The sequence below is a fragment of the Equus caballus genome, chromosome 6 (genome assembly GCF_041296265.1).
Source record: "Equus caballus isolate H_3958 breed thoroughbred chromosome 6, TB-T2T, whole genome shotgun sequence".
Lineage (NCBI taxonomy): Eukaryota > Metazoa > Chordata > Mammalia > Perissodactyla > Equidae > Equus > Equus caballus.
Genome location: NC_091689.1, coordinates 19,693,797 through 19,982,154, shown reverse-complemented (window position 1 = coordinate 19,982,154; position 288,358 = coordinate 19,693,797). Strand labels below are relative to the sequence as shown.

Here is a 288,358-nt window from a genome sequence, read left to right as displayed (position 1 = left end):
TGCGCTGTAGAATAATAGCATGCTCTATTTTGGCCAAGTTTAATTATTGTGCCTGGAGTCAAGTCTTCCCAGGTTGCAAAGTCATGTGTCTGCCAAGAGAAGGCTGTCACGCCTGGACAGGGGACAGAGAGCTAAGGACCTGTGTGTGAGCGAAAGAAATGAGATGGCTGGATTTGGGTTCGAGGCGAGACATCAAATCACAGGTGACTCCTTTTACAGAAAGAGTGTTATATCTAAAGGGGGGCGCTGCACAGTGTGGGAGGATGCAGCCCGCCTGAGAGGGCAAAAGGGACAGCAGCTGCAGCAGAAACACCTCAGTGTCTTTGTCCACCTGGAGTCTTTGCTTTGGCGAGTGTCAAACTCACAGATGGGACAGGAGCACTGGTTGTCCTCAGAACTTTCTGGAAAAAAGCTGAAGCAATCTGTGAGAGCCCACCTCCAAGATGGCCCCCAGTGACCCCGCCACTCGGGATTCATGCTCTCCCATTGAGTGTGGGATACACTTCATGACCACCTTCAACCTGACAGGTGGACGTTCTGGTGTGTGAATTGGAGTCAAGGTCATACAAAGCAGTGGGCATTGGTGTCCCTCTTGTGGCTCTCTTGCTCTGGAAAGCCAGCTTCCATGTCACAAGGATGCTCAGCAGGCAGCCCAAGGAAAGGCCCACAGGGTGAGAAAATGGGGCCAATGGCCATGTGAATGAGTCTGGAGGGAGAGCCTCCAGGCCTGGCCAGCAGCTGGACTGCAGCCTCACGAGAGACCCTGAGCCAGAACCACGGGCTCCCTGACCTGCAGAAGTTCCATGAGAGATGAAATGTTGCTGAAAGCTGCAAGGTCTTGGGCTCATTCGTTACACAGCAATAGATAACTGCTACACTGAGATCATCCTATAAATTAGAACAGAAAGTGAATTCGGTAAAATCTACTTATACACATCAGACGCCATGCAAAACGCTCAGCATCCAGTGCCTCTGACCCCACCGGCCTCTCTCCTGTTCTCGTGCCTAGTGTTTATCTGCCCCACTGCCATACACACACACACACATAGGGCACAGCCCGTAGGCATGACTGGCTGTTGTCAAAGTATGAAATTCCAGCTTCCTTGTCACAAGTGGGGACTAACTCTGAGGGGCTCCAGTGCCCCCTGTGGGAGCAGCTGAAACTGGGACTCTGCCTGAAACCACTCCTTCGGTTGCCATCCTCTCCCGGTGCTGCCTCCCTGCTCCCTCGCTCCTTTCTCCTGGGAGCTCTTCCTTAACGAATCATCTGTGCTCGACCCACGTTAAAGATCCCCCACGTTAAAATCCAGCCTCCTCAGAAAAAGACAAGTAAAGATGCCATGTGTCACTGAAATTTCCTCTTAACGTTATCCTCCATTCCCACGATTAAGAAAAATTTAAAGAAAGAAAATATGTTTACAACGTTAAAGATGTAATTTCTCCAGTAATTTTTCTAAAATTATTTACTAGGCCTCTATTATGTGAAAGGCAATAAAATAAACTCTTCAGAGACTCTAAATAACGTGCTCTCGAAGAGCAATCTTTTCAGAAACTGTCATTATCATATTCTCAGCATTTTGTTGGGTGACGTTGTGGGGTTCCCACACGGTGATGGTCTGAAGTCAGTCACAGCCGGCCGCGTGCTGGAGCCACGGTGGGTGCTGAGGCCTGGCCGCCGATCCGGGCTTTGCAGATAGCGGATGCTCAAGAGTCAGTCGTGGAAGAAATTAATTACCGAATAGTCAGCCGTCCACGTAGATTTGTCAGCTCTTCTGCCCTTTTTTTCCTGAAGTTGTGGTGATGTCATCATATGTTTGTGAAAGAGAGACTGAACCGGCAGGCAAGGCAAGTCTGGTTTTGATGGCGACAGTTTCAGATCAAATTGTGTCAGACAGGGGAAGAGAGACAGGCAGTGGTGACAGGACCTCCTGGAAGTGACCTGAGCCCACAGCAACGGTTCGGGATTGAAGAGCCTCCCTCAGCCCCTCGTGTGTCCAAGGAGAGGTCTCACCCATGGCTGTCCTTCCTGTAAAATCGCAATACAACCGTCTGGCCTGCCTGAAGGCAGAGGCTGGACCAAAAGACCCTGGGAGGCTCCTCCCTGCCCGCCCCCACCCCAGCCCTCGACCCTCGACCCTCGACCCTCGTCTCTGGGCTGAGTGAGAGGGATGGTGAGATACCCAGCACACTGCCCACTTCTCCAGTGGGAAAGGGACCAGGAGCAGGGGGCTGCAGAGCCCACCCCACTGCCCATCACTCAGCACCCATCAGCCCTCACTGATACTGTGAGTCACACATCCTTCAGAAATATGCTCCTTTCTACAAAATGGGCCGTGTTAAAAAAAAAAAACTCATAAACAACACGGCACACTGTATGTACAAATCAGTTAAAAAAAATACATCCTAAAATTAAAACAAGTAAAAGGCATGAAAAGATTATTTGCAAAAGAAGGACGCAGGGGCTGGGCCAGTGGCAAGTGGTTAGGTTCACGTGCTTGGCTTCAGCGGACCAGGGTTCTCAGGTTCAGATCCCCCACACGGACCCAGCACCACTCATCAAGCCATGCTGTGGTGGTGACCCACAAACAAAATAGAAGAAGGTTGCCACAGATGTCAGTTTAGCAGCAATCTCTTCCTCAAGCAAAAAAGAGGAAGATTGGCAACAGATGTTAGCTCAGGGCCAGCCTTCCTCACCAAAAAAAAAAAGAAGAAGAAGAAGAAGGATACAAAATGATCATAAACAAACAACAACAACAAAAATCCACTTCACTAGTATAGAAATAAATGTAAAATAGGACAAGATATCATTCTTCATGCATTAAATTGGCACACTGTTTAAAATTCTAATACTGACTACTGGAAAGAATGCAGAGAGAGACACGGGTGGGGTTTAAACCAGTATAACCTTTTGTAATTTCATAATATATGTGAAAGGCAACAAAAATCCTCTTAATCTTTAACCAAGAGTCTATCCTGAAAAAAAAATCAGAAATCAGGTGAAGATGTTTATCACTGAGCTATTTATACTTCATTGTGTCACACGGATGCTTCTTGGGCATCTACCATGATCCAGGCTTTGCCCCAGGTACTGGGGGTCCAGCAGTGAACACAGGGGACCAAAAGCTTTGCCTTCATGGGGCTTACATTCCAGTGGGTCCTGGCACCCCAGGGCTCTCCCGGTGGGTGAGCTGACTGTCAAGTCCACCTCATTCCCTCAGCCCAAACTCAATATCCTGTACCTTACATCTGACGACATTTAAACTTGATTGTTAAACCAAATGTGCCATTTCTCTAAATGCTTTTTTCCTTTCCCTCAAATTTTTATAAAGAAAAAATTTAGACATGCAGGAAAATTGTAACGATAGTACAATGAACCACTAAACCATGTGAAAGTAAATTGCAGGTATCATAACAACACTTCAGCCCTAAATATCCAGCCTGCAGCTTCTAAGACTAAGAACGTTCTTCTACTCAATCACCATGCCATTATCACACTTAAGGAAACTCAAAAAGACAAAAAAAAAAAAAAAAAAGGAAATTCACAATCATCCCATAATCTCTCTAATATCCAGTCTATATTCAGATTTCCCCCTATTGTCCCCAAAATGTCTTGCCAGCTGGGATTTGTCAATCAATATCTCATCAAGTTGCAAACCCTGCCTTTGTCGGTTTGCTGTGTTTGGACTCCTGTAATCTAAACAGTCTCCCCGATTTGTTTTCCATGACCGACTACTTGAAAATCCAGGCTTATTGATTGTGGAATGGCCCCCATTGTGGATTTGTCTGACTGCTTCCTCACGTGGTGTTTTAACTGGTTCCTTCACTCCCTGTGTTTCCTTTAAACTGCAAGGCAAGGCCGGATGCTTAGTTAGATTCAGGTTAAACACTTGAGCAAGAACGCATGCAGGTGATGTGTGCTTCCGAATGCATCCCATCAGGAGGCTCTGATGTCAGCTGGCCCGCTATTCCTGATGCTAAATTTGATCGTTTGGTTAATTCAGAAGCTGCCAGATTGCTCCGAAGCAAAGGTACAATTTTTCCTTTTGCAACTGACAAGTTGTCTGTAAAGTGTTAGTTTGAGACTCTGTAAATATCCTCTTTCCCATTAACCTTTCACTCAGGGGCTTTTAACATCCATTAATGATCCTTCCTGAATCAACCATTACATTGGGAATTGCAAAAGGGGAAAGTTCTAGTGTTCCTTCTGCTTATCTCAGTTGCTTTTCTTCTGTGAAGAAGACCCTTTGTTTTTTCATTTGTTTTATTTGTTTTCGAGTATCACTATGGATTCATGGTGGGTTTTGTTTTTGTTTTTGTTTTAGTTCGGTGTGTTTTAATCCGTTACTATCATATTCTTTTTGATGCTCAAACTGTCACAAATGTAGCCAGTAGGAGCCCTTTAAGCTGGCTACTGCATCCTTTGATAGATGCTCTCCTATCTTTGGATACTTCCTTGCTTTTTGACACAACAAGATACTTTATATACTTTCTATATCCTAGACCTGGAGTTAGCCATTTTTCCAAGAAGCCCTAGCTCCTTTCAGTGGAGAACGGTATTTGGAAACCAAGATCTGGGGACTATCTTGTGCTCATTACCACCGGCTGATTTCTAGACCGTTTCAGTGGACAGAGCTGGGAAAGCGCATGGGTTCATAAGAACGCCTTCAATTCCAATCCATCACACAGCGCTCCTCCTTACTCTCCCCATTCCGTGTTTTCATCTTCCTTTTCTAAAAGCGAGGACCTTGGTCCTCAACGCATTGTAGGATATTTCTCTGTTCTACAAATACACGCAGTTTCACAATTACTCTGCCTATACCCAAACCCACAACAAATCTACTGTATCCGTTTCCTGGGGCTGCCGTAACAAAGGACCACAAACTGGGCGCTTGAAAACAACAGAAACTTGTTCCCCCACAGTCCTGGAGACCCGAAGTCCATAATCAAGGTGTTGGCAGGGCCACATTCCCTCTGAAGGCTGTGGGGGAGTCTGTCCACGCCCCTCTCCTAGTTTCTGGTGGTTGCCAGTAACTGTGGTTGTTCTTAGCTTGTGAAAGCATCACTCCAATCTTTACCAACATCTTCACAAAGCTTTTCCTGTCTGGGTGTTTCTGTGTCTCTGCGTCCAAACCTCCTTCTCCTTATAAAGACACCAGTCACTGGATTAGAGCCCACCCTAATCCAGTGTGACATTATCCTAATCAATTACATCTGCAAAGAGCCTATTTCCAAACCACTCACATTCAAAGGTACCAGGGGTTAGGACTTTGATATATCTTTCTTTTAATATATATATATATATTTTTTTTTTTTTGGCGAGGAAGGTTGGCCCTGAGCTAACATCTGTTGCTAATCTTCCTCTTTTTGCTCAAGGAAGATTGGCCCTGACCTAACATCTATGCCAGTCTTCCTCTATTTTGTATAAGGGATGCCACCACAGCACGGCTTGATGAGCAGTGTGGAGGTCTGCGCCCAGGATCTGAACCTGCTAACCCCAGGCCACTGAAGCCGAGCACGTAAACTTAACCATTACGCCACCAGGTCAGCCCCTCAACATATCAACACAATTCAGCCCACAACACGTCCTAAGTAAAGTTGAAGACGTCTTTGCTTTTTTCAGTCCTAGAAGAGATCTCAGCAGTGGTATAAAGACAAAGGACTACATCCAAAACTACTTGAATCAATTTTTTTTCTGTGTGGTTACGTTATCAATTTGATAATTACTTAGGTTCATTTGTTTATGTTTCTTTTCAATGCTAAGATTTGATTTTTTCCCCATGTTTTTAGATTTTTAAAAATTATTTGAATATGTAAAACATCTATGTGATTTACAAGTCAAAACTGTATAAAAAGGTACACTCAGAAAGTCTTACCATCTACGCCAACTCTGGAAGTAACCATCTTTACAAGTTTCTCCTTTTCTTTCCTGTGTTTCTTTCTGGGAGAAAAAAGTGTGTGCATAACTATATAACCTCTTCTTTTGCTCACATCCTGCATATGCTCTTTCATACGTCGCTTCTTTCACATAACACTGGAAATCCTCCCAATTCAGAAACACCTTCCTCACTGTCATTTGTATGGCTGCATAGTATTCCGTCATGTGACTAGCATAGTGTCTTCAACCAATCCCCCTTGGACAGGTATGTAGGTTGTTTCCAATATTTTGCTATCAAAAATAATGCCACAGCGAATGACCTTGCGCCTATCTTGTTTTGCATTTCAGGGCAAGTCTTCAGGGTAAATTCTTAGAAATGGAAATGCTGGGTGAAAGGGTAAATGCCTGTTGTCTTGGTGCATTTGGGCTGCTATAACAGAATACCGTGGACTGAGTGGTTGATAAACAAGAGACGTTTATTTCTCACAGCTTAGGAAGCTGGGAAGTCCAAGACCAAGGTGCCCGCCAATTTGGTGTCTGGTGAGGGCCTGCTTCCTGGTTCACAGATGGCTGTCTTCCCACTGTCTTCACACAGTGCAAGGAGCAAGGGAGCTCTCTGCGGGCTCTTTCCTAAGGGCACTAATCCCATTCATGAGGACTCCACCCTTGTGACCTAATCACATCCCTAAGGCCCCATCTCCTAATACCATCACCTTGAGGGTTAGGATTTCAGCATATTACTTTGGGGAGGACACCACCCTTCCGTCCATCGCACACATGTGCTTCTGTTGGTTACAGCCAAGTTCCCTTTCCTAAGGGGTTGGACAATTTTGCTCTTCCATCAGCAATGAGTGCCGGTTTCCGCTAAAGATTTTCATCTCAGTAGTAACAATGGATTTCAATCCAGACAGTTTAGAGTGTTCCATCTTTAAGACAAGCACACAATCGATGGAGAGTAAGAGCGTGTGAAGTGCTGAAACTGAGGGCCTCGGGTTAAAGAGAGAACATTGTGTATTCTAAGGTGTTCTCAATGGGAAGGGATTTTTCCATTCTGTTTTGTCATTTCTCTGACTCACTGTGAGAAAGTGCTCCCCTCTCCTGGTAAGAATCCATCATTTCTTAGAGGAAACACTCAATTGATGACAGTTTAGAGCCTCTTTCTTTTTTAAGAACAAATGCTAATTTCAAGTGGAAGAATGTATTTCCCTCAAGTTTACGACCCTCCTCTGAGACCCTTACAAAATAGCCTCCTGATGAAGAAGAAAAGAGACTATTAAGGACCATCTTTTTACCCTGAGACTAACAGAGAAACAGGCCTAGAGATCCCACTGACTCAGTGACAAATAAAACCTACTCCAAGGGCTGAGCAACATTTTAGAAACAGCAATAATTTAGCACGCAATCTTCACGGCATGGAAAGAATGAGGCACAGGTTTAAAATTAGGAAGAGAAGCATCCACTGGTCAGCTCGGGGAAGGGTGAACAGGAAACAGATAAAGAAAGAAAAGTGAAATTTCACTTCTTTGCCAGTAGTCTGCTTTTTCCCCCAGATAATAATGGTACTTTAGTTAAAGGTGCATTCACCTTTTAAGGGAGTAGCAAGAAGAGGAGGTTTGTGTTTAGCAGATGAAAGGAAAAGGGTTTGTAGGATGTTTCTACGACTGTAATTTCCCGAGAGGCACGGGGATGGTACCAAAAGCACGTCTGTGTGCCTTCAAACCTCCTTCAACTCCGCCTCCATTCAGAAAATGCGTCTCAAGTCTCCAGGATGTCCAAGGTCTCCGCCCACGCAGCAGTGGAGGTGGCATTAAACAGGCTGAATCCTGTCTCCGTGCACAGGCCAGTAGGACAGAGAATTACCGCTCCAGGAAAGTGATCAAGGCGTAAGAGAAGCCCTGGTGAAGAGTGACAGGAGATCCTAGTGAGCAAATACAACCAGCTCTGGGAAGGGATGGGAGGTGGGCTTCATGGAGGAGGCAGCAGTTGAGCCACTGCAGGTGAGATCTAGCCACGCAGGAGGGCAGGGAAGGGCTTGTGTGTGTCAGGGCGACCTGCCTTTCATGGGGGGCAGTGATTTCCTGGATGAATCCTTTGATGGGACCAAGACTTCAGTGAAAAAGAAGAAGCCTTCTGGTTAGGAGTCCCACATGTGGATTTATGGAAGGAATTTCTGGGAAAGGGATTATTTTTAGAACCAGGCAGATTAGAACATCAGGTAAGCACTTTAATTTTAGAGATGCCAGGAAGTAATCTACTGTAAAATTTGAAATCGTCATTCTTTGGAAACTGAAGAGGTTTTTAGAAGAGAGACTTACGTAATGAACTGCAGTGTTTCCCCCACAAGGACATCTGGAGACTACAAAACGGCTCAGCCCCTTTTCCGGGTTCATCAGGATCCCCTACGGTTCCGTGAATGCCTGAAACTCACGCTCTAAGTTGATGCACATTAAGAGATTGATACTGTTTTTTAAAGTACATTTTTCCCTTATTACATAAGTGACACGTTTATTGTCTAAAAAAATTTTTAAACAGATACAAGTAAAAAGAGGAAGATTCTCTCAGATTCTGACCAATCAACTACAAGCACTAGGAAATGTTTTTGACGGTCATTCATCCAGCCCTTTTCAAGTATATTGGAATGCTTAAAATTCCACATATAGAAGTCTGTTTATAAACGAAATAAGACCATGCCACCATCCAGTTTGGGAATCCACTTTTCTTTTCAGTATACTTTGGGCATCTTTCCAGATTCTTAAATATTTTCTCAACCACTTTTAGTGGTATTCCACTTCGGAGATATGTCATAATTTAAATAGTCATCTCCCGTTATTGTGCATTCAGGTTCCTCCAAATATTTCACTGTTCTCAATCACACGATAATAAATACCGTTTTTGCTAATTTTTCCCCACGGATTCTTATAGTTTGTTAAGATATATTCCTAGAAGTAAAATCTCTTTGCCAAAGAGTATGAACACCTGCAGATTTATGGGACGGGTTGTCAAAGTGCCCTCCAGAAAGGTTGTATCAGTTCACACTCCCGTCCCCAGAGGCAAAAGACACCGTCCCTGCCTTGGCTAACACTGGCTGTTCATTTTTTAACCTCTTTGATTGCTGTGTGTCTGACATGTTTTTGAAATAGCGTGCTTTCTCTTTATAATAGCATTCATTCATTTTGTGCTAATTTTACACCGTGGTCACCAGTTCCCTTATTAGAGTCTTCAAAATAGAAATACCGATGGTAGTCAAAAGCTTTGAGTTCCTGAGAAGAGAGGCATTTTTGTCAACATTATGATGAGCAGCGGGGACCTGGAACTGGCCACATTATCTTGTGGTCCACCTCGTTTGTGTCTCCACCAGTCTCATAAAGTGGCCAGTCTCCACCAGAGACACATTGGTCTTTTTACGAGACTCGAAATCCTTGAACGTTTAGTCCTGGCAACTCAACAAAGAACATTCTTTCCACTGGATGTTGGGCGGGGGGGGGGGTGGTTTGTTTCGATAGAAAATGAAAAGTTATCATGCAGCTTGCTTCTTGTTATAGAAAATACTTCTCTAAAACCCAGCTATTTGCAATTTGCAAAGGACAACGTGCGGACAATTTCTAATTATTCATTTTGTTAGCTACATGCTATTCCTTCAAGGCTACTTTGTTTACGAATGGACATCTTTTCTTTCTTGTTTCATCCCTTAAACAGTTCCGCTATTTGGTTAATGGTTAAGGCAATACCTTCTCCATCACAATGGTGAATGTATTTTACTGTTAAAAGTGGGCTTCCTAAATAATAATAACAGGAGGTTGGCCCCATGGCCAAGTGGTTGAGTCCATGCGCTCCACTTAGGCAGGCCACGGTTTCGCCTGTTTGGATCCTGGGCAAGGATATGGCACCACTCATCAGGCCATGCTGAGGTGGCGTCCCACATAGCAGAGCCAGAATGACCTACAACTATGTACTGGGGGTCTCTGGGGAAAAGAAGGAAAAAAAAAAAAAAGATTGGCAACAGATGTTAGCTCAGGTGGCAATCTTTAGAAAAAAATAATAATAATATAATTTTCTATGTGTAGAGTATACTAGAGGACACACCATATATGGGATTAAATTAGGTCTACCTATATAGTTTAGAAGGTAATTTAAAATGAATAGATCTCTGTGGAAGGGAGTGTGAATCCCTTTACAGCTTGAGTTCCAATTAAGAGTATATAAACCCCAATGGTCACAGCCTAAAATGTGAATTAGGTATACCTAGGCAACTCCTAATTTCATTTTCCGCAGACTTCATCCTCAACATATATTGGAAATAACAGTAGTTTTCCTTAAGTCCCCCTTGTTTCAGGTTGCTCCTATTGATGAAAAGCCTATGACATCACCCACAGCCCAAATCCTCAGGCACTATGTGTCCCAGGCTCCTAGGAATATTCCAAAGAAACCCTCATCCTAGGCCCTCTCTCATTTCCACAGTTTCAGACAAACCCACAAGCATTGTAGCATCTTACCCATGAGTTATTTTGGGGAGGCTGTTTTGAGAAATACATTTCTATCAAGGCCACACAATTGTCTGCATCTCATAACTGAAGATATGGCCACCATTTGTCCCAGCCTTTTAAGGACACTATGAGGACACACAAGCCATCAAAATGCTTTGGAAATTCCAACCTTCCACTAGCCAAGCAACATCATCCAGTCTGCCTCTCACACTTGGAAGTGGAGCAAAGCTTGGCCACCTAATTTCGACTCTGCAAATGTATTCAGCATAGCAATAGCAAATCTTTAGCAATTAAGCCCTAAGACTTCAACGCCTTCTTCCCATAATCATTGAAACCTATCCGACACTAGTGTATCTCCTTAACCCAGACAAAGGTTTGTATGCATCTCTTCATTCCTCTGGACTTCTCCCTATTTAACCAAAACTATAACAACTGTCCACCATAGCAACCACATCGAAAAAGAGCAAAAACAAAAGCAAAACACTCCTCGCTTCACCAAAACAGTGCATCCAGTGTTAATGGGTTTTTTGACTCACCACAACAGATCACGGTTCCCTCCTCCAAGCTTGAGGCACCAGTTCCAGAAGGCTGCTCATTTCCAAAGTGGTCAACTAAAGAAACATCTTCATTGACCAAAGAAGGGCAAGATATAGCACCAAAGGAATGCCAGTGTGACCCTCAATAACTGTAGAAGAAAGACCGAACCCAGGCACATGTCAACATGATGCCTACCCACTTCCCCATATTTACTTATTCACCAGCTATTTCCTGATGCCTCCTGGATGTGCTGGATGCTGGGGATGCAGAGATAAATGACATCTTCATAGCTGCCTGCAAAAATCTCAGGTCCATTGGGACGAGAAACTGTGCAAAGAGGCGTTAACAGAGCAATACCAACAGAGCAAAGGGCAGGGCCACGGGAGCTCTCAGGGTGACCCAGCTTTCCTCTGGGCAGCTCCAGCCTGGACCGCACATTGACACCATTAGCAACCAATGACCAGCAAAGTACTGGGGAGTCACTGAAGACAAGAGATGTGTGGAATCAGATACGTTTGAGGAAAATTAACCTGGCAGCTGTGTAGGGCAGACTAAGGGAGAGAAAAAGAAGATGGAGCCCTCAAAAACTGCCCTCAAGAAAGGACCCTCACCTCAGGTCATCTGGCACCAACAACGGGATGAGCTGATGAAGACGAGGCCTTTCGGTTTAGAAGTGACATGAGACGGGGAAAGGTAGTGATCCCAATGGGGATGGCAGAACCAGATTCACAGACGTCTTGACAGGGCTGAAGCAACGTTAAAACCTAACAAGATGAAATTTAACAGAATAAACCAACTCTTCACTTGGGAGAAAAAAAAAAACAAACATTAAAAAGTAAGGAAGGACAGCCATCAGAGAAATGTCGTCACTGTACTCTAAATCAGAATAGAGGCTTGTGAGGTTAGGGCACAGCGCACAAGATCACCCTCACTTCTGACACCAACTGCAGAATTCGGGGGTCCCCAAGACCACTCTTGGGTTCAAAAATTCACTAGAAGGACTCAGAACTCACCAAAAGCTGTGAAACTCACTACTATGGTTTATTACAGTGAAAAGCTACAGGTTCAATCAGCCAAGGAAGAGATGCATGGGACAGAGTCCAGAAAAGTTCCACTTGGATCTTCCAGTTCTCTTGTCCTTGTGGAGACATGGACAGTTCAAATATTCCCTGGCAACAATGTGAGACAATACTGCCAACCAGGGAAGCTCACCTGAGCCTTGGTGTCCAGAGTTTTTATTGGGGCTCCATCACCTAGAACTGACTGGCCACCCAGGTGGCTGACCTCAGTCTTTGGCCCTCTGGAGGCTGAGCTATTATCACATGGACCAAAGCCCCCACCTTACCTGGTGTGGCCCCAACCCCCCAGGTAAGCAAAGACACTCTTGTCAGACATGACATTCCAACGGCTTAGAGATTGCCCAGGAACCCAGGGCAAGACCAGACCTCTCTTTGGGTAAGATCAAAGTCTTTACTACACAGGGCTAAGCCGATTACGTTTTGGGTTTTTTTGGAGGAAGATCAGCCCTGAGCTAACATCTGCCAGTCCTCCTCTTTTTGCTGAGGAAGACTGGCCCTGGGCTAACATCCATGCCCACCTTCCTCTACTTTATATGTGGGACGCCTACCACAGCATGGCTTGCCAAACAGTGCCATGTCCGCACCCAGGATCTGAACTGGCAAACCCCAGGCCGCCAAAGTGGAACGTGCACACTTAACCACTGCGCCACCAGGCTGGCCCCCCGATTATGTTTTTAACTTATTTCTATAAGAGGTTACAATCCCACAATTACAAATTACTCTCCTGATAAAAAGTAAGGAAAGATTTCCACCTGACCAGTAAAACACTTCCAGCCACACAACAGAACAACCTACTTTCAGAAAGTCTCCTTGTGGAGAAATCTTTTTATCCATCAAGTATGGGTTTCTGGTTTTCTTGGAGTGAGACAGGCTACATCTTGTCCTTTTCCTAACTTTCTTCCCAGATTTTGGGGGTCCATCTCACCCTTGAGGCTGTGGATTTACTGCTGGTGCTGCCTGTGCGGTTTAAATTTGCCAATTTTCAAAGCAACCAGAAAAGTCTTTTGAGAGTGACGAAAATAAACTACTATGTTTATGGATTTAAAAAATACAGTTAATTAAAATCTATCAAGCACCTGTTTCTCGAAGTTTCTAATATATATTCGAGGCATAACTGCTCACTAAAAAAAAAAAAATCCAAGTCATTTTCCTACTAGATTTAAGAATACAAATGTGTTTTAACATGTCTGGTGACACACCATATGACCTTAAAAATATTTAGTATCAGTGAACAGAAATTTGCAGTTCCTTCATCCCACACAACGCAGTCTTGACTTACCAACAGATGCTCCCCAAATCTGCCATTAGCCAGCTGTGTGATCTTGGGCTTGTCATTTTAAGACTCCGTTTCTGCTTCTTTTTCCATAAAATAGAAGCGTCGGACCAGACCATTCCTAAGCTTTATCAATTCCTTCGCAATAAAGTAATATTTTATAAACACAAATGAGGACTCCTGAGGCCTGAGGTTGCTACACAAACAAGAAGCCACTTTGTTTCCAATATTTACCTTTTATAACTTAAAGGGAGAAATAAACAATCTTTAGATAAAATATATACAATAACTAAATATTTTTTGAAACATATCAGTAATTCCTTAACAAAACAAACACTTATAGAACGTCTATTATGCACTAATCAGGTATAAATACTTGAAATATTTATCAATATTTTATTTTGTGAATGATTCTGAGCAAAATGTTGCTGAAATGGAGATTTTAGTAACAGTCGGCCCAATAAGCACTAAAAATGATAGGAAATAGAACATGGGGAATTCAGCTTAAGGTTCTATGCCTTCAGAACTCAGTGACTTTCTAAACTGATTTTGTAATTAGGAGGATATTTTTAGCTTATTTTTCATTGGAAGGTCTTATTATACTCATCTTAATATATGTAATTTCACTTGAATATTTTCTGATTTAAAAAAACGAATGAATCTTTTCCCCCGGGTGCAGCAAAGTGTGAAAGAAACAGCTTCCATTTCTTGTTACATCGAATTTAAGGGGTGGTGACACCACGCAAAGCCGTAGGTCCTAGTGACCTTGTGACTGCCCACACAGTGAGCTTCCTGGGACCCCCAATGAAGGATGAGTAAGACATGAGGGTACCCACCCTGGAGGAGCCCATCCTTAGGGTAAGGATGGCCCTATTCACAGAGAATTAGAGTGCCAGGCAATGCTGCTGGTTATACAGGGGAAAGGGCCTGGTGGGGATACCCCAGGGCACCTCGACCCGGAAGGGTGAGGACTTTGCGGGGGCGAGAGGAAGAGTCCTAGCACAGGGAACAGCTCTTGCAAAAGTCCAGAGCCTGGAAAAGTGTGCGGCGAATGAGAAGAGCCGGTGAGGGCCGTGTCCCTGAGGAAGCCAGCAAGGAGCAGGACACCTGGTGAAGAGCTAGTGACAGAGCCAGGATGCTGGCCTTCAGACTCTGGGAGTGGGACTCCAATGCAGGTTTTTAAGCAGAGGAGGGGCAGGAGCAGACCCATAGTTTAGGAAGGGAACAGAGCGAAGGATGGCCTGGGGTGAGTCCAAATGCTGAGGGGGGCGCTGCTTTGAAGGACTTTGGGGATCCAGGGGGCTCGTGAGGCATTGACCTGTGGGGTGACAGGTCGTACAGGAGAAGTTGAGGCCGGCTCTCATGTTCTGCCTGGCTCCTGGTTGGCTGCTGGTGGCGGTGGGGTAACACGAGTGTGCTTGGCAGAGTGTTTAAAAGATGTCCAGGCTGAGATGGCCAGTGAGCAGGTGAAAATGTGCATCTCAGCAGAGGGCTGGAGACACTGAAATGAGTCAAGGCCGAGCAGCGCTTGGCTCGGAAAAAGAGAAGGCCACGTGGTTGTCGCACAAATATTCAGAGGCCTTAAGGGCAAGAGGAGATCAGTCTGTCCACTCAGGCCCCTGGAGGGGAACTAGGGCTAAGGGCAAAGGTTGTGAACTGGATTTCAGTGAAAATGAGCACCTTTTCCTGGAGTCAGAGCTCGGGGAAGATGGGACGGGCTGGGGCCTTGGGAATGCGCCCGCTGATGTCTGGGGAGGGGAGTTCCCTCCAGGCAAAGAGTGCCCTCTTCTAAGCTGCTTTCCTTCCTTTGCCCCCACGTTCAAGACTGCCATGTTCGCAACTGTCTTGTTCAAGACGCTGGCTAAGGAATCGATGAAAGCCAACCTACTAACTAGTAACAGAACCCCTCCCACCAGGAGTATTTGCATCCAAAACCGGGGGATTTCTTCCTTTAAACAAATGCCCCGTGGGTGGAATGTGCAGAGGAAGGGCTTTCCTTTGCTCTGCACTCTACTCCCAACCCCCAGGCATCCTCAGACCCTAACCCTAGGGCCTGGCCCGGGCCCACAGAAGCAGACTGCTGTCCCCATGTGCCCTGGATCCCCAAGGTCCTTCAAAGGGAAGTCCATCAAGGGGAGCAGGGGGCCCGGCCTCAGAAAAGGACACCGGGGAGCATGCCAGTTGTCTTGCTGGATGAAAATCTCCCTGGATTTCCACGTCACACCAGATCACTCATGCTCCATTCGACTCCAGTAACGGATTTTTGCTTGCTTTCTGTATCCGGAAGTAGACTGACCTGACTAACACGAAGGTGCAGGCCCCAAGAGTCAATGTGACCGGGCAGGGAAATCGGGTGGAGGTTTGGGGGCACTTTGCCTCTCCTCCTGTCGCTCCCCTATACCCATCCCGGGCCGCCAGGGCCTCAAGGTGGCTGAGGGCACCCAGAAGAGGCCTTCGTGTCGCCCCCTCTCCACTGTCAGGAGCGGGAGTGCAGGGGCTCTCTGAGACCCCAGTCTCTGCCTCGGACTCCCTCGGGGCACCTCCAGCGAGGACTCACTCCCCCGAGGTTGGGCCCGAGGCGGCAGAGGCGGGGGTCCCGGCGCCGGTCCTGTGGGGGACCGCAGAGGATGCGCGGCGTGAGCGAGGCAGAGGTTCGAGGGCGCATGGGGCCGAGGGTCCCCTCGCCCGTACCTTTCAAGTTCGCCCCGCGAGCTGCTGGGGTCCGGCCGCATGGCGAGGAGGGGGCAGGAAGGCGAAGGCGCAGCTCGCCGGTCCCACCGGTCCTGCCTCCGCCCTCTCCCCGGCGGGGCGCGGCCGCGGCGGGGAGGGAGGCGTGGGCAGGGAGGGAGGGCCCGGGGCGCAGTCGGTGCCCTCGGGCCTGGGTCGCGCCCAGCCCCGGCTCTCCCGCCCCGCCGCCGCCCGGCCTCGCCCCCGCCGCGCGCGCCCTGCCGCCTCCCCCGTTGCCGTGGCAACCCCGGGAGCCTCCAGGCGCACGCCCGCCCGCCCGCCCGCCTGCGGGAGCGCTCGGCAGCGGCGGCCGCGGCAGCTCCGGCTCCAGCCGCGCGCGCTGAGACCCCGCTCCGGAGCCCGCTCGTCGCCCCCGGCCCGGCCCTCGGCCCCCAGCACGGCCCCCCACCCGGCCCCAGTGCCCGCCCGGCCGCCGGCCCCCATGGAGCTGCTGGCCGCAGCCTTCAGCGCCGCCTGCGCCGTGGACCACGACAGCTCCACCTCGGAGAGCGACGCGCGCGACTCGGTGGCGGGACACCTGCCCGGCAGGTGAGGACGGGCGGCCGTCCGGACCCCCGCGCGCCGCCCCCGCGCGCCCCTCGCCCCAGCTTGTCTCCCGGGCCGCCGACACCGACCCGCGCGGCCTATCCCCAGCCCCCGGCCCCGCCGCCCGCGGCCCCCGTCGTGCCGGCACCCGGCCTGGGGTGGGGTGCGTCCCCACCCCGGCCTCCGACCCCCCGAGGCCTGCCCCGGGCCGCCCCCTGTGCCCTCTCCCGGGCGCCCTGGGCGCGCGCGTCCCGCTCGGTGCCCCCTCTCCGCGCCGCGTGGCCCTGGGACGGGAGGATCGCGACCCGAAGGGGGCCGGGGGCCGGGTGACAGCGAGCGGCGCGGGGTGCGCAGCGCGGGCTGGGCTCCCGGCCGCGGGACCCGTCGGGGCGGCCGGTCGGCGCCGCGGAGCGGGCAGGGCGCGCCAAGTTTCCGACGGCCGCCGGCGAGCTCTGAAAACATGAAGGTTTGGGCGGGCTGGGGTGGGAATGAATCACTCGGTCGCGCCCTGGTGCTGTGACAAAAAGGGCCTGTGGGGCCCTCCTGGCCGGAGGGGGGGCGGCGGCCACGGGCCCGGGCAGGGTCCAGCTGGCCAGGGCCGCCTGTGCGGACGCCTCTCGCAAGCTGGCCAAGGTGTGTCGTTGCTTAAAAATAACCGGTCCCCGCGCCTCCTTCTCTCTGGCAGCGAGTCGTCCTCCACCCCGGGAAATGGGGCCACGCCCGAGGAGTGCCCGGCCCTCGCTGACAGCCCCACCACGCTCACCGAGGCCCTGCAGATGATTCGCCCCATTCCCGCCGACTCCTGGAGGAACCTCATTGAGCAAATAGGTGGGTGTCCCGGCGGCGGCGCTGCTTCGAGGGGGAAATGCGGCTTCCTGGTGGACTCGGAGCGGCCCCCTGCTCGGGAGATGCTGTTGGGTTTCTGTGAGCGAATGCATCTGCTGTGGCTAAGGCACGTTTTTGACATAGTTGGTTCTAACTGGTTCCATAGGCTAAACTGCCGCCTTTTCGTAGTGCTGTCTAATGAGGCTTTAGCAAGTGGATTTCTATCCTGCTCTCTCCAGAGAGGTCTACCCGCCTAGCCTTTCCTGGGGGAGGGCTCTCTGTCCCCTCGTCCCTTCTGCCTGAGAGACAAGGGTGCGGGGAGAGGGGCGCTGCCCGGCCTGGGAGGGGCCTGGGGAAGACCTGGCAAGAGAGGGGAGCCTGCCAGGGGTGATTCTGGAGACAGCCAGGCTGACTGGTGCTATTCAAGAAGAGGAGGCAGTGGGCGCCTTGCACAGGGGAGGGAAAGGGAAAGTGGAGACGGCTGGGAGCCCCAGAGCCCCCGGGTTGGGAAGGGAGGCCTGGCTTCACCTGCCCTTCCGGGATCAGCGCCTGGAGGTGGGGGGCGCAGCCTGCGCGTGTCCAGCTCCCGCAGAAGCCCCGTGAACGCAGACAGGGAAGTGGGGAGGCGTCCCGAGAACTCCGGCGCTTGCACTGAGAAGTCAAACATTGCCAATGACATCAAACTAGTTCTTCTGTCATCACCAGAGGTGGCGGTGAAAGGATAATTGGAGTTCTGTCCCCAGCTGCTTAGAAAATCGTTTTGTTCTTTAGTGTTGTCAGAGCAGCCGACGGTCTATTCGTTAAAGTAAAAATTGAGGTTTGGGAATTTTCTTCCCTGCGTACATCATTACTGTCCTCCATCCCGAACACTCAGACAGACAGGAAGTGTCCGTAACGGAAGTGGAGCTTCCACTGCCTGGGAGATCCTGCCCGTGGGAGACTCTTGGGCATCCTCCTGTCCCTGGCGGAGGTTTTTCCAAGCTGAAGCCTGCAAGGAGCTGAGCCTTGCTCGCTGAGTGGGTGGAGCACACCCTGCGTTGTTGGGCTGCGTTGACTCCAGGAATTCTGTTCCCGCGGCCCGCTGTGTGTCAGGCCAGGGGGTGGCAGCTCTTCCCCTTGTTTGCTGGGGGAATGGAGAGGGGCTGCTCTGAAAGCCCCTTTCTCCGGGCTCCCTGCCACATGGTCCTTCACCGTGAGGAGGGCCAGCTCTGTCCTGGCCCACGCTGGAAGCCTTGACTTCCGCCCTCCTGAAAGGGATCCTCTTTGGGTAAGATCAGTGTCCTGATGGGAAAGAAATGGGGTGGGTGCAGGGAGCTCAAGGAGAGAGGGGCTCCTGTGTGCGTCATGGGCGTGTGGAGACCCCTCGCCGGAGACGGCAGGACCAGTCGGGCCAGTGGCCTAAGCTCGAAGCCGGGAGTCAGGGGCCCTGAGCTCCGGGACCTGCTGCCCTTGGCCATCAGTTTCCTCCTGTTGGAAACAGCGGAGACTGACCCCCCGAGTCTTCCTCCCGCTGTCCCTGCCACAATGTGCGGATATGATGGCGAACATCTGTTTCTGGCTCCTGGGCTGGATCCAAGGCTAGGTGCTCGAGAGACGTGTTGAATGACAGCACAGAGCTGTGGCTGCCTTCGTCTCACCTCCTTCATGGTAGACTTGAGTGCTGCACTAAGCAGAGTCCTGTGACAGCCCTGCCAGCTCTCAGCTCGAGGAATGAAGTGAATTCTGTGCCAGGTATCAGGAAAGGAGGGCAGGTTCCTAAAGATGCAGTGGAATTCAAGGGGGAAGAAAGAGGAATGAATATAGGCGTTTAGAGACCACTGTGCTGGATTCTGCAGTGGCTCCCACCGAGGCCAGAACAGATTATGCCAGGATAATGTGTGACACGGTCTACAACTGTCGTGACAGACCACAGACCCTGAGACCCTGTGACTGGGGTGTGGGGTTTGTGTGTGGTGCACACGCAAGCTGTTGTTGTCTCTGACACCTAATGAATGCTTGCACATCGAAGGTGCTCACTAAAATATAAACAGATTCCCTGCCCTTTAGCAGTTCCTATTGGAAGGAGTCAAAGACAATAAATTATTCTCTTCGGCAGGTGAGATGTTGAATGACGCCGGGGGCTTTGTCAGGAGGAGCTGGGAGTTCACCGTCTTTTGAGGGCAGCACAGCCAGCCTGGTAGAGATCATTTTAATTCGGAGAGATGGGCACTGAGCCTTCGAATTCTGCATGGATATAATACCATGTGCAGAGTTTTACAGGCAAAGTTAACTCCCATATAAAGTTGTGCTTGCTGAATGTCCAAAACATAAGACAGGAAAACATAATCTATAAACAGAACACTGAGTACAGAAATTTAATCAGATAACACATGGTTCCTCAGGTAAAGCTACTCTATTTCTATTGTAATCTGAATTTTAAGACTAATAAAATTAAGCGGGTTATGAAAAATGATTATGCAGTGTGTCAGATACCTCCTTGTAATCACAGTAACTCCAGGAAAATTGGTGTTTAAATTCGTATTCTAAATCCTTCAGAAAGAAGTATGAAGTTTTGAGAAAATTCTAAAATTACTTGTATTGAGAGTCTTTGGCTGAAAGTAACAGAATATCCAGTAAAAAGTGACCTTAAACAATAGAAATATTCTATCTCAGTTAATGAATCCAGAGGTGAGAAGTTCTGGAGTTGGTTCCTTCGGCCAAGCAATCACCCAGCTCCTTTCCTTCCACCATTCAGAATTCGTATCGCAAGATGGCTGCCACTGCTCCAGGCATCACATCCTCAAGCAGCCATGTGTAAAAGCAAAAATGGGCAGTTTGTCTTCAAGTGTCTATTGGGGAGGGACATCTTTCTGAGAAGCCCTTCTCAAAATGTAAGATAGCCCCTTATTCTCCTTGGCTAGGTTGTGTCACATGCTCATGTCTAAACCCCCCAGTGGCAAGAGGAAGGGAACTCTCCCAGTAGGTTTTGATAGGTCAAAATTCACTCACTTCCCTGAGCACAGAATGGGTCAGCACCCAAACAAAACCCCTCCCCCGCCAGCTGGGAAGAAAGGGTGCGAGGGGATCGAGGAGAGGCAGCCAACAGTGTCTGCCACAAAGAGATTTCAGAAATATTATTTTCAACCCAACTACCCCCACTCCTGATATTTTCATCTCTTTTCAGCATATGTATGACAGCGTGATGTTGGAGATAGTATGTACCAGGATCAGCCAACTGTAGGATACATAAGACATATTTTTGAACCTTCTAAAAGATGCCAAATTAGTGAGACAATTTGGTGAGGCTTGGAAACCATATTTTTAAAAGGTGTTCAATTCAACAAATATTTGAGTTCCTACTATGTGGGAGGCGCTGTGCTAAGCATTGCAAAGTGAATCTAAGTCGACTCGTGGAAACCAGGTTTCTTTAAACCTCTGTAAAAAGCATGGGAGTCACAGGGGAATAATTGGTGTGACGTTGGCAACAGTAATTATATCTTATGTCTATGACTAGACCAATTTACGTAGTGAGGTGAGACCTCTGTCTTCATGGATCTTCCATCTGGATTGCATTGAGCTCAGACTTCCGTTTTCTTTCTCATTCCTTCGTCAAATTAACTCCATGCTATATTCGGCAGGATTGTAACATTGTCAGATCACAGCATCTTAATTTTTTAAAGTAAATGCTGTACTTAACATAAAGGCTTTATAATTTAGCATTGGGGGCATGGGAGGTCAACTAATTTAATCCACATGGTGCATTTATTTGGTTCCTATTTATGAATTTATCCAGCCACGTTCAGGATTTCAAAGTGAGTCTGTTTTCTTTCCTTTCTTTTTCTACTCTTTAGATATATGTAACAATTAGATGAAAAAGGAATAATAGCTAACGTTTGTATTGCACTGTAAGAGAAAGTGCTTGGGGCCGGCCCCGTGGCCTAGTGGTTAAGTTTGGCATGCTCCACTTTGGTGGCCCAGGTTCGGTTCCCTACACCACTCATTGGCAGCCATGCTGTGGCGGCAACCCACATACAAAATAGAGGAGGATTGGCACAGATGTTAGCTCAGGGCCAATCTTCCTCAGAAACAAAAAAGAGAGAGAAAGTGCTTTACAAGTGGTACGTTTATCCCCATTAGAACTTTCCTGGGAAGACCATCTTTGTTTTAGACATAGACTGACTGATGTCAAGGGGCCCTGACTGCTCTCCAGACCAGTATGTCCCACTGCCCACTGGACCTCCCCACCTGGGTACCCTCAGCACCTGGATCTCCCCACCACCCCCATCCCCCAGTCAGACCCTCCTCCTGTGTTCCTGGCCTCCTTGTATGGGGCCACAAGATGGTGTGGCCAAGCTGGTCACCAGAATATCATTCGTGACCCAGCACGAGCCAGTCACCGGCACCCATCTTCTCCTTATCTCTGACCCCTCCATCCCTCTGCCACCACTAATGTTCAGGCCTCCACCACACTCGCCTGGAGAATTGTCACCGCCCCTTTCTTCCCATCAGTGGTCCTCCTGAATTGTAGCCCAGAGCTGCTTGCCTGAGGTCTCTTGACGCCTCCTTCTTGCCTACGGGATAGACTGTCACCTCCATAGCACAGCAGGCAGATAAGACCCCTGAGGTCTGACCCCCTCTCCTCCCAGCCTCACTGCCGGCAGGATTCTCCCCCTTCCCCCCTTCCCCTCTCCCTGGGCCGGGACTCCCCTCACCACAGAAACTTTTCTGCTCCTCTGCCCCGCAGCCGGGATGTCGGAAATGGGCTTGTCCCTATGGAGGTGCCACGTTTCTGCTGATTCACCTGCACCCCCAAATCTCCTCGGAGACTTAGAATGCATTTATTTCGAGTACAATTGGTCAGGGACAGAAGTCTGAAATTGCAGAAGCAAAAAAACGGGAATGTTTCCCATTTGAATCGTAAAGTGGATGAAATATTGGTTTTTCCTTCAAAACGAGAATTTACAAGGGCTCCCGTTTCGAAAATGAATGTACTTGAGTTTTAATAGTGAAGCATTCAAGGCTCTGGAAAGTGTCCTGTTGGGATGTAGAAACATAATTGGGACATTTCCGTCAACTCTGCACACATTGGTTATTAACACATCAAGTTCCAGAGTCTCGTGGTTTGCCAAGGATGTGTGGGAAAAGCCTATATTTGGATTTTGAACCAGTTCAGGGATTTCTTTATTCTCTGTTGGAAAAAACCTTATGCGTGCTGAGCCTTCCCAAGAAATGAAGACGTGGCAGTGGGTCAGTGGCGTGGAGGGTCTGGCTTTCTCTGTATGTTTCTAGGCGGAGCATTTGCCCTTGATAAGAAGGCAAAGCCTGGACTTAGGGATCCAGAAAGATCTTCACCCAAAACGTTTTTCTTGTCTTCGTTACGATTCTCTTTGATTCCAGGGCTCCTGTATCAGGAATACCGAGATAAATCAACGCTCCAAGAAATTGAAACCAGGAGGCAACAGGATGCACAAATACATGCCAATGTCCACGGCTCGCCAGCCGGCCAGGAGACTCCAGAGGAGGAGGAGGAGGAGGAAGAGGAGGAGGAGGAGGAGGAGGAAGAGGAGCCGGCCAGCCCCCCGGAGAGGAGGGCTCTGCCCCAGATCTGCCTGCTCAGTAACCCCCACTCGCGGTTCAACCTCTGGCAGGACCTCCCGGAGATCCAGAGCAGCGGGGTGCTGGAGATCCTCCAGCCCGAGGAGATCAGGCTGCAGGAGGTAACGGCGGCCCCAGCCTGGGAGCTTCGGTTCAGTACAGGGGTTTTACCCCATGGGGCGGGGCTTCCTCCGTGTGCGAGGCTCGGGGCTGGCTCCCCAGAGGAGTTACAGGCGGGGTTTACCCATCTAGAATGTGCAGGAAAATTCACATGATTTCGCAGGCAGCTAAAGATGATACCTAGTACCTTCTGGGACGGCTGGGACGGCTCAACCCCAGTACTGGGTGTTCTCAGCATTGCTACTTTGTTACATAGTAAGGTTGCAGGCTTTGCATCTCTGTTGTTGTTGTTGGGAATTTCCGTGGCCCGTGTGAGTGGTACCGCACTGGCAGGTGCTGAACTTGTTGTGACTGAGATCGCGCCAGTCTGTGGCTTCCTCTTCACTCGCGTCTTACCCTGCAACTTTGTGTTGGAGTCCCTTGAACCTTGGGTGAGTGGGGGCTCTGCAAGAAAACCCTCGGGATGCCCACCCCTCCCGAAACGGTGCAGAAATCTGGGGCTTGTGTCTCCCCGCATCATTTGATGGTCCGGGCTGACTTTGCTGGTCAAGAGGCTGAGGCAGTATCATTGATTTGCCTGATGGTTTGTTGCTGGCAGGGAGAAATAATCAATTAAAAATGAACAGTAACTGGGGCCGCCTGGTAGCGCTGTGGTTAAGTTCACACGTTCCACTTCCGAGGCCCGGGATTTGCAGGTTTGGATCCCAGGTCTGGACTGCTTGGCAAGCCATGTGGTGGCAGGTATCCCAGATACAAAGTAGAGGAAGGTGGGCACGGATGTTAGCTCAGGGCCAATCTTCCTCAGCAAAAAGAGGAGGATTAGTAGCAGATGTTAGCTCAGGGCTAATCTTCCTGAGGAAAAAAAAAAAGGAACAGTAACGGGGGCTGGCTCTGTGGCATAGTGGTTAAGTTCTCATGCTCCACTTTGGCAGCCCTGGGTTCACAGATTTGGATCCCGGGTGCGGACTGACACACCACTCATCAAGCCATGCTGTGGTGGCATCCCACATACAAGATAGAGGAAGATGGGCACAGATGTTAGCTCAGCAACCAATCTTCCTCACCACAAAGAAACAAAACAAACAAAAAACAGTAACAGAAATGAGAAGCTAAGAAATCTAGGTGCTCATTTTAGTTGAACAAAGATTATTTGGGCATAGAAGGAAAATCTGTGGTTTGGAAAGACAAGAGTATGGTCAACAGGAAGGAGAGAGAAGGGCAAGAGAAATGTGAATTTGCAAGTGAGTGTCCATTGTGGAATTTAAAAAGAGGGGAAAATGAAGAGATTTGGGGTTTTTTATCTCGTTCGATCCAATTCCATCATCCCTCCCCTCTCGGGCTCCCTCTTGCCCTCACCCCCCTCAATCACATGCTCCTTCAAGCCCGTGCTTGAACTCACTCCTTGTCGTACTCGTGACTCCAGACGTTCTGTCCTTCTGTATCCGCTGTTACTCCTGGGCTACTGTCTAGAGAGATGTCGCTCTTGTTTATCTAAAAGGCAGAGCTATAAACCACACAGTTAATGAGCAGGACCGAGAAGAGTTCCCGACCAGGGTCACCTAACCCACATCGGGTTGTACGATGCAGTTGCCACCAGGGAAAGTCTTGATAAAGCTTGACCTTGAACGGCCACCTGGGGTTCACCTGCGTCCTGCCCGGTAGGTAGAATCAGGAGAAATTGGTTTAAACTTTGACATCCTTTGTGACTCCTGGGCAGTGGTTTGTAAATGGCTGCATCAAGAGGTTTTCAGGAACCTTCTGATGTAAATAATGCCTAATTATCAGCTCCTGATGTAGCTTCTCCCAGTTTCCCACTGAAATACTCAGGAGGAGACCTTAAGGAAGCCTCTTGCTCCCACCAGAAACGAAGACGCAGAGTCGGTCCTCCGCTGAGGCAGATGGAGCCTGACCGAGAAGAGCTAGGCAGGCTTTGCCACTGAAAGCCACCGTGCAGAAGATGCCGGAAGTCATGGCGAAATCCCCCTGTGGTTGGCCATCCCACCTGTCAGAGACCAGGTCCCCCCAGCCACGGACAGGGCCGTCATCCCTAATGTGGACTTTCATATAAATGGAATTATACAAGACTCTTTTGCATTTGGCTTCTTTCACACAGTATTATCACCATGGGGCCTTTCTTTTACTCCTCAGAACAAGGAAAAGAGTCCAGTTTCTGGGGGGGGAATACTTATTTTTTTGCCATGATAATTAGAGGAATAGAGGTTTAAAATACTTCGGAAAGCTTAGAGATAAACTGGAGTAGAACTTAAAACGTGGTATAAACCTTCTACAACATAAGCAAAGCTGAAAACAGAGCCTGTGTAATAAAAGGGAACTAAACAGTAAAAAAGCACAAAAATGGGGCTGGCCCCATAGTGGTTAGGTTTGCATGCTCTGCTTCAGCAGCCCGGGGTTTGCAAGTTTGGATCCCAAGTGTGGACCTAGCACCGCTTGTCAAGCCATGCTGTGGTGGTGTCCCACATAAAATAGAGGAAGATTAGCACAGATGTTAGCTCAGGGCCACTTTTCCTCACCAAAAAAAAAAAAAAAAGTGCCGATCTGATTTTGGAGTTTAGACAGTTAGGAAGACTCTTAAGTGCAAAAGTCTTACAGATTTTTATGTATCCCCCCATATCTGACACTTGTCTTATTCAACAGCAGTTTGATTGGGGTTTTGGTTTTTAGCAACTTGCCTTTACTGGACTCTTAGAGTTTTCAGCTCAGTTTTCATAAAAACAACTCCCCTTGCACTGAAAATTCTTTGGTTTTTGTCGTTAAAGGACGTAATTGCATAGCAAGTACAACCGGCTTGAATAAGTTTCAGGATGAGCACAAGGTTCTCACAGGTGGGGAGAGGAGTGTGCGGGTGGCCAGGAGAGCAGCCGGCTGCCCCGACCCGATCCTCAGAGCCTCGCGCAGCTTTGCAGGGAACAGTGCAGGCGAGCGTCGGTCGCTGGAGCTTGGTTAGGAGGGTTTTCTCTGTGTGCATCTTCGTGCTGGCGTGTGAGGCCGTAGCTGTGGATACAGGCGTGGATGTGGCATCGCCGGTCAGAAGTGAAGGGCGTTCTAAATGGGGGTGGATACTGCCACAGTGCCATTCGAAAAGGCAGCACAAATTTCACACCGCTCCAGCAGTGAGAGAAAGCCCGTGTCAGGCACCCTCCCTGGCCCGTTAGCAAACTTCTTCATCCATCACTCTGACCTGTGAGATGAGACATCATATCTTGTTTTAACCTGCCCCGTCCTTGATGACTAGTAAATTGAGCATCTTGTCATATGCTCATTGGCTGTTTCCACTTCTTGGTCTATGAGTGGCCTGTTCATATCCTTTGCCCTTTTTTTCTGTTGCGTTGTTTATATTTATCTTCTTGAGTGATAGCAGCTTTTTATACATTCTGGATATTAAATTTTCAAATGTTTTCTCCCGCAGTAGAGTAGAGGGGAAGCAATGTATCATGGTGATTGTGCACCCAGGCACTGGAGCCCAGCTGCCTAGGTGTAGTCCCAGTTCTGCTACTTCTTAGCTGTGTGACCTTGGGCAAGTAACTTAACTTCTCTGTGCCTCCATCGCCTTGTCTGTAAAGTTAGGGTAATCACGTCACAGGGCTGTGAAGATTAAATGCGTTAATACAGATAAAGAGCTGGTGACCGGCGGACTTGATTGAGCACATACTTGCCTTCTTGCTTTGTTTGCGGAATCTTTTGTCACATAAAAATCTTTTTTTCATCTTTATAGAAAGTCTGGCGGTCTTTTTATGTTTTTAAACCTAATCTTCTGGCCGTTGTGTCTTACGATTCGGAAGGGCATTCCCAAGAGGTACACCTGACAATGAAAAGGTCAGTAGTAGAAACTATTATGAACGACAAAAGAGAGCAGAATGTCAGGAAGAGCAGAAGATGCCACACACGCTACACTGTTTTTGTACGAGTGGGTATAACGGGGTTGGAGGGGATCTGAAAAAAATCATGAGGTTGATTTAAAATGCTTTTACTGAACTTTGTACTCTCGAAACAGCACTGCCCACTGTGGCAGCCACGGGCCACTGTGGCCATGGAACGCTTGACACATGGCTAGTCCTAACTGAGATGGGTCGTAGGTGTAAGACACACTCCAAAGTTTGAAGACTTAGGACAAAGGAAAAGAAGGTAAACTATCTCATTAATAATTCATTAGTAATTTTTACATTAGTTGCATGTTGATATGAATATTTTGGATATATTGGATTAAATTACATATATTAAAATTTCTCAGTTTCTTTTTACCTTTTTTAATGTGGTGACTACAAAATTTTAAAATGTATTTGAGACTCACATTATATTTCTGCTGGACAGCACTGGACTAAAGAGAAGCAATCGTTTATTTTCCAGTGTCCATAAACACCACCAAAAAAGTGGTTGTATATTAAGCCATAATAAAAAGTTCAGTAAATATTTATTAAAATTGTACAGGCCATAATCTCTCACTACAGTGCAGCGAAACCAGAAAATAAATTTAAACAGCATAAAAACCTCCAACAGAAATGTTGAAAATGCTCCTAACCTTTGTGATCGGAAAACAAATTTTATAATTGCAGATTATTCAAAGATAATGATGAGGATACTACATTTTTAAACATATGGAATGCTGCCGAAGCCACATTTGGACAAAAATTCACAACCTTCCATGCTTTAATTATTAAATAAGGAATAAATGCAAAATTAAATGAGCTAAGATGTCAGCTTGAGATGTTAAGGGGAAAACACACTCCTAAGGGAAAGCAGATAGGGTAGAGATGCAGAAAGATATGTACAAGTGGTGATGAGATCATTTTCTAGGAAAATATAAGCTACCAAAAATTGACTCAAAAATAAAAAATTTTAAAACACCAGAATATGCCAGGAACCAAAAAAAAAATCATCTACAAAGAGCTATTGCACCCGAGGTGACTGAGTTGTGCCAAATGGTCAAACCACAGAAGAGTCCCATGTTACTTAGAATGTTCTAGAACAGCGCTTTTCAGCAGATCTTTTTTCGATGATGGAATTGTTCTATATCTGCACCTCCAATAGTCACTAGCCACATATGGCTATTGAGCACTTGAAATGTGGCTAGTGCAACTGAGGAACGAATGTTTAATTCTACTTAATTTAAACTAACTTAAATTTAAATAGCCACGTGTCGCTACTGCACTGGCCAGGGCAAGTCTGGAAGAGACATCTTCAAACTTTCCTTAAAGGGCCACGCAGTCAATATTTTAGTCTTTGCAGACCGCATGGCCTCTCTCAAACCTCTCGGCACGCCATTGTAATGTGACAGCAACAAATAGACAACATGTAAAGGAAAGGCTAGAGCTGTGTCCCGATAAAACATTATTTACGGTTACAAGTGGCCAGCCCATGGGCCATAGCTTGCGGACCCCTAGTCTTGAGCATGGAAAAGAGGGAGATAAGCAAATTGTTTGAAGGTAATACAATATTAGTAACCAAATCTGATAATTTGGAGCACATATACATTAAAACAAAATCCACAATTAGACTTCAACCCTCCTCTCTCAGTAATCAGTAGGAGACATAAAATCGATAAAGATATAGAAGGAGTGAACGCCATCAACCAGCTGGGACTAATTACTGTTTACAGAACACTCAACACATTTCTTCAAGTGCACGTGGGACGTTCACCAAGATAGACCATAACACACTTTAACATCTTTAAGAGAATTGAAATCCTACAAAGTATGCTCTCGGTCCGTAACGGAATTAAGCTAGAAATCAATGACATAAAGATTCCAAACCCTTGGAAATTAAAGCGTTATTTCTAAATAATCCCTGAGTTGGAAAGAAGTCTCAGAGGATGTTAGAAATAAATTAACTGTCCCTATTTACAGATGACACGATTGTCTACATAGAAATCTCGAGGAATCTATAAAAAGACTCAAGAACTAATAATAATCATACACACTGGCTAAAGAAAGAGAAAAGTTAAAATACAATATACCAAGTGCCGGTGTGAGTGTGGAACAACTAGGCTCTCACACATTGCTGGTGGGATGATGAAAGGGCACAGCGGCTCTGAAGAAGAGTTGTCAGTTTCTTATCAAGTGAAATATACACTTTCCATCCACCCAGCAATCCCAGTGTTTACCCAGAGCAGTGTCTCCACAGCAGCGGTATTGGCATGTGGGGTGGATCGTGCTTCCTTGTGGGGGCTCCCCTGTGCAGTGTAGGAGGTTTAGCAGCATCCCTGGCCGCTGCTACTAGATGCCGGGAGCTCCCCTACACCCAGTTGTGCCCCAAAAATGTCTCCAGACCTAGCTGATGTCCCCTGGGGAGCAAAAATAGTTCCTGGTGGAGAACCACTGCCCTAGAGAAGTTCAGATTCCTACAAAAACCTGCACATGAATGTTGACAGCAGCTCTATCCAGAATTGCCCAAAACTGGACACAACCCAAATGTCCTTTGTCAGATAGATAAGCAGAGTCTGGAACATCCGTACAGTGGCATGCTACTCAGTAATAAAAAGAAATGCACAATTGATACACACAACTTAGATGGATCTCAAGGGCATTTTGCTGAGTGAAAGAAATCAGAAAGGTTGCAAACTATTCCATTTATATTCCATTTATTCCATTTCTATGACGTTCTGAACAAGACAAAGCTATAGTGACAGAGCATCTCGATGGTTGCCCGGGCGAGGGACAGAGGAGGATGTGGCTAGAACAGGATAGCACAGGGAGGATTTTTGGAGTGATGGAAATGTTGTGTGTCCTGGTTGTTGTGTTGGTTACGAGAATCTGTGCGTGTGTTAAAATTCATAGAACTGTACACCCCCGAAAAAGGCAATTTTACTGTTTGTTAATTGTAAAAAGTAAAACATTGTAAAAAGGGTTGAATGTCTACATTTTGCTCAGCCCAACAAAATCAGTACTCGTCTCCTCCCCACCAAGCAAAACAAGGCATAAATCTGTCTCATTGTGAATTAAGGCAAAAATTTGTGTAAAACAGGGGCTGGCCTGGTGGCGCAGCAGTTAAGTTCATGCGCTCTGCTTCGGCGGCCCAGGGTTCGCTGGTTTGGATCCCAGGCGTGGACCTGGCACCGTTTGTCAAGCCATGCTGAGGCAGGTGTCCCACAGAAAGTAGAGGAAGATGGGCACGGATGTTAACTCGGCCACTCTTCCTCAGCAAAAAGAGGAGGATTGGCAGTAGATGTTAGCTCAGGGCTAATTTTCCTCAAAAAAAAAAATTGCATAAAACGTGAGAAAATCAAATCTGGAGATATATTAAAAGAATAACATACATTGAGCACATATAAATTAATGCAAAGATGGTTAATGTTTGGGATCAAAATTTATCACATTGATAGGCCAGAGGAGAAAAATACTGTGATCTTCAAAGAGGTTGAAAAGGGCAGTAGTACAACTGTTACCATGTAAACAAAACTCAGAAAGATGGTTTCTGAAATTTATAAAGACTGTCTCAGATCCCTAACCAACATCATACTTAATGAAGAATTGTTGGTGGCAGTAAAGATGGGACAACGATGCTTGCCAACACTGATCTTGCTTTGGAAGCTCCAGCCCATGCAACAAGACAAGAAAAGGAATAGGAGATAAAGCCATAAAGAAGGAAAGTCAAAACCATCCTTATTTGACAATGGCGACTGCCTACTTAAAAAACCCAAGTTAGTCAAAAACACTGGCTCTAATAAGGCAGTTCAGGGAGGTGGTGGGTTATAAGATAAACATGCAAAGATTAGTTGATTTTTTGTACATCAGCAAGACCCAGGTTAAAGCAATTAGCAAGCTCTATCAATGAGAAAAAGGTGAGCACCCCAAAGGAAAATGAGCAAACTAGTTCTCAGAAAAAGTTCAAATGGCCATGGATTAAATGAAAAGAGGAAAAAAGTCAGACTCACTGGTAATCAAAGAGTTTCCAAATTAACAACATTGAGGCACAGGCTTTTCAAAATGGCAAAGACTTTTAAATATATATACATTTAAAACCTAGTCTGGGGGGATTTCTAAATGAGCACTCTGGAACCCAGCTGATAGGAAGAGTATAGCAATATTTGTAACAAAACTCGTACAAGAATCTGTTTGTACACTGCCTAGTGTTTCTATTCCTAGAGATCAATCTTGAAAAATAATCAGAGATGTGCACACTTATTTATTAGGATGTCATTCCAGCAAAAATTAGGGGAAGAAGTGAGGAAGAAACCTACGTGCCCAACGATGGAGGAATTGTTTAGTAGGCTCGTGTACGGCTATGCAAAGACACAACCACTAAACAACATGTTTTCAAAGAATGAAATAGGTGAATATTCATGACACATTACATTTTTAAAAGGCAAGATACAACATTACATCTATAGTAGAACGGGCATAGTAAATAGGGATATTTTATTTCCTTTATACATTTTTGTAATTTCCAATCAATCAGATAAAGATATTTAAATAAATTAGGATAAGTTAATGAATTTCAATAAATACAGTCACGTGCAGTAGTGAATAACATGGACACACGGGCTTCAATATGTGTTGCTCTGAGTTTTCGTAGTCTGACTTTTCATATTTATTCGAAGGAGCTTAATGTGAGTTTCTGTTTTGTGAGTACCTGGCAGTGGACGCTATCCTGAGATCTTCGGATTTTGTGTTCCAAATGAGCGATCGTCTGCATTGGGTCATCCTTCCATTTGTCATTGGGTCATCTTTCCATTTACCAAAGCAAGCCAGGCGACTTCCACTGCCAGCTCAATCTGTTGTTGGAACATCTCTTTTTCTTTGCAAAAGCAGCAGCTCGCAATGAACCACTGTCCACCCGAGGAAAATACCCCAAAGTGATGGCCTTTTGGTAGGTCCAAATCTTCATCAATCATGGAAGAGTCAGGATTTAAGAACAAAATTGTATATTTTTCTCCTCTTTAAGTAAAAATGAGGTAGCTGGGATCGGAAAGTGTTGTCCTAGATGTCGTGCAGGATTTTCTTGGTTTAGTGTTTTTTTAACTTATTCTGAAGCTCTTGGTTCCCGCTCTCCTCTTTGGAATGGTTCTTGAGTTATTGATTGAGAACACAATGGTCTGGGAAAATAATTAGACCCATATTCAAATTACAAAGTTAGCAAGGAGGCAGTGTAGACAGGGGAGGGTGTTCAAAGGGGCGGCAGGGAGGACCCCTCTGGAAGGTGGTGGAGCATGGAATTGTCCTGAAAGGAGAATAAAAAAGCAAGAAGGAGGGACTGTGGAGGGGTGGGGACAGTCACTACTGGTGACAAAACAACAGAGACTACCTGATTCTCGCCGCACCTGACACGGGTGTCGTGAGAAATAAAGGAGAACCCGGAGGGGCCGTCCCCCGCACGGCACCTGGAGCAGCCTTGCCTGCGGCTGGCATGGGTTGTGTCCCCAGCATGTGCCAGGAGCCCTTCTAGGCAAAGGGGATAGAAAAAGACAGACTCGCCACCATCCTGCTCCTGGTGAGCTGGGTGTGCAGAGCTCGGAAAATGAGCTGGGAATATTTTGAGCATCTCCACGGAAACAGGGACACACGTATGCTCATATGGGGCGGCGCAGCCCCGGCATGCCCAGACACGACTTCAGCTTCGTCCTGCGGGGAGGGAGAAGGGAGGGGACCCAGCCATCGCCCTGTGCCGACCTTTCCAGGGATCCGTCAAGTTATGGTGTAACTCAGTCTGAGTCTGCTCAGCCTCTGACATCAGAGTTGTATTTTTGTCGTTTTTCAACCCGTTTTCACAAGGTATAACGTCAAGGTATTTCCATTTTTTTCCACAACAATACTGTTTCAGAAGGAAATTACTTAAGGTTTTTCATAGGATGTGCCTCTATCAAAAAATTAAATCGCAATTGTTATTTTATTTGCCAACTTTCATTGCATCATGTATTTGTCCCTTTAGGATAAACCCTAACAATTCAGCAAATTAGTCCCAAATTGAGAGGGGGCAGGGATTTTTGCCCCGTGGTTTAAGACAGACAATGGCCATCACACAAAACATCACATATCTCCTGCTCGATTTGATTTCGAAAGCAAGCACCTATAACTAATTTCACAAAGTGACAATGTTAGCGTTTATTGTTTTTAAAATGAATCTTTTGGGTAAATAATTCACACAACTGATATAAAGTTCAGAAGAGCAAACAGATTTGCAATGAAAGAAAGTTCCCGCCACCCGTGATTCTCACGGCCATTGCGCGCGCGCGCGCGTGTGTGTGTGTGTGTGTATGTGTGACACAAATGGTAAATTCCCATGCACATTGTATAAATCTTTCCATATCGGCCTAAGCAGGTGCCCCATTCTTCATCTTTTTTCTTTTTTCTTTTTGGTGGCTTTATAGGGCTCCATTGTTTATGACATTCCGTAATTTACATAACCAGTCCCCTGTTGATGGATATTTGCAGTTGGAAATGTTGTGTGTCAAGGATGTTCGTTGCAGCATTGTTTATAACACAGAAGGCTGATATCTGTACAATGGGATACTATGGGAATTGCTAAGTGGAATTGTTGGGTTAAAGGCTGCATGTTTTTTTAAGTTTCGAGAAGATACTGCCAAATGGTCTTTGCACTCCAGCCACATATGAGTGTGCACGTTCCCCATCCCCAATATGGGGCATCATCCAACACTTTTTTTTTTTTTTTTTTGAGAATGATTAGCCCTGAGCTAACATCTGCTGCCAATCGTCCTCTTTTTGCTGAGGAAGACTGGCCCTGAGCTAACATCCATGCCCATCTGCCTCTACTTTATACGTGGGACACCTGTGACAGCATGGCTTGCCAAGCGGTGCCACGTCCGCACCCAGGATCCGAACCAGCGAACCCCCGGCCGCCAAAGCGGAACGTGTGCGCTTAACCACTGCGCCACCAGGCCGGCCCTCATCCAACACTTTTATCCCAACCAACGTCCTAGATGATAAATGCTATCTCCTGTGGTTTTCATTTGCATTTCTCTTGCTGTGAGTGAGGCTGAGCATCTTTTCAGCCATGTGTCTTTTTAAAGTTACACTTATTTTAGTATGTCCTTTTTTTCATGAATTATCTCATTAACCAGGTCATCTTGAAGAAACTTAACAGTTGGCTCTCATGACATGTGTGAGCTGGCTGGGGCTTGGATTCGGTCTGCTGGTGGTGTGGGGGCCTCCCCCAGACCCCCCAGCACCTGCGCACAAGCTCAAATTTCATTTGTGACCCCTCGTCCCGCAGCAACACTGGGAGGTAGTTGTCGTCACCCCATGTGACAGCTGAGGCCCTGAGGCCCCGTGGACTCACTCAGCCTTGGCCTCGCTTGCGTTTCCCGCGTGGACTAGAGAGCTCACTGCAGCGGATCAGCACCCAGGCTCTGAAATCCCACTTCATCCTCGTTATTCGGGGAAGACGTGCTCTAGGGGCTTCTTAACGCAAAGCTTTCTAGCATCACTTCCTTCCCCCCTACGGCCTGTGGGGTTTGAATTACTGTACCAGCTGCAGAGGCGAGGCAGAGCTCGATGCTAATTCTCCCAGCGTGGCAGCTGCCAGCAGAAAAATGACTCTGAGAGCCCCAGAGGAGAGAGCAGGCGCTGCCTTTGGTCGAAGGCTGCCCCTTCCCCTGGCTCTGCCGACACCCCCAGAGGAGAGAGGAGACAGTGGTCGCTCCTGGACAGACAGCCTGCCTGAGCGACTGGGGCAGCATCAGGCATTTGGGGGCCTCTGGCTGGTCTTTGGGGTCTGTGGGGTCCACAGGGGCTGAGCATTGTGAGCACAAGGCCCAGCTTTCAGCAGATTCAGATGGCCATGACTCCCAGCAGCACATGGGGGGCACAGAGCCTGGACTGTGGGGTCTGAACCAAAGTGTCAACGGGCAATGTCCCACAGCCTCCAAGGCAGCCTGAGCTGGAGGAGGGACACCCCAAACCCTTGGCATTCTGGCCCAGCTTTCTCTCCGCCCCCTCGCCCCTCCAGGCAGAAGCAAGCGCTCCAACAGCAAAGTCAGCCCTAGCAGGTGCCCTGAAGCTGAGGACTCAGGGTGACCATGTGGAAGAAAAGTGTGTGCAGAGGCTTTGGGGCTGCGGGCCCCCGCCCTGTGCACCAGGGGTCCTCAGACTCTGCCGAGCCCCAGAATGACCTGGGTGTCTTGGTAAAAGACGGGAGATACGTGGGTCCGGGAGAAGCCTGGGAATCTGCATTTTTTCACAAATCCCTGCGATCAGGGGACCAGGCTGGCTTTTTTTTTTCTTTTTGCCTGTCTAACTCGTATCAGTTCTTTGACTCAGCCCCTTCCAGAAGCCTTCCCTGGCTCTGCATCTCTCCCCACTGCCAGTTCGAGGCCCCCTCCCCGGTTTCCCACTTCACTGTGAGCATCGCCACTGAGCTGTAATTGACTGCGCAAGCCGCATCCTCAGCGGTGTATCTGTGTCCCTCTGTGTCCCCAGCATCGAGCCCTGCCACTTTCTGGAGGTGGCTCGGGGCACATGTTTGTGAGCTGAGAAGGGCTGGACAGCATCACGGACCCTGGTCCCCCAGCACTGTGATCTCCTGAGCTGGTGGTTTCCAGTGGGTTTTCAGGTTTTGGTCATCTCGGGATCCCCAGTGCCCGGCAGCACCCAGCTCTTAGTTGGTGCTCAGTAAACATTCAGAGCACAGAAGTTTGGGTGCCTGCTGCACCGGGGGGCCAAGACTTTTAGGGAGCCATCCAGGATAGGAGATGGCATCGGACATCCAGCCCAGCAGGAACCAGGCAAGAAGGATGAACGACAGATGCCGCCAGCAGTGCCTTGTCGATGGACGCAGACTGCCCCGGAGGAGGAGAGGCTGGGGAGCTGGGCCTCTGGTGGAAGTTACGAGTCGGTGGGTATTCCTAACCTGCCTGTATGATCGCCTGACCGGCCGCCAGGACTGGTTCTCTTGAGTGGTAGCTGAGAGGATTTCCCTTTTAACAAACGTATTTTTAAGCACCTACTTGAAAGCACCATGTAAAGCTAAAGAGATGATTAAGAACCTGGAAAGAGCCTGTATTCCAGTGTTGGGGGGTGGGGAGGGCCTTCTGCATCACAGCAGACCGACCAGCGAGGGGCTGGGGCAGCGGCCTGGCGCCACGCGCGGGAAAACCTTGGCATTTGTGTGGAAGGCCGTCTTGTGGCAGAGTGGTCGAGGCACAGAGCCCTGGGGTCGGAAGGATGGGAGTACAAACCTTAGCTCTGTGGCTCACAGTCCGTGTGGCCTCAGCACTCTCTTTCCACAGTGAGGACAGTCGAGCAACCTCCAGGGTAGTGAGGACCGAGTCAGGTGACACGTTGGAAGCATTACGCCAGACACATCTTAAGTATTCAGTGAATGGCAGCTCTTATTGCTATTTGCACCCTGGTACCATTTATCTCTGAAAACCCTGCATAGACAAGTGGAGAGGACAAGGACATTCACGGCCACCATTTACCAATTAAGTGCCACACCCGTCGATGTGTCTCGGACAGGAATGGAATGACTAGGAGAGAAATGCAGCCGAGGGTTTCCTGGACTCAGAGAATGAGGCTCCAGTCTGGCAGAGGGGCAGCGGGGAACGGCCAGCACTTCAAGCAAAACAGCCTTTCTCTCCGCGGTGCAGCTGTTTTGGAAGCAGCACACGCTGTTTATGGAACATCAGTAAGCAGTCGTCAGTCTGGTCTGAGTGTCCCCAGGGCCGCGGTGCCTGCGGCAGAGAACGTCTCATTTCTCTCGACTCTGGCCCTCGGCCTCGTTTACAGCAGTTTGGAAGAACGTCTGACTGTGCCTTGGTGAGAGGCGGGTGTCCTGCATCAGGAGGGGCCTTCTGCACTCACCCCTCAGCCCACGGTCTGGTCAGAGGGGCCGTGAAGGTGGCGTGGACTGACGTCTGGCCTGGGGGATGGAAGGGGACAGAGTTCTTGGAGGCGGATGGGAAATCTGGAGGAGCCTCAGCCAGCCCAGTTGCCACGACAGAACGCCTCAGGCTGGGAGCTGAACAACAGACGTTTGCTTCCCACGGCTCTGGAGGCTGGGAGGCTGAGATCGGGGGCAGCAGGGTTGGTGTCTGGTGAGGACTCCCTCCTTGGCTGGCAGACGGCCGTCTTCTCACTGTGACCTCCTGTGGCCTCTCCTCTGTGCACGTGCATCTCTCGTGTGCCTTCCTCTTCCTAAAAGGACACCGTCCTGTTGGAGTAGGGCCCCACTGTATGACCTCGTTTAACCTTAATTACCTCTTCCAAGGCCCCGTCTCCGAATGCAGACACATTGCGGGTTAGGGCGTCAACAAAGGAATTTTGAGGGACACAGTTCAATCCATAACAGGGGATAAAATGCAGGCTACCTGAGAAGATTGTTCCGTCCCCTTCGTCCACTCAGATGGGAGCTCAGACCAGGCACCGTGGACAGTCCCTCCTGAGAAGGAGCCTCCTGGACACAGTGGACGACAACGGCAGCAGAGGGAAGTGGCGGGGCAGCTCCAGTCCACAGAGGTGGCTCTGGTGACTCAGGCCACACGACACCGTGGTGATAAACAGAAGGTTATGGCAGCAGAGACAGCTGTGGCTCATTGACACCAAAGTCAAGGAAGCCGAGAACAATCCAAACCAGGGTCGGCCGTGCCGCGTGGGGGCTCCACGGCGAGTCCTGATCCATGGGAGACAGCGTGGGTGAGGAGCCAGACGGGCAATCGTTCAGCCCTGAGCTCTGCTGGGGCTGGAACGACGAAGGACTGACATGATGGGAGGGCGGGAGCGGGGGTGGACAGGTGAGGGGGCTCACCCAGCTGCACAGTGAGGACCCACGTCGGACAATGAAGTACCACAAGCAGAATCGTCTTAGATCACAGGAAATTGTGGATCAGTAAACTGAGCTGTTATAGTTTGCATTCTTTGTGTCTTTGGGGCTGGTGTCTTGCCTTCCTCGCTCAGAAGCATGCTGTGTTTCCTCCAGACTTTTCTTGGGGTCCCTGCTTCCTCTACCACCCCCCTTGCTGATGAGTCAGGTCCAGGAGGGGCCTAACTCTGGGCCACTCCAGTCCCGAGGCCACGTGAGGTCACTGAACCCGCCAGCACCCTAGCCTGCAATGCGCTGGGGGAGGGTCCTGGCTCTGCGTGTCTATGGGGTGTGTTCCCTCCAGTGGGCGGCAGTGCTGGCTGGGGTCTGCAGTCGTGGACGTCTCTGGACTCCCCCGGGGAGGGGGAGATGCTCACCAGTGGAAGCTAACCCCCGGCAGCTTGTCCGAGACTGCGTGGTGACTGTCCCAGTGGTTTCTCTGGTATGTTGTTTCCTTTCTTTGGAGAAAAGTCTAAGTGTACTGAGAAATATATGACCTGGTGCTTACGGAGCGTGGTGGGGTGAACTGTGGGAAGACAGGCTTGGCTTCTCGGCCACAGGCCACTTTGGGAAGTGGCCAAAACAGGAGCTCAGGAGCAGCGACTCTCCCTGGACTCGTGAAGGTGCAGCCGTGTGGTTCTGGCCCAGACGGTGGTCAGTGGGGATGGACATACAAATGTAGATGGGAGCCTGTCATTCCTACATGACACCCTCCGGTGGTCTGGCTGCCTCCCCCACTCTCCCCCTCCCACTCTGCCACCCCATCCTCCGCCCACACCAGGTGCCCACATCCCTTCTCTGCACAGGCGTTTGAGCCCCAGGCAAGGGGCTTTCTTGTCAAACTCTGGGACTCAGCCTCAATGTCACCTCCTGGAACAGCCCTCCTGGCCGGAGCTGCATCCCGTGAAGCGCAGCCCTATGAAGGCAGCGCCCAGATGCCAGGTGGATAATGATCCCAGTCATCCACAAGGCGCTTTGAGACGGGCCGGCTCCAGGCTGAGCACTTTCTGCTGGGGACTGTGGCTCCCGTTCTGCACACATGGAAACTGAAGGTTAGCGGGACGAAGCAGCTCTCGTTCATGGCAGACATCTGGCTGGCGCCCAGGCTGAAGCCTTGACCGCGTGCTGCTCAGCTGCCCGTGGTGGACGCCAGGCCCATCACAGCCTCGCCGACTGCACGGCCATCTGGCCTGACCCCTCGGAAGACACATCTGGATTGACCGGATCCTCCCTTCCGCAAAGAACCCAGGTGGGAGCGGGCTTAGCCCTAGCGCTGTGGGAAAGGCCGAGACACGCAACCTGATTACGGGCAGATGGGGTGGAGCGCCCCGGCAGACCAGCTGTGATTCATGAAATGTGGGTCCCTCTGAGTCCCCCGAGGATGACGATCCTGTGTGAGCCCAGCACCAGGGCGCTTGCGCAGCCCCATGGTAGCAGGGAGGGGCCTTAGCCAGCCCCCCGCCGAGCAGCGCTGGGATGTAGGTGCTGTTTATCAAGGAGGGATTTCCTGTGGAAGTAACCCCCACACTCACTCTCACACACACTCACACACGCATATACACACTCACACTCTCACACAATCACCTACCCCTATACATTCACACACTCACGTCTGCACGCTCACACTCACATATACACTCGTACACTCATTCATATATACACACTCATACACATTCATATATACATGCTCATATACTCAGTCACAGTCTCACACACACGCACACACTCACACACACATCCTCCCGTCTGCTCCGCAGCACCCCTCACCCCTGCCCGGGTGCCTTCCGCTCCGTCTGCTGTCCCTGCTCCTCCAGGAGGTGAGCTCTGCGGTGGTGGCAGGGAGTTTCCATGGTCACCCCGAGGGCCTGGTGGCCTAGGCCAGCGCTCGGCAAACGTTTGTGGAACGAACGCAACAGATGGATAAGTGAATGAATGAACGAGTAGGGCCTGGATCCCTGTCGGCTCCACACTGCCAGGCAAAGGCTCGAGTGACAGAGTGAAAACAATATTGATGAGGAAAAGACAACCATATTGATGTGGCAAATAATTTGACGTGTAAAATGAAGACTTTCTGGAAAATGAAACTTCCCAGATGACTAACCACCTGCCAGCGGGGCGAGGGGGTGCGTGCTGTGGGGGACAGGCTCAGCCAGGACCAGTTAGGGGCATGTCAGCAGCGGAAAGCTCACCTGTCCCCACCTAGCTGCCCCTGATCCCTTGTTCCCCCAGAGATCAGGACAAAGATGCCATCAGCTCAGGGGACACCGAGCAGGGTGGCAGGTCCCTGCACAGTCCCAGGCACACCTAACAGTGGTCACTCAGGGAGACGTGGTCTACTGGACATGCCTGTCTCCTCGGGGCTGCATTTGACGTGCGGTACTTTTTTTCTCTCTCGGTACCTGTTACGCTCATCCGTATCAGCTGGGGGTGGGGTGTGCAGGTTTAGTTATATTTGCTTAGAACTTGCGAGCTGTAATGGCTTGACATTTTCTTAAGAAACTTAAATTTAGCAGCAGGAACTTGATTCCATTTCAGCATCTGTAACAGAGAGGCTTCTGGAAACTTCCTGCCCGTTGGAGTCTCCGTCTTGCCAGGCAGGGCTGGGGTAGACGCAGACAGCACGAGGGTGGGTGGGTCCTTGCTCTGTGCTGGGGCCGCTGCTCTGCCATTAGTGAGGCCGGTGCGATGTGCTTTGCATGGCTTCGTATTTTTGAGTAGATCATCAGCCGTGACTTGGGGACAATTACGGAGAGGCCACCAGCTCATTTCAGAGCCTCATCTTATTGTCACTGTCTTGAGGGAGGTACAGGCGCGAGGGGACCAGGCGGCTTCTCCCTGCTGTTGGTGGCCCAGGGTCTCTAATTGGTGGGCCACCCCCGGAGTGATGTCCCTGTGAACTTTCTCACCCGTGCTGGGCAGCCTCATGCAATTGGGTGCCCCCGACTTACCAAAATGTCACTTATTGTAAAGCGGTTTACCAGGCCAGCTGTTTGTCCGAGCTTTGCGTGGAAGCAGCAGAGTGGCTGCGCGGCAGGGGCCTGCAGACACCATTTCACCCCAGCTGTGCCTGCGTCTGACACAGCAGGGGTGGGGTAGTGGCAGAGCCCAGAACTCAGAAAAATTGGGTTGAATCTCTGCACTTCCACCATCCAGTGGCGTGACTTTGGGGCATTACCTAACCTCTGTATCTGTTCCCTCTTGGTGAAGTGGGAGCTTCTGTGTGTCCTTCCTTCCTGTGAGGGTTAAATGAGACGGAGCCTCGTGTGTTTGGAGCCACGCGAGCCCCTCCCTTCCTCCTCCCCTTCACTCTCTCCCTTCCCATCTCCTCTCCTTCCTAACGCCTGAAGCTCAGCTTTCATTGCCGGAGCCTGGAGTCCTGGATCAGGGTTCTGACCCACGGGGAGGGTGGAAGAGCCGGGACCCAAAGGGAGTGAGATGTGGGCTGGGCAGGACACTGGGGGAGGGACCCAAGCCCCTGTGCTCATCACTGCTCTGTCTTTCCATCCCTCTGTCTGTCTGTTTCCTGGGGCTGACGTCTCAAAGGACCACAAACTGGGGGCTTAAAGCAACAGGAATTTATTCTCACCCAGTTGTAGAGCCCAGAAGCCTGACATCAAGGTGTCGGCAGGGCCACGCTCTCCCGAAGGCTCCGGGGAATCCTCGGGCCTTTTGCAGCTTCCTGCGGCTCCAGGCCTTCCTTGACTTGCGGCTGCACCCCTCCCATCTGTGTCACGTCTCCCTCCACCTCTCTCTTAAAAAGACACCCGTCCCTGGGTTTAGAGCCGGTCCTAACCCCAGAGGCTCTCCTGACCTTGACATCCTTAACTACATCTGGAAAAACCCTTTTTCCAAATAAGGTCACATTCACAGGTGCCTTAAGTGAGGATGTCGACACAGCTTTTGGGGGGTCTACAATTCACACCACGACGCTGTCCCTTCTGGGCAGCCACTGTGGAACCTGAGCCCGCCCTTGGTGGAGGAGAGGGGGGGTGATGGGGGAGGAAGGTGAGGGGTCCCAGGGTGGTCTCAGGAGGGGCTGCGATGCGCTGTCTGTGCTTCACAGGATGACGCTCCGGAGGACCGAGCTTGGCTTAGTTTTGTTGGTTTCTAGGCTCCACAGTCAGGGAATAATCACAATATGGGATAAAGCTGCCTCCAAAAAGTGTGTTAGAGTATGGATTTCTTTCTCTCTTTTCCAAAATGAAATTGCCTTACCGATTACATGATGAGATCAGACCACGAAAGAAGTAAGACAGGCTCATTTTTCAATTTTCAGACAATTTAAAGGGTAAAAAAGGAAAGAGTAACAGTCACCCTCAAATTCCACCCCATGCCGATGCCTGTGGTCAACATGGTGGCCCATTTCCTTCCAGATATCTTTCTGGGCATGTGGAAGGGGAGTCCCTCTCCTGATGACTTACACGCCCACCCTGCACCAGGAAACACACCCGGCTCACCCTTAGCCGCTGTCAGGGCTCCTTTTGTTTTGCCTTGTTCGTGTCTCGGACATTAGGCTGCCTCCAGTTTCACCACAGTCAGCCACGAGAGCTTCCCCTCCAAGGGTGTGGCCGCTGGACCTGTCACCAACGTCCGGAAGCCCCTTCCTGCAGGCACCCTTCCCAACACAGGCCTCGGCATGCATCTTTCTTGACTTTTCAAACCATTGCCAAGCCTCCCTTTGCGTCTCTGTCTGAGAATGGGGCAGGCACCCTCCTGGAGGGTGAGTCCTTGGTGGTGACGGCTGCTGTGCCCCATGTCCCCGACGCAGGCCATGTTCGAGTTGGTCACCTCCGAGGCATCCTACTACAAAAGCCTGAGCCTGCTCGTGTCCCACTTCATGGAGAACGAGCGGCTGAAGAAGATGCTGCACCCGTCCGAGGCGCACATCCTCTTCTCCAATGTCCTGGACGTCATGGCCGTCAGCGAGCGGTGAGCCACCCACTCAGGGCCCTCTGGGGCCTGGCTTCCAGAACCTTCTCTCCTCACCTGGGGCACAGCTGAAGCGGGTGGCGAGTGCTCATTACACTGGCTTCTCTACTTTTTTTGTTTGGAATTTTCTATGATAAGATGTAAGTAAATATGTAAACCCAAACATCTACCACCTCTCCCAGTGGGGTAGCCAGTCACGTCCCCCTGGATAGGCCTGCTATCTGCAGGTCCCTTCCCGCCAGCACAAGGGCTCCGTGTGTCGGGCAGTCAGGCTGGTCTGTGGTGAGGCTCACGACCGGGTCCCGGATGTCCATGTAAGCGGTTCTTTATCCCAACGTCATCAAGCCGTGGCTTGGTGAGTGCAGGGCCCCGAGACCCCCTGGGGGCCGGTGCAGAGCATGGTCCGGGATTCGTGCTCTGTCCTCCAGTTCGATGGCGTGCGCCACAGCTCGTGGCCGTGCTTACTAGAACTGTGCTTTTGTTTTGCCCCTATGAAGGATGAGATGAGCTTAAGTGGCGGAGGAAAAGACTTCTGTTAATTGACTCTTGCAAAGAAGAAATGAATTCCAACCGTCTTGTTAGGACAAAAGATCCGTTTATCGTTTTCACTGGAGGCTGTAGAGTTTTGCAGCTCAAAGTGCAAAGCTCAGCTTTTGGAGCAGCTGCTCCAGCCTTGTGAGTTCAGATGTGAAACTGAGGTGCGGCAGAGCAGGGGCCCTTCCCCAGCAGTAGGAGCCTCTCCACCCCCGTGGGGTGCACCCTGGGAGCTGCTGGGTGGGTCCCTCCTCCACACGGACAGCCCACCTTTCTGTTCGCAGTCTGCCACCTCCTTGTGGCAGCCCCGCCCGGTGGGCTGCAGAGGAGAGAGCTGACTGAGACCAGAGCGGCCTCGGAGACCCCTTGGCCTCTGTTGCTTTACCCTCACTGGGGGAGAGCTGTCTTTTTATTTGCCTATTTATCTTTTATTATGGAAAATTCCAAGCATGCAGAAGTAGAGACACCAGTGTAAGGAGCCCACGCTTCAGCATCAAGGTTCACCCACATCCGCCACCCACGGGATCCTTCTGAAGCAACCCCCCACCGTCATTTCATTTCATCTGTAAACACATCAGTAGGTATCTAAAAGATAAGGTCTCCCTCTGTTTTAAAAAGACTCCTAGCGCTATTATCCACCCAAAAAACTGAACAAATAATTCCTTGACATGACCAAATGTGCCGCCCGTGCTGGGATCTCATTGTGTCCTGTTTGTCGGTTTGTCTGAGCCAGGCCCCTCGGTGGGGATGCATCCTGAGTCTCCCCACCCAGGCACCCTGAACCCGACCCCTGCCTCCCGCAGGTTCCTCCTGGAGCTGGAGCGCCGGATGGAGGAGAACATTGTCATCTCGGATGTGTGCGACATCGTGCACCATTACGCAGCCAACCACTTCTCCGTCTATATCACCTACGTCAGCAACCAGACATACCAGGAGCGGACCTACAAGCAGCTGCTGTGAGTGTGCCCAGGCCGCGGGGCCGTGACCTGGCACAGCCAAGGGCGTGGGGGGGGCGGTCCTTGGACCTCTGCTTTCCCAGGGTGGTATGCAAGCCCAGCACATTCCAGGGCTTTCGGTGTCACTCGAGAAATGTTGACCCCAGGACAGTCAGCCACGGCTCCCACGGGTCCTGTGTGCAGGACGGCCATGCAGAGCTCTGTGAGGTTTAGAAAAGAGAGTCTGAGGCCGAGAGGGTAACATCTCAAGGCCCAGGACGTCAGAAAGCGGTTTGAACTGGAGACAAAGGCAAGAATGGGGCGAGCGGTAGTCTTTTTGCTGGTTATCCAGCAACGCCCCAGAATTTCTTGCTCGTCTGCCCACGTGGTAAACTTAATTGGGGTTTCGATTGCTGAGATAATTTCTCATCAACTTGCCTCTTTCGAATTCTTCACGTTTCTGTGCCACGCTTCGACGACAGTGTAACCAGTGAGGTATTCTTAGCCGACTCGGGAGCCCCAGCAGACTCCCCGAGCCTCACGTCTAAACGTTACACTTCGCTGGGCCTTTCCGTCAAGACGCGTTGTTAACTGTGGACGTTTTAAAGCTCGAGTCTTCGGGGGTTTGTGTATTTTATGTTTCATTGAAAATTGAGATTTGAGGGAATCAGGATGCCATTTTTGAGGACAAACATTGAGAAGACGAGCATGCAGGAGAATCAGAATCGAGATATTCCAGAGGGGGCGGGCCCCGCGAGTGTAGACCGTCTGGGCCTGGGGAAAGGGCAGAGTGCTGTGACCCTGATGACGCACAGTCGGTGGCCTGGGTCCGATCCCCCACAGTCATTCCCCGGAGCCCTCGTCCCTGTGGACCCGGCCCCCTGCCGAGTTGGGCTGCACACGAGATGCCTGCCTGGCAGGAGTAGCTCAGGTTCTCCCTCTGTCACCGCCAGCGTGCTGCCTGTTCCCGTCCCTCCGCGGGTTCACCTTGCCGCGGTGTCCTGCTGGGTAAATCATTGACTGTGTGTCCGATTCATAGTCTTGGGCACGCAAGGAATCCTTGCCTCCCGCACACGACATATTCGGCTAAGTCTCCATGGGCCAGGCGTGTGAAGCCATGATGGCTATGTGACTTGGACACGATCAGTTAATTTTCCAGAAAAAAGAAGAGATCAGCGTGTTTTCCATGCCCGTGGGCTGTCTGGGTCTTCTGAGGCTCTGGATGGGGAGGGAGCGCCCCCATTCGTGCCGCCTGCGAGCCAGAGACCCACTCTCACGTCTGTGTCCCCAGCCAGGAGAAGGCAGCCTTCCGGGAGCTGATTGCGCAGCTGGAGCTCGACCCCAAGTGCAGGGGGCTGCCCCTCTCCTCTTTCCTCATCCTGCCTTTCCAGAGGATCACGCGCCTCAAGCTCTTGGTCCAGGTACCGGCCTCTCCCCCTAGCCATGCACCCCAGACTTGGGCATGCTTCTGCTGCCGCAGACCGTTCCCTTTGCTCATTCCCCGTCTCTGCTAGCTTTCTAGGAAGTCCATTTGTTCCACAAATCCTAAATAAGCTTCCACTGTGTGCCAAGCGGTACGGGACCCAGCCCCTGCTCCCAGGGAGCCACTTTCTGAGGGTGGAGATTGACAAACAGACACGGCCCGGAAGTGGTCATGACTGCGAGGACAGTGAAACAGTGTGACACAACAGGGGGTGAATGCCTAGCCACTGCCAGTTGGGGGACAGGAGACGCTCTTGAACGAGTGACAATTAAGCTAAGACTTGGCTGTTAGGGAAGAGCCATTCAGGTGACAGGGGACTGCTTGTGCAAAGGTCCTGGGGCAGCTGGAAGGTGAGCTGGGGGAACATGACGGAAGGGAGTGAGTGTGGAGACGTGGGCAGAGACCAACCAGAGGGCCTACAGGGCTGATATGACACAGGCTCTATCCTCAGTGTGATGGGAGGCACCTGGCCTGACTGACATTTGTAAGAGCTCACAGTGGCTGCCCTGTGGAGAGAGACAGGCGGGAGAGCAAGAGTGAAGTGAGGGAGGGTTAGGAAGCAATTCGAGAAAAAAAGATGGCTTGGCAGGGCCTAGGGGGCAGATCCTGGAGGAAAATCAGTGACCTGAGACGTGGACTTGCCACTGTGGAGTGAGAGGGAAGGAAAGGAATCTTCTAGCTCGAGCGACTCAGGAGATGCTGCCGTCTCCCAAGGTGGGGCGACCGGGTCGGGGCTGTCAGGGTTTGAGCTTGAACTGCCTGAGTTTGAGATGACTTTGAGCAGTTGGCCATCCAGGTGTAGAGTTAAAGGGGGCAGTCAGGGCGGGAACTCTGGGCGTCGAGGTGGCAGTTAATCCGAGAGACCTCCCAGGAAAGAGAAAGGGCTCCCGACACCCGGCCCTGGGACGCCATCCCAAGAAGGAACAGCAGTGAGGGAGGACGCGGACTCAGGGAGCTGGGGTCAGGTGGCCTGGAGAGGATGAGATTTCCTGAAAGGGGGGCTCCAAGGAGCCACAGACCCCTGTGCCTGCCGCATGCTGGTGGGCGTGTTCACCCCCATCCTGAGCGGAGGGAACCCACCAAGCAGATGAAGTGGATGGTGTGGACCCACTGTGGCTCTGAGGGGAATGAGCTGAGATGGTGACCTGTGAGCCATAGTTAGAGGAGGTCAGAGGTCAGGCAGGTGGGAGACCAAAGGCCGTGGGGAGAAGCAGCGTGGTGGGGAGGAGAGGTCGGAGCCGCCCCAGGAGGAAGGGGCTCATGGCCAGAGACCAAAGAAACTGGTGTCGGAAGAAGCCACTCCCGGGGTGGCAGGTGAGAGCACTGTGGGAACACAGCGAGGGCGACCCCATGTCACAGGATGCTGGGGAATGAAGGAGTCACGGGTGAATTTTGTTTTTAACTTGGAAAAACTGAATCAGAAGATAGTCACGTTTCCTAATGATGCAGAGAGAAAACGTTTTAAGAAATTTTATAGGAAAAGAGCATATATGGACATACAAAAATCTAACTTTTGTCTGATGACAACCAACAAAGCAAAGGTCAAGACCTACCTTAACGACGTTGTCATGAGGAAAACAGTGGAACGGGGGTGGGGGGAGCCCGGGCGGGCTGGGGGGCTGCCAGGGAAGGTTCAGAGGAAGCGTGTTTGGGGGGGAAGCCGGGGTGAGGGCCTTCCAGGGAGAAATGCCAGTCATTGCATAAGGTGGGGTACAGGGGCCCCCAGAGAGGCAGCTGGCATGGGGGGCACGTGCACCATCCCATCTGAGGCCACGAGCAGGACCCACCTAGTTGGATGGGAGCTTCATTCCAATGGGAAAAGGTGGAGCCTGAGCCTGCTCATGAGAGATAGATTTGGGAGTAAGGGGACCGTTACCGACAGGGTTTGGTGGCCCCACGTCGGTGAGGGAGGCCCCAGGAGGGGCTGAGATGACCCTGGGTCTCTGACGTGGCAGCGGGGTAGGGCGAGACAGGCAGTGGGAGGGGTCTAGGTCCTGTCTGGAGCCCAGGAGAGAGGTGCTGGAGACGTTTGTGGGGCAGCCATCGCACGCGGCAGGTGGAGGCGGGTGGGTTGTGCTCAGATGCACCCAAACCTCCTTACGGGACAAAAGCAGATCAGAAAATCTGGGCCCGGTGAGGACGGCTAGGCAGAGACCGTGTGCAGTCTGGAGGGTGAGGCAGACTTGCAATTTACAGACAGAGGCAAGATGAGCATCATTTTCTGTTAATTCAAGAAAATGGAACCATTAGAAAAAAGACATTTTTATCAATAAGAACGGAGTTAACAAAGCCTCGGGGTCATTGTGACTTGCCTTCAACTGACGATCCCAGAGGACAGGGTGGGGAAGCCCCTGGTGCCCACCGTGAGCGTTGGGCTCCCCCTGGGGACAGGGCTGGCCCTGGGCATCCCTGCCTGCTCCACCAGCACATGGTGGCCTCCTCTGCTTTGACCTGCATTGAACTTGGTCCCCATGGTTAATCCTCTTGGGAGGCTTTGACTCCTGGCGCGCATTTTAGAGCCAGGCAAGGCTTTGGGTCAGGATGCTCAGCCCTCGGCCCGGCTGAGGGTTCTCCTGCCCTCTGTCCGTCACCTGGTCGGGGTTTTTGTACATGGATGTCACAGCCACGTGAGGCTGTTAGGACCGGTGCAGCAAGGAGGCCACCACTGCAAGGCAGGGTGGAGAGGGGAGGAGAGGCTGTTCGTGACCAATATTAATGCAGGCTTTCCCTGCGCTCAGAACATCCTGAAGAGAGTGGAAGAGAGGTCTGAGCGCGAATGCACCGCCTTGGACGCTCACAAAGAACTGGAACTGGTGAGTCGTGCTTCTTTCTTGCTTCCCGATGACCTGCTTTCCTCATCTGGACCCGCCTTCCTGCTTCTGCTCCCTCGTGTGTCAGTGTGTCTTTGGGAAATGCAAAATCGTTTTACTGTTTACTTTTGCAATCCAGAAAAGTCACTGGGTCTAAAACATACGTCGGTGTGGCCTGAGCAGGGTGCAATGTCCTCATTCTCCACTCCGGGCTGTTGGTGTGCCCGGGGTGGAGGAGGCAGCTGCCGGGCACTCTGTACCCGTGTTGACCTCTGCTGCTGCCCTCAGGCTGGTCTCTCTCATCAGCTGCTCACCACAGGCGTCTGGGGCGCTCCAGAGAGCCCACGCTTGTCCTTGCCTGTTTCTGGTGTCTTCCCACCTGTGACACCTGCTGACGCTGGCTCTGGCCGTCCCTGTGCCCTGACACAGCCTGCCCCATGCATTTCTCCTCCTCCGTGCCTCTGCCCTTCTCTCGGGCGGCCCCTCCCCTCTCTCTGTGGAAGGACACACTGGCCCTGCCAAGCCCATCTCCGCGCCTGGTCCTCGGAGAGAAGCGTTCCTCCTGAAAGTTCCCTGCAGAGTAGGGGTCATGCAGGAGGGGTCAGAGAATGTGTCTGTTCTCAGTGCTGGGCTAACGTGGATCCTTCTGTCTTAAAGCACTGGCTCGTGTGTTTGGCTCCTGGTGTCAGCTGGAGCTGAGAGCCGGCTCCTGGCAGCTGTGCGAGGGCGATGTTGTCGTGCTAGTGATCCGTGATGGACGGGAGCCTGGTGCTCTCGTTCCGGCAGCAGCAGCTTAGTAAAAGGACTAGGCCCGTGGGCGTCTGATGGTGGGTCTAAGCCACGTGGAGCCAAGAGGACTTCTTAAGTCATTTTCCCCCGGCCTCTCCTCATGTCCGTTACTCAGACCAGTTGGCCACCAAAATCCTTCTGGCACCCTTTGAATACTGGGGGGAAACAGCGCTCCCGTCATAGCCTCGTGGGGAAAGGCTGGAGCCTCGAGCCGGCTGGTCAGGGAGGGCCAGTGACTGGGAGTGGGGCAGCATCTTTGGGCCGTCTGCCCACCCCCGGAACTCACATATCTGATCCGACGGGAATCCATTCTGGCCCCCACCGGGCAGCTGGCCACACTGAGCCCCAGAAGGCGAGTCCAGTGATGCCACGGCCTGGGAGAGGCCCACATGCTCCAAGGGCTTTTCCTGTGGTCAGCTGGGGCCAGGCGAACACTTTCTATTCCTTAAGTTCTTTTCCACCATCGTCTCTCTTTTTTTCTCCTTGTAATGAAAGTGTTCTCTTGTTTCTCATAGTTTACTTTTTTAAAAAAAATAAAGGTGGGTTTTTTTCTAATGCATAAAAGTAATTGCTGCTCAATTCCAAAAAAAAAAACACAAAGTGCTCGTAAGTAAAAAGATGATGGTAAAGATCAGTTATCCCACACCCCCTGCTGACGTGCTGGGGTGTGCCCTTCCAGACCTCTTTCTAAACAGACACCTGCACACACAACTGTATTCTTTGCAAAAAGGGATTGTGGTTTATAAGCCAGCTTTGCTCTCCATTCTAGTGCATGCAAAATTATTGCAATTTTTAATGATTTCATAGAACAGGGTTATACAGATATATTAGCATCAGTCCCAGTTGGTGGACATTTAGGTTGGTGACAGTTTTCCTCATTCTAAGCTACACTGCCAGGAACATCGTTGTGCAGACATCTTTGGGCACCGTCCTCATGCACGACTGCTGAGTGCCTGCCGGGGCCGGGCTCTGTTCTAAACACCCGTGATCCGGTGTGGAATGTTGGTTTTTCCACGTGAGTCCCCAGAAGTCCCAGTTAATGCGATTTACTGGGCCTCTCGGTACGTGGGCTGCCTCCAGGAAGGTGGGGAATCTGCTCTCCCCTACAGCGGGTGACAGGGCCCATGTCCCCACAGCTTGGCCAGCCTGGAGCCTTGTCTGCCTGCCTCTTCCAATCTGACAGATGGGAAAGGACATCTAATTGTTTCAATTCACTTTCTAGGTGATGCGAGGGGTCGGCATCCTCTTTTATGTTCCCTGGGGTTTACTTCCAAGTGAGGACAAGGCCACTAACTTTCTCCACCAGAACCGAGAGCCATACCTAACAGCCTGACAGGTTTTCCAACTGGCCTTTTTTCCAGAAGGTGCTGGAGAAAGGAGCTGCTGTCCTTTTGAGACTGGCCAGTCTCAGCTGTGGGCACAGTGTCGGGTCCCAGTGGTTGTTTAGCCCTTTGGGACCTGAGTGGACAGAAGGAAGTGGCCAGTGACAGCTGGCTGCCGGTGGCCTGACGTGTCCTCCTTCGTGTCCCAGGTGGTAAAATCATGCAACGAGGGCGTCAGGAAAATGAGCCGCACGGAGCAGATGATCAGCATTCAGAAGAAGATGGAGTTTAAGATCAAGGTGAGCCTGCTCCCGTCCACCTGTCCTGGCCCAGCCCAGCCGGCTGGAGCATTGGTCACTGGCCAGGCCTGCTGAATGCCACCCTTGGGTCTCAGTGCAGTGTCACGTCCACCGAGGCCCCGCCTGTCCCGGTCACCAGGCTCCATCACACCGGCCTAGACTATCTCCCTAGAGACTGTGGGCAGGGACCCGGGAGCCGCCTGCCCGAGTCTGGATCCTGCTCTCATTTACTGGCTGTGTGACCTTGAGCATGAAGTACATGACAGGGACCGTTCCAGGGACTCTCCAGTCTGGGGGATTTGAAAATCTTCTCCCCCAACTTTACCTAAAGGTTCAGGCATCAGTGAGCCCGCAGGGCCGTACGGCCTGGGTTTCTGGTCACCCTGGGTGTGGGAGCCAAGCCCCAATCGAGGATGCAGACGTGGCCTTCTGGGCCCCCCATGGAGCTCCTCCTGCCAGGCTGCCCGCCCTTGAGCCCCAGAGTGGGGACCCCAGACTGGGCCTCTTGGCCCCGTGGTACCCAGTTCTCTCCTCTCCCTGTGAACCCAACCCCTCCCCTGATTCTGCATCACACAGGCCGAGCGTGGTGAGGGGATGACGACACACACACAGAGGCGCCCACACCCACGCACATGTGTGCACAGACACATACAGTACACATGGATACGCTTAGACACATATACACAGCAGCACAGTGAGGGCCGCGGGGGAGCCTCTGGGAGGCGCGTGGAGGGCCACGCCGTCTGACACTGCCCCCCCCCGCCCCCCGCCCAGTCGGTGCCCATCATCTCCCACTCCCGCTGGCTGCTGAAGCAGGGCGAGCTGCAGCAGATGTCAGGCCCCAAGACATCCCGGACCCTGCGGACCAAGAAGCTCTTCCAGGATATTTACCTCTTCCTCTTCAACGACCTGCTGGTGATCTGCCGGCAGATCCCGGGGTGAGCTGGCCTGAGCGGGGCATCGGCGGTTGGCGGCCGGCACGGGGAGGGCGGCATGGAGAGGACAGGGTTATCTGTGGCCGGGGGTCGGACGGCAGGGTGGCGGGAGAGAGGTCGGGCTTTGATTGGGGTTTAAAGGGCTGCTCCATTCTTGTCCAGCTTTGGGCCTTTGGGCAAGCTTATTTAAAGCTCCTGAGCCTCAGTTTCCCCTCCTGTTGAGCGAGGGTTTCACTCCTTGGATATGGGGAGCCCAGCTCAGTGCATGCACTGTCGGAGCTCAGTAGAGGGGTGACTGCAACATCGTTGGTGCTAGTCCCGTGTCCACTGGCCACACCAAGGGAGGGGTTCAGGTGGGGGGCTTCCAGAAGGAGGTGAGGAGTGGCCAGAGCAGTGGGGTCAGTCCTGCTGGCTGGCTGGGGTTGGGGGCGGATCCCCCGGAACCCCCGGGTCTCCTTGGGACTCACACGCCTGCCCGGCCACCCTTGGTCCCCAGAGACAAGTACCAGGTGTTTGACTCGGCCCCACGGGGCCTGCTCCGCGTGGAGGAGCTGGAGGACCAGGGCCAGACGCTGGCTAACGTGTTCATCCTGCGGCTGCTCGAGAATGCCGATGACCGGGAGGCCACCTACATGCTGAAGGCATCCTCACAGTGAGTGCCCAGGGCCACCCGCACCCTGTGACCCCCACCTGAGGCGCTCCGAGTCTCCTTCCAGGTGGAGCCGGCTCCAGGGCTCCGCACCCACTGTCCTTCCTGCCCCCAGACCCTGCAGGGAGTTAGGGTCCAAGTGTGGGGCTGTTGGGGGGGTGGCTGCACTTGCTGGGGGTGCACGTGTGCACACGTGTGCATGTATGTGTGCACGTGTGTGCGTGTGCACGTGTGTGTCTTCCCTCTGGGCCTCAGACTCTAGCTGGGCCCCATGAGATGTAGAACCCTTGGGCCATGCTTACTGGTGAGCCCCTATTGCTGTGTGGCCTCAGGGCCACCTCATCACCTCTCTGAGCAGCCAGGCCACCTACCCTGCAGCCCAGCCTCTGAGAGGAACAGACGAGATGGGTGTGGGGAGAGGCTTTGTGGCCGTGGGGCCCAGCACCTGAAATACAGGGGCTCTATGTGCAGACCAGGCCCCCCCAGACTCACAGGTGTTGCCCTCCCCATCTCCATCCAGTTCTCAACGCCTGGGGCAGGTGGGGAGGCATGTCCGCCTTCCCCAGTGTACACTTCCCACAGGCAGTGGCTTCAGGGCAGCCGGCCTGCACTCTGTTGAGGTGTCAAGGGGGGCTGGCCCTCACCAACAGACTTTAAAGCTGGGGAGACTATATAGGGCTCCCCCTCTGTGCGTCCCCGCCGGATTCTGGGCACTCTCCTGCCGTAGCCCCAGGTGGGGCTCAGGACCCAGTGGCCAGCTCGGTGGTGGCTGTGGCTCCACGGTTGAACATGTGTCCTCTCCCAATGTCCCAGGAGCGAGATGAAGCGGTGGATGACCTCGCTGGCCCCCAACCGGAGAACCAAGTTTGTGTCCTTCACGTCCCGGCTGCTGGGTAAGTGGTCCGGTGGGCAGGGGGCACCTGCTGGGCGGGGCAGCCAAGGCCGTGGTGGCATCAGGTCCTTGCATCCACCCGAAGGGCTGGGCTTCCAGGCCAGTGTCCCAGAGGCCCGCGTGGCCTCCGGGAAGCTGCTGGGCCTGCCTGAGGGTCCTCTCTACAAGTGCCAGCTCAGTAGCCGATAGAGGACATGGGCGTAGCCTGAGCTTGGCGAACATTTGGAGGGTTAATGAAGAAATAAAAGTCACTGGGTCTTAAGTGACAGCTACCGAGTGGAAACCAAGAGGGATTTGGGCCCAGATCATCATTTCTTTGCAGCCACACCCTCCCCCTCGCAGGAGCCATTTGGCGGATGCTGTGGAGTCTTGCGTTGCTCCTCAGACGGGCAACGCGTCCCTGCTCACTGCCGGGGTGTCGAGGGTTTGCCTGCGCACCGGGCAGGGCAGGTGACACAGTGATGAGGGCATGCCACCTCCCTCTCCCCTCCCCCAGACTGCCCCCAGGTCCAGTGTGTGCACCCGTACGTGGCCCAGCAGCCAGATGAACTGACGCTGGAGCTGGCCGACATCCTGAACATCCTGGAGAAGACTGAGGATGGTGAGGCCCGGGGCTGGCGCATCTCCCGCTCGGGGCCCCCGGGATGCCCAGTGCCTCTGCTGTCCTCTCCTGGAGCTCCAAGGTCTGCCCTCCCCCTTAGCACTAGGCCCGAGCGCCCAGCTCCACGTCCCCTTCACCTCGTGCCACCCTGGCCTGGGCCCACCAAGCACAAAGGGAGGCGTGATGGCCGGGAACACCCTGACCCTGACCCTGGACTTGCAACAAGCTTCCAGGTGAGCCTGTGACCACCAGGCTCAGAGCCCCGTGTGGGCCAAGCAGCCACCCACCCAGCCCCTGCCACCCCTGCTGTGGGCATCAGTGCCAAACGAGGTTCGCCCCCCAACCCCCAAAAATTGACCCCTTATCTCTACATCAATTGCTCCTAATCAGAATCCCCCCAAAATGCCCCAAGCATCTCCCTCCCCCACCCCCTCCTCTCCTTCAAGGTCCTGGCTGGAAGGCCTCAGGCTGGTACCTCCAGGGCAGGCCGTTTCCGCTGTTCCCAAATCCCAGGGGCTTGCCCTGCACTGGAAGAGCAGGGGCCTCTCCCCTCCCCTCGGAGGAATACACAGCCCGGCCCCCCTCCCGCGTGGCCTGCAGAGTGGGCCCGCAGACCCTGGTCTTAGCCCTGCCCTGGGACCTGTCAGTGACACGGTGATCTCAGGGGGAGGGAAGGAGGGCCAGGGCCCTCTGCTGGTGTCGGCCAGTTGATGATGGCCACCTTCAGCTGACCCCCCAGCTCTCCAGGGAGGGCTGCCCAAAAAGAGGGTGGTGGTGAGCTTCCAGGCTGGGTAACCAAGTGGTCAGCTCCCACCCGCACCAGCGCCCTGGGACCCGGCCCTTGGGGTCTCCTGGCCTCATCCAGGATTGCTGAGGGCTTGGGAATGGGTTCCGAAGGCAATGCATTTAGAGCACGCTTGTTCTGTCATGGCCTGTGCACACACACTATGCTCCTGAGGAGGGCGTCCGGGTGGCATGTGGGGTACAAACCGGGTCTGAGCATCTCCGGCAGGAGTTTTCGGAGCAGGGCCCTCTGGAGAGGTCGGCTGGCCCTCCCGCGCCTCCCTCGCTCTGCTCCCCACCCAGACGGGAGCCCCGGCCTGCAGGGAGGCCCAGCCTGCACCCCTGCGAGAGTGCCTGACCCCCGTCCCCTCCCCACGCAGGGTGGATCTTTGGCGAGCGTCTGCACGACCAGGAGAGAGGCTGGTTCCCCAGCAACATGACTGAGGAGATCTTGAATCCCAAGATCCGGTCCCAGAACCTCAAAGAGTGTTTCCGTGTCCATAAGATGGACGACCCTCAGCGCAGCCAGAATAAGGACCGCAGGAAGCTGGGCAGCCGAAATCGGCAATGACCCCTGGCCCCCAGCCTGGCGGGGATGCGGGTGAACCCCGATGGATGGTGGAGGGGCTCTGGGGAAGGCCAGTGCCTCCCCAGGCGCAGGGGGTGACCGGGGCGCCCAGTGCAGGAGCCACCCCGGCCCTCGTCCCTGCCACGTGGTGCGTGCTCGTGTGTCCTGGCCCCTCACTCCCACGCTGGAGGAGGGGAGCCCACGTGTCTGCTCTGCTGCATCTGTAAACGGGAAAGTATATTTTAAACAGTATTACACCATCACTCCCTCCGGGCTCTTAGAGGGGGTGGCGGGGGTTGGCATGCTCCGGGGGCCTCCCCAGGCCCTGGAAGAGGCCCCAGACCCAGGATGTCCTTGGCTGAGGGCAGGTGCGAAGGTGATGATTGTCATTACCCCCTGCACGTGCCCTGTCTTCCCCAGAAGCTGTCAGAATCCACCAGGCGCGCAGGTGGACCACCCCTGCCCAGTGAGCTTGATGGGCAGCCCTTGGTCGTGATTCAAAGAACTGAGGGACCAACCGCCTCTGTCCACCCCCTCCCCAAGCCTCGCCAGCCTCTGGCTGCACGGCCAGGCCCTGCCTCCTGGCAGGCCTACCAGAGCTTGGCTGAGGGCCCATGCGTCTCTGGCTCCCTGACAGGCTGGATGTAACTTGTGTCTCTGACCCTTTAGGAGCCCAGGTGTTGTAAGGAATGACTTGGTCACTGCATTCTGTATCGGTTATGGTTCCGAGAAAAGCAAATATCATTTTTGGCTGCATTAAAAGAAGCATCATGTACAAAATAAAGGAGGTGAAAGTCTACTCTTTATTGCCCTGGGTGCACACAGGAATCAGGTGTTTGCTTCTGCACAGGGAGAGGGGAGCCCCCTTCAAGGTCAGTGGAGGAGGCGTGTCCAGGGAGGGGGATGAGGAGGCTTTGGGTGAAGGGGGAAGCTGCCGGGCTTGGGGCCTCAGGATGGAAGTGGATTGGGGCCTCCACTAGTGGAAGGACTTCAGAAACAGAAGAAGACTTCTGAGGGAGTTGGGGATGCCCTTCTGCTGCAGTGGAAGCGAGAAGGCAGGTTGGAGAGACCATGGCGGGACTGCAGTCGTCCCACAGGAGCTGACCACTGGGCGTGGGGCTGGGCTTCCTACCTGGCCAGTCACTGGCCTGGACCATTCCTCCTGCCTTCCTAGAAGTAGCCCGTTACCCTGAGGCTGCAGCTCCTGCCCCAGCCCAGCTGGCCCTCAGAGCTACCCCCGACCCCGACCCCTCCCTTCAGTCCTGGAACGTGGAGGCCCCTGACTCTGACCCCACCCTGCCCTGCCTGCCTGGGACACCCTCTTTCTTCCAGGAGATGTTAGAAGCCCACGATTCAGATCAAGCGGCACTTGGTAGCATCTTCCCACAGGCCGCAGCACTGCTCTCGGTGTCTTCAGACCTCAGATCCTTTGAGAACTGAGTGGATCCCTGGAAGATGCATTCATGTGCAACACACGGGTTCAGCTGGAGAGGGACCCCCGTCCCAGTAAGGGACGCCTCTGTGCTGCACCCCAGCAGGCAGTGCCTACCCCTGAGTCTCCCAGGAGTAGGGGGAGGGGGAGATGGGCCGTTTCTGAGCCCCACGCTGCTCCTGGGGTGGGGGTCAGGGGAGGAAGGGTGGGAGGTGGCCGCTGGTCCTGGCCGTGGTCCAGCTTTTCTTTCTGAAGCTGAGAAACAGCATCCTGACCTGGATCATCCGTTGTAATGAGGGCTTTGGCTGCTGGAGGTTATGTGAATGGAAATAATTTAAACAGTTTCATGAAAACTGGTCAGTTTTATAGCAGGCCTTCGCAAGCAGAAAGTTTTAACCCCTGATGTGTTTGGGGAGTGTGTGTGGGCACCGCGTGCGCCCATCTGGCGTGTCCAGGAGGAGGAAACTGGTCTTAGCTGGAACAGGTGTAGCCAGGAGCTCAGGGACACCAAGGAGGCCGAGGCAGCTGCTGGAGACGGGGGTGAAAAACAGCAGGAGGAGGAGCGCCCCCTCCACCAGGCCCCACCCGTGGGGTCCTCCCAGCCGCCCATCAGGGGCGTTTGCAGACAGTCCCCGCTCCGGGCCTTCCGGGACGGGGTTCTGACTCCCGTGCGGCGCCCAGAGCAGCTCAGCCGCTACTTTAAATCGCTCTGTTATAAAAGGTAGGCGTCCTGGGAAGTGTGGGAGACGGAGGGCAGGACCGAGGACGAGGACGGAGCGCCAGGACCGAGCTGGGGCAGGGGTGCAGGCTGGGCGGTTCCCACCCCTCCCTCAGCACCCTCCCGCCCCCAGCGCGGGGCTGAAGCGGGGAGAGTTGAGCTTGAAAAGGCTTTTTGTTTTCTTTCTGTAAACACACGAGCCGGCCGGCCGACCGTGTGGAGGCTCCCGCGACGCCCCTGTCACCCTCAGCCCGACCCCAGCCAGGCCTGGGAGGCCGCCTGGGACTGGGGGGCGACAGCGGGGTCGGGGAGCGGGGATAGGGCCACAGCTGCAGGGCTTCACCCCTCGGCGCGTCCTGCTCCTGGGGCTTCCTGGGGGAGAGGGGTCCCCAGGGGTCCTGAGGGTGCAGGGCTGGGGCTCCGAGCCCACAGATGGGGCCCTCGCCCCCAAATAACCCGGCCTCGGGTTGGGAGCGCCGACGGCCCTCCGCACCAGCAGACAGCCTCACCCCGGCCCCACCCCCAGCCCTGGCCCCGCCTCCTCCCCGCCCCCGGCCCCGCCTCTCCCCTCCGCCTCTCCCCCCACCCGCCCGCCAGCCCCGCGCACGCGCACGGCGCGCGCACTCGTGGCTCCCGCCGGCGCCCGAGCGCACGCGCACACAGGCGCACGTGTCGCGCGCTGTCGCCCGGCCCGCTCACCGCGCCCGCGCCGACACACTCGAGACACGGGGCGCGCAGGGGTGAGTCGGGCTGCGCCGCGTCTGGGCGCGGCCCCTTTATTCGCTTCAGGAGGCGGAAAACTTTCTCAGCGCGACGACCACGAGCGCCAGCACCACGCAGGTGGCCAGCAGGGCGGCGATGACGATGGCCGCGATGGCGCCGGGCCCCAGCGAGCCTGCGGAGGACGGAGGGCCGTCAGCCGCGGCCCCGGCGCCCTCTCCCCTCCCCGGCCTCCCGGCCCCGCCCGTACCGCCGCCCTGGTCCAGGCGCTCCCCCGCCGTGCTGTCCTCGGGGCCCGGCGCGGCCGTGGGGGCCGGGGGGCCGGTGGCCGCGGGCTCGTGGGCGGGGCTGGAGCTCTCCGGGGGACCCTCTCCCGACGGCAGCTCGGCGGGCTCCTTCCACAGGGTGGGCGCGGGCTCCTGCGGGCCCTCGGCTGCAAGGCCAAGGACAGGCGCTGGGGGCCGGGCGGCAGGGACGTCGCCCCCGCGGTTACCAGCTGGGAGGTGGCGCCGTGCGCGAGGCGCTGGGGCTCTGCACTACCGCAGCCCCCCTATTTCACAGAGCCCCCCCACGGGGGCCAGGCTGCCTCCAGCCCAAGCGAGGACAGATTGATTGGGGTGGAGGCGGGGAGTAGGGACCAACGGGCCCTCTCAGAAAACGGCTGGGAGAGCCCTGGGCGGGCAGCAGAGGCAGGGCGACCCGGGCCACACCCAGGACCTCCGGCAGGTGCTTTGCCTCTCCCGGCAGAGCCTGGGGTCCCCCATCTGAACCGGGGAACTCTGTAGGCCTGGGGGAAGTGACACTTGTGAGGGTCCCCCTCCCCCTGCAGGGCAGACAGGTCAGCCTTCACCCTGGAGAAGAGGCCAGGAAAGTGAGGCAGTGCCCCTCCGGGAACTGGGGTCCCTGTCCCCCCCGCGCCCCGTGAGGAGCCACTGCCACAGGAGGTGGGACCTTGTGGGGGAGAGGAGAGGCCCACCCCACACCCCAAGGGCAGTGGCCCTAACCTGAGCAAAGCCATGCAGCCCACGAGACACAGGGTCTGGCACATGCACGTGTACACTCGCACACACATGCGTCTGAGGCTGAAAGGCCCAGGGGCCCCCGTATCCTAAGAAACTGTAATGCCAGCACATCGCTGCCTCCAGACAGCAGGCCCGAGGGGTGGGCAGGGGTGTCTGCGGTCAATATAAGGGGAGCCCCAGGAAAGGGTGGGCGGGGATCCCCCCCCCCACAAGCTGGGGCTCAGTCCGCTCATTAGTCCCTGGGCAGCTTTTCCTCAGGAGCCTTTCTCTGCTCGTGGGTTGGGGGTTAGCAGGGTTTGGGGTACCCAGGGGCAGGCTGACAGGTCTGCATGATACCCCTGCTCCGTACCCCACCCCAACCTCAGTCAGCCCATCCTTTCTCCAGGATCCTGGCCTGAGGAGACCCAGAGCAGCACCCCAATGCTGGGGGCCTCCCCACCCGAGCCCTGACCGTCAGCTTTGGTGGGGTCACGCCTGCCTGTGCCAAATCTCGATTGTGATCCAGGAATGCTCAGCCCCCCCCAGGAACCAGCCCCTAGAATGGGTCTAGTGGGTGTCACGACATGCCATCCTGCCTCCCGCTGCCCTACGGCTGGGACCGTGTGGCCCTGCTTCAGAGCCCAGAAAACCAAGGCTTAGCTGGGCCTTGGCGCTAGAGCTACTCGGGGTTTGAAGCCCCTAGACAATGCAGTAGTGGGTGTGCTTCCCAGGAAGCTCCCAGGAAAGTTGTGGTTTGGTTAACGCAGCCCTGGCTGGCCCACCTGCAAGTCCCGGGGGCACCTTTCACCCCTGCGGGCTCCAGCCCTGAGAGCTCCCCCTGGGCCCAGACAAGCCAGACCCACGCCCCGCCTCCAGGCTCACAGCTCCTGGAGAGGGGAATGCTCTGGGAAGACACAAAGGTGTTCCTGGGGCTTTCCTGCCAACAGTGTCCGCTTGAGCCAAATAGTAGGAGACATTAGCTAAACCCAGATTCGGGGTCAGTCTGAAAATACCTGGGTTTTCAGAAATGTCAAGCTCATGAAAAACAAAGGTTGAGGAATTATTCCAGATTAGAGACTAAGGAGATGTGACAACTGACTGCAACGTATGTTCCTGGAAGGGGGGTGGGGGCTGCTCTCTAAAGACATGATGGGGGTCCGTGGGTGAAGTGTGAGTGAGGCCGTGGTTTAGTTCTGTGTCGATGTTCATTTCCTGATGGGGATGACTGGTTCTTGTTTCGTAAGAATATCCTCATTCTTGGGAGTATTTAGGGACAAAGGGGCCTGGTGGCTGCGCTTGCCCTCAGAGGGCTCAGCATTCAGACAGATAGGTGGGTGTGCAGACAGGCAGGAAGACAGAAGAGCGAATGTGTTGGTCATTGTTGAAGCCGGGTAAATAGTCTACTGGAGCTCATTGGGGTATTCTCTCAACTTTTCTGTCAACTTAACATCTTTTCACGATAGAATTTCATGAAGTCCTGGGCTCCACAGGCCCTGCCCCTGCATCTCTGCCGGGTCAGCTCTGAGGCAGGCAGGGAGCACTGTCACATTCCCCATGGCTTCCCAGGCTGGCGCCCCTTTTCAGAAACACCCCTGACAAGGAGGCCTCCTGGGGCGGAAGGCCCCTGCACCCAGTGGGGGAAACTGCCCTCTCGCAGGGCCCAAGGCTGAACCGCAGTGCTGGTGTCTGGGGGCCACTCTGGCCCCCCACCAACTGCGAAGACCACCCTGTGAGCAGGGGGCAAGTGACCCTGTCAGGCCTCCCTTGTCGCTGCCTGGAGGGCAGGAGTCTGCAGCGATGCAGCCACCTGGAAGGCTTCAGGCCCCAGCCGTGCTTGCCTCAGGCTCCCAGGGCGCTGGGCAGAGAAAAGGCCTGAGTGTCCCCACTGCTTGCCAGGCCCTGAGGTCCAGGGCTCTCGAACTGCCTGTCTCTCCAGATAAATGGACAAACCACTGGCCCCCACTTGCTCACCACACAGCCAAGACAGAGGCAGGCAGGCACCTCCCTGTCCCACCACTGCCAGCCAAAGCTCACCTCCAACTGCCAGGCACCTGGCCAGGAAGCCGCCTCTGGACCACCGGGTACCCGGCCCAGCCGACCTGGGCAGTGTCCGGGGAACAAGCCCAGAACTCAGGAGGAGGAGGGACAGGCCCCACTGCCCATAAGAGGGCAGGGACTCACTCCCTGGAACCAGCCAGGCCCAGGTGAGCAGGCCCCCTCTGCTGTTAGCTGGAGTCTGGGAGCATCTCGGGCCCCTCTGAGTGGGCACTCGGGGGGCACACCCAGGCCTTCTCTCCATCTGTCCCAGTGACCCAGCCTCCCTCTCCTGCTCCCCCAGAAGCCTGAACCCTCCCAGCCAGACACACTGGCCCAGGCCGCCTTGTCCCTGCTGCACACACCCCACTCCGGCCCCTCTTCCAAGACCCAGCCAGTCCCTGAACCTTCAAGGGGCTAGACCCATGGGCTTCCAAATCAAGAGGGCTGCATCCAAACCCTGGCTCCATCACGCCTCACCCGGGACCCAGCAGACTTTCGCCCCCCAACTTTACTTCCTGACCAGGGAAACAGGTTGGACCATGCCTCTCTCAGCCCACACCAGTTGGTAACTGTAGCTCTCATCGCCATCGCCAGCTGCTACCTGGGCCCTGATGGCCCCTCTGCCCTGGGCGACAGGGCAGGACACAGGCCAGGCCACTCCGTGTGCTGTGCATCTGCTGCAGCTGACTGTCACAGGAGACCCTCGAGGGCTGGTCCAGGACTCATGTGCACCCAAGGAGCCAGGGCCCCAGGGGCCAGCCAGCTCCCTGCAGCCCATGCGGGGGCCCCAGTGCATGCACAGGCTAGAACTGTAGCCTGGCCTCATCCACGAGCCTCCAGCAGAGGAGGCACAGCCGCCGGGGAGGCCAAAGCATTGTCTTAGCCTCATCTCCGTGTCTGCATTTTCTCAATTTGCTGTGGTCAGAGGGGGAGACAAAGCTTACAGACAATAACCCACCCACTCCCAGAATCCATTGGGGGAGCTGTGGACAGAGATGGATGTCAGGGAGTGTGCCAGCATCAGGCCTCGTCTAGGATGGGGGAGATGGGGCAGGAAATGCCAGGCAGAGGGCCGCGTGAGCAAAGGCATGGCGGATGGTCCTCTGGGCACGGAAGGCGGGCAGTGAGCTGGCCGCAGGGACGCTACGTGAGGACAGAGAAGGAGTAGGATTGAGGAGGACTGATGATGACACTCCAACTCCAAGGACCAGAGTAAGCAACGTCCTGCGGCACCGAGCTCTGACGGAGGAAACGAGGAGAAGAGCGGGGGGCCTTGTGACAGCTCCCAGGCCAGGGCACCACGGGCTCTCCCCCAGCCACAACGCGCCAGCCGCCCTGCCTTTCGGTAAATAAGTTTGTTTAACGCTCACTCTGACCACAGGGCCCCGAGGCCAGGCGCCCGTGCTCACAGACGGTCTTTGTGCGGGCCATGAAGGGCCTTTTCATCCCCACCCTGGCCTCCCGCCCGCTCAACCTGGCCTGCTCCCCCCGCCCCAGTAGCCCGGCCACAGGAGACCAGCAGGGAGGGCAGCAGGTCGGGCCTGGCCCTCAGCCACAGGGCCGCTCCTTCCCGGCCTGCCTGCTCCGGGCCCCCATCCGCCGAGCAGCCGGCAGGGGCTGCCAGCCTGGGACACACCTGCTCAGAGCCTCCAGCCCAGGCGGGGTGGCCCAAGTCCTCCCAAGCGCCCTCCCTCCCAGAAGGGCAGGAAGAATGACAGCCAGCCGGAGCCCCAAAGGCTCCGGGGTGGAGTTGGCCTGCCTGCTCTCGGTGGGACACGTGGAGGGGGGTGAGGCCAGGCGTGGTCCCGCGACGCCAAACACGAGGCTGTCCCCAGGCATTCCTGTGGCGGCAGACGAAGCCCGCCCACCCAGGCTGTGTACGCACAGACTGATCCAGGGCCTCTGGCCGGCGGCCCGGCTGGGAGAGCTGGCTGCTCAGGGAGAGAGAGACTGGACAGGAGCTGTCTGGGCAGCCCCAGACCCTGGCAGGCGGGCCAGCACCTCCACCTCCACCCACCTTGACCACCAGGAGGGAGAAGCATTTCACTGGGGAGCAGGTGGGGGAGCTGCAAGGATCACAGCCCCAGGGTGCCCACTCTAGAAGATGCCATCCTACACTTTAGGTCACTTCCCCAATTCCTGGGGCACCACGCCAGCCCCCTGGCTTGCCCAACTATCACCTCTCCCACCAGAAGAGAGGCTAGACACTTTTCCAGCCTTCATGCAGAGGCAGGTCTGCCCTGAGACCACCCTGCACCCAGCGGAGCGGCTGGGGATGTGTACACACATTCCCCTAACATTTACTGGGCACCGCCAGATGCCCGGCCCGGCCTGAAGGCTCCTGTCTCTGACCGTAGTAGGCCTGCAGTTCCCCTCGAGGGAGGCAGAGGCACAGGGAGGTTGAGAATCAGCCAGCAGGAGGCAGAGCTAGAAGCAAAGGCAGGCTGCAAGCTTCTTCCTGGGCATCTAGAGAGAGGCTGGCAGGCCCAGGGGCTCCTTCCCATGGCCCATTTCTTCCCGGTGTGTGAGCCTGCTTATGTGGCTGTCCCACCAGCCTCACACACACTCCCCTGAAGCCCATGCTGCAGAGAGGGTCTGCAGGGGGCCCCCATCCGCACGTTTCTTCAGCCCCGGAGGCCCCAGGGGCCCTGAAACACTTCTCCTTTGACCCACCTCATGGCCAACAGAAATGGCTTCCTTCCAGGAGAAAGACCACTAGTGACCCGTCTGTGCCTTTTCTCTCTCAGGCTTCGAAGCCGGCCTGGGCCAGCCCCTCAGTGCAGAGCCGCCCAGGACTGGGGCTGAGGTCCCAGGAGCCTACCCTCCCCGCGTCTGTTGGGACCCTCCTTCTTGCCAAACCCTAGAGCCAGCTATTTTGGCTCCGGTGCAGAGCCTAAATCTAGCCTCCTCACGGGTTTGCGGAGGGGTCTAGGGCCCTGTACTCCCTCTGGACTTCTTCCCGAGATAGGAAGAGTACCTGGGTCTTCAGTCTTAGAGAACATTTCAGAAGACCAGCAGGGAAGGGCTTGCAGGGTTTGGAAAGTAAACAGCAGGTCTCTGAGGCCTTCTGTCCAGGGGCCTGGGGCCTCTGGCCCCTCAGCCACTTGCCCTGTGCCTGATGCCCCCTACTGACTCCCAGATGCAGAAGCCTTCAGATTTTAGGTGCTGGAGTCATTCCCATGTCCCCCAGGCAGCCAACGTCCCTGGCCCTGCTCCCCACATCGCCCTCCTACTTCAAAGGCCATGGTCCCCATGGCTCACGACTCCTCGAGACATCCAACACAGCTCCTAGCAGCCCTTCTCAGGGGAGCCCTCCCCAGAATCACCCCAAATGGCCACCCTGTCTCCTGTGAAGGGCTTCCGCCCAGCGGGCACTGGAGAATCTGGCCCAAGGTGCTTCTTGGCCCCAGGAGGCTGGTGGCAGCAAAGTGGAGGGAGCACCCTTACCTGTGAGCACCGCAGGGGCCAGGACCCCGGAGAGGAGCAGCAGCGCCATGCGCAGGGCCAGACAGAGAGCCATCCTGGCCCGGAGTGAGTGAGGCAGGCGAGCGGGATGCTCCGAGGACTGAGCTGGTAAACTTGAGGGCGGCGGGCGAGAGGTATCAAAGGGCTGGGAAGGGTTTTCATCAATGCAAACTCTGTCCTCCTGGGACACCGCGCCCGCCCCCCACACACACAAGCACACACGCGCGCGCACACACACACACAGAGCAAAGCTTACAGAACGGACCGCTTTCCTGAACTCCAGAGCAGCCCCACCCTCGGAGAGGGAAAGAGGAAATTGCTCCCTTTCGCTCTCTTCTCTCCTCTCTCTCTCTCACACATTCACACACACACACAAGCACACACTCACTCCTGGGCCACTGGAAGTGAGAGATTCTCAAACCTCCACGTCCAAGTTTCACCCAGGGAACTTGAAAAGTTGAAATGTCTCCGGCACTATTTCAGTGGGTCGTGGATGGGCCCAGGAATCTGCATCTTATTGCCCGTGGCCCAGGCTCGGGATGCCTGGCCCTAGGCGGTCAGCCTGAGCGCCCAGCTCTGCTCACTTGTGGGCTCTGGAGGCCCGGCTGGGAGTGGGCGCTCAACAGCGCTCATTCAAGAAGCACTTTTATAGCAGTTTCAGTCCAAACCCTCTGGCAGCTCTAGGCTCTTTCCAGAAAAGCCCATGTGATGAAACGCCCTGTGTCTCTTCTTGCTCTCTGTTCTCCTGGATGCCTAAGACTTGAAATACCCACCATGTGCTCATGACATGTGCTTCCAGCCCAGGCCGGCCCAGAACATGAGCCCCACTGCCCACGCCCCCCCGACAGCTCCACAGGTGTCTAACGAGATCTCCAACTCAACGTGTCCAAAAAAGACCTGGGCTCCCCCCCTCCCCAGTCCTGCTCAGTCAATGGAACCCCAGTCCCCCACCTTCCAGATGTCCTAGTCACACCATTAAAAGTCACCCAAAGTCTCTCTCTTTCCTTACTCCCCACGTCTAATCGCTCAGAAACTACGGCCAACACCCTCTACTTCACACCCTTCGTGGTTTCCCACTGCTCCTAGGAAAAAAAAAAAAACCTAACAGCTTGCACTTGGCCCTGCTCACCTCCCCCCTACTGCTCACTATGCTCTGGGCCACTGGCCTTGACTAGGTTCCTCCAACACACCAAACTGGCTCCTGCCTCAGGGCCTTTGCACTTGCTGTCCCCACTCAGAGAAAGCAGTCCCTCAGCTCATTATGTGGCTACCTCCTTATCACCATTCAGGTCTCAGCTCTGGTCAGTCAGACCTCCATCCACTCATCACATCACTTTTAATTTCTTCTTAGTGCTTATATTTATATGAAACTCTCATTTCTTTCTTTTCGTTGTCAATTTTTTTTTTTTTTTTGAGGAAGATTAGCCGTGAGCTAACTACTGCCAGTCCTTTTTTTTTTTTTTTTTTTTTGCTGAGGAAGCCTGGCCCTGAGCTAACATCTGTGCCCATCTTCCTCTACTTTATACGTGGGACACCTACCCAGCATGGCTTTTGCCAAGTGGTGCCATGTCCACACCCGGGATCTGAACTGGCAAACCCCAGGCCACCGAGAAGTGGAACGTGCAAACTTAACCACTGTGCCACTGGGCCGGCCCCTCATTGTTAATTTTTTGAGGGACAACATATACTGTGAAGTGCACAGATCTTATGTTTGCAGCTTCGCGAACTTTCATACATGTACACACCTGTGTAAACACAACCCAGTCTAGAGAGAACATTGCCAGCACACCAGCAGCACCCTCCTGCCCCTCCCCAGTCAGTTCCCTCAAAGTGCCATTCTGTCTCCCATCACCACAAATGAGTTTGCCCACTCTTGAACTTCACATAAGTGGAATCATATGATACGCACTCTTGTCTGAGATTCCTCCTCACTGTCGCACGTAGCAGTGGCTCATTCGTTTTCCTTGCCGAATACTACTCAGTTGTATGAATATGCCACATCTTATCCATTCTTTTATCCTCTTTGTCCATTTATTTAACCATGTCATTGGGGTTATTTCCAGGTCTGAACTTTTATTCAGCTGCTATGAGTATTCTTGTACCTGTCTTTTGGTGGACATACACACTAATTCCTCTTGGTTATATATCTAAAGAGAGAATTGCTAGGTCAGAGAGTAGGTATAGTGTTTGGATGCTGTAGATGCTGCCAAGCAGTTTTGCATGGTGTTTGTTCCAATTTATACTCTCATCAGCTGTATGAGACTTCCAGTTCCTCCACTTATCAATATCACTATCTGGCATTGCCTGTTTATTTCCGGTTGTTCCAATAGGTCTGTAGTGGTGTCTCATTGTGGTTGCATTTCCATGACTAATAAAGCTGGACACCTTTTCATGTTTATGGACACAAGAATATCCTCTCGTGAAGGGTCTGCTCAATTTTTTTGCCTCTACATTAGGGTGGAATCTCTTTTTACATTTATTTTTACAAGTTGTGTATCCCAGATAAAAAACCTTTGTCAGAGAGATGTAATGGTGCCTTTAGATGAAGCGTTCATTGGTTGTCTGTCTGTCCCCACCGTGTGTCCTGTAAGTCCCAGGACTGCAGGGGCTGTGTTTTGCTCACTGATGCATTTCCAGAACCTAGCATCATGCCCAGCACACAGCAGGAACTTAAGGTTTGGATTCAATCAGTTGGGGTTTCTGGGATAGATTTAACATTGAGCATCTTCTTACTTGCTCAGTTCATTTGCTGGTGCTGCTGGTTTGCTCTCTGTCTCCCACCCTCACCTTTCTGTGCCCAGCAATGTAATGTAGCAACATAATGTAGAGTCAGAGCCACAAATCACACTCCTGAGACCTGCTTTCCAGCTGACTTCCTGTTAGCATCTGCCAGTGGGAGGCACTGGAAGGTGGGAGGGAAGAAGTGACTCTCTTTTTGCTTCAGATTTCTGACAGCATCTCTGGCAGTAGCAGCAGCACTGGCTACAATAACATCAATGACAAAGGGTCAGGTGGTGGTGGCTCAGGGGTGCCACAGAGGGCTGGAAGTGCTGGCTCCTGGATCCTCATCAGGCAGCTGAATGCCAACCCCACAAGCTTAGTGGACAGTGCTCTGGCCTCAGAGCTTCTGCCCTTCTAGCCCAGGCTGGTGTCAGTTTCTGAGTCCCCTTACCTTCTCTCTTTTGCTCCTTCAGTCCTTTAAACAGCCTTATGACAAATTCCTATATTCAATCTCTTCTGTCTGAAATACCTAGAGTGAACTCTGTTTCCTAGTCAGACACTGACCAATACAGTGCTTAGCACCTGGAACAGTCCCAGGAAACAGACCCTGAGAGAGATGTTTCTGAGTTTGGTTTGCCACCCTATTTGAGCCTGAATGCAGGGAAGAACCCACTGGCAGAGGAAAATGAGATCTGGTAACACATGGCATGCCATACGGTAGGACTTGTGGTTGTTTAGCATGAAGTGCCTATTGAAGACAAGGCTTAAAGGACCAAGTAGATGCTCTACTTGATGTTTAAGTAGTGATGACGATCAAAAGGAAAGGGAAGTGCACTGGCTGCTTTTTATTGCATTGGGTGCTCCTGCAAAACAACTACTTCAAGGCTTTAAATTCTAAGGTCAAGGTATGATCAGAGAACTAGAGCATTTCTTTGGCACTCTTTAAAAAAATCTCTCCTATTTCTTGTAGATACAGGGCATAAATTCAGCTCCCAAATTTGCACAGGCTACAGAATTACAGTCTTAAATTTGAATTCACAGCCATGCAATTCTCTCAGGTGAAATTTATGGCACTGATTGGGAAGGAGTGAGACCTTGAGGTTTGGAATGAGGATATTTGGGTAGACTCAAACCAACCTGAGAGTCTTCTACTCACAAATCCTCTCTTGCAGAAGCAGCAGGCTCTTCTCCTCTGTCTGAAGACAATAGCCTTTTCTGGTCTGAATAATAAATAAACTCATCTGGTAGGTTCCCTTGCAAGAGGATGCCTGCTCTCAAGACCCACCCTGACAAACCCTCATTGCCTCCATATCCATGACTAGAGTCAAGGCAACAAGTACCAAGTCTGACCCGGGAGGAAACAAGTACACACTAAAACAATTGCCAATTCATGCTAGCAATAAATTAGTAAGAGAATACTAAGTAAGATTTTGCTAATTTATATTAATAGAAACCTGGAGGATATGTGTAGGAATGAATTCTAAGGTGTTAGACTAAAGGGATATGATGTGATGTGACATTAGATCAGGCCGGATGCATCCACAGGGGTGTGCTTAGTGGATCTTCTGAACTCAGTGTTTTAGCTTAAGTATCCAGAAGCAGCTCTAACAGTTTGGCTGGTTGACTCACACCTAGCTCAAGAGCAGCCTAGATTCAATAAGACTAAGAAGCCGGCTGTAATGAAAAGCAGGGAAGCCAAAGACTTAGGAAAGAAGGAATGTTCAAATGCATTTATCTTAGGTGACTCCCACCTTCCCCACCCCTACCAAGTCTTCAGTAGGCCCCAAAGCACACTCCCTTCACAGAGGCATTGAGAGAGGCGCTGGTAGGAGAAGATGAGCATCTTTGAAAAGATATGCGGTGTGTGTTCTCTTTGCCCAGGGCAGATGATGGCATCACTGATTTCAATGGGAACAAAGTGATTCTAAAGCAGCAGAGGCCAAGTGGCAGCAGTGAACTCTCAAAGACAAGGTGGATGCAAATACTGCAATGAACGGCAAACACAAAGTGGCCATCAGAATGTTTTGACCCCAGGAATAAAATAGATGGGCAGCTTACTAATGCATTACTTGATATACAAAAAGGGACAAATGAGCAGAAATCTGTACTTACTACAATGGAATGTCAAGCTTCTCACCTAGTTCCCAGACCCAGAATCTCTTGACAGGAAGGGAGGAGACATTTCATTAAGGACTCTGCAAGACGGCCACAAGTATAAACAGTAAATCTTCCTCCCAATCTTCCCCAAAGGTATTGGCAGCCATACCCCAGGGCAGCTGTGCGCTGGGAAAAGGAAGATACCCATATCTTCAGGCATCACTGGACTCGGGCTCTCTGTTGACACTCATCTCTGGATACCCAGAATGCCACTGTGTTCACCAATCAAAGTGAGAGCTTATGGAAGTCAAGTGATAGATGGAGTTTTGGCCTGAATCCACCTCAGTGGATGTGAAGTAGGGAGGGGCAGGCTGCCAAGGGGCAGGAGTGGGCGACTGAGAACCCATCCTGGGAGGGCAGAACCATGTGTAAGCCAAGGTTCCAAGCCCCTGATGCATGCCCCATTATTCCATCAGACTTCACTTATAAAAGACAAATTCAAGGTAAAACTATTAAGAAATTCAAGACAGTAAATTCTATTTCAAATGACTAATAAACCACAGTAAAGCAAGAAAAATGGCAATGCACTCTCAGACCAAAGTCTAAATTACAAAGATTATCTGCATGATTAAGTTTGTACATATGTGTTTTTGTAATGTTGGAGGTGTATCTTTAAACAAATAGTGAATTCCAGTTAGAAAGTTTGTTTTTCACAGTAAGATGGGTTACCAATTATTAAACCACCTTGGTGTATTCTAGGATTGAGCAAATAAGGAAATATATTTAGGATAATGGGAGATTTTCGATCGGTTTCTGAACACCATTCCCCACTAAAAGCAACCAAGGCTCCCTGGAGAAATGGCTAATTCCAAATCTTGGAAAGGAGTAGTAGATGATGAGTCTAGAATATCTCATGCCAAGGCAAGGAAGTGCTCAAGGAATGATGGGGATATGGCAAAAGGACGCAGAAGCCAACTGGGAGGGGCTCCAAATGGACAATTTGTGCACTAAAAATAGTATCAGATTATAACCTATAATGTGTGCACTTGGGTGTGTGTGTGTAAAGCTCTTCCTTATGGTAGAATGCTAATAAATGTAAAAGCAAAGGCTGGCAAACACGTTAGTAACTGTTCAAGCAAGAATCATCAATGGCTCCTCTAACTAGTGGATCAAAGTTTGATAAGGAACTGGATATTTACATAGTCTCATTTACATAAAGAGAAAAATCATTATAGTGGAGAAACCTGGCAGACACCGCCTTAACCAAGTGATTAAAGTTAACACTGCCAGCAATGGTTCAACCCGGCACGTGTCTCCTGATGGGGCGCACTGAGGATGTACCACTCCTGTAGCATTCCTGCCCAACCGCATAATCTCAACTAAATCCGGAGAAAACACCAGGCAAATCCAAAGTGAGGACATTCTACAAGATAATAGCCTTTACCCTGAAAAAATGTCAAGATAGGAAAGACAAAGACAGAGCAACTGTTCCAGATTAGAGGAGACTCGAAACATGACAACTAAATACACAGTGACCATGGATGGCAACCTGCACCTTTTTGTTTTTCCGTAAAAAAGACATTAGCAGAATAACTGGTGAAGTATGAATGAAGCCTGGATATTAACTAATAGTATTGTATCACTTATTTCCTAATTTTAATAATTGTACTGTGGTTATGTAAGAAAATGTCCTTGTTTCAAGGAAATACATCCTGAAATGTTTAGGGATATGAGACATGATGTCTGTAGCTTACTCTCAAGTGGTTCATTAAAAAAAAGTTACTGAGAGTCATTATTGAGTCATCAAGAAAAAATAAAGCAGATACGGTAAAATGTTAGCAATTGGAGAATCTGGGTGAAAGTTATGTGGGAGTTCTTTCTACTGTTTTTGCAAGTTTTCTTTAGGTTTAAAATTTATCAAAATGAAAACTCCTCCCTCCTCAAAAGACAAATCATTATTTTTCAATGACTAACGAAATAGACTCAGGCAATGATCATCGATGAATGTCTAAAACTGCTACATGAAAGATCAGTAGAACTTTTACAATGGATGAACAACCTGGTAGCAACAGAACATACTGATGAGTTTTGACATGAGTACAAATGGGAACAGTATTGCCTGCCAACATGACTGATGTGACGGACAGAACATAAAAACGGGACAAACAGACAGTAGTGCCTGCCGACACGACCAATGTGATAGACAGTATGTACCCACACCACCAATTACGTCTTCTTGGAGGGGGAGGGGAGAATCTGAATTTCATCAAGCCTCCAGATGTGACTAATAATTTACAGAAAATGTGGGGGAGGTGAACAAATTGACACCATAAGTGTACCCCCTCTTGAATTCAGAATATAGGATGTTCTGTGGATAAATGATAAACTCAATTTTTTTGGAGTGGGGGGGACTGGTAAGACTAAAAGAGACTTAAACATATCAACCAAATGCAACCCATGAACCTCACTTTGATTTCTTTTGGCTGGGGAAGATTAGCCCTGAGCTAACATCTGTGCCAATCTTCTTCTATTTTATATGTGGGTTGCCACCACAGCGTGGTTGATGAGTGATGGAGGTCTATGCCTGAGATCTGAACTCATGAACCTGGGCCACTGAAGTGGACAGCACCGAACTCAACCACTAGGCCATGGGGCCAGCCCTTTTTTCTATTTCTGTTGATTGAACATTTAGGGTGGTTTCTGTTTGATGATGGGACCCTGACCTGCTTAAGGCTTAATTTCACATTACCAAAGAAAGTCAGAAAATCCAGGTGAGTCTCTTGCTCCCCTATATGGGGCTCACCATGCCTGTGTTTCGACAGGGGTCTGCTTCAGTAAAACTGAAAAGGACATTTGTCGTGCACTGTCGAAGTGCACAGTCTTGTGTCCACACAGACACAAGAGCTAAACTCACAAACACCAAGTGTCAGCAGCATGCTGCAAGGACGGGCAGCTGCACACGCAGACCACACTTGCACGTTCAGGAGGCAAGAGCTGAAGGAAACCTCACAGGTGAGCTGGGCCGGTGGCTCCCCTATCAGGCTGTTTAGAACCAGGTGGCGCACTTAAAAATAATTCCCAACGCTGGGGCCTCCCCCAAATTAGAAACTCTGGATATGGAGCTCAGGACTGACTTTTGCTTCAAGTTCCCCAGATGATCTGGAGCAACCCCCTGATCTGACAGGCAAGGAAACAGAGGCTGAGAGACAGGACAGGAAGGACTGGTTAATGATGAGGCTGGTGCTAATATCCCATCTCCTGGAACCCACCCCATAGTGCCTCCCTGAGGACTCCTCCTTTGCAGTAATTTTAAGATGTCTAAGAGGGAGGTTAACCCTATTTAATATGCTCTACTGAGCCTGTACTTGAGCCCACAAACTCCCTTCCCCCTTGCAAAATGGCCTACACAGAGAATTTATCAAGCATTCATGTGCTGGGCACTGTACTGAAATGTGCAATTACATTTTCAGTTATTGATCACAACTACCTGATAGTTCCTATTTCACAGGTGGGGAAACAAATACTTGCCCAAAGTCAGTCATCGCATCAATCTTCAAATCTTACAGCTTGACTCTAGGACCCCCATTCAAGAAACCAAGACCTAGATTCTGGGTAGCACTGGGAGACACAGCAAGGTAGGGCCCCTGGAAACTGCTCCGGGTTCCGGCTCTGCACGAGAATGGACACCAGAGCGTGCTCTGAGCCCCTGCACCGGAAGAGGATGAGGGCCTTGTCTTACAGGCCAGACTCCGGCAGCTGCTGGAATTCCTTTCCCACAGTCAATGCGCACAAACTCAACTCTCCCAAACTTTCCCCATTTCAAAACAGAAGAGAATGATGGTGTAGAGAGACTGCTGTCAATGCAATATCCATTCTCCCCATTTCTTAGAAACAGAATGCCAGAGGTATTTGGGGTGGCAAAGCACTCAACTAAAACCCCCAAATTTCCCACCTTTCTTGCAACTGTCGTATGTATCTATATTCTGGCTGATAAGAGTTAAGAGTTGAGTAGGGCTCCCCAAAAAGCTCCTTAAAGGTGGCCGACTGAGCAGGGCAGCGTGCTCTTTTGCCTCACCTAACTCCTTCCTCTTGCCTAGAATATGGGCAGGATGGTTGGTGCTCTAGCAGTCAGCTTGGACCATGAGTGACCTTGAGGATGGAAGCCACAATCAGGATGGTGCAACAGAAAAACCTGGGTCCCTGAGCCACCACACCAGCCTTGGACTGATGACCTCGGATTTCACTTGAGAAACAAACTATCTTAAGTCATTGTTACTTTGCGTCTTCTGTTATAAGCAACCAAACCTAATACTGCCCCACTGTTTTCAGGACCATTTCTCATGCTAAAGGAGGAATTCAAAGAAAAAAGCAATTTGCTGTCAAGATAAATTAATCTACCCCTCCTACATTTGTTAGGACAAGTGAACAATCTTTAAGAAATGATGTCTCTGCTTCTTAAAACCAGCTGGATTTACTGATGTTGAAGCTATCGTTGAGTTCCATCCCCATGATAGCATCACTGTGCCAGCTACGAAAGTGGCAGGGCAGAAAGTACGTAAAGAGTTCACTTCTCTCCTCTTGCTTCCCAGCATCTATGTGCCGTTTCTTCTATACAGTGAAGCATAGCTATGGTTGTTTCTTTACTTGCAAAACATTCCCACTGATTAATCCCTGGAGGAAAACTCTCCCCTCGAAGGCTCCATGTTCCCAGTCCGGAGGCGGCAGTACCAAAAGCGGTATGGGCCCGTCATGCTCAGGGCATCGGACGACATCCATAAAATGAACAGCACACATCTGGCAGATTCACAGTTCCCAGGCTCCCCACGGTCCCAGCAAGCACTTCCTCACAGGGAATCGCCTGCACTCAAGCACAGCCAAAGCCTCCTCCAGAGCTGGGCTTTCTTTTTTTGTTTCAAGAGACCCATCAACTATGAGGCCACCTTCCATTTGGAATATGCTCTTGGTTGCACCTTACTTTATTTATAGCACATGCCTGCTGCTCTTCTGATGAAGTTCTACTTCCCATATGGGAAGCAGAGCAGAGAAATAGGTTTGTTCCACAAGGGCACTTCTCTTTACCAGAGTCATACACATACTTTTAATTTTCATTAATGTAGAAAGGGGCATTTTGTATAAAATAAATTTCTTCAGCTGATCAATTTAAAAATAACATATATGACACACACACACTCTCTCTCTCTATATACACTATATATATATATTTATTAAATGGTTGTCCTAAAAGAAAATAATTTAAAATAAAGCCAGAAGTACAATTATCTACCCTGAAATTAAAGAGAAAAAAAAAATCCCTCCACTTAGAGCCAATGAAAACAAAGTTCCTTGATTTATATGTATAAACTCATTTTATGCAGATGTTTTCTGAAAACGGCCATAACAGTATCTCCCATCTCAGATGTTCTTCTAACAATGCCACCTTACTACTCCTCCCATCAAAGGGGATGGGGATGTTCCCAACCCCTTGACTCTGAGTGGGCTTGTGACTACTTTGACAGAATATAGTGTCAAAGGAGTGACACTGTGTGATTTCTGAGTTTAGCTCAGAAAGGTGATGCAGCCTCTGCCCAGTTCTCTGGGGGAAGCCAGCTGCCACCTAAGTCCATCTACCCAGAAGCTGCCATGGTGGAGAGGACATACACATTTCCTTTAACCATCAACCCAGCTGAGTCCCCACCAGACGGCCAGCCTCAACTGCCAGTCTGGTCATCTAGCCTTCCTAAGATTGTAGCCCCAGCTGATATCTGACCACAACTAGACGAGACACCATGGAAGAACCGCCCAGCTGAGCCCTTCCCAAAGTCCCGACTCAGAAAACTACCAAAAAAGAAGGGTTGTTGTAAGCCAGCTTGGGGGTAAATTGTCCTGCAGCAACAGTAACCAGAATACCTACTATCTTGGGGAAAGTCTTCATCTTGGCGAAAGTCTTCATTATCAAACTACCTTGACTGGGTATGTTTTAAAATCTCTCAACGAAAATAACTGGAAGCAAACAGTGTACAAAACAAATACTTTAAAACTCAGGAACAGTTCAGATAATTTGGAAATAAATTTACAGAAAGGAGTAAGAATGTAGTGGCTGGAAGTGAAAGGGTGAGGAACTGAGAATGTGAAAAAGAGATCAGAACTGATTCAGAAACAAACATTCCTAGGGAAGAGTGGCTTCTTTCCACTAAGTGGGAAATTCCTCAGGTAGGAGCAAGGCACCCAGTTAAACAAATGGAATGTTCCATGACCAAAATGACTTTGCTCCCTCCAATCTGCCTACCCTGCCCCCAAATGTTAGTGTTTTATTTATTTTTATTTTCCCTGAACAAGCACACAGTAGAGTCTAGTTTGGAAGGTGTGGGTAGGCTTTAGAGGGACACATTCAGGGGTGTGTCTGTGGTGTGAGGGCAGGAGACGATCCCCAGGCCAGCAGAAAGGGACAGTCAAAGAAGGAAAGACATCTGGTCAAACTTACCCATGTTTATCTTGACCTTAAATTCTCAAATACAGAACCAGCCAGTGTTCCACAGCCTGGCAGAGGAAGCCACAGCTGCCTCCATGTCTCGGGTGCTCATGTGTCTGGAGCTTTTCCATAGAACCAAGAGAACAGTTTAGTGCAAAACTCAGCCTTGACAAAGGCGAGTACAAGAGGTACGCTCACATAGAATACCACGAAGTTTTATTTAAGTTCTTTTTTATTTTCCTCCACACTGGCAAAAGTTCCGAGGGAGCTTAAAGTTTTGTAAACATTTTAACTATCCCTCTTCCCCACCCCCCACTTTTTGAATTTACAAAGCAAAGGAGAGTAGGAGTCCCAATTTTAAATGGTTCCCCATCTCCTCATGCTATTTAATCCAAAAACTATATACAAGTTTGTAGCAGTCTCTGTATAGTTATTGTACATGTTTAGGAGGGAGGGAGGCAAGAAGGGATAGGGAGAATGGTGATCCAAAAGAATAAAAATAGAAACCAAATATAATCATCCAAAACCAAACCGCTCTCAGAGCAACTCCAGCCTTCTTCAGGCAGTGACGACAGAAAGAAAGGTGCTCTACCAGAAGCCACCGAACCACAGCACTTCTCACACAGGGATGGATGGCCCGATGGCTCCAGACCAAAGTGTGATTGGCAATTCCACGTGATGTTCTGTGGGGGCTGCTGGAGGCAGGAAGAGGATTTGTTTATAAATAGGGCTTGGACACGTTTATGTTCGAAGTGAAGGGGTGTTAGGAGGCCATGGCTAGAAGCCGGAAGCAGGCTTCTGTCGCCCGTTCTCTCCCATCCCCTCCCCCACTGCATTCTCCTGTATAGTGGTTTCCAAGGACGAAGCTCTTAAAGATGGTCAGGTTTTGTATGTTCTCTTTTCAGAAAAGGCAAGTAACTTGCCATTCCAGAATCTTTAAACAAAACCTTTTCGGGGCCACAGCAAGACACACACGCAATGCTCTGAGGAACCAGATGAAATTCCAGGCTTTTATCAGAAGCAAAAGTTTATCCCTATCCAAAATGAAATTATACAAATTCATACATATGGTAAAGATCCTAGCTGCCTCTTAAACGAGACAAATTTTCAGCAGAAAGGCCCAAAACAAACTGGTCCTAGTCCTCTGAAGTAAAAATATTTATGGGAAAAATCAGTTTTTGTAAGAAAGAAAAATTAAGAATAAGTCCCTCTCCCAGGCCACAGGGTTTCCTTTGTCCAATCAGGTTGGAGTATGCCAGGGGAGAAGTCAGCTTGTTTGGAAGTCACTATCTAATGAAGAAAAAATGAATTCTTTCTCCGAAAGGATGCTCAGAAAGAACAGGTGAGGGGTGTGCAACATCAAACCAATCCAATCTAAACTCCACCCCACTCAGGGTCTCTTTGATGCAATCCCAAAGTTAGCAGTGGCAATGCAACCTTCAGACTGGGAAAGCTCTGACTGTCTCTGTTGGACACTCAAGTCACAGTCCATGGGCGTTTTGTTGTTGGCCAAGGTCTGTTACCATTAACTCTCTTCATGATTGCACCATTTAGACCCCTTGCCCTTATGGGGAGTGGGGGAGGGGGGAGACAAAAAGAAGAAGAAAAACAAAATAGAAGGAAAAAAGTGACAAGAGGAAGTAAATTGCTATTGGCAGATCCCAACACACTTTCTGGGAGACAGCAGATGAAATCACGGCACAGTAAACAGGTGCTGCCCAAAATCAGCCTTGTTGGGGAGTGATCCCCACTGCCACCCCCGAGACACAGGGTCCGGTCCACTTATCTACAGTCTGAAATGCTCACCAACAAAAACGGTTTAAAGAATCTTGGACACAAAGGGCTAGAAGAAAAAGCCTGAGATGATCGGTTCTGTGATTTGTTGCAGAGTGATAGAGAGTAAATGGTGAGGAAGAGTTGTGTCCAAAGGTGGAGAATCCATGGTCAGCAGAGAGGAGAGGGAAGGCCAGGCCACGGGCAGGTGCTCAGTAGTCATCCAGAGTCTCGATTTCACCCATATTGAGTCGCTCCGATGAAGCATTGACTGAAAAGCCTGCAGGAAGAGATTGGCAATGAGTGACCACACCCAGACAGCAAGTGGCTCAAACTCCAGGCAGTTGGCTGGAATATGTCTCTTGCTTTTGAGCAGACCACAGGGGTACTCAAGGGAGGGAGAAGGAAGAAGGATAAAGGTCAGAGCAGCAGTTTTCTGTCCTTCCAATGAGAGATTCTTTGCTTTTATTTTATTTCTTAGGATTCTGGTATAATTTAATCATAGAAAAGAAAAAACAGCATCACTGCTTAAAAGGAATAGCAAACCACTGCCTTAAGACAATCCTGAGAGTACCCTAGGGTGTAAGTGTGCATTAAGGCCCGGCCAGGCTGGCCCGGAGGGAAAGCTCATTCAGAAGACGCACCTTCAAAGAAATGGGGGTGGGGGGAGGGCAAGAACAACACTCACTATTGGAAATACACTTCCCCCCAGGGCTCAAAAACTTGGTCAAAGTGCTGGCCAAGAGGTTTTCTCTTCAGGGGTAGAGAAAGGGAAAGGCAGACCTCCTACAAGATCCTTAGAGCTCTCAGATGTTCTATCACAGAGCAGACAGCACAAAAAGATTGGAAGACTTTATTCAACTCAATCTACTTTAAGTAGACCTGAAAAATGTAATCTGGCCTAAAAAAGTAGTTAGGAGCATGGCCATTGCAGGCAACAAGCCGTACTCACACCACCAGTGATGTCTGAAACCTAATGCCAGCAGCCAAAGGTATGTAATTTTTCAATAAACTCCATAATCAGAGATTCATAAAAGTACTATTAACAGGCCCTCCTTGGCATGATTGACTCTCAAAACACTTTTAGTTCATCTACCCTAAACGAAACCCCAAACTGTGTCAGCTGCTGCTGGAACAGCAGAAAACAAGCAGACGACGCTCTCCAGTCTAAAAGCAGTGCTGTGAATATTATTACTTAAGTTTTCTCTCCCTCCTTTTTGTTCTTTAATATTCAAGTTTTCAAATAAGTACACATTTTAAATGTACCAATAATAAACAAAAATGCCTTACATAATAAAAACAGCTTAACTATACTATGATCTTGACTCAAAAATAACCTGATCTGAAAACATAAACATGCCTATTTATTAGCCAAGTGAGCTGTGGTACAAGTTGCTGGGAGGCCTAATATTGGGAGAGGCCAGGACTCCAAACCCCACCCGGAGTTCCACCCATCAACTCTGCTCCCATAGCCCACAAGACGTTTTTTTGTTGAAAATAATGAAAGGCTTAGTGTTCATATTTTCAAATAACGATTTAATTAGGTAAGTCTAAAAACCTAAGGCCAAACAGTCTATGAAATGAACTATTACTCTATTCTGAAGCAGGTTTTTCTTTGACTTCACATATATCTCAAGAACAGATGAAATGTGATAAAAATAATAATGAGCTACATGCAATAAAAGTGGAAATGAAATAAAAATACAAACTAAATTTTAACCATGTAAAGACAGGAAGGGAGAAGCAGCTGGGGTCATAAAAAAAGTTACTTATTCATTGCCCTAACATGTTGATTCCCAGGCTTTTGGCAGACAGGGTCTCACTGACCTGTCATAGAAACCCAGTAAGGCAGGCCCTTCTCCTCCCCAGGTGACAGAAGGTAAAGTTCTGGGATATAATGAAACCCAAGGCAACACACATCAGGATTTAAGCCTAGTCTGCTTGGCTCTAAAGACTACATTCTGTAAAGTTCAGAACAACAGACTCTCTCTCACATGACTTCTTTAAGGTTTGAGAGACTGTTCTTAAAAGTATGACTGGAGAAAAAATGTTATTGTGTGTGTATATTTATCATATCCAAGTATAGGATGCTTCTTCACAATGGTACCTGATAGCTCTAAAAACTAGAGACAGGCACAAGAGTACAATGGAGAATATGCTCATTAAAATGAGGCGGGGCCCCCTGATGGTTTGTTTTAGAAGCAAAATTCTCTTTTGATCAATGATTACTTTCTCAACGGATGTTTTTGGATCAAATTAGAATCTGTTTTCTCACTCTGTGCATTGCGAACTGGGAGTGATGGATATTTATTAATTTTTCTCAATCTGTAAATCAGTAAGGCATCTATCAATTAAAAAATAATAATAAATGAAAATGAGTTTGAGGTAAGGGGCAGAAATTAGTAACTATTAGCGGAATTTCCAAAGGGAGACTGAGGTGAGCGGAAATTTTCCTGAAATGGCCAGGTGGGCGCCCACTCCGGTGAGCTGCCTCCATACGTGGCTGCACTGTCACTTCCCTTCTATCTGTTTGCCTTCTTCTAGATACACAGATTACTTAGCCTCTACTCCCAGAACAACTCGCTCTCACTCCTCTGAAGGGATTTTAAGTCCCTTTCTGTCTTGGGCCTGCAGTAGGAGATGGGGTCAGGTGGAATCTTTAATCCAAAGAGCGGTACGTCATTTCAGAGGCAGCTTTTCTCTGAGAGCCCACCCTCCAGTGCCACAGCTAAAGAGCAAAGGCATTCTTACCTAGAACCCACACAATTAGCATTCAGGGAACACTTTCAAATCTATATTCACCTATTTATGTCAAAACTGGATAACATTTTGGACAATTCCATCTATCCTTACCATAAACTTTCGAGATAGGCAAAAGAAAACAGAATTTCACCAGATTTCTATGTTCCCAGGTGGCTTTCAGGTACCATTCCAAAGGGCAACCCTCAAAGTCAGGTTTCTGTTCCTTACATTTTGGTTTCTCCAGGACAGAAAACCTCTGAAGGAAAGGATGGAGTCTACCAAGGGCAGAGGAGGGCTGCAACCTACCTCTTGCTGTTGCTGTCAGTTCTTTCACGTGGGCATCTCCATTGGAGGTCTCACAGTCATTTCACATTCAACTCACCCAACACTTAATCACCGCACCATTTCCCCATAAGCCTGCTCCACTTCCCAGTACTTAGCATGTTAGCAAATGGCAACACTATCCATCCTGCTGCCCAAATCTTTCCTTTCTCCTTGTCCAGCTAATTCTATCCCCTAAATTTCTGAAATCTATCTAATTCCTCTCCATCTCCAATAACAAAACCCTATTTTAGGCCACTAGTATCTTTCATCTGGTCTATACTACAGCCTCCTAACTTGGCCAACACCCCAACCTGCCATCTTGCCAATATAATTGTTCTATTCCAGACAGCATGGTTTTACAATAGCCTATTTTAAGTTCGTAAATAGAGAATAATTTTAATTTCATCATTGTCTGTAGGTTGTTGGGGCAATTTAACAAACACAGGCAGCCCATCAGCTTTGTCTATGCTGTTTATTCCAGAAACACCATTCCCCTATCCTTCCTGCCAAGGCCCCATTTCAGGGGTCACCTTTTCCATGAAGCTGCCTTGCATGAAGACACTGGTCCTCGATACTAGACAAGAATAGCTGTGAGGAGCAGAGGAGAATGGAAAGAAAACAGGCCTGCTCTCAAAGCCCAGTCCCACTGCTGAAGAGCTGTATTCTAGATCCTCTAGGCCTTGTTTACTCATTAGGAAAACTGGAACATCACCGCACAATGCAGAGTAATTCTGAGACTCATGTGACATATAAGTAGTGGATATCAACAAATATTGGTTCTTTTCTTTGAACGCTTGATTGGATTTATGGGGTACTTCCACATAAATCAGCACTGAAGTTTTTAAACAACTTTTATTGTTCTCCAGTAGCACTACTTGCCAACTAAATTGAAAGGAAATTCATATTAAATATGAAACAAGGCTTTAAAGTTTAGAGCATCATACAATATAAATTACTTGTCTTACACCCTATATAGTACCTGAGACACAGCTCTTGCCTTGAGATGCCCAGTGAATACTACTTATTTTGAACTGGTTAAAAAAATTAATTTTGCTAAGAAACAGTTCCCTTCATAAACCAACATCCCACCATGGGACTCAATACATTAAGTGCCATAACAAGCACCCCCCGAATTCCTGGCTGAGACTTTAGGCCTGCGCTCACCTAATAAACTGGGATCTGCTCGGACCATCTTCTGCTTTTTCTTCTTCTTGCCACTTTGTACGGCTTCAAAATTGGATTGTTGGTTGTTGCTCTGATTGGTCTGAAACACTGAATGGAGTGCACTGTGGTTCATCCCCCACACAGGCTCCTGTGAAATAAGATGGCACAACTGAGGTCACACGGTGGATGCAGGCTTGGCCACCCTAAGAAAATGGTTGATTTCCCCTCACCATATGAAGAATGAGTTTAAAAACAGAAAGCCTATCATGGATTCTGGTAATAGTGAAACCAAGAGCAGTCCACTATGGTGCCCTTTTCCTTCACTTAGATTCCGACATCCCATTTAAGCTCTATGCCTCCACAAGGCCTGTCCTGGTAACTCCACGTGTCCACCGTGCTGTGAGAACACGGTGGTCAAAACCTCTTGAGTATACATGGATCTGTCATCCACTAGGAAATTAAATATACAGCAAATAATCACAAAGAGACCTCTGCACTCTGGCAATTTACACCCCTCACCCACCCAAAGTGGAAGGTTCCTTTCTTCTCTGGGCCCCCGGACAGAGAGGACAAGCTGCACACCAGCTGGCAACATGTTACCAAACAAAGTTAATATCATGTACTTTATTCCTATTGGCAATCCGAGAAGGAAGCTGGTCAAAAAAATATTATCCATACACTTTCCACTAATTGGTTGAACTATGAAATAGTCTATCAATCGTTCACACACACTTGTTGCTCTTATTAGAGTAATTAATTTTAAATTGGGATCAGATTCAATGAACCAGTTGAAGGCATGGGTAGTGGTAGCGGGGGAGGGAGGAGTGGGAAAGAACACTGGAAGGATAGGCCTGGCTGTGGTGTGCTGGGCCTCCCGCTTCCTATTTCAGCACACAGAGGTGGCCATTTCACCAAGCAAGAGCCTTCTGTCTTCTCCTGAATCCTTAAAATCCAGTGTTGTTCATGCTTACATCTTTCACTTTCCTTCAGTGGATCCCTGTTAGCCCATCTACCCAAATGGATTTTAAATGCCCTGTACCTCACTGTATCTTACATATCCCCAGAAGTGACCTGTAACAAACATTATCTCTAGTAGAAGAATTATAGGATTAAAGGACATGAACATTCTTTTTTTTTTTAAGATTGGCACCTGAGCTAACATCTGTTGCCAATCTTCCCTTTTTTCCCCCTTCTTCCTCTTCTCCCCAAAGCCCCCCGGTACACAGTTGTATACTGTAGTTGCGGTCCTTCTGGTTGTGCTTTGTGGGACACTGCCTCAGCATGGCCTGTTGAGTCGTGCCATGTCCATGCCTAGGATCCAAACTGGTGAAACCCTGGGCCGCCAATGTGGAGCGTGTGAACTTAACCACTCGGCAACAAGGCCGGCCCCAGGATATGAATATTCTTAGGCCTCCCCATGAGCTTTACCAATCTGTCTTTCAGAAAACTCGTACAACCAATCCTCATTATTCAGATTCCATATTCCCGAATTCGCTTCCTCACTATAATGCGTAACCCCAAAAGCGATCCTTGTAGTGCTTCTGTGGTCATTCTGGACACACACAGGTACACAGCAGTGAAAAATTTGAGTTGCCCAAGGCACACATTCCCACTTGAGACAGAACAGGACAATATTCTGCCTCCTTGTCTCAGCTCTCATATCGTCAAAAAGCATCTTTTTAAGTCTATTTAGTGTCATGTTTTTCACAATTTTAAGCTTTTTGTTGGTGATTTCATTGTTTAAAATGGTCCCCAAGTGTTAAATGCTGCCTACTGTTTCTAAGTGCAAGGAGGCTGTGACATGCCTTTATGGACAAAATATATGTGTCAGATAAGCTTCATTTGAACATGAGTTACATAGTGCAATCGGCAGCCGAGTTCAGTGGTAATAAATCAACAATATATTAAATAAGGCATCTTTAAACAGAAATGCACACAAAACACGGTTACATAGTGATTGGCTGAGAAAAACGTGACGAGAAGTTTGTAGAAACCTACCCCTGTATTTCCTCTAGGAAACAGTTCAGTATTCGCTAATTCACTGTTGTCAGTGACCTCACAGAACATAACTACCACAAATAAAGAGAATTGGCTGCACCTTACATCCTCAGCCACAACACACGAAATGTCTGGCATGCTGCAGTGCTGTCAGTACTGGATACAGTGTATCCTGAGCACTGGACATTTAACATTTGTAGGTTTTAACTATTCAAAACCAAATTTATGGGTCTGTGGCAAGTTGGAATTTGCAATTTGATTCAGACACATACATGAACCAAGAAAAACGGGGCCGTTGTGCCTAACAGAGAAAGAATGGTTATATTTGCTATTTGGGAAATTCACAAAGGTCTCTGGACATGTAATTTGAAAGTATCAAGTCTACCACATTTTAAAAAGCTTTGGTCATTTGATGTAAACAATGGTGTCTTTGTTTGCACTTTCACTTCTCTGGTTGTCAACATTTCCAGGTATTAATACTCCCTCTCGGGGCGCTGCGCCCCTCTGCTGCCTCATACCTGCTGCTGCTGCTGCTGCTGCTGCTGCTGCTGCTGCTGCCGCTGGCTGGCTTTCTGTTTGGCACGGCGCTCCAGGAACTGCTTGGCAAACTCCTTGGCCTCTGAGGTGTCTCCTAAATAGGCCCTGATATAATCATGGACCTCATAAGGAGATTCTACTTCTTTGAGGAAGGAAACAAATGTCGGAACTGCAGCACGAGGGAGGAGAAGACAAAGAGTAACAATGAAATATCACACACAAAAAATCAGTTTTCGTTTTCAATGTATTGTCACACCTAATACAGACAATGACAGAAACTTGAAAAGTATGCAGCTATTATGTTAAATATTTTTTAATCTACTCTGTAGAAATGGTGAGGGGAAGCCGCTATCATTGCAATGCCCAAAATTATCTGAAATAGTATAGAGTCAAACAAAGACAGATCATGCATGTTTAGTTTTACTAAATGTTATGTTGGTAGAAACTAAATGTTACGTTAATTGAAACAAGTGCTTGCCTAGACTGAAGCTATTTGGAGATTCATTCTTTCTTTTCTTAAATTCAATCAATATTTTTTTTTTTTTTTTAAAGATTGGCACCTGAGCTAACAACTGTTGCCAATCTCTTTTTTTTTTTCCTGCTTTATCTCCCCAAACCCCCCCAGTACATAGTTGTATATCTTAGTTGCAGGTCCTTCTAGTTGTGGGATGTGGGACGCCACCTCAACGTGGCCTGACGAGCGGTGCCATGTCCGCGCCCAGGATCCAAATGCTGGGCCGCCACAGGAGAGCAAGCGAACTTAACCACTCGGCCACGGAGCCGGCCCCCTCAAAATTTATTAAATGCTATAATGTGTGCCTGGCACCATGACAGATACTAAAGATAAAGCCATACCCTCCTTTCACTTCACTGAGACATCACACGTTTAGAGAGAAGTCAAATGGAACATGCAAGCAGTGTGGTGTAGGAGGAAAGCACAAGTATCAGAGTTAGACAGATATGGGCTTAAAACCTGACTCTGAAATTTGCTGGCTGTGTGACCTTGATGAGTTCCTTAACCATTCTGAGCCTCCGTTTCCTAATTTATAAAATGGGGATAATATCACCTATGTTGCAATGGTATCTTATAAAATTGCTACAAAAATTTAAAAACTGGGATAACACATGTTAATCCCTAGAAAGTGCCTAGCACATGGTAGGTGCTTAATGGATGGCAGCCATTACTCTTATTTACTATCGTTTTCTCTGGCTGTTTCAGATCATTAGATATTGTTACAACACTGCAAGGGAACTCTTTAATTCCTTTACTGCTCCGTTTTTAAGAGATCCTTGGTTTCAGACAAGACATGCAAAGCGGACTAGTTCAACAGAGCCTATCAGTTATGGTAACCCCTTCCACACCAAGCTGACCCATCTCTGTTCAAACATCCGGAGGTGAGGGAGGAACTCACTTCCATCTAAGCAGAGAATTCTCTTTGTGAACAGCTAATAGTTAGCAAGTTTTTCTTCAAATTGTGCTGAAACCTTTTCACTTCCACACATTGGTCCTAGTGTTCTCCCACACAGATTAAGTCTACTTGCTCTGTCACATGATTCCCACCCCCGCCCCAAAGGAGGAAGGGAGAGATCTCACACCACCTCAACCTTCTCCTGCCCTGGTTGACCTTTGTTCCCCTATAAGTTACCTTCCTTAGGACTTGGTCTGGCTGGCAATGTCCCCCATAAAATGAGCAGCATGGAACTATGACCACCTCTGTCCTGTACAGCATACGACAGCCTGAGATAACATTTACTTTTTGGCAACCACTGATAACCTATTCGAGCAGAGTATTACAGGACTTTTCTCACAAGTCATACTATACACAATACTACTAAAGAGTCAAGTTCTTACAGCAGGTGCAGGACTTCACCTCCTTGAGATGTCACCTCCTGAGTTGTGGCCCATAATTCCAGTTTGCCAACTCCTCTGTGGGTTCTGCTCTGCCATTCTACATGCTGGGTTTCCCTCCCCAGTTCTTACCATCCAAGTTATTTGCCGTATTAAGGGCGTGAAGCATCTGTTCACACCACTGGGTAAATCCATCTTGGGCTTTATTTACTCCCTGAAAGAGCTTCAGCAACTTTTCTTCTTCTTCTACTTTCTTATTCTGCCGGTTAGACACACCTACAGATTTACTAAAGCAAAACAATAGGGCGATATTATAGTCCCGGAAACTGTCACTGTATGATTATACTACACCACCATAAACAGATAATGTCTTGGCAACACTGGATGGCTGACCAGAAATCCAATGCTTGGCTCCAAGAAAGAAAAAAAAAACAAAATTCAAATATTTGGATTTGCGGGGGGGGGGGGGGGGGGGGTGGTTACCCAATAACCTCTTAAAAATCCATCCTGAACTAGTACATTCTAGTTTGTGAATATAGGGCTTCTTTTCAGAGAAATAATTAAATTATTTCTATATGTCCTTCTGTACTTTTTAATTTTGCTAAGCCTCAGTTTTCTCATCTGTAAAATAGTACTAACTGCTTTGGGTTATCACAAGGAATAAAGACATTGTACACAAAGGGAGAGCACAGTGCCTGGCAAAGATGCTCAATAAACTGACGGATATTTAGGGTCCTCCTCACAAGGTGTTAGGCCCTCAAGCGAGAAGAAACAATCTGACAACACTACCATTTATTAAGTAGTTACTATGTGCCAGGCACTTTACTGACTACTTCAGGTGTATTCATTTAATCTCTCCAGCTACACTCAGGAAGTTGTTGTTATCTTCATTTTACAGATGAGGGAACTGAGGCTCAAAGAGTTTCCCTTTTGCCCAAGGTCACACAGCTAATAAGTGGTAGTGCTGGGATCTGAGTTGATGTATTTAACACTAAAATCCATGCTCATTCAACAGCACTATATACTTAAGGAAAGAAAGATGAAGGCAAAATGTAACTAATTTGTCATAAAAATAAATAGGCTCAAGGCCATTACAGAGGTGTTTATAATACTCATTATAGTATAAGTAACTTAAAAATATAAACTAGGAAAAAAATGCTAAGGTCTAGAGAATACCTTAGAGAAATGTTCAACAACAACAACAACGAAAATATACTATTCCTAGTATTTATTAAGTGGTTACCACGTGACAGGTAATGGACTAAGTGCCCAGCAGCAGAAGGAGCTCCTAGTCATAACATAGATGTGTTTCCAGGGGGAGGAAAGCAATCACTAAACTATGACCTCACGTGCTTGTACACAGATGAAAATAAGAAAAAACTAAATAACTACCTTTCCCTGCCCAGCCAATATCCCACTCTTCATATGCCCCATCCCCCAACCCACCAAGGAACAGAGGTTTGATCATTTTGAGCCCTACCTGAGACTGGCGTTGTTTTTATTTTTATTTGTTGAATTCCTAGGTCCCACCTCTTTCACTGCATCATCCCAGAATCCCATGTTGGAGTTTTTAGTGTCAGCATTACTCCAGATACTACTGACTAGGTCAGATGCCCACTGGTTAGGGGGACCAGTATTTATTGAGCCCCAAACAGAATTCCCAATGCTGGTGTGCAGGTTGGAATGCTGTTAAAGAAAAAGAGACAAATGATTATGGTTAACAATATTAAAAGATAAAAAGAGAGTCCACAATAGTCAGAAAAGATAACTTATAACATCATCCATCCAACGACTGCTTAGGAAAAGCAACCTACCGTACTATTCCGGGCTCTATTTGGCTGCTGGTGCTGCTGCTGCTGCTGCTGCTGCTTCTGCATTTGCCTGGCTTCTTCCTGTTGTATCTCCAGAAGAGACTTCGTGGTACCTGCGGGTTTGCTGACATTCCCCCAACCTGAGAGTTTCTGTTGTTGCTGCTGCTGTTGCTGGAGAGCTTTCATCAATTCCCTCTGCTGGCGCCTTTGCTGTTGCACAAAAATAGAAGCTAGCCCAGGATCTGGTTTTATAGTTACAAATATCCAGTATACTAAATGGAATGCAAATACACAGTAGCTATACAAAACTAAACACTTGACAGGGTTAACTCTTTTGCTGCAAATAAAGATTTAAACTGCCAGAGGTACCTAAGAGGAGAATAAAAAGATCAAACGCAGAATTACTTCTTAAAAACTAAGTAGGGCTTTTGGTTAAGCACAGAAATGAAATACCTATGTTTACTTCCCAAAGCCCTACCCATATTACAGAAAAATATATATATATATATATTTAAAAGCATAAACCTCATACAGACAAAGAGAACAAAACAGATTTTAAAAGCTGGAAAGCAGACAAATGATAGCCAATATAACACACCCAGTAAGGTGAAACCTAGGTAAAGGAAGCTCAGAAACAGGCCAATTCATGCAGAAAGCTCAGGAACTAGAGGTATGGGTATCTCCAACAGAAGATGGGCTGAAAGTCTGTAAACAGCAGAAGTAGACCCCAGACTACCTCCTCTACCTGATGCAGTTGGGCAGCCATCTCTCCCTCTAGCCAGCAGAAAACTAAAACTTCCTCTTTAGAGAGCCTGAGCCAGATTGATACATTAATCTATGGGGAAGCTGACCCAGCAAAGGAGAATACAACTAGAGATACTAAAATACGGGGGAAACTGCACCAACAGAAGAGTCCAGCCAGAGACCATTACAGCAAAGCTCAATGAGATATCGTATACAGAAGGGCCCCCTTACCCACAGTTTTACTTTCTGTGGTTCCAGTTACCCGTGGTCAATCAAGGTCCAGAAGCAGGTGATTCTCCCTCTGATGTGCTGTCAGAAGGTCAATAGTAACCTAAGGCTATGTCACAATGACTACACCATTCACCTCACTTCATCTCATCATGTAGGCGTTTTATCATCTCCCACCATCACAAGAAGGGTAAGTACCGTACAATAAGATATTTTGAGAGAGAGACCACACATTCACATAACTTTTATTACAGTATATTGTTATAACTGTTCTATTTTATTTCCAGCTATTGTTGTTAATCTCTTACTGTGCCTAATTTATAAATTAAACTTCATCACAACTACGTACGTGTAGGAAAAAATACATATAGGAAAAAATCAGTACTATGCACAGTTTCAGGCATCCACTGGGGGTCTTGGAACGTATCCCTCTGGATAAGGGGGACTACTGTATACGAGAACCTCCCATCAGCTTTTTAGTGCCTTATCCTAAATATGAAGAAAAAGTCCATGATCAACAGACATGTGACATAAGGTTCCAAGGTAAAAGCCAAAGACCAAGTCAAACAAACAAAATTCAGTGGGACAGAAATGAGACAGAGGGAAACAGGAGCTAGTTTTCCAAAAAGCTATCAGTAAGTAATATTCTTAAGAGAGATAAGATGGTGCCTTCAATGAAACAAGAATAAGAGGCTATTGAAAGAAACCATTAGAGATCAAAATAAGGACTCAGAGAAATTTAAAATAAAATAGCGTACATTAAAAGTTCAGTAGAAGGACTGAAAGGTAAGATTGAGGAAATGCCCCATCAAAAAAGATAAAAAGACCAAGATGGAAAACAGGAGATAAAATATGAGAAAATAAAAATCAGTCCAGGAGGGTAGCATGCAAATGATAAGAATGACAACCGCTGCTCAACAACCCAGGAGAGGCCAGATCTGAATAGATTAGAGGGTCCTGGATAGGACACCTCCAGAGAAAAGATGAAATAAAACTATCTTAGGTTCCCCTATGTGAGAAGTATCTATTGAGTGGCATTTTATACCTTTTGAAGGATACAGGAAGACTTAATGGTTCAAAGAAAATTAATCAAATGAAAACATAATGATGCAATGATTAACTTCTGACAAAAAGAGGAAGAGGAAAAGATCTGTGATCCCAACTCTAATGACCACTATTATCTTTCTTTTATTCAGCAGAGACCAAAATTATTGGAACACTTTCCAGCCTTGAGGGGAGAAGATATACTCTGTATCCACTTGTTGATAAGATTTTAGAAAAGAAAAATGATTTCAGAGAAAGTACAGTCTTTTTTTTTTTAAGAGGGTGATAAATAAGGTAATTTTTAGGTGAGGAAACATTTTAACTTGTTGGATGACGTCAAGCACACTACATGGTGAATATGTACAGACAATTCCCACTTCTCTTTGTGTACCCAGGGCCTTTGGTGAATCATAACACCCAGATTCAAAACTGACAACTAGCATTCTCTAACAGACTGACTGCTCTGACTCACATCAGGTCCACATAAAGCACTTTCTTCAAGCCAAGACTCACGCCACCTTTTCGGAGAGGCTTTCCCAGCCTGCACTACCTAAAACTACACAACCAATCACTACCACCACCAACACCAGCCCCAACCCTCAATCCTCTCTCTAGCCCCCTTCCCGCTTTCTCTCTCTCACTGGCACTTAATCCTCTTCTAGTACGTCCTATGTTTTACTTAATTTTTATTGTACATGTCCCCTCAACTAGAGGTTAAGCTTTACGAAAGCAGAGAATTTTGTCTGTTTTAGACTCAGCTACATCCCCAGACTCTAATTATCACTGAGTAGTACTCAGCAAATATCTAACGGATGGATGGATGGATGGATGGATGAATACAGCACCTAAAGGCACACTGAACCAAACCATTTTACTTATTCATTGTCTCCCGTCTGTCAAGAACTGTGTTCTTCCTTTTTTTCCTCCCTTTCACTCTTTTGTATCCTTCCTATCCAAATGATGAACTACAGGATACAGACTTACCAGCAGAGAGACTTTATTTCTGTCATATTTTAAGTTTATAAAAGGATGTTTAGAATGCACAAAACTCACCCACAATTCTGAAAAACCCACATAGTTTTATTTATGAGCTATCCTCTCAAGAGCTGTGGTAAAATGTCTAAGGTAACTGAACATTTATGTTACCCAGTCTTAATGTTATTCCTATTAAATCCCTCAAATTTGCCAGAGTGACCAAATTATAGGTTACCGAGTTTCATAATGAATACCAATTCTGACCACGATAACTATCTCGAGTAACAACTGACTCATAATGCACACCAGCTCTTCTGGAGCACCGTTTGACCAGACCACTGTTAGTTTGAAAATTTACCTCTTCTCGAAGCTGCCGTTCTCGTTCTTCTTCTAGTTTTTGGATTTCAGCCAGAGACAGTGTTGCCTGGGACTGACACGCTGTTGTATTGGACTGCTGGCCCCATGTTGAAGAAGAGGGAAGCTAACGAAAAAGGAAGGCAGGAGAGTTCATGAGGAACTGTGGACAGGAAACAAAGAGGCAATAATGCACAACGCACAGCCAGAATATTCACGTTTCCCCCATCCATTTACAGTACTGAATGAAAGTTTCCTTCTTCAATCCTTTTACACACTATTCTCCCAGTCAGTTAGCTTATTTTACTTACATTTTTTGTCACTACCCCAAACCTGAGATTTTAAAACTCAAAACACACACAATACACTTTTATTTGATCTGCCATTTTGGAATTGCAAATTTGTCACATCTGGCATTGATATATACAAGCAATACAGAGCCATGAAGAGAAAGGAGTAAACAAAACAATCACTAAATTTTTAATCCAAGGAGGCAATAAAGGACATGATGTTACCTTCCAGGGTAAGGGTAAGGACAAGATTTTTGAAGGGAGAGCTGAGGTGGGCAGCTATTGAAAGATACCAGGCATGAAAGTCTCAATTAGTCTTTTATCAAAGAGAGTTAACAAGGCTACAGCTTCCAGTCATGAGCACTATACTGTTTTTAATGAATAATTCTGTTTTTCCTATCCCTTGAAATTACTGACTAAAATAAGAGTGTAAATAGCTGGGTCCTGAATAACTAAAGTTCTCAAAAACTTGATTATTCTAAGGGAATCTCTTGGTCTTTCTAGGCCAGAAAAAGATACAAATTGCAAGATATGTTATGGCTCTTAAAAACAACAAGAAACAAATCTAACCAGACTTAAGATATGTTTAATAAAAATAAGACATAAGCATGGATTAAAACAAACAAAATGCCGAAGAGTCCCAAAAGAGAACGGCTCTACAGTAGAAACCTCTAAGCCTGGAACTGATGGGATAAGAGTACAAATGGCTTAAACTGTCACTGATATCACCAAACAGCTCTCCAACGAGTACCCTCAACAGTACTGAATGCAATCGATCCTTGACCTTTATTGGCCAATGTGACGGGTAGTAGGGGCACTTCTCTCAAAACACACCTGTGCTGGAGTCCAGGAGGGGTGCAGAGGGAAGCTAAGCGAGAAAGATGGGGGACTAGGCAGGCAAAGTTGACCGCAAACTCTTTTCCTCCAAAGGAAATGATATATGTGGAAGGCGCTTATCAAGATCAAATAAGCCAACAGCTCTCAAACATGGCAGCATCACCCGGGGGGGAACTTTAAAAACGCAGATGCCCTGGCCCCCACTGAATGAATCAGAAGATCCAAAGGTGAAGCCAGAGAATTTGCATATTTTTGCAATTCTGATGCAGATACAATCAGCCAGTAATCACTAATGTTGTCTAAAATCCCAGTGGATGTGTCACCCAGCCATGCCCAGGAACCAACCCCAGTTCTCTTCAGTAGAACCTCAGCCAGCACCAGGCACAGATGTGCCAACCCCTGAGATGGCCTATTCCCCTTGCAGGCACCTCTGAGATCCTTCCCATTACTGTGCCAAAATACACTCCACTGGCCTTTTTGTTCATGATTCATGGGTCTGCTCTCTGGAGTAATGCACAACAAATCTAAGTCTTCTTCACATGAGAGACAAACTGTAGATAGCTATCATTTTCCTTAGTCTTACTTGTACATAGGAAATAATCTCCCATCACTCCATCAACATTGCCTCAGGGCATTTTCCAGTTGAACCAACATCCTGTACTGCCCACTCAGAGAACTGCCGTTTGTCAATATGCTTTTCAGAACAACTCTCTCCCAAATCAGAAGCAAACAGTAGGGAATTTGGCACATTTTGTGACTCCTGAATGCCTAATATCCTTCATTGATTAAAAAAACTTACTCCTTTTCTTTTCTGCCCTGACATTGCTACCTTAACTTTTTAAAAAAACAATTGTGTCCCACTTTCAGTATGACAGCACCAGGAGCTCTATGGACCCACTCCTCAGTAAAACTGATGAAAATTACTTTTCAAAAACCATTTAAAGCCTCGGGAAATTGTCTTACGGGAATGCAGAAAATGAAGAAACATTTCTTCAGGAAAATCTGCTAAAAACAAAGTCTGTGGTACTTGCACCAAGACCCACTGAGTCGCAAATCCCAGCTCAGCCAGCCAGAAACTCCACTCCAGATGAGTGCAGCCAAGAACACAGGCCTCCCTCTCCTCCCCTCTCAGCTGCCAGTTAGTGCTGCCTTCCTGGAAAGAGTGCAACATCAGCATTTCTCATTCTGGCTCCAGCTACCCTGCTGTAAAGCTGGAGTTACAGGAAAGTACAGGTGAGAGGTGGGGGCCCCTTTCTTATGCCTCGTGCCCCCTTGTGGGATGGAAACTACCTTGAACACAGTGTACTTAGACTATAGGACCCTGACTGCCACTGCCCTAGCTCAAAAGGCAGAGGTTCCATGACACCAGGAGACGCAAGCCATGAAGACCTGAGGCTGCTGCCCTTCCCCAAGGGCTCAACTCCTAAAGCAGGGGTGTCACTCAGAGAAAAGCACACCATTGCTCCCAGCTCCAGAGCTGTGACTCAGGGATTTTTGCCCAGGGATGGAGGTGGGGCAAAGAGACTGGAATACAGAGAGTTCTAAACCTCTTCCGAAGAAACTGACTTCATTTGCAACACAGTGTGGAGGACGAGGAGTTTAAGCCTAAGGGTACCTTCAAAAAACATGGAGGTTGGAGTGAAAGGCAACCTGGAGAAGAATAGTAGATTCATTGGAGATACAGCCTAAACTGCAGGTCACTACTTAGTCTCAGAGAACCAAGGAAAGAGCTGGAAGAAGTCCTCCAGGGGTCAGAACACATCTCAAACATAGACCTCAGGAAGCATCTCTTCAAAGCCTAATTTTGATTAGATCAGTCTAGCTATTTATGCCCCAAGGTACTTTTGAGAACAATAGAGCAATCCAGCTAGCAATTAGTGGAGCTCAGCTGGATATGGAAAAAGATTCTCAAAGAGAGCTTAGCCAAAACCACTGTCATCCTAGAGTGACTGTGGGCATATCCAATGCTGCAGTCTCAGAGGAACACCAGCAGAAGCTTCACACTACTGCAAAGAGGAGGAGGGAAATGGGACTTCACTAAACTAATCCAGCTAGTCACAAAATAAATAATAACAATGGGAGGGGAGCGGCAGTGGGGGAGAGACACCAATACCTAGTACCCAGAGTTGCTACAATGTATTATCAAAAAAGTCCAGATTCCAACAAAAAATTATAAGACATGTAAAGAAACAATAAAGTATGACCTATATACCAGGGAAAAAGTTGGCAAAAGAAACTGCCTGTGAGTGCAATCAGATATCAGATTTAACAAAGATGTCAGTCTTGTTCAGAGAACTAAAGGAAACCATGATTAAAGTAGTAAAGGAAGCCATGATAACAATGTCACATCAAATAAAGAACATCAACAAAAGATAGAGATTATTTTTAAAAGGACCAAAAGGAAATTCTGGAGCTCAAAAGCACAATAAATGAAATGAAAAATCACTAGAAGAGCTCAACAATCTATCTGAACTGGCAAAAGAAAGAAAGTGAACTTGAAGACAGATCAACAGAGACTACACAAACCAAACAACACAGAGAAAAAAAGAATGAAGAAAAATGAAGAGAGACTTAGAGAAATGTGAGCGATCACTGAGTGCACCAACATATGGGTAACATAAGTACAAGAAGGAGAGGAGTGAGAAGAGCAGAAATCCTGGGTGAAATCTTCTCAAATTTACTGAAAAACATTCATCCACACATCCAGGAAGCTTAACAAACTCTAAGCAGGATAAACTCAAAGAGGTCCACAAGCAGATATTATCATAGTAAAAACGCTGAAAGCCAAAAACAAGGAGAAAATCTTGAAAGTACCAAAAGGAAAAACAAATTCTCACTTACAAGGGAATCCCAATAAAATCAACAGCTGACTTCCCATCAGAAACAATGGAGGTCAGAAGGCAGTGGATAATTTATTCAAAGTCCTCAAAGAGCAAAAACTGTCAGCAAGAATTCTATACCCAGTAAAGCTATCTTTCAAAAATGAAGGTGAAATAAAGACATTCCCACACAAATTCAGAGACTTTGTTGCTAACAGACTTACCTTACAAGACATATTAAAGGAAGTTCTTCAGGCTGAAAGCAAGTGACCCCAGCAAGGAATGTGAATCCACAAAGAGCACCAATGAAAGTAATTACGTAATTATAAAAGATAGTAATACATGCATATTTCTTCTTTCTTCTCCTAACTGATTTTAAAAAGCAACTGTAGGGGCCGGCCCTGTGGCATAGTGGTTAAATTCAGTGCACTCTGCTTTGGTGGCCCGGGTTCACAGGTTCAGATCCCAGGCATGGACCTACACCACTCATCAGCCATGCTGTGGTGGCAACCCCCATATAAAGTTGAGGAAGACTGACACAGATGTTAACTCAGGGCTAGTCTTTGTCAAACAAAAAAAGAGGAAGATGGGCAACAGATGTTAGCTCAGAGCTGATCTTCCTCAGCAAAAAAATTAATGAAAAAGAAAAGCAACTGTATAAAACAATGTATATGTATGGTTGGGCCTATAACATATAGAAATCTAACATGTTTGCCATAAACAACACAATAGAGGTAAGTGGGAACAAAGCTGTACTGTGCTAAGTAAATGACTCTCTATGGTAACTTGAATCCACAGGGACAAATGAAGAGAAGTAGAAATGATAAAGTTACAGAATAAAAGCTTTACGTATATATATCGTTCTTTTTCTCTATATATAAAGTAACAGTGTGTTACTGTGTTTATAACACTTACAGATATAACATTATAACAAACTACAAAAACGGGGAAAAGAGAATAGAGCTGTAAGAGAGTAGTGTTTCTATGTCAAACTAGAATTAATTAAGAATAAATCTGAAGTTGATTCTCATAAATTAAGATGTATATGATAAGCCCTACAGCAACTATTAAGGAAATAACTAAAAATAAATATATATAGATGAAAATCAGTAAAGAAATTAAAATGCTACATTAGAAAATACTTAATGTGGAAAAAAAAGAAGCAGTAAAGGAGGAATAGAGAAACAAAAAGGAGAGACATAAAAAACAAAGTAAAATGGCAGGCATAAATCCAACTATACCAATAATATTAAATGTGAATGGATTAAAGAATCCAATCAAAGGGCAGAAATTATCAGGCTAGATAAAAAAATAAGATCCACTTACATTATTGTCTACAAGAGACAATTTATATTCAAAGATATAAACAGATTGGAAGTAAAAAGATGGAAAAAGATACATCAGGCAAACAGCAACAATAAGAAAGCTAGAGTTGCTATACCATTACCAGACAAAACATACTTTAAAACAAAAAAATGTTACTAGCGATAAAGAGGAATTTTATGACAATCCAGCAGGAAGATTTAACAATTATAAACTTATACGCACCTAATAACAGAGTACCAAAACACACGAAGAAAGGAACAGCAGAAATAAAGGAGACCTAGACAATTCAACAATAATACTTAAGACATGTCAATACTCTACTTTCAATAATGGACAAAACAACTTGTGGAAGATCAACAAGGAACCAGACGACCTGAACAAGACTATAAACCTACTAGACCTAACAGACATCTATAGAACACTCAACAAAAGTACAATATACATTCTTCTCAAATGAACATGGAACATTTGCCAAGATAGACCTAAAGAAAGTAAAACTGTATGCAAGAAGTAAACCTTCATGCTAAGACATAAAATCAACTTCAATAATTTATTGAAAAGAATAGAAATAATACAAAGTATGTTCTCTGATCACAACTGAATGAAACTAGAATGAGTAAAAGAAAGAAATTTTGGAAGCTCACAATAAGTGGAAACTAAAACACTTCCTAAATAACCAATGGGTCAAAGAGGAAATCAAAACTTATGGGTAGCAGCTAAAGCAATACTTATAGGGAAATTTATAATTGCAAATGCCTATACTGAGAAAAAGACAAATCTCAAATGAATAAACTTTCTACCTTAAGATACTTTAAAAAAAAAAAAAAGAGCAAACTGAAAGCAAGCAGAAGGAAAGAAAGAATAAAGATCAAAGAAAAGAAAAATAGAGGAAAAAAAATCACTGAAACCAAAAACTGGTTCTTTGGAAAGATCAACAAAATTGACTTAGCTTCATCATCCAAGAAAAAAGGAGAGAAGACTCAAATTACTACAATCAGAAATGAAATATGGACATTACTACTGATCTTATAGAAATAAAAAAGGAATACAAAGGAATAGTCTGAACAGCTGTTTGCCAATCAATTAGATAATCTAGATGAAAAAGACAGATTTCTATAAAGATACAAACTACCAAAATAACTCAAGAAGAAAGAGACAATCTAAATAGACCTGTAAGAAGTAAAGACAGTGATCAAAAAACTATCCATAAAGAAAAGTCCAGTCCCGGATGGCTTCACCACTGAATTCCACCATTTTAAAGAATAAAGACGAAATAACACCAATTCTTTACAAACTCTTCCCCCAAAAAAACAGAAGAGGAGGGAATATTCCCCAATTCATTCTTCAAGGCCAGTATTATCCTGACTCCAAAAGCAAAGACATTACAAGAAGAGAGAGATGGGGGAAAAAAAACTATAGACCAGTATCTCTTATGGACACAAAAATCCTCACCAAATACTAACAAACAAAATCCAGCAACATATACAAAAAGAATTATATACCAAGTAGGATTTAGCCCAGGAACCCAAAGTTGGCTTAACATCTGAAAATCAGTTAACATAATACACTATACAGATAGAATGAAAATAAAAACCACATAATCATCTCAATACACACAAAGCATTTAACAAATCCAACACCCTTTCCCAATAAAAATGCTCAACAAGGAAGAAATAGGGAAAAACCCTACAACTAACAAGAAATTTAATGGTGAAAGATTGAATGCCTACCCCCCACCCCAAGATCAGGAAAAAAACAAGGATATTCGCACTTGCCATTTCTATTAAACATTGTACTGAAGGTTCTAGCCAGGGCAAATAGGCAAGGAAAAGAAATAAAAGATTGGTAAGGAAGAAGTAAAACTACCTCAGTTTGTAGATGACCTGATCTTGCATACAGAAAATCCTAATAAATCCACTAAGAAACTATTAACTAACAAACCAGATCAGTAAGATTGCAAAATAAAAGCTCAATATAAAAAAAATTGTATATCTATACACTTCAACAATCTGAAAATTTTGAAAACTCCATTTACAATAGCATCTAAAAGGAGAAAATACTCAAGAATAAATTCAACAAAAGAAGTACAAAAGTTACACTCTGAAAAGTGTATAACATTGAAAGAAATTCAAGAAGATCTAAATAAATAGAAAAAATATCTGATATTTATGGATCAAAAGACTTAAGGTTGTTAAGATGGCAAAACTCCCCAAACTGATCTACAGAATCAACGCAATCCCTACCTGAATCCCAGCTGGCTGATTCGCAGAAACTGACAAGCTCATTCTAAAATTCATATGGAATTGAAAGAGACCCAGAATAGCTGAAACAATATGCAAATAAAAAAGAACAAAGTTGGAAGACTCATATTTCCTGATTTCAAAACTTACTACAAAGCAACAGTAATATCAAGACAGAGTGTTAATGGTATAATGAAAGACATAGGGAGCATTTGAATAGAATTCAGAGTCCAGAAATGAACCCATATGTCTCTGGTGAACTGATTTTCAACAAGAGTCCCATGGTCATTCAGTGGACAAAGAAGAGTCTTTTCAACAAATGGTGCTAGGACAACTGGATAGTCTCATGCAAAAGAATGAAGTCCAACCTTTAACTCACACAATTTATAAAAATTAATTCAAAATGGATCAAAGACCTAAATGTAACAGCTAAAACTACAAAAGTCTGAGAAGAAAACATAAGAGTTAATCTTCATGACCTCTGATTTGGCAATGAATTCTTAGGCCTGACAGCAAAAATACAAGCAATAAAAGAAAAAATAGATAAATTAGACTATCAAAATTAAAAAGTTTTGTGTATCAAAGGATACTATCAAAGAAGTGAAAAGACAACCCAAATAATATTCTTAAATCATACATCTGATAAGGGACTTATATCTAGAATATATAAGGAATTTTTATAATTCAATAATAAAAGGACAAATAACACAGTTGAAAAATAGCCCAAGGATCTGAATAGACATTTCTCCACAGAAGATACACAAATGACCAATAAACACATGAAAAGATACCCCACATCATCAGTCATCAGGGAAATAGAAACCAAAACCACAAGGAGGTATCACTTCACACCTACTAGGACGGCTATAATCAAACAGTCAGGTAACACAGGTTGATGAGGATGTGGAGAAGCTTGAACTCTCACACACTGAACATAAAACGGTGCAGCCACTTGGGAGAAAGCCCAGCAGTTCCTCAAACCCTTAAACCCATCGTTATCACATGACCCAGAAATTCCACTCTTAGGCACATACATCCACATACAAAGGCCCGTATACGAATCTTTATAGCAGTAGTATACAGCCAAAAGGCAGAAATAGCTCAAATGTCCATCAACTAATGAATGGATACACAAAACTTCACATATCCATACAACGGAGTATTATTCAGTCATAAAAGGAACGAAGGGCTGATACATGCTACAGCAATGAGTGACCCTTCGAAACACTACGCCAAGTGAAAGCAGTCAGTCACAAAAGACCACTTATTATATGATTCCATTTATCTGAAATGTCTAGAATAGGCAAATCTATAAAGACAGAAAGTAGATTACGGCTATCTCACAGCTGGGGAAACTAGGGGGTAGGGTGTGACAGCTAAAAGGGGTTTTTTTTGCAGGGGGTGTGGGTAATGAAAACATTCTAAAATCCACTGTGTTGAGATAGCTGCACACGTGTGTGAATATACTAAAAACCACTGAAGTGTATACCTTAACTGGTTGGATTGTATGGTATGTGAACTATATCTCAATAAAGCTGTCTTAAAAAAACTTGCTTTTTCTCACGAGAGCTTTTAGCAATTCCTCATAACCATCTTGAGTTCTTTATTTTCATTCAGAATGTTTATCTATAAAATATCTTTACAGTTTTTATTGGAGAATAAGATTGAGGCCAAAACCAGACACGCGAAAGACAGAGACCAAAAACTTAGAGATCTGGAAGTTTCCCATGCCTTTGTCTTCCCCCTTTACCCCCATATTCTGATCAGTCACCATATCCTGTGATGTGGCCTCTTATGAAAGTCTTCTGACAGCGTCTTCAGGGCCCTGGAGCCACAGACACATGAGTTCTAATACATGGCTCTGCTATCAACTCTCAGCTGGACCCAAGGCAGCGACTCAGCTTCTTAACGTTTCTCCTCGCTAAAACACAGGTAGCCACCTAAGCTTTGTAAGGATGGTTGTGAAGAAGAAATGATGTAACATATGGAAGCTGTTGAGTATAGTGTTTAACACAAAGCAAGCAATCAATAGTGGTGCCTCCAACTCCTTTCCAATCCCACCATCACTAGGCCTAGATCAAGCCTTTCTCTTCCTAGCCTGGACAACTCCATCAGTCCCCTCTCAACTGGTCCGCTGACCTCCACTTTTTTCCTTTCAAGTCCATCTTCCATCTTAGCTCTCAAAGTGACTTATATGCTCCTGCAAATCTGAGGGTGCTATTTCCTAGCTGAAAATATTTCAGTGGCCTACTCTATTTTACATACCTCTTTAAGTCCTAATTCTTTTTCTTTTTTTTTTTTTTTGCTGAGGAAGATTCACCCTGAGCTAACATCTGTGCCCATCTTCCTCTATTTTGCAGTATGTGGGCTGCCAGCACAGCATGGCAGCTAAGAGAGCAGCCACTAAGAGAACCAAACCTGGGCCGCTGAAGCGGAACACGCTGGACTTAACCACTAGGCCACTGGGGCTGGCCCAAGTCCTAATTCTTTAATAAGGTATATACAGCCCATGGTGATATGGACCCTGCCCACACCTATCTCATACCTCACTCTCCAGCAACAGTAACCTGTTGTATAAACTCCCCCAGAGCACGGTGTTTCTTAACTTCATTCCCCTGCCTCACCCTATGTCTCCTGTCTCATAAAGTCCCTCCATTCTCCAAAAACTGCCTGCTTGGCTTTTTCTTTTTTTAAATTTTCCCTCCCCAATGACTCAATTTAGAAGCTATCTTTTTTCAGGAAGCCTTTCCAAACTTTCCAGGTGGACAGTGGTTCTCACGTTTTAGCCAGCACTGGAATCCCCTGGAAGGCTTGTTCAAACACAGACTGCTGGGTCCCACTCTCAAGAGATCTGATTCAGTAGGTCTGGGGTGGGACCCGAGAATTTGCATTCCTAACAAATTCTCAGGTGATCACACCCTGAGAACTACTGCCCAATACCACCTCTCTCACCACATGCACCACACTGTATTCTAAGTTCCTGCTTCTATGTCTTTATCACGTGAGCTCCCTCAACACAGGGGACACAAAGTCTTATGGCTAACCACAGCCCCCATGTGAAGTTAGGCAGAGCCTGCCAATAATCTGCTCCTCCCTTCCCAGGTACTCCAATTTCATCAACAGTTCCACTACTTTCCCAGTCACTGAAGGCTTACTATCTAGGAGGCATCCCAGCTTCTGCTTTTGTCCCTCAGATCCAGACTGTCACTAAGTCTTGCTGATTGCTATGAAGCCAATTCTCTCCCTCTGGCCTTCTTATTCATTCTCACCACCACCATCATACTCTCTTTACTGGTCTCCCAGCCTTCACTTTCTACTTATTTCAAATAATGCTCTGAATCCTCCTAAAACAACACTTTGCATTAATCACCTCAATCCAGCTTTCAATAAACCCCCCCAGTCGGCTGTGTGCCAAGCCCTGTATGGCATTTCCCATTTACACATCCAAATGTTTCCATCTCTGGCTTTCGTTAGTCCGTGAGCTCTCTGAGGGCAGTTGCCTTGTCTCATTTCCCTCGTCTCAGCAGTGCTGAAGTAGCACAGAAGAGGCATTCCAGTTTACTGAGCTGCACAAAATTTATGAATCAAAGAGATTTACTTGGTTTTGCCTGCATCACTGCTCATGTCCTACCTTCTTTATTTATTCTTCTCTTGTTTAAATGCCTAACACAAAGTACATTCACCATATTATACTTGGTTGATCAAACCAACCATAGCAGTATCATTTAACAATAAGAAAAGTACACTGTTTTGCTGCTACTCGTCCTGCCAGCATCTAGCTAGCTAAGAAACATCAGCAAGTAGTTCCTCTGGGCAGTGTCCAGGCTTTACCTTCATCTGTGCCAGCTGCTGCTGCTGCTGCTGCTGCTGCAGCCTCCGAAGAGCCTCCTGCTGCTGCTGCCTCTGCCGCATTAACTCCTTCTGCCGCTGCAGCTCCAGCTCTTTCCTCTTCCGCTCCTCCTCCTCATGCCGGAGTCTGGCTGCCTCCTCTTCCATTCGCAGCCGGTTCTCCTCTAACCGACGCTGGGCTTCTTCCTCTTCCCGGGCCCATTTTGCAGCCTCCTCTTCCTTCCCAGAAGGAAAAGTAAGAGAGAATAAAAATTGTGTTTCAAAAAAAAAGCAAACCTGAATCACTTTTGAAGGTTTCTGTCAAAAAGCTATGGAAGTGACAGAAAAAGCAAAAAGCCTAGCAAGCTTAAGGATAAAATTTTAATTTGCAAATTTCTACATAAAAGGAATGCCACTTTGAACATCTGTGGAAAGTACTGATCTCTAACAGATCACCACCAACTGCAGTGAAGTCTCTAGAAACTGCTCAAACACTGAGGCAGAGCAGACCTTTCGGGATGCTGAGTATAGGGAGCTGTCAGGATCTTGTCAGGATACTGATGACCAGAAAACCCTCAGCCAGTTCTGGACCAAAGCAACTTCACAAGACCACTTAATCCCATCCTTGGCTCTCACCCCTTGCGGCCCACAGGCCCCTGGGAAGATCTCTCCTCGACCATCCTGCACCCCTCCACTACTTTTTCCCATACCCTGGTTCATTTTCCTTCTGCTTCCCTCGCTCAAAACCATTCCACTGTGTCCTCTGGAACTCTCCTCACCTTCCGTCGCAAAGTCGTATACCCCACCTGCAACACTCTGTCTTTTCCAGATAGTACATTCCCCTTCATTCTCCAGAACTCAGGGCAGATGTCAGCCACTCTACGAGGACTTCCCTGGCCTTCAGAGGTACACTTCCCCTATACCTTTTGATTATGCCTTGTCCTCCTCTCTCCATTTGCTCCCAGCCCATCTGTGGCAGCAACTGTTTCTACCGATCCAGCAACCACTCCTTTCAGGCTTCTTCCTTGCAGACAGAGCCTCCTATCACATCAGAGGTTTAAAATGACACATTTTGCTTTTTAAGCTTCCAACGTAACTGGGAACACCTGATTTAGGCCAGAGGGATGCTTCCAGAAAAGATACTCTTCCCAGACAAAAGGAAAGAAGTGTAAGAAAAGGGCAACTCCATTTTTGGAGGAAGTTGTACAAGGGTATGGTATCTGAAATTTCTAACCATGAAGTGAAAACTCTGAACTCAAAAATCAACACACCAAGAGATGGTAGAGCAGAACTGTGCAAAGGACCTGGATCCTTACGACATCGCGGAGTCACTGAGGTCGTGCGTAACTGCCTTAACTTCCAGACCTCCTTGATATGTGAGGCAATGAGGTTATCTATTGTTAAAGCCACTCTAAGGTGCGTATTTTGATTTTTCAGCTGCAAGTATCCTAACTGTGATATTTATTTCCTGTATAATCATCACCCACACAGTCCGTGAGCTTCTTGAGGACTGAAACAATTACTTAAAAGTTTTTTTGTACTCCACCAGGAAACAAGCACAGTAACTGGCATACAGTACATTAAGTAAATAATATTAACTGTCACATGAATAAACCAAAGAATGAATCAGTACACAGTCTAACCTGGAAGCTTTCTACCTCTAACAGAATTTAGGGGCTAGCCCTGGTGGCCTAAGTTCGGTTCCTGGGTAGAGACCTACACCATCTGTCTGTCAGTGGCGATGCTGTGGAGGCTCACATACGAAAAAGAGGAAGACTGGCAGCAGACCTTAGCTCACGGTGAAACTGCCTCAGCAAAAAGCAAAAAACAGAAGAATTTATGAATCAAAGAGATTCAATTAAGAACTTAGGCAAAAGCAGGTAAACTCCAGCTTTGTGTCAATCTAACCAACAAACAAAAATCTGCATCCGTTAAGTGTGGAGTGCACATAGTGACTTCCTCCCAAAGAGTGGCATATAGGGGAAGAGAATAACCTTACAGTGGAGAAACCTGATGAGCACTAGTGCAGCCTGGGGAGCAAGTCCACATCAGCAGTCACAAATCATGCTGGGAACGTGTACTCGATAGAACATGAGGAAAATGGCACTCTGTCGTCTTCCATTCAAAAACCTATAACTCCAGTCTAATCACGAGGAAAACTTCAGACAAATTTCAGTAGAGGGTTACCCTACAATATACTGACCAGTATTCCTTAAAACGGTCAAAGTCATCAAAATCAAGGAAAGCCTCAGAAGTTTCTCACAGCCAAGAAGCAGCTAAGGAGACATGACAACTAAATCTAATATTTTGAATGGGGTCCTGGAACAGAAAAAGGGCATTAGGGAAAAAGTGAGGGACTGTCAAGGAACTATGGGCTTTAGTTAATGATAATGCATCAATACTGGTCTATCGTAACAAATGTACCACACTAATGTAAGACCACAATAGGGGAAATTGTACTATTATCCCAATTTTTCTGGAAATCTAATACTCTTCTAAAAGTAAAGTCTACTAATAAAAAAGTCTATCTATGTTCTTAAACATTAAAATTAAATGCTTTTGGGGTTCTGGCTGCCTGTAATGGCAGAATGGAACTAGCGGTGACTGTTGCATAGCTTTGTGAATTTATTAAGCAGCCCTGAATTGTGCACTTTAAAAAAGTGAATTGGGGAGTACCCTCAGGCAAAAAGTTGTCAATTTGCAGATGTCACATTTGGCTTTTTAAGGGTAGGCCTTCGATTTCTCTCTGGTGTTCTGTTTTTTCGTTTGTTTTGCTTCTTTCATATTTTTAGACTTTATAATTACATGTGCAACAGTTATTACAAAAGTAGTAAGAATTAGTTAAATCTCTTTTGGTAATTTTCAGCAACCTGAAAAAGTTTTAGATAGGCTATCCTACACCTATCCTAATACCCTAACACTTTTCCAATCATTAACTTCTAGCTTCAAAGAAGGAATGAGGAGAGGAAACCACGTGGTCACCTGCTTGCGTAACAATTCTTCCTGCTTCCGCCTTTCTTCCTCTTCTCTTCTCCTCTCCTCTAGTCTTCTAAGAGCTTCTTCTTGCTGTTGTCTTTCTTCTTCTTCTCGCTGTCGCCTTAATGCAATTTCTTGCTCCCTCTGGCGTCGCAAAGCCTCTTCCTAAATTAAAGAAAGGGTGTGTGTGTGTGTGTGTGTGTGAGAGAGAAACCCTGGGTTTCAATTACATTACATCATAATTTAAAAAGGAATAGGCCACGTGCTAAGACTCTCTTAACAGTAAATATAAAAAGTATATAAGCAGGATACAGAGCAAAAAGTATGCATGTGAGCCAGGGGGTAGACACATTAAGAGTTAAAATAACTTGTATTTGAAGTATGAGTAGTTAAATTGCACTACACTGTGAAGTCTATCCTGGTTTCTATATTAGCTATATCATTTACTGAAACCCTAGAAAAGGCTACGTTAGGACTCAGGCTTTGGTTTCTCCATTGGTACCATTAGCCCCTATTTTTTAATCAACTGAGAACCTAAGGCATAGAGGCCAAATCAACACAGGCACCAAAGATGCCTGGTGAGGCAGGAATAAGTTCTCCAGTCAGATGTACTGAGTAAAGCTTTGTGTCCTAGAACACATTCTGAAGAATAAAAGTCCCACAGATATTAAGTATGCAGAAAAGGGTGCCACTGTCAAAATAATTCAGGAAATATTGAGCAACACAGAATGAACAGATTTCCTTGCTGCAACACTTCTTAGAGCCCTTATATGCTAATGTAAAGTATGACTAAGACATATTAGTCCTTCTAATCTAATCTCGGCATGGACCTTTTTGTTTTTCACAAAGTACCCCTGTGGCCAACAAGTAGGAAATGTGAGGTAAAGGCTAGACTTTAGGCTTTTAGAGTGATTCAATCAGGATCTTTAAAAATCTCAGTATAAAAATGGGCCAAGCACATGAATAGAGAATTTCCTAAAAAGAAATACAAATGGGCAAAAAATATGAAAAATATTCAACGTCACTGGTTACAAACACTTAAGCAAAGACTTAATTACTTCTGAAATCTAACTGGTTTATGAAACACCAAGAAATAAGCAAAAAAAAATCAATTCCAATGATTTGCTAGGACTGAAGAGCATCCCTCCAGCGGGTGTTAGTAGATAACAGACATTTTTTCTAAAGGGAAGTGAGTCTCCTAAAATTCTAACCTAATCCCAATCCTGCTGTTAGCTCCCTGTCAGCCTCAGGAAAAGCATCTCCCAGATAGCTATGGCCTAAGAAATGATGGGCGTGAGCAAGATACCCTGCAGGGCCTCCTCGACACTAATCCTACGGTGGGAGCTCTCAGAGGTATACCTGTTTCCTACGGGCAAGCTCTTCTTCCTCCCGCCTTTTCCTTTCTTCCTCCTGCTGTCTCCGAAGAATTTCCTCCTGTTGTCTCCGGAGTTCCTCTTGCCTCTTTCGCTCCTCCTCTTCCCGTTTTGCCCTCATTTCTGCCTCTCTTCTCTCCTGCTCCAGCTGTGATTACACAAGAGGACTCTTAGAAACTTGAAGCCAAGCACAGGAACACTCCAACATCACTGCCCAGTACAGTGAGGAGAAGCTAAATGTGCAGACGCTACCATTCACCCAGCTACTGGTACTGCAAATGGGTGGTAAAACCTCTGTGAGAGCTGTGAGCTCTGATACGTCCCAGTAATAATCACAACTTTAACGCTCTTCTAAGTTGAATGCACTCACCCCGCTTTTACCGACCTCCTCTCTCCACATTACCACTATACCACATCTCCTCGATGTGGGAGAAAAAGTGGCCAATATGAGACTAATATACGAATTCTTTTGGGATGGCATCTCTTTGCTCAGCCCTACAAAGGATTTTCTGACTGAAGATCTAACAGTGAGTCTCTAAGATTTAACAGCAATGTTGTGAAGCTGCGAGTGTGAAGAATTATAGAATTCTTTAAAATTTGACGACCAACCACTTGACAAATTCTATCATGTATACTTCCTAAATACTAGTCAAATCCAGCACCTAGTCTCCAGTCCCACTGCCACAGGTATAGTTCAGGCCTTCACTTTCTCATCCACTTTCCTAAGAGTCTCTTATCTGGTTTCCCAGCACCCAGTTTTGCCCACATTCTCCAGCTCAACATCTAACCTCCACCAAAAAAAGCACTCCCTGGCTTACATTTAACACCACCTTTCACCCAAAAAAGAAATCCTAACTCTTTAACATGACATGTGCAAGGATCCTAATGACTGGGCTGTCTCATCTTTAGCCTCTTCTCTCATCATTTATTGCTCAGCCACACCAAGGTTCCATGCCAAACCAAATTACTTAGCTGTTTCCTAAGCCAGTAGTTCTCGTACACTTCTGAGCCTTTAGAAGTGTTGTTTCCTTCAACAGCAATTTAATTTTCATCTCCTCCTACTCTGTCAACCCGAAACTCTTCAACTGGGCTAAATCCTACTATCCTTCACGTAAAATTAGTTCAGGTTGTACTGTTCATCTACAGTGTCATCTAATTCCTGATCCCTACCTCTCCTATCTGGGTAGCTGGGCCATGTACTTTCTTGACCAACCTGTAATTATAAGTGTTACTGCTTGTCATTCCCTGCCCCCAACACGCAGACACAAGACTGCAAGCTCTTATCTTTCATCATCTATGTGTTCCCAGCACAAAGCACTGGGGAATTAGAACACACTCAACAATCGTTTGAATTATGGTCTCTTAATTCCTTTATGGAGACAGACCCTGACCATCAACCCTTTCCACATTCTGGGCACTCTAAGGAGACTGTCACTACCTTAAGAGATAAGAATTTATTAAGTATAAAATAGGAACAAGATTCTCTCAAAGGCATGAGAACCCAGAAATCATTACAATGACGTCACGTGTTGACAAACATCCTCTTCTGGCAAGTACTAAAACCAAAATTCAAGATTCCTAGCTCTTCCAGAAGATGTGAATGGAACACAAGATAGAATATTAATGTTGGGCTTTTCAGTTGTATGTCTGAGGACATAAGAAATGTAAATAAACACCACTATAAAGATTCAGCATAGGAACTCAAGCCACAGATCAAGGGTCTAATAAGCAATGTAGTAGATATTTTCTTATGATCTTAGTATTTGTAATAAGTGTTTCTAGCACGAACAACGTAACTAAAATGTACATGTGACCATGATCATTAATGTATCAACCAATCAATTTTAATTTAATTGATTTAATTTAAACTTGTTAATTTTAATTCCATTTTGAGGTCTTTTTTGGAAGAAGAGGGCACAGTAAGGATAGAATATGAATGTGCTTACACCAACTAAGTAGCAGTAAATTAAAAGGAAAAAAGTATAGCTAGCTAAAGAGAGAGACACATTACTAAACCACTGCCTGTGTCCTGCAGCTGGAAGGCATGCACTGCCGGGGAAGAGTGTTTCACACCTTTGCAGCTTTGGCCTTCTCCATCTGCTGAAGCTGCTCAAGGGCAGGTCCTGGGGTCGTGGTGTCAAGGGGAAGATCCCACACACTACCACCTTCCCAAACTGTAAGACAATGAGGAAAAAAAAGTGAGGGATGCCAGAGCTTACACACATGGTCACATATCCATAAGCATAACGAAAACAGCTGTTTCTCTGTCCCTGAACACGCTCCATCATATGCATCTGTTCAGCTTTTAAGTACACTCAACTGCCAGTGGGCTCTAAATTTATATCAATACCCTTCAACACATCTAGAAGGAAAAAAAAGTACCAGGCATTTATTGGGGAACTAATTTCATCCTCAAAAACCCCTGTAGGATATCTGTTCATATCCCCATTTTTACAGATGAACAGGCTAAGAGTCAGAGGTGGTTTTGCAACATTCCCAAGGTCACAAGGAAACATATGGCCATGCCAGGATTTAAATCCCAGTACACTAGATCCCAAAGCCCACAGTATTTCCAGCAGCCATACAACCGCTCACTGCACACCACATGGAGAATGGGGTTAAGAGATGTATAGCTGTGACACTAGAGAGAACTAAGTGCTTACATAATATTGTGAATATATTAAACGCCACTAAATTGTTCATTTAAAAATGATTAATTTTATGTTATGTGAACAAAAGAGGAAGAGAGAAAAAGAAGTACAGATGGAGCTGAGGTGGCCCTGGAAAGGCCCACAGGTCTCACAAATGACAATGGTCCTGCTGACCAGAAAGGCCGCACAAGTTCAGATGTGGAAGTTAACAAGCAGATAAAGACTTCTGAGTCTGTTTTCCTATTGCCAGAAAGGTTCGCCGGCACCGCCTTTCAGAATTCTCTATTTCCTACATTCTTATTACAGTCTATTTGTGAACTGTAAGTTGTATAAAACCAATGGACTACTTGTAAATGAACTATAACCCGTCTGTATAAAACCAATGGACTATTTGACTTCATTACACCCAAAGAAACAAGTTGTTTAATACGGTCCTTAGGAATAGTTTCCAAAAAACTGGAGAGTATTTGAACACCCTTACTATAAATGGATACCAAGAGAAAATAAGGTGCACACAGCATGGAAAGTTGACGAGGGAGGATCATCATTCCTTCTCCTGCCATAATCCCCAGGGTCAACGTTAGCAAGAGACCTACAGCCTGAACGGCTCAATGGCTCTAAGGAAAATCCATCAATGCCCATGGTTCCTGAGAATTTTCAACACCAACTCTAACCTCCTGTAAGAACTATCCACAGACAGTTCAAACTACCCACCTCTGCAGGTACCAGACCTTAAGAAACAGAAGTGCTCCAGCAATATCGAGACTTTTAAAAACTCCTAGCCCCAAATTTTCTAATTTGATGCAAAAATATCAGAGAATGAGGTAAGGTGTACACTTCAAAGCAGGCTTTTTTCTTCCCCAAAATTCTGGGTATCTGCAGTGTTAAGCTATATATCAACCTTTCACTCAAAAGAATAGATCATCATTACTTATGTTTTTACTTATGCTTTTTTTCACCCTAGGAGAAGAGATCAAAACATTTAAAAGACTTTTCTACCTGATTAGAGCAACATCAAAACGAGAGACTGACTCAAATTCAAGAAATTTATCTACTAAATAATTTCTATCAAATCCTTAACAGTGTATTTTCAATAATACTTTCAATCTTTTGCTGGAGTCCATTAAAAAAATGGGACTTTTTGTTAATATTCAATACAAAATGGGTCAAAAAACTGATTTATTTTTTTAAAATTGAATGATAAAGTTATTAGAGTCTAAATCCTTGGAGCTACACTAACGTCCAATCCAAGTTCTCACCTGTAGGCTGCGAGGCTGGCGGCTGAAGCTCCCAGATAGAACCAGTATCTGGCACTGACACAGACCTAGTTACTGAGGGAATGACGTTCTGATCAGATATTCTGCAAAAGGGAAATAAAAAAATTAACTTGTTCTTGTCATTTGCAAAAATAGATAAAGAGGAATTTCTGGATTATCTGCAGGTTTTCCAGATTATTTGGCCACAAAAGTTCTTCACTGTTTCAACTAAAACGTGATACTACCAAAGCATTTAGGAGAGGAACAAAGAGAGGCCCAATAATTGCACTTCTGGACTCAGTTTTAGCAAATATTGATTTCCAAATAATGGATATACAGCTGCCTCAAATAACGGATATACAGCTGTCTCAAAAAATCCAAAACATCTGAATAAGAGTCATGGAGGCAGCATGTTATAACGCAAAAACCCACAGACTGTAAGTCGAAAAGTCTGCAATTTAGTTCTGTCACTTAAGTTTTCCATGTATTATGTCAACCAAGTCCTTCAGCCTCTCGGAATCCTGGTTTGCCCAACTGTAAAATGGAGACCTTACCACCGAACCTGCCTACCTCACAGGATGGCTTCTGGCTCAAAAGCGAAATGTAAAATGGTTCGGTGAAATTGGATGATAAAGTTTTTAAGAGAAGTGACTGATACCTTTCTCTAGGAGATACAACACATATTACCCTAAATGATAATCTGAAACAGCAGAAATTTAAGACTTCTCACATAATTTCCTTTTCCTTAGACCTACTCTAATGGCTTTTGGGTTCTAGAAAATTACAACCCTGTGTGGCACTGTTAATATCTTTCTGGTGATATCACAGGTAAAAATGAGATTACACTTCAAGACTATAATTTTTTTGTTGTTGGTTCCATAAGACTACACTACTTCTCAAGTGTTCTTAGTATATTCTTTGGTTATTATTCCAGATCTATCCTCTGAGTAAAAAGACCAAACAAATGCTTTATAAGCAGCTTAGTATTTTTAAAACTATATTCTGTTTTTACACACAACACACAGTTATGTGTTATGTGTGGGTATTCTGATACCAGAGTTCACACATTATACCAAAATTTCCTTTTCTTCTCTTTCTTTAATACACACACACAATGTGACACATCATAGAATGATCACCAACCTCATCTTTAGTGCCTGGAACTGTTGGAGAAGAAGTGCCAACTGTTGCTGCTGCTGAGAAGACAGGGCTGCTTTCTGTTGTTGAGCCAAAACCTGTGCATACTGTTGTCTTCAAAAAGTAAAATAAAGTGGTAACCTGTCTATCTGCATTTAGTTCATTTTACTGAGACTGAAAGACAAAGTTCAGTCCATCACCCCCCAAAAACAATTCAAACAGCTATTTAAATATATTTTTATAATTCTTCATAATAATAGTCACACAGAAAATTCTATACTTCATTCTAGAAAGAACTGAACTTATAAATGACACGCTTCTGAGTGAAAGAGGACAGCCCAAAAGTCACAACATGTCAAAAACTGGCAAACTCCCTCAAGACAATAATAGTCTTTTATCACAAAAGTGAAAAAAAAAAAAAAAAAAAGCCCCACACATTCAAACTAATAGCTATTTCCACATGAAGCACCCTTTGCAAAAATAAAATCCCTTGTATAAAAACTCTCAATTTTATGTTTCAGCTTAGAAATTTGAGGTAAGATTTTCTTTAGTAGATCAGAGGTGGACAAATTTTTTTCTGTTAAGAGCCAGACAGTAAGTATTTCTGGCTTTGCAGGCCATACTCAACTACCACGCAATTCTGCCACTGTGATGCTAAAGCAGCCACAGATAACACACAAACAAGTGTGTTCCAATAAAATTCTGCTTACAAAAACACACAGCAGATTGGTTTGCCAATCTCTGCACCAGATAACAGCAAATCTTACTACTTCTACGAAAAGGACACACAACCTAAGTGACTCTTCATCACTCCACGCCACTACTAACTGCATAAACTTGTACTTCTTTCCTGCCCTCTCATCTATGTTCTTTGTGGCATTCAAAGTTGAGCCATTGAAGAGGCACTTAGTTCTTAAAATGTTTGCTGATTCTTGCTTTAGGAGCTGAAGAGCTTGCAAAATTATAGTTATGTCATCTTCTGCAAACTTCTGGTATTTGAGAAGTAAGACATGACCAAACTTAGAATGTATAGTGGTAACACGGCATTAGTTAGGTGACTGAGGTATCCTATAAACTTTCAGCTCTTGGGACAGCCTGGTGGCACAGCGGTTAATTGCGCACATTCCACTTCAGCGGCCTGGGGTTCACCGGTTCGGATCCCGGGTGCGGACATGGCACTGCTTGGCAAAAGCCATGCTGTGGTAGGCGTCCCACATATAAAGGAGAGGAAGATGGGCACGGATGTTAGCTCAGGGCCAGTCTTCCCCAGCAAAAAGAGGAGGGTTGGTGGCAGATGTTAGCTCAGGGCTAATCTTCCTCAAAAAAAAACAAAAACTTTGAGCTCTCTGGTGTAAAAGATGAAAGCTGGGAGCAGATTGTTTCTAAAGGCCCTCTTGGTGCTGCAGTACACCCTACTGCATTACTGCTCTTACTGTATTAGGAACTGCTGGTACTGGAGGTGCTGCATCTGGTACAATGCCGTGAGTTCCTGCTGCCTGGTCAGTCGTTCCTGGTCCAACTCTCCCTGGGAGTAAGGGGTAGGGGAAAAAATATCACTGAATAAATTGCAAAGAGCCTAAAAGCCATTTAGTACGTACATTTGAAAGCAAAATGAATCCCAGAGCTTCACATCCCACTCCACCTCTATGCCAAAATGCTTAACTATAAAACCTCAGTCATCTTTAAAAACTAAATGGTGCCATCTAATGGAAAAAGGGGGTGTCTGCATTATAAGAGACTCCCTAAGGTGGGAAAGGGTCCTCATCTTAGCTGCTGTTCTCCCCTCCTGCCCTTAAAGCTGAATTGTTGTACTATATTCCAGAGTTGTTATGGTAACTGAAACAATGTATAATTCTCCTAATATTAAAAGTGATTTATAAATTTGGTTATCATGTAGAAATAAGAGAAATGGAACAAAACAGAGGAGTAAAATTATCTAAAGGTTAAAAGAAATGTTATGGTAAGAATTTTATAATGGTACATAATGAATACAGGGAGCAAGCCTATGTCTTCTTAAAGATGATGAAAAATTTTAAATTTATCAGAATATAAAAGAACTTTGAAAACTAAAACTCTTTACCCCAAAATTAGGTGTTTCTATTGCTATTAATACATCGTGAGTTATAAAAAATAAGCTGTAGTAACACCCTGCTTTTTAGCTTATCTTTCAAATAACATGGCTGGAATTTAAATTTTACAAAGCTGAAAGTGGGAAAAAGAATGAAATGTGAACTGTAAGATAGAAAGAAAAGCGTAAGGGTGACATAGACTAAACTTAGGTAAATCATTAGTGAATAGTTTATCTGTTCATTGTACACTGATTACAGTTTGGAATAAAACATTTCATATGCAATTTCTTGGGGTGGGCATCATCTGAAATTCAGGGATATTTTTCATGCTCATTAAATATTAGAGGATATAGAAGCTACACTAGCTTAATGTAGAATTTCTACATGAAGACCCAGGTTTCAAGATATATTCATCATCAAGGTGAACTCTCTTATCAGTGCTATTCAGGGCAAAGGCAACAGCTGACAAGCAGCAGAGCTTCCCATGGTTTTTCCCCTTAGGCGGGTCTGATTGAGGCTCAGCCCCAACAAGCGGACTAGAGTAAGAATGCCACACTCCAAATGATAAACTTGCAGCTCTGAAACATGCAAGATAAAAATTCATCCCAATTTCAGAAAAGTGAAATAAGGCTCAAAGTTGGTATGTAAGTTAAATTTACATACCATAATACACAGTATAACTCTTCTTTGGATTTATGAAAGAAACGTCAGAAATAATTCCCATCACCTAGGAATCTTCACTGCTCTCCGGACTATAGGAGGTCTCAATCTATCAGTGGATTGCGAAATCAATTACTGGGTCAAGACCAACATTTACATGTTTAAAAGAAAAGAAACTCAACAGAAGATATGTGCATGGCACAAAATGTTTTGTGAAACTTGTTTCACATATATAGAGAGCACGCTATGAATGTACAGAGTAGTGATGTAAAATTCATTTTTCTTTACTATGAGTCATGGTCAAAAACGTTTGACTGCCTCTGTTCTCACCTATGAACTTCCCTGACTACAGAGGTTGTGTCTTATCTTCATCTCATAAGAACCTACCACAAGGCCTGGCATGGGCCCTTGGTACATGGTTGATGAATAAATCAGTGGTGGATGTTACTGTAGAAATCCAGTGTTCACACTAAAGGTTTCTGACTATCGCCACTTTCAACTCTGGCCAGCCACCAGCCACCCCACCCTGGAGAAGGAAAAGTGAGGCACAGATCTGAAGCCCTCCAAAACTCTACAGGGAGAGGCCCAGGAGCAGCTGCAAAGGAGTTAGACAGTAACATCTGCTTAAGGTAAACCTCAAATTTAGGAGCTTTATGAGTCAGAAAGCGAGAGGCAAATGGAGGGAGGGTAGGGCGGAGAATGTGCATTCTCACAAGAGGCAGTAAGGTCCACTAAGTCAACAGTGTTGAAGCACAGCAGACAAAGGTGAAAGCTCTGATATGAACTTAGAGAGGTAAGGTGCCAGAACATGCAGGACCAGGTAAGACGCTGTTCTTCATTCTGCAGCTGCTGGAGAGCCACTGAAGGATTCTGTTTCTTCAGAGTGTGTGAGCTTGTGAAGAGGACGGGCACAGGCATTTAAGTTTTGAAAAAATCATTATAGCTAGGTATGCAGTCTCCTATTCAGACTTCCCATTGCCATTTCAATTACTTTCAAAGAACTACAGTTTCTCCCTCACTAGATGTAACACCTGGGTTGTGTGTACAAAGAGGAGCAAGCGCTTCTGCATCCAGTATGTGTTCTGGGTGAGCTGTAAAGTACTTACCATGTGAGGAGGGGGAGCTGGACCAGGAGAAAAGGGAACCCTTCCCCACATCTTCATGATGTCACCAAGAGGTTGGAAGCTTTCATCACATGCTCTCTTCACCAATAAAGACATAGTAAAATAGCCCGCCTGAAACCACTCAGCCATCTCCTGATTATTGAAGGGACCTATAATAATACCAATTAGACAGAAAGGCAATAAGAATCCTTTCAGGCTAAAGAGGAAAAATATATTTCCTGGGTCTGATCCTCATCCAGAGGTAACAATTTGTTTCAAGTGGCAGCTATCATATATTTTGTACGACATCTTAATTTAATTCATCTCTAAAGGTGGTGAAAAGGCTTCTAACTAATAAAACGTAACTTTTTTTTTTTTTTTTGAGGAAGATTAGCCCTGAGCTGACAACTGCTGCCAATCCCCTTTTTTGCTGAGAAAGACTGGCTCTGAGCTGACATCGGTGCCCATCTCCCTCTACTTTATACGTGGTACGCCTGCCCCAGCATGGCTTGACAAGCGGTGCACAGGTCTGCGCCCGGGATCCAAACCGGCAAACCCCAGGCTGCTGAAGCGGAACATGCAAACTTAACCACTGCACCACCAGACCAGCCCCAGAAACAATTTTGAAATAAGCCTTATATCTACACATCCCAAATTCTTAGCAGTGCTTTTATCATTTTAAGAAGCCTAACTGTCTCCACTTCACTCAATCTCTACAATTCACTTGTCAGAAAAGTATAATGAAACTGAAAAGAGGTAGTATTTGTTAGACTTTATATCACTTAAGCATAGAGAATATAAACATGCAGGGCTGAATATGCTCTTCTCTAATTTTCATTTTCTGCCAGAGATTATTGAAGTTTAGGCAAAATATAAATAATAATCAGTTAAATTAAGACAAACTATAATTTATTTATCTAGGTAAAACTAAATCTGGCCTTGGTAGGGGGGTAAAAACTAACATTCTTTAGATGCTTTACAATAGAAAATAAATATTTTATACATAAAATTAACAAACAAACTCTCATCAATAACAATTCATTCATTCAGCAAATATTTACTGAACACCAATGGTACGCGTCCAGACAGTGGGGATACAGCAGCAAACAAAACAAAGCCCTGGAACTTCTACTTCCAAGAAGATGGAGTAGATGTCCTTTTCCCTGCTTCTCCTGCTAAATACAACTAAAAACGCTGGCCAATATATATAAAACAAACAAAAGAAGACTCAGAAAGGTGGAGAAGGTAGACTGACTAGGGGCCTTGGGGCCTGAGGAATCACATGGTGGTGAATTCCCTGGGTTTTCATTTTACCTCATATATCCCAGATCTGGAGCTGAAAAGGCCAGCAACAAGAAACATGACCCAATATATACAATTAAAAGCATGACCCAACTACATGCTGTCTACAAGAAAGTCTCTTCAAATCTAACAATGCAGGCAGGTTCAAAGTCAAAGGACAGAAAAAGATGTACCATGAAAATATTAACCAAAAGAAAGCTAGAGTGGCTGCATTAATATTTGATAAAGTAGACTTCAGAGCAAGGAAAGTTACCAGAGACAGAGAGCTATATTATATAATAATAAAGGATCAGTCCACCAACAAGACAGAGCAACCATAAAAGTGTATGCACCAAACAACAAAGCTGCAAAATATGGGAAGCAAAATCTGATAGCTGAAAAGAGAAACAGACAAATCCACAATTATAGTTGAAGACTTCAACACTCCTCTCTCAACAATCGATAGAACAACCAGACAGAAAATCAGCAAGATTATAAACCTCAACACCACCATCAACCAACAAGAGCTAATTGATATTTATAACACTCAAAAGACACATTCTTTTCAAGCACTCACAGAACTGAGAGCAAAACAGAATCTAATCTGGGCCATAATAAATCTCACTAAGTTTTTAAAAATTGAAATCATACATAGCATGTTCTTCAACCACAAAAGAATCAAACAGAAATCATACACAGAAAGATATCAGAAAAATTTCCAAACACTTGGAAACTAAACAATACACTTCTAAATAATCCTGGGTAAAAGTGGATGAATGAAAATACTTATATCAAAAATTTGTGGTACACAGTCAAAGAAGTGCTGAGAGAGAAATTTACAGTATTAAATTACATTAGAAAAAAGGAAAAGTCTCAAATCAATAATATAAGCTCTCACCTCAAAAACCTAAAAAAAGCAAAATAAGCCCCAAGAAGCAGATGATAAAGACAAGAAACCAATGAAACCGAAAACAAAAGTAGTCAAAAAAACCAATGAAACAAAGCTGAATCTTTGAAAAGACTGGTAAAATTAACAAATCTCCAGCAAAACTGATAAAGAGAAAAAGAGACATGAACAAATTACCAATAACAGGAATGAAATGGGGGATTATCACTACAGAACCTTCAGATATCAAAAACATAAGAAGGGAATACTTTTATCAAAAAGATAAGGGAAAACTATCAAAAAAGATTAAAAGGGAATATTCCATACACATAAATTTGACATCTTAGATGAAATGGATCAATTCATCAAAAAACAGAAAACTACCACAATTCACCCATATTAAATAGGTAATTTAAACAGCCCTGTAACTATTAAGGATATTGAATTTGTAACTTTAAAATTCTCAAAAAGAAGTCTCTAGAGGGTTTCACTGGAGAACTCTGCCAAACATTTAAAGAACTGACACCAATTCTAAACAATCTTTTCCAGAAAATAGAAGGGGAGAGAATAATTCCCATTTTATTTTATAAAGCTATTATTACCCTGATACCAAAAACCAGATAGAATACCAAAACAAAACAAAACAAAACAACATTCCTCATGAATATAGATACAAAAATCCTTAAGAAAATATTACCAAATAGAATTCAGCAATATATAGAAAGAAGTATACATCATGATCTATTGGAGTTTATTACAAGAATGCAAAGCTGGTTCAATACTCAAAAACCAATCAATGTAATCCACCATATTAAGTGGCTAAAGAAGAAAAATCATATGATCACATCAACAGATGCAGAAAAAGCATTTGAAAAAATCCAATACCCAATCAGAGAAACTCTCAAAAAACAGGGTACTTCCTCACCTTGATAAATAGCATCTACAAAAACCTAGCAGCTAAAATTACACTTCATTATTAAAGACTGAATGTGTTCCTCCTAAGATAGAAACAGAGAAAACAAAGCAAGTCTGTCTGCTCTCACTCCTCTTTATTCAACACAGTGTTGGAATATACAATAAGGCAACAAAAAGAAAGAAAAGGAATACAGATAGGAAATGAAAAAATAAAACTGTCCCTATTTGAAGATGACAATAATGTCTACCTAGAAAATCCTATGAAACCTAACAAAAAACAAAGAAAACTCCTAGAACCAATGAGTTCAGCAAGGTCACAGAGTAAAGACAAATATCTGAACTTCAATTCTATATACTAGTAATGAATGCACAGACACTGAAAATAAAATTTACAATTGCTCAAAAACAAAAACGCAAATACTTAGGTTTAAATCTAATAAAACATGTGTAGAGTCTATGCTGAAAACGATACAGCGCTGACAAAAAAAAACAAAGATCTAAGTAAACTGAGAGACATATCATGTTCATGGATTGGAAAACAACATGGGAAAGAGGTCAATTCTCTTCAAAACAATATAAAGGTTTAACATAATTCCTATTAAAATCTCAGAAAGAGTTTTGGTAAATATAGACAAGATTATTCTAAAATTTGTATGATTTTCAAGGAATTAGAAAAACTAAAAACTATTTTGAAAAAAATATGAACAGAGATAAATCATTCTACCCCATGTCAAGACTTCTTATATAGCTACAGTAATCAAGACTGTGTGGTACTGGTGGAGAGACAGACACATAGATCGATGGAAGAGAATAAAGAATCCAGAAACAGACCAACACAAATATGCTCAGTTGAATTTTGACTAAGGTGCAAAAACAAGTCAAAGGAAGAAACAGAGTCTTTTCAACAAAAGGTCCCAGAGCAACTGGACATCCATGGGCAAAAAAATATACCGACATAAGTCCCACACCTTAGAGAAAAATCAACTCAAAATGGATCACAGAATTGCGTGTCAAACACAAAAAAAAATTTTTTTTGGAAAAAACATAGCAAAAAAATCTTTGGGGGCTGGTCCAGTGGTGTAGCGGTTAACTTCACGAGCTCTGCTTTGGTGGCCTGGGGTTCACTGGTTCAGATCCTGGGCGTGGACCTACACACCACTCATCAAGCCATGCTGTGGCAGCACCCCACATAGAAGAACTAGAAGGACTTACAACTATGTACTAGGGTTTTGGGGAGAAAAAAAAAAAAGACAAAGATTGGCAACAGACATTAGCTCAGTGTCAATCTACCTCACCAAAAAAGTATACCTTTAAAAAAACAAAAAAAAATATATCTTTGGGATCTGAAGCTAGGCAAAGAGTTCCTCTTAGACTTAATACCAAAAGTAGAATCCATAAAAGGAAAAAATTTATCTATTGGACTCCATCAAAATTTAAAACTTTTGCTCTGTGAAACTCTGTTAAGAGGATAAAAAGATACAGACTGGGAGAAAATATTTGCAAGCCACTCATCTAACCAAGGGCTATTATCTAGAACATATAAAAGAACTCTCAAAACTCAAAAGTAAAAAAAGCAAACAATCCAATTAGAACACGGGCAAAAAACATGAGACATTTTACTGAAGAGGACAAACAGCCAATAAGCACATGAAAAGATGTTCAACATCATCAGTTATTAGGGAAATGCAAATTAAAAACTACAATGAGATGTCACTACACATCTGTCAGAATGGCTAAAACAAAAAATAGCAACATCAAATACTATCAAGGATGTGGAAAAACTGGATCACTCATAGATTGCTGGTGGGAATACAAAAAGGTACAGCCCCTCTGAAAAACAGTTTGGCAGTTTCCTAAAAGAAACTAAACATGTGATCACCATACAACCCAGCAACTGCACTCCTGGACATTTATCTCAGAGGGATGAAAGACTATTGTTCACACAAAAACCTATCCATGAATGTTTAACAGCTTTAATATAATAGCCAAAAACTGAAACAACTCAGATGCCGTTCACAGGTGAATGGTTAAACAAACTATGATATATTCACATCTTGGAATACTACTCAGCAAACAAAAAGAAACAAACTATTGATATATACAACAATCTGGATGAATCTCCAGAGAATTATGCTGAGAGAAAAAAGTCACTGTTACATATTGTATGATTCCATTTATACATTCTTGAAATGATAAAATATAAAAATGGAGAACAGATTAAGGGTCGCTAAGGGTTAAGGAGTGGGTGTTAAGTGGGAGGGAAATGCACGTGGCTATAAAAGGCAACATGAGGGATCCCTAATGAAATGGAAATGTTCTGAATCTTGACTGTATCAATGTCAATATCCTGGTTGTTGATGTTGTACTATAGTTTTGCAAGAGGTTACCACTGGGGGAAAATGGGTAAAGGGTACATGGAATCTGGTATTATTTCTTACAACTGCATGTGAAGCTACAATTATCTCAAAGTAAATTTAATTAAAACACGCAGCCCTGCTGTTGTGCACCTTACATTCTACAGGGGTGTAAACAGATCATGAACAAAATATACAAAGTGCCAGGTAGCAACAGATGCTGTGAAGAAGAATAAAGCAGGGGAAGGGGACTGAGAGTGAAAACGGAATTATTACATTGGAGAGAGGCCACAGGGTGTACTTGGTAAAACACTATCATGAAACTGGCACTAATATAAATCAACAACCAATTTCAGATTATAATCAAAGATTTCAAAAGCAGAAACAAAGAATCAACAAATGTCCTTTGCAGCATTCTCTCCCCATTCTAACGTTTTAAGGGATTTGTTGATAATATGCTACTATCTTTTCTCAGACATTTTTAATAGTTCTTTATCATTTATGATATCAACTTCACTGAAGCGAAACATTCACGCGAGGTCTTCCAAGACTGCTGCCGTCACCTGTTTACGGTAGGGAGACTGAAGTAAAGAGAGGGTAACAAACTCACCTGCCTAGTTAACCAGCTGGGATGTCAGCACTGAGGGAGTCTTTAGCATTTTGTTTACACCTTTATCCTATTACTAATCACATTCCGCCTTGTATTCAAATTATTTTCATTGGACTCTCCCTCCCTCCAGTGAAATTGTAAAGTACTATGGGTAGAGCCTATAAAATGCCTTCTATATATATAAAGAAAGCCCATAGCATTGACTTCTTTTTCTACTATTACGCAAATTAACATTAAATAATCACCATCTTACAGAATCTGGAGGTAATGGTAGACACTCCTGTACTTAAAGTAGAACGGAACAACCTACCTTGAATTTCTCCCTGAGGATCTTTGTAATACCACTTCTGCATTGCTTCATGCATCAGTGGAACTGAGACTCCCTTAGCTCTGTGCTCCTGCAGTTTTGATGCCAATCTCTCATCATCTAGTGCACTGTCCTGGAGATAAGCCACCATCTTCTCAGCTTGCTAATAGAAAAACAAAAAGAATGCATTGCGGAAACAAATGATCCTAAATTAGTACTTGTACACATAATAAAAATGCCTATCCTTTTTTTGACCTCTGAAAGGCATTATGCAAGGCCTATTTGATCTACGAAAGGCATTATGCAGGGAACACAGCAGACAACAATTTAATTCTTCCAACAATGCCATGAAATAGGTACTATCCCCATTTTACAGGGGGGAAACTAAGGCTCAGAAAGGTCAAGTCTTGCTCAAGGTCTCAAAATTATTAAGCAAACCAAACTGAGATTAAAACACAAACTTGTATGGATCAAAGCCCAAGCTTCTAATCAATACACTAATAGAGTACTTTTTAAACTAATAAGCCATTGGTCAATCCTAAATTGTATTAACTAAACCTGTAAAAACATGAGTGTTAACAGAACAGAAGGCTCAATTAATGAAAATAAAATCTTCTACAAGTTTTACTAAGACATTGTCCCCCTTCTTCAACATTTCTTGCCACAATCACTCCACCCTGAAGGAAAGAGTTTCTTGTGTAGAAAGCAAGCTATCATTTACTTTACATAGAAACAATAGTATATACAATCTTAGGGAAATCTAGAGACATGAAGAAGATGTTAATATCCTGAGGGTTTAACTATTTTCCCTGTCACATCTTAGGCAAAACACACAGAAGACACAAGTGCCCATCCACAGCTGCTTGTATTCGCCATTTTTGGCATTCCATTAATTTCCAAAAAGAAAAAAGAAAAGCAAACAGCTAAGGGCAACCTCAGAAGAGCAAAAAATAACCTGACATAATGACTACTACATAGCAGAAACTTATAAGCATGAAATGATTTAAAAGACAATTATTCACACAAATAAATACTAGACATACAAACTTTTCCAGTACTAAAATATAATGCACAAAAGTTCCAGTTTTGAATGTTCATTTAATGCTTTCTAATTTTTATGGCAGTTTGAGAGGAGAAACAAAGAATTACATGATTTTTTACCTGCTCCAAATGTTTGAGACCCTCTTCATCATCTGGCTCTGTGGAAACACTGCCCATACCAGGAGCACCTACGACCGGCGTTTCAACTGGCCGGAGGGCAGGACTAGGACTGGGAACAGGAGGTGGAAGTATGAGAAGAGGAGAGGCTGTATCTGAAGGAATCTGTGACAGGGGTTGCTGGACATCAGGAACCATTTCTAGAGGAAGAAAGTGTGGACACATGAAAACCCTTTAAAGGACAGAGACTCTCACAAGGGATAACTCTACATTATCAAGTTGGGCAACTTGCTAAATGGACTCAACAGAAATGTGAACTGTGTCAGGAACACTGCAGCTACTTCTTACAGAGAAGTTTAGTATTCCTCCCTAGAATGACAGATGTACTTCCCTAGAATGACAAAATCTAAGGATGAAAAGGTATCCAGAAGGGCCTTCTACAGTGCATACTGCGTGGTAGTGCATCCACCCAATAGTTATAGGTCTGTCTCTTGAAAACACTCAGAAAGTCTAATCCTTTCTTTATAGCATGTCTCCAAAGAGTAAAGACAGTTAACAAAGCACTGCAAATCTTCTCAAAGATGTCATATCTCATCATCAAAACCTTTATTAAAAATATCTGCAATTATCTTGAATAAGTACCTATTTCAAGTCATAATTAATCTAATTGAATACATTACATTTTGTAGGATAACAAAAAGCACTTGGAGTCTGCCAGTGCAGTGCAAGGACATTCTTCTCACTAAGAATAAAGACTGCAAAAGAGGTTCTGTCTTGGTTCCTATTTCTAACCTCTCAGTACGCAGGCTCTTAAGAAGGAAAGGGGAATGGAAGTAATTAGATACAACTGCAGATTCCCCTTTGAAACCTTGTTTGTTCAATTACAGACAGCTTCTCCAAATTCCTGTTCCTCTCACTTTCCTTCCTTTGCCAAACTTCTTAAAAAAAAAAGACGACAGTCTAGGGGCCGGCCTGGTGGCACAACGGTTAAGTTCGCACATTCCGCTTCTTGGCGGCCCGGGGTTTGCCGGTTCGGATCCCGGGTGTGGACATGGCACCGCTTGGCAAAAGCCGTGCTGTGGTAGGCATCCCATGTAAAAAGTAGGGAAGATGGGCATGGATGTTAGCTCAGGGCCAGTCTTCCTCAGCAAAAAAAGAGGAGGATTGGCAGTAGTTAGCTCAGGGCTGATCTTCCTCAAAAAAAAAAAAAAAAAAAAGGGACAGCCTATACAAGCTGTCTCCACTTCACCACCACCCCCACCTGCTGCAAGGTGACTTACACTCTCACGCCTCCAGCAAAGCTTCCCTCCTAAAGATAAGCAGTGACCCAAAGTCAGCAAATCCAACAGTGTTTCCTAGTCCTCACCATCCAACCTCAGTAGTGTGTGACACAATCCACCCAATGCTAAACTGAAACATTCTCCTTCCTTAGCCTTTCCGCACTCTGCTCTACTCTTGCCTCTGAAGATTTTTCTCTGGCTCTTCTTCATCTGCCCTCTAAAAACAGGAATTACCCAAAGTTCTGTTCTTAGCCCACTTACTTTTCTTCTCACCTCTAACAAGTATATGTAATCTTTCAGATTTCATCTCCTCTCAAACCCTGAACTCTTCCCATCTAGCTATAGTCTCTCACTCACAAGTGCTCTCTGGCCATCTCTACCTAATTCCTCATCAACGCATCAGAATCAATGTTCAAAACTGAAATTTTTCTCTCCCCTCCCAAACGTGCTCCTTAACCTCCACTCTCCTTTTCTATTAATGGTACTGCAATCCTCTCAGGCATCTCGCTCATCTTTGACTCTTCCCGCTTTGCCCTGATATACAAGCAGTGACTATGTCCTGCCAGTTTCTACTTTCAAATCTCATCTGCTAGTACCCTTCCCTTACAGGTGCACTGCCTACATGACAGTGACTGCTCAGGAGCCCAACAGGTCACACTGCAGCCCAGCTGTCATCACAACAATCTAGCCTACACACAGCTGTCAAATCCATGTTCCAACCATGTTTCCCACTATCCTCCTTTTCACACCACATACTTCATCTAAATAAAAACAGGAGCTGATTCCTGCCCACACCGGGATCAGTCTCACTTCCTCACTTCAGCTCTGCTACCCAGTACTGGAATGCCCTCTCCCAATTCATCCAGCTACACCTGCTTCGAAATTCTTCTTATTATTCCAAGACGAGCTGGAAGACACTTACTCCCTGAAGCATTCCAAGAGTCCACCAATTGTGAGTTCGTATCATTATTTTTGGCCTATATTACTGATATACACATACTTTATCTCCCCAATAGACTATAAATATATAAAGTTTCAATCTTTAATGCACATCTATGAGGCTTTCTCAAAACATGCATGTCGGGACACCATTCCTAAAATCTCCCAGAATAAGGTCTTAGGCATGTGCATTCAAGAGAATGAACCACAAATAATTTAGGGGTACATAATAACTGAAAAATGACTATTACAAATTAAACAGGCCTCAAAACATGCAAGTCCCACAGTGTCTGACATATACATAGTAGAGATTCAAATACTTGCTGAATTCATTCATTCAGCTTTGTTCTAGATATAAACTGAAAAGAAATCTTTGGTTCAAGTCCTCAAAATATTAGTCTATTGGGCAAAAAAGAAAATAAACAGACCTCTGTAATACTGTATTTCTATGTTAGAAATAGTGCTGGTTGGGAGCCTGGGATGGGAGAGAGTTTCAGGTACAGAGAGCAGTATGTGCGAGGGCACCAAGGCAAGAGAACAAGGCAAATTTCAGGACCTAACAGGCTGTGAGTCTGGTGGACAGAGTACGAAGGAGATAGAGACTGGCGCTGCAACTGCACGGAGGGAAGCAAATGCAGATCACATAAGGTCTCATAGGCCATGTTAAAGGGTGTGAATTCTTATGGTGAATGAATCAGTTAACCCTTCAACATCAGACACTACAATGTCATTTTTAATTATGCACAAGAAAAAACAGAAAGGAATATTAATGTTGCCTACTAAGATATATGAGCAATTTAAAATCAACACAGTGACACTGGAGGAGGAGATATACTTTAAGCTTATTCTCTAGCAAAGGTGACGGGACTTCCACAGATTCATCCATGTTCTTTTTGGCCTCTTGTGGAATAATGGCATTTTGCTTTGTTATCTGGACATACATATAGCCACCACGTGAAAGGAAGGTACCTGTCTGATGTGGGAACCAAACCACTGCAGAGGATCCCAAACCCAATTTGCTCGACTGATGCCAGGGTGTCTGTGTGAAAAGACCCTAGGACGTGAGATTCCTGAGGTCCACCCTTGCTTCTTCTAACCCTGTTTTGGTGAATTCTGGGATGGACACATATGTGGGAAACAGTGTTTGACCAGGTTAATGGTAAAACAATCTATTCCATTAATTCACCACTAGAATAGAAGCCTATCTTATCCGTGATCACTGGCCCCAGTAGAAGCCTATTTAGCTTGTCGACTCTCATAAATACATACCGTCCCCTCTGCTGGGCACTTTGGTTGGCAGATTATTTTCTGTCCGACTCTCTTCTTCAGCTTTTTCTGTTTGTTCAGTTTTGGATTCCTCTTTCCTCTCAAATTGTGGTGCTTCCTGAGGCTGATGGTCTGAAGGAGTACCTGGCCTAGCAGATGATGATGAGGTTTGGGGTGTTTCCTCACTAGCTTCTGTAACATGAAGTAATCTTAAATTACCAACTTAAGAAACTTTTGGTTTGATGGAAAAAAAAAAAGGTAGAAGACAAAAATGAGCCTTACCAACTCCTAGTCTCTCTGTCTTCTCTCCCTCTTTGTTATTTGTCTTATCGGGTTCTTTGGCTTCTTCATTATGGCTACTCTCGGAGTCAGAGCACTCCTCCCCTTCCTCCACAGGCCGGAAGTCCATCTCCTGCTCTTCAGGAATAGGCTCTTTCTGTACTTTCTGTAGCAAGAAAAAAAGCCAAAGATTAAGAGCATATTTGGATTTGGTAGGTCAGTGACTGTCATGACATTTAAAACAAACTTCTTACCTTTAGAGAGAGGAATGCTCCAGATGAGTCAAATGTGCCCATTTCTTCTTCAGCATCCTCTAAGCACCATTCAGGCAAGCTATCCCTGTCATCATCTATGCTTCCACTGCCGGAGCGCACCCTTCGGTAACCCCGTTCATCATCCCGATCTCGAAAATCAAACTCAAACCTTCGCCGTCGTTCCATGTGTTCCCGCCAGCCTGCAGAACGAGGGCCATCTGGGATGAGGAGGAGGACACAAACCTTAGGAAAGTTTTATGAAAGCATTTGGAAAAAAAATCATGGATAGGAAATAGATGAGAAAACAAGTGACAGCAAACTCAAGTGAATCAATCCACTAAAGAGAAAATTAGGTACATTAAATGAAGTCCAGAGCTCAGCATATATATACCATCACTAACGAAAATAGCAGTTATCGTCATTAAGTACTGAGCCAGACAACATATTCTAAAGCTTTTAAAGATAAATTTAAAACAAATCACTTTTAAAGGACACTTTATTCAAAGTATCTACTTTTAATAAGCTTTAGGTATCTTATTGAAATGTTGATTAGCCTCTCAAGTGGCCTTCTCCAAGCCCAGATGTACAGCACTGAATACCTTTCCATCCTAAAGTCCACGCTTTCCCTTTGGCAGGTCTTAAAGCATTTTCTTTACTCTCAAGAAAATATCATTCTTTATGGGTAAGATCAGCCCCCTGTGTCAATTCATAATATCAAACTCATATGCCTACTTGCTAGTGCCAAGATCCCATTTGTAATTCTGACTCCCAATAAGAAGTCATGGAATTACAGCACTAACATATGTCAGAGATTTTATATAACCCTCTATCCTAATTTCACAGTTTAAGAAACAAAAATTATTCTGACAGCAGAAGTAACTTGCATAACGGCAAAGCAGAACTACAATCCAATCCTGCATCCTCTACTGCTTTTTCCACAATAACATGCTTACTCTCCTTTCCCTTTTCTCTCATCTCTTAACTCTCCCTAGGGAGTTTTTATTTCTGTATAATACCCCCAGGGACATTCCTAAATCCACCCTAACATACTTCTTGTTACATCTACTTTCCAACAGAAAAAGGCTGCCTAAGAATAAAAAAATCCTAGCTAAGGTATTTTTTCCAAAAAAAAGAGGGAGACTCTCGTTAAAATCTGACAAACCTGAGTCTAAAATAATCTTAAAAAGAGAGGCAAGTTTTAACCTAGTAGAATTTTCTATCCTTGACTGCTTTCCCCTTAGGACACAGACAAAAGAAATGAGGCCAAAGTTAAATATTCTTACTACCGAGGCCCAATTTGCTAAACCAGTAATCTAAAAATCAAACTGAAAACCAAAGCGCAAAATGTAAAAATGCCAAATGCAGACAGTATCTCGAGAATAAGCCGCTCAGGGAAAGGTGAGAAAATATTCCCACACCCCCACCCTCTATTCACAACAACCAAAGACTATTTACCACCTTCTATGAAAACTATGGAATTTTACACCCAGATTGCTTTAACATAAATCTGGGGTCACTACTCAAAAGAAGTACTCATGATCAAACGCTAGATTCCACAGTACTCTGTCTATTACCAACATTTCTAAACCGTCTGTGAGCATGCACTTTAATAGGATCTATCCTGCTTGGCATCTGGCTCAGGTTTCCCTCTTACTGAATTTCCTAAATTCAGCTCGCAAAGCGGATACGTAGCAGTCCTCAGGGCCCCCAACTCCACACACATCCAGCAACGAGCCCTACCTTAATAAAACTACATCCCGTAATTCTGTTGTTGTCTTACCAACAGTTAATAAAATTTTATTCACAAAATTAAATGTGACAATCAACGTACATCTATAGCTTATCAAGATTGACCACTGCTTTATAGACCTTATATCAGAGCTAAAGTTTGACACTTTTCACAAGATAAAATCAGTCAAAATCACTATATTTAAAATTTTAATCAAATTCTAACAAAGATTAACTAAAATCTAAGAAATGTCAAGAGTAATTTATAACAACCAATATAATCAGATAATTTTAATATGCTGGGTTGAAAAAGTAGTGGTATTCTTGTTTAAAAATGCATATTTACAGCGTCTTTTCAGCCACATATATCTTTATAGCCCCCAAACTGTCTTTCAAAAATATAGAGATAAAATATTTTGGAAAACTGTCAAGTTGATGTCAAAACTGACATGAAAGTCAAATACTAGGAAGAAATACTTAGAAAAGACTAAAAAAAGACAATATATATTCAAAATCTAAGTTGTTGGTGAGGACAGTCAGTGGCAGAATATAACACTAAAGTTTTACTTCGACTCCCTTTAACAGAATCAACATCAGACATTTGTGCTCAGAAACACTGCTCATCTTCCAAAACATTCACCTTGTTTGTTTTTGATCAGCTGGAATTTTTCTTCTCGCTCAGCCCAGATCCTGTCCATTCTTTTACTGAACGCTTGTTGAGAACATAGTCTACGAACCCTTCTGCGTACAGGCAAGCTCAGCACAAAATGCCGTGACGCCTTGAAGAGAACTATAACATTTGGTTGCCCAGGACCCAGACTGATGAGAACCGCCTGGATAACTGTGATGTAAACAATGACTACTGATGACAGGCAGCCATGAGGAGTTGGCGTAAAAGCCTCATAAGTCTACCCAAAGATGAACTTTACTATGTTTCTACCTACTCACAACTCCATAAAGCACTCTAAATGTAATGCTTACTCAGACCAACACCTAGTGGTTTTGCTAATAACTTGGTATTAAAAAGTAAATGAAAGCAGTTATTATAACTTACTCTATCAAAGGTAAGTTTCCTTGGCATATGGTTGATAAAACAACATTATACACATGAAATTCAGAAGACATGTATACACACTTCTTATGCTTCAGTGCTGCATGACCCGACGGTTCAAACTACAGTGGCATCTGATTATCACGAGACATGGAATCAGCACTTTGGTAGGGGATGAACTTTGACACAAAGCACCAGTGTCTTCAATTACCAGCATATCTAATGTCAGGGAAGAATAGTCTGAAGCTTTCTTAAGAGTCAAACAGAACAACTTACAAAACCACTAATTACTACTATTCTCTCTTCTTTTTCTAAAGTTAGAGGGACAAAAGAATGAACCTGTGATTATGTTTTTGACCTGGGTTTAAAGTTTATTCTTCAAATAAACATAAATCACATTTTCAGGACCAAAAGAAAATCCTTTCAGGTTTTTTGTTGTTTTTTTTTTTTTTTGAGGAAGATAAGCCCTGAGCTACCATCTGCTGTCAATCCTCCTCTTTTTGCTGAGGAAGACTGGCCCTGAGCTAACATCCATGCCCATCTTCCTCTACTTTATATGTGGGACACCTGCCACAGCATGGCTTGCCAAGCGGTGCCATGTCCACACCCGCGATCCGAACCAGCAAACCCAGGGCCACCAAAGTGGAACGTGCAAACTTAACCGCTGAGCCACCAGGCCGGCCCCGAATAAATCCTTTCTTATGCAGGAAAGGAAACCATTTTTGAGGGAGCACATATTCCTAAGTGAGCATATAATTATACACTTAAAAGTTTTAAAGCATACTGAAAAAAGACTCAAAGTCTTAGTTAGACAAAACCAAATGAAACCCTCTCTCATTTTTGCAGTTGAAGGCAGCTGCTTCCCATTAAACCACACTATTTGCCTCAGAAAAATAAAAGCGATTTTAATCAACTGAATAGATGTGGGGAATTTTTAGGTTGAACCTTGCTGTAGTGAGAAGACTGAGTGTAATGACATAAATAATATAATATTATGACTTTTTTTTCTTTACCGATTTATGCTTCCTGCTTAATCACTAACATTTTCCACCACATCCTCACTTATTTCAGTCCCATGTGTTTTGACTCATCAGAACTCTTACCAGGACTGTGAGGCCGCCACCTTTCTCCATCCCTTCTTGATCCAGCCAGGCGCCAACCTCCATCTTCATCTTCTCCATTTTGTTCCTCTCTAAAAATACGCCAATTTTCACTTTCTGAGCGTATAAATTCATGCTTTCTCCCCACTGATGTCGGTCCACCTTCCTCAAAATTTGGTCTCCCTGTAGAGAAAATAAGTAAACATGAGCCTTGGCTAGCAAGGATTCTGAAAACAGACTTGAGTGCTCAAAACAAGCTTTTCTGCAAATGTGTCCATGTCAATGTTTGGACAGTATAAATAAAGTAGCTAGAGAAAATGCATATATTATTAGACACGTTTCTTAAAGCTGAATGTTCATAGACTTGGTAATTACTTTTTAAACAAAAACAGTATGTGCATTAAAAAAAAAAAGAGCATCCAATGAAAAGTTAACCAACCTTCCCTACACAAGACCCCAGAGTCTCACCACTCGAAAAGTAACCACCATTGATAGTTTCTTACAAAGCCTTCCAAAACTATCTGCGGCTATACCCACGCATGCATACATACAGATCCCTCATTCACACTCACGTAACACCACCCTCAGAACAGTGTATATATTGTTTTGTACCCCTGCTGTTTTCACTTAACAGGTATCTTGGCAATCCTTCTTTACCAGCACATATTTCCTTTTTTTTGATCATTTGATATTTTTAATTATATGATGTACCTTAATTTATTTAATCAACTCAAAAATAAAGACTATAGAGAGCTATAATTTTTCACTTACTCTAGCACCTAGTACATTATAGGTATACAACAAATTGCTTTTGAACAGAATTCAAAGCTAAGCTGTCTAACCCGATGCAACTCAAGTTATACTAACAGTAAAAGAGGGCCTGGTATACCAACTAAACTAAATTGGTACCTTCAAAGGAAAAATTCTAAACTGTGCAAAAATTCTTTAGTTACCATCCCACATAAGCTAACATATATGATTCATAACAGATTATACAAAATCTGACATTAAAGTAGTTGAAAATCCAGAACATATACTGATGTCCTCAGTCTAGAATAATAAAAGTTATATACTCTCTCAGTGATAACCTCAATTCTTTTCATTAAATCATACTAAAAGGGAAAAAAATGAGGAAATTCTAATTTCTGGTCATCCTCTTATATTTCATTTCACATGTATTAAGATTCAACATCCTCATTGCCCAAATGGTTGTTGGGTTGTTAGCAGGTATTATTCTATTAAAGGATAAAATATCTTGGTGGGGGGGGGCAATTATTTCCTGGGCTAACCACTATCTGCTTTATTATGGTAGGCAGTCTCTAAAATAGCCCCCAACAATCCCTGCTTTTCTTGTCTTTGTTTAATCTCCTTGCCTTAAGTGTGGGCTGGACTTACTGTCACACTCCTAACAAACAATACAGCACAAGTGATGAGATGTCACTTCCAACATAAGCTAAAAACAACAATGGCTTCCATCTTAGCTGCTCTCTCTGAGGGAATTCAGCTACCATGTTGTGAAGCACCCGTATGAGCAGCCCACATGGCAAAGAAGTCAGGCTTGCCAACAGCCACATAAGTGAGCTTGGAAGTGGATCCGACCCCAGCTGAGTCTTGAGATGACTGCAGCTCTGACTGACACTGTGATTGCAGCCTCACGAGACCCAGGACAGAACCACCTAGCTACGTTGCTCCCTCCTTGCCCACAGAAACTGAGATGATAAATGTTTACTGTTTGCAGCCACTAAGTTTTGGGGGTAATTTCTTACACAGCCATAGTAATAAAAACACTCATTCAACTGATTTAACCTTCATAACAATCCTCAGTATTAGAAGTTATTCTTCCCATTTTATAGCAGAGAATATTGAGGCTCAAAAAAATAACTCAGGAGAATTGTCCAAAATTACACAGACTATTTAAATGGCATGGATAGGATTCAAATGTTAATCTTCTGACTCATTCAACAAATATTTATTGCACACTAAGTGTCAAGTTTTATGGATTCAAGTATAGACATATTCCATGTCTGCGCTTCAAATTAAAAGGGTTAGAAGATCTTCCGGGCTCTCTTGCTCAAAATAAAGGGGACAGTTCATTTTACATCCAATATTAAGACGATGAAAAATGTAGTTATACTTACAAAAGAGAAACAAACTTAAAACAAAGAAATCCCTAATGTACATAAACTGATAAATGATGGGAAATGGCTTTTAACTCAAGTACTCATTCAGTCACAAGTAATACGTGACAGACACTGTGCAATGATTTGGGAATACAGTGGTAACCTTACATGAAGGATGAGCTAGTGGAAACACTCGTTTTCATCTTTTTTTACACTAAGCCTTCAAAAAAGTAACGAATGTACCAAAGTAAGCAAAATAGCACTAAAGGGAAAATGCTTAACTCATCAAAAACTGGTCATTATAGTATTTTCTAACAGATAAGCTGCAAAAAATAAAAGTTACTAAAAATAAAAATACTAGTAATTCCTCGATCTTAGAAACAAAACTCTTATTTATCTGTGGTTAGCTTTTGCATAACTTTATATTTTGACATAGTTGCAATCAGTATGCTCACTATTTTTAATCTACTTTTCAACTATGATGGCAAATACTTCTTTGTGATTACACATCTCCCTACTACTACTACTGGGTATATACCAGGTATACCTTGTTGCAGTTGCATAATTAGATTATTCTCCACTGGACATGTACTTTACAACTAATATTTTGAGAACTATATATAATGAGGCAAGAAATATCTGTTTGCCTATGTGTCTTGCTTTTCTGAACTATTTCTTCTGAAAAGAACTTCAAAAAGTGAAATTACTAGGTCAAATGACAGACTTCATACATTGACATACCTTCCCCCCCAAAGTAAAGTGTCAAACCACCACATCACTTTACATTATCAACACTAATTGCTGCTATCCTTTTAAAACTCCTTTACTAGTTGTAAAATGGTATACTAATGCTCAAATATGAATTTTTCGTATTAAAGATTTTTCATGCTGTTTACTGACTTTATTTCCCTTTATATGAAATATTTGTTTGCATTTTTTCCTAAACTAACAGCTTCTTTACCTTTGTAAGTGTCAAGTCCTACATACACTTTTCATATTAGTACCTAGGAATAAGAAAAATATAAAGGGCAGGATAGGGTAAAAATAGCAAAACTAGAGGAAGAAAAAAATCTAGCTTTTCTACTGACTGAAAACCATTTTGTAGTTCTCAGCCAGTCAGAAAATCTGTACCTCACAAAGTTTGAATGATTATTTACGCAATTCCTTGTTCCAAAAAAGATCTGAGGTGAAAATTCTGAAGATAAAGACAAGCACGGTAGCAAAGAAAGGTCTTGGATTTAAAATTCTGGCTGCAATTCTGATCTATACACTTTGACTAAAGAAGACCCAACTCCTAACGTGAAAGTGGGGTGGGTGTGTGTGTGCGCGTGCACACGTGGGGGTGCGTGTATGCATGTGTTGAGGTGAAGCCACCTGAATTTACATGAACACTAGCCCATTCTAGTTCAAAAATTCTATAATAAAGTAGTTCAGAATATGTTACTAAATGCTTGTTTCCATAGAATAATTCCTAAAAACTGCAATGTACTTTTTGATACATCAAATATTGCATAATGAATAACTGCAACAGAAAGATCTAGGTGACAACTTCTCCAGTAAAGGAAGGAAAACCAAAATAAGTAATATAATTCTGACACGCCAAACATCTTCCACATGTAAATGCAAGGGAGGTGGAGTTTCGCCTTCAGGGGTCACTGTCATTTTCATAAGAGAAGGGCGAAAAGGATTCAACAACTTTTGAATGGACTTCACTCATCTTTTCCCTCTACCTTTAAGAAAACTTACTATGGAAGTATAACATTCTTACCAAAAGTACGCAAACCACAAATATACAATTCAAAGAGTTTTCATAAAGCAAATATGTCCTACGATTTAAAAAAAGAAAAAGGATATTTGGAACCCTCAAACGTCTTCATGTCCTCCCAATCAGCCCTTCCCCCAAAGTAAGCACTATCCTGACTTCTAACCTCAAAGATTAGTTTTGCCTGCTTTCAAACTTTTTATATAAATGGAATATTCATTTATGTCTGGCTACTTTCGCTGAACATTATGGGAGATTCATCCACACTGTTACAGAGAACAGTAACCTGTTCTTTTGCACTGCTGTACAGATTCTCATTGTATGAAAAGATCACAATGCATTACTCTACTCTACTGCTGACTTAGGTTATTTCTAGTTTTTTGCTATTACAAATTGTGCTCCTATGAAGATTCTTGATATGAAACTTGGTGAGCATATGTTTGCATTTCTGTTGGTATTTACAGAGCAGTGAAATTGCTGGGTAATAAGGTATATTCAATATTCCTAAGTACTACCAATTATTTTCCCAGATTAATAGTACTGCTTTACCATTTTTTTGCTTGTTGGTTTTACTCAAACCTCTAACAAACATTATCATGAATGCCTCCTCTATGGACAAACACAATTAAAGACACAGGATTAAAAATAAAGAAAAGAATTAGCCATAGACCTACCCTCTAGGCCCACAGGCCAGGGACACACAAGTGAATTAATAACTTAATAAACTTGAGTTGACAAAACGCACTGATGTATCGCATCTGATCCTCATAATAACCACAAGAGTTAAGTCAAACATTATCAACTCTATTTGTTCCTGTGAAGAAACAAATACCTGGAGGGGGGTTTCCTGAGGTCATATACCTAAGTAGTGACCAAATCAGAAGCAGAACCTAGGTATTCAAATGCCTGACCCAGGGCTTACTTACAAATTAAACCCATCAGAAGCAGCCAGAAATTCTACAAAAACTTAAGTAGGAAGAGGAAGATCTGGGATCTAAGTGTGACAAGCTCTAAAAGGGCAACAGGCATACCATGAGTGGAACATCTTGGGGAGACAGACTGTCAACATCCCTAAAAGTGGAAGGATGGAACTAAATTTGTTAATTTTCCAGCAGAAATGATGTTAAAATATAAACCCCTAAAAAACTGTTAAGACCAACTTCTTCAATATAAAAATTTTACTCCAGAAATTATTTTGAGGGGGAAAAAATGACTTCAAGCACCATCTAATAAAATATACACTTCCAATTACTACCAATATAACTAAAAGTTACATTGTATGCAAGAATTGCTCTAAAACATTATAAAATAAATCCTTTATAACCTAAATGATTACTGTAGACTGGTATTTTTTTTCTTTTTTTTTTTTCTTTTTAAAGATTGGCACCTGGGCTAACAACTGTTGCCAATCTTCCTTTTTTTTCCCTGCTTTATCTCCCCAAACCCCCCCCCCCCGTACACAGCTATATATCTTAGTTGCATGTCCTTCTAGTTGTGGGATGCGGGAAGCCACCTCAGGGTGGCCTGACGAGTGGTGCCATGTCCGTGCCCAGGATCCGAACCTTGGGCTGCGGCAGCGGAGCGCGGGAACTTAACCACTTGGCCACGGAGCCGGCCCCTAGACTTGTATTTTTGTAAACCTGGGGGGGTGAAGGTGTCAAAGAGAACTTCATCTGTATAATCTAAGTTAAAAATACATATATATTTGTGTTATTACTGATATAATTTAAAATAAATGACAAATATTAAAGTCATTTATGGGCATCTTAAAGAGAACATCTAAAGTTCCTTTTATGTCTAAAAATTCTAGGACTCCACAGTGATCAGGGCTAGTGAGGGACAACCACATGGCCTTTCTCAGCATTTAAAATCAAAGTCTTCCTCATTCTATAACATCAGCCCCATGAGAAAGTTGAGCGAGCAAATATTTTAGTTGACCTCTTTTTTAAATCTTAACAGATTAACTCATAAACAAGATTATTTAAAAGAAAATGTAATTGAATAATTTACAAGTTAATGCCTGAACCAAATATTCCTAACCTATAGTCAATAAATGAGCTTGTGGGTTAGGAATCCTTGAACTGGAACCACATATTATGCTAGCATGCCTTTTACTTTTTTCAGAAAAAAGGGTCTATGGTTTTTGTCAATCTTAAAAGTATCTATGACCTTCAAAAGGTCACAAAAGAAACACAAACTTAAGATGTATTTTTTTATGTATAAGAAAAAATATAACTGAACTCTATATATACACTATCTGTGGTTTTGGGCATCCCCTGGGTGTGTTGGAACATATTCCCCATTGATAAGGGGACTACTACACTCATTTAAATAATCTCATGTAAAATGCTGGATGCATGTTTAGTTACCTAAGTGGAATTATGTTATAGACCTTATTTGGTTGGTTTGGCACACCTCCCTGCTTATGCTTCCTTGGTGATGGACACCTAGGTTGGTTCCCTACTGACCCAGATAATGCTATAAAGAATTTGAAAAGGAAGATTTCCTTTTTCAAGCAATTATACTATCTTTATGGAGGGGCCTAGCTATTCTCACTTCTTCTCTCGAAATACGCTTAGTACCAAACTTCAGTCTCTTGAGCATTACTGTTGCTTAAGGACCTCACGTACACACACTGAGAAGGGTAAGATTACTTACCCTCCACGAAAAAAACATTTTTTTCTATTCAATATAGTAAACATGACTGTTTTGTGAGCAAACTATACTATCTGTATAATACATGTTACGTCCTTACATCAACAGTAACTCAAGATGTATAAAAAGTGCTAAAATACGTATGTACTACATATATAAATATTTTCCTCAATGGCAGTAAATACCTGGTTGTTTGAGTCTTAATGTATTAAGTCTGAATAGGATTCTTCTAAAAATAAAGTTAAATTAAAATGCAGTATTGGTTTTAGTCTGGTCTAATTGAGTGGACTTCCTAAGGAGAAAGAGCAGTAAAAGGGCACCTGTGTGCATGTTTGACACACAGCCAAAAATGGTGTTTATGGAAAACTTCAGATGGAGCAAAGAGGCACTCAGCCAACAAAATCTACAGCTGCGAGACTTGGAACTTACAAGTGCCCAAACTCCAAAAGCAAAAGTGGAATTATGGGACAGACTTTGAAGCTTGTTTATGTGCAAATTTCTCTAATGAGTAACTTTGTAGTCCTTCATTCAGATATATATTCTCTGATCAACACTAAAAATATTTTCTAATACCAGAGAAAACAGTGAAAGGAAATCCCATTCAAGTGTTGACATTTACTTTTTTTTTAATTACTTGTAAACAAAACTCAGGGTGGTTAGGATGGAGTAGTTTAAATTCTATATCCAGAGATTTGCAACTTTTCTCCCATCCTAACCCCCGAAGGGTAACAATGTTCCACTGGTTAACATGGGTCCTGAAAACTAGCAGTTCATGGCTGCAAGGGAGACTGGAGGGGCTGCAGCATATCAGAATCTCTTTGAAAAACCATCTCATGTGGTTTGAATACGCCCCATAGCCCTTACAGGCTCATCCTAGTCGTCTGCTGGCATACACCCAGATGCTGCCGGAAATCTCTGGGGAAGACAATCAGTAGGTGGGCTTGAGGGCAAAACTGGAAACCTAAATATACGGTGTAAGAGTGAACACTGGAGATCAGGTAAAGGCTTAAAGTGGGAGATTATCTACGTACATAGGCAGGACATTGCGCTCAAACTAAAGGTTTTGTTGTTTTCAAGGACAACGTGGTACAACTATGAATTATATACTAGATTACTTCAACTAGAAAGAAAATCAAACGCCTTTAGGGGCAGAGAATTGAATTTAATAAAGAGTAATGTACCTGGTTTGGGCACCTTGCTTAATCATTGTAAGTTTTAATAAAAATAAATGAATCAATGAACAGATACCTAGTATTTATGTTCATTCACAGAAGAGATGTTTTAGAGCCATCTCCAAATGAAAGCACTAATTGTATTTAGATGGGAGGGCCCATGTGTTTTAGGGTGAAGTCGGTATATCATCTATGCCAGTATCAGTTTAATCTCAGCTGACCTGGCAACCTCAACCGGAAATGAATTTAACTGCTCAGGCTATTATAATGAGAGTGCTATGCTCCTGAGTGGGCACTCCAGAGCTGGTCTACAATATCCATACAATTACCAATAGAGAGTTAGCAATTAGGAATCACTGTCTAATAGACCATAGCAGACTTTCAAATTGTAGAAATTCAGAAAGCTGAACACTCCTTCACTTGCCAAATCATTTTTGCCTCCATATATTCTGAAACAGAATATATTATGGAAAGAGCTTCTAAGTTTGGTAAAATCCTTCACTATCTTGCTTACTATAACGTCTATCTAAGACACAGGGCAGACACTCCGGTACTTCTGCTTTCTGAAAGGCAGTGTTACACTATATTTACTCTGGCTTTTTTCCCTCCAGTCAGCTAACCAGCAACTGATATAAAGTATAATTCCTACCAGTACACGCAGGGAACAAGCATTACATACAAGTCTCTCCTTTATGCTTCTACCTTCTCTAGTTATGAAGGTCAAAGTTTCCAATGCTGTGTCTGAACTTGTATTGAAATCTTTGGCATTAATAAAACAAAGAAGGAATTAATATTTTTTTTAATTGTAGCGGGAGGAAAAGGAATCTACAAAGGCGGATTTCACTTTCTAAGTAGCATTATATTGGTCTACATTAATAATTTTCCCAGCAGGCCTTCCATGATTTTACTTTGAACAATCACAGCCTTTGTTTCCCCGATCCTCTTACATGTGACATTTGATCAAAGTTTTAAAATCAGCAGCTAACGGAGGTGGAGAAAAGTACCGTTCAGTAAGGCATTATTCAAAGCCATCCCACAGCTCATTTTGAGGTTGCTACAAACTGGCTCACAGGCGTTTTCCAGCTAATCACTATTTAGACGTTAAGTTAAATGCTCTGTACCCTGAACACTAAGTTTTACTGCTTGTCATCATACTTCTCAGGGAAACTTCCCCTAAATATTACTAAAGCATACCTAAGACCATCAGTTCTTCACATAGGTGTGTTTTTTAACCATAAGTACAAGTACAAGGTACCAAACGATTAGTTTATTCTTATTCAAGGTCTCTGTACATAGCCTTAAAAAAAAAAAAAAAAAAAAGTCTGCCTCCTTGCCCCACCCCAAAAAAGATTTCAGGTAACTAAGTTACCTACATTACTAGTTCTAGAATTAGTGGTAGCCATTCTGATGAGATGGGATATGCAAAAAAAACTAGTAAAATCAATTCATTAATTCATACCTACAAGTCCTTATCCAAGGAAATCTTCCCCAAAGAAATGGAGAAAAAAACATCAGTAAAGGAAATCTCTCACACTTCAGCACGCTATATAAGGTAAGACGGCCGAAAGGAAATCTTGCAGGGAATTTTATCCCTTTGAACTTTTAAATAAACTCTTAAGTAAGATTATGAAAATTTACTAAAGACCGGTCCTGATTAGAGAGAAAAAATGCACCCCTTCTCCAAGTCAGTTCTGGAGGCTTTCTCCAGAGTTTTTAAGGTTTGTGTTGGGTAAAGAAAGACCTCCTAACAAACCAGCATTCTTTTCCACATGATCAGAGCTAATTGGCCCCCCTGCAGACTAAGTGACCAATCACATCAGCTTCAGCTGAAAGCAGCCCTCACGACATTATAAACAGAGGAATGTGAACGGTAAGCCCAGTCCAAGAGGAGAACCCACAAAATAGACTTGTAGATTAAAATTACCTCATCAAAAAGACAGACTCCAAAAGTTTCCTCAAGACCTACCTGAGCATACAGGCTGACCCAGCAAAAGAACTGGTGAGTACATGAAATAATATTCATTCTTATTTCTTTCCTTAAGGGGAACAGAGACAGAAACTGATTGGCAAATAGAGACAGAGCTAGATATTGCCAATAGAATTTTAAAACAAAGACATTACTTACAGGGTCATACATTAAGGTTCTTTATTCTTTTTCCTTAAATTTTAGAAATAGAATAATAGCCCTTCTGAAAGCATTACTGGAAATTTTCTTAATTGTTGATTAAATGTATACTAATTCTCCATTATAATATAGAAATGAGTAGAAGAGAAAGGCCCTAGAAAAAAATTCAGAGGCCTTTTAAAAAATATATGTTCCTCTTTTGGAAAGGCTTAAAGAAATCCAAAATGAACATACCAAAAAAAAAATCACTTTTTTATTTTTTTAATCCGTGAAAAAAGTGATGAGTATCCTAATTTTAAATTCTTTTTAAGCATGGAATTATTACTGAAATTAGATGCTTCTGCAAATAAGAAATTAAAATATCAAAGAATCCCTGAGCTTATATAATAGTTAGAATGCACACTGTTTGCCCTAATTACGGAAGCAAGGGAGATGATTCTAAGACTCTCTACAGTCTTCAAGTGTTTACACCAGACTTGAACAAACTTAGTAATACTGTAAGCATTTAACATTTGTAGTTATAGTCTATATAGTAACTGTTTAATATGAACTACATCACTACATTACAACATGGTAACAAAAGACATAATTTTAAGTGCTACAACCTAAAGAGTAGAATGAACCCATTATTCTGGCATCAAATGAAGCAACCAAACTATCACTTTTATAAAGTACTATTTTTCCACCAACAGTTTATAAATGGGCAAATATTTTACAGCCCACACACAGAGATACAAGTCAACCTTCCCAAGCTTCAATTCTACTTTCTACTGGGATCACTTGATGAGAATCATATAAATACAAACCAAGACAAATACATTCAAAAAGTACTTGTATGCCTGTGGAGATATGAAAATTACTTGGAAACATAATAGTATAAACATAACATCTGTCTATCAGACACTTTTAAATCTGATGGAAAGAAAATCTACATGTATCAGGCAACAATAATACAATTTTTTAAATACCATACAAGCAGACATAAAATCATATAGAAAAAAAGAAAAAATCATGCAGGAAATTTCTATCAGCTGAAGGAAATGGTACTAAGTTTACAAACATGCAGGGTTTTTAGGGATCATGTTATTGCCCTCTTTTCTTTCTTTCTTTTTTTAATATAAGGAAGCCTGGCCAAAGAGATTGCTCGTCCAAACTGACGCAGGTAGGTAACCAATAGAGCCAGGGCCTGGAGGGCTGGATTACCCACCTTGTCTTCATTGTACTAAACCACACTGACTACATGAGTCCAAAGAATAGACTTATTCAGGCTAATCTGTTAAGTGGGGATCAAAATCTTACTTCTCACAACTACTTCACTTCCCAACACAATCTAAACAAGATCTAACAAGGTTTTATATATAAAAAAGGTACTGCTTCACTGTTTTGATATTAGCCTTTTGACTTCCCTGTTCACAGGTTTCTCCATGGGTTTAGTTATTTAGTTGCAAGAGAAAAAAAGATGAAATTGTAAAAGTCTAGAACAAGAGTGCTACAAAAGTACAGGTTAACAAGTAACATCCCTGAAAAGACCTAAATGAGAATAATTAATTTTGTTGGCTATAGTATGTATAGAAAGGCTATCTCACTAGATAATGAATTTTAGAACTTTAATAAAGTAGGCTGAAAATCAAGAAGAAGAATGGAGCTTTCTTACCCTAAAAGTATCCTGAAACAGTAAGTAACCAGTGGTTCCATAAATGGAACAAGCACTAGTGTACAGGTCCACGGTGGGCATTTTCACATAGGCAGGAAACAAGAAACAATAAAACACAATGCCGTGGACAACGCAGAACCATGCAGTGGTTCACAACCTTTGTGAGAGCAGCCAACTATCCTTTACTGATAGAGCCTTCTTCCTCTTCAAGTGTCAAAATGTCTTTTCTTTTATAAAATTATGATGATAGTATTGTATTTTTTCAATTATTTTCTCACCTGGCAGAATACAAATTTGGCAACACTACGTGAGAAGAACGCCCTTCTCCGTGTTTTAATTCTACTGGTCTACGGAATCCAAGACTAGACTGTGTAATAACTCTGACTGTACTAATCTTCAAATCTTCTAAGATGTCTTCCTTAACTGGAAACATATTTCCTGCCTACAAATCACAGGCTTGAACCTAAGCATTCCTGAAGAACAAATATTCTGTGGTGGCTCTTGAACAAAACTAGTCAAATGGAACACTGTGTTTCATGAAAGCTAACCAGGGTCAAAATGTCTATTTTTGAGGCAATACAGCACTGACTCTGGACTCTGGACTCAGTGTGGAGTTCACCACCACTTTGTGACCTTAGGAAACTTACTAGGTCTCAATTTTACTATCTGTAAAATGGGAATAATAACAGTACTTATTACTGGGAAAATTAAGAAACATCATTAATAACAAAAAAGCAAGTAATACTTACTGAGAAATTACTTTGTGCCAGGCATTGCCTATTGGCCTCACATGAGTTAACACATGTGAAGTGTTTGGTATGATTCCTAGTACAGAATAAACAATATATCTTAGCTATTATTATTAACTGTTACTGTTGTAAGAATCATGTATAAAATTAACAATGGTTTAAAGTAGATACTTGAGACAGTTATGGGGACAAGAAGAACACCTACTAAAGGAGCTAAAAATCTGGTTGTCAAAGACTATTTTGTGAATGCAATACCAATCATCTGGGGAAAGACTTTTATTTCACCAAACTCTCTAAAGAGACACCTTCTTCTAGTAAAAAATTAACCAGCTGTGAAGTCAGCCAGATTTGGATAATAATTCAAATAATCCAAGGCCCCCATCTGCCTTGTGTAGGTTTCTTTTATCTGTCTGATCCTTGGTGATCTGATGTGAAAAATGGGCTAATAATGTCTATCTTGCTGACATACCAAAGAATTAAAGATAACGCCATATGAAAGCACCTAGCACAGTGCCTATGAATATTCTGTTGTTGCTGTTATGATTTCCAAAAGGGCAGAGATCAGGTCTCCTAAAACATTTAAAGAATCTAGCAAAATGAGTCATTAAACAGCTGTATGAAGAAAAAAAAATACACTAAATAAAATGATAATGACAACTTGTTAGGATGACAAATTATAAAACATGAATACCCTAATATTTTTTTAAGTTTATAATATGAAACCAAAATGGCCATCTAATCTAAATAAATTTAAAAAATCAATAAATGTTACATTAGCCTGAGGACGAAAGGAAAAGTATATACCCAGCTGGTCAATGTCCAGTTCCAAAACACAGGAAGGCAGTCTCCAAAGCCCCAGTGTCCCTAGACACAGGAAGGACCCGGCAAACCCAAGCAACAACCTAGCTCCACAGGCCTCCCGTCCCCTTCTTAAGCGTCACTGTCATTCAAAAGGTAGGAAGGGGATATGCAACAGTGCCAAGCGCATCTACTTCTGAAGGAAGAAAGAAGGAAAAGAGTCAAATATAAACTCCTAGGACTGGCTTGTGGCAAACAAGAGAGGTGCACTCAGGGAAGTGAAGCTGCATTTTCCATTCTGTTCCTGGTGGCCTCTACACACTTGTCATATGCAAGGATGGTCACATGGAAAGCACACATTAGACTCCACTCATCACACAGAGAAAAGTCTAACCACTGATGAAAATGGTTTATAGTGAAAAGCTAATTATATTATCTTTTAAAAATTGCCATTTAATGTCTTAATGATTATTTTAGTTCATTAAACTTGAAACTTTTTCTTCTGATTTATTTTCAAAACTAGTATTATCTAGGAATCTCTACCTGGAATTTTTTATTTTGCCAAGAAAATAATTTTCTCTCCACTTCACAATCTAATCAGAATCTAGAATATTCAAAAGGGCAGCAAGCCATCTAGAATATTCAAAAGGGCAGCAAGCCATCAGCCAGGGAAGGAAAGACTCCATGAATATGGTCACAAAGCAACAACAACAAATAAAATCTAATCACAAAACTTTCAATAGGCTAATTATAAAGCATACATTAGAACTATGGATCTCTAGGGTCCAGCACCATGGCCTAGTACTTAAGTTCGGTGTGCTTTGCTTAGGCAGCCCAGGTTTGGTTCCCAGGAGCAGAGCTACACCACTCGTTGGCAGCCATGCTGTGGTGATAATCTGTATACAAAACAGAGGAAGACTGGCACAGATGTCAGCTAAGGGCAAATTTTCCTCAGCAAAAAAAAAAAAAAAAAAAAAAAAATCTCTCTAAAAGCTTAGTCTTGTCCCAGCACTAAGATTGACTTCAAAACATTTGCAGACAGTTTAACATTACATTTCGAAATGATTTCTATTTATTTACACAGAGGAACACATATATTTAACATTCCTTTTAATGTTACAAACTATTAATTAGTTATGAAAAGTTATTTAGACATCATGTTTAGTCAAATTAATAAATACCTGATGCCTGGACTTGTATAAAAGAAAGATACATGGGGTCAAAAAGACATGAACCATAATCCCAACCCTCACGGATTTTAATATACACTTGGAAATGTTAAAATGCCAGAAAATATTTTAACAGTCATTCATGGAAACAGTAAGAGATATCCTAAGGTAACCCATCATTAGCTATCAATGAATGACTTAGTAAATGCCCCCTTACGTAACGAGAAATGAGAGACAGGTGTCAGACTGGGAAAGCCTGCCCAGTAGTCAGTGAAGCATTCCAAAGATGTTACAAGGTGACGGAGATCTCAGAATTTAATATTAACTATAAAACAGTTAAGGGCTCACTAATTTACTCTTGCTTTCAGAGATTTACAGCCTGAGATGGATGGCAGTAATTGCAAAGTCATTGCTCCTCTCCTAACTAAGAGATACCGGAGGATGGTCACCAAGGATGGCCACAGCACACTCCAAATGGACGGCGCTCAAAGAGGTCTTGCCTATCTCCGAGATGCCTGGGGAATCCTAATGGACATGCGCTGGCGCTGGATGATGTTGGTCTTTTCTGCTTCTTTTGTTATCCACTGGCTTGTCTTTGCAGTGCTCTGGTATGTGCTAGCTGAGATGAATGGTGATCTGGAACTAGATCATGATGCCCCGCCTGAAAACCACACTATCTGTGTTAAGTATATCACCAGTTTCACAGCTGCATTCTCCTTCTCCCTGGAGACACAACTGACAATCGGTTATGGTACCATGTTCCCCAGTGGTGACTGTCCAAGTGCAATCGCCCTACTTGCCATACAAATGCTCCTAGGCCTCATGCTAGAGGCTTTCATCACAGGTAACTGTTTTTGTTCTTAAAAAAATTACAAATGTTTTGGAAAGGATACAGTCAGTTATAAGCTACTGTGTTAAAGGATAAGTTTTTTGCATTATTAGCAGGTAACGCCTGAGATCGAAAAGAAAGAGTCTAGGGCCAAATGATAAGAAAATTACAGGAGAAATTATAAGAAACTTGATCCTATACTTAGATTTTACCTATTGGAACTTCTTAAGAAAAAAGGGATCACTATGACACTAACTTGTAGCAACATCTTATGCCAAAAAAATATTAACAAAAGGTCTAAAAGGAATTTTTCAGAGAAGCTAAATATTTTGTTAAATAAGTGGATAAGTTCAACGCATATTTTGACAGTCATTTTACCTAACAGAGGAATTTGATTTTTTTTCTTTACTGGGCTAGAATTTTCTCCTTTGAGTTCATCTTTTCAACACTGACTCAATACTATTGAGCCCTGAGTACCATAGTCAGCATTACATGTTAGAGAACAAATATACACATCCTTAGCAAAATGCACTGGCAATATGGCCAAAGATTCTGAAATTCTGCTTATAAACCTGATAATACATAAGACTCTTTCCTCTAATAAAGAAGGGCTACCGTAATTTTATAAGTAACATATACAATTAAAAAATAAAAAAACAAAAACAAAAAGAAAACCTGGTTTTAACACACTACCCAATAATAATGTGAGAAGGTAAGCAACAGGCCATAAGAAGGATGATCTGGAATGAAGTCCCAGGGTGCTACTAACTGGCTCTATAACCTGTAAAAAAAAAAATCACTTAACCTTTACAACAAGAGTCCTTAAGCTGGAGTAGTCATTAAATAACATTTAGGGGATCTGTGGACTTAGACAGGAAAAACTTGCAACTTTTTTCACTAACCTCTAACTAAAATTTGACACTTCCTTTGATTATAAATGTAGGCAACAAAAAACAATAGCATCAGCAATACCTGTAACTTTGATACAAACAGAAATTACAGATATGCTTATATCACACTAAGGTACTTCGAAATTACTAACCCCACCACTATATTTTGTTATTTAATATATTAATAAAGCACACATAGGGGGCCGGCCCAGTGGTGCAGCGGTTAAGTGCACATGTTCCACTTCAGTGGCCTGGGGTTGGCTGGTTCAGATCCTGGGTGCGGACATGGCACCACTTGGCAAGCCATGCTGTGGTAGGCATCCCACATAGAAAGTAGAGGAAGATGGGCACGGATGTTAGCTCAGGGCCAGTCTTCCTCAGGAGGAAAAAAAAAGCACATATAGTACTATATTACAATTTTTTAAAAGTTTAATTGGATTTCAATATATTTGATTTCTTTTGTGTATATTTTATTTTTATGCATTTAAAGTATAATTCTGATAAGAGAGCCATAGATCTCACCAGTCTGCCAACAAGGTCTGTGGCACAAAAGCGGTTTAAAAAAAAACCCTGTTCCAGGGGCCAGCCCATGGCCCAGTGGCTGAGTTTGCAGGCTCCACTTCAGCAGCCCAGGGTTTTGCCGGTTCAGTTCCTGGCATGGACCGAGCACTGCTCATCAAGTAATGCTGAGGCAGTGTCCCACATAGCAGAGCCAGAAGTACCTGCAACTAGAATACACAACTATGTACTGGGGGGCTTTGGGGAAAAGAAGGAGGAAAAAAAGCCGAAACAAAACCCTGATCCATACAGCTCGAGGGCACAAGGAGGATGCGCTTGAAAGGTGCACTGAAATCACCTTAGAGCCAGAGCCTAAACTTGTACAAAAAGTCTGCACAAGTTTCAAAGTTAAAACAATTCTTCAATGTAACACGCATTCTAATGATCCCCTCCCCGCACCAAATCATTCTACTCCGAATCTAATCTCTACTTCAACTTGAAGTAATCTGGTTGCGAGTAAATTGCATTTATTTTCTGTTACCTTTTTTTTTAAGTAGGGCAGGAATATAGGAAATGACCATTCTTTAACTTTATAAAAAACTAAAGGATAAAGTTTTACATTTCTATGTAACAAAATGAATTTTGCTTATCCATTTTGAAATCATAGTTTTTAAATAAGAATAGATGTAAATTCTCAGGCAAATGAGACTACCCAAATTAACAATGAGTTCAATTCCTGACTTATTTGGAAGGCAGAGCACCAAGAAATATATAACTATTTGATATATCCTTCTCATTTAGAAAAGGTATTAATCTTTAAAGTGTTCATTCTAAAAAAAAAATTCAATGATTTCTAATTTAGGTGCCTTTGTGGCGAAGATTGCCCGGCCAAAAAATCGCGCTTTCTCAATTCGTTTTACTGATTTAGCAGTAGTAGCTCACACAGATGGCAAACCTACTCTGATTTTCCAAGTGGCCAACACTCGACCTAGCCCTCTAACCAGTGTTCGGGTCTCAGCTGTACTCTATCAGGAAAGAGAAAACGGCAAACTCTACCAGACCAGTGTGGATTTCCACCTTGATGGCATCAGTTCTGAGGAATGTCCATTCTTTATCTTTCCACTAACCTACTATCACTCCATTACACCATCGAGTCCTCTGGCTACTCTGCTCCAGCGTGAAAATCCTCCCCACTTTGAATTAGTTGTGTTCCTTTCAGCAATGCAGGAAGGCACTGGAGAAATATGCCAAAGGAGGACATCCTACCTACCCTCCGAGATCATGTTACATCACTGTTTTGCATCTCTGTTGACCCGAAGTTCCAAAGGTGAATATCAAATCAAGATGGAGAATTTTGACAAGATTGTTCCTGAACTTCCAACTCCTCTGGTCTCTAAGAGCCCAAACAGGACTGATCTGGACATCCGTATCAATGGACAAAGCATTGACAATTTTCAGATCTCTGAAACAGGACTGACAGAGTAAGACGTGTCCACAGCATCCTATTTTTTAATGTATTAAATATACCCAGCCAATTACGCAGCCACTTCTCCTTCATCACATCTCATGTTTTCTTTTTTCTCAATGCTGATTACATCTCTCTGATTACATCATGGTGATCAAGACGATGCCCATAAAAAATGGCTAACAATATACATTCTGGAAATATAACAATCTACTTTACAAAGTTTGTGTTTGTGGTTATCTGCTGAATCAATGCATCTCAACATGACAGGTATTTATACAGAAATGTTATTGATGAATTTATAAGGATGTGGTATGATACCAGTAATGAAGGTAAAATGGACAGTGAAGTTTAACAAGCTGAACTCTTAAAAAAATCAACTATAAATCTCTCAATTTCATCTGCAAGTTGAAGCAACAGTCTAGTTGCAAACATAGCTCCCTGGGTAGAATGATGATTTCACAATATTTAGTGAACATCCTTTTAAAACTGTTATTTTTTTCAAGACAACAAAAATAATTCCTTTGGTTCTTTATACTACAAAACTGGGGTAAGTATTACTCCCTTGATTTTTAACAGCTAAGAACAAAAATTCACAGAAAAAGAGCAAAGTACAGATTTATACACAATTCTAAAAGCATTTGAGAATGACACCCAAACATATATAGATGTTCACATATTTGTGGCAGACACTGATCAGAGCAAATAAGACAAGCTCCAGCCTGAATGGAACATATAGGGTGGTATTTTCGGAAAGGAGATGAAAAATCATATCTACCTTAAAGCTACCCTGCACAATAATCAAATAGTGATTTAAAAATTATAATAAACTATTCATCTGAATGGCTTCCAACCTAAATAAAAATATTCCCTTCCTACCTATGATTCATTCATTCAATGGTATAAAAAACCATGACAGCTCTAAATAACTCATAAATGTAAATATATTTAAGTTTTTGTAGATATGAAAGTTTAGTTAAATATAATTCAACTAGGGAAAAAATCTATAATAGATAAAGCAAAAATAATCAGGCAACAAAGTATTTTCAAATCCAAATTCCTGTTTCCAACTTCAAATAGTTTTTTCTATAAAAACAAAATGAGTGTTTGTTCACCAGTAGGAGGCTGGACTAGATGAACTCTATTCTTTCTTTCCAAATCTAATACTCCATGAAAATTATGCTTTCTCTGCTTCACTTTTTATTTTACATATACCAAGATGAACCCTTTCCCTTACTTCCAGTTTAAGACTATCCTCTGTATACTTCTCATTTCAATAAAAAAAAATCAAACTGTCCCCAAAGAAAATAAGAACCAAAAAAGTCACCCTATCGGGTTTCAAACAGATTTGTGGCTGTTCTTTTCTGAAATTTCCCTTATTCAGGTTTATGTGGGAAAAGTGAAACATTAACCCTCCCCACTGGTGATGACTCTCACAGGAATCATCTCTCGAAATAAATACTAGCTGAGTAAAGGCAAGCAGTTGTGAAGAGCAGGGCACCGCAGCAAGTCACGTTTTTCTACCCTTTGACCAAAAGGAAAAGAAAATAAAGAAGAACTTTGGAGTGGTCTAAGACTGATAATAGCAGAAGAATGTCAAGGACACAGAAACTTAACTATTCTGAACTTTGGCTGTTTGAAAATCTTAAGCATTCTTAAGTATTAGCCAGATGACAGATTTGTTTTTTCCAACCCAAGACTGCTGTAACATATATAGACAGCAAGAATTCTTATTTCTATAATAAAGTAATAAGATTCAGCTAACCTGTGAAAATAAAGTGTTACTGAAGATTTACATGGTATGTTTTTTCCTAAGAGCTTCATGCCACTCACACGGATCACAATTCCAACAGTTAGGTGAAGCTGCCCAAAGTGACACAGGGAGTGAGCGAGACCCGGGATGAGCCTCACTACAGGCGAGGCGTGCTCCCCATTCAGTCAGATGAGTCCCACGGCACAGTGTTTATACATAACTCTGCATCTGAAAACCAGATGCGACTTCCCCACACACACCCTAAGAGAACGTTGTTACGTATACTAATGCTATCTAATAAATGTTTCACAAAGAACTCAGAAATACAATCAAAAACTTTTATCTAGGGGGTTGAAAGCTTCTGAAAGCACCGTTCATACTTCTTTCACTTCAAAGAATCACAATTTCTACACTAAAAATTAAGTTCCCTGTAAAGACACCATTACCCTTTCAGGAGAATGGAGTGCAAATGGAAAGAGAGGGAAATTTCTGGGATGTGGGAAGGGCAGCTCTAACTCCTGGCTGAACAGCTCACTCATCTGGGCCACCTGGGAGCTGAGTGATGGTATGTCAAATACATGATCAGGAAGACCATGTTGGAACGAACCTAAAAAGTGCTTCTGGAAACCAATACAGATAGTATGACAGTCCCAACAAACTGGAGACAAGTAGTTACTAAACATCATAAGGCCTAGTTTTATATATATACAAGCCCATATTACCAACTGCCAGCAGCAGCCTAATAACCAAAAATTGCTATGCCTACATCCAAGTATTTCACACCAAAATGCACTAATTGGTATGACACTGGGCTGAACCTACTGGTATCATCTGGACCATTTTTTATTTTTTAATGATCTTTTAATTTCATCCTATCAGAATCATACTACAAGATGATCACTGGAACTGGTCTCCCCTATGGAGCAATCAATTCCTACTGAGTAAGAATTATAAGTCCAATATCACAGGCCTTTTTCTGCCTCCATGTTATCTCATAAGTGTTCGAGGGGGTTATGCACGATTCTTAGCGAGATGTCTTTAATTCCACCCATTTCTCTCCATATAAGAAGCATATAGATAAGAACCATTTCTAATTTTAAAAAGAACAAATCATTCTGGAACCTTCAGTACTCAGAATATCTTAATTAGATGTCATAGGACAACTCATAACTGATCAATACATCAGTGTGTCCCAAAAAACTAGTTTAGTATTGCTGTTCTTGAAGAGTATAAAATACAGTTATGAGCAATTTTTTTAAAAGCTACAGTATTTTCAACAAAAGTGTATTACTTACAAAAAGAGAAGCAGAGAATCATTAGCACAGTTAATAAAGTAAAATACGCGTGTTATCAAAAAGCATTCAATAAAACTCAATATGATATATTTGAATATACATATGTGAAAATTGCCCTGGTATTTTAGTAGGGAAAACTTTCTTAATATTCTTAACCACTTCACATCAATTTTAGTTTTATGGAACTTGCCTTTTCAAAGATGTACCTATGGAATGCAAAGAAAAGAACCTACACTCTTTGTTGAGGGTGGCTGGGGAATTACCCTAATTGAATTAATAGTTAATATATGAGGATGGCAAATAATGATGAAAAGGAAATTTACACTCATCTAATCCAAACTAGCAAAGTGCAACTGTGTGTCAAATAGTTAAAATCAAGCTATTCTCATGACAGGAACTGAGTACTTTCCCAAGGCAACCCAAGCCATTTTCAGACAACTCTAATTATTAGATTGTGTCAAATATCTGCCTCCTTAAACCTGCCCTTTAGACTCACACAGATCACATCTGATTCCTCTTTCACAAGATAGGAAAGCAAATATTTGCATAGAGTGACCCTATAAACCCTTCTCTCCACTCTGACCAATCTTGTCTCCTACGTAAACAGCCTCATTTCCTTGATGCATTCCCCATCACAGGGATTCAAATGCCCCAACCATCCTACTCCAATGTATGGATCCTTTCAAGGTGTGGCCCAGTGTTGAACACAATCTTTAAGCTGTCCTGTGATAACCTAAAAGGCTGCGGGCCTCTCTATCACGTGACTCACAGAGGACACTGTAGCTCCAGTAAACACTGCAGCCGGGCACCATCACACTGTTGATCAACATCAAGCACAAGTCAGCTGAGAGGGCTGTGCCAGCAACTGCTGTTATACAAGCACTCCATACATTAGATTCTAGAGTTTATTTACCTGAGACTTTGCATTTTCTGCGGTTAAACTTCCATCTGATTATATCTGGTCTCTTGTTCCACCTTAATTCTGATCCCAAGTCCCAAGTGTTCCACTCTATAGCTCTCTCTCTAGACACTGAATAATTTGAAAATCTGATCACACACCAACGTCATCATCCAAAGAAAAGGAGTAATTATTCAGCACTTAGCACAAAGCCTATCATATGAGTAGGAATTCAGTAACTGTTGAACAGATAAATGAGTCCATATACCCTTATTTAATCCTAAAACTTCAGTAGCGCATATCACCTTCACTTATTATGAGCCTATTCAATACCTGAGAGCTTAGATTATCAGTGATTTTCTCATTCCAAACCCTGTACTCTTTAAACAACTGCTCATTGCCTCTCCATATTCACTGGCAAAAGTATTGAATCAGACAAGGATGGAAGCAGAGGTACTGACAAGTCCCCCAGGATCATACTTATCCAATAGTCTACAATTTGAGTAAAGCCATTCAACTAGCAATAAGTTATCCACCCAGACTGTTCCAAATTTCTTCATGCTATACTCATTTAATAGTTTTTCGTTAATATAAATATACCTGATTATCCCCAATGCCATGTTAATGAATAAGAAATGTAAATAATTGATATGTTAAAAAGAGTTTGATACGGAAACAGCGATGCAAAGTTGACTGTTATAACTACTTAGTTTTTAAAAAAATCTGCAAATCAGTCTGTGAACAATATTTACATATTTAACATATGGTTTTGAGATGTGTTTACCACCGTCAGATACAATTATGCTCTGGAGAACTTTTCTGGTACTTCTAGGAATTTGGAACTTGTATGGTAATTTTCCTAACTCCAATGTTACTACAAACTGGCATTTTTTTCTCTCAGACATTAATACCCACTGGCAGTTTGTAAGGCAGTGCCTTTAAGCAGTCAGAAAATCCATCTTAACATTATAGATTCTTTAATATAAACCACAGTTAATTCACCACAAACACCAAAACACTGTTCTCTTACTATGTTCCTTCAGTAGCTACCTTAACTATGTAATTTACTTTGACTGTTCTCATCTCAAAATAAGAAAAAAAGAAAGACTACATCAAAAGGACCAGGTGAATAAATGACTGAAGCAAGAAGATTCAGAGTTTTAGCCTTTTCTCTCAGATACAAAAGCAAAACTTTTAGCATTCTCTCTCTCTCTTCTCACCTGTGAAATGCTAGCTACATGTGAAAAGGAGTTAACAGATTGGTTCTTAACTTGAAATTTCAGTTCACAACACAGGCTTAAATACAAATATATGCCTTGCCGAGAACACACAGACCTAAAAAGTTAATAAATCAAGCAAATCCTAATGGCTGTACTCATCATCCCTGATTTCATGCAACAGAGCCCTCAAATAACCAGGGGATCTTAAATGCAAGCAATGTTACAACTCCATCTACTGGAGAAGTGCGGGTAACTGCGTCGATTTTTAATAAACGTATCTTTATGTGTGAGCCTTGTTAAGAACTAGTAGTGTCATGGATCTCCAGCTAAAAATACTTGAAAACACTAAGAAAACCTTACCTACATCTTTTCGTCCTGGTTTTTCAAAACGTCTGTCACCCCTAGAAAAGATAAAATAAGTTTCAAACAAGATTTGAGAATAATATATAGATTTCCCAGCCCTGACATCCACTTTTCTGTATTTCGTTAAAGCATTTCTTTCTTTTTCAAATTATCAAACAAATACACGGCTATTGCCTAAGATTTGGAAGATACAGAAAAGCATCAAGATAAAAACAAAAAATATCTGCCATCTCACCCACCAAAAAAGCTAGCTTCTACTGACCCAGAGATATTATTTTCTTAAATTAGATATATGCTTTATTTTAGATATATGCTATTCATAGTTTTATATACTGCTTTTAGAATGTGGTTTCCTACATCACTAAATATTTTCAAAATCATCCTAACTTTACTGGTTATATTGTATTCTACTGTGTAGCTATACCATTATATAAAAAACCACGCTGATTAAGCTGTCTGATTGTTTCCAATTATTTGATACTATAGATATCATCACAGTAGACATCTTTGTGTACACACCCCTGTGAAACTGCCCTCATTCATCTTGATAGACTTCATATAAAGTCACAAACAATATAGAGAAGATGCTTTAATAGCAACAAACAACAAAATGTCAATGCTTCCCACTGAATGCTAATCAAATAGCAACTCTAATTACTAAAAATCTATGTTGGCACTAACATATTAACCTATTTATCTAGAATGCTTCTTCCTCTAAATAATGAATACTTAAAAGCTTCTTACATAAAACTTGACATCAATAATTAACAGCATTAAAAAAAATGAAACCTTGTAATTGTACAAAGAGGCTTCTCTTCTGCAGAAAGCAGAAAGACATGAGTTTTTTACACCAAGAAACCTTTATACCAAGATGTGGATCCTTTAGTTACCTTTCCTCCCAGCTCTGCGACCTATGCATTTCTCTGCCACCTCCTCGACCAAACACACCCTCTACTTCATCAAAGCTTCTTTGGTAGAAACCACATTCACCTCTGCCTCTGCCTGAAAATAAGAAAAAAGAAAAAATGATAGTCAGGAGTCAACATCTGGCACACGTTTAACACCAAAGATTAATCTTTAAAGTTCTGTCTCTATACAAAGCAAGATGTCTATATTTAAACATTTAGCAGGGCCCAATGGATCTTTACCCGTGAGACCAACGACAGCAATGAAGTAGCTAGACCACAGCAGGGTGAAAGAAACAAGTTAGAAAGTCCCAGTCCTGAACAAGAAACAGTGTCAATATTAAGCTTTTTAATAAAAAGTTTAATAGTGAAATTCTAAGAAGATCAGTAAACCTTTACTCCAAATTAAACCTTTTATTGGATTATTTTCAACAAAAAGAGAAGATGTGGAGAGTTTGAGAAGAGCACAGATAAAGTACAAAAGCCAAGCACAAATGTTAAAATAACTTCTCTAACTCCAGAGAAAGGATAATTTAATAGGGCCAACTCTAAAATATCCATTTTGTGAACTGACTCCTTAAAGATATTCTACAGCAACCAAAGGCACTCCTGGCTCAGATCTTGAAGTAAGGAAAGCATCAGGACTCAATCTGAACCACAGAGCTGGTAAGAGTGTGTGGATGTAGGGATCTAGAACCTCTAGTGGGTCAAGCGTAAACTGGCCTTTACTGAAGGTAATCTGGTTAAACCTATCAAAATTTGACTCAACAACTGTAACTAGAATTTATCCTAACAGAAAGACTTGCACAAATATGCAAATACATATGTATGAAGATGTTCACTGCAATTAAAAAACCAGAAACAACCCACTCAAAAAAGGACTGGCTGAATAAATTCTGATAAAACAATTCAGTAGAATCCTATGAAGCCAGAGAAGATAAAGTACTGATGTTAAAAGAAATCTACATTATTCTGTTGAATGACAAAAGCATGCCAAAGAACAATACATATAAAAATGACTCCATTTATATAAATGATATAGCAGCATAGTTAGGGTCAGGAAGGATATACATCCAACTGCTGGCTCTAGGAGTAGAAGGCAGTATGCACTTTCAGCTTTATACTTTCCACACAGTGTGAGCATTTCCCAGCTAATGTGTACCACTTCTATCCAACACATAGGTTAGAAAATTAGAGGAGGGTGGTGGGAGTCTAGGGATCTATTTATATCTAGAGGAAATCTTAGCCATCATCCCTGGCTTCTCCAACAGTATAAAACCAGCCAAAGAAAAATGTGATGAATCTTGAATAAAAGCCTAAATGCATTCCAAAGCTAAATACGATTGAATTAAATAATTATTTCAACTATCCATGCAGTATTTCTACTTTTTGGTTAAAATTTATCAACAACTGACTCAGAATACAGTATACTTTTTTATGCCCTTATTATGAAATATGCAAATAATGCACAGAATTGTAGGTGGGTAATTTTAGGAACAATGGGTACTCTCTTAACTAGTCCAAGTATCTATTTCTTCATCTGTAAAATGGAAGTGAGGACTAGGGTTGAACTATAATTATCTTAAAGTTAGCTTCCAATTGAGTCAACTGAACTTTAAGTCAACTCCCAGTTTCAGTACTTATCTGCTTAGGAAATGTATACATTTTATTTAAGAGCCTAAAACAGTGTAATGCAAACTGTTATAAAACACTGCAGTGATCCCCTATAATGATGATTTAGGGTGAAAGAAAAAAAAGCCCCCTGTCCTTTTAGAGAAGAATTTTCTCAGGAAAACCATTAAGAACACAGCACCCTGAAAAAGTGCTTTATTCTGGAAACATGAATATAAAAAATAGCCTTCAGGTTGCCAGAAAAACAAGCAAACCACAGACAAAATATATTCTGCCAGTTATGACTAGTATGGGCACCGGTCCTCCTTATGGGACTGAAGCTTTCTAAGTGAGCACATAAAAAGAATCCGATTCTAGAGCAGTTGAGCATGTAAAACATAAGGAACAATCTTCAAAGTACAAGACCCATAATCATCTACAAATGCAGTTCTCATATAAGAAGGAGCAAGAGGGGCTGGCCCCGTGGCCGAGTGGTTAAGTTTGCGCGCTCCGCTGCAGGCGGCCCAGTGTTTCGTTGGTTCGAATCCTGGGCGCAGACACGGCACTGCTCATCAAACCACGCTGAGGCAGCGTCCCACATGCCACAACTAGAAGGACCCACAACGAAGAATATACAACTATGTACCAGGGGGCTTTGGGGAGAAAAAGGAAAAAATAAAAATCTTTACAAAAAAAAAAAAAAAGAAGGAGGAGCAAGAAATATGACATGATGAATCCTTCATAAGCTAAACTGAAGGACTGTCCTATTGCCTGAGATCTCACCCTATTCTTTTAGGGGATTAAACTCTACTTCCTTTTAATGATGATGAAGACAGTGGCAGACAGTCGTATGGATCTGCTTTGTTATTACACGTCTTAACCAGATAAAATAGAAAGATGACAATTTTATGTTGCTTCCTCATCCATTTATTTGTTTAAATTTTACTAGTTCATGATATTTAGAAGTCTGGAAATTAGTCGATTTCACATCAAAGTTTTCTCAAGTTGGAAAGAGCTAGGATAATCATCTAATGTTAGCTGTGCCCATGCAAGAGAAAAGCCACAATAACCATTATTTAACCAACAGGTTAAAATTAAGTAACAAGTGAAGAAAACAAAACCACAGATTAATGGTCTTACAAGACCATTAAAAAGAATCATGGTTGGAAAATGACGTTACACATATTTTTCACAAAGTTGGTTCATTCATTTGACTAGTTTCACGCCATTCTTTAACGTCAATGTTAATTAAGTCACTGCTTTCATCACATTATCTATCTTTTATACATGCCCTGTTTTAATGCTGAACATAAGAGTTCCATCCTATGTGATAATCCTACACTTAAAAAAAACCAGGAAGCCAGGAGAAATTCATCGAATCCTTCACTTGTTTCTTGATATGAAATTTTTTTTAAAGCCTATTTAGAGAGATTGGTTGGGATTTGCAACACACAAAGTCGGTGGTCACTTGAGGCACATAAAACAGCTAGCCTGTGGGCCATAGTTCTTGATTAATAAGCCCTCTCTATGACTTGCCCTGAAAAGCGCTAGAAGCAAAGCTGCCTGGGTGTAACCTCTCCTTGCTGTCAGCCCACCAGAGGAAAACACAGGAAACATCCAAAGTGCCAGGCCAGAGCCATCACCACAATACCACCACACCACCACAAGGCAGATCTCAGACAAACTCTGGACAGATGGAACCTAACTGCACGTGGGAATCTGAAGGGCCTGTGGAGGTTTTGAAGCACACACACGCCTAAAGCTCACCACCCAGAGTTTCACTGCAGAGGTACTTCTTCTAAGTTTCATAGATGATTCTAGCAACTCCCTAGGTTAGAAACCACCATTCTAGAGACTGACAAATTCAGAAGAAAAAACACGTACAACTCGTTAATAGTACTTGGCCTACCAGTGGAGTTTTGGCTTCATTACTCACAACACCTGCACTCCCACATTCTGAACAGACTACTGAAAGAAACCTCTTCACAGGAATGAACAATTGAATACAGTCTCTATAAAGACCAGGTATAAATTACTCTATTCATAAGGCACAACTTTAAGGAAAAAGAATTTAGATGTTCCACACTCAGGATCCTGCCAATCTGGCTGGTGCAATACGTCTAGGCAATGGCCTCTGTCTTTGGAGACGCCCAATTCTTCCATTTCTAAAGCACCTCTTAAAAAAAATTACAAGGTATGTTTATACGAACGCTATGATTTAACCAACTTAGAGTAAATGCTCAAGTAAATGTTTATATTACGAACAACAAGAATTCCCTTATGTAACAGAAAATCAACGAACCCAAAACAGGGAGCAGCTATCAAAGAAAGAAGCAACATGGAAATAAGGATTATTCGTCTAAGACAAGACACACATCTATAAAACTATACGTTAAGTAAATGACTGCTGCATAATTATTTTTTGTTCTACCCCCTAAAATAGCCCTAGTACTGATGAGACAGGTTTTACTAAAGCCTCCCTCTGGCTGGGGACACTCTTGGCAGATGGCCTTATACAGAAACCCTGTGTCATGGACACCTGCAAGAACTTCGGTGCTGCTCCAGTAGCTAAGGCACTTCAGGAAGCTCTGGCTGTCAAAGTGTAAGGCTGCCTGGGGACAAGGAATATGGATAACGAAGATTTTCCAAAGTTAACTAGTACCATTTTGAATCCTTCACACTCAATCTCTATGCTAGAATTGCCTTCCTCTGCTCCAAATCAGGGACTGTAGAGAGGTACACTGAGAAATGGTTCAGAAAACAAATGTTCAGGACATTCAGTATGCAGTTAACATCAAAGAGCAGTTTTTTAAAAATCGAGTATTAAAACATTTTTAAAGTGATTTCCCTATCCTCCTCCTCCTCTGTTATTACTTTTTTCACATGAAAGCTCACCTCGCCCTCTTGAAGAACTTCGACCTCTAGGAGCCCCCACCACTGTTCCTCCTCCTCCTCGTCCTGTCAGTCTCAGGACAGCAGCACTATTTACAGACATGGAAAAGTTTCTCTGCCAAGAAAAAAGAAAAAAATGGATAAAACAGACAAAACGGCATGTTGCTTCTCCCCACATCCCAAGACTACATAAAATGGCATCTAGTTACTAATAGCAATGGGAAATCATAACTATAGACATACTAAGATGATCCAAAACCTGATTTTAGCCAAAAATCTCAAATTAACATTTCAGATCAACAAACACCGACAACCAACGCCTTATACTATGTTAGGTTTTGTGAAGAAATATTAAACAAACAAACTCTAAATGTTGTATGTATCCGGAAGCAGAAAGGGTAAATATGCATCATAACAGAGAAAACTTGGTAAAAGAGATCTGCTTTGAAAGGGTCCTTTAACTAGTGAAAAGTGGAAATAAGAGAGAGTCACAAAAAGGTCTGAATCAAGAGGAGCACGATAAACAGAAAAAACAATCATTTGTGCTTCATTCTGCTCACCAATGTGAATTAGCAACTTCGTGTAGTATTTGTTCATGACAGGAATCAGAAATCAGAAATGATGGGGAAGAGCCAAATAAGAATCTACATAAGACCCACCATCTTAATGGAACAGGGGAAGGAATGCTTGGAAAAAAACACCACCCCAATCACTCAGTCATTAGCCTGCACTTGTACCCACAGTCAATCTGGAATAGGATCAAGAACAAGATAGTAGTGGGTGGGCATCCTTCAAACACGAAAAGGAAGACTCGGAGGCCTGGGAGCCAAAAGTATGTTTAGTCACACTTCTGGATAAATGGAATATATAGGGCTTAGGAAACAGTAAAGCAAGAAGCAATTACAAAAATCTTGAAAAATGATCCATAAAGTAGAAAACTCCTGGATATTTGAAGGAGAACTTCACAAGACGGTTTTAAACTCACAAAACTTGGAATATATCTTTACCTGAATACTTTCTAGACACTTAGATCCTAACAGACATTTGTGCAAAAGCGCAGAGAGGTGTGGTACAACACCTCTGTACAGGAAAATACAACTGGGGCCTGGCTGTAGCCAAGGGCCCTCCCGGCAGAAGGGCAAGAAGTGAGGCTTAAGAATTGGACTGAAAAGAATCCTGCATTTTTAACCAATATTTTACATACAAATTGTTTTCCACTGTAAAGTCCTGATTTGCTGTTTTGACCCAAAATCACCTGAAATGTGATGTCTATATCTCTTCTGAAGAAATTAACAACCAACTGGTTAAAAATTTCTACTTTCATTATTGAATTTCTTGTTTTAATATATTGGTTCATTTTCTCATTAACTGTCTCATTACCTGTCTTTTCACAATTTTATTCAATACAATTTATTCAGGTAAATTTTAGAAATTTATCAATGTAAATAAGTTTTCTTTAAGTTTTATAGGTGTATAATCATATAATCAAATAACTTCAAAACTGAAAACTTAGGATGTAATTGATTAACTAAAAATTAGAGGAAGATACCCAACTTGAAAACATTTATTTCAAACTATATTTTAATAAAACAATAAAAAACTGGTTGAAATAAATGCATTAACTAACCTTTTGTCAAAGAATACCCAGTGGAGTTATTGAAAAATGACTCTAAAAACACAATTAAGCAAGACTGAAGTCCAAAAATCTAGATTAATATATTCTAACATTGGAAAAACACAGGTAAGGGCTAATTGCATTATGTGTATGCCAGGATCCCATGTATTGAACACCTCACTACCAAACTATCACACGGGTGAAACTCAAAGGCACCCAGCTATAGGTTTTTCACTGGTAGTATAAAGAAATAGAACTGATTTTTGTGTGTTGATCCTGTACCCTACAACCGTGTTGAATTCATTTATTAGTGCTAATGGTTTTGTTGTGGATTCTTTAGGATTTTTTATATGTAAGCTGTTATCTACAAATAGAGACAGTTTTACTTCTTCCCTTCCAATTGGATGTCTTTTATTTCTTCTTCTCACCTAACTGCTCTGGCCAGAACTTCCAACACAATATTGGATATCAGTAGTGGAAGTAGGCATCCTTGTCTTGTTCCCGATCTTAGGAGAAAAGCTTTCAGTCTTTCACCATCGAGTATGTTATTAGCTGTGGGTTTTCATAAATGCCCTTAATCATACTGATGAAGTTCCTTTCTATTTCTAGTTCACTGAGCGTTTTAACACAAGAGGGTACTGAATTTTGTCAACTGCTTGTTCTGCGTCAATTGAGATGATCAAGTGGTTTTTTTCCTTTGTTCTATTAATATGGTATATTACACTGATTTTCTTACGTTGCACCATCCTTGCATTCTGGGGATAAATCCCACTTGGTCATGGTGTATAATTCTTTCAATATACTGTTGGATTCAATCTGTACTGGTATATTTTAACAACTAAAGATATACAAACAAAACAGACTACAATAAAACATAATGTTAATAAATAATTATCTCTACACAGTGAGTTTAGGGGTGAGATTTTCTTCTTTATACTCTTCTGTATTTTCTACAATGAATACGAATACCTTTTATAATAAAAAGTATTTTATTTATTTTAAAGAATACATAAAGAAATCGTAAAAGTAACATGAAAGACAATTCAGTAGAATAGGTAAAGGACGTGGGCAAATCAAAAACCATAATAGGCCATAAGCATTTGAAAAGATGCTCAACCTCATTAGTAACTAGTGAAATACAAATCAAAAACAATTATCAAAGCCATCACTTAGGCCAAAATTTAAAAACCAAGAGTTGGAGGGTTGAGTAAAAATGAGACCTCTCATATACTGCTAGTGAGAGTGCAAAACTGGCAAGTCAATACAAAAACTAATGTGGTAATACCCAGTAATGTTTTAAAAAAATGCGAAGAACCAAAACCCAACAATTCCACTTTTATAACATGTTATAAGAATGCTTAGTGCAGTATAATCTGTAATAGTAAAAAGTGAAAACTTAAATATCCAACCAGAAGAGACTGGAAAAAAAACTGTAGATTTTCTCACATATGGAATACTACACAGCAGAGATGAACAAATTAAAGCTATGTGTATCAACACAGATAAACCTAAAAATCATTATTAAAAGAAAAAAGCAAGCTGCAGAATAAAAACTATGCCACATAATAAAAGCATGCTATCTTCAACACAAAATTTATTGCCCTATAAAATAAGACATTTTGGCATACCAATACACAAACATGTAATGAAAATATTAAGACATGAAAGAGAAAAGTAATCCAATTGATAGTAAGGAAAGGAAGAAAGGGGTACACGCCAGGCAGTGTCAACTGTATGAGAAATCTCATTTCTTAAAACAAAAAAAGACACACAAATATATCATAATTGTAAGATTTGATATATCTGAATAGTAAATATACTGGTGTTTATAATACTATTTTCTATACTTGTCTATTTAAAATAATTCATAATAAAAATATTTTTAAGAAAAATTAAACCAAAATACAGCCAGATAACAGTTTTTTTGAAAAAGAAATTTGTCAATTTTGTGGGTAATCACTAGAGACAGGATCCTTTCTTTCCTGTGTACTCTTCACAGCAATAAACACCTTCTGGTTAATGAAAATATCTGCTGATAACCATAGATGATAGTGGATTTCATGAATAAATACAGAAGTAGTCTGATTTAGAAGAAACTATAAACAAATAAAAATTGCTTACGAAAATGTGCTGAAAATCATCAAGGGTTAATATCACCCCTTTCTTAGAACTTAACATAATTCTAATAGTTTGTTTTTTTTTTTGAGGAAGACTAGCCCTGAGCTAACATCTGCTGCCAATCCTCCTCTTTTTGCTGAGGAAGATTGGCCCTGACCTAACATCCATGCCCACCTTCCTCTATTTTATATGTGAACGCCTGCCACAGCATGGCATGATAAGTGGTGCATATGTCCATGCCCTGGATCCGAAACAGCAAACCTCAGGCTGCTGAAGCAGAGTCCATGAGCTTAACTGTTGCACCACCCAGCAGAGTTCTTTTAATAAACTTTTCTTTCTTCATAGAGTGACTTCCTCATGCAAAATACGGTAAGTGTAGAGGAAACATCCAGAGTTGTCAGAAAAAGTAATGATGAAAACAGATAGTGGTGACAGTTATACAACTCTGTGAATATACTAAAAAACAGTGAATTGCATGCTTTAAAAGCGTAAATTTTATGGCATGTGAATTACGTCTCAATAAAGTTGTTTTTTAAAAAAAAAATAGTGATGATGATTCTCCAAAGTGACATTCCAGCATTCCGACAAAGCTCTTATTTTTCCATTTTAATACAATCACAATTTATTATTTATCTTTGGACATAGTGAACCAGAAAAGGACAACACAAAATCTGCTACTTTCCAGCCCAAAAATCTAACTTTCTCACACTATCATAAAAACAACTGGTGACAGAAGAGCACATTCTTAACCACATCTTCAGCTCAAGCTCTACATCATCCTTTAGTGGCAGAACGCATTGGTGAGAATTCAGGTCGCCAACTACTTCTGAAAAGACCCCCTTCCCCCAAAATAACTCTTTCTCTCCAGTCAAATAAGTTACAAGGGATGGTTCACATAGTCCTTAAGGACCCAGACACGTTCATCACTACATAACACTCAACAGTTTCAGATCTAAAGCAGAGTCGAATCAGCTGAGAGAGAGGCATCCACATAGTAAGAAAGAGAAGAAAGCAGACCTGTGGGGATACAGAATACTCCTTAGGGCCTACGTATTGGGGCCTACGTAGGAATAGCTTTCCATTTTCATGCCTCAGTGGGAAGGAACAAGGGTTTGACCTGGGGCTCAAAGCTAGGCACAAACCTGTTCTTCTTCTGTAAAGGGTACAAGAGCCAACGGTGGCAGGGGCTCCTCCTGTAGGATAGGCAGAAATTCTTTATCGAGAAGATCTGAAGGTATCTGTGTGACCAAACACAAGACCATCAGATTGATGCTATCCCTCCAATTACAAGAAGAGAAACACTCTTCTGTCTATCTGATGCTGATTATCATAAATACGTTATAAATATGTAGCTTATTCAGCCAATTAACTTCAGTGGTACTTACACATTCTGAGAGGGTCAAATAACAACCACCCCAGTCACCCTCCCTGTCCTCACATCAGACTACCATTTTCGGATCTGATACATAGCACTAACTCTGGTATTCTACAGGGCACAGTCGAAGAGTAAAGATCACCACATTTAACTCTACATAGAGGTGGTGAGGAGAGTTTTATAAGAAATTTTATCTGTCCTTCATTAAAATCTGAGATTCTGAATCCATTAATAAAATTAAAGAGTATATTTAAAAAATAGAAAATATTTCTCACTAGTCACATAATAAAAGCATACTTTACACTGTTTGAGTTTTAATCATTTATAAGTGACACAAATATAACATCACATTTAACATCCTCACTCCACTAAAATTTTTATATTTAACTCAAAAAGGGAAAGAACAAGAGAAGCAGCAACTCTTCTCACTCCTCACTCCTAGGTAGAAAGAATGAGAGGTGCGATAAAGAAAGGAGAAATTCTTCCTGTCTCAGCCATCAAGCTGGGATAGAGAGACATGAAAGAGGTAGAGAGGAAATTAGCTGACAAAGTATTAAGCGCTGACTATTCTGTTTCCATGAAGCTTTCTACTCCTGTAATGAAATCTCAGGTCTTCTCTAAAATATACAGAGTACACTATACTTAGAAAAGCCTCTCTTAACTACTGCAGGTTTCAAAGCAGGAAAAAAGGTAAGATAGAGAGAAAAACCATGGGTAGTTCATATACCAATACATCACTGCACATACCCTGAAATCTTATTCATAATTCTGAACTCGTTCCTACTTTCTTACCTTGTTGTCTTTAAGGAAAAGTGCTAACATTTCTTCTCTGCCATAACGATAGTCTGCTAATTTATACTTCGGCAATGCGGGAGACAGAGGAGGGGATGTAATGCTCCCACCACTGGACAGAGCTCGGAGCCTAGAACAGGAAAGAGACAGAATATAAAAATGTAGCGTCAAATATTGTGGCACTATGGACTTTCTATTTTTATATAATATACTATAAAAATCTTCACTTTAGTTCTTTAAAAGAACAGAAAGAGGGGGTGGCCCGGTGGCACAGCGGTTAAGAGCACACGTTCCACTTTGGCGGCCCGGGGTTCGCTGGTTCGGATCCTGGGTGTGGACATGGCACCACTTGGCAAGCCATGCTGTGGTAAGCATCCCACATATAAAGTAGAGGAAGATGGGCATGGATGTTAGCTCAGGGACAGTCTTCCTCAACAAAAAGAGGAGGATTGGCAGCAGTTAGCTCAGAGCTAATCCTGCTCAAAAAAAACCCCAGAAAAATCCCATTATTTCAAAGTATCAAAGATTTTAGCTTTAATACAACATGCTGTCACAGCACGAGAACAGCTTATTGAGAAATAACTAGACAACCAAGTCGCAATTCTTTAACTTAAAAGGTATCATGGCATGTCCCTGAGAAGCTTGGAAGGTGAGGAGGGGACGCTTTTTTCAAAATTATAAAAGTAACGTGATTAAAACAAAAGTGAGCTATCACCTTACACCCATTAGATTAATAAAAATTAATAAATCTGACTTTACCAGCTGTTAGTAAGGAAGTAAAACAATTCTCAAATAGCATTTGTAGGATTATAAATTGGAACGACCACTTCAAAGAATGACTTGGTAAGATTTAATAAAATATTTAACAAAGTACGCTATACAAATGAAAAAGAAAAATACATGGGCCGGCCCGGTGGCACAGCGGTTAAGTGCACACGTTCTACTTTGGCGGCCCGGGATTCCCCAGTTTGGATCCCGGGTGCATACATGGCACCACTTGGCACGCCATGCTGTGGTAGGCATCCCACATACAGAGTAAAGGAAGATGGGCACAGATGTTAGCTCAGGGCCAGTCTTCCTCAGCAAAAAGAGGAGGATTGGCAGCAGTTAGCTCAGGGCTAATCTTCCTCAAAAAAAAAGAAAAGAAAAAGAAGAAAAAGAAAAATACAGAAGCTTATAAAAAGATACTTTTATATAATACATATAAACCTTCAAATAGGTTTATACTGTTTAAGAACACATAAAAAAACATAGTAAAAGCATAGAAACAAACATGAATTGGCAAATACAAAATTCAGGATAAGTTTGTATCTGCAAAGGGAAGGAGAGTATAAAGGGTGCTTTTATTATTCCTACAATGTTTTTTGCAGCTTGGTGCTGCATACATGGATGTTCATTACAATTTATACTTTTATATGCCTGCAATATTTCATAATCCATTTAATGAAAGCAATTAATGATCAGTTTAGAGAATCAGAAAATGTAGTCAAGAGTGAAGTACAAACAGAAAAAATACAAAAGCTGTATTTACTGCTAAGAAGAAAAAAACATATATATACTCTAAGCTGGTAATAGCAGTTCTCTCTAACAAATGGAACTGGGGAACTTCTTGTTTAATTTTATAAGATGTTTTTATTAAAAAAAGATGGGGGTGGGGACCTCAGCAAAAAATGGCAAGAGTAAGATCCTACTGCAACACTGTGTTCAACAGCAAGTGGGAAAACTACTTTCGGGAGTAGTTGATATCTGCGGGCTGCCCGAAGTCTATAAGTAAGAGATACGAAGGGTAAAAGGGACCACGGTGCTTTAATGCAGCAGTTCTGCCCAAAGGAAAATTCCACAGAAGCATTAAACTATACCCCCCAAATTGCTAAGTTTTACTCACAAAAGCAAAAAAGAGGGGAATGATCTACTAATCACACATTAAAAAATAAAAAGGCCAAGCACAGTAAATACTTGCATAGTATTCAAAAATGGCAGAAAAAATAGTATATGCATAATAAATATAAAAATGTGTTTACATGAAGAAAGTAATACAAAAAAAATATGTATTAGTAAAGTGAGGCTGCAGGGGTTTTTTTCAATGTTTCTACCTACTGTCTCCACTTATTTCTTTTTAACATTACACACATTTTGAACATAAATAAAAGTACCAAGAACATAACGAACTCCAGTGTACCAAACACCCAGCCTCCAACCCAATAATCCATGGCCAACCCTGCTCCTGCTACCGCCCCATCAAACCCTCCACTTATATTATTTTGAAGGAAATCTTTGGCATTGAAGATTTTTTGAAAGTAATTATTTTATCTTTGAAGTAAAGTTATTTCATCTGTAAAAATTTCAAAATGTTATCTCTAAAGGATAAGGATTTTTTTTAAGTCTGGATTTCGCTGATTTTCTCTGTGATACAGTTTAACACGTCTCTCAGTTCTCTGCATTTCTCATAAATTGGTGACTGGATGTCAAGACCTGATCAGATTTGGCAAGATTTCCACGTGGTGATGCGTATCCACCAGAAGGCACAGACTGCCCGGTTGATTTTATGAGGCTGGCAGTCCCTGAAGACCGATGTTTAGATCCCCAAGTTCACTATGGTTTCAGGGTGACTTTATTCTATCATCCCTTCTTTATTTATTAGCTGGATTATTTCTACAAAGAGAAACTTCCCTCTTATAATATTTGGTATTGTTACCCAATAGTGTAGTTCATATAGGAAAGGAAAGAAAAAAGTCTTTATTCTTTCTTATTTATCAGTTTTCAAAATAATGACTTGCATCCTCCAACGGTAACAAATTATTTTTCATTAGTGTATTTCAATTCACTGCAATTATTCTTCACAATGCTCAAACTGTCTCATCTTCGAACAGTGAGAGACTCTTCAGGTTGACTCCTGGGTCCTTTTGACACAACCCTAGTAGTCTTTAACAGCTTCTTTTCTATCTGGTATGTCAAAATGTTCCAGGCTCAGCTTGTATTATTTCTTGCCTCAGACCCAGAAGCAACCATTTCTCCAGGGAGCCTGAGTCTCTTTAGTATATATAAAGACCACAATCTTTGTATATACACAATCTTTAGTATATATAAAGACCACGGTGCTAGGTGTGCTCATTGCTACTGGGTTGGTCTTTTGTCTTCTTTCCAATTATTCTCAGACTTAGAGGTCATTTAGTCCAACTCCTATAAAACAAGTTAAAAACTACGTAAGAAAACAACATGCCCACAAAGGAGCAATCCTTCTACCACTGAAGGACCTTCCAAGAAACTGCTTTCCACCAAATTCATGTAAAGTTGGACTCTTTCCAACTTTTTCTTTGAAAAAGTGGAACTAATATCCACTGAGAACCAAGACTTGGAATTTTACATACACATTACTTCATTTAATCTCATTTAAGCTTCACAACAACTCCAATAAAACAGATGAGAAAAATGAAACCGAGGGTTAAACAACTTGCCCACAGTCACAGCCAGCAGAACAAAGATTCAAACCTGGATTTTTACGACTAAAAAGACCAAGATCTTTCCAACAATGAGGTCTCAACTTTTTATTTAAAATGGCCAATGATTATTCTGCCAAACATTAGTTGTAAAATATACGTACATATTTTTACAAATTATTTTAAGATATTTTTCTTATACTGACCCAACATGCTCCCCAATAGTTTCTACCACTAGAGGGCTCATCTAAGCCCTCTTTCAAGTGAACATCATTCCAGTATCGGCAAATAGAAACCAGAGACTTTAGCCTCCTCACGGCTCAACATCCCTACTTTCTTCCTCCGTTCCTCACGAGTTTCAAATCCACTCACCATTCTGGGTCCCTTCCAGTGAACCCTCCTCAAAGGCTTTCCAATGTTAGGGACAGAACACTTCTTACAGGCACCAAACCTATTAAGAGTAACATGACCAGAGTGCATTTTCAAGAGGTTCCTCCAGCTACTGTAAAGAGAACAGGCCAAGGCAAGCTGAGAGTAATTCAAACTAAGAGAAGACGGCAGCCTGAATTAGGATAGTGGTTGTGCTCTACTCAATAATCAACAAATCCTATTCCAAGTCCCTCTTCACCTACAGATATTTGGGTAATAGCCCTCCCTAAAAGCCCACCACTGATTTTTACCGCCTCTAAGATCTCACTCCATACAACCGTCTCTCACAGAAACTCAATCCCTATTTGCTTTCCTCTCAAGTCTCTAAATACTGTATCTAAGAGTGGTTTAAAACTCCTTTGATGCAGCATCCTCCTCCAGCTATGTGCAGTGCTCATCTTTCCTCTTCATTTCAGAAATGTCTCCATGTCCTCACTTCCCAGTCACTCCAAAAGCCAATGCAACCTGGCTTCTCCCCTACTGCTCCTCTGGTCTAGCAAAGTTCATCAATAAGCACAACACTACATCCAAGGGAAAATTGTCTATTCTTATTCCTTCATCTTCCTGGCCACACTGAGATCTGTTTAACACAGAAGGCCCAGTGGGGCTTCTAAAACCCCACGATAGCCCAAAATCTTCACTTGTTAACTACTGTCCAAAATCCAAACTTCAGCTTATAAAAGCAATTTAGAATGTCAATGTAGACATATGAAGGTGTGGGAATCAAACAGTACTTCTGTGTAAGCTCATGATTCTCAATTCCATATTGACCTCTCCCCTAAAGAGTCAAGCTTTCATACAATGCCAAAAACCCTACTCATCAGCTTATTCATCCCAACCCCCTTCATCACCTGTACAGTCATGCATCACTTAATGACAGGATATGTCCTGAGAAATGTGTTAGGGGATTTCCTCGTTGTGCGAACATCAGAGTGTACTTACACAAACCTAGATGGTTGAACCTACTACACACCTAGGCTATATGGTACTAATCTCATGGGACCACTGTTGTACATGCAGCCCATTATTGACCGAAACGTCGTTATACAGCACATGACTGTATTCCCAAAGGCAGGTGAGGATACCATCATCTACTCAGCCACTGGATTAAGAGTCTAGGAATCATCCTTTACTCCTCACTTTCTACCATCTGCCATACCCAATTACTATGTCCCACCAGTGTTAAATTCTAAATCTCTCAAGCCATGCCCTGATCGACTATTTCCTACCTGTACTGCTGCAACAGCATCCTAAAGGATCTAACTAGTCATAGTCCATCCTCCACACTACAAGTTGTTCATTTCAAATGCAAATCTGAATAAAATGCTCCCTTGTTAACAATTCTTCACTGGCATACCATAATCAAATAAAATCAAAGCTTCTTAACATAGAAGGGCCATCTCCAAGCTCATCTCTCCCACACTTCACATTACAGTAAAGGCAAACCTCTTGGAGTCCCTCTCTTAAACCTGCAGTTTCTTGCCCCCTTGTCTTTACACATGCCCTTTCTGCTGTTAGGAATATTTTTTCTAAGCATTTTCACCGGCAGGGATGGCGGGACTGCTGGGGAGAAGAGAGGTTAAGTGCAAAGGATGAGATGGAAGAGAAGAGAGACAAAATGAGGGAGATGGGAGACCAGAAAGCGAGCAAAAGGGAGAAAAGGAGAGAGATCTAGATTCTCGGGGCCTTGGCTAGACACAAGTACCTGCCTAGCCTTCATAGGACTAACTGCCGAGTGGAAGAAAAAGCTCATCAACTCAATAGTCATACAAATGGACATATAGCTATCGAAGGATTCTGGAGAAAACTTGATCCAATCTACATTTTAAGATTACTCTGGCTGCTGTGGGGAGAATAATTAGAAGGAAAGTTAAGAATGGAAGCCAGGAAACATCAGGAGGCCACTGCTCCAACAGTTTATGTCAGAGACAGTCATGGCTTACACTAGGGTAGCGGCAATGAAAATGGAGAGAAATGAACATATTCAAGAGATTTTGGAGATGAAATTGATACAACATTGTGATGGATTATGCAGGGACAGAGAAGTAAAAGAAAATATCTCAGATAACTCCTAGACTTTTGGCTTGAGTGAACGGGCACACTGTGATATTAAGATGAAATAAAAAGGGCAAAACTCATGAGCTCAGTTTTGGAAAAGTATGAAGGATAAGAAACCTACAGGCATCAAATAAGCAGCTGAATATCCTTTATTTGCATTATACTTCCTTTACAGCACTGACATTATAGTGAAATTATTTAGTGTCAGCTTCTCCACTAAATAATTCAAAAGTAGGTACCATGTCCTTTTCTTCTTGTTGCCTAATGGCATCTAACTCAAGACACAAAACATACGAGGCACTTGATAAAATGTTTTCTAAATGAATCTTAATATTCTCTTCTAAAATACACCCTTGGATAACACCTAATTTACTATCCCTTCAGATCACATAGACATCTTTTACTCTTTCTGAAAACTGGGACTATTAATGCATTCCCTCCTCCAGAACATCTCTCATTTTCCCCACAACTCCATAAAGATTATGGCTAGTAACCTAACCATCTCAGATTTGCATTCTCTTGCCCCGATTTCCCTCCCATAAGGTTTGAATGCCTTCATTCAACATTTACTAAATGCCTACGTGCAGCACACTAAGTTAAACATCAGGCTCACCAAAACTGAGAAATACAGTGCCTTTCTTAATGCAATTGGTTCTTTTCTGAGTAAGGTAAACACATAAAGAGACACACCACAAAGTCATGACTACTTTACCATAGGTATATGCAAAGTGCTTCAGGAGAAAGAGAAGTGCCTCACCCTTTTTTGAAAGGAGAGACCTGGGAAAACTTCCTAAGGCCACTGAGACGAAACAGAGGAAGCTCCAAAGGAGGTTCCTTGGCTCCTGCCCCACAAAGCCAGGTAACTGGCTGCAATTATTCCCCTATAATAAATTCCTTTATTATCTAGATTTTTCTAAAATTTTTGATCCTCAAAATGAAAAAAATAAATAAAACAAGTATAATGAATTTGTTTTGTTTTTAAAATGTCTTGAGGTATACATACAAACATCTGCAAAGAAAAAAGAATAGGGGGAAACAAACAAAAAGTTAGCAGTGGTTCTTTGGGTAGCACAACTAAGTGTAACTTAGATCTTTTCTTTTTATACTGTTGTTTCCTCCAAGGTTTTCTGGAATGAGCTTGACTTATTTTGTTACTGGGACTACCAACAAAAAATTCTAAAAAAGCTAAATCTACCAGATTTAGAACTAAAAAAAATTTTTTCTTAAGGTAGCACTGAAGTGGAAAGGGGGAGAGCCAAGATGGCGCCGTGAGTAGTCCTCTTTGTCTCTCGCCCTTCGAGTCTACAATTATTTGGACACTTATCGCTTGACAAAGGATATCCAGACAGCATCTCAGGACGTCTGAGACACCCACGCGACTATACATCGGAAGGCGGATGGACTTTCCTCCGGGAGGATGTGGAAATAGGTGAAAACTCTCCGACCCCGACGGGCAGCCTAGTACCCGCAAGCGGCTTTCTTCCAACGGACGCCCCCAGAGGATCCACACACATCTAGGGCAGGAGCGAGAACACAACAGAGGAGCGACGGTGGAAACAGGTGACCAGAACCCTACCTAAACCCCCCGCAATTACTCCTAAACGCAGAGGGAAACTTTGGAGTTGCACACCTGAGCCCGCGGGGAGAGTCTCTCCCCGCCATTGGCGGGGAGACCCAGCCTGGTGCTCGAGGCGCCCGGAGGGTCCCAGAGAGAGACACGGAGGGCACGGAGGTCTCCCAGCTGCCGTTGCCCGCCCCGTGGGACTAGGGATTGCCGGAGATCTCGGAGAGGACCGGGGCTGGGGGAACTTTCAAAGGCCGGTTCGGCGACCCGGAGGGGAAGCGCCGGAGCTCCGCCCGGGCAGCAGACAAAACTCTCTGTGTGCCGTTAGCAGAGGGGCCACGCTGAGCACTCACGGCTCCGGGAGAGGCCCGGAGAGAATCCCAGAGGGCGGGGCGACCCCCAGCTGCCGTTGCCCGCCCCGTGGGGCTAGGGATTGCCAGAGATCTCAGAGAGGACCGGGGCGGGGGAACTTTCAAAGGCCGGTTCGGCGACCCGGAGGGGAAGCGCCGGAGCTCCGCCAGGCAGCAGACAAAACTCTCTGTCTGCCATTAGCAGAGGGGCCACGCCCAGCATTCAGGGCTCCGGGAGAGGCCCGGAGAGAATCCCAGAGGGCGGGGCGACCCCCAGCTGCCGTTGCCCACCCCGTGAGGCTAGGGATTGCCGGAGATCTCGGAGAGGACTGGGGCTGGAGAGAGTTCCAGAGACCCAGCTTAGTAGCCTAGGGGGAAACCCTACAGGCTCACAGCAGCCTTAGGGAAAGCCTCTGCACAGCACCAGTAGAAGGCACCCAGCCGCCAGCCACAAGGCTGGAAGACCCCAGGGCAAAAGCAGCATAGCTAGGTGTACTAACCACAGACTGTAGAAGATGCCAATAGCTCTCCTGTGACCCATAGAGGACAAGTGAGATTTGGTGGGTGCCGACAGCAACGGAGCGACAAATATAAGTGATCCCACCCCTGGCCGCTGGAAAAGCCCATAACACCGTTGCAGACCCCAAGGAGAGAGCGCATCTAGGTGGGCAACAACAGTAGGCACCTGCAGCCTGAAGCCCCCCTGTGACGGCCCCCACGGCAGAGGAGGGAATCCAAAGGGCCACTGTGGCTACGAAGAGGGGCCCAGGCCCAGTTAGCAACTACGGACAGGGTTCCTGGTTGGTGAAGTATAAACAGCTGCTCCCCCCACCGCAGCAGCTGAAACAAGTGAAAGGAGCAACTAAACTCTATCTCCATGCGGAGGCACAAATCAACATCATCAAGCAATATGAAAAAATACATTAAATCTCCAGAACAGAAAGAAAGTAACAAATACACAGAAAACAATCCCAAAGAAAATGAGATATATAACCTAAATGATGATGACTTCAAAACAGCCATCATTAGGATTCTCAATGAGTTAAGAGAGAATTCTGACCGACAACTCAACGAGTTCAGGAGCTATGTCACAAAAGAGTTTGATACGATAAAGAAGAACCAAACAGAAATATTGGAAATGAAGAACACAATAGAGGAGATTAAGAAAAATCTAGATGCTCTGAACAGTAGGGCCGATAATATGGAGGAAAGAATTAGCAATTTGGAAGATGGCAATATAGAATTGCTGCAGGCAGAGGAGGAGAGAGAAGCAAGACTTAAAAGAAATGAAGAAACTCTCTGAGAATTATCAGACACAATTAGGAGATGCAACGTAAGGATTATAGGTATACCAGAGGGAGAAGAGAAGGAGAAAGGGGCAGAAAACCTATTCAAAGAAATAATGGCTGAGAACTTCCCAAATCTGGTGAGGGAGATGGATCTTCAGGTGACAGAAGCCAATAGATCTCCAAACTTTATCAATGCAAGAAGACCAACTCCACGGCATATAGTAGTGAAGCTAGCAAAAGTCAACGACAAGGAGAAAATATTAAGGACAGCCAGGCAAAAGAAACTAACCTACCAAGGAACCCCCATCAGGCTATCAGCAGATTTCTCAGCAGAAACTTTACAGGCTAGAAGAGAGTGGAATGATATATTCAAAAATCTGAAGGACAAAAATCTACAGCCGAGAATTCTCTACCCAGCGAAAATATCCTTCAAATACGATGGAGAAATAAAAACTTTCCCAGATAAACAAAAATTAAGGGAGTTCATTGCCACAAAACCTCCTCTTCAGGAAATCCTCAGGAAAACCCTCATTCCTGAAAAATCCAAAAAAGGAAAGGGGCTACAAAACCAAGAGCAGAGGAGATAAGTAGAAGGACAACAACAGAGAGTAGCAGCTCTACATCAGAACAGATTAAACCATGGGATGAGAAACAAAGGAAACTGAAGAAAACCGGAAAACAAGACACAAAATGGTAGTGGTAGGCCCCCACGTCTCAATAATCACTCTAAATGTAAATGGATTGAACTCCCCAATCAAAAGACACAGAGTGGCAGGATGGATCAAAGAACAAGATCCAACAATATGCTGCCTCCAGGAAACACACCTCAGCCCCAAAGACAAACAGAGACTCAGAGTGAAGGGATGGAGAACAATACTCCAAGCTAATAATGAACAAAAGAAAGCAGGTGTCGCTATACTAATATCAGACAAGGTAGATTTCAAAACAAAACAGATAAAGAAAGACAAAGAGGGACAGTATATAATGATAAAAGGGACTCTCCAACAAGAAGACATAACACTTATAAATATATACGCACCCAACACAGGAGCACCAAAATTTGTAAAGCAACTCTTAATAGAACTAAAAGAAGACATCAACAACAATACAATAATAGTAGGGGACCTCAACACACCATTAACACCAATGGACAGAACATCCAGACAGAAAATCAACAAGGAAATAATAGAATTAAATGAAAAATTAGACCAGATGGACTTAATAGATATATATAGAACACTTCATCCAAAAACAGCAGGTTACACATTCTTCTCAAGTGCACATGGAACATTCTCAAGGATTGACCATATTTTGGGAACCAAAGCAAACATCAATAAATACAAGAGAGTTGAAATAATATCAAGCATCTTTTCTGATCATAACGCTATTAAACTAGAAAGCAACTACAAGAAAAAAGCAGAGAAAGGTGCAAAAATGTGGAGACTAAACAACACGCTTCTCAACAAACAATGGATCATTGAAGAAATTAAAGAAGAAATCAAATATTATCTGGAGACAAATGAAAATGAGAACACGACATACCAAATCATTTGGGATGCAGCAAAAGCAGTCCGAAGAGGGAAACTCATCGCAATACAGGCTCACCTCACTAAACAAGAAAAAGCTCACGTAAGCAACCTCAAACGACACCTAACAGAACTAGAAAAAGAAGAACAAACAAGGCCCAGAGTCAGTAGAAGGAGGGAAATAATAAAAATAAGAGCAGAAATAAACGATATTGAAACAAAAAAGACAATAGAAAGGATCAATGAAACAAAGAGTTGGTTCTTCGAAAGAATTAACAAAATTGACAAACCCCTAGCCAGACTCACCAAGAAAAGAAGAGAGAAATCGCAAATTAATAAAATCAGGAATGACAGAGGAGAAATCACAACAGATACCAATGAAATACAAGAGATCATAAGAGAATACTATGAAAAACTATATGCCAACAAATTGAACAACCTGGAAGAAATGGACAAATTCCTAGACTCCTACAATCTCCCCAAACTGAATCAGGAAGAAATGGAGAATCTGAATAGACCAATCACAAGTAAGGAAATAGAAACGGTAATCAAAAACCTCCCCAAAAACAAGAGTCCAGGACCAGACGGCTTCTCTGGAGAATTCTACCAAACATTCAAAGAAGACTTAATACCTATTCTCCTCAAACTGTTCCAGAAAATTGAGAAAGATGGAGAACTCCCTAACACATTCTATGAAGCCAACATCACTCTGATCCCCAAACCTGACAAGGACAACACAAAGAAGGAGAACTACAGGCCGATATCACTGATGAACATAGATGCAAAAATCCTCAACAAAATTTTGGCAAACCGATTACAGCAATACATCAAAAAGATTATACACCATGATCAAGTGGGATTTATACCAGGGACACAGGGATGGTTCAACATCCGCAAGTCAATCAACGTGATACACTACATCAACAAAATGAAAAACAAAAACCACACGATCATCTCAATAGATGCAGAGAAAGCATTCGACAAGATCCAACACCGATTTATGATAAAAACCCTCAGTAAAATGGGTATAGAAGGAAAGTACCTCAACATAATAAAGGCCATATATGATAGACCCACAGCCAACATCATACTCAATGGACAAAAGCTGAAAGCCATCCCTCTGAGGACAGGAACAAGACAAGGGTGCCCACTTTCACCACTCCTATTCAACATAGTACTGGAGGTGCTGGCCAGAGCAATTCGGCAGGAAAAAGAAATAAAAGGAATCCAAATAGGTAACGAAGAAGTAAAACTCTCGTTGTTTGCAGACGACATGATCTTATACATAGAAAACCCCAAAGAATCCACAGAAAAACTATTAGAAATAATCAACAACTACAGCAAAGTAGCAGGGTATAAAATTAACGTGCATAAATCAGTAGCATTTCTATACACTAACAATAAACTAACAGAAAAAGAACTCAAGAACTCTATCCCATTCACAATCGCAAGGAAAAGAATAAAATACCTTGGGATAAACTTAACCAAGGAAGTGAAGGATCTATACAATGAAAACTACAAGACTTTCTTGAAAGAAATAGGCGATGACATAAAGAGATGGAAAAACATTCCTTGTACATGGATTGGAAGAATAAACATAGTTAAAATGTCCATACTACCTAAAGCAATATACAGATTCAATGCTATCCCAATCAGAATCCCAAGAACATTCTTCACAGAAATTGAACAAACAATCCTAAAATTCATATGGGGGAACAAAAGACCGCGAATTGCTAAAGCAGTCCTGAGCAAGAAAAACAAAGCCGGCGGAATCACAATCCCTGATTTCAAAACATACTACAAAGCTACAGTGATCAAAACAGCATGGTACTGGTACAAAAACAGGTCCACAGATCAATGGAACAGAATTGAAAGCCCAGAGATAAAACCACACATCTATGGACAGCTAATCTTCGACAAAGGAGCAGAGGGCCTACAATGGAGAAAAGAAAGTCTCTTCAACAAATGGTGCTGGGAAAACTGGACAGCCACATGCAAAAGATTGAAAATTGACCATTCTTTTTCACCACACACCAAAATAAACTCAAAATGGATCAAAGACCTAAAGATTAGGCCTGAGACAATAAGTCTTTTGGAAGAGAATATAGGCAGTACACTCTTTGACATCAGTTTCAAAAGAATCTTTTCGGACACTGTAACTCCTCAGTTGAGGGAAACAACAGAAAGAATAAACAAATGGGACTTCATCAGACTAAAGAGCTTCTTCAAGGCAAGGGAAAACAGAATTGAAACAAAAAAACAGCTCACTAATTGGGAAAAAATATTTACAAGCCACTTATCCTACAAAGGGTTAATCTCCATAATATACAAAGAACTCACACTGCTTAACAACAAAAAAACAAACAACCCGATCAAAAAATGGGCAGAGGACATGAACAGACATTTCTCAAAAGAAGATATGAATATGGCCAATAGACACATGAAAAGATGTTCATCATCGCTAATCATCAGGGAAATGCAAATCAAAACTACACTAAGATATCACCTTACCCCCGTTAGATTGGCAAAAACATCCAAAACCAAGAACGACAAATGTTGGAGAGGTTGTGGAGAAAGAGGAACCCTCATACACTGTTGGTGGGAATGCAAACTGGTACAGCCACTATGGAAAACAGTATGGAGATTTCTCAAAAAGTTAAAAATAGAAATACCCTATGACCCAGCCATCCCATTACTGGGTATCTATCCTAAGAACCTGATAACAGATATCTCAAGAGTCCGTTGCACCCCTATGTTCATCGCAGCATTATTTACAATAGCCAAGACGTGGAACCAGCCTACATGCCCAGAAACTGATGACTGGATAAAGAAGATGTGGTATATATACACAATGGAATACTACTCAGCCATAAAAAAAGACGAAATTGGCCCATTCACAACAACGTGGATGGACCTCGAGGGCATTATGTTAAGCGAAATAAGTCAGTCAGAGAAAGACGATCTCTATATGACTCCACTCATAGGTGGAAATTAGTATATTGAGAAGGAGATCTGATCGGTGGTTACCAGGGAAAAGGGGGGGTGGGGGGAGGGTACGAAGGGGGAAGTGGTGTACCCACAACATGACTAACAAAAATGTACAACTGAAATCTCACAAGCTTGTAATCTATCATAACATTAATAAAAAAATATATAAATAAAAAAAATGAAAGCAAACTATAAAAAAAAAAAAAAGGTAGTACTGAAGTGTTTTGTCAAGGGTGAATTAAACAGGCAAGGGTGGAAATTAAATTCATATAATCTTTCTGGTAGTCCATCTGTTAATGTATCATCCAAAACCTTAAAAAAGAAACTTTTGACTTAATAATTCCACTTCCTAGAAATTATTCCAAAGTAAATAATCAGCAATACAAACAAAACTGTTCAGGGATGTGCATACATATTTACAACAGCAAAACATTAAAAACAACTTTACTTTCCAACAATTTATTCATTCATTTCACAACTATTTATTGAATCCTACTATGCGCTAACCACTGCAGCTACAGCAGTGAACAAACTATACAAAAATCGAGACCAAAATACCTGCCCTCAATGGGGTGGACAGTCTAGTGGGGACTGGAGAATGGAATATAAATAATAAAGAAAATAAAGGAGTAATATATTTGGCATGTTATGTTTTGATACAGACCATGAAGAAAAAATTAAACAGAAAAGGGAGATAGGGAGTAAAGGGGAGGTGTTATATAGATGGTCGAGAAAGGTCTAAGGTGATGACATCTGAGTAAAGATTATTGTTTCATATCTATAATTGTTTTACTTCTCTATTAAATCTATCACATCCTTTTAAACTGCTTTGGCAATTATGTAATATATTTCTTTATTCTAAATATAGAGATAGGCTAAGACCTAATGATTCCACAGATATACCTTAAAAAGTCCACGCTTAAAGTCATTCCTGGTCTGACTCTACTATAATTTTTAATGCACTCCCATCTGCTATCCCAGGTATAAAGAAATCTCTTCATTTTGCCCATCGTTCATTGATCATTGCGTCATCATAAAAACAACAGTCTTAGTAAACAGAACACAGTATCACTAACGTTTCTGTATGGTTCAGTGACACACTGACTCAATGTAATCACTCTAAGCTTTGATTCTCAAGTGTTGTGGACAGAGCTGCTTATTCCAAGTTTCACAATGACTGTAGTGTTACATGCAGCAAAACACAGCAGCAGTCTCTATTCATACTGCAGCTTTCCAGCTCAGGGCTGAGTTACTTACGGGTCTCACATACTCCCTTTGCCAGAAGGAATACTGATAGCTGGTACAAAAAAGGCAATGTGCCTGCTTACACCTCCCCAGTTTATCAGCATTTCAGATGACTAAGGGAAGGCTCCTAAACTCCAATGCCTGCAGGGTAACAATTAAGTAAAGCTACTGCTTAAGCACGGTCCTGGTAACTGTCCTCTGCCAAAGTCACCTCAATTCAAATTTTGTGTAAAATTCTGGGCTCATCAAACAAAACACCATCAAACAAAACTTCAGAGTACCAATGAAAAGGATGTATAAGACGTTATGGATAGACTGGGTCAATGACACACTGAAATGACTTTGGAACCCAGGGTTTAGGGTAGAGGCCAGCAAACTTTTTTCTGTAAAGGGCCAGAGAATAAATGTTTAAGCTTTTCGCACCGGATGGACTCTGTTGTAACTAACTCAATCTTGCTACCGTAGTGTGAAAGCAGCCAGGTAATATGGAAACGAATGGGTGGCTGTGTTACAGTAAAAGTTTACTTACAGAAACTTTATTTACAGTCCCACAGGCCATAGTTTGTCAACCCACGGTATAAGGCATCAGGAGTTTTTTTTCTTTTGTTTTGGCTAAATTCCTAGTGTTGCCTTTTTGTTACTTCTTACTACAGGGATATTGAAAAAAAAAAACTTCCTTAAATTAGCTGATGATTTTAATCATGTTTTTACAAAGAAAGAGACAAGAGGGTGAGTAAATACAAAAGAGAAGCAGTTACAAAGTCTAGATAAAGGCAGAGAGCTGCACACAAAATGGTTTAGAAAGTGAGCCATATGAATCTAAATCCACCTGATAAAGGAAGTTAGTAAGATGTGAATAAAGATTTAACTATAAGCTGGGGCCGGCCTGGTGGCGCAGCGGTGAAGTGTGCACATTTCACTTCTCGGCGGCCCGGGGTTCGCCAGTTCGGATCCCGGGTGCGGACATGGCACCGCTTGGCAAAAGCCGTGCTGTGGTAGGTGTCCCACATATAAAGCAGAGGAAGATGGGCATGGATGTTAACTCAGGGCCAATCTTCTCCAGCAAAAAGAGGAGGACTGGCAGCAGTTAGCTCAGGGCTAATCTTCCTCAAGAATAAATAAATAAATAAATAAATAAATAAAAAAGATTTAACTACAAGAATGTTCACAAAAAATATTTTTATAGTAATGAAAAACTGAGAACATCCTATATAAGCTACATCTAAAAGACCAGTTAAATAAATGATGATACATCATACAATGCAACCATTTAAAATAAAATATTTATTGATAAAAAAGCTGGTTTTGATGTGGTTATGTTTTAAAAGCAGGTTACAAAATTGAAATTGAATGTACAGTATGATCTCATTTTTGTGAAAATAAATGTATATACACAAACAAGCATACATAAAACCACCTGGAAACACACACCAATGTATTTACAGTGGTTATCATGAGTGCCGAAATTATGGTAATTCTATCTTTTTCTGACTTACTTGTAATTTCTAATTTTTCTAGAAACATATTGATTTGGTAATTAGAATATTGTTTTTAAAATATAAAATAATAACTAAAACAGGTGCAGCATTACTTAAGCCAACATTTCCAAAATAAACTCTCAAAAGATGAGTTCATCAGTTCTCAGAACTTCAAATAGTGATTCCTCCTCAGTCTCCAAATGCTAGCTATAAGGGCCAAGAAAATTTAGGAGTCACATATAAAATAAATAAATATCATAAGGTAAGTTAATAAGAGCTCTCAAATAAGAAGTTACTACAAGGAGTCTGCATCACTTATCAAACCACCACCATCTGAAACAATCAAGAATGCTTAAGACACGATTCCAATTTATCTACTTTATATACTGCCTCCAGTTCAAGGTTTGAATGGAAAAAACAACTATCATTATTCATGCCACTGATGAGAGGATCTTCAATCACCAACTTTGGGGAAAAAGGAAGGAGGGTTGGGGGAAGTCACACTACAATTTGATGGATCTCAAAATTCCATGAGAATTCCATATTCGGGGTCCAAACACATCTGTAAGAGACTCAAAGGTCAATTAATTGTTATTATGCTACACCAATCCCAGATGGGCCACTGTTAATAGCCAGTATAATTCTAGACCACCTGCCTAGCCCATCGATAAACTAAAATTCAAACAATAATTCAATAAAAACTATTTTTCAAGTAAGTCTATGAACAGCATTCACAAAGCAACACTGTAGCAGAAAACATACACACATAAAAATGTTACATATATAAAATTGTATATGCACCTATACAAGGGTGCAACCATAAAAGTAAATCATTTGCTAGGGTGTTGGGACTGTGGGGAGTTTTAATTCCATTATCATTACAAAATCAGACCAAGAAAATTTTTTAAATAGAGTACAGAATGCAGTGATCAACCAAATATAATTTACTCCTAGACTAGTTACATTGTTTTCAAACAGGCACACAAAGCAAAGTCTGAAAAACATGCACATTTATAAACCACCCAACACCTGTACAAATGTCTTACTCCCATACTAGTCATCCGGTATCAAACAGGATGAAATTCTGAAAACTCACCATTCAGGCCCAAAGTTCAGCGTCTGCGTTTCCGCTGCCATTCTTTTCCGTATTTTTACAATAGATTTTTATTTGTGGAGAAATCTGTTAAAGAGAAAAATATCTCCATACAGTTAGTGAGGATTAAATGCAGAATTCTAGCCCAGAAAGAATAGCTCAAGAGTATGTTTTGCTTATGTTCCTCTCAACCAGAGTCAACAGAATGAGAGTTCTGACTCCCTGTTTATGACAATACAGCAGGCAAAGTGAAATGAATAAAGCCACCCTCACATTCTAATTCATCATCTTTTGATGTTTATTGGGGGAAAGGAGGCATAGTACGAGAAGAAGCTGGTGAGACTGGTGGGAGCTGACCATGCAGGGAGCTAGGAACCAAATTAAGGATTTTCTTCTTTAGCCTTAGAGCAATGGGGAGTGAATGAAGGGTAATAGCTTTATATTTTAATTTAAATTACTCCCTTGAAATGGCCTCCCATCACCAAGACGTACATCAAAGATTCTTAAAATAACACATCTCCACCTTACCTATCTGACAGCTTCCATTACAATTTTCCCTACTTTCTGCTTAGCACTTTATGTTCTAGTGATTCTTTAAAAAATTATCTTGGACCATCAAATTAAAATAATAAGCTAATGAGTTTCATAAGTGACCCTTCAAAAGCAATTTCAAGATATCAGACCTTAAAGTGAGATAAGTCAGACAGGGAAAAACAAATACTGTATGACATTACCTACATGTGGAATCTAAAAAAGCCAAATTCAGAGAAACAGAGAGTCAAGTGATGGTTACCAGTGGTTAGAAAGTAGGAGAAAGGAGGAGATATTCGTCAAAGGGTATAAACTCTTCCAGTTATAAGATCAGCAAAATCTAGGGAGCTAACGTACAGCACGGAGATTATAGCTAGCAATACTGTATTATACACTTGAAAGTTGCTGAAGAGTAAATCTTAAATGTTCTTGCCACAAAAAACAAATGGTAATTATGTGACGGGATGGAGGTGTTAGGTAAGGCTATGGTGGTAATTATACTGCAATATAGAAATGTATCAAATCAACACACTGCACACCTAAACTTATACAATGTTATATGTCAATAATGTCTCAATAAAGCCAAAAAAGATATCAGAGCTTAGAAAATGAAGAATATTGTAAGCAGTGTAAAGATACTGCAAATCTCTCCAAGATACATCACATCACCCTGTTAATTTTATTTAAAAGGTCTAAGAATAATAAACCAGAAATTGGTTTAAAATGCAGAAAAGGCAAAATGAAAGTGTGCTAACAGCCATAATCATTTATCTGCCCCGCTCCTGGAAGATATTTCTAGCCCTCTATCAACCATGTGGGCTCCAGGGAGATTCCTATGTTCAACTTAACCCTGATTCCCTGCAGCATGCACACCAGACTCAAGCTGAGATCAACTTAGTGCCCCCCTCCCTATCTCTTAAGCAACTGATGATGCAAAAAAAAATCAGACACACGTTCTTTCACATTTTAACCTCTCTGAAATTAGAAAGCATTTTAATCAAAAATACCAAGTTACAAATGCTACTGGTCTGATGGGAGTTGTGTCACAGTTGTCACTGTCTGCACAAGGGTAAAACTTGGTCATAGCTGCTCAGTCATCCTTTCAACTGTGTTGTCGCTAGTACCCATTTCTACCTGCTGCTTAAAAGTCTTCAAAAGATTATAATATGATCCTAAATTGAGATGAAATGTTATTGTGTAATAGAAAGGAAAGAAAATACGGCCAGGGGATATTAGTGCACCAACTCCTCATTGGAGAAAGGATTGCAAGTGCTTCACAGAACCTGAGAAAGAAAAAAAACACACCCAGACGAAGCCTGTTATGGTTTGCTACTGAGACTTGACATGGCACAAGCCACGTGGCCACATGCAGCAGCCCTGAAGTATTTAAAGAGGGAAAAATTAAACAGATTAGATTGCTCTGAAGATCTTCACAAGCACCAAATCACTGAATTTTAAATTGATGAGAACCCATACCACACAATAAAAGTCTACCAGACTTAACTGCTAAATCAGTTTAAAAGAACTCTGTGACAGAATTTACTTCGCCCGCCCTATGATTTCTTTCTTAGTAATACATAAACTGAGGAATCTCACAATGGAGGCATGCTGGATTCAATTAAATTATGGTACATCCCAACTGAAATGACTCGTCAAGGTAGTGATGATCAGACCCCAGGTAAGACATCCACTGTAAATTAAGACAGGTATACTGCTTACAAATTAGCCCTGTGGCCTCATTTAGTATAAATCAATTCAGTGTACTTTTAAAAAGTATGTGGACCTACCTGACTAATAAACAGACCTGTAGAGACTACATCAACAGTAAGATTTTGTTGAAATACAAACATCTTGAAGGAGCGTTTTTACCATTTCAAACTCCATCTAACCAAACATTTTATACTCTTATGGGACTTAGACCCTGGGAAAACGGCTCTGAATTTACAAAGCAAGTCAAGCTCTGAACCAGACTGAATTTATAACACACGAATTTCAATTAAAAACTGACTTATTTGATATTTGTGAAAATACTAAAATCACTCAGAGATTTAATTTTGTTTCCACTTTCAATTACTACTACAGGGCCATCACATATGACCACACAGGTCGTGGAAGCACAAAACTCCAGGGACACCATTACCACAAAGGATGCAAGTGGAGCCCCTAGAGTTGTGTAGTGCATACCTGCCCAACTGCAGGCAGCAGTCCTGAATTACAAGAAAAGCCCTGGACTTGGGCAGCATGTAAAGAACAACAGCAAGGTGATCCTGTTCCAGTCCTCTTTATCACTCCACCTACCTACCTTGAGGTCGTGCCAAACTACCATACTGTACAAACATCAAAAGCTCCTAAGTTTTTTTAATGCCTTGAGCTGGGAACCTAACTACCATTTACAACATGTTTTCCATAAGATTACTTCCTAATGCAAAGATTTCTGGAGAACTCTTAAGAACCTAAGAATAATAATCCAAGAGATGTAATTACCAACTAAAGAGACCTACACCGCGCAAAATGGTGCTCTGCTCGTTCTCCTTTACAAATTAAAGCAGGAAATCTAAGAGTTATGATCGTTGAACAAATCTAATTTAAACACTTAAAATACTGCAATCTCCAATTCTGAATTCCCCACCCCAAATTGCTCCTTCCAAACCAATTTAAATGAGCTCAGTTCTAATGTATTTATATGTACTGGAGGGATTGTCTTACATCATGCCTCTGAATTATAAATTAGTTGGAATGGAAACTGGGCCTTATTTCTCAATTGTCCTAAGGACGCAGTGAGGTATTGAAATGAGCGAAGTTTCGCCACCATTTAACCACCACAGAGCTAAACGTTTTCAACTCAAACTCCCAGGAGACTTGTGATCATTAGAAAACAGCTCTGAATTCTTACAGCACGTCAGGATTTGAACCAGACTCTGGAGGCCGTGCTCCCACCATGCTCTTCTGCCTCTCTAGATTGCCGTTTCTTCAAACTATGCCCTCCTTTTTCCTCCATGAACAGCACTATGCTATCTTTTACCTATCTTCATTTCCTTCCTACTTAGTCACCATTCCCCAAAAGTTTCTCTTCTTTTCTAACTTTCCTATGCTGAGGAAAATATCTAAACTCTGTCTAGATATTGTCTTGAACCTTTTTTTTAAATCTACAATGGTGTTCTCTACTAACACTTAGGGTAGAACTATGTCTGCTAAATCATAGGGAAGCATGCAGGGAGTGGGGGTGTCACAACAATAACAAAGAAAAATTCTCCCACAAATTTCTAAATTGCTCCCCCCTCCCAAGGAAAGACTTTCACCCCTGCTGTGAATTACAGATTTGATTTTTTTCTCTCATGAACTATGTGGCACGCCTCGTGGATATCTATCTCATCAACAACTGATCCAGGTACTACTGTTTTCACAGTTCATGGTCAGCCAGGCTCAAAAGCCCAGAGTCATCTGAAACTCCATCCTCTTCTCTCTCTCTCGTATCTACTAATTTTGTCTCATATTTGGTCAATTCCTCTTTCAAGATTCCTCCTGCATTCTCCTTTCACTATAGTCAAACTTTTGTTAACTCATGTCTGCATTATCACAATAAAATTTCTAATTTGCTTCCCTGACTCAGCCTCTAACCACTCACATCCAACAAGATCAATCTTCATAAAGTATCACTCTGGTCATGCCTACCCCTCTTTAAAATAGTCAATACTTTGTATGATCAAAACTCCTAGCATTTTCGGTTCCTATCAATCTGACAACCCGTAGCTCCTCAACTCAATCTCCTACTGTTTCACCTCCAAACTCCAAGCCAAATGAGAACTTTCTACTCTTCACTGCATTCTCCTTCTGTGGTTCTGCTCATGCCATTCCTTTTCCTGAGAAGGCCTGCCCTCCCTCCCTTAGAATGGCCTGTAACAAACCAAGGATCCTATTAAAATACCTACTTGATAAAATATTTCCCTAAGTAGAAAAAAAATGCTGCTCCCTCTGGAAAGGAAAATCTAAACAGAGGATGCAGTACTAGGATGGAATCTATAGGATTCAATACTGGGGGTGGGGTGCTTTTTGAATCTGTTTATAAAGCTTGAAAGGAAGGAGAAAATAGAAAAAGAAACAAATTTGGGAGGAAGGACACTTATGGTTTTGGACAATATGAATTCCAGGTGCCTGAGAAGACACCCAAAAGACGGTAATATGGTCTTTTGAACTCCAGTGTAGAGTCAGAATGGGAAGACAGAGATTTGGAAATGAATCTACAGAGTTGCAACCAAAAACTGAATGAAACTACCCCCAAAACAGAAATCAAGAAGGGACAAGCTCAAGCTACAAGAACAAAGCCTCAGCAAACATTGTGCAGGAGGATACATGAAGAAAGAGAAAGACCACGTGGTTACGTATCTCTAACCCCAACCTTTCACCTGAACTCAAATGCACTGACTCTAGCTTTCTCCACATTCACTCTTTCTAAAAGAGAACTCATACTACCTCCAGTAAGCAAGCAATCACTCTCCCCTCCCATCCATTCCCAACCCCCAAGGCACAAACGTTACTAGCCTAGTGAGTATGCCTGCATGCCTCTCTTCCCATTCTGACAAACATATATTCACACATAAGTGATGGGGAGGGGGCATTAGTTATTTGCTTTTACAAAACTAGAATCATATATTTTATGCCTTTCTTTCTTATTGTATTTGCATGGACAAACATCTACTAAATATATGAAGAATAAACTCGGTGTTTTTAAAAGCTGTACAATGTTCCATAGAAATGGATGACTTTCAGTTTTTTGCCACTATAAACAATCCTGCAATAAACAACCTTCTATGTTCATGTTTCTACTCCCATTGCACAGATTTCCAAAGACACAGTTGTTGATCTAAAACAATGTATAATAAACATGCTCTCTTGATTTAATGTGAAGTTCATCAGTAATTTCAGTAGAATACACATTGTACATTTAAGAAGTTTCACATTGCTATTTTTAACTTTTCACCTAAATAGATCCTGACAACCACCTAGATTTTAAGCTTTTAAAAGACAAGGGGTGGCTGGCCCCGTGGCCGAGTGGTTAAGTTCATGCGCTCTGCTTTGGCAGCCCAGGGTTTTGCCAGTTCGAACCCTGGGTGTGGACATGGCACTGCTCATCAAGCCATGCTGAGGCGGCGTTCCACATGCCACAACTAGAAAGACCCCCAACTAAAAATACACAACTATGTACCAGGGGGCTTTGGGAGAAAAAGGAAAAACAAAACCTTAAAAAAAAAAAAAGACAAGAGGTCCATACTGAACTTTTGTAAACTCATTCAGAATGATGACAGTGGTTACACACAGCAAGCATTCAAATACATGTTAAGTGAAGTTCAGACTCAGATTACAAGAATATGCTAAAGGTTTAAAAAAGAAAAAAAAACTATTGATCAAGACCAATTTCGCATCCCAAAAGTCTGCTCAAGCAACAAGAGTTCTAAACCACATGTGAACAAATCAGTTTCCAAAAATAACAGGTGCCATTCATTTTCCCTGAGTCTGAAAGCAAAGTCCAATGGCTACCATTCCTTTGAAAGGGCTGGTATAACTTAAAGAAGAAAATTTCATAGAAGCTAAAACAAGAAAGGATTGTAAAATCGTATCAGTATTCAAGTCAAAAAACATCTATCAAAAGCCTACTAAGTGTCAGTCCCTGCTAAGCCCTGGGGATATAAAGGCACTGCACTCAAGAAACTCTAGAGCTCACAAGAGGGAAACAATCTTCAACAGTACAGCATGAGGCTGCAGATGAGGGCCAGGGAGGGCTCACAGAGGAAGCAATAGACGTAGCATGGAATGAAGTCCCAGAAGCAAGGGAACAGCCTAACAGAGCCCAAGAAGTGCCAGCAGTTCATGTCCACTGCCACCTACAAGAACAAGCTACAGGGGTGGGACTGCAGGGGTCTGAACCGTGGGGGGTGCATAATCAACGTTAAAAGTCAGATGCAACCCTTACTATATGCAAGACATCTGAAGACAGTTAAACCAGAACTGACTTATCTATTTTACAATTAGGAAATTCCTAAACAGAAGACTAACATAATAGATCATTTTTTAACTTGAAAATATTTTAGATTACATACAGAGAAATTTTTTTGAAAAACACATATGTTTATATGTTCTTAAAAGCATAGAACATTTGTGGAATACACAAGAAACCTATGATACGCTTCCAGGGAGGGTGCCCGGGGGTAGAAAGTGGGCAAGAGCTATTTTTTATTTTTCATTGTGTCATCCTCTTGCACTTTTGAACATCTTCTCACATGGATCTTTAAACCAATTTTAAACAGTAAAATTCCGTTGACAGTACTAATAGAACAAATACAAATGAACAGCCCAACTGACTTGTTGTAGTGAAATTTTATCAAATTTAAATGCTGCTAAAGATGGAATTCTTATTTGCAAGATCACAAATCAAAAGGATACGGGACCTCTTTCTTTCTTTTATATTTTGCTCTTTTCCAAATTTTCAACAAGGGGCATTTATTGGGGGTCGGGAGTCCACTCCCATCTGACTTATTTTTTAAACTCAAAATTGCAAAAAGTTGAAAGCCGTTATTACTAGTGGCTGCCCAAAGGGACACAGGATCCCAGTCCTGAGCTCTGCCAGCCTCTCAACTTTTAAAACTAAACCCAAGTGTTTCTACAGAGTAACACACTTACTTCATAGACAGAAATAAATGACTACAAGGTTAGGTTTTCTATAAAATATTTTCTAAAAATTCCATAAAATATTTTCTGTGATCCAATAAAAAAAAATCTGATGGATTCTGGTAACACTTTCTGATAATTCTTAACCAGATTACCTGAATACAATAGGGACAAGGAATACAGTGACAATCCCTGACCTCAAAGTGTCAATTTAATAAAAAAGTAATTGATTAAAAAAGGCACTAATAATTACAATGTGATAAGGACTATACCGAACTATTCAAAGTAAACTCTGGGGGGAATCCTGGGGAGGTGACCCTAAAAAGAGAGGAAGTAACACTTAAGATCTGTTAACTCATAATACCTGCTAGCATTTACTGTGAGCTTACTACGTGCTTATGAAGAGTTCAAAGTGCTTCACATGGAGGCTCTTAATTTGAGACAGATACTTCAGCTGCACTTTGTAAATGAGGAAATGAGGCACAGGGAAGTTTCACAGTTTGCCCAAGGTCAACCCATACAATGTGGACTCTAAAAACTGAAACTACTAAGAATGAGACAAAGTCTATAAGAATAAGGGAAGAGAGAGGAAGGTGGAGGGAATCTGGAAGGACAAAGCTAGGTTGTTTGGGGAGATTATCCATTTTTAAAAACTACAGTGAAGACTGGTAAAGCAGTGGCCATATCACAGAAGTCTTTGTATTTTATACCCAAAGGGCAATGGAAAGCTATGAAAAGATTTGGGCAAGAAAGTATCTGAAATGAAATCTGCACTGCAGAAAGATCATTCAGGCTATCAGGAGGAGAATGAATTAGCAAGAGCTAAACAGAAAGGAGGCATGATAGAAATCCAGCAGATACCATGAAAACCAAATCTAAAATACTAGTAGAGAAGAGGGATGTTATAATAACTATATGCACTGACATGAAAAGATGTCAACAATATAATATATTAAGTGTTAAAAGCAGGTTTAAAATACAGAGAATATAATTACACTCAACACATTTTAAAATACATTCTTAGTGGGTATATATAGATATGCCCCAAGTAAATATGTTAATATTTACTCCTGAATGGTGGAATTACAGGTAATTCTTCTCCTAGTAAGTTTCTAATTTGTTTATACAACAAAGATAGTATTGGCATGATTTTTGTTAAGTGGAAAAATTCAAAAGTTTCAAATATTGAGGTCAAAAAAGAAAAAGTCAGGAAAGTCTTCACTGGCTTCCACAATGAAGTCATTGGTGACCTGTAGAGTCAATTACAGAAGTGTGGTGGGGGACAAAGCCAGATTTCAGTGGGATGAGGAGTGGGTGGGAGGTGAGAAAGGTATGATTACAAATGCAGTCAACGCTTTCTAAAATCTCAGCTGTGAAAAGGTGAAGAAAAATGAAATAGAGTGGAAAGAAAATTTCCATTTTTATTTTAGATGAAAATATCCTAATGGAAAAGTACTAGTAGAATCAAAATGTGAAGAAACAATTTAATTCAAATATGATGGAAGTGAAAGTCTCTGAGAAGGCAGGACAGAGGGGTTTCAGAGAACAAAAGGAAAAAGACCCTTTACTCCTATCCACTTGTGGCAAGAGGAAAGTAGATCCAAATGACTTAGAATGCCTCCAAGGTTATTTTTGTGAGTTGTTTTCTTTTGCGGGGATAAGAGAATTCACATTTGATGGCCTCAGTTTCCTCAGATAAGCAGGCATATCACAGAGAAGATAACAGAGAAAGGTTTGAGAAGAAAGAAGAAATGGCTAGCTGCTGTGACCTACAATGGTGGTGTGTTTCGGGTTTTTGTTTTTTTTTTTTTTTAGTGAGGAAAACTGGCCCTGAGCTAACATCTGTTGCCAATCCTCCTCTTTTTTGCTTGAGGCCCACAAACCCTGGGCCTCTGAAGCAGAGCTTGCGAACTTAACCACTACATCACTGGGCTGGCCTCATGTTGTTGTTTTTTAAAATAAACTTTATTTAGGAATAATTACAGATTCACAGAAAGTTACAAAGATATTACAGACAGTTCCCTCAGTTTCCCCTAAAGTAAACAACTTACATTACCACAGTACATTTGTCAAAACCAAGAAACCAACATTGGTACATCACCATTAACTAAACTCCAGAGTTTATTCAGATTACACCAGTTTTTCACACAATGTCCTTGCTCTGTTCCAGGATCTAATCCAGGATACCACATTGCAGCTAACTGCAGTAGTTCTGAAGGCCCAGTCAAGATGGAGATGGCACCTATCTGCATGATTGTGGGCTCCTTTCTCCAACACAGCAGCCTGGGTACAGGGCAGAGAGGGCTGACAACAGGACCGAACCAGGGTTAGGGTTTTGTCAGCTCAGTGAACGGAAGAATAAGAGGGTAAAGTGGAGGGTGCTGGCAAAAGTGTGATTTAGGCACAATGGGGAAGAAAGTAAAAACAGAAGAGAGTTTACAAATTTGAGATGTTAGTAACATCAAAACGTAGGTGTAGTAGGAATAAAAATGAAAGTACTAGAAGAATTAGAGGTGGAGGCAAGTCAAGGAACCAGAGCCTGGGATGACTGGATGGGTCATCACACGGACTCTGAAGTCACCTCAGGATAATGGCAGAGGGGAGAGAAGACAATGAATCAAAGGATGAGACCACAAGATCTGACCTGATAATGAGGGGAACAGAAAGTTCTATTGTCAGACAGTGTGAACTTCAGAGGAAAAGAGATTCTGCATAAAGATGGAGGAATAATGGCGAGGGTGACTATACATCATCTATCATCTAAACCAGAAAACGTTTGTGTGAAAGGGGTGTTAATAATTACACAGAGACGATAAAAACCAGCACGTGAATGGAAAAGGATGAAGATCCTGATTCCACCTGCTAATGCACCTACCACTGTGCAGGAAAACGTATTGGGAACACTGGAGAGCTAAAGGGAAGGTAAAACTATCAGGGCAAGACAGGCTTCAATTACCTCAACAACACTGGAAAACATCAACAGTTTAACACGTGGAGAGGTTTAACACAAAAATGACATTTCAGACACATCAGTAGAAAGGTCTTGCAAAGGAATGAAACCATCAGAGACCAGGTCAAGGGGAGAAGAAACTAAGAGTGATATGAAGATGAGGCTCCAAAAAGGATGAATAACCACATGGAGACAGATGATGATAACACGTGGCAAAGTGGAATTATTCTCGGAAAACTAGCCTAGTCTTAGCATCTCTGAAATATGGAAGCACTCAAACCTTTGAGGAAGGAGTCAGAAAAGGACATAAAGTGAACATACTGGCATAAGGTGCTTCTGAGAAAATATCCGCAAAATATTCTGTTAGTTCTGAGACTGCCCTATTAGTTGATCTTTCTCGTGCTGAAAGCAACTGTGACGGTGCAGATGAGAAGGCTCTCACCTCTCTCCTCTGCCCTTTTCCTCCTCTGGCTACTCCAATTCTAAGGATAAGGACCTGTGACAAAGGTCTATCCTCAAATCTTACAGAGAGTTGACTTTAAAACAGCTGAGAGAATATTTCTACATAACCACTATTTCAGACTTTATCCATTATTCATATGCCTTATAAGTGAATTCGAGTAATATATTCCTTCTGCAATTAATACAAGGAAGTTGGGCTTCTTCAATAAACTGCATCCTGTATTTGACAATGAATGTGATATAATCTGGCCTTTCTGTCAACTTCTTAAAAACTCTGAGCTAATTTAGCCCTCACTAGCAATTATTTTATCTCCGATTACCAGTATAATTATTTTTCTTTTTCTCTATATATTTTTCCAGTTTTCCTGGCTTCCTCAGTCCTCTTTGGGACCTCATCTATCACTGTGTATGTGAGTACATGCTCAAGGAAGAAGAGAGAAGAAATCAATCTAGATTTTTTTTAAATTTTTTTTAAAGATTGGCACCTGTGCCAATCTTTTTTTGCCTTCTTTCTCTTCTTCTTCTCCCCAAAGCACCCCCGGTACACAGTTATGTATTCTAGTTGTGAGTGTCTCTGGTTGTGCTATGTGGGACACTGCCTCAGCACGGCTTCATGAGCAGTGCCATGTCCACGCCCAGGACCCAAACTAGCGAAACCCTGGGCCACTGAAACGGATCGCGCGAACTTAAGCACTCGGCCACAGGGCTGGCCCCCTAGCTCCTTCTTATTGTTGGGTTCGCAACACAGAAAAGGGAAACCTTGGGGCTGGCCCCGTGGTCGAGTGGATAAGTTCGCGCTCCGCTGCAGGCGGTCCAGTGTTTCGTTGGTTCGAATCCTGGGCGCGGACATGGCACTGCTCATCAAACCACGCTGAGGCAGCATCCCACATGCCACAACTAGAAGGACCCACAACGAAGAATATACAACTATGTACCGGGGGCTTTGGGGAGAAAAAGGAAAAAAATAAAATCTTTAAAAAAAAAAAAAGAAAAGGGAAACCATGGCCTCTCAGATCTTAAGTCTACCATTTTCTCACAACCTGGCACAGTATTGAGGAGCCAGACGACTTCTGGGCACACACACTCACTATCAACACAAAGGAGCTGCAGGTGTATATAGTAAGTCCCGTCTGGACGAACACAGCAAGGAAAAGCTGAATCAGAATCCTGCACAGTGGGTGACAGTTCAACTCTGAGAGTATTTCCTGACACTGCCTCCGAAGAGAAGTCTCAAATTGATTAGCTACTACTATTCCACTAACAATTCAAAAGATATACTCCTTGGAAAACCCTCTGAATCTTTCTTATAAAAATTATCTGCTACTACAAATCTCCATTTCCTGGGTATGTAAAACTTACCCAGAAAAAGACTATGGCAAATCTAGGATGGAGCTCAGCCAGCCCTATGCACAGGCAGCCAACAAGACTAACAGAGAATGAACATCAAGGAATCTGAATCTGCCCTTACACTTCCTTACCTCCATTCTCTCAAAAGCAGAAAAGAGAGCTATTTCCCTAGCATTCATCACATATACCAAATAAATAGTTCTGGCCCACCAGCCAGCTACTACTTTTACTTTAGCCAGATCTGGATTAAGATAACACAAGATTAATAACTCCATTAATGTAAATTAGTTCAACCACTTCAGAAAACAGTTTGGCAGTATCTATCAAATCTAAATATACGACTACCTCATCATCCCATAATCTACTGCTAAACACACACTCAAGGGAAACCTCTACCAAAAGACAAGTATATGATATTCATAGTAGCTTTATTCACATTACCAAAAACTGACATTTGGTTGTCATGTTCATCAATGCAAACGACCATCAAGAGGTGAACGAATAGGGGCTGGCCCGGTGGTGTAGTGGTTAGGTTCAGTGCACTCTGCTTTGGCGGCCCAGGTTTGCAGGTTCAGATCCTGGGTGTGGACCTACACCACTCGTCAGCCATGCTGTAGTGGCAACCCATATGCAAAACAGAGGAAGACTAGCATGGATGTTAGCTCAGGGCAAATCTTCCTCAAGCAAAAGGAGGAGAATTGGCAACAGATGTTAGCTCAGGGTGAATATTCCTCAGCAAAAAAAAAAAGAGGTGAATGAGTAAACAAACTATAACGCAGCTTCCAGGCTGGTGAACACAAAAAGATGTGGAAAGGGTGTCACATCAGAGAGAGCCCTGAAGCTCCACACCCCTTCCCACAATACCTTGCCCAATGCACGGTGTTGCATCTGGCTGTTCCCAAGTTAGAAAACAATATTAATAACAAGACAAACTGACACCACATGCCTCCTGATGTGATGCACTGAGAAAGACATAGCATTACTTATATTCCTGACAATAATGCATAAACTGAAACTAATCCTGAAAAAAAATCAGATAAACCCAAATTGACAGACATAAAATCAATCGACTGTACTCTTCAAAAATATGAATATCATAAAAGACAAAGGCTGAGGAACCATCCCAGATTATGGGAGACTAGAGGGAGAGAAAAACTAAGTGCAAGTACGATTCTTAATTCCATCCTGAACCAACAAAAAATATGCTATAAGAGACACTGAAGAGACAATTAGAATAATCTGAATAGAACCATGAATTAGATAATATTATCAATTTTAACTTTCAAGATTCTGAAATTTTTACTGATTATATAAAAATTATATACATACATACATGCATGTATGGAAAAACAAAAAACAGACAGAAAATGAATGATAAAGCAAATGTGAGAAAATGCTAAAAACCAGTGACCAAACGGGTCAATGGCAATACAAAAATTCTTAGTAATTTTTTGCAACTTTTCTGTAAGTTTGAAATTATTTCAAAATAAACTTTAAAAAAATTGCAGTACATTCATACAATGAAATACTGCTCAGCAATAAAAAGGAAAAGAACCAATACTGTGTGAATCTCAGAGACGTCACGTTCAGCAAAAGCAGCCAGCCACCAAAGAATATATACTGTATGATTCCTTTTACATGATGTACAATAGGTAAAATAATTAATGGTGACAGAGTCAGAAAATTGCTCACCATGGCAAGTAGGGACTGAATGGGAGAGAGAAAAGGGAACCTTTTGGGGTGCTGGAAATGTTCACCATCTTGATCTAGGTGGTAATTACAGAATTATATACATATGTAAAAAATTTTTCCAACTATACACTTCAGATATGTGCACATATTTACTATATTTTATACCTCAATTTAAAAAGGTTAAAATAAACCATAAATAAATTAGTTAGAAAAAAAGCACAATTAAAAACTTTAGTGGACAAACACCATAATATTCATACCTTGGAATATTCTCAGCAATAAAAAAATGAATTACTGATACATGTAGCAAGATGAATGAGTCACAGACATTATGCTAAGCAAAAGAAGCCAAACCCAAAAAGAATACATACTAAATGATTCCATTTATATAAAATTCCAGAAGAGGCAAAATTAATCTATAGTCACAGAAGAGAAATCAGTTGGGGAGGAGGGGAAATGACTGGAACAAAAAGCAGGAGGAAACTTCTGGGACTGAGGAAAATGTTACACATCTTAATAGTGCTAATGGTTACAAGTATATACATTTGTCAAAACTCATCAAAATGTACACTTCATATGAGTGCACTTAAAATGAAGGCATTTTATGGTATATAAATTATAACTCAAAAAAGTTTATTTTTAAAAAGACTAAGCTTACTAAAAAGCAATGAATCCCAAAACTAGCGTTTTATATTTCTTTTATGTTAAATCACCTTTCTTTAAATCTGTTAAAATAGATGTTAAAAATAGTTTTGGATAAAATTTAAAACTGAGGAGCATGGGCTAGAACTGTGCTGTCTTATAAAGTACCCATTAGCCACATGTGGCTATCTCAAGTTAAATCAGTTAAAATTAACTAAAATTTAAAATTCAGTTCCTCAAGGGGGCAGAGGGACAGCACTTTACAGTGAACAAACATGACAAGGTATCAGTCAACCAAGTATGCAGGTCAACATTAACAGTGATGAATCATGTTACAGTACGTGCTCTTGACATGATGTAATGAAAACAGCACTTTACCTCTGTGGTCTTCCTCTCCAAAACCCATAACCCCAAACTAAATCATGAGAAAAACACCAAATTCCAATAGGAAGGCATTCTACAAAATACTTAAGTGTAGTCCTCAAAACTGTCAAGATTGTTAAAAACAGGGAAGTCTGAGAAACTGTCACAGCCAAGAGGAGCCTATGGATACCTGACTAAATGCAATGTGGGATCCCGGATGGGATCCTGCACCAGCAAAGAAAAGCTAGGTAAAACTAAGGAAACGTGAATGCACTATGGACTTTAGTTAATAACAATGTACCAATATTGGCTCATTAGTTTTAACAAATATACCACAGCAATATAAGATGTTAATAATAAGCGAAACTGGTATAGTATACATGGGAGCTTTCTGTACATACTATCTTCTCAATTTCTCTGCAAATCTAAAACTCTTCTTAACAATAAAGCCTACTATAAAAATAAGAGAATTTGAGTCGTGATAAAAAGTGAAGTTTTTCTTACATTTAAAAAAATGCAGTTCCTCAGTCACTCTAACCACATTTCAAGTGCTCCACAGCCATATGCAGGTAGTGGCTACAGTATTTGACAGTACAGGGCCAGCCCAGTGACACACCAGCTAAGTTCGCACACACCAGTTTGGTGGCCTGGGGTTCACCAGTTCAAATCCCAGGTACAGACCTAGCACCGCTTATCAAGCCATGCTGTAGCAGGCATCCCACATATAAACTAGAGGAAGATGGGCACAGATGTTAGCTCAGGGCCAGTCTTCCTCAAAAAAAAAAATCTTCCCAGTATTTGACAGAGAAGATTTATAGAACATTTCCATCACAGCAGAAAGTTTTATTGGACAGTACTGGTGCAGAAGACTTTTTATAGGACTATTACAGAAGACTATAACTAATCGCAACTTAGGAACAAATCGCTATCTACTCAGTACTAAAAGCCCTCTCTGAAATCTAAAAACCCTCAATGATATGTTTATGCCAGTTTCTACTTCAAATTACTTTATTTAAAAAAAAAAAATCAATGTTAACATATATATAAATGTAACACTGAAAAACCACTTCACTTCCCAGAGTAGCAATTCTCAAAGTACTATCTTCTGAAACTCTTTCAAGGTATCCAGGATATCAAAACTATTTTTATAATAATACTAAGATATTATTTGCATTTTTCACTGTGTTGGCACTGCACTGATCCAGCAAAGTAGTGATGGGTGAAACTGCTGGCACCTTAGCATCATTCAAGTTAATGGCACCAAACTGTACTAGCAGTCATTCTATTCTTCACTGCCACATGCCATAGCCTCACAAGAGGGGAAAAAAGTCAGTTTTACTTAAGAATGCCCTTGACAAAGCAGTTAAAACTATTACTTTTATTAATCTTGATCCCTGCATACACACGTTTTTAATGTTCTACATGATGAAATGGTAAGTGTGCATAAAGCACTTCTGGTGCATACCAAAGTCTCAAAGAAAGGCACTTATTTCACTGTTTTGAGTTGCAAGCTCAACTAGCTGTTTATTTTCATGGACCATCACTTTGACTTGAAAGAACAGCTGACACATAAATATGGTTATCCAGACCCGGGTATTTCACAGATTTTTTTCAAAAATGAACAAAGTGACAGTCATTTCAAGGAAAACAATTGACAGTACTTGTTGCCAATTACAGTATTTGAGCTTTCGAGCAAAAATTAGAATTTTGGAAAACTTCTATTCACCATCATGAGCTTGGTGAACTTTCCAGTACTTCGACTTTCCCAGTACTTAAAGGCTTTTCTGATGGTGTTGATATTAATAAATGGGATTTTTTGATACTATATAACATAAAATATCCATTCAAAGTTCAAGACAGACCAATGGATTTTAATGAGTACAGAAAATGCATTGATATAATTCAGATTTCACATTGCAACTAACCTTTAAAAACTATCTGTCGAATTTTACTGTAATATTGAAGAATATCTGCAATGATCTGAAAAGCTCTTAAAACATTCTTTCCTTTTCCAACTACATAATATCTTTGTGAGGATGAGTTTCCTTCACGTACTTCAACCAAAGTAATAAACAGCAATGGATTGAACGCAGAAGCAGATATGAGAATCCAGCTGCCTTCTACAAAGCAAGACATAAAAGCAATTTGCAAAAAGGTAAAACAATGCCACTCCTGTCACCAAATGTTTTAGAAAAATGAGTATTTTTCATTAAAAATGTTTATGTTAACATGTTAATGAGATTATTCTTAAGTAAATTAATAAATCATTTTAAATTTCTCAATATAGATAGCTATAACTAAAAATAAAAGCTTTTTGAGGTTCTCTAACTTTAAAGAGGGTAAAGGAGCCCTAAGATCAAAAAGTTGAGAACATATATCTCAGAGGGAAAAACGACAAATAAAAGAAATACATAAATTAACTCAGAACATACATACATACCCTGGAAAGCATATCAAGGGGCACAAACTATCACTGACAAGAACACCAAGATACAAAATGGGACGCTCAAAAAGCATCTAGTGTTTTAGGGGGCCAGCCCCATGGCTGAGTGGTTAAGTGCACACGCTTCGCTTCAGCAGCCCAGGGTTTTACCAGTTCGGATCCCGGGCGCGGACATAGCACCACTCATAAGGCCATGCTGAGGCAGCATCCCACATGCCGTAACTAGAAGGACCCACAACTAAAAACACGCAACTATGTACTAGGGGGTATTGGGGAGAAAAAGGAAAACTAAAATCTTTAAAAAAAAAATGTTATCTTGCCTTTTAAAATCCTATCTTTTCCAAGGACACAGAGACTTCACATTTTGAAATTTCCTTACGTGATGTTTTGATTGCCTCTGCCACTGGCTGTAAGCCCCATGAAGACAGGACCTAGTGCGTTTTGCTCAGCACTAGAGCTAGCGCAATACTTGGCACAAAGCAGTATTCAGATGTAAGTTGGAATGAAAACAAAAAGACAAAAGACTCAGGAACAGAACCCACTGACATCTCTATTCAAATTATAAAGATGAAATTTTACAATCAAAATTTAACTATTTACAAAATAATCATCATCATAAAAGCTACGACTCATTGAGGGCCTATTTACTATGTGCCAGGCATTATACTGGGCATCTTAGATTTTTAATTCCCACAACCACCATGGGATACACTTTACAGGTAAGGAAAACAAGGCTCCAAGAGGTCAACTCATTTAAGTTACAGATAATAAGTGACAGAAAATTAAACCCACATTTCTCCGCTTAAAACACCACAAGCTTTTCACTACATACTGATATACTGCTCAACACTGCCTGGCTACCTTTTTTTCCCATTTCCTTGCAATTTTCATAGGAATTCATTTTGTGGAGTCACTTTTTCTCCTTTTCCCAGTCTCCCACTCCATTCCACTACCCTCCACCCTTAACCCTTTGCATCACTCAATTGGGCAATACAGTAAGCCCTCTGGTTAGTGAAGAGTACATATACACTCTATCAGAAACTTCATTAACATTGGTGGAAGTAGTACACTAAAAAAGAGTACAGAATATGAATTAAGGCTCTCTGGCCCACTGATCTTGCAGGATGGCTTCACATCCAGTTACTCAACTGGCCATGATTTGGGCAACAACACCTCGATTCCCAAGGGGCTAACTAGGAGAGCCCGGGGATGTGGCCATCTGTTCACAGCGTGAGCCACGATTTACCCATTAGAAAGTATCAAGACAGTACCTCTGCCAATTCCTTGTCAGTCTTAGCAACCAAAGGACCACTACTGAAGAGACCAGAGCTCCCAAGACTTCCTCCAGGCCCACAAGAACTTGAATAAAAGGAGCTTTGTTCCCAAACAACACATTGACCACAATAGCACTATAAGAAAAAAAGCTATTACTGTTACTATCATTCTTCCCACTGCTTCTGAACAATATGTAAATGTCTCCCCTTTTCTCCCCCCTTATGTAAAAGGAGAACAAAATTAGCAACCAGTAAACTATTCCAGGAAAAATTACAATGCCATAAACATTATCATGTCATTTGATAATCTCACCACAAGCCAATGTTTCCCAGAGAGGGATCCCCAGAGGCTGTGGAAGTTTTACATTGATTATGTGGAAATCTTTTTAAACCTCACAAAGCCCTGAATAAGCCTTACCTCAACATCTAGATTAAAGAAAACATATGATATGGAAAAGGACTCTTCTAATTTAAAAATGAATTCAACTGCAAAGTGCTAAAGAAAGTTTGGCTGAAAAAAAAGTATCATAGGAAGTCACACCTGTGGCCTGTCATTCGCTACATCACTCTATAATAGATCACTTTTCTTAGTAATCCCTAGGCTTTGCACCCAAAATCTCAAGATACTAATATACTAACATAAGACTTAAGTAATAAAAAATTACTTAAGCAATTAGATGTCATCAAGTAACTACAAGCAACAAAAAAAATAAATACAGTCATGCGCCATGTAACGATGCTGCGGTCAAGAACGGACTGCACACACGACCGTGGTCCTGTAAGATCAGTACTAAAGAGCCAAGGTGTGAAGTGGGCTCTGCCATGGTTTGTAGAAGCACACTTCATGACATTCGTACGACAGAATCACCTAACAATGCACTTCTCCCAACATATGCATCCCTGTTCTGACACGGGACTGTAAACAGGACTTTAAAATGCTCCGTGGAAAAAACTAAAGTTTGCTTCAATATTACCTAATAATTCTAGAACACTGTCTCACTGATCCTTTTGAAAGCCCCTGCTACCACTCAAATAATGTGAGTATACGTTCACATACAGAAGTCACACATTTCAAATTCTCTATAGCTTCCTAATATTCAAGGGTTGCTTAATACTGTAAAAAGTACCCAGAAATTAAAATTTATAAAAGCAATCAATGAAAAATAAGCAATGAATTTTTCCACAAACTAAGCCTCTCATTTGCGTATGTTCATTTGCTAAACCTTTATCCCAGATACTCCCCTGAACTCCCCAAATCAAGAACTTTTGCTAAAACACTGCACTAGGAAGTTCCAACAAGTATGATAGGTGAGATCTCCTGGCCTCATTCACCAAAAGATATGCACATATTTTAACTCTTCAGGACACATAAACTGAAACTGCCGAGCTATATACACAAAGCTTTTCTAGGAAAAGGAAAAACATCTAGAAGCTTCTGTGGGATTCTGCCTAGAATAGCCAACACTCCACCTTCTCTGAGACTTGCCCCCATCCTTAGGAGTGGAACCTTTCAGCTAACTTTGTTTGCACTTCTAGACTTCAACCCCATGGTCATACTAATTGGACCAATGATGGAGAACTAGATCAAGTTCAACCAATCAAATTTTCCCTCCCAGGAATTTGAAATGTGGACACTGAAGTAGGAACCAACTGGCCTAGTAGCACTACAGCTTGAGTTCATGTATGGCTTCAGGAAAATTGCAGTGGCAATATTCTTCCATGTGTTTGTTAAAGCAGAAAAAGCCAGACTGTGGAAAGACAACTAAATCAGGACAAAAAGAGACACGAGGACACCGACCAGCCAGTAGGGAGAAAAATGCCTCTGGACTACCTTGGCTCCTGAATGCTTCCCAGTTTCTGATTCATGTCCTTCATGAAGCCAACTTCTCTTGGGCTCTTTAAGATACCTCCTTACCCCTGCACCTAAAGCATTCCTGTTTCATGCCATCAAAAATCATTACGACAGTTTACGACCCAAATTTACACAAGGATCAGCGCAGAAAGGGTAGGATTATTCTTATCATACATAAGGTATCTGAGCAGTATCACAGAAATTGTTCTATTCACTGCCTATAACCTCAGGAGAAATAATAGGACAAAAATAACCAAAACCTTAAAAGCAAAAATCATGTTTGCATAAGCCCTCAGCTTTGCGCTTCCCTTCAACACTCACCTGTTCAAAAGTACTGCCGGTTCACAGCAGGAGGTTTGAGTAGACGATGTTCAGGTCCTTTTAACACTGCAAATAATAAAAGTATTAAAGTAAATACCCAGCATTCTCTTAGGAAACTTTAAAAACATAATTTTTTATCATGAATATGTTTTACAGGAAATGGATTCCAAACCTGGTTGAAATATTAGAATCACTTGGTATGCTTGTAGACTAGATTCCCTGTCCTAACATCTAGAGGGTCTCTCTCAGCAGCTATTGAGGGGAACTGAAAATTACACATTTTTAACAAAAGTTCTAAGTGATTCTGATGAAGCTAACAAATGAGCACCACTATAGGGTTTCAGGAAAGCGATTATTTGGGGTTTTCATTCAAACGCACATAGAGATTTGGCATTAACTTTTTTAAACTATCTGAGAAAAACAACAGCTGGCAACAGAGCAATACAATATGTATCCTATGGAAATAATCAGTGAGCCCCAAGAAGAATGACCACTGCCAAAATGTCCAAGGAGCAAAGCTCCAGGTGAGCTTTCAATTGCAAAATAACAAACTTCTTTTAATGCTCTGTTGAGACAGTAGCTTAAAAATCCACAAAATGATATCTCAACAGACAGGGTGTGGACCGAACACAATAGTCTCAAGTGGTTTCTTAGCTAAAATCAAATGATGCTTTGAATGCTGCCACTAAAGAGTCAAAAAACGATAATTAAAAATTAAAGTTGAGGAGCCGGCCTGGTGGCACAGCGGTTAAGTGCACATGTTCCGCTTCTCGGCAGCCTGGGGTTCACCAGTTCGGATCCCAGGTGCGGACACGGCACCGCTTGGCAAGCCATGCTGTGGTAGGCGGCCCATATATAAAGTAGAGGAAGATGGGCACGGATGTTAGCTCAGGGCCAGTCTTCCTCCGTGAAAAAAGGAGGACTGGCAGCAGTTAGCTCAGGGCTAATCCTCCTCAAAAAAAAAAAAAAAAAATTAAAGTTGACAATTTTACTAATAGCAAGAAAGCAACTCAAGAAAGTCACTTCCACCTTTGATTTAATTTTGCAAAAAAAGAGCCATGTTATAACGTCCAAAAGATCATCCAACTCTCCCCACTACACTCTACTTTTTATAAGCGCAGGCAGAAAAAAAGAGGGGAGAACTAGATAACAAACTCTTCTCTGCGTCTAACTCAAGAGAACAATCTCTAGGGTACCTCCTATTATAAGTACTTAAGTCCAAGTTCAATGAAACTCTGTAGTTAACAAGAAAATATAAAATTGTGTTCCTTATCATTTGAAGTAGGGAAGTATGTAATACTTAGAAAACATGTTTAAAAAATTAATTTTGGCCACTTAAGAGAATACTCTTGTTTCTCAAACTTTTCCCCTCTTCTCCCTCAACCTCACACAAAATTATGAACAATTCAACAAAGGTATCATTTTGCATTCCTGTATAATTAATCTAGTATATTTCTCAGTCATTTGAGAGCATAAAAAAATGAAAAAATTATAATGTCAAGAAATATTAGGATTCTAACGATAAGGAAGTTGCCTGTGGAGTAAAAATCTACTTCTATCTTTAAAGATACACAATTCTTCAGGGCATTAAAAATGAATGGAAATCTCAGGACTTTATCACCACAAAATTCTAGCGGAGGGCAAGGGGGAAATAATAGCTTGTGTTCAGAATTTTACAAAGACAAACAAATACTATTAAGGCAATTCAAACTGTTGAAGGAAAATGGACATTTAACTTGCCTCTAAGATACCTGGATTAACACCAACAAAGGCTGTAGATTCAACCTAATGAGACTGGTCCCACTATAATCTATAAGAAATAGAATAAAACAGAAAGTACTGAAAATTTAGTCAGCAAGGGCTAATGGAGAACTGCAAATGAAGTCAGTCTTTGAAAATGGCACAAATCAGAGATCTTTTAAAAGGGCAAGCATAAGAGGGACAGTAATCATCTTTTCACCCCGAAAGGTTCTCCCAGATTGCAATCACTATCAATAGTGTCATCTTCCAGTGTGAAGGTCAACAAAAAGACAATAGACATATGGAGTATTAAAATGCAGAGTCATGAGAACAAATGAGCTGACATGACATCAAAGACATTATAATTTGGAAATGTCATTTTGAAAATTCAACAAAGGAACAAGAGAGAACAAGGCTATTCGTTAAAAACACTACCTCATCACTATGTCACCATTTAGCCAAGGAGCTCCACTCACACCCTCAAGTTCTATTTCCTATCTTCTCATGATTTTCAGGCAAACCTATGACAATTTATTTCTCACACATGCAACTCACCAGCAAAAGCATTTCAAAATCAAAATATTAAATTCCTCAACTGAATTAAAATGAAAGAGGATATGTATGAAAGCTCAGTAATAAGAATATGGAGGTAAGCTGGAAAGAAATCAGAGAAATTTTCTTTCCAAAGAAAACAGCTTATTAAGTAGCAAATTAATTGGAAAACTAGTCTGAAAGGTAAAAGTGTAGGAATAAAAAATGCAGCACAGAAAGCTCTACACATGCAAAATGCTATAAAAGATATACCAACAAATGAGTGGAATAGTCCCTGAGCAATTTAAAATTAGGCTGGACAGCAGAGAGATAATTAAGAGGAATTCTGCACTAACGATATTAAGTACAACGTGAGTTAATACACTGATTCCACCTTCCTTTCAGGTTCTATTCCTTAATGATCTATGTCTAAACTTCAAAGGAAATTCATTTCCCTACATTTTCAAATATTCTGAAGTATTCCAAAGATCCCCTTCTTACAAAAGCAATTCTTTTTGAAAAATCCTTTTAGGCAGTTTATCATCAATCTCATTTAAAAACTTACTTTTGAGAAGGATATTTCATGACAACTTCTTGAAATATGAGCATCATATTTATATGAGCTCCTGAATTTTTCCAAATCAGGCTGGGGGTGTCATGGGGAGGGAAGTGGGTTGGCCATACTGGCCCAAATTTCCAGAATATGATTTCCCTTTCTAAGAGTCTCAAGAAATGTGGGAAAAGATTCCAGGACACTGGCTAACCCCTCTCATCTCCTAGTACCGACGAGCTAGGTACACAATTCCTACTAGCCTCCCTCTGACTTGTGGCTCTCCAGCTAGGCTAACCTCCACACTTTTCCCAGCCACACCAGATCTGCTCCCACTTCAGTCTGTGCCTCAGCATCTTAGCCCTCACTTCTGGAGCCTGGAACATGCCTCCTCCATAGAGCACAGGAACAGCTTTCACCTGTGTCAGGCCTTTCCTCAAATGTTCGATTTTCCATGAGACCTTCCTGGGCCTGAAAATTAACCCTCCCCCAACTTCCTATTATCCTATTTCCCTGTCTCAGTTTTTTCCACATCACTTACCACTACACTATATATTTTACCTAAGATTTTATTTATCTGTCTAGAAATGAGCTCCAAGGAGACAGGAAATTCTTGGTCTGTTTTGCTCCAAGCACACAACAGTGTAGTAGGGTCTCAATATCTGTCAAATAAATGAATGCATGAATGAATGAATAAGTGAACGAAAGCACATGGTCCCTTCTCTCTCCTCAGTGTCAAAATTCTAAAATGCTTGTCAACTACAGAAAAGGTGTGATACTCTTTCTTTTCTAGTGAATCACCACCATGACCAGTGTATTCCTTGGTGTTAAATGTCAAAGAAAGGATTGCGTGGCATTTTTCCAGAAACATGCCACTTCTAAATCTTTTTTTCTAGTGTCCTCTACTGATGTCAACATCTGATGTAACAGAAAAGAACACACGAATTCCAGGTGGAGCACTCTCAAAGCTGCTACACTAACTAGTAAAACACACAAAAACAACAATGAATGAGAGAACGCATTTGTGCTCTTATCAAAATGGACAAACTCCGTAAGGCCAGAGCTGCACATATTAGAAAAACGAAGGTGAAGATACAGAAAGGATGACACAAAAAAAATTTCTAATGTCGCAAGTCATTAAATTCTAAAAGAGAAAGACTACGTAAGTAAAGATTATCTGCCCTGCACACAACACTGGGAATCAAAACTGCCTATAACACTGGCTAAGAAGCCGTGCACAGGTCCTGGCCCCTTCCTCAATTTCTTGCCAGTTAAGTTGCAATACTTACCTTTCTTACAGAGAGAGTAGGTGTGCTTAAGTGCTTTGACTTTCAGGGAAAGGAAGTATTAAAAAAGAGAAAGAAAGAAAGAAAAAAGTGGTATATAAATGCAAAGCAACGTTATTGCTTCCCAAACACGGTCAGACAACCTGCTTCTTGCACACCCCCGTCCCTGGTCGCCTGATTTACTGGTTCGGCCACAAAACTGAAATCTTCAGAGTGCTTCGTGGGAAAGTGCTGACACTTAAGGCCAATGCCCATTTATTCCAACCTGATGGGAACATTAGGCTCCCACAGCTGCCACGGGCTCTACTTTGCCCGACCTCGGTCCCGGGTCCCGATCATGGCCCCACCTCGCCTGGGGCCTGGTCCAGACCCAGTCCTCTGGCCGTGGAAGGAGGCTGCCCAGGGCAGATGCTCGGTGAGGAAGGCCAGGGCGAACCTCCCAGGGGCCAGGTGTGGGGAGGAGGGCCGGCGGGAGCAGCTGTCTGGCCGCAGCAGCTGTTCCCCGGGCACCCCGAGGCTGGGCGAGCGGGCGGGCGGCCCCGAGAAGCAGGTAGCCGATGGCGAGCCCTCCGGCCCCGAGCAAGCCGGCCTGACACTGCCCACCCGCCACCCTCCTCGCTTCCCCGGCACCCCCGCGATGCCCACGGCCCGGGAGGAGGGGGCGCCCGGGCGCCGCGGCCGAGACGCGCCCGGGCCCGGCGTGGCCCCCGCCGGGGAGGAGGCTCCCTCCGGCCCCGCACCTGACCTGTCCCCTCGCCTGACGCCCGACCGGCCGCGGCCGCGGCCGCAGCCGGGGCGGCCTGTGGGTGCCCATGCGGCGGGGCCGGGGCCGCCCAGGGCGAGGGGGACGCGAGCGCGGGCGGCAGGCCTTGGCGGCCCGGCGGGGGCGGCGGAGCGGGGGCGCGGAGCCGGGCCGGGCGGGGGAGCGAGACGGAGCGACTGGTTACCTGCGGTCCGGGACAGGGAGTCTCTCAGAACCCAAGTCAGTCCTCAGCCTCAACAACACAAGATGGCCGACACGTCGCCACGCGCGTCACGTGACAGCGCGCGCGTCCGCCACGCCCCCTGCTCCGCCCCCGCCACGCCCCGCCTCTCTCCCTGCTCCTTCAGCCTCCCACGACATCCTTCCTTTCCGCTGCTCCCGCCCCTTTTCCCGGGACACGCCCCCTCCCGAGCCCCGGATGTCAGGCTGGAGGAGGCAGGGTGGCGGCAGGGCGCAGGCGCGTGAGGGTGGCGGGGCCGGGGACCCTGGTCTGTCCTTGGGTTGAGTCGAGTTGGTGTCCAGAGTTGGACCCGGGCCGAGGCACCCTGTGACTCACCGTCCTAGGCGCCCAATCCAGAGTCCGTTCGCGGTTCAAAAAAATTGCATCATGGACGAGCTGATTTTCCAAACTAGAACTTTTCCACAGCTTTCCGTCCAGCATTTCCTGCCCATTTGCCATGCTAGAGAAAATGGGGAAGCGACAGATGCTCAAGTTCAAAGCAGTTTCTCTACTTGTTAACGGTTCTGGTAGAACTGGGAATTCATTCTAGAGTCTTTGGAATGTGACAGCTGGGAAGGACTTAAGAGCTCTGACCCCCTCCTAGTGCATCCGGGGCTGTAACACGTTTGCCTAAAAATCTCCCATTTGGGGTTTGCCAGATAAAGTACAGGACGCCCAGCAATACAGGGGACATACACTAAAAAATTATTCGTTGTTTTTCTGAAGTTCTAATTTTAGCTGGGCGTCCTGTATCTTTATTTGCTGAATCTGGCAACTCTACTCTTCTCAGGTCATCCCCATCTTTCCTTGTGCCTCAATATCTCCTTTTTCTTTTCACAGGATCCTTCCCATCAGCTTTTAATAGTATTCAAATGTCTTCCATCTTAAAATTTATTTATTTATATTTTTTTTGGTGAGGAAGATTGGCCCTGAGCTAACATCTGTGCCGATCTTGCTCTATTTTGCATATGGGATGCTGCCACAGCACAGCTTGATAAGCAGTTTGCCTAGGATCAGACCATGAACCCTGGGGCTCTGAAGCAGAGTGCGTGAACCCAATGAATACACCCGCAACCTGGCTGGCCCCTTAAAATTTAACTTTAAAAACTACAGTTACCCCTCCAACTACCTCCCTACTGTTTATTCCTTTTCAAAGCCAAACTACACAGGAAAGCTATTTATACACTCTTTCCCAATTCCCACACCTGGGCGAGTAATCATTAACTATTCTAGTGTGGCTACTCCCATCCACCTATTGCTTATCCTAAGGACACCTCAACCTACAAGTTGATGACTGGAGTTTTTCAGCCCTTATCTTGGCTTAGCACTTCCCCGTCTTCAACATGATTGACCACTCCCTATTTTCTGAAATACTTTTTTCCTTGGGCTTTATGCCCTTGCTCCGAGTGTGGTCTGTGGACCAGCAGCATCAGCATCATTTGGAAGCTTGTCAGCAATGCAGAATCTCAAATGAGCCCTTCACATTCTGCCGAACTCTCGACCTTCTATCGTCCATATTGTTCCTCTCCCCTTCCTCTTTCTCCCCTGAACTTAATGCTCCAGATGTGTTATTCTGGAGGGTCCTTAAATATGCCATTCTGGGGGCTGGCCCCATGGCCAAGTGGTTAAGTCTGCGCACTCCGCTTCAGCAGCCCAGGGTTTAGCCAGTTTGGATCCTGGGTGTGGACATGGCACTGCTCATCAGGCCATGTTGAGGAGCCATCCCACATGCCGCAACTAGAAGGACCCACAACTAAAAAAAATATGTACAACTATCTACTGGGGGGATTTGGGGAGAAAAAGCAGGAAAAAAAAAAGATTGACAACAGTTGTTAGCTCAGGTGCCAATCTAAAAATATATATATATATATGCCATTCTGTTTAAACCCTTGCCCATTCGGTTCCCTCTCGTTACAATGCCATTTCCAACACTTATCCCAATTCTCACCAACCTGCATAACTCTTACTCATCTTTAAAAGCATAAATCATACGTTACTGCCTCTGTGAAGCTTTCTTTAACCCTCTCCCGTAGACAGAAGAACTCACCCCTTGAACTGTCACTTTTAAGAAAAGTAATCCTAATGCTTGTCTTGTGCTACCCACCATTAGCACTTTACTTGCATTCTCTCTTATAACCCTGGCCATAATGCTACAGAGTAGGACAGAAAGCCAGCCAGTCACCAGAGAAAAGCACTTACATTCTCCACATGTCAGCCAGGACTTCCTAGCCCAGGCTGGCTGATGGCAGAGCCCATGTCCCTAACCAGCTTGGCATGCCACCTCTCTGATGCTATGCTACCTGTATATACCTGTGCCTGTAATTATATGTGTATAATTAAGGTATAATTCACATACAGTAACATTTAGCATTTTTAATGTGCAGTTCTGCAACTTTTGACAAATGCACACAGGTTGTGTGTAACTCGCACTAAAATCAAGGTATGGAACAATCCCATCACCCACAGAAGTTCCCCCAGTGACCCTTTGTCATTAGCCCTAACCCCGCCAGCCAGCCCGACACCACTGTTCTGTTTTCTGTCCTTATAGGATAGCACTTCTTTTTCATTGCTGAGTAGTATTTCCTTGTATGTGTGCACTATATTTGTTTATCCATTCTCCAGGTGAAGAACATCTGGGTTGTTTCCAATTTGGAGAGATTATTAATAAAGCTGCTATAAATATTCACATGCAGATATTTGTGTGAACATAGATTTTTGTTTCACTTGGGTAAATATCTAGGAATGGGATTGGTGGTTACTGGTGTTTGTAGAAATGCCAAACTATTTTTCAGAGTGTCTTAGCTGTATTTTTAGCTGTAAACTGTAAGCTTCCAGAGAACAGGAACCGAATCTGAGGGATGATGATGATGCTGACGAAAGCCAACAAAATCCCGTGCTTTTAACCATTACATATACTGTGTTATTCAACTTTGCATCCTCAGCAGCTGGCACTGTCTTAGCACACAGTAGACACTCAATAAATACCTATAGAATCAAATAAATTCTTGACTGCTCCCCAGAAAGGGTGCTTTCCTCTTCCCATTTTACTCACTCTGTCTCTCCAATGTTTCATTAAATCGTGGTTTTAAAATTGCGACAGTAGACTGATGCCTGCCCTACTTAGAGATAATAACAAAGTTTCAGCTTTGTTGCATCATTGATAGAAATAAGGAAGTTGAGAATAACAGATCAATGGGGGGAGAGAGAGTAAGGAGTTCAGCCCAAAATGAGTTTAACGTGTAATGAATGTAGGTTGATCAACTGTGACAGATTGTATTTTTCTAAAGATGGCAGCAACAATAGCTTCCATCCAAGATACTGCTCTAGAACCTTGCCACTGCCCTTTCCAGAGGTAGAGTCTAATGCCCCTCTGCTCAGACCCTTGTAGCCCATAGAATGGGGTGGAAGAGAAACGAAGTGACTGCCAATGCTAGATCATAAAGGTGATAGAGTTTCTACCTTGTTTCCTCAAACAGTCTCTTTTGAAGCAAGAGCTGCCATATAGTAAGTCCAAATGCCCTGAGACAGCTATTCTGTTAGGAAGCCCAGACCACAAGGAGAGGCCCATGTAGTTGCCCCCTTCAACAGCCCCAGCTGAAGTCCCAGCGTCAACAACCAGACATTTGAGTGAAAAATGCCACCAGATGATTCTACCCCAGTTGTTGAGTCACCCCCAGGCGACTTGGGTCCAAATCCAAGACATCATGAAGCAAGGACAAGCATCCTCACTGTGTCTTGTCTGAATTCCTGACCCATCAATTCCATGAGCATAATAAAATGGTTGTTGTAAGCCACTAAGTTTTGCAGTTATTTGTTACAGTGCAATAGTGACTGGAACACCATTGTTATGGAGCAAATTATGTTCCCTGAAAAGATATGTTGGCATCCTTACCTCAGAATGTACCCCAGAATGTGACCTTATTTGGAGACAGTGTCTTTAAGAGGTAATAGAGCTAAAATGAGGTCATTAGGGTGGGCCATAATTCAATACGACTGGTGTCCTTATGAAAAGGAGAAATGTAGACACAGTCATGCACAGAGGAGAACTCCATGTAAAGATGAAGGCAGAGAAACACGTCATGCTTCTACAAACCAAGGAGCACCAAAGATTGCCAGCAGACCACCAGAAGCTAAGAGAGGCATAGGACAGATTCCTCCCCACAGCCCTCTGGAGAAACCAACCCTGCTGACACATTAATCTTGGGCTTCTATCCTCCAGATAGTCCTGCACTATCTGGGGGACAGACAAAAATAGAAGAAATAAAAAAGCAATAAAAAAGAAGAAAGTACTGAAACATGAAACTGTATGTCTGAATCTCAAAAGCAGGTCCTCTTGTCCCAAGAGGACAAGGTGTAGCTGGTGGACAGAGAGCAGTTACGAGTAGGACCAGGCTTGAAGCAGGAGCCAGTCTCAGAACAGAGGGAGTGAGAGATTGACTGGCAATGCCAAATCTGCAGTGTTGTCCGGTAGTCTAGGGCTGGGGAAATGGCCACGGAATTGGTGACTGGAAGTGTCTCCAGATGCAGACGTTTGAATGTGGATAAAAAGGGAGGACGGATTCGTTAGTGGAGAGGGCAGTGGCCACTCAGATTGGGGAGAGTAATGGAGAGTGTTGGGCACACAACTGAAAACCAAATAAAAAAACACAGGGAAGAAGAAAGTGTGGGAAGACACGGAGCCAGAGAGCTGAGCAGACATTGACGAAGGCTGCTCAGATGATAACTATGGAAACAGATCCATTTTTATGTTTAAAAACATTTTTTATTATAAAAGTACTTGCATATTTTAAGTGCTTTTCTCATTTCCAACCTCCGGGTGGATACCAAGAAAACTAAATCATAAAAACTCTCTTGGAATACAATAAATGTGTCTTTTCACGTAAACGCCCCACAGTGCATCCCAAAATGTTATTCGTTTTCTCTCAAGTTTTTTTGCAGATTTAGGATTTCATATTTCAGCTGTCTCAGAGAGTTCCCACATAAAAAAGCAATAAAAAAGTGTTCAACTGCTCTTCTCACTCTCTTTGTAGTCAGAGAATCCTCTCTCTTTTTTGTCAACTGTTGTTAACAGTAGTGGTAGTAAAGCAAGACATGTTTATGGTTTTAAAATTTTTAGAGTTTGAAAACATATAAAGGAAAAAGTTTAGTTCCCCCCCTAGACTTACCCAGGACCCTCAGTTTCTCCTCCCCTCAGATAACCCACTCTTGACAGTTTCTTGTGTAGTTTTCTCCAATATATCGCATGCATAAACAAGTATGACGTGCTTCTTCCTTCCCAGCATCACCAAATGCTGAGGATACAGGGGCTGCCCCCAAACCCACTCAGCCACTGACCTTATGCAGCTTAGACTACATCGGCAGAGACACAGCGTTATCTCTCTCATGTAAAACAAAACAAAACACCTGAGCCTTACTATGCATGCGGCTCTGCGCCTGACCTTTTTCCAAGAAACAATATGCCTTTCAGTCCTCCACAGTTTTTTCAATGGCTGCCTAGCAGTGTCCATTTGCATGTCTGTACTGTAATATGCTTGATGGATGCTCTGCTGATAAATATCCTGATTGTTTGCGGTATTTTTGCTATTACAAACGAGGCAGTGATGAGTATCCCTTTAAACATACCCTTGTTCGTGTTTATATTTACCTATGGGGTAAATTCCCGGCAGTAAAATCCTGGGTCAAAGCTCATAAGCATCTCTGCAGTGGACATCTGCCACTCTCACCACTGTTCTGCATCTGAAATACTTTCCCACGTTTGGGAAAAATAAGAATCTTGGTGAGAGGCAGAGTTGCTTCCCTTTACAGAAAACAAACAGTCCAGACACCATGCCTTCCCACCCCCAGCACGTGGGCACGTGACTGTGCTGAGCCTCAGACTCTGGCTCTGGAGCAAGGACCTGAAGAAGCAGGGCATCCCAAAGTTCTGGTCAGCCAGGGCAGTGGCACCATGCTTGGCTGGTTCCCATGGTGTGTTTTTGGCTGCCATCCCAGCCGCCTGGCCTCCTGCCTATTTTCTTAGCCTGGCCCCCCAAGCTGCTGGTGATTCTGTGAGCTCCTCAATGTCTTTTCGATCAATTCCTCTTCTGCTTAAATCAGTCCAACTTAGATTCAGTTATTAGCAATTAAGGGCCTGACTGATTCTGTAGTAGCCAGCCTCCAAGATGGCGCCCAATGATTCTCATCAGTTGGGTTGACCTGTGTAACCAGTAGGATGTTGAGGAAATGACAGAGTCTGATTTCTGAAGCCAGGTCTTAAAACGCATTGTGGCTTACATCTGCTCTCTTGTGTCATTTACTTTGAGGGAGATCAGCTGCCACATTGTGAGGATGCTCAAGCAGCCCAGTGGAGAGGCTCATACAGCAAGTGACGGAGGCCTCCAGCCAACAGCCAGAACCAACCTGTGAACTGCATGAATGAGGCACCTTGGAAGCAGACCTCACAGCCCCAGCCAAGCCTTCAGGTGACCAGAGCCCCAACTGGAATTTTGACTGCAGCCTCATGAGACACTCTGAACTAGAACCACCCAGCTAAACTGCTTCTGGAATCCTGACCCTCAGAAGCTGTGAAATAGTAAATGTTAATTATTGTTTTAAGCCACTAGGTTATGGGATGACTTATTAAAGCAAAAATAAATAGCTAACTCAGCCATAAAAAAGAATGAAATCTCTCCGTTTGAGACAACATAGATCGACCTAGAGAGTATTATACTAAGTAAAATAATTCAGACAGAGACAGACAAATACCACATGACTTCACTTATATGTGGAATCTAAAAAGCAAAACAAATGAACAAACAAGACAAAACAGAAACAAACTCATAGATACAAAGAACAAACTGGTGGTCACCAGCAGGGAGCAGGGGTAGAGGGATAGGCGAAATGGGTGAAGGGGATTGAGAGGTACAAACTTCCAGTTATAAAATAAATAAGTTATGCAGATGTAATGTACAACATAGGGATTATAGTCAATAATATCATAATAACTTTGAGTGGTGACACATGGTTACTAGACTTGTCACAGTGATCATTTCATAATGTATATAATGTCAAATCACTATGTTGTATGCCCGAAACTAACATAATATTGTATGTCAACTATACTCCAATTAAAACAAAACAAAACAAAAATAACTAATACAGATACAATTTTTAATTTTAACAGTCTACCAAATTGCCCTTCAAAAAGACAACAGCAACATGCGTTCCCACCAACACAACATGGCAGAAGTGATTGGTTTCAGAAAGGAAAGGAGGGGAGCAGGAAACCGACTCTTGATAAAGCCTCATCCTCAGTACCTCCCTAAATTACAGAACCCTAGGCTGGCCCCCTAGGACCCCACCACCACCGCAGGACCCGGAGGGTAGTTACAGAAACATTGTTCTAGTACAGGCAGGCTGCTGGACAGGGACATGACCAGAATCTGGCCTGGTAGAGAGGCAGGGTCAACAAGGAGAAATCTGAGCAGGGACAAGGCCACAGATGTCAGGTCACATGATTGCCAGCTGCAGGGGGTGTGGCAGGTGAGCAGGCAGATTGGCAGAAATCTACCCAGGCTGGTTGGGAAAGGGGCCTCAAAAGAACAGAGAAGCTGAGTGACTGGGCATCTGCACTTGGGGCCAAGGCAACAGCCAGAGCTGAGCGTTTCTGGGCCACTCTGGCTTGGGATCCCTTGCACGTGACTTTAGAGACCCAGGGCTCAGGAGGTGACAGAACTGCAGTAGTGGAGGGTGGAAAATAGGAGGGGACAGTTATGTCCCAGGCACTAACTATAAGCCAGGTGTGTAGTCTGCCAGGTAGACAATCATTGTGCCCATTTTACAGGTAAGGAAACTGAGGCTCAGTGAGGCTAAGTTATCAGCTAGTGTCTGACTCCAAATGCCATTACATCACACAGCCTCCAGGGCAGAGGCAGACCTGATCTGTTCTGTTTGTTTTCCCTATTGCTCAGTCAAAGGAGGGTTGGAGAATAGACTCATCACTTTTCCAGTAAGAAGGATGGCCCCACAATCTCTGCTGTCCTCACTTTCAGAGCTGTCCCCTCAGGCCAGGCTCCCATGTCAGGATGCTTAGAAGGTCCTTGAGTCAGTGGCAGTGGTCCTCTCTTGCCCATCTCTGTCTGCTCCAACAAACTTGGTACGTCCTTGTGAAACAGACATGCAAGGGGCGCCTGTCACATGCTGGGCAGCATTCTAGGCCCTCGGCAGTAGGCTAGGGGCAGAGTTTCTGCCCTTCAAAGAGTTCATAGTCCAAAGGAGGAGGATGAGAAATGGAGAGAAAGATACTGCATAATGCCATAGGATTCCAGTAGAGAAAAACTCAGGGTGAAATAGGAACCCTGAGAAGCAGGACCTCACATAGCCTGGGAGCATCAGGAGAGCTCCCAGAAGATAATCTCTGAGCTGAGTCATAAACAACGGGAAGAGTAGTTTGCCACGGGAAGGGAGGGAGGGAATGCCAGGCAGAGGAAGCAGCGTGTGCAAAAGCCTGGAGGAGTGGCGCTTTCTAGGAGCTGCTAGGGACCGTGTATTCATGGAGTGTGCAGTTTGGAAGCATAGAGGGGAGAGGAGGGGGAAGAGATGGGGCAGGAGAGGTGAGCAGGGACCAGATCCTGAAAATGAGGAGCCAAAAATTGAAGGGGAGGTGTTAGGAACAGTGCGCAGTTTATAAAGATTATTCTAGCTGCAGAGTGGACAATCGGGGTAAACTGAGAGAGGGAAACCACTTAGGGGGTCACTGTAGAGACCCAAGAAAACCAATGAAGGCCAAGGCCATGGAGATGAGGACTGTAGGGGAGAGGTGCAAAGGGAACCTCTACGGGACTTCATGACCAAGAGGAGCAAAGAAGTCCTGTCTCTGGTCTTTGTAGTTATGAGACCCGATATTTGTCCTTCTTTGTCTGAGGTCCTTTTGTGTTACATTTTCTATCATTTGCAATCAAGAGTTGTTAGCTCTTCCACTGGCCTAGCTGTGCAGAGAGGCGAAAGGATATTTGAAGTAATTACGCTGTTGTCTCCACTCCTTCCTTCTTCTTTCTTTTTTTTAACTAGTAGACTTTTATAGAGCAGTTTTAGGTTTCAGAAAAACTTAGCAGAAAGTGTAGAGTTTCCCTATACCTCTCTCACCATTCCCCCTCCGGATTCCCCTATTATTAATATCTTGCCTTAGTGGGGTATATTAGTCACAACTGATGCGCCCATATTGATAACATTATTAACTAAAGGCCATAGTTCACATTAGGGTCCAGTCTTGTGTTGTACTTTCTATAGGTTTTGACAAATGTGTTATGACCATTATAGTATCATACAGAATAAGTTCCACTGCTCTAAAAGTCCCCTGCGCTCCACCTATTCATCCCTCCTTCCCTTCTACCCATGACAACCTCTGATCTTTTTATTGTCTTTATAGTTGCCTTTTCGAGAATGTCACATAGTTGCGATCATACAGTATGTTACCTTTCCAGATTCGCTTTTTTCACTTAGCAACATGCAGTTGTTTCCTCCATGTCTTTTTGTGACTCAATAGCTCATTATATTTTATTGCTCAAAAATATTTCTTTTCATTGCAGAATTAACATTTCATTGTGTGGATGTACCACAGTTTGTTTATCCAGTCACCTGTTGAACACCTTGGTTGCTTCCAATTTTGGGCAATTATGAATAAAGCTGCTATACACATTCACGCACAGGTTTTCGTGTGGACAAAGCTCCTTTGCTCAGTTGGATAAGTACCAAGAAACATGACTGCTGGATCGTATGGTGAGAGCGTCTCCATTCCTTTTTCAAGTCCACTTCCTGTGGTGAGGAGGTTTGGAGGGTGACCCTACCTGGAAAAATGATGCCCGAGAATCACAGATCTAGGGTTCGTGCAGAAACAGAAATGATCTTCCCAGGGGAGCTAAGGGTGTTCTCTTAGGAGAGGGGTCCTTACCAGGGTCCCTCAAATACCCTGGAATTGTACACGGGAGGGAGGGGTTGTTGGCTTTCATCAGAGTTTCAAGGGGTCTAGGAAGCAAGAGAAATTAACCTACAGATTTTACTTGCAGCTGAAAGAATTCTCAGCGACGGAAAGGGGAAGAGAAGCTGACACACAACCTCTAGTTACCCTCTAGGTACCACTTCTAACTCCACTTCGGGGACTTGGTGTCAAATGGGACCCTGGGCTGGATGTGGCCCCCACAGAAAATACTTGTGTCTCTCCCCCAATTCAAAAAACACTAGAAGCACACTGATGTGATGGCCAAGTCCATTTGCTCTGTTTATTTAAAAAGAAACAGCTGTAAGGTAGAAATGCAGATATTTTCTTTATTGTAAAGACAGCAGTTACAAAAGAGAAGTAATAAATATGATGTTAGGAATTACTTTTCAAAATACAACCAACCGCTGCATTCGTGAGCAATCCCAAGAACTCACAACATAGAAAAATCTGTGCTGGCAGTAGGAACACCTTCACCCCAACGCCTAGGACCAGATGGTGGAAACTGGCTAGATGATGAGGACGGTCATGACTCGGGGGGATTTTGAAAGGCTCTGGGTTTGTCCCTTGGGAGTGTCAGGGGTCTACTGTAATATAATTTGCATAGAATCATGTAGAACAGAAATTCTTCTACTCATTAATATTACTTCTAAGTATTCTTTCATTCTTACAGTTAAGTAGCACAGTCTTTAAGAGTAGAAAAAAAAGGCTGAAAAGGGAAGAAATGAATGGAGGGGGATAAAGAGGGTGGAGGATATGGGGGTTGCTAAGAGGACAGGAGAAAGTGATGGGAAAAACAGAACTTCCTATCTTTTCTCTATTGCGTGTCATCTCAGTGGCATGCCACGCCCACTGTTGGAGAGGGGGCAGTGGTCCAGCCTGGCTCTCCTTAAACCTCACCATCATCAAAGGACAGAAGAAGATGCAAAAGCAACTGACAGAATCAGGCTCAGCCTGAGAACCAGGAAGCTGAATGAGAAACAAAGAGGAGGCGGACATGCCGGAGAGAGGTGCAGAGAATAATTACCCAAGGACACGGCAGCATTTAGCATCATAGCCCTCCAGGGACTATCTCCTCTGAGGACCACCAAAGAAGGAAGTATCTGTACAAATTAACCCAGCAGGCCACTCTTCAACATGGAATGGTAAAGGGCCAAGGCACAAGTAGAGGGTGCCAAGTAGAGGCACGTTCTGGCTACAGAGAAGGACAGAGGCAGGTGGGCAGGAGAGAGAGGCGAGGGGGCTGTTGGCTCATCCTAGGAGCGCCAGGAAGGGGCCTCCACACTGGGATGAGAGGCATCTCCTGTCACCCCTATGAGGCTAAGGAGTTTGCATTGGGCAGTGGGTGCGGAGGCTGGTTAGGGTGACGGGTCAGCAGGAGTGAGGATGCCTGGCCAGCTCTCGCAGCTGGGGCATCCGTGAGGCACAGCGGTGGACGGAGGTCAAGGTTGCCTGACTATGCACTGAAAGCAGCCTTGAGTTCTCGGAAGGCCGCCTGGCGGAGCCTCCTCTTCTCTTCCTCCTGCTTCCTCTCATCTTGTTCGGCTTTTAGCTCAGCTTCAAACTTACTGGCAGAGGACAAGGCTTGGACCTGCAGGGGAACAGCAAAAACCGACCAATAGAGTGAGAGAGGGGAAGAGAAACTTGGAGATGGAGCAGCCCATCAAACAGAACTCGGTTTTCTTGAGCTGTGTGAAATGGACACCTAGTCCTGCTGGGGACAGGACACCCCAGCAAACACTCCTTCCTTTGGTCTTCCAAAGTTTGCCTTCTGTTACCCAGGACACCATCGCTTTCTTTGCTGCTGTGCTATAAGTGGTCCTAGCTGCTGGGGTGGGTCCTTCCACTTCACTTCTGTTCCAGGATACTGTTTAACATCCCTGCCTAAATATCCATTTCTACTCTCTACCTTCAATTTCACAATAATATTGTTTAGTTTCAGGGAAAACATAAACAAAAACAAAATGAACTCCCTCCTGGGATTTTAATTGGGATCTCACCCATCTGCCCTTGGCAAAAGGATATCTTTACAATACACAGTTTTCCCTGAATGCCTCGGGTTTGGTGTTGGTTTGGTTGTTGGGTTTTTTTTTTTTGGTGAGGAAGATTGGCCCTGAGTGAATATCTGTTGCCAATCTTCCTCGTTTTGCTTGAGGAAGATTGTGCCTGAGCTAACATCTATGCCAATCTTCCTCTATTTTGTATGTGGGATGCTGCCACAGTGTGGCTTGATGAACAGTGTCTGCGTCCAGGATCCAAACCTGAGAACCCTGGGCCACTGAAGTGGAGCACACAAACTTAACCACTACGCCATTGACCGGCCCCCGAATACCTCGGTTTTTATTCAATACTGCTTTTATGTTACCTGCTAAAACTTTTTAACCTCTCTAAATCAATCATTCTAAACTTACTTCCAAATATTACATGTGTTTGTTGGTGTTGTGAATGGGATTTGGTGCCTTTTCTTTTTTAAACCTAATTTATCTTCAATAAGACTGTATCAGACAAATCCATCTTAAAATCCTCTAATCTAGAACAGATTCTCTTTTTCTGTCCGTGTCTCATCAATTTGGTAAAATTTCCAAACACATTGGGCGTGTACATTATTTTAATAGAGACTGCTGAATTGCTCTCCAAAGCAGCTGTTTGAATTACACCCCCACCGTCACAGAATGCAAGTATTCATTTCCACACGACCTTGCCAACGCTTATCACTAACTTCTTTCCTGTTTGCCCATCTGATAGACAAAAAAATTGGCACTTTCCTTTATTTCCTCTTTGGTGAATTACCCATTTGTATCCTTTGCCCGTTTTTGTATTCAGCTGGTTTTTTTCCCTTTAATTTGCAATTCTTTATATAATTTAGGTCTTAGCCCCTTGTTATACATTTTTCAGTTACTTTCAGCCAGTTCTTTGCTTTCTTTTAACTTTAAGGTATCTTGGGCCATACAAATATTTAAAATTTGGATATAATCAAAGTTTTCAACCATTTCCTTTCTGGCTTTTGTATTTTATATCATGTTTAAGAAGGGCTTCTATACCACCAAGGTTGTAAACCCATTTTCCTGTATTTTCTTCTGATACATTTATGGTTTTATTTTCAAATTAAGCTCTTTTAACTCACCTGCAATTTATTTTAGTGAGGAAGTATAAAGTGAGACTTTACTTAATGTTCCTAAGTGGATAGCCAATTGTTGCAACACCTGTCATTGAAGAGCCCGTTATTTTCCGACTGATTTGAAAATGATCTTTTTCATATACTAAATTCCCACATGAAGGAGATCTGTTTTTATTGTTTCCTATCCTGTTCCACTACCTGATTTGTTTATTCCTGTAACCATACAACATTATTTAATATTATTGTTTTACAGGATGCCTTGATATTTATAAGGAAAGTAAATATTATTTTATCATGTTGAAGAAGCATATTGTTTTCTTATTTGTAGCTCTGCATTAGGGAAGAAGGGGATACAAGATATTGAGGGTCACAGAATAACCTCTTCCACACACGTCCGTTGCTAAGCCAACCCCTCACAAGGGCTGGAAAATCATTACTCCGATTGGGCTCTCTCTCCTGGAGCCCAGGGTGGGGTCAGTGCCTCCTAGATCTTTTGGACATGTGCCAGGGGAGCATCTCATAGGAAGAGAGAAGGGAGGAAAAGGATGCTTCATGGACACCCATCCACACAGACCACAGGAGCTATCTTCAGGAGATATGAGTTGAAACCCAAGAACTAGGGGACATTGACTAATAGTGGAAACATAATGGTGACTGGACTGTGGGGAAGGAAATAACCAGAGACACAAGGAAACCCTGGAGAAAATCTTATTTTGGAGGAGGAGCAATTTCAGGAAGAGAGTAAATCAGATGAGGCAAGAGCAAAGGTCTTGGGTGCAGCAAACGGGTGCGTGGAGATTTTTGAGAGTCCAGGTTCACTGTGGAGAGCAGACTGCAATCGGGTAAGAGGTGAATGGGAACTGAAGGGGAGGAGCCTACTGGGTGGGCACACGGATCCCCAGGAAAAAAGGCATCTTGTAGCTCCCAGGCAGCCGGGTGTGGCCACGTTATGTCCAACAGGACGTGAGCAGAAACTGTCCGCAACCAACACTGTGCTTTTCGAACAACAGGACATGCCTTTCTCTTGCCTGAAGTCACCTCAAACTTAACAGTAAAACTCAGTTTGCAACTTTTCCTCCTCAAACCATTTCCATTCTGGGGGTGGGGGTGGGGGTCCTGTCTTGATTTAAAAAAATACCATGTGGTTCGCTCACCACACAGCTTCACAAGCCTAGTGGCATCTCACTTCCCACCTCCCATCAAGTGGTCATAAATACCAAGAGTTCTACAGTTTGGGATTCATCTCCACCTCCTCCCCAGCCCCATTGGCACTACCTTCAATGAACCTACAGTTCTTCTCCAGACATCTACGGAAGGCTCCCTGAGTCCAGCCTCTCCCCAGGCAAGTCTGTTCCCGTAGTGCCCACTGCTGATCACGTCAAGGTCCCGCTCAAACACCTCTGAGGGCCTCGGGGCCTGCAGCTATGCTTTCCAAGCCTGGCTGTGCATTGGATCCACCAGCAGAGCTCGTTCAACTCCACATTTCCTGGGCGCCACCCCGGAGAAATCCCAGGTAGATCTGGGTGAGGCCTGGGAAGCTGGTCTGCAGACAATTCTGCTGGCCAGCAGGCTGGGGAAGGCCCGACTTGTAGGGGAGCCCAGACCTCCCTGTCCAATTGCATCCAGTGTGGGCAGGAGCCAGCCTCCGACACTCCTGACCTCCCCCATGCCTTGGAGCCTTTGCTCTTGCCGTTCCCACGCAGGCACGCCTTCCCTTCCTTGATTACAAGGTGAATCCCCATTCATCTCTGAACACCTGTCACAAATGTCAGCTCCTTTATGGCCCTCTCCCAAATTCAAGTGATGATGCCCTCCATTCGTCATTCACGCAAACGTTTACTGAGGGCCATTATACGCCAGGCACTGTAATTACGAAGATAATACACCCACTCTGCCTTTGAGTCTGGGTGAGGAGGCAGACATATAAACATGACAAGTTCACAAAGTTTTATTGGTATTCTTTTCATCTTTTCTCCTGGTTATAAAAATAAGGCACACATGTTATAAAACACTACAAAAATATAAAAAATACGTCCCTCAGACATAACTATTACTAATACTTTGGTATACAATTACCCAGGTTGTACTTAATATTTAGCAAAATGGGGTTTCAAACACACTGTTTTGCTTAATTCATTTGGACACCTGTCCACACATACAAGCAGCTACAGGATGTGCAAATGTGTGGGTACACCACAGCGGACTCCACTCCCTGGGAATGGAAGTTTCGATTGTTTCCGATTTTTCTCTATTACCAACAATGCTGTACAAAAATTCTTGTCTATACATCTATGTGCATTTGCATGTGTGTCTCTGAAGCATAAAATCCTAGAGGCAGAATTCCAGAGGCGAAAGATATGAAATGTGTTCAGCTAGCCCCAAACCACTCTCCAAAAAGTTGGGTCAATTTGTACTCTTACCACAAGTGTCCAAGAACACCTTGAACAAATAAATTATCAGACCACTTCCACTTGTAATAGAGGCATGCAGAAGAAGATGGACTTTCTAGGCAAGGATAATCATGGAAAACAGCCAAGAAGAGGCAACACTTTACGGTAGGTCCCAAAGAATGAGTAGAGTTCTCTAGAAGAGGCATTTGGATGGGGCATTGCAGGCAGAGGAAGCAACAGGTACTGAGGCCAGTTGTGAAAAGCTTGGCAGCACTTGAAGAAATGCACAGAGGGTAGATGAGGCTGGAGTGGGGATCAGAGCCAGACTCTATCAGGTCTGGAATGCCCAGATAAGACTTTCCTGGTGATTTCCTATGGACTTTGACAAGAGCACTTGGCACACTGCCCTGCAGGGGTGGACTGGAAACAGGGTCCTGCTAAGTTGGGGTCTCAATCCCAGGCCCCTGCCCAAGGCATCACAGGGGATGTGCAAGTATTGACTCAATCGATGAACCGAGAGGACCCATCCCACCAGAAGTCACCATTGCCTCCTCTCTACTTCCTCCCTGTCAAGGCTGAGAGTTTGTTTTCAAAGACTGGGGAGGACAGAAGTGTGGGCTACTACACGCTTGTCCAGGAGTTGTATCTCCTTGCTTAACGTGGTGCCTGGCCTTGTCAGAGCTGGGTCAAATCAGTGTCAAGTCACAAAGGAAGGAACCGACCACTTTCAGGATTGGACACACGATGCTGGCCTTGAGGCGCCATGAGCGGCTGGCCTGTCCCTGAAGCTGTCAGAGGACAGCAGCAGGAATCCAGGCATGAAGAGCCCACCACACTCATGGTTTACATTCTGGCAGAAAGACGGAATCTGCCTCCAAGCAGCATCCCAGAGAAGTGAGAAGAGAGTCCTGCTTAGGGGCCGAGCAGGCTGGGATATGTCACCAAGGACACTTTGCCTCTGGGTAAACTCCTAGAATAAGCCAAAACTCCCCAAGGGGCTGGCTCCTGCCTGGAGTGCAGGGAGTCGCAACAGCCCATGTTATGTACAGAGTGCTCATGGTGAGCTAGGCACTTGCTAAACACTATATATACATGAACTCAACTAATCCTCATGGCCATCCTCTCATCTCTCCCATTGTACACATGAGGAAACTGAGGCACAGACAGGAAACAGGGTCAGTAAGTGGAGGAGGCAGAAGCTGAACCCAGGCAGCCTTACCCGCTGCACTGCACTGCTGTGGTTGACAGGGAATTTGGAGGGCTCTCCTGATCTCTCTTCCTACAGAGGTGCTCTATGGAGATGAAAATGACAGCACCCAAGAAGGGGGAGGCTTTCGATGAATGCTCAATGACTGGATGGACGCATGTATGAATGGAAGCACCTAGAAGGGCTCTGGGACTCTGTGCTGGAGATTCCTTCCCAACCCCCAACACCGTCAATGGAGCAAATACCAATTCAGGACAAGACACTGAGGCTCCCTCCTCTGGCCCCAATATGCACTCATTTGTGCACAGGCATTTAAGACGCAAACGTGGAGGGAGCTGCATAAGCGACTCAACTGTGCTTTGGGGTAGAGAGGAACTCTTCAGGAAAGCCTGGATTGAGAGGTCATCTGGGAGCACTGTACCAGCAAATCCTTCTGAATCTGAAACCAGGATCAAATGCATTAACCACTTGGTTGTGTTTCTGTCTTGTTTTCAATTTTCAGATTACACGCAGACCCACTCTCATTTGCCCGCAATCACACATGATATGTGCATCTTAAGCTCTTGCTGTTCTGCTTGTCCTGAGAGTGTTAATAGGTGAGTCACTGCCTGGGAGCTCCTGTCGGGCAGGACAGAGGGAGGGAGCGACTGTGCTGCACAGGAAGGAGGCACATACCTTGGCTTCAAAGAAGTCCTTGGCACCTTTGACGCCCTCCAGGGCAACATTGATCTCGGAGAGCTTCGCCAGCGCCATCAGCCCGCTGTCCTCCTGGAGCTCCCCCGCTGCGGCCTTGTGGAATATGAGCAAGAACTGCACAGAAAGACGGATTCGCTTCAGAGTCGACCTCCCGGAGAGAATTACAACAATCCCGCCTAGCCAAAGCTAAATTCATTACTGCCAAGCCTATAAAAAAAGGGTGTAAATGTGTGCGTGTGACCAATTATTTTTTCCCTTATCACACTGTCAAAAATGAAAACGTGCCCATTTTTCACAAGGAAATGGGCACGTTCCTATCTAGCTGATGAGAGTATAAATTGATTCAGACTTTTTGGAGGGCACTTTGGAACTATTTATCAAGAATAAAATGCTTTGACCCTCCCAAACATTAATTCCACTGCTGGGAATCTATCCCTCAGAGACATTTACACAGCAGTATAAGAAGCATTATCTGTAAAAGCAAAAAATTGCCAATTGTCCTATTTACAGCCGTGAAAGAAAAACTCCAACAGACTTGTATGTACTATTTTTTTAAACTAAATAATTTAATATTTCTGATTTTTTTCTATTTTGAGGAAGATTAGCCCAGAGCTAATATCTGCTGCCAATCCTCCTCTTTTTGCTGAGGAAGACTGGCCCTGAGCTAACATCCGTGCCCATCTTCCTCTACTTTATATGTGGGATGCCTGCCACAGCATGGCTTGCCAAGCGGGGCCATGTCCGCACCTGGGATTCGAACCCGTGAACCCCAGGCCACCGAAGCAGAACCTGCGAACTTAACTGCTGCGCCACCGGGCCGGCCCCTCTGATGTTTTTTAATCATTCTTATTTTCCATTTGTGTCTCATTTTTGTATTTGATTGTTTACTTTTCTTAGTGTTTTCTAAGAGATCTTTATAGAACCTGTATGTTTCAAATCCTTTAGATCTGTCACTTGCCTTTTAATTTTGTTTATGATAATTTTTGACTTTCAAAAATTTTGTATAAACTCTACCAGTCTTTTTCTTTTCTCTCACCAGTGTCATGCTTAGAAAAACCTTTCTTACCACCAAGGTTACAGAAACAATCGCTTATGTTTTGGTCTACTTTTTTTTTAACATGTAAATATTTAATCTCTGAAATTTATTCTGATCTATCATGTGAGGTTGATCATTAACCTTATTTTCTTCCAAATGGTTAGTTAGTAATCCCCACATCATTTATTGAATAATCCATCTTCTTCCTCTAGATTCAAAAATGTGATCTGAAAGAATGCATCTTTAAAGCCAACTTGTACTAAAGCCTCCAGAGAATACACTTTTAAGTAAATAAATAGGCCAAGCTGAAAAGGCAGGACCTTCGTCTTCCCATCCTTCTCCCCCAAGACAATTTTATGGCTTTTTACTTCTCTTCTTTAAAGAATTTTTGTGAATTTGTCAAGCAACCGCTCTCCAACTTCTACAGTTATTTTTTCATATGGAAAGAATATAAATTGATGCATTCCGAGTCATCGAAGTAAGAGGTTTCTCCAGGTTTTCTGGTGCTACCTAGAATACGTGTGCCTAACAGGAAATTTCAGGTTTTCAGGGTTTTTTTTCATGACCCTCTCTTCTAAAAAATGGCTCCCCCAAGGGAAAAGAACATTACCTAAAGTAGAGCGGGAAGTTAAACAACTTCGGCAGACTTTCCAAATGCCAACTTGGGTGTCTTTTACTACCAAGACTCTTAATCCCCAAAGGGAAGTGTTTCATGAAGAGAAAGTCTTGCCTCCAGCACCACCACTCCCAAACACCTTGCTAATAAGCCTTTCTTTGTAATTCTTGCTTCAGGGTCCTAACTCCACCGTGGATATTGCCAAACACAAAGCAAGAGATGAAGCGAGATGCTCAAAGACTTGTAGCTTTGCAGAGGCGACGGCCGTCAGCTTGTTCGGACACAAATGCTACATTCACCCACCTGCAGCTTCAAATTCTCTCACTAGAGGCCAGCAAAGACCCAGTTTGCTGCAGGCTATTGGAGCCGGAACAGTGGTTCTAGAGGTCTCTGAAAACAAGCCTGTTGAAAGAGGTGAGGCCCCCCAAGAATAGGATGGAGGGCAAAGGGAATGGGAGGCCAGTTTAGGTCAAGCTCTCACAGAAGAGATTGAAGCAGCAAAGATCAGGGCTTTAAATATGAGCCAGGCAAGGAGGGAAGGAGTCAAGTACCTGTCCCTTGGTACCCTGCCCATCCTTAAAGCATTTAGTTACAGAAGCCCTCCCCACCATTGCTCCATAAGGCGAACACAAAACAGGTAGCCCCTCCACCCAGCCATTCTCCTGGGCCCAGGGAGGCAGCTCAGGGAAGATGGAGCAGCGCCTCCCGCCTAGCAACAATCCAAGTGGTCTCGGGGGCTCTCTCACACCTACAGCGGAGATGGCAACGTTCCTCCACATTTGCAGAAGGGCTTACAGTATTCCTCACGGGTCTTTTAACCAGAGCAGATCCTGGCCATGTGTGATCATTCTCACTCTGCCAGCTCAGCAAATGACCAACAGCAGCCCTGTCATAACTTAGGGGTCCCCCTGCCCCAGCCAGTTAAAGAAGAAGAAAAAAAAAATCCAGCTCAACCTGAAAATGTTCAGCCTTCCAGAAAGCATGCCAGACATTCCCATTTAATTTTATTACAATCACCAACCCCCGAATGACAATTTCTCCAACCAGCCAGCCTTGTTTGTCTTCCTATTTATAGCCCACAAAGACTGGTATGTTGTAGAGAATTGGAAAGTGTCCTGGCTGTGACTATGAGCAAAGGGGAGGGAGGGGGAGGAGAAGCAGAAAACAAAGAAACAGACAGAGAACTAACACAGCTGAAAAGCAACTTCAGATACAAACTGTCAATTGCTTCAGATAAATTTGAGGAAATTTTTAATTTCATGGCTCTGACTGGTGATGCCAACACTGCCCCTGTATTAGTTAAAGCTCTCAGATGGCAAGTGACAGAAACAAACTTGTTGGCTTAAGCAAAAAGAAGGTATTCATTATATAAAAAGGATATCTTGAAAACCCAAGGGCAAAATACAGCGACCTGGAAGAGGAGTGGAAGTGGGAGAGGCAGTGCTCTTGGGGTTAGAGACAGCCTTCCTCTGTAGCTCTCGGGTCTGGGCCTCATGATAGAGAACAGACGCCCTACTCTTGAGTTACTCCTCCAGGAACCGCCACCTGCAGAACCAATTCACCCAGATTGGCCAGGGTCCCTCCGTGGTCCAATCAATTCCACTGCATCTGTCTCAGTTCTGCTTTGAGATGGAATGGAATTAGTGAGCACCATGAGGAAAAGAGAGGCGGATATTAGGTCTTCGCTGTCTGCTTCCGAAGGAGAATGAGGTGAGGACGGCCTGGAGTCCAATTCCAGAGCCTCAGAGCTACGGAGGTAGAATCGTGAACATTTGATCCACCCTTATGACTTCTTGTACGTGTCTGTACACATACACACACAAACCATAAATGCAAACACTCCTATTTTATGTACAGTTCCATAATCTGCTTTTGTCCCTATTTTTTTCTTCCTCTTCTTCTCCCCAAAGTCCCCCAGTACGTAGTTCTTCATTCTATTTGCAGATTCTTCTGGGTCTGCTATGTGGGATGCTACCTCAGCACGGCCTGATGAGTAGTGCCATGTCCATGCCCAGGATCCGAACTGGCAAAACCCCAGGCTGCCGAAGTGGAGTGCGCCCCCATCTCTACTTTTTATGTTGTCAATATTTGTTCTCTGGTCCTGAAAAACTGTGCTGCATCATCATTTTTGACAACATCTGTACCAATCTCCCTGTATCTTGTATGCAGGATGCCCCCACAGTGTGGCTTGATGAGTGGTGTGTAGGTCTGCACCCGGGATCTGAACCAGTGAACCCCAGGCCGCCAAAGCAGAGAATGTGAACTTAACTACTACGCTCCCAGGCTGGCCTCCTGCATCATTTTTAACAGTTCCATGTATGCCATTTTCTAAAATGCCCATAGTGTGTATGTATTATTTTTATAATTGGAAAAGAAATGGTTTGAAAGAAAGATCAATTCCCTTGTATGCTGGGGAAAAGCAGCAAGATAGTACTTAATGGAGACATACCTTCTGTATCAAAGAGCGGATGTGACATGCTTTGGTCAAGCTAATCCAAAGAGAAAGAAAAGGAGCACATTCATTAAGCACCTACTAAATGCCAGGTTGTGAGGAAAGAACTGTAGAAGTAAGCAATTTTGTCTACCTGGCAACCCCTGCCCCATGTGATGATGGTGGGGCTGTTGACCATGGCGCCCTATGGCACATGACTGGACTCAGCCAATCACAGTACCCTGAATGCAACGATTGGTCCACAAGATGTGCATGTGTCTAGTAGGGCCAATCAGAGGCCTTCTTCTGGGATAAAGACACCCTCTATTCCCCAGGGTTGCTAAGCTTGGGCAACATAACCTGGAGCTGCTAGCAGCCATCTTGGCAGGCCCCAGGGACAACATCTTACGTGGAAGGAGAAGATGAGGTGGACATAGAAGAAAGCACAGGGGGCTGGCCCCGTGGCTGAGTGGTCGGGTTCGTGTGTTTCGCTTCAGCAGTCTGTGGTTCGCCAGTTTGGATCCTGGGCATGGACGTGCACACCATTCATCAAGCCATGCTGTGGTGGCATGCCACATAAGAACTAGAATGACATACAACTAGGATATACAACTATGTACTGGGGCTTTGGGGAGAAAACAAAAAAAAAGAGGAAGATTGGCAACAGATGGTAGCTCAGGGCCAATCTTCCTCACCAAAAAAAAAAAGAATAGAAAAAAGAAGAAAGCAGAGTCAAGATACGGCAAGAGCAAGACCCTAGATTACTTGTATGTAAAGCACTTCCATTTCATCTCCCAGGTATGTGAGCCAATAGTTGTCAGTTCTTTTCTTGTTAGTTGGCATTCTCTTTCCATCACTTGCGACCAAGAGTTCTAACTGATACAGGCACAGAAAGAGAACTTCGTTCTTGCAACAGTCCTGAGGGAACGCTATTAACTAACATCCCAACTTAAAGACAGAAAAACTGAGGCTCAGAAGTAAAATAACTTGCTCAAGTTACACAGCTCTGAGGGGCAGATGGAGGGCTGACTGGAAGCCCCTCGACATTACAGAAGCACAGCACTGGCCCACTAGCGGCTTACAACACCAGCGGAAACCATCAGTGAAACACAGTCAACATCGCTTAACGACGGGGACACGTTCTGAGAAATGCGTCATTAGGTGATTTCACCTGTGTGTGAACATCACAGAGCGCACTTCCACAAATCTAGATGGTACAGCTACTACACACCTAGACTCTATGGTACTTATCTTATGGGACCACCGTCATATATGTGGTCCATCATTGACCGAAATGTCATTACGTGGCGCGTGGCTGTACCTAAAGCAGGAGGGTGGGCTGTGGAGTAGTAATGGCAAATGTGTCTACACTTCCAAGTCCTGCACCTTTAGGTACAACTGCTAGAGATGGGACCACAATGGGGCTCTGAGCTGACAAAGACTGAATGTGAATGTCACCGAAGCTTTGTAGGCGGGTTGAGAACCCACAACAGGAACCCTCTGGAGATTGCCAAGCCTCCGATGTCCACTGTCTGCAGGAAATGGGCAAACCAGCAGCTAACCCAAAGCTTACCAAGCATCTTGGACTCAGGGAGGAGCGTGTTCGGAGGGCCTCTCAGTAAAAAGCGGGGGAGGATCGTGTCTTAGCTCAGTTGGTGACTTGCACAGACCTCCAAACACCCTCTCGATTTCTGTGTCCCAGAGGTCACCACTTTGCACAGAAGCTGCTTCCCCAGCATTACAGGGCTTCACCAAGGCAAAAGCTTTTACTTTTGATCCCCCAGGGGAACCTGCGTTGGACAGAGTCAGTGCCCAGCATGATGCACGAATGATACGAAGGAACCAAATGAGAGGCGATGAAGCCAGAGGGGCAGCTGTGAAGCCAGAGACAAGAGGAGGCTGTGTGTCACAGAAGCTGCAACACACGCCCAGCCCTGAGTAGGGGCCTGATTTCAGGCGGGTGCCAAGCCTTTCGGCCGTCTATCTCCTTAGCTCTGAAATGAGAAGCCTGGACTAGATTATCCTGAGGGTTATGCCCAACACAGGCTTTCCGTGATCTTCTATCTCCACGTCTGCTGGTTCAGGAAAGGAAGAGACAGGAGAATCTGGAGTTGATTCCTGGGCAGTGAGAAGCAAGGCTGGTTTTGTCACAGCTGGGCAGGGGACGCATGGCTGCCAGTTCAGCTAGAGACCCCCAGGAAGAGCATCCAACAGCCGTCAGTAGCCTGGACAGAAGACGAGTACATGGCCGAAGTTCTCGCCATCAGAAACCAGGACTCCAGCGCTCCACCATTTCTGGAACAACCAAGGTTAGACACCAGGAAGCAAGGACAGACCTCTCTTCTCTCAGCTCCCGAGGGCCCAGCTGAGACAGGCCTGGTTCTCAGTATGCAGCAGCTGGACTAATGCTCTGAGCATTGAGCCAGACGTCACCAAAGTTATTCTAATACCAGGTCACACTGACACATGTAGAGGCCTTTCAACAAAACTCAAACAGACAAAGCATGGAATTCTCTTCCTTACGGAGCTGCATCCATGGCATGGAAGAAACCCAATGGCTCTGAGACTCTTTCCCAAAATAGAAATGGCTTTATCATCAAGGTTCTACCCATTTAAGCATCAGGCTATGAATCTACATACACCCTTCCAGGAAGACATCTGTGTACACAAAATTTCGCCTGCAATTTCAGGGGTTCAAAGACGAAAAAGCCCACGGAGGAGGGGAGCCCATGGGCAAGAGCAAGACCCTTTATTTAACTGCTTTTTTAAAAATGATTTTTAAATTCTTAGTGTAAAAATTAAAAGTTTTAATATATAAAAAAATAGAAATTATAAAACCATCAAACTTTTGCACCCACAAATATCCACCATGAATATTTTGGTGAACATCCTTCCAGATTTGTCAACCCTTACCGGTTTGTACCCAAATGAGGTCATCCTCCCCACAGTGACTTTCAATCTGCTTACTGAGCCTTTTCCCACGCCAGCACGGCAATTCATTAGCTCTTTAAAGATATTTTTAAAAGCAGGATTGTAAGTTAAACATCCAATCAGCACCCTAAGAAGCCAAAGCCAGGGGACTGTAAATCTGAGGGTCCTCTCGGGGCACTCCCCCTCCAGGGGCTCAGGGCCAGCAGGACGCAGGTACCTCACGGAAGCTGAGTTTGCCGTCGAAGTCCTCATCCACCTCCTTGATCATGCTCTTCAGGCCCAGGTGGGTCTGGGGAGCCCCCAGCTTCTCCATCATCAGCTTCAGTTCCATCAGGTCGATGAAGCCGTCCCGTCCAGCATCGTACCTGCGAGGTCAAAGGAAGGATGCTGGTGAGGGATGGCCAGAGCCAGGATGGAAGGACACTTGTTACTCCCCCAAACGTGTCGTTCTTTTGGCCTCATTTATTGAAAAATGATTCAAACACCTCCTGCTTTGCAGGGCCCACCTGGTCACCGCATCAGACGGGACCCTCTTCTCGAAACACCTTTGGGTTCTGCACAATCTGATTCAAAGTGGATCTTGTGCCACCCGGTTGTTTTCATGTCTTTTATCTCCTACCTAGGCCGTAAGTTTCTCAAAGACGAAAAACATGCCAGTTTACCTTTACTTCCCCAGTTTTGGTCAACAAACATCGACAGAACCTCCTGATCTAGACAAGAGCATCCTACACACCCACTGCATCCACACGGAGTGACTGGGAATTCCAGAAGCCTCCTCATGGGTCTCTGCCACCCCCATTTCCACGGACCCCTCCGTTCGTCCTCCTGGTCTCCTGTCTGTGGAAGCTGGTTCCCATCCTTGCACGTGGCTGTGAATCAGCCCCGGTCTGGTTTTGTGCTTTGTCCTGTGGCTCATTCATTCAGCCTCCAACTCTGAAGAGTCACATATGTGTGAGTGACTGTTGAGAGGGGACCTGTCTTTACCCTCTTGGCCGAGGTTTGGCCACAGAGCCAGCACCTCTGCTGGCTGTTCCTCCAGCCCCCCAAACGCCCGCCTGGAAACAAACCCAGCCTCACTACGATGGGGGATCCTGGCCCTGCCCTCTATTCCCGAGTGCCTGGGCCAGCCCCGTGGGAGTCTTCTTCAGCCTTCTGCCGGCCACTCCATCCCTCCCTCTTCTCTACACACGTGGGCAGATACAGCGTTTTCTCACAGACTCCCTGGCTCCCCTCCCTTCCAGTCCATCCTATTTTTCGTAACCCAGAGATGGCTTGTTGCTCAGGTATGAACACCTTGTTTTAAAAAACAAATCAGTTTACACTAGCCAAAGGGTGGAAACAACCCTAGTATCCATGGAAAGATGAATGGATATACAAAATGTGGTATATCCATACAATGGAATGTGGTATATATTTATACAATAGAATATTATTTCAATAAAAGGGCTGGCCCCGTGGCCAAGTGGTTAAGTTCGCATGCTCCACTTTGGCAGCCCAGGGTTTTGCCAGTTTGGATCCTGGGTGTGGACCTGGCACCACTCATCAGGCCCTGCTGGGGCAGCGTCCTACATAGCACAACCAGAGGCACTCACAACTAGAATATACAACTATGTACTGAGGGGTTTTGGGGAGAAGAAGAAGAAAAAGAAAGAAAATAAGAAGATTGGCAACAGATGTTAGCTCAGGTGCCAATCTTTAAAAAAAAAAAAAAAGAAAGAAAGGAATGAAATTCTGATGCATGCCACAATATGGACGAACCTTGACACCATTATGCTAGGGTTGAAGAAAGCCAGACACAAAAGGACAAGTACTGCATAATCCCACTCATATCCCCAGAATAGCCAAACTCATAGAGACAGAAAGTAGAACAGTGGTTGCCAGGGGCTGAGGGGAAGGGGGAGAGGGGAGTTGTTGTTTCATGGGTAGAGTGTCAGTTTGGGATAAGGAAAAGGTTCTGGAGACAGATGGTGGCGAAGGATGCCCAAGAATGTGAATACGCACTGAACTGTAACTTATATGGTCAAGATGGTAAATTTTATATGCATTTTGCCATAATAAAAAAGTTAAATAAATAAACAAATCAGGCTTCTTCATGATCTATCGCCCCCTCCAACAACAACAAAACCCCACCATTGTTGGAAACCATACCATCATCTACCAAGAAATGTAGCCTGTGGGCAACCAGAAATCTCGCTCCGGGGGCTGGTGGTATTCAGAGCCCATGCGGTCGGGCTGGAGAGGAGGCCCAGTTCTCCCCAATGTGCTCGGTGCCAGCTGCAGTGGCCAGCTCATGCCATTCCTCCCACACAGGACACCCCCTCCCTGCTCTTCTCGGTGCCCTTTCTGTGCCCCAGAGCTCTGGGAGCTGCCCCCTTCCTCTTCTGAGCTCCACAGCACCCATTGTCTATCCTCCTCTGGTGCTCGCCTGATGTCACCTCCCTCTGCTGAATATTTTCTAACTCCAGCAGCTCTGTGCTCCCAGCGGGCACTGCTCCTTGCCTGGAAGATTTATACTGCAAGGCACGAAAGGATGCAGATGAGACCCCCTGGAGGTCTGCTGGTGAGCTCTGAGGACTCAACACCAAGACAGGTTTTCCAAGTCTGGAAATGAGCAAGGGGCTCCTGGGTTTCCAGGAAGTGGGCAGAGCATAGGAATCACAGATGGACCAGCCCAGGATGTAGTATTAGCAAAGGATGGTTTGTGAGCACTTAAAAAGGAAGCGATGAGTGCCATGGACTCACTGAAAACGACTCAGGGATGGGCCTCAGTTTACTTCTTTTTAAAATAACAGCTTTATTGAGATATAATTTACATACCATAAAATTCACTCTTTTAAATTATACAATTCAGTGACTTTTAGTATATTCACAAAGTTGTGCAGCTATCATCACTAATGAATTCTGGAACATTTTCATCACCCCAAAAAGAAATCCATACCCAGTAGCAGTCATTCCGCAGCCCACTCTCCCCCACCTACCCAGCCCCTAGCAACTACTAGTTTGCTTTCTGTCTCTATGGATTTGCTTATTCTGGACATTTCATATAAATGGAATCATATGATATGTGGCCTTTCGTGTCTGGCTTCTTTCACTGAGCATAATGTTTTCAAGGTTCGCCCATGTTGTAGCATATATCGATCAGTCCTTTATTCCTTTTTTTTTTTTTTTTAAGATTTTATTTTTTCCTTTTTCTCCCCAAAGCCCCCCGGTACATAGTTGTGTATTCTTCGTTGTGGGTTCCTCTAGTTGTGGCATGTGGGACGCTGCCTCAGCGTGGTCTGACGAGCAGTGCCATGTCCGCGCCCAGGATTCGAACCGACGAAACACTGGGCCGCCTGCAGCGGAGCGCGCGAACTTAACCACTCGGCCACGGGGCCAGCCCCTCGATCAGTCCTTTATTCCTTTTTATTTATTGCTGAATGTTACTCTATTGTATAACCCTACCATATTTTATTTATCCACTCATCACTTGATGGACATTTGAGTTTTTTCCACTTTTTGGCTGTTATGAACATTCGTGTCCAAGCTTTGGATATCTTTCCATTTCCCTTGGGTATATATTCAGGAGTGGGATCGCTGGGTTGTACGCTCATTTGCTTTTGAAACAAGGTTGTCAAAGCGATTCAACAGAAAACCATAGCTGACTTGATGTCTTTGCCAGGGTCAGCAAGGCCATTCTATTAGGCTTCTGGGGGAAAGATAAACAGGTACAGATGCCCATACAATTAGGCGAATTGGCTGTTAGTTATAGGGCCACCTAGAAAGGGGCCAACTATCAGATTTGCTGGTGACAAAAAGTTGGAGCAGAATTTTGGCCCAAAAGCTCTCAGCCAGCTGGTATGACGTCCAGGAATAAAATATAGCAAGGAAGAATGCAAGGTGCTAAATATAGAATTTCCATATGATCCAGCAATTCCTCTTCTGGGTAGACACCCAAAGGGACTGAAAGCAGGGACTCAAACACATATTTCTTTGTACACAGTATTCATAGCAGCATTATTCACAATGGCTAAAGATGGAAACAACCCAAGTGCCTATTGATGGATGAATAGATAAGTAAATGTGGTATATACTTACAGTGGAACATTATTCAGCCTTAAAAAGGGAGGAAATTCTGACACATGCTACAACATGGACAAACCTTGAAGACATTCTGCTAAGTGAAAGAAGGCAGACACAAAAGGACAAATACTGTGTCATCCCACTTCACGAGGGATGCAGAATAGTCAGATTCATGGAGGCAGAAAGCAGAATGGCAGTGGCCACGGGATGGGGGAAGAGGGGAACGGGGAGTTATTATTTAATTGTTATTCTTAGAGTTTCAGTTTTACAAGATGAAAACAGCTATGGAGCTGGATCGCGGTGGTGGCTGCACACCAATGTGAACGGACTTGACGTCACTGAACTGTACACTTAAAAATGGGTAAAATGTGGCCCCGTGGCCGAGTGGTTAAGTTCGCGCGCTCCGCTGCAGGCGGCCCAGTGTTTCGTTGGTTCGAATCCTGGGTGCGGACATGGCACTGCTCATCAGACCACGCTGAGGCAGCGTCCCACATGCCACAACTAGAAGGACCCACAACGAAATATACAACTATGTACCGGGGGGCTTTGGGGAGAAAAATAAAATCTTTAAAAAAAAAAAAAAAAGGGTAAAATGGTAAATCTCACGTTATATGTATCTCACCACAATTCAAAACCAAAAAGGCAAGATCCTGAAACTAAGTCACCCAAACTGACTTTGCAAGTCCAGGCTTTGAGGGAACCAGAGCATAGCGGCAGGTGCAATGACATCTGGAGATCTGCAATCCAGCAGTCTCTCTCCCCTTATCCACTGGAGAGATGTTCCAAGACCCCAGTGGACGCCTGAAACCACGGATAGTATCAAATCCTATAGATACTATGTTTTTTCCTATACGTACATACCTATGATAAGTTTTAATTTATAAATTATGCACAGAAAGAGATTAACAACAATAACTAATAATAAAATAGAACAATTGTAACACTATACAGGCATACCTCATTTTATGGCACTTCGCATACACTGCATTTTTTACAAGACCCTCCACCAGCAAAAAGACCATGACTTGCTAGAGGCTCAGATGATGGTTAGCATTTTTCAGTAATACAATATTTTTTAATTAAGGTGTGTACATTGTTTTTTTAGACATAATACTATTGCACACTTAACAGACTATAGTGTAGACCTAACTTTTATATGCACTGGGAAACCAGAATATTTGTGTGACTCGCTTTACTGTGTTATTTGCTTTGCTGTGACGGTCTGGAACTGAACCCACAATATCTCCGAGGTATGCCTGTCCTGTAATAAAAGTTACCCTAATCTTAGCAACCTCAGCATACAATTTATTTTCTTTCCTTAAGAGGAAAACTTTCGCCTTTTCACTTAAAGGAAGCATTTTAAGCTTCTCTGTGGCATATCCGAATTGCCAGCATTATTACTCTCGCACTTTGGGGCCATCATTAAGGAAAATAAGAGTTACTTGAACACAAGCACTGCAATACTGCGAAAGCAGATCTGATAACCGAGACGGCTACTAAGTGACTAGCGGGCAGGTAGCGGATACAGCGTGGATCTGCTGGACAAAGGGATGATTCACGTCCAGGGAGGGACAGCAAGAGATTTCATCAGGCTACTCAGAATGGCGCACAATTGAAAACCTATGAATTGTTTATTTCTGGAATTTTCTATTTAATATTTTCGGACCGTGGTTGACCACAGATAACTGAAACCACAGAAAGCAAAATCGCAGATAAGAGGGGCTGTACTATAGTGGGTTGAGGGTGCTGCCAAAAACCCAGGGGGTGAAATCATGGCGGCAAGAATGAAGTCTCAAGTCCCGAACGAAGGGAGTCACAGTCCTCCCCACCCCATGACAGTCTGCTCCACTCCAGGTCAACTCCATACTTTGGGGGACATGGGCCTGGTCAGTGGGGGGCACCCAAGAGTGAATGGACTTAAGACCCCACGCAAAAATGGGAGTAGAAGGAACCGGGAGCATTCGGCTCTGGGAAGCAGAGAGCTATCTTGAGATTATGCATTTAAACTTCCCAGCAACATTCCCAAAGAACATCCAAAACTGGGCTCTGTGCGTGGACAGGACAGAGATGGGCTGTAGCCAACACAAGGAAGAGGTTTCTGGCAAAAACAGCCGACTAGCAGGAGACCTGAGGTAAGGAGAGCTCTTACAAACAGGGTAGGGGGATGGTCTCTGTTACAGGGAGTCCTAGTCAAGGCAAACAGGCTTCTTTAGTGTGGAACTTTCCAGAACCTTCCATATGGTCATGTGTCTGAAACTTATGAGAGGGAAACAGAGCACAGAGACTCCTCTGACCACATAATCCTCTGTGTTTGGGGATTTTCCACTGGAGAAGGCACAAATTGGCAATCTAGTGTTCCAAGGAAAACACTTTGGGAAACACTTCCCAGGGGAAGTCAATGTCAGAAGGACAGCCAGCTAAACAACCACAACGGTCCCCTCCATGCCGAGATTTTGAGTAAATGTCCTCTGCCCCCTGCTCAGTGCACAGTGCATGTTCCAACGTTGGTTGCAGAAGAGAAGACTGAAGCCATGAAGGATGGTGCACTCAAGATGCGACTCAGTCGGGGCAGAAGCAGAGTGCTAGGGTCTGAATGCAGAGAAAGGGGAGAAAGTGGAGGGAGGAAGGGAGCAGCTGAAAAGCTTGGGTGCAAAGAGAGGGGAGAGCCCCAGGAACAGGACACAAACTGGGACGAGGATGGAGGAGGTCAGAAAAGGTCAAGAAAGAAGGTAGGAATTTGTGGGGGTAGGAAAGACCCGGGAGCCCCACTCACCTAACCTAGGGTCAGCACAGCCTCCACAGCCCCAAGGGGCTGTCCACATGGGCACATGGGGTCCTGCACAGGGAGGAGCTTTCCTTCAGAAACAAGGGAGGGGCTCGGAGGAGTTATCCTCCTATTTCTCTTCTGGGGTTCTGATCGAGAGAGTCAAGAAGGTCTGGAAACCCTTTCCGTTAGGCCTTCCAGCCTGAAACATTCTCCAGACCTAATAAAAGGGACAAATGTGTCTGAAAAGGCCTCCACAAAGTCTGGGTGACAGGTAAAGGAATTCCAATTTCTTTAAATGGGCAGGGAAACTTGGTTCGACTCCCTTGGTGAGCACGTACGTGGAAGAAGGAGCCCCCAGCCGCAGTGCGGGAATCCCAGAGAGAGGACAGGGACAAAGCTGAGCCCAGTGCAAGCCCTGTTCATGTCCTGCCGGGAGCCACCAGCTTGGCACAGGAATAAAGCCAGCGTGCAGACGTGGAGGGGCCATCTCCAAGGCAGAGCGGGGCAGGGAAGGAGGTCAGGAGCCGCCACCGCCTTCACTCCCAAGGACTCGGTAAGGACTGCTTCCCTTTGTTCCTGCCTTGATGCACTGGCCAAGTGCCACATCCAAGTCCTGGGGGGACTATAAAGTGACCACATTAGCAGCACCCTCACCCCTCCCCGTGGAGCGGGGATTTACAACCCAGAAGCGCATCCTCCCCTCTTCAAGGTCACCGTCTGTGAGGTTTGTCCACAGTCCTTTCCTCCAGGGCCTGGATTCGCAAGACAGGCAGGAAAAACCTCCCGGGTCCCCTTCATCATCTTCCTGTTTTATCTGCTCCTCTCAAAGCATCCTATGACCACATGTGCAGTGCACACAATGGGATTCAAAGCGCCTAATGACTAAAACCAGTCTGCTCTGCAGTTCCCAACGCATTGTCTCATGTACCAATCCTTTTCATCTTTACAACAGGCCTGTGAAGAATTAATAGGAGCCACCTGGGCTTACTGTTTGTTGAGAGCTTGCTGAGGGCCAGACGCTGTGCGAAGTCACCTCGTTTAATTCAGCAGTGCTGTGAAGTGGTCATTAGTCACCCCGCTGGAGAGATGGTGAAAGCTGAAGTCCCGGCGAAACCAACTCCTTTGGATCAGCACTAACCTGGGACTTCCGAGCAGGCGCTTGGCTTTACATGGGAGCAGGGAAGGCAAGGATGATCGTTAACTCAGTCTACACTATGAGCCCCTCAACTCAGTGGGGGCAGGGGGTAGAGTGCATACTCGGTGTCCCAACCAACAGACCACCGTTGTAACTGTGAGATTACACTTTTGACCATTTAGATCTGAAGACTATGCAGAAACGAAAGGAGCCACGTTGCTGAGTCCCGAATGTATGTGGATTCTGATTCGGTCTCAGAGCATCACGCCGCAGACTGCCCACATACACAAAGTCATTAATTTTTGACCAAGAGAATACCCATGTTGCCATCTTACAAACATGTGGAGAGACAGTCTCACCAGCCACGCCCTTCAATAGATTTCGTCTGATGTAACTCTCCAACACTCTCAGGATATAGCACTGTTAGGCTGATGGAGGTCAACCAGCCCAAGGTCACTAGGCCCCGGGGAGGTTAGCCAGGCAGACCCCAGCCTGATGCCCAAGCCTGAAGCCTGACCCTGGGGCTGGGCACCACACCACCAGAGGTAGGTTTTGGGGAAAGAAGACCGGATATCATGTCAGACCTTACAGAACCAAGGCTGGCCCTCCAGTGACAGTTAACAGAGACAAATTAGCAAAAGCTGAGGCAGAGAGACGGTTCCTGAGGAAGTAAGGTATTAAAAAGATAAAAGCTTTTCTGGAGGTTGTAGGACTACACCATTCCAGAATCCCAGGGTGGGTGCAGCTGCAGGAAGCTGAGGGTGAGGGCCCTGGGCAGAGGTTGGCCCGGGGGCAACACACCCTTCCCCTGCTCAGAGTTCCTCTCTTCAAGCACCTATAGCGGGAAGACCCCTTTAGACAAGGCCATCTGCAAACGGGTGACGTTTACTCCAAACTTTTGGGCCTCTGGGCAAGGCGAATGCAGATTACTTGTTTCCTTCATTCTGGAAACCTCCTTTTTGTCATCGTTCCCCCCACCCTCCCAATGAAAATGCAATCACATCCCTCAAAATCTAGGATCCACGCTCGAGGACAGGAAACAACACCTAGAATAGCCTGCCCAGGTCAAGCCCACCTGCATGGCCAGCTGGCAGGGCCACCCGCCAGCACCTCCCTGGCACAGATGGCCCTTCCCAGGCTGGGGGTGTGCCAGCAGGCCCCAGGGGAACCCACAATGGGGAGGCCTGGGGAGAGAGGGAGGCCCCAGCCCAGTGAGGCCCCACAGGGCCCCAGTCCTGGACCCATCTGGGGCTCTCTTTCTCGCTACAAGCCCGGCCTCAACCGCATTCCGCCTCCCCTATTCAAACATTTAAGACATTTCCCTTTCCTTCCCACAGTTTACATCTTTCAAATACTTGCAGGCTTACTGGGGCTCCCTTAAGCCCTTGGCTCCCCCCACCACCATCTGAGCTCCTTATACCAGTTCTTTTCTATAATTTAAATTTTAACCCAGAGTTTTCTTATTACAGGCAACCCAGGCTATTAAAGAAAAACCACCCATAAGCCCAAGACCTCACACCCTTATTTGTTCCTGGGCCCTCCTTCTAGTCCTCTGGACTGGTGGCCTTTGCCCATGTTTCTGCTCTAAGACGTCCTCAGCCCCTTTCCTCTTTGTACTCCCCAGGAGGGAGACTCCAGTCTCATCAGCACTGGGATGTCCTGCAGACACAGCGGGTTCAAGCCCAGCCTGCCCTCCCTTGGGGGAGACTTGGGCCGGTGGTCCCCCTGCAGACGGACGGAGTCTAACAGGACAGAGAGGCTGTGCCTGCCGGTGGTAGAGGAGCCGAAGGGGACAACACGCCATCCCCAGCCCTGGCCCCACCAGCAATCAAGGAGAGGAGCTATTTTTAAAGGCAGTACCTGTCTGCAGCCGTGGAGAGGAGGCCGACAGCCCCCAGGGCTTCTGCTCTGGGGAGCCGCCCACGCCCAGTGGGGCCTCAAACAGCTCACCATCTGCAGCATTCTGGGGAAAGCCCAGATCCACAGGCTGCCGAATAAAATTCCCTCTTGCTGAGTCTCTAGGAAGCCGGTGCCCAGAAGAGGATCAGGTCTGCCTTCCACAGGCTCAGTTCCCCCCACACTTTCCTGACGGGGGCCCTCACTGCACAGTGGGGTGGGCTAGGGTGAGATGGCCTGTGATCCCCCGTTATGGGCCCACAGCTGTGCGTGCCTGTGACCTGGGAAAGCCCCAGGCCTGGGGAAAGGGGCCCACCGTCCCCCTCACCCCACCCATGGGACAGCAGCAAGGCAGCAGGGGCCGGGTTCCAGTGTCCACCCAGTGCTGTTCCCTGCCTCACTTGCTCTCTCAGCTTCCACAGGGCAGGGCCCCTGGGTTTTCTTGGTTTTCACTTCGCCAGAATAATCTTGCCATTAAGGAAGAAAGAAGCCGGCCAGCCTTTGTCTGCCTGAGGCCCGGCCATCAGAAACCCCCCAGGGATCCCTCAGAGGGAGCTTCTCAGGAGGATGGCAGTGCCCCAGAAAATGCCTTAGTGTTTGGGGGGCTCGCCTGTGCCTCAGAGACCAGCAGGACCTCGGAACGCCCTTGCTTCTCTTTACATAGAGGGGCTTTGTCTGGAAATCATGCCCCACCTTTTCAAACAGGCAGGCGCTGGCTACTCAAAGTGTGGCCCCTGCACCAGCAGCCTCACGGTCACCCAGGACTGATGGAAAAGCAGAATCTCAGGTCCCTCCCCAGAGCTGCTGAATCAGAGCCTGCATTTTCACAAGATCTCTCGGGCCCAGGCACTTTCAAGTTGGAGGGCCCAGGCACTTTCAAGTTGGAGACGGGCACTGTGCCAGACTTTCCCCAAAGCAGGTGGCCTTTCCCAGGGCCCTCGGGTTCTCCCTGCGGGTGTCCCTAATTGTGCCTGTCCAGGTGAGGGTCAGGACTTCCCTGAGGCCATGGGACTGTCGTTCCCTCCTCCGTGCTTCCCTTCCTGCCTGTTCTCTGGGTTTCTGGTTTCCCAGCCTTTGTGCAGGTCCTCTCTAGCTGACAAATCAACTGCTCCTCCTTCCTGCCTGCCTTCCTTCCGATTTGCTGCAGGCTGGGAAACCAGATCCTGAAAAGTGTTACAATTGCTTGGAAAGTAAGAGCAAGGAGGCTCTGAGGAAGGGCCCAGGGACTCCGGGGAGTTAAGTACAAAAGCTTGAGCCCAGAGTCTGATTTCCAATCAGGATGCTCCCGGCCAGCTTGTCAGTGAGCTCCCAGCTCTCCCTGAGAGCCATTCACTCGCTCACTCACCACCTGGCTCCCGTCTACCTGGGGCCTCTCCAGAGCAGAGGAGAGCACAAAGACCGGTCCCAGTGGGCAGGCAGAGGTCCAGAGAGACAGGTGAGCTGTGATAAGGCCGGAACTTGGGCAGAGCTGGAGCCGAGGGAGGTGGCTGGGACAGAGGACCAGGAACTAACTGGAGCAAACGTGCAGAGCCACCGAGGGAGCCACTGTCACCAGTCTAGTCCAGAGGTGCCAGAATGTCCCCGAAGGGGGCATGGGGCCAGCTCCCACAAGGCATTCTGGGAAAGTTGTGTCTTCCTAAGGGCAATGGGGCAGGGGCGACACAACGACAAGCTCCAAAGAGTTTGAAGCAGAGAAGTGACAGCAGATTGCCATTTCAGGAAAATCTCTCAGCTCGGTGTGCAGGATGGATTTTTCTGGGGATGAGTGAGCAGACTAAGACAGGGGCCCAGTTGGGGAGCACGCAATTGTCCTAGCCATGGAGGGATGCAGGGAGGGCGATGGTGAGGTGAGGGCGTCACTAGGTGAGCTGAGCGCCAGCATCACCTGTTCTGTGCACAGCTAGTGCTGCGGGGGCCCACTTCTGGCAAATAGCCTTCCTTTTCTGGGAAGAGGCCAACATCATTGCAAGCTACAGGAGACCCGTGGAGGCTGGATCCCCCCCACCCACCAGCCACAGCGCCCTGTATTTCCATACATGGTGTCTGGAAGTTCATAAAGAAAGGAGGGAGGCAGGGCAGAGCTGAAGCGCCCCCTCATTGCCACAGAGCACCCACTATGTGCTCAGCACCTTGTAAGACAGCAGAGGGGGTGCAGAGCCCGGTAGCCGCTACCCGGGCCTTCAAGACAAGCAGGGAAATCCGCTTTGTCCCAAATGTATGCAGGGAGAGTGGCCACAGGGACAGTGGCTCACTGCACCCAGCTCCCCCAGCCTCATGCCCGCAAACTGGCTGCCATACACAAGGAGGTTTTGTCCCCTGCTGATGCCAGCCACCCAGAGTGGAAACAAACAAACCAGCCCCCATGTCCACCCCAAAGGAACATCCCAGTGACAACAAGATAACAGGTCAGTAATGAGCTATCAGCCAGAACTAAAATGAGTAACAGGACAGGCTTCCCGTGGGAAACCTGCCCTGAGCAATCCCTGATGGGGAGGTGGGGGGCTGAAAGGGCTCTTTTCATCAGGGATGTCGAAATGAGCAGGGTCGGTTCTCTGCTGGGAAGGTGCAGAAATGGGGTGTCTCCCCTTGGCTCACAACACTTCCTATAAAAGTCCTGAGAGAGGGGCCCCCAAGTCCAGGAGTCAGGGGAAATGGCCGGGGGGAGGCGCAGGTCTTGGGGAAAGCCAGGGGCCACAGGCCCAGCTGAAGCGGACAGTGGGGGACTCGGCCATCCCTCCAAACAGGAAGGAAGAGCACCCCGGCTGCCAGCCTCTGGGCCTGAGTCTCCATCTCCCCACACCGCTTCCCTGCCAGCCAGTCCTTTTCCCGTGTTCCTCCTCTGGGCTGGCACTACCTTAAATCCCGCAGCCGGGCTGGGGGCCCAGGGACCTGCAGCTCCCTCAGTGGAAAGAAGATGGGCTGGCACCGAGTGACCTAATTAAGGCTGTGACTGCACACCGAGTGGTCACGCGATCTTGGGGACAACCTGAGAAGGTGGTCACTTATTTTTTTCCACATCTCACTTACAGCCGTGTGCCCGTGTGCCATGTAGTCGGCGGCACTACCGGAGGGAACTCACAAACCTCCCATTCTCTAGACAGCCCCGGGGGCCGAAGCTTCCCTGGGCAGTAATTAGGGCCTCAGTGCAGCTCCAGAGGCAGCGCCCAGACCCTCTACAGGGGTCACGGCACCCCGGTCCTGGGCCCACCCCGGGATGGGCGTGGGAACTGGAGGAAGATGTTAGCCACACTCAACCACAAAGACCGTCCCTTGGAGTGGGGAGGGAACCTACAAGAAATGACAATAATTGGACAGACCTAAGTACAATCAATTGGCAATCGGGGGTATGAGAGAGGGGCTGTGGGGGGCCATCATCCCAGCAGGAGTAGGGCCAGGCTGAGGGGGACCAGCGAGAGAGAAAAATGCAGCACCCAGTTGGGACTGACCTTGCGGGTCATTATGAGGAGTCTGGCATTTGTCCCATGGGTGCTAAGGAGCTACTGAATATTGTATGTTGCCCCCAACCCACAAAGGCTTCTGAAGAAGAAAGCAAGGTAACGAGATCTGGGCTCCAGCAGGAAGTCACCACAAGTAGGATGGATGGGGGAGGCCAGGTGCCCCAGGCCTGGGGCGGGTAGTCCAGCGAGGCCTGGAGGTCAGGCAGCCTGCAGAGGCCGTGCCACCCATGGCCCCACCTGGCCATGCAGTGGGGCGTGTCAAGGATGGCTGAGATCTGGAGGTGGGAACGACACTAATGAGAATGGCTTTTGGCACAGGGGACAAGAGCACAGGCCACCTGGGTTCAAATCCCAGCTCCACGACTTATACCATGTGTGACGCTGGGAAGTTACCCAACTCTGTGCCTCAGTTTCCTCATCTGTAAAATGGGCGGTGATAACAGCACCCACCTCATAGGTTTATGATGTGAAAACGCTAAGAGCAGTGTCTGCACCCCGGTGCTCTGTAAGTGGCTGTTAGGTGGTGTCAGGGGAGCCCAGGGCTCAATGAAGTCGGTCCTTGTAGGCAGGGTGGGGGGAGCACGGGGCATTTAGGGAGGGGACAGAGACCCTGTCACCGAGGCCAAGCTGGGCAGAGCTGGGCAAGATTGGGGCCAGCACCTCTCTGAGTCCATAACAGTGCTCCCCAGGTCCCCGTCAGCACAGAGCTGAGACGGTCAGCAGGCAGATCTTGTCTGTAGAGGGCCGATGGCCAGGGACTGCCGTCCTAGGCACCACCAGTGTTGAATGAGCCATGCCAGGTCGGGCTGGGGGTTCCCCAGAGCTGTCTGACCCCAGGGCTGGGATCAGCTGCAGCCCTCGGGTCCCTCTGCCATTCCCACCAGGATGGGGAGCAGGGGCCAGCGTGGGCACGTGGCAGTTTGTAAGTCCCGAACGATGCTCCCACTTCCTGCACGCCTGATCCAGGCTGGCAGAGGGCTAAGGGCGTACTGCCAACTACAGGCAGCCACACCCCCGGCAGAGGTAGGGGTCCCCACTTTGGAATCAGAGCCCGGCACAGCTGGAAGGAGTCCACTGCTCTCCTGCCCTGTCCCCACGGCTCCAGTAACTGGCCACGAGGAGCTGCTGCTGTCACTGGCCCCCCAGACCTCACGTCCAAAACCAAAGATTTGACTTTCATTCAGCAACACAGGGGCAGCTAGGCTGAGACTGAAAGAAAATAAAACCAGGCCCGGATACTCCCTGACACTCCCCCGCCCACTTCTACCAGGACTTGTGCAAAGGCCTCCAGACCGAGAGAGGGGCCCTTAGCAACAGAACCCCAGGCAGCCGCTACAAGGAAGGAGACCCCTCAATGCAGGGTGACTCCTCCCCGCCTCCCCATCTGGAGATTCTTCTGAAAGGACAGGAAATTAGAGGCACATGACCCATGATGAGAAAGAGAATAAAGGAGGTTTGGGGAGGGGGGCTAGGGAGAAGGAGGGGTGCCAGCAAACAGTTCTGAAAGTCAGAAAGCAGGCGGGGGTGTAACTGGTCAATCTGCCCAAGGAAGCCAGGTGGGTCCTCCAAACCCAGAGGTGGAGTGGCAGGCTGCAGCAATGCCAGGCTCTCTGTAAGATGGGAGGGCTACTTGAGGCAAAAGCAGCGGATTTATTGAAAGTTGGCCTAGGGGACAGTTGACATAGACACGCATGTCCCACCCCCAACCCCAAATACACACACAGCACTCCCAGCTGCCAGGGATCTACAACGACAAAGAGAGACATCATAGGGGCTCTCAACTAAAATGGCGGAAGTGAGTGTCCCAGAGGAAGGACCTCTGCTTTTAGGCATTCGGGAGCCCCCGTGGATGGGCTGCTCCCCATCTGGTCTCCAGAAGCCAAGCTTACCATCTAAAAGTCCATCCCATGTACACAAAGCACAAAGGGACACAAGAGAGCCACAGGACACTGCTCAGGAAGAGGCCAAAAAGGGACACTGTTGGGGCCAACCCCTCCCTTGCTCACGTACAGAACCCCCATTTTGGGCAAGTACTTGCCCCTCAGGGAAAGGCACCCAATCATGGTCCAATCACGGTCATCACCTCCTTCCGGGCAGCCAGTGGCTGGGTGGGCCCATGACCCAGTGCTGGCCAATGAGATGCCAGAGTAGATGCGATGTGGGGAAACTCACCATCTTGTACCAGCCCACAGATGAAGCCGACACGAAGACTGGTGGGGTGCAGGGGAGGACTGAACCCAAGTCCTTGCTGACAGCAGCAGACAACCATGCCCAAGGGCCACCATTGACCTCTGGACTCCTGTTAGGTGAGATGATGCATTTCTTTATGGATCAGCGAGTTCAGGACAGGGTTTTCCACCACTTGAGCCAAAGGTCTCAACTAATACACGTCACAAGGCATATACGGTCTCAACATTTGTATTTAAGAACAGGCACCTGACCCGTTGGTGATGATCCTCTGGGAAGAGAGCAACATAGGACTCCACTCTCCAAGTTGCAAATATCTTCACAATTTTACAAGAAATTTTAAGCAAAGAATGTAATGCTTTCATAATGAAAAATAATTAAGTTTTCTTTAAATTGTGAGATTCTAATCTTTTTCCCTCCAAACCAGTGGGGCTCAACTTTGGGGAAATGGGCCATAATCCCCCCTGAGAAGGTAGGTCTCCCCAGCAACTGTGTGCTCACAGCTGGATACCTGATGCCAGAGGGTCCATGGATTTGAGGTGAAGACCCCCTGCTCCAACCATGGGGCTCAAGGAGGCAGACACCCAAGGCTGAGGTCCCCGTGCCACCAAGTCAGCTTTCATTGTTCCTCTTCTTCTGGAGTTCTTAAGCCCCTCTTGACCACAGTCTGGCTCACACACACCTGGACCACCTCTCGGGGGAAGTAACACCAAGGCAGCCCTTCGGAGGATGCAGAATGTCTCCCTGGGGACCCCTGCTGCGGGTGCCAGCTGCCCAGCCCCCTTCATTGGCAGGAGGAGCAGATGCATTTGCCGCTCCCGCTTCAGCACTGATCTTCCCAAAGAAACTCTGGGGTCCTGGAGCTCCAGCCTCACTCTGCTGCCTGCTTCTGCCTCTGTCTCTTTCCCCGTTGGGAGCTGAGGTCTGCCCAGTGACGGGGGAAAGGCCGAGAAGTGAGGAAAGGGTTGAGTAAGACCACCAACAGATTCACAGTGCTCAGGATTCAGAAGATTCCAAAATAACCGCCTAGCTGAGGCTGGCCAACTATAGCCTGCAGGCCAAATCCTGCTCACCAACTGTTACTGGAGTACAGCCATGCCATTTACACATTAACCGTGGCTGCTTTCTATCACAATGGCAGAGTTGAGAGTGGCAAAGAGACCCTGGGGCCCACAGGCCAAATAGGTTCATCCAACACACCTTTAGAGATCCACTGGCCCAGGCACGCCATGAAACTACACATGGTGTAGCCCCGCGAAAACCAGACCCCCTCAAATTTAAGGAAGAAGGTATTTCTATTCACTAGCGAGACTTGGGGGTACCACAGGGCGGAGAGTATAAATTAAGTTAGGGTCCTTTGGATCTTATGGCTTTGGAACCAGGCATTTGTTAACTAATCTTGCAAGGGAGAAAAGGAAAAGGACATTTTTTGCTTAATGTGAGATTTTAATGTCACTCACTTTCAAATTTAATCACTCAATTTCAAATTCCCATCACTCAAGTTCTCATAAAATGCGATGGCTCTGGAATGGCGAGAGTGGAGGAGACTTCAGAGAGAGAGAAAGGAACTGTGGGCAGGCCTTCCGGCTCCTCCTACATCGCGTTCATCACACAAGCTGGGCAAACAAAACAACCAGTGCTTAGCTTAAACTAGTCTAAGACATATTCCAAGTCACAGTCCTTCTGCCAGAGACCAAGGCCCCAAACAGAAGTCAGCCAGGGTTCTGGTTGAACGCCCCCCGGGGATTCAAATGAGCCTGGCTTCTCTTGCCCTACCCTCCGCCCAGAACAGTCAGACGTGCAAAATCCAGGGCAGGCGAGGGACTCTCACATCTGTGGTGGACCAAGGTGGACTGAAGCTACTATCGGAGTCAGAGGCTCTGGCCCTGCTGTAAGGAAAAAGCACTTAACTTCCATTGATGCCCATCTGCCTTTCCCATCTTTGAAGTCAGTTCACTCAAAAGAGCAGGATGAGAATGGGCGAGTGCCTCACCGCTACCACCCCCATCTCCCATGCTCCCACCCCCCAAACTCCTTATTAATATGGCTCATTTCACCTCTTTGGCAAATTGCTGGCCCTCCAATTCTACACCCCTTTCTCCCTCCCTCAGAGAGGAGTGTAAGGAGGAGGCAAGGAAATGAGGGGAGGGGGTGATGAGAAAGAAGAGTTCCACGACAACCTCATCTTTTCGGGGTTCAGTGGTGATGCGGGAATCGGGTGACCTCATCGTTTCAGATTCTTAACAAAAGGCCAACTTTCCCGGAGCCGAACGCTCCTCTCCCACCCTCTCTTTGGGGAATTGAAACACAAGCTTTTAGTGTGCTGCAGAAACATCACAGCTGCACATTAAGATGCTGCGTTCGAGGCCGGCCTCTAAGTGGCGGCCCTCATCACCTCCCTTTGAAACAGGCCCCTGGATAAGCCGGGGTAATTAAAATTTCCTGTCTAACCTTGACCGCTCGGCCAGCTCAGATTACAGCCCTGGACACACACTGGAGAGTCAGTTTCTTCTGGGCCCTCCCCACTTTTCCTTCAAAATCAGGCCACGATTCTCTTGGCCCAGGCTATCCAGTAACATGCTTGGAAGCCGAGAGGGAACTTTCTCTGGCAGTGCTGATGACGCCTCCGGCTTCCCACACTCATTAGAAAATTCTCTTTCTTCTACCGCGCCCCATTTAGGAGTGGGGACACAAAGACAAGTGACCCCACTCCCAGAACCCCACAGGCTCACGGGCTGGGAAGGGTCCGGTTTTGTTTTTTTTAACTTGAAAAGGTAAGAAATCCTGAAGCAAAATGCTTTTAAGTAGGAAAATCAAATGTGAAAGAGCAAACCACGTTTTGCAGTATCTGCACAAATCTTTCAGGCTCCGAAAAAAAAGAAAGAATGGGTGTACTTTGTACGGGTCAAGTCACGTTCCGAATGAACTCAGAGGCGACATCAGAATCTGGATCCAGAGACTCGGATTAAAGGTGAAATTCTTGCTGAAAGTAAGTGCACTCCTGGCACAAGCAGGGGGTTTTCTGTTGGTTTTGTTTCTTGACATCAGATGGCAACTCCCTTCAAGTTACGATTGGGCTTTGGCATGACTGGCCCCCTTCTCCTGGGGGCGCGAGTCATGCCAGCTCTGCTTTAAGTCTCCGAAGTTCCTAAACCTAAGGGCCTCCTGGGGGGACTCCCCCCACCTCCACCCCCCAACCCCCGGTCCACATACTGTCAGGAGGTGACGAGTACCCTCACCGTGCCGCATGGGCTGGGCATCTCTGCTCACTCACAGTGATGGGTTGAATAGGGTCCCCCCAAAAATTCACAGCCACCCAGAACCTCAGAATGCGACCTTATTCAGAAATAGGGTCTTTGCAGATGTAATACATTAAATGAAGGTGAAGTCATACTAGATTGGGGTGGGCCCCAAATCCAATGACTAGCGTCCTTATAAGAAGGCCATACGAAGACACGCACACAAGGAGAACACCATGGGACTATGGAGGCCGCGGGGAGGGTGATGCGTCTATAAGCCAAGGATGCCAAGGATTGCTGGGATGACCAGAAGCTAGGAGAGAGGAAGGAAGGATGCTTCCCAGAGCCTCCGGGCAAGCACGGCCCTGTGACACCTTGATTTCAGATTCCAGCCTCCAGAACCGTGAGAGAGGAAGTTTCTGTTGTTTTAAGCTGCGCAGTTTGTGGTACTTTGTTGCGGCAGCCCCAGGACACTCATCCACTCACCCAGCACCGGGGCCAGCAAGTCCGTTCAACAGAGCCCGGGCGGGGGCGCAAGCCGAGCAGGGCGCAGCCCCAGGGGGACCAGTTACTCACCAAGTGGCCAGGTCGCCATGCCACAGCTCAAACCGCAGGGGAAATCAACTTCAAAGGATAAACCAGACATTGCAAAGTGTTTGTGAATTACTCAACGCGAAACGGCGACACAAAATTAGCACATCCACCAAAACTACAGATATGTGACACTCTGAAAGTTCGTGATTTAAACCTACTGGGCCCTCACCACGGGCCAAGCACTGAACTAACTGCTTCACATATCTTAATTGATTTAATCCCACAAGGCAGGTAGTATTCTGGCCCCACTTGACAGATGGGGAAACTGAGGCACAGGGCTTTTCCGTACCCTGACCAAAGTAACCTTCCAGGTAGCTTGTGGTAGTGTGAGAGTCTGAACCCAGGAAGTGTGGCTCCCAAGTTCATGTTAACAGCTCTCGACACGGCTCTTGCAAGGGATAAAATGTGGAAAGTCACTCGATGGAAACAAGTTGATGCACTATATGTTCTTTGGGATTTTTAACATGTTTTCGTTTTTTATTTATTTAAGCAAAGAAACCAAAGGAAAAAGAAAAATGGAGGCAGAGACCATGCTTCAACTGGGGCAGAAGTGTGGTAATGACCAGCTGCTGGCTAGATGGGGTGCTGCCATAGCTGATACACTCACAGGGCAGCGAGAAGACTCAGAGAGGGGTCAGCGTATGTGGGGCTCCTCCGGGCAGCATAGGAGCCCGGGAGGCCCCCACAGGGGTTTCCTTGAGGGGCCGTCAGCCAGTGGCCAAGGCAGCTGCAGATAAGGGTCAGTGCAGAGTAGGTGTGGGGAGGAGGATGCCAGCAATTCAGTTTTCAAGATCACCTACCCAGACGCAGCTTTTCATTTCTCTTTTACTAAGTCATGCAGTTAATAAAAAAAGTCATGCAGGACAGCAGGAAGAGGAAAGCACGAAAGAGAGTCGGCAGGGAATCTGGGCTGGGCCATGAGCTAAGCAGGGACCAATGAGCTCATCAGCAGGCTGAGGAGGGCCAGCCACAGGACAGGCGGCACTGCCAGCCCCGGACAGGTGGCAAATCCACAAATGCCAAGCCCCACAGCAGCCTTCTGGTGGGAGGGCGGCCCACGTTCTGCCCCAGCCTGGGCCAGGAAGCAGGGTACAGGCAGCCCCCCAGGCTGACGGGCTCGGGCAGAGAGCCAGAGCCAGACGGTCGCCCAGAAGGAACTCATAGCGGCTGGAAGAGGGGTACCCCGGGGGGTGGCAGAGGGGCTGGGCTGACCTAGTGACCACACACACATCAGGGCCCCTTCATAAGAATGAGGGTTTGTCCATCAGCTGGAGTCACCGCCACGTGCCGGGTACCGAGGGTGGATGAGGGCTAAAACCAGAGCTGCGTCAGAGGTGTCCAGGCGACAAAACCTCCCAGGCTCGGGAGCTCCTGACTCTGGTGGGGTGGGGACAGCGAAGTTTCAGCTGCCTCCCAGGTGGAGGAAACTGGGCAGAAGCACCTGAGGGGGAAACCAACGGGCTCAGCTGGAGGATGCTGAGCCTGTGGAAGCTCAGGGGGTGGGGGCCAAGGAATCCCTGTTTTTAATACAGGGCGTGGGCAGCCTGAAAGGGGGGCAGGGAGGTCCAGACAGGGACACAGGGCCCGGAGCTAAAGTCGAGGGATGGTTTTCACCAAGGACCGGGTCTGTCACATGCCAACTTGTCCCCCATTCCTCTCAGTTCTCACAAAACCCTGAGAAAGGAACTATGGCCTCATTTTACAGATGAAAAGACTCAAGTGGTTATGAAACTTGCCTGCTAATGACCCTAGAATGAGGAAGCTATGTCCCCACTCTCCCCAGACTCATGAGGGATAATTGGGTCTTTTTTTTTTTTTTTTAAGATTGGCACCTGAGCTAACATCTGTTGCCAACCTTTTTTTTTCCTTCTTCTCTGCAAAGCCCCCCAGTACATAGTTGTATATTCTACTTGCAGGTTCTTCTATTTGTCGCATGTGGGACGCTGCCTCAGCATGGCCTGATGAGTGGTGCCATGTCTGTGCCCAGGATCCAAACCGGTGAAACCCTGGGCCACTGAAGCAGAGGGCGGGAACTTAACCACTCGGCCACGGGCCATGGGGCTGGCCCCGGATAATCGGGTCTTGACGCCAGGTTTAAGGGGGGCCTTTTCAATTACTGTCGGGTAAGGAAGGAAGTATCCCCTAGTGGCCCCTGGCAGCCGCAGCAGCCCCCTGGCCCTCGTGAGAAGGTGGGATGTGCGCCCATTTCACCAGCAAGAAAACGAAGGCTCGGCGGGATGATGTAGCTTGCCCTAGGTCACAGGTCCTGGGCCCTGTCTGACGCTCTGCCTCTCTGGCTCCAAAGGCGACACTGTTTCCCCTGCCGCACTGGTGCTACCAGCCGCTGCTCAGCTAACTCTAACAGGAGTAGCAGCTTTGCCTCTCTGCCTTCTAGGACACGGGGATGATCCCCGGGAGGCTTTCTTTGCAACAGCTTGTGCCTTGGATCCCACTGCCTGCTGATGGGAGCTCAGGATGCTCACGGCCAAGGTGAGCAAAGCAGCAGGCCCGAGCTGGACCACAGCCAGGGTCCCGGATGGAGCTGTGAAGGTCATTCACAGCCACCAGGACATGTCCCTCTTTCCTCAGCAGGAGCCCCCAGAGGTGCCTGTGAAAGCCATTCTTCCCCTCTGCTGTGCCCTGCTAGGGGCAGGGCTGCGCTCCCACTGCAGGGGGGCACGTGGCTCAGGCCTGGCCAGTGAGACCAAGAATTCCCCTGCCACAGTAGTTGGTTCAGGGCCAATACGAAACAATAGTAAAGCTACAAAAAAAGAGACACGCACACAATAAGCCCTTTGCTGTGGTTACTCTTTCCCACTGGACTTCCTGGAGCTGCTGTGGCCACACTGCCACCACCAGGGATAAGCCACCTGAGAATGGGGACAGCACAGAGAAGAAACTGACTTAAGAAAAAGAGAAGCTAAGCACTGATGGCATTATCTGAGCTCCTAGATCCAGCCATACCTGACACCAGAATCTTTCTAGTTTTACAAGCCAATTAATCTCCTTTTTGTTTATGCCAATTTTGGTTGAAAGTGACAGAAAACCCAACCTAGAATTCAGACAGATGCAGTAGTTCTGGAGAAAGAAGTACCACGCACAGGCCACACTGCCAGCTCTGTTGGGACCCCACACCACACACGGCCATCCCTTTAGCTTGACTCTATTCTGGTACCTGCTTCCTCACCGATGCCACCGTGCTTGGTCTCCCAAGACCCTCTGGCTGTGTGGACTCCCTTTATCATTCTTAAGCAGCCAACTAGCAAACTTATCCTTTCAAAGATTGTTCTGCAGAAAAAAGTAATAGTAATGAAAATAAGAAAATAAAAGAAACCCAAGTCACCACAAAGCAACCTGACGACAAAGGTCCCCAAGACGCCCTGCCTGAATTGAGCCCGACTGGAGGCAACTGCTGGAGTGGGAGTAGCCATGCCGAGCAGTCTTCGCGTGAAAGGCACAATCTCGAATCAATCAAAGGGGCTCTGTCAAACCACTGACCGTCTCCCTCCTGGTGGCGCGCATTCCTTTGCCCTAACTCAGCCTTCCTTAATTGCCCCAACTAGACCCACCAGGTGGGAAGACCGGAGAATAGCGCCTGGAACGGCGAAATCGGGGCGTCGGGGAGGCCAGGCAGGCGCGGCGGCTCGGGGTGCCAGCCTCTGCCGACCACTTCGCCGGGGCTGGGGCTGGACCACAGCCCAGCCTCAGGAAGGGACCGAGGCTCCGTCCACACAGTGCCGGCCACAGCGCCTTTAAATAGAACCTCCACGCGGAGGACAAACACATTCCAAGCGCTTTTTAAAACGCCCCAAGCATGACCTGGCCGGCGGCCTCCGCTCCCCCGGGCATTTTTCCGGTCGTGGCCCAATTCTGGAAATAATATTAATAGCTCGGTTAGGAGCTTACGGTGTGCAAAACGCTTCACGGCCTTAAAAGGCAGGGACGATTAATGCCCCCACTCTGCAGATGAGGAAACTGAGGCCCAGGGAGCTCCCAGGCTGCAAGGCAAACTAGCGGGGGCTCTCGAGGCTGCCTCCGTCGCCCGGGTTTGGGGCTTACACAGCAGGACAGGAATGAGCCCCCCGGGACCGGCTGCCAGCTGCCATGTCCGGTTCGGACGGGCGCCTCCTGCCCGGAAGGCAAGGACGCTCTCGCTCCAGGAACGTTCTGATCTTTCGCTACGAGTTGAACAAACTCCCGGTTCTCAGCCTCTGTTGGTACATCAGACCTGAGCAGTAGCCAAGGAGAACTTTCCTCTTTTGTTTTAAAAGGTAAAAGGACAACAGGGCTAATTTCTCCCTTGGGAGCTAAAGCTGGCAGGTGAGGCGCGGCGCGCCTAGGTTTCCTAGAAGTTGCGCTCGGGATAAATCTCGGAACAAGCCGGCGGAGGGGGCGAGAGGGGCCGTCGGGATCCCGCGAGCCTGGGACTCGGACTCGCCTGCCCCAGGGGAACTTCTGAGCTCGGTCCGGGAGAGCTGCGGCGCCGGCTCCGGCTCTCAGGGTCCCAGCCCGGCCGGTCCCCCCACGGCGCCGGGATAGGCTGGGAGCGCGCAGGATGGGGGCGTCGGGTTAAATGCTAAGTGCACCCCCAGAACTCCCGCACTGTCCCACCAATGCGGGGCCCGGGACTCGGGACGCGCCGCCACCTCCCGCCTCCCTCCCTCCCGCGTCCGGGGCGCAGGGTCCTCGGGGGCGCACGGCGCAGGGCTTCGCGGGGTGCTCACAGTTTGAACATGTTCTCCAGGTCCTTGATGAGGCGGCGGCTGAACTCCGGGAACTCGGTGTAGGGGTTGAAGACCTTGCAGCGGCGGGGCCGCGCCGCGCCCTCGTTGATGTCCAGCCGTCGGCTCAGCTTCGCGCTCAGCTCGGCGTCGGCGCTGGCCAGGGGCGCGCGGGCGGCGGGTTCGGGCTCCGGCTCCGGGGCCGCCGCGGCGCAGGGCGCGGGCTGGGGACCGCCCTCCTCCGCCTCCTCGCGCTGCAGTCGCCGCTGCAGCTTGCGCGCTAGCTCCTCGCTGGCCATGGCGGCGGATCTGGGACGCGGGGACGCGGGACCCGGCGCGGGGGCTGGGCGGACGGCGTGCTCCTCGCAGGCTCGCGGCTCTACGACACTCTGTCCAGGCGGCTGGGACCTGGCGGTTGGGTGGAGCCGCGGGCGAGGGAAGGGGGCGGGCGGGGCGGAGCCGCCGCTTTAAGGAGGTGCCAGGACTCGGGGACCGCCCGCCACGCCAGAGGCCACAGGTGTCTGCGCGTCCCGGGGACGTCGACCCGCTCCCCCTTCCCCGGGGCTCCGGCCTGGAGACTGACCGTCCCCCGGGACCGGGCGTGGACGCCCCCACCCCGCTCAACTCTGACCTTGCCGCCCGCGTGCGCTCCGGGGGAGCCCGGGGATGCTGCGGTCCCCAGGGGAATGGCAGCGGGAAAAGGTTTCTCGACCGACCGATCGGGGGGTTCCTTTCCCGTCCCCCAGAAGTGCCCCGACTGGAGGCGCTCGCGGCCCGGGACGGGCTGGGGTTAGGGGGAGCCCAGCGCCCTCGGGCGACCTCCACGCGTCCCCGTAGCTGGGAGTGGCACCCACTGGTCGCGAGGTCTGGGCGTGGGAGACGCCCGCAGGGAGCGAGGGGAGGGGACGGCTGCGTTTCAAACACTCATTGAGAAGAAATGTTTCCAAAACATACTAAAAATACCGAAAACACACAATCAAACAGAAAAAGAATAAGCAAGTGAGACCGAACTGCTGGTTCGCCCTGAGGTAAGACGCCAGCGCGGCGTCGGGGGCTGCGACATTTTCTGTGAAACACACAGGGAGGAAAAGAAAAAGAAGCTTGAAAATAAGAAATAAAGCAGCATTTTGAACCAGAGGGTAAAAACAAGTGCAGTCACGCTCCCTAAGGAAGGCTGATGCGGGTGGCTGTGACGTCAGCCGAGCCCTGGGGAGGATCTCGTCAACACTGGTCTGCCCCTGCCCGCAGCCTCTGCCCTGACCGCCTCGGTGGCTGCTGACCTGGGCCGTGTCTGCGACCCTGCCAGGCTGTGGGCTCCCAGGTCACAGAGAGGCCCCGGCAGGGATTCCCGCATCTGTAAAGCCCTAGTGGGGAAAAAATGTTTAAAAAAAAAAAAGGTGTTAGAGAAAATATTAAGTTTTTAAATAAAGGCATCAAATAAAATCTTTTAAACGTCCCTACTAAACAAATTGATGTGGTTCTGCAAACGCAGCCTTTATGCTTGAAATGGCAATTGCTAGACTCCTTCAAATACATCACTGGGTGCTCCCCTTCCTGACCTGGTGGTGTGACTAGCTTTGCTATGCTGTCACTTCTGTTTTGAACACTTTAAGTGACACATTTCGCACATACACCAAAAAAAGATTTAAAATTCTTAATGGTCTCCATCAACAAGAAACTTTGCATGAGCAGGTAATAAGAAACGTAAACAATCATTTTACATACTAAAATTTACCACACCTCATGTTAAATTTAAAGAATCTAATAGCTCTTCCTTTTGTTTCATCTGCAAATATAATGTTAAAATTCTCATATTAACGAGAGTGGATTTTGAATGCAGTTCAACTTTTTCATTTAAGTGCTTCCAAATGAGGAAGCACTGTTTTTTTTTTTAGAGGTTTGTTGAGCTGTCATTAATATACAAAAGCCTGCATGTATCTAATATATACAATTTGATGAGTTTGGACATGCGCAAACACCCACAACACCATTACCACAGTCAAGACAGTAAACACATCCCTCCCAAAGTTTCTTTGCACCCCTTTGGTTTTTGGGATTTTTTGGTGAGAACATTTAACATGAAATTTACCCTCTTAATAAATTTTAAAGAGCACAGTGCCATGTTGTTAACTACAGGCTCTGTGTTGCACAGCGGATCTCTAAGGAAGCACTTTCCATAACATGCATGTATAATATGAGCTGTCACCTGGGTGCCACTCAAAAGGCACTTCCCCTGCAAGGGGCAGAGTTTGGGGGCTGTGCCCGCCAGGGACCTCCCAAGTCTCCCCTCCACTGAGGTAGGGGCAGAGGATGGAACACCTCCTAAACTGTACCCACTCCTGGCAGCAAAGCAGCAGGTACCCGTGATGCTCCCCAGGCCACCCCTGGCCACCCCGAGGAACGCAGTCTCAGTATGTCACTAGTGACCCGAGGTGGCCACAGTCATGGCCACCGCTGGAAAAGCCCTGCTCTCCATCTCCAGCGTCCAGCTGGGTGCCTGGCAAAGGACTCCAAACCTGACTGCTGATTGATGGGCCAGTGTCAGTATTGCTGTGCCAGTACGACCCATGTTTTGCAAAATAAATTTCAATGTACGGGGAAAAAAAAGACTAAAGAGAAAGGACCAAATTAACAGCTGTAAATGCTGGGAGTCAGATCATTTTCATTCTTTTTTAATTCCTGTTTTTCTGAATTTTCTACAAGGAATATATGAAACAGCTAAAATCAGAAAAGAAATGCTGTTGCTTAAAATGAAGACGTACAGGAGGGCCGATGTTCCGGCTGTTGAGCAGCTGAAAGAGTTTCCCCTCGTGTCATCCTCTGAGCTCATTTATTTCACTAACAATCCTCTGGGGAGCTACAGGAGGCTCTGCATTTCATAGGGAAAATCAGGCCAGTGTTTTAACTCCAAGACGTCTTGTTCAGTAGTTTATTGCTGTGTAACAAACCGTCCCCAAATCTAGTGGTTCCAAACGACATTTGCTTTGCTTACAAATCTGCAATTTGGGTAGAACTTTATAAGAAAATCTCTTCTGTGCTCCACTTGGCGTAGGCCGGGCAGCTCCAAGGCAGGGGGCGGGAATGATGTGTAGACTCGTTTCCTCCCAGGTACAGGGTTGAGACTGGAGGATGGTTGGCCCTTCACTGGGGCTGTTGGTTGGAACAACCACACAAGGACTCTCCTGGGCTGGGCTTCCTCACAACATGGTCACTGGGTTCCAAGGGCGGGGCTCCAAAGAGGGAGAGTCAGGGAGAAGCTGTATCGCCTTTTACGATGCAGGCTTAAGATGCCATAGCTGAACTCTATTGGCCACGGCAGTCACGAAGGAGAGGAAACATGGATCATCGCCTCTCAATGGAGGAGTGCCGACGACACATCTAACAGCAGCGTGTGAGATGGCATATATTCTACTGTGACCATCTTTGGGAAACACAATTTGCCAGCTCTCCCTTTGAAAATTCCTGCAGGAGAGAGTCTCTTCCAGTTCTGTGGCATCTGGGCAAGAACAGATCTGTCCTTCGGCCCAGAATCCTGTGCCCTCTGGGGAGTGTTGACCTGCAAGTGCCAAAGATGTCAGAATGAACTAAATTCCAGAAAAGGAGAACCTTCCAAGTGAGCAGAAACCTGGGGCTGCTTCCATCCCTGGAGGCATTCTGTGCCACTTGTCTTCGCAGTATCATCAACTTCCTTAACAGAATCTCAGGGCTTTGATTTGTTTTAGAGGAAAAGGTTTAGTAGGCAGCATTGCCTTCCTCCTAAGGGGCCTCGCCCTCTCTCCATCGTCCTCCGCTCACTCACCCAGGCAGGAGGGATTGGTCTAAAACAGTGCCGTCCAACAGAAATAGAAAGCGCAATTTTATTTGTAATTTTGTATTTTAAATTTTCTAGTAGCCACAGCTAAAGAAGTAATACAGGTGAAATTAATTTTAATAATGTAGTTTCTTTAACCCAATATATGCCAAATACTATCATCTCAATACGTAATCAACATAAAAATATTAAAGAGATATTCTGCATTATTTAATTTCATACCAAGGCTTCAAAATTTGGGGTGTATGTTACCCTTCTCATCTCACTTCAAACTAGCGGGATAAGATAACCTTTTGGACTCTAAGAATCATAAACTATTCTGGCTCTTCCCTTTAGACAGAACCAGGAACCCTCTGTCATGGGGACAGAAGTGGGAGGAGAAGAAGAGTGATATAAATCCTGGCTCTATCACTCAGTGGCTGTGTGACTTGAGTAAGCTACTTAACCTCTCTGAATTTCTGTTTCCTCATATATACAACAGAGACGATGTACCCACAAGATGTACAAGGATGTTGTGATGACCAATTGCACTTAAAGCACTTAATAGGGGTTGAGTTAATGTCACCCTGTTGCTATAGGCTCAGCACAGGTGGTGGCTGAGGCTGGGGGTGGAAGAAATGAGCTCCAGCCACAGGGCATGCTCTCTGCCCTCCAGCTTTCCCTTCCACACCAACTAAGCCAGTTTGGTGGGGGGAGCGTCTTGCAGCCCTCACCCACGTTCCTGCCAGGCAGACAGCAGCTCAGCGCTTCATGATTTCAAAGGCCCACACGGGTCAGCGTGGTTTGGAGACACCAGAGAGTCATAGTGCTGCCACACCAACGACTTCTAGTTTGATTTCGAGAAAGTCTTGCTCTTAGCAACTCCTTTACCCACTCCAAATCGGCCGTGCGGCTCAGCGCTTCCTCCCTCTCCTCCTCTCCATCCTTGCCCCTCCCTCTCAGAGAATCCCCGCTGCAGATTCCTCCTGTATTTTTAAGCTGATCAACTCTGCCCCTCCAGCCCCTCCCTCAAACTTGGGTCTGAGTCTTTGCGTTTCTAAGGGTTTGGCTGGTGCTTGGGAACCGTGGTTTAGACAAAGGCCGGTGGGTCTCGAGACAAACAGGGATGGTTTGGTTCTTCCCAACCACCGCTGTAACAAATGTCCCCTATTTACAGTTTCAATTTAAGAATGGTCCCTTGCAAGGAAAAGATTTAACATGTGAACTGGAAGAAAATGTCTTCAACAAATGCAACAAAGTATCCAGAATCTTAGGGGGAGCTCCTGAAAAATAATAATAAAAAGAAAAACATGGGGCGGCCTGGTGGCACAGCGGTTAAGTTCGCACATTCTGCTTTGGCAGCCGGGGTTTGCCGGTTCAGATCCTGGGTGCGGACATGGCACGGCTTGGCAAGCCACGCTGTGGTAGGCGTCCCACATATAAAGTAGAGGAAGATGGGCGTGGATCTGAGCTCAGGGCCAGTCTTCTTCAGCAAAAAGAGGACGATTGGCAGCAGATGTTAGCTCAGGGCTGATCTTCCTCAAAAAGAAAAAAAAAAAGCTATTTATTACACCAACATTCCCAGCAAACAGACATAAAACAGCTCAGACAACTTATTCTATAAGTTTGATGAAGTCTCCAGTCCTGGCTCGTGTCCTTTTTAGGAGATCTAACCACACCCGCCACCAGACGTGGACCCACATCCTCGAGACTGAATTCCTCTTCTTACTTATGATCAGCATCAAACAAACAGAAATCGTCCTAAAACAATGGCTGAAAACTAGTCCATTAAAGATGACGCCTCAGGGGCAGCTTACAAGCTTTGCTGGATTCCGATGTCCTGTGCTGTATCGGTGCGGAAGGATTTTAAACGATTTTAATCTATCTACATATCCTTTTTTTTTTTTAGGAAGATTAGCCCTGAGCTAACATCCGTGCCCATCTTCCTCTCCTTTCTATGTGGGACGCCTACCACAGCGTGGCTTGCCAAGCGGTGCCACGTCCCACCTGGGATCTGAACCTGCGAACCCCTGGTCGCTGAAGCGGAATGTGCACACATAACCACTGCGCCATCGGCGGCCCCTCATCTACATTATCTTGAATATCAGTAATTTTAATTTCACCAATGACAGCCCATTTTTAACATTCACCAATTTAGTCAATGACCTGCTGTATTCACCGATTTTTTTTATTTTTTATTTTTATTGAGGTAACATTGGTTTATAACATTATAGAAATTTCAGGTGTACATTGTTATATTTCGATTTCCGTGTAGATTACAGCATGCTCACCACCCAGAGACTAACTACCATCCATCACTGTACGCCTGTGCCTTTTGGCCCCTTTTGCCCTCCTCCCTCCCACCTTCCCGTCTGGTAACCACCAATGTGTTCTCTGTATCTATGGGGTTGTTTGTTGTTGTTGTTTTTATCTTCCATCTATGACGTGGAAGTGAAATCATATGGTATTTGACTTTCTCCCTCTGACTTATTTCACTTAGCATAATACCCTCAAGGTCCTTCCATGTTGTCTCAAGAGGCAAGATTTCATCTTTTTTTTAATGTCTAAGTAGTATTCTATTGTGCATATATACCACATCTTTCATCCATTCATCCATTGATGGGCACTGGAGTTGACTCCAAGTCTTGGCTATTGTGAATAATACTGCAATGAATATGGGGGTGCAAATATCTTTTTGACTTAGTGTCTCATGTTCTTTGGATAAATACCCAGCAGTGGAATAGCTGGATCGTATGGTAGTTCTATTCTTAATTTTTGTGGAGGCTCCATACGGTTTTCCATAGTGGCTGCACCAGTTTGCATTCCCACTAGCACTGTATGAAGGGTCCCTTTTCTCCACATCCTCTCCAACACTTGCTATTTGTTGTCTAGTTAATTATAGCAATTCAGATGGGTGAGAGGTGATATCTCATTGAAGTTTTGATTTGTATTTCGCTAATAATTAGTGATATTGAATATCTTTTCATGTGTCTGTTGACCATCTATATATCTTCCTTAGAAAAATGTCTGTTCAGATCCTTTGCCCATTTTTTAATTGTATTGTTTGGGGTTTTTTTGTTGAGTTGTATGAGTTCTTTATAAGTTTTGGATATTAACCCCTTATCAGATTCATGATTTGAAAATATCTTCTCCCAATTGTCATGTTGTCTTTTTGTTTTGTTGATGGTTTCCTTTACTGTGCAGAAGCTTTTTAGTCTGATGTAGTCCCATACGTTTATTTTTCGTTTCATTTCCCTTGCTGAGTAGACAGGGTATTCAAAAAGATACTGCGAAGACCCATGTCAAAGAGTGTACTGACCATGTTTTCTTCTAGGAGTTTTATGGCTTCAGGTCTTACATTCAAGTCTTCAGTCTATTTTGAGTTGTGTATGATGTAAGATAATGGTGTACTTTCATTCTTTTGCTTGTGGCTGTCCAGTTTTGCCAACACCATTTTTAATTTTTCTGAGGAAGACTGGCCCTGAGCTAACATCCATGCCCATCTTCCTCTACTTTTTTTAATACGTGGGACACCTACCACAGCATGGCTTGCCAAGTGGTGCCATGTCCGCACCCGGGATCTGAACCGGTGAACCCCAGGCCACCGAAGTGGAATGTGCGTACCCAACCACTGCACCACCAGGCCGGGCCCCCAACACCATTTATTGAAGAGACTTTCCTTTCTCCATTGTATGTTGTTGGTTCCTTTGTCAAAGATTAGCTGTCCATAGATGTGTGGTTTTATTTCTGAGCTCTTGATTCTGTTCCATTGATCTATGTGTCTGTTTTTGTGCCAGTACCATGCTGTTTTGGTTACTATAGCTTTGTAGTATATTTTGAAGTCAGGGATTGTGATGCCTCCACCTTTGTCCTTTTTTCTCAGGATTGCTTTGGGTATTCAGGGTCTTTTACTGTTCCATATGAATTTCAGAATTCTTTGTTCTAGTTCTGTAAAGAATATCATTGGTATTCTGATTGGGATTGTATTGAATCTGTAGGTTGCTTTAGGCAATATGAACATTTTAACTATGTTTATTCTTCCAACCCATGAGCATGGAATATCTTTCCATTTCTTTCTTTTTTTTTTTTGGGAAGATTAGCCCTGAACTAACATCTGCTGCCAATCCTCCTCTTTTTTTTGCTGAGGAAGATTGGCCCTGAGCTAACATCTGTGCCCATCTTCCTCCACTTTATCTGTGGGACGCCTACCACAGCATGGCTTGCCAAGCGGTGCCATGTCTGCACCTGGGATCCGAACCAGTGAACCCTGGGTGACCAAAGCGGAACATGCGAATTTAACTGCTGTGCCACTGGGCCGGCCCCACTTTCCATTTCTTTATGTCTTCTTCGATTTCTTTCAATAATGTCTTATAGTTTTCAATGTATAGGTCTTTCACCTCCTTGGTTAAGTTTGTTCCTAGATATTTTATTCTTTTTATTGTAATTGTAAATGGGATGTATTCTTGACTTCTCTTTCTGCTAGTTCATTATTAGTGTATAGAAATGCGACTGATTTTGTAAGTTGATTTTGTACCCTGCAACTTTGCTGTAGTTGTTGATTATTTCTAATAGTTTTCGATATATAGAATCATGTTGTCCACAAACAGTGAGAGTTTTACTTCTTTCTTTCCAATTTGGATGCCTTTTATTTCTTTTTCTTGCCTAATTGCTCTGGTCAAAACCTCCAGGAGCCGGCCCTGTGGCCAAGTGGTTGGGTTCACGTGCTCTGCTTTGGTGGCAGGGATTTCGCTGGTTCAGATCCTGGGTGCAGACATGGCACTGCTCATCAGGCCACGCTGGGGCAGCGTCCCACATGCCACAGTTAGAAGGACCCACAATAAAAATATACAACTATGTACCGGGGGGCTTTGAGGAGAAAAAGGAAAAATAAAATCTTTAAAATAAACAAACAAACAAAAGACCTCCAGTACTATGTTGAATAGGAGTGGTGAGAGTGGGCACTCTTGTCTTGTTCCTGTTCTGAGAGGGATGGCTTTCAGTTTTTGTCCATTGAGTACAATGTTGGCTGTGGGTTTGTCATATATGGCCTTTATTATGTTGAGGTCCTTTCCTTCTATACCCATTTTGTTGAGTGTTTTTATCATAAATGGAGGTTGGATCTTGTCAAATGCTTTCTCTGCATCTATTGAGAAGATCATGTGATTTTTATTCCTCATTTTATTGCTGTGGTGTATCACATTGATTGATTTGTGGATGTTGAACCATCCCTGTGGCTCTGATATAAGTCCCACTTGATCATGGTGTATGATTTTTCTAATGTATTGCTGTATTCAATTTAACAATGTTTTGTTGAGGACTTTTGCATCTATGTTCATCAGCAGTATTGGCCTGTGATTTTCCTTCTTTGTGTTTTCCTTGTCTGGTTTTGGTATCAGGGTAACGTTGGTCTCATAGAATGTTAGGAAGGATTCTGCCTTCTTCAATTTTTTGGAATAGTTTGAGAAGGATAAGTATTAAATCTTCTATGAATGTTTGGTAGAATTCTCTAGAGAAGCCATCTGGTCCTGGACTTTTGTTTTTTGGGAGATTTTTGATTACTGTTTCAATCACTTTATTTGTGATTGGTCTATTCAGATTCTCTATTTCTTCTTGATTCAGTTTTGGGAGCCTGTATGAGTCTAAGAATTTATCCCTGTGGCATTATTCACAATAGCAAAGACCTGGAAGCAACCTAGGTGCCCATCAAGGGACGAATGGATAAATAAGATGTAGTATATATACACAATGGAATACTACTACTCAGCCATAAAAAATGATGAAATCTGGCCATTTCTGACAACATGGAAGGACAGTGAGGGTATTATGCTAAGTAAAATAAGTCAGAGTCACTCATAAGTAGAAGATGAAAAAACAACAAACAATCACATAGAGACAGAGATGGGTTCAAGCCTTGCCTTGTTTCTCAACATATGGTCTATCTTTGAGAATGTTCCATGTGCACTTGAGAAGTATGTATATTCTGCTGGTTTTGGATGGAATGTTCTCTATATATCTACTTGTCCATCTGGTCTAGTATTTCACTTAAGCTGAGTGTTTCCTTGTTGATTTTCTGTCTGGATAATCTATCCATTGATGTAAGTGGGGTATTGAGGTCCACTACTATTTTTGTGCTGCTGTCAATTTCTCCCTTTTAAGTCTGTTAATAGCTGCTTTATATACTTTGGTGCTCCTGTGTTAGGTGCATATATATTCATAAGTGTTATGTCCTCTTGGTGGAATGTCCATTTTGTCATCATATACTGCCCCTCTTTGTCTCTCATTGTCTTTTTTATGTTGAATTCTGCTTTGTCTGATATAAGTATGGCAAAACCTGCTTTTGCTCGTCATTTGCTTGGAGTATCATCTTCCATCCCTTCACTCTGAGCCTGTTTGTCTTTACAGCTGAGATGTGTTTCCTGGAGGCAGCATATTTTTGGGTCTTGTTTTTTAATCCATACACCCACTCTGTCTTTTGATTGGAGAATTCAATCCATTTACATTTAGAGTGATTATTGATAAATGAGGGGTTAATAATGCCATTTTATCTCTTATTTTCCAGTTGTTCTATATTTCCATTGTTTCTTTTCCCTTGTATTTCTGACTGCCATTTCAGTTTGTTAGTTTTCTGTGATGGTTTTTGTCAGTTTTCTCTTTATTTATGATTTGTGGCTCTGCTCTGATTTTTTGTTTAGTGGTTACCATGAGGCTTATATAAAAGATCTCATAGATGGGATAGTCCTTTTTCTGATAGCCTCTTATCTCCATTAGCCTAAGCAGGTTCCATCCCTAACTGCTTCCCCTTCTGAGTTATTGTTGTCACAAATTGTTCTTTTCTGTGTGGGTGAGTTTGTGACTAAATTGAAGAGCTTATAGTTATTTTTGATGCTTTTCTTCCCTTTGTCTTTCATGTTATAATTAAGTGTTTACTCAACTGTTCTGATATAGAGCTGCAATTTTCTGATTTTGTCTGTGTATTTATCTCCTTGCTCAAAGTTTGTAAACCTTTCTTTTTTAGTTTCAGATGGGAGGGCTCCTTTCAATGTTTATCTCTTTTTTTTTAAGATTTTCTTTTGCCTTTTTGTCCCCAAAGCCCCCTGGTACATAGTTCTGTATTTTTAGCTGTAGGTCTTTCTAGTTGTGGCATGTGGGATGCCACCTCAGCATGGCTTGATGAGCAGTGCCATGTCCATGCCCAGGATCCAAACCAGCGAAACCCTGGGCCACCGAAGCAGAGTGCATGAACTCAACCACTCAGCCACGGGGCTGGCCCCTCGATGTTTCTTGTAAGGGAGGTCTAGTGGTGATGAACTCCTTCAGCTTCTGTTTATCTCAGAAAGCTTTTATTTCTTCATCATATCTGAAGGATAGTTTCTCTGGATAGTGTATTCTTGGCTGAAAGTTTTTGTCTTTCAGTATTTTTAATATAGCATTCCACTATCTCCTCGCCTGTAAGGTTTCTGCTGAGAAATCTGCTGAAAGCCTGATAAGGGTTCCTTTGTAGGTTATTTTCTTCTGCCTTGCTTCCCTTAAATTTTTTCTTTGTCATCGACTTTTGCCAGTTTTAATAATATATGCCTTGGAGAAGGTTCTTTTGCATTGATGCAATTAGGAGTTCTATTGGCTTCATGTGCTTGTATGTCCAGTTCTTTCCCCAGGTTTGGGAAGTTCTCAGATGTTATTTCTTTGAACAAGCTCTCTGCTCTTTTCTTCCTCTCTTCACCCTCTGTAATACCTATACTCTTTATGTTGCTTTGCCTGATTGAGTCAGATATTTCTCAAAGAATTTCTTCATTTTTTAAAATTCTTAGTTATCTCTCCTCCACCTGAAGCAGTTCTATATTTCTGTCCTCTAAATGGCAAATTCTGTCCTCCATAATGTCAGCTCTAATTTTTATGTATTCTAGATTATTTTTTATCTCATTAATTGTGTTCTTCATCTTCAGAACTTGTTTGGTTTTTTTAAAGTTTCAATTTCTTTGGTGAAGTATTCCTTCTGCTCATTCATTTTATTCCTGAGCTCATTGAACTGTCTTTCTGAGTTTTCTTGTAACTCATTGAGTTTCTCTATGACAATTATTTTGAATTCTCTGTCATTCAGATTTGTAAATTTCTGTGAGTTCAGGTTGGTTTCCAGAGACTTGTAATTCTCCTTCTGCTGTGCAGTGTTCGTGTAGTTCTTCATGGTGTTTGATGAACTGATTCTTTGCTGTGCATTTGTGGTAGTATGAGGTCGCAGATTCCACCTGCCACTGCTGGGCTGGGGGTAGAGCTGTGTTTTCTGGTCCCACCCTGTCTGCTGGAAGTTGGGCCAGTAGGGCTCCTCTGCATTTGCATGCTGGCCGCAGCTTCTTGGCAGAACATGCATGCATGTGCAGGCAGGGCCTCTGTGCTCTGCCAGTGGGTCGCTCTGGTGCAGGACCACTGCGCTCCACAGGGGATCAGCAAAGCTGGTGTGCTAGGTGGGAGGGAAGGGGTGCTCTCTTTTGTGTGCTGGCTGGCTCTGCGCTCACAGGTGGCTTGGCTAAGCTGCTGCACTTGGTAGGGCCTCCTTTGCAGGCCTGAACCATGCCACTCAGTGGGGAGCATTCTCACAGGTGGGGCCCCTGTGGCACAGTGGATGCTCCCATGGGTCTGGGCTACAACTCCAAAAGTGTTCCCTTGGACTGGGCTGCCCCTGCCTCCTCTTACAGTTGAGCAGGCCACTGAATGATGACCTGCGACCTAGATCGCTGCTGTTGGGGAGTGGGAGTGTGCTCACCTAAATCCACTGCCTCCTTGGCATCCAGCACCCCCACCTTCAGATATATGGCTGCATGGATCTCTTAGACGTCCTATTGTGCTATTCAGGGAATCCTCTGCTGGTTAATATTAATTTAGTTGTAACTTAGAGGGGACAGACAAAGGGAACAACTCACTCTGCCATGATGCTGACGTCACTCTCAATGACTTTCACTTTTTGAGTGATTTTGTGCCAAATTACTGTGCTAAATCTTTGGGTGCACTATCTCACTTAGTGTTCAAAACAGTCTCATTCCAGCATCACGTCTAAAGTCCAGAGTCTCATCGAAACATCATCTTAATTAGCTACGGTGAGCTTCAAGGTACGATTCATCCTGAGGCAAAATTCCTCTCCAGCTGTGAATAGTTTTGGAGGCCGAGAAGTCCAAGATCAAGCTCCTGGTGAGAGCTTGGTGAGAGAATCTCCTGGGAGATTCAGCTCCTGGTGAGAGCCTGTTTCCTGGCTTGTAGACATCAGCTTTCTCCCTGTGTGCTCACCTGGCCTTTCCTTGGTGTGTGCTTATAGAGAAAGAGGCACCAATGTTTTTTAAAAAACATGTCTGACATCATTATGCTAATTAGCAAATCAACCTTCTGTTATTGATTGAGATAATGGGTAACAGAAAGACTTGTATTGGCCACATCTGGAGTGAGAGATCCATCTGATATCACGTTGGCTGATTCCCCTGGACTGTGTGTTCTTTCTTTCTTTTTTTTAATTAAGGTAAAATTTACAAAACATACAATTAACCATTTTGAAGTGTACAATTCAGTGCATTTAATGCAGTCACAATGTTGTGCAACCACCACCTCTCTCTACTCTTAAAACTTTCCCATCATTCCAGAAGAACACCATGTACCCATCGAGTAGTCACTCCCCATTCCCCCTTCCTCTCATCCCCTGGTAACCACTAATCTGCTTTTTGTCTCCACGGATTTGCTTATTCTGAATATTTCATATAAAAACATTCATACATGGGGGGAGGGCACAAAGGGGGAAGTGGTGTACCCACAACATGACTAACAAAAATGTACAACTGAAATCTCACAAGGTTGTAATCTATCATAACATTAATAAAAAAATAAAAATTAAAAAAAACATTCATACAATATATGACCTTTTGTGTCTGGCTTCTTTCAGTTTTCATAATGCTTTTGAGGTTCATCCAAGTTGTAGCACGTATCAGGACTTCATTCCTTTTTATGGCTGAATACTATTCCATTGTATGAATATACCATTATTTGTTTATCCATTCATGTCTTTTCTTTTTTTGGTGAGGAAGATGGGCCCTGGGCTAACATCTGTTGCCAATCCTCCTCTTTTTATTTGAGGAAGATTGTCCCTGAGCTTACGTCTGTGCCAATCTTCCTCTATCTTGTATGTAGGATGCTGCCACAGCATGGCTTGATGAACAGTGTGTAGATCCATGCCCAAGATCCAAACCCGGGAACCCTGGGCTACCAAAGCAGAGTGTGCTAACTTAACCACTAAACCATCAGGCCGTCCCTATCCATTCATTTCTTGATGGACATTTGGGTTGTTTCCACTTTTTAGCTGTTATAGATAATGCTACTATGATCATGTGTGTATACATTTCTGTGTGGACATTTGATTTCATTCCTCTTGGATATATACCTACAGTGGGAATTCCTGGGTCATCTGGTAATTCTATGTTTAATTTTTTTGAGGGGCTGCCAGAGTATTTTACACAGCGGCTGCACTGTTTTACATTCCTACCAGCAATGTATGAGGTTTCCAATTTTTCACAGCTTTGGGCTACACATTCTTAATACTGAGTTAAGTCTTAAGTAACTGACACATACACAACCTTCCATTGTGTGTGCTGAAATTTGTTAAAGTAAAGTACAGACCTTGGAATAAACTACCAGTTCATAGAAGAGGCAACCTGAATGGTGAATAATTGCAAAAAGATGCTGTGCTTCACTGGGACTCAGGGACATGAAATGCAAATTATAAGAGAAATGAAAGAACGTCTCCTAGTCATCGGATCTGTAAACAATTGAAAGAGCTGATAGGGGCCAGCCTGGTGTCCTAGTGGTCAAGTTTGTGCACTCCACTTTGGCAGCCCAGGGTTTATGGGTTCAGATCCTGGGTGCAGACCTACACACCGCTCATCAAGCCAAGTTGTGGTGGCATCCCACATACAAAATAGAGGAAGATGGGCAAAGATGTTAGCTCAGGGCCAATCTTCCTCAAGCAAAAAGAGGAAGATTGGCAACAGATATTAGCTCAGGGCCAATCTTCCTCACCACCACCACCAACAACAACAACAAATGAGTGATGGATTCCTCTGCCTTGATCCCCAGCTCTTGGGAAAGGGCTGTCTGTACGGTGTCCTGTCCCCCAGCTCAGCACTGTCCTGCATGCTTCTTCAAGCCCCACAGTGCCCTAAGGCTAATAGTATTTGCCTGCTTTACTGAGGTTCAGAGAAGGTAAGTGCCTGGCCCAAATGTGCACAGCAGGTAGTGGGAGGGAACCAAACCTAGGTGTGTCTGATGCCCGATCCTGACCCTGACCCTGACCCCCTTGCAGGCCTGGCCTCCCCTCACCAGCTTTGGAAAGCCCTTGCTTCTTCTGGAGTAGGAGGAATGTCCAGGACTCGGTGTTGGTGGCCTGAGTCAACTGCTAATTTGGGTGAACTTGGGAAAATGGCCTTCTAGCCTCAGTTTCCTCACCTCTAAAATAGAAAGAACAGTGCTTTGTTTTTCATTCATTCAATGACAATAATTGAGGGCATCCTCTGTGCCAGGCCATGCGTCATAGCGGGCAAAGTGCTGTGACGCAGGCGCAGGGGGAACTGCTGGACACCGAGGGGCCAGGGAAGCCTCTGGAGGGAAGGGGCCACGGAGCTGACAGCCTGGCAGGGACCAGAGGGCATGCCCACCAAGGAGAGCATGGACAAGGCAGAGAAGTGAGACCCTCATGGGGGTGGCAGGGTCACCCTGGTAATCTGGATCTGTTTTCTGCCACTTTCCACTCATTTCACTTGTAGACTTTTCTATAAATGGAGGCATGTAGTATGTGCTCTTTTGCGTCTGGCTTTTTCCATTCAAAATGATTTGAGATTCATCCATTTCCTGTGCGTATCAGTCTGAGTTCCTTTTCATTGCTGAGTAGTAGTCCACCGTGTGCTCACGCCCTAATTTGTTTATCCATTCGGCAATCGTGATGAGTGTCATGGACTGAATGTTTGTGTTTCCCCTAAATTCATATGTTGAAACCTAACCCCCAATGCATAGTATTTGGAGGTGGGGCCTTTGGGAGGTGATTTGGTCACGTGGGTAGAGCCCTCCTAAATGATATTAATGCCTTATAATAGAGACCCTAGAGAGATTCCCTTCCCCCTTCTGCCATGTGAGGACACAGTGAAAGGATGGCCATTTACGAACCAGGAAGCGGGCCCACGACAGACACTGAATCTGTCGGCACCTTGACCATGGACTTCCCAGACTCCAGAATGGTGAGATATAAAGTTCTGTTGTTTATAAGCCATCCAGGCTATGGTGTTTTTGTAATAGCAGCCTGAACAAACTAAGACAATGAGCTTTGGGGTTGTTTTCAATTTTGAGCTATTACTAACAAAGCTGCTGTGAAAATTTGCAACTGAGTCTTTGTGTGGACGTATGCTTTCATTTCTTTGTTTAATTACCTAGGAATGGGATGGCATAAGTTAAATGTTATGTTTCAATTTTTAAGAAACTGACCATCTGTTTTCCAAAATGCGTGTACAATTTCATATTCCTTCTGACAGTATATGCGAGTTTCAATCACTCCATATGCTCACATACTTGGTATGGTCGGTCTTTCAAATTGTAGCCATTCTGATGGGTGAGTAATGGTGTCTCATTGTGGTTTTAGGTGGCATTTCCCTAATGACTAATGATCCTGGCCAGTTTTTCTTCTCTTTATTGGCCATCCATACATCTTTGATGAAGTGTTTATTCAGACTTTTTCGCCCACTTCTTTTGCATTGTCTTATTATTGAATTGTAAAAGCTCTTTATATATTCTGGATACAAGTCCTTTGCCAGATATAGGTATTGTGAATATGTTCTCCCAGTCTGTGCCTTGCCTTTTAATTTTCTCATTGTTGTCTTTTGAAGCTCATGCTTGTTTTTATGTCAATAAAATATCCAAAAGAGGGAAAAATTCAGTGCAGGGGTGGTGCACCCAGCCTAGCTGATTGAGTATCACTCAGAAATTAGGAGAAAGCGAAGCTGAAATGACATGGACTCTGACGTCATGATTCACATTTGGTGTTAAGGTTTCCACATTTTGGGCCCAATAGGTAAAGGGACAGCAGGCTGGTTTTATGCTGGACACTGACCCTTGCTGGCCGCTTGCTCTTCTGGACACCTGGGTGCTGCCTGAGGAGGCTACACTAAGTTGGGAGATTGTGGCCGCCCCCCCGAAGAAAGCTCAGACAGGCTGCCCCCTGCTGGAGGTCTCAGGGAACCACATGGCAGATGGTTCCCTGAGTCCCCTGGCTGGTTGGTGGGAACCTGGGTGCACAGAGGCCTCCTACCTGCTCACTCCCCTGGGTGCGGAAAAAAGGCTTCCTGTTGGCAGCACATCTCTGGGACAGTTTCTGCCTCAGGGGTTTCAGATCTAGTTCTTGGAATCTCCAAGGTTTGGGAGGACAAACAGAACTGCTCTGGCCAAGGAAGGGAGACTCAGAGGCAGCAGTTGCTCCATCCAGCCAGTGAGTACCTGGGAGCACCGCTGGCCCACCTGTCACCCTGAGTTCTCTGCTGTTATTCCCACCAACTGCCACACGGTGCGCCCTCCTGGGGCTGGGCCTTGTCAACGACGTCCTCATTCCCCAGGCGACAGCAGCCCTCCAGCTGTGGAAGGTCTTATCACAAAGGTGGCATCTGTGACAACTGGGGTGGACAGCCCACTCTCAAGTTGCCACTGTGCACCAGGGTGCAGAGCCGCTGAACCCACCAGGCTCTGGGGCTTTGGACCGGCTCACCAAGGCTGCCTTCTTCTCAGGATGGACCCCCCTCCCAGGACGCCTGTGGGATCCAGGGAGCCCTGGAGACCCAGGGGGCAGGAGTGGGGGTCCTGGTGGGGCAGGTGGTCATTCTAGTTCCCTCGCCCCCACAGATGGGGTCTGGAACCTCTGCCCTTGGGTCTGACCGGAGCTTGATGGCCGGGCCCTACAAGCTGCCAGTGGATTCTCAAGGACACGAAAACAACAAAAGAAGATGGAATTCGGGGGCACTTGACCTTCCTCCTGTCCTGGACCCTGTTGGCCTCTCCACCTACGGACTCTCCTAGAATGTTTTCAAATGCAAAAAACATAACACACAGGAGTACAAAGGAAACCGACTATATTGAGATATAATGATCAAAACATTTTTGAAAATGTGTGCTATATGGTACTTCTCAGTTGATGCATTAACAACAAGTCTAATAATGTCAGTATTTTAAAAATAGATACCTGGGATGACTGTGACATGATACAAAATCCAGGCTGGTTTGCCGCATACACAATGGAAGGAAATGCAAGATTTCAGTTGGAAGTTAGTGGAAATAAAGATGTAATTGTTCTCCCCATGCAAGTTTACAAACCTGTTGAATTCTGTTCACAGTCGCCTTGGGGGTGCATGGACCCCAGGTCGAGAGCCTGGCACAGAGGAAAAGGAGGGGCAAAGATGAGAAGGCAGCCATCATTGTGGGGAGAGACATGCAGCATGAGGGTTTCATTGCAAACCTCACCAGCATCAGGCCATTCGGCAGACCCGACCCTCAGCATCCTAGAAGTCATCTGGAAAAGGGACACCGGGGTGAGCGCATGGGCCTCAGGGTCCACAGACCAAGGCGGGCCAGCTGGTCAAGGGGCCTTCTTCCCTCACTTCCCCAGCCCTCCTATAAATGGCAGCCTGAGTAAGGAGAGATCTGGACAGACCAGGTTCCCCAGGCGTTAGTGAGGCGCCCTCCTTCCTGACTGCCCATCTCCCCCATCCTGTGGGTTCAGAGCCCCTAGGCCCTTCCTCCTCCGAGCTTCTCAGGGCAGCCTCAGTAGCCTTGGGAAATTGGCCTGCATCCGCTCCCAGCATCCCGCATCTCTAGGTCCAGCTTCCAGCGTAGGGAAGGGCAGGTGCCTCTTCCTCACATGGGCACCTCGACATTTACCCACCACCAAGAGCTGGAGGGCAGGCCAGCCCGGAGCCTCAGTCTGGCTGAGCAATTGCCCTGTGGCCATAAGTGAACAAGGACAGACACAAGCAAACTTCAGTCTGAACTATCCCCATTTCCCCAACCCTGGGGCTTTGGAGACCTAATCCACAGGATGGAACACCCCCTCTTGGCATGTGATGGGACCACTCTGCCCTGAGCCCTCACCTGCCACCTTCGGGCTGGTGATGTAAGGGCTGGGAGAGGTGAGTCAGCGTTCCTGGGCCCTTTGCCCCTATCATTTGAGAGGGAGTCGAATGGGTGAGTGTGTGATGACAACGACCTTGGCGAGTGTCTGAAGCAAAAGTCAGCGCTTTGCCTGTGATTATTTTCTTCTCTGATAAGGAAGACCTGGAGGGGCCCACCTGCCCCTCACCTGGCTCTTTTTCAGTGCCCACCTGGAGAGTCCTTGTATTGTTTGCTTTCTAGCTAAAGGGAAAAGGCAAAAATGCGAAGATTTATTGAGTGTGCCACATTCAGCCCCTGTGGGAAGTAGCCAGGGCTGGCACCAACACCCACAGGGAGAGACTGCCTCAGTCTCCGGAGGGGCTGGTGAATCTTGCATCAAAGAGGTGCGCCACCTGAAGGCGAAGGAGCGGGAGACCTTGGAGGAAGTGGGTGAGGCTGAGCATGGCCCATGGGAGGAGAAACAGCCAGCCAGATGGGTGTGACCCCTCATTGTAATGACCACATCTGTCTCTCCTGCTGGGGGTCCCTTGGGAGGATCTCAGTCAATGCATCGCTGGATTCCCTGGTCCCCAAGGTAGTGCCTGGTGCACTTAGGCATTAAAAAAATAATGATGAAGGAAAGAAGGAATTAATGAATAATTGACGTGAAGTTTTATCTTTCACTTAACCTTGACTTCCCTGATCAGAATATGTTTACATACGATATGTTTATCTTCATTTTCATTTTAAGAGCTTATGTTTCTCCTGCTTTTTTTTTTTTAACTTAGTCTTGTATTAGAAGAGTTGAACCAATTCAAGGGCGTTATGACAACGGATCTGTCTGAAATTACTCTGTCATTGTATTGATGCTTTTTTCTGATGCAACCCTGCATCCCAGTTGTGATGTTATTCTACTGGTGGTTACCTTACATTTTAAAAAAAGAAAGAAACAATAGATGTGAACCTATATTTTCTTAGTTAACAATGTCAAGAATAAAACCGTTTCTGTCTCTGCTGCCCCCCCCCCTTGAAAATCGAGAGATCTGGCACACTTTGCATTCTCTTCTTTGCTCCCCAAAATCGTTGATTCATTCAACAATATTTCCTGGGCCTCTGCTATGTACAGGCAAGGTCCTGGGCACTTGGACTGCGACCTGCTCACAGTAAAAATAATGAAAGCTCCCACTCAACCAACACATGCGCGGCACACAGTCCTAGGAGCTTTACATACACGGCCTCACTTAATTTTCCAAAAATCCCGCAGGTTAGGTTTTGTCTTATTTAATCTTCAGTAACCTGGGACGTTACCTCCCCCTGGCCGGAGTCTGAATCTCTGGAGGCAGAGCCTGGGAATGGCTGCTTTAGAAACAAGATGTTCTGGGGTGTCCCAGTCCAGTGTCTCAGTTCTGGGGTGTCCCCAGGTTGGGGTACACCACTGAGGCGGGTCCTGTGCACCCTAACTTTAAACATCAGGGTCAGGGCGGCGTGGAGTTTGCTCAGGGCCTCTCCCACCCCCCTCTCCCCAGGCGACCTGCCCCTCGGAGGAGAGAAGGCAGGGGAGTCGGGGGCAGGGGAGGGGAAGGGAGAGCGCGGTGAGTCCAGGTGAGTCCCAGTGTGGACTCCAACACCCCACCTGCCCGGCATCCCCGAATCGCAGGAGCTGTGGGATCTTACAAGCTCAGTTACCCGTCTCTCTTCTACAAAGACGAACCCGAGTCGGGGTTTAAAAGTGATGACGATTTCAAACCTCCCTCCAGGCGTGGACGAGAAAACTGGAAGAGCCACCTGGTGGCGGCAGTGAGAAATTACAGCATCCGTGCGATGAAGTAGAACAAAAGTTGGCTGCTTTAATAATTGAAATTTGCTAAGAGAGTAGAACTTAAATGTTCTCACTAAAAATAATAATTATGTTAGGTGAGGGATGTGTTAACTAGATGGGGACATCCTTTTACAATGTATACATGTATCAAATCACCACGAGGTACACTTTAAATATCTCACAATTTTATGTCAATTACCTCACTAAAACTGAAATTTAAAAAAAGAAAAAGAAAAAGATGGCCTGGTTAACGTCGAAAATTATAGACTTTCTAGATTGAAAGGGGCTTTAAAGGTACCTACTACAACACTCCTGTTTTATGTCTGGGGACCACCTCACCTGTCCAGGGGACGCTCTCAACGTTACAGATGGTGACCTGAAGAGACTGAGGGAGTGACACTTCGGAGAAAGGCCTCTGTTAAGAATAAATCATCAAAAGGGAGCCAGATGGGGGCCCAAATATTTACCTGCACCTGCTATGCTTTCCAGAAGCATGTCTGCGGCTGAACCTGGAAAGTTCTGGTTCATCGGGGGTTTGGAGCACCCTCTTTCCGATAGCATCGGCTTGTCTGGGACCCTCTGAGAGCTTGCTTCTAGGACCAAATAAAATTCATCATGCCATAGCATTTGTTCATGTATGCATTCATTCATTCAGCAAATGTTTATTTCTTGTACCCTGCGCAGGCATGGTGCTTTGTGCTGGGGATTCAAGGAAGAGACTCGGCCCCAGTTCTTGGGCTCAGGGCATTAACGGGGAGACAGATATTAAGAAAGCATTCATATAAATTCACACGAACTGTGATAAACGGCTGGGATGAAAGAATAAGGCAATGAGAACATATTACAGGGGACCTGACCTGGGAGGTCAGTGAGGGCTTCCTGTAAGAGGTGACATTACTCCTGAAATAAAAGTTTGGAATTAAACAAAATTTCAGGCAGCAGGCCTTGGTGTGTGAATGTGGAGCCTCCATCCATCCCAGTGCTAAGGTCCCTGCAGCCACTTGTCCACTGACTGGGAGGCTGACCATGGTGTGGTGTTCAGTGGAAACAGTTTACCAAGAGAGATAAGAAGCAGACCCCATTTCTGTTTCATCAAGGACTGTTAATTGGAGGTCATTTTAGAGTGGAAATTTGAAAAATTCCATCATATTTGTAATTTCTGGGTCAGTTTATACTGGCTGATTTTTCTCCAAGCTAAAGGTCACCTTTCATTTCTTATTCCTATGTCAAGCAATTTTTTATTGGAAGCCAGACATCGTGAAGTTCATGTCTTGGGGTGCTGGATTTTGTTGTCTTCCTTTAAAGAGTGTTGGAGTTTTTAAGGCAAGCATTCATTTACTTGCAGGTCATGCTGATCTGTCAAGAGTTGTTTTTAAGCTCTTTCAAGATGGGTCTGAAGTAGCCTTTCCTCTGTAGCTAATTTAACCCACATTTAAGATGTGGCATTTCTGGGGCTCTCTACAGGACATCCTATTGATGCAACAAGATCTCTTCACTTTGGTCGGTGGGAACTCAAACAATTCCTAGTTCTGATGAGTCTGCGGAATTGTTCAGCTTTAGCTCTTTCTTCCCCGGGAGCTGTTTTTGTCTGGCCCCATGGAGTTTCTCCCTGTGGATGCTCAGTTGGAATTCAGCCAAAGACCCAAGGGCCCCAGTGCAGATTTCTGGAGCTCGTTATCTGCTCCGCCCTCCTCCTGCCTACTCTGTGCTGTCTCGGCCTCCCCAACCTTCGACCTCTGTCTCTTCAACTCAGTGAGACTGCTGGGTTCTGCTTGGGTTTCCTTTCTTCATGTCCAGTCTGGATTTTTTTTTTTTTTAGGAAGATTAGCCCTGAGCTAACATCTGTCTGCCAATCCTGCTTTTTTCACTGAGCAAGACTGGCCCTCAGCTAACATCCGTGCCCATCTTCCTCTACTTTATATATGGGACGCCTACCACAGCATGGTTTGTCAAGTGGTGCCATGTCTGCACCCGGGATCCGAACCGGCGAACCCCAGGCTGCTGAAGCAGAACATGCGCACTTAACCACTGCGCCACCGAGCTGGCCCCTCCAGTCTGGATTTTACCTCCAGGCAGAAAGCCTGGGAGAGGGCAGGACTCCCCTCACTTCCCCCCTTTTCTCCTGGGCTGCCTGTTTCCCAGCAGCAACTGGGCATTTTGTCCAGCTGTTTCTGGCAGGAATGTGTGTGGGGACCGTCCTATGCTCTCCGGGCAGGAAGCAGAAGATTCTGGTCTTCACTGGAGCCAGCAGCTCAGTCCTCCGACTGTTTTAACATTGTAACCTAAAACAGCTTTAAGTTACAGAAAAGTTGCAAGAACAGGACAGAGAACTCCTATATATCCTCCAGGCTGGAGACGTGATTCAACTTTCACCAGTTTGTCCCAGTAACATTGTTTAGAGCAAAGGTTCCAGTTCAGGATCACATGTCGCAGCCTGTTGTCTTGCCTCTCCAGTCACTTGCCATCTGAGTCAGCCCCTCAGGCTTTCCGTGATCTTCAGGACTTTACCGTTTTTGAAGAGTGTAGCCCAGTCCTTGTGTAGGATGCCTTTCAGTTTGGATTTGTCCCATGTTTGCTTGAGCTTAGACCAGTTAATGCTTATCACATATATGCTGTCCCTTGCAACCTAGTGGGTGGCACCTGATATTTCTCTGTCCCATGACAGGTGGATAGGTAATAACCTAGTCCAGTTGATGAAGATGGTTATGTGCCAGGTTTTGCTGCTGTAAGGTTTCTTTTCTTCTCTTTGCATTTAATAAAAGTTTTATGGGGAGGGTCTTTGAGACCCCGTTCCTCATCCTCTTTCACCCACTTATTTTAGCATGCCTTAATGTTTCTTGCTGGAATTAATTCTTACTACGGTGGCTGCCAAGCAGTGATGTTTTAATGTCATGACTCTTTCTAGAGCTGTTAGCTGGCTTCTACCTGAGGAAGAGCTTTCCATTCTCACATTATTCATTCATTCATTCATTCGTTTACATCAGAATGGACTCCTGGATTCTTTTTTTTTTTTTTTGAGAAAGATTCGTCCTGAGCTAATATCTGTGCCAATCTTCCTCCTCTATTTTATACGTGGGTCACTGCCACAGCATGGCTGACAAGCAATGTAGGCTGAACCCAAGAACCCAGGCTGCCGAAGTGGAGTGCCCCAAACTCAACCACTATGCTACTGGGCCAGCCGTCATTAGGTATTTTGATGTTCAAATTGTCTCAGTTTTGGCTATTGGAAGCTCCTTTAAGTTGGCTTTTCTGTCTTTTTTCTAAATGTCCCTATGTTCTTTGCACACTTCCTAATTCTCTGGCACGAAGGATGTTCCGGGTTCATCTTGGACTTTCCTTTTCCCCATTTCTCCAAGAAGCCCTGGCTCCTTTTAGTGGAGTGCCGTGTTCGGTAACCAAGACCTGGGTGGTGGGTGAGGTCACTGTCACAGTGTGGTGGGCTCCTAGGCCTTCTTAGTGGACATGGCTAGGGAATACGTGTGCATGTACCCACACATAAACACACAGACGCGCCCTCCGCTTTACATCTGTGTTTCTTTGTCTATGTCCATATATATTGAAAATCATGGCTTCAGACTAATAATTCCAATCCCAGCCCCACACCACAAGATTCATGCTCCCCTCTCTCCTTTCTAGATTTGTACTCCTTTCCCAACAGTCAGACACCTGGCCCCCATTACTCTCAATAATTTCCTTACTTTCTCTCTGTCCCTCAACACAACCACTCTGTCCACTCCTCCAGGCCGCTACCCCTTGACTGTGGGCCCCACCCACCCTTGTCACCTTCCCCATTCAAAGTCTCCAACCCCAAGCCTCACATGCACCTGCCTTGTGGCTTTTTGACAAAGGAAGGAAGGATGCCAATAGTTAATATTTAATGAAAGGAAAGGAAGAGGATGAGATTATTTTGGTTTTTCATAGTTAATTAAATTAATCGGTCCAGCCCCTTGATGCAATATTACCTCTTCAGAGATGTGAAACAACGCCATTAGCATATACTAAATTTTAATACGTCCATTAACGTCTGTTTGGGGGGGTTGCTAGTTGAATCATTTAAAAGGGAAGGAATTTATTGTGCGGCCAGTCCATTAATTTGTTCTCTGTTGAAGAACAGTCTCAGATGAGGGAGGGGTCCGGAGCAAGTCGGAAGAGGAGCAGCTCCGTTTCCGACCTGTGGAATTTGGGGGGCCGGGGAGATCTGGTGTCTAGGGGGAAGGTAGGAAGAGGAGACAAGAGCCTGGACACCCCATATAGACACCCATATATCTCTGGCCCTGCCCGTCCCCGCGCAGCAGCCCCCAGAGTCCAGCGCGGCCGGATAAGTGTCCCTGGGGTCTTTTTGGCCCTCAAGCCTCATTCTGCTCCTCCGCCCGGAGCGGCTGAAATGGAGCAAAGCAGAGCGACCACTAGACGGCGCTGCCCCGCCCGTTACATCCCGCCGGCGACTCGCCCGAAGGTCGCCCGGCTCGGCTCCAGCAGTTGCCAGGAATCGCGGCGGTCCATTGATCCCCACCACGTGACGGGCTCTTCCGGACTTCAGTTCACTGGATGCTAACGGAGCCTCACGGGATAGGGGGACCTTCCCAGATGAGGACCTGAGGCTCAGAGCAGTCGAGTGACTTACCTGAGGTCACACAGCTAGCAAGCGGCAAGGCTGGCCTGACCCCAAAGCCCGTGCTCGCTCCACCTGCCCCGCACCACTCCCTCCCGGGTAGTAAACTTCCGTGTTGAAGGTGTTTTTCTAGATACTGGGGAGTCACCGACAGGAAAGCCACGTCCCTATGGTGAAGGGGGACAGAGGACGCCGGGGGCCAGAGTCTTGATGACTTGGTCCCTAATTCTTTAACACCCTACTGAGACTGGAGAGCTGCGGCTTAGTACTTGGGTGTCTGACTCCATCATCAGCTGGGGAAGAAAATAGAGCAGAAGAAAGTGACATTGCGGGGGGCTGGGACAGCCCCTGGAGGGAGAGGTCTGCTGAGGACGGGGTGCCTGGTGCATCCCCACCTCTTCCTGGGCTCTGCTATGACTAGGCGTCCTATATAGTAAATCGCTTCCTTTCCTGGAGCCTCCGCTTCCTCATCTGTGAAATGGGACCTTGATTGTCGGCTCGCAGGGCTTGGAAGGACAGGAGGTCATGCATTAAAGGCACAGCTGCAGACTGGCGTCAGCGCTGGTAAGAGCGCGTGTGGGCGGGAAGGGGGAAGGGCAGCTGAGAAGCTCCTCCCGGAAAACCAGCACGTCCAAGAGGGCTGTGAGTCCAAGTCAGCGGGGTGGGAGGGGCTCCTCTCCCTTGCAGCTGTGGGAAGGAGGAGGCCGGAGGAAGAGGGAAGAGGACGAGCGTCACTTCAGACCTGTGGAATGTGGGGGACAGCGAAATCTTGTGTCTAGTGGGCAGGTGGGCAGAGAAGACAAGAGCCTGGACATCGCGGGTGACACTAACCTGGGGTCCTGTTGGTGGCGGGAGAAGCCGTGAGAAAGAGGAGCAGGAAGGGGAGGATTTGATTCATGGCCCTGGGAGGAGATGGAGAAGTCAGGGCAGGGAACAGGGGCCAGAGGTGGCCCCCCAGAAAGCCCCTGAGCAGAGCACCGAGGCCAGGGAGAATGCAGGAGGGCGTGGGGGTGCAACGCGGGGCCCAGGAGAGAGTGGGTGGCGGACAAGTGGCCCCGCTGGCCCGGAGCATTCATTTCAGAGGCTGGGAGGGAAGAAAAGTAAGAGGAAGGGTGGGGTCCTGGGTTTTAGCTGGGAAGAGAGAAACAGTGAAGAGAAAGATGAATGAATGCTGAAGAAGAGGGCAAGACCCTCGCAGCAAGTCCCAGCAGGGGTGCTAAACGGTTCAGAAGTTACTAAAGCAAATCCACACTGTCCTTCAATAATGCACCTTCACAGACAAGTAGGTTGTTCTAGAAAGGCAAAGACAGTTCCAAAGGAGACAGCCTATTTGCGAGATGAAATTCACAGTTATAGAGGAAAGGAAAAGAAAAGATGGTTTGACACCTTTGAAGAAGCACTTAATGACGGTCAAACCATTCCTGATAGAAACTCAGTACGTTAGCAATGGAAGGACTCCTTGAATGGTTAAAAAGAGGGTTTATCTCTAGGGAACTTGTAGGAAATCCTAGAAGTGCTCCTATCAAATCAGTACAAGGAAGGAAGGCCAGTATCAGTGCAGTTTGACATTTTTTTCTGGACATTCTGCCCAACGTAACACAAGACATAATAAAATGGGGTAAATATTGGGAAAGTGAGAGACAGCAGTTATTGTGATTTGGAGATGATATGGTTTATCTGCCTGGCAAACTCCAAAGAATCAACCACCTTCTACACACACACCCCACAACAGACACACACCACACACGCACACACACACACACCATACACATGCACACATCCTACAAAACCAAAAATTGTTTGAACTGATAAGCTGGTTTTCAGTAAAAAATAGTTGTAAGAGAAATATACTAAAACAATCCCCATTCTCTCTACTACAATTTCAGTTAAAAATATAATTTAGGGGCCGGCCCCACGGCCCAGTGGTTAAGTTTTCGCGCTCCGCTTCAGTGGCCCAGGGTTTTGCCGGTTTGGATCCTTAGTGCAGATGTGACATCACTCATCAGGCCATGCTGAGGTGGCATCCCACATGCCACAACTAGAAGGAACTACAACTAGAATATACAACTGTGTCCTGGGGGGCTTTGGGGGGAAGAAGAAAAAAAAAGATTGGCAACAGATGTTAGCTCAGGGCCAAACTTTAGGGAAAAAAAAAATATATGTATATATATATAATTTTTAAAATGCCATTTGCAATAATAACAAGAGTACCTTGGAATGAATTTTTTTTAAATGTGAAGGAACTAGATTTTTAAATAAACAAAAATAAAAGTAAACAAAACTTGGCAGAGAGACGTAACAGGCGATGAGAGAGGAATACTCAGCATGGACCTGAAAATCATACACAATGTTATCAAAATATTCCGATATTAATTCCATACTCAGCTTCATCACTACATGAAGGTTAACTCCAGTAAATACATGAGAATAGCCAAGAAATGTTTGAAAAAGATGCTGATGAAAGACTTTCTTGCTGTTACTAAGCCATGTTTTTAAACGATAGCTATTAAAACTACGTTAGAGGCATAGAAACAGCCATTCAGATCCATAGAACAGACCGGAAAGTCCACAGGTATATGTGATCAGGGAAGCATTTCACATTCATGGGAAGAAGACTGTTTAACAAACGGTGTTTTTAAAAACCTTGCTGATATCATAAATGAAAATCGTGTTAAACGCCTATCTAGGGGCCGGCCCCGTGGCTGTGGTTAAGTTCACGTGCTCCATTTTGGTGACCTGGGGTTCGCTGGTTTGGATCCTGGGTGCCGACATGGCACTGCTCAGCAAGCCATGCTGTGGTGGCATCTCATATAACAGAACTGGAATGACCTACAACTAGGATAGACAACTAGGGGCCGGCCCTGTGGCCGAGTGGCTAAGTCTGCACGCTCTGCTGTGGCGGCCCAGGGTTTCACTGGTTCGAATCCTGGGCGCAGACCTAGCACTGCTCATCAAGCCATACTGAGGCGGCATCCCACATGCCACAACTAGAAGGACCCACAACTAAAATATACAACTAGTACTAGGGGGTTTTGGGGAGAAGAAGGAAAAATAAATAAATAAACAAAATCTTTTTTTAAAAAAAAGGATATACAACTACCTACTGGGGCTTTGGGAAGAAAAACAAAAAAAGAGGAAGGTTGTCAATAGATGTTAGCTCAGAGCCAGTCTTCCTCATCAAAAAAAAAAAAAAAGCCTATCTAATATCTGAAGCCAAATTTAAATGCAAAAACAAACACAGCACTAGACTTCCTGGAACAAAATACTTTATAGGTTAAAGTTTACAGAACTTTCGAATAGGAGAACTAAGCAGAAGCGAGCGTCCTGAAGAAAGATTTGATAAGCTTAACCAGGCCAAAATTTTAAAGGCCATAAATGAAATTCAAAACCAAATGACAACTGGGAGAAATATTTGCAGTAGCTGTGACACGAGATTAATATTTTTAATCTCTAAAGGACTCCTCAAAATCAATTAAAAAGAGGTTTGTTTTAATAGAAAAATTGTCTCTGGGCATAAGTAGGTAATTTACAAAAGAAAACAAAAGTGTGAATACTCAACAAATACAATGTCCAAGAGTGAACAATAGCATTTCTTACATATCACATTGGCAAAGATTTAAAAAATAATAATAAAACCCAGAGTAGGAGAGTGTGCAAGGAAACAGGTATTTTCTGGAGGGCAGTTTGCCAGAACACGTCAAAAACCCTTCAAAGGTATGTATTTCGTGTTGTGGTTCCTAATACCCCTGACGTTCCTGCCCTGTACTGTGGAGAAACCAGGGGTGATCATTTTAAGCCAAGTGGGACATTCCCACCCTCTTGCCGCAGGGCTTGGCCGGGTAACCCAGTTACCTTCCCTTGGCCAATGGACTGGGTTAGGTTTGGCCACCTTACCCTACTCAAGCCAAAGAGACTCAAGGGAAAGTTTGCTGAGGCTCCTGGGAAGGAGGATTCCTTATTTTTTCTGGCAAGAGGTCCCCAACTCCTGTCCTCCCTTGTTTCCTAGAAGGAATGGAGTGCATTGAGAACCCTGGAAGTGTTGCAGCCATTTTGCCACTATGAGGGATGGTGCCAAGGATGATGCTGTTCTGAGGAAGGCAGAGTGGAGAGAAGAAAATAACTGAGTCCTTGATGGTGTTGTGGGGCCCCTGAATCACAGCAACCCTAAAGCCTGGTCTAGCTTTGGATCTTCTGATTATGTATGCCAAGAAATCCCCTCTATTGTTTGGTTTGGATTTCCCCCAGAAGCAGGTCTTGAAATAAGGATTCAGGGGCCGGCCCCGTGGCTGAGTGGTTAGGTTCGTGCGCTCCACTTCTGCAGCCCAGGGTTTCACTGGTTCGGATCCTGGGCGTAGACATGGCACTGCTCATCAGGCCATGCTGAGGCAGTGTCCCAAATGCCACAGCTAGAAGGACCCACAACTAAAATATACATCTATGTACTGGGGGGATTTGGGGAGAAAAAGCAAAAAAAAAAAAAAAAAAAAAAAGGATTCAGTGCAAGTGGCGTATCTGAGAAGTAACTCCAGGCAACACCAGCAGGAGAGGTGAAAGTGAGATGGGAGGAAGCATGTGTTATGAAACCACTTTCCACTAGGAGCAAATGGACCTCAGTCCCACTGGAGAAGTCTGGGTTACAGCATAAAACGTGCCTCCAAGTTATCCCAATGAAGAAGCAAGCATGTGAGGTATGTGTCCGGCAGCTCCTGATCCGTCATTAGGTGGAGGCTGCCTCCAGGGGCATTAACCAGTCGGGACTTCCAGTTTGCCTGTGTGCTGGCCAAGCATGCTCACACAGCCAGGGGGAAAGCCTGAAGCAGAGATGCATGTTCACAGCAAGCGAAAGCAGCCTTCCGCCTGTCAAATGAATGCCCAGGGGTGCAGGCAGGGCACCACGCAGCTGCTGCGGTGGTGTGAGCTGGTGGTTGTGCTGTCTGCAGATCCCAGGTGCATCCCCTTCAATCCAGCACTTGATGGGAATTCATCTAAGGAAGCAGTGGAGGGCACTTCTCAGTGCAGAGTGGCTCAGTGGTAAGAAACCGGGGGCATTTCGTTTCTCTGTGCTCCAGCGTCCTCTTCTGTAGAGGAGGCATGACTCAGTGTCTGCCTCAAGGGGTGGTTGGAGGGTTACGTGTGTCAACATGTGCAAAGGGCTTCTACCAGGGATACACACAGAGTAGACACACTTAGACATTAACTGCTATTA

General features: G+C 44.9%; 5 protein-coding genes across 24 annotated transcripts; 2 read left to right on the top strand and 3 right to left on the bottom strand.

The window, feature by feature from the left end:
* The first annotated feature begins 16,229 nt into the window (after window positions 1-16,229).
* Window positions 16,230-56,122, top strand: NGEF (neuronal guanine nucleotide exchange factor). Of its 3 annotated transcripts, XR_011439534.1 has the most exons (14): window positions 16,231-16,524; window positions 17,207-17,349; window positions 22,723-23,042; window positions 42,578-42,738; window positions 44,076-44,228; window positions 45,499-45,628; window positions 48,429-48,503; window positions 50,821-50,910; window positions 51,685-51,848; window positions 52,342-52,497; window positions 53,308-53,387; window positions 53,883-53,987; window positions 55,151-55,611; window positions 55,882-56,122. XR_011439534.1 is itself a non-coding variant. In XM_070269484.1 (13 exons), the coding sequence occupies exons 1-13, from the start codon at window positions 16,418-16,420 to the stop codon at window positions 55,208-55,210; spliced, it is 1,977 nt and encodes a 658-aa protein (XP_070125585.1). In that variant the 5' UTR covers window positions 16,230-16,417; the 3' UTR covers window positions 55,211-56,122. The 3 variants fall into 3 exon arrangements, 2 of the variants coding, with proteins under 2 accessions (XP_070125585.1, XP_023498357.2); XM_070269484.1 differs by having other exon boundaries at window positions 16,230-16,524; window positions 53,883-54,220; window positions 55,151-56,122; XM_023642589.2 differs by having other exon boundaries at window positions 55,151-56,122.
* Window positions 56,123-58,228: 2,106 nt separating this feature from the next.
* Window positions 58,229-65,268, bottom strand: SNORC (secondary ossification center associated regulator of chondrocyte maturation). The gene is made up of 4 exons (XM_023642586.2): window positions 65,133-65,268; window positions 64,694-64,856; window positions 58,459-58,641; window positions 58,229-58,383 (listed from the first exon to the last, which is right to left on the bottom strand). The coding sequence occupies exons 2-4, from the start codon at window positions 64,764-64,766 to the stop codon at window positions 58,274-58,276; spliced, it is 366 nt and encodes a 121-aa protein (XP_023498354.2). The 5' UTR covers window positions 64,767-64,856; window positions 65,133-65,268; the 3' UTR covers window positions 58,229-58,273.
* A 10,944-nt stretch (window positions 65,269-76,212) lies between these two features.
* On the bottom strand, window positions 76,213-209,457 carry GIGYF2 (GRB10 interacting GYF protein 2). 13 transcript variants are annotated; one of them, XM_070269473.1, is made up of 31 exons: window positions 209,289-209,373; window positions 208,345-208,383; window positions 205,975-206,044; window positions 204,235-204,300; window positions 183,698-183,781; window positions 166,238-166,367; window positions 165,213-165,308; window positions 160,341-160,452; window positions 155,820-155,931; window positions 154,927-154,967; window positions 131,518-131,697; window positions 127,636-127,853; window positions 127,385-127,547; window positions 127,106-127,294; window positions 123,621-123,817; window positions 122,463-122,622; window positions 116,110-116,276; window positions 113,708-113,799; window positions 112,281-112,388; window positions 111,141-111,241; window positions 109,304-109,404; window positions 107,217-107,378; window positions 105,864-106,022; window positions 102,885-103,121; window positions 91,546-91,668; window positions 88,200-88,406; window positions 87,866-88,071; window positions 86,518-86,672; window positions 84,518-84,705; window positions 82,002-82,149; window positions 76,213-78,051 (listed from the first exon to the last, which is right to left on the bottom strand). In XM_070269473.1, the coding sequence occupies exons 5-31, from the start codon at window positions 183,736-183,738 to the stop codon at window positions 77,984-77,986; spliced, it is 3,861 nt and encodes a 1,286-aa protein (XP_070125574.1). In that variant the 5' UTR covers window positions 183,739-183,781; window positions 204,235-204,300; window positions 205,975-206,044; window positions 208,345-208,383; window positions 209,289-209,373; the 3' UTR covers window positions 76,213-77,983. The 13 variants fall into 13 exon arrangements, with proteins under 13 accessions (XP_070125574.1, XP_070125579.1, XP_070125580.1 ...); XM_070269478.1 differs by having other exon boundaries at window positions 127,636-127,835; window positions 209,289-209,354; XM_070269479.1 differs by having other exon boundaries at window positions 127,636-127,835; window positions 205,986-206,044; window positions 209,289-209,334.
* On the top strand, window positions 141,061-151,191 carry KCNJ13 (potassium inwardly rectifying channel subfamily J member 13). The gene is made up of 3 exons (XM_001498988.6): window positions 141,061-141,222; window positions 146,087-146,562; window positions 148,798-151,191. The coding sequence occupies exons 2-3, from the start codon at window positions 146,103-146,105 to the stop codon at window positions 149,418-149,420; spliced, it is 1,083 nt and encodes a 360-aa protein (XP_001499038.1). The 5' UTR covers window positions 141,061-141,222; window positions 146,087-146,102; the 3' UTR covers window positions 149,421-151,191.
* Window positions 209,458-219,555: 10,098 nt separating the features above from the next.
* On the bottom strand, window positions 219,556-258,531 carry EFHD1 (EF-hand domain family member D1). Of its 6 annotated transcripts, none has more exons than XM_070269471.1 (6): window positions 256,630-256,728; window positions 250,688-250,843; window positions 249,213-249,339; window positions 233,940-234,087; window positions 226,688-226,822; window positions 219,556-220,888 (listed from the first exon to the last, which is right to left on the bottom strand). In XM_070269471.1, exons 3-6 carry the CDS (start codon window positions 249,323-249,325, stop codon window positions 220,754-220,756), a joined length of 531 nt encoding a protein of 176 aa, XP_070125572.1. In that variant the 5' UTR covers window positions 249,326-249,339; window positions 250,688-250,843; window positions 256,630-256,728; the 3' UTR covers window positions 219,556-220,753. The 6 variants fall into 6 exon arrangements, with proteins under 6 accessions (XP_070125572.1, XP_070125571.1, XP_070125569.1 ...); XM_070269470.1 differs by lacking the exon at window positions 256,630-256,728 and adding an exon at window positions 256,236-256,348; XM_070269468.1 differs by lacking the exons at window positions 249,213-249,339; window positions 250,688-250,843; window positions 256,630-256,728 and adding exons at window positions 257,785-258,189; window positions 258,413-258,531.
* Between the last annotated feature and the right edge of the window lie 29,827 nt (window positions 258,532-288,358).

Bases quoted from the DNA above. Each gene is read 5' to 3' on its own strand.
- NGEF (XM_070269484.1), top strand. From the start codon at position 16,418: ATGGAGCTGCTGGCCGCAGCCTTCAGCGCCGCCTGCGCCGTGGACCAC. The intron at 16,525-17,206 runs GTGAGGACGGGC...TCTCTCTGGCAG, and splicing joins GCGGGACACCTGCCCGGCAG to CGAGTCGTCCTCCACCCCGG. The intron at 23,043-42,577 runs GTAACGGCGGCC...TCCCCGACGCAG, and splicing joins AGGAGATCAGGCTGCAGGAG to GCCATGTTCGAGTTGGTCAC.
- SNORC (XM_023642586.2), bottom strand. From the start codon at position 64,766: ATGGCTCTCTGTCTGGCCCTGCGCATGGCGCTGCTGCTCCTCTCCGGG. The intron at 58,642-64,693 runs GTAAGGGTGCTC...TTGGCCTTGCAG, and splicing joins GGCCCCTGCGGTGCTCACAG to CCGAGGGCCCGCAGGAGCCC. The intron at 58,384-58,458 runs GTACGGGCGGGG...CGTCCTCCGCAG, and splicing joins GCGCCTGGACCAGGGCGGCG to GCTCGCTGGGGCCCGGCGCC.
- KCNJ13 (XM_001498988.6), top strand. From the start codon at position 146,103: ATGGATGGCAGTAATTGCAAAGTCATTGCTCCTCTCCTAACTAAGAGA. The intron at 146,563-148,797 runs GTAACTGTTTTT...TTTCTAATTTAG, and splicing joins GCTAGAGGCTTTCATCACAG to GTGCCTTTGTGGCGAAGATT.
- GIGYF2 (XM_014740389.3), bottom strand. From the start codon at position 183,738: ATGGCAGCGGAAACGCAGACGCTGAACTTTGGGCCTGAATG. The intron at 106,023-107,216 runs GTATACCTCTGA...TCTTTAATTTAG, and splicing joins AGCTTGCCCGTAGGAAACAG to GAAGAGGCTTTGCGACGCCA. The intron at 88,072-88,199 runs GTAGGTTGCTTT...TTTCTTTAACAG, and splicing joins ATAGAGCCCGGAATAGTACG to CATTCCAACCTGCACACCAG.
- EFHD1 (XM_070269466.1), bottom strand. From the start codon at position 250,036: ATGCATCTGCTCCTCCTGCCAATGAAGGGGGCTGGGCAGCTGGCACCC. The intron at 234,088-249,212 runs GTGAGTTTCCCC...TTGACCTCGCAG, and splicing joins CTGTGGGCTGGTACAAGATG to GTACGATGCTGGACGGGACG. The intron at 226,823-233,939 runs GTACCTGCGTCC...CTTTCTGTGCAG, and splicing joins GCAAACTCAGCTTCCGTGAG to TTCTTGCTCATATTCCACAA.